This window comes from Macrosteles quadrilineatus, unplaced genomic scaffold (assembly GCF_028750875.1).
Source record: "Macrosteles quadrilineatus isolate MER2022 unplaced genomic scaffold, UCM_ALF_1.0 Scaffold_1__1_contigs__length_201487025, whole genome shotgun sequence".
NCBI lineage: Eukaryota > Metazoa > Arthropoda > Insecta > Hemiptera > Cicadellidae > Macrosteles > Macrosteles quadrilineatus.
Window position 1 is genome coordinate 62,666,887 of NW_026542594.1, and position 288,358 is coordinate 62,955,244.

The window sequence follows — 288,358 nt, forward strand, 5'->3', positions numbered from 1 at the left end:
TGCCTCAACTTTATACCTTATTTTATTCGCTTTAATTGAAATAGTTTTGATTTTAGTACGTATAATTTTAGTTTATTACAATAACTATTCACTTAAAAATCATACACAACATAACAACTTTATATTTTCCATAAGTGTTAAAGTAAAAAAAATACAAAACAATTTTAAAGGTAAAAAAATATAGCAAATGTCCCAATAAGAAGGTTACTATTACCATAGATGCAGGTTATCTGTGACGGGGATATTTTTAATTTCCCTCTAGCTAAATATATGCAGTTCTTTTATTAGTTAAGTTGGATGGTTATCCATTTTGCTCATCACAATTACATGCGATCTATTGATCATTTTTCAAACATCCTATGGATTAATTAAATCAGTTATTGCCATGAGTATTTCATACGTGACGTGCTATAAATAGTTGGATTGAGCAAAGCAGTACAACAAAAACAGAAACAGTCTGATTTCAAACAACGCAAACACAAGTGAAGCAATTTACACAGAGTCATGTTGACGCTTCTGAAAGGAAAGTATCTGATTGCTTTTGCTTCTTGAACGACAGTTTGTCAACAGTTTTCACAGTTGTTTATTTGGTGTCCAAAATAAGATTTACTGCATGCATATTTCCATTTATCCGCCTGAATAATCTATTTACAATAGGTAATTGCATTAAAGCTTCCTTTAACACAATTGTGATTTTTTAATTTTGCGGAGATACCAGATAAAATCTTAATTCATTTAAGTCAATTTGCCTTATAGGGGATAAGCTATTAACGTAGGTCTCACGGGAAGACTTGGACCCGGAACGGTTTACTTTTTCGTTTAGAGGTCCCCAGACGCCAAAAACACCATCCATTCAAATTCATATATATTTTTTTGTGTGCTTGTTTCCTTTAGCTCGACAACTCGAAAAACTGCAAAAATTCTCATATTTTGATAACATTTTGTACAAACGTGTAAACCTACATTTATTCGATTGCGTTCACTAACTGGCATGATCAGAATGTAGTTTACTATGAAATTATGGGGTAAACATTTGGTTTTCCCATTTGATCTTAAAAACATACTATTTTAATATTTGTTTTCAAACTATTCGGTAAAGCATTGTAGTAAAAAAAATAAATTATTATGTATGGAGGATACGTAAACTCTGATAGTTTGCTTGTTTATGGATATTTTTTTTTATCAAACTTGGCAAATCTATATATTTTATAAGCTATCAATATTTTACTAAAAACACAATTTATTACTCTCCATTTAGCAGCAAACCTTGGTACTCATTAAACCTAACGTTAATTAAATATATTTAAGTAAACGTCTAATCAGGCAAATGGGAATTCTCATAGTCTACAGGTTTGCTGTGTAGACGGGGGAATTTTATTTACTCGACACTCAAGTATGTGAAGTTGTCGGTGCTTCTATAACATTGTTCTCAATTAATGTTTTCATTTATTTGGTTTCATTATTTGTACACTTGGGATTCTGTCGGTCTAGCCGTAGAGTGCGGATTTTGCTCCATGTACTCTCTGTCCAAACTTCAATGACTACTTGGTAATGCCATGACCCTCAAACTGCCCATCCTAAAGTATTGTACAAATCAACTTCGGACAGCATAGCGCTCAAGACATTACAAATACTGGTGTTTGCAAAAGTAAACAACAATACCTTCCGTGAATGTATATTTTCATTCAAAATAGTTTATATGTAGTGTCAATAAAAGAAAAACAAATTTCTGGTTTGTAGCTGAAAAACATGATTAAAGGTATTACTACTACTTGTTAAAGGGTGTAATTGATTTTAGGGGTGTTTCTTTCTAAACCGAAGAAAAATGCTTAGTAGTAACTAACTATGTTGCATTGAATCTTTTGTAATTCTCAATGTGAGACCAAACAAAGCAAGTTTTGTTTATTCTACTGAGTGTAAAGTTCTTGATTGCCTCTCAACAATGTTCAATTGGATGTAACTTGAAGTCAAAGGCAGAAAGCATTAAAGACAAGCGACTACTAACAAGCAAGCCTGTAATAAATATTAACAACTAGTAATGAAATAAGTTTGCCTGTCAACTAATGTTCTTTGTTTGTAATACGTTGTTTTTTGAAATAAAAAAAGATAAATGTATACGTTATAGTTAGACAAATAGCTTTAACGGTAGAATATTGAATTACTATGCAAAATTCACCAACTATTAAATATTATGTTCCTATCGATAACAATACTATTAGATAAAAGATAACTTAAAATGTTTGTAGAAGTCAAATAAAAGTTTGAAATTGACATTAGATAGACCTGATTGTATTGTTACTTTTCAATTAAACGATTTCTAAGATTGTATTTTTAGGTTTTATTTAATTTGGAATTGGAATTCTACTAATAAAATGTTAAGATTACCACTTCAATAGGTTTTTTAAAAGTATTATGAATTATATAATTATATAATTCATATAATATTATTCATATAATTATTCATATAATTATTCATATAATTATTCATATAATAATTCATATTATTCATATATTCATATTAATATTCATATTATTCATATATTAATATTCATATTATTCATATAATAACTATAATATAATTATATAATTATATATAATTATATAATTATGAATTATATATTATGAATTATAAGTTATATTATGAATTATATAACTTTTCTATAATTCTAATAGAAATATTATCTGAGTATGTTAAAAAAGCAATAGTAAATAGCTGAAAGGGTCTGGGAAGAACGTTCACGCACAAAAGAGTTAAAAAATGACTACAAAGTCGTAGAGAACATAAGATTAATAAAGAGAACGTTTCCAATATCAATGCCTGCCGTTAAAGTCGGACGTGAAAGCTTAGCTATTTGTGATCCTTACGGACATTCAATTGTGGAAGTATTTTATATGGTCATTAGTTTGGGTAATACTATTACCTTAATCCTAATAGTAAAACTAATCATAATATCTAATATCATACTAGGTATTATAAAGGTTTTGTGTAGATAAAGAAACTATGAATAGAGGGAAATTGGTAAAACCCCTTGAAAATAAATACAGAAAAAGAATTTTTACTGACAGACGACAATTTTATTAAACTAACCAAGCGTTACATAACTAGGTTATATCTAAAACATTCTATTTACTAGTGCTTTACAAACGGTAAAAATACATTATTCATATTAAAATTTAATTTAATCATTACAACTATACAATTTGTTTACAGCATATCCCCGAATCGTTAAATGTTAAAAGAACGGACATCTAGAAATGTACATTTTTCAGAAACTGAAAAAAACTGTGCTACTATAGCTCTTTTTACCTAAAACTAAAACTTAGGGGAAAAGTTTGTCAGGCGCCCTTTTAACACAAAACGATAGAGCTATCATCTGACACAAGTAAGAAAAATAGTGACTTTGTCAGAATATTTTACTTCCGCCCTTTTAATATTTACCGATTTAACCGATTAGCTAACAAATAAACTTAAAACATCAGCAATGTCTAAGATATTACATTATGTGCTATTCAGTCATCCTTAAAACTTCTGTTTTATAATTAGGTACATATGTTAAAACACCTAATAAAAGAAAAAAAAACGGTTTCCATTAGCTCCCTTTGACTTGTGATTAAGCGTCATAATCTCGCAAGGTTCCTAGGGTTTCATACCAAATGTTGCTGTTTATAAAACCGAAAATTCCCCAAACGTCTGTACGAGATCATAGTACGACGTCTTATACCTAGTGATGAATGGAGGTATTCAAGGGCTTATTCCAAAAGACAGTTTTAATCAAAAGCACCATAGATTTGTACACTTTTCATTCCTCAGTTTCTTTGAATAAAAAGACATAATAGAGAAGAAACCATTTCGCATGTGATAAAAGTAAGGATTATACATAAATCAGAAAATGTGTTTAAGACAACTCGTTGGTAGAGAATAACAAGATTAAAGGCTTAGGCGAATCCCAAGTCGACAGTTTAACTTAAATATGTTTTGCCGTGACAAACAATCAACAAATAGAAAAAATAGGATTAATTTTATTTTTCCATCTTTAGCAAACATAATAATGTTATAACAATATTTTAAAATAATAAGTTTTCCATTATTACAAAAGAAGTATAATTTGTTCGGTAAAAATAGTAGAAACTATTTGTTAATTTATTATGGCACCTGCAATCTAATACAATTACCAATAATTAATGGTGAATAGATCACCGTCAACTGTGTTCTCTAAATCAACCAAACTTCCGTTGATATATCTACAAAATATTAAGTGAAAAGGAGCAAATGCAATTTTATTTTATTTATATCAACCACAAAAGTTCACGTTACATAAGTTAAATGCAAAAAACTGGACACGGAAACAGTTTCAAATTTAAAGCTTTATAAACTACCATAATCACTGTTGTTGGAATCTCTTTATAGTGTCACTGACGTATAATTTTCCAGAGTTAGGCGAGTCGGTGGCTCAGTTGGTAGTGTCACGGACTTCGCGCCCAAGGTAGCTAGCTATATGTCGTGGGTGCGGATCCTGGTGACTGCCGCAAACCATCGATCTCTATTCCGCAAACATGTTATCGATACAGTTCACCTTCGTACTGTACTGGCTCACCCCTTGCTTTGCTGGATACGTTCCACGCACAGATCTGTAGTCTATGTGGACGGGCAAATGTAAGGTTAATAGAGGCCGCCAACCTCATTACATTGAGATCTAGGACGAGCACTGCAGACTAAGGTATTGTCTACTTATTTATGTCCCACCTTGATACTAGGTTCTATCCCCGGGCCCACTATACTTCAGTCTAGTCTTAGAGGGTCACGTAAGCGGATATAATATTGATTGTGAATTTTTTTCTTCTGACCCAAAGAGGAGCCTTACGATTCGTATATATTCACTTTGTTTTGGCTTAGGTTTATTTATGATAAGATTTGTATGTAATTGTTTTTTCAAAGATGTAAGTAAATAAATCATATCTTTCTGGGTGTATTTTAAAAGTTTAGTTGTCAGTAGAATGGGCTCAGTGTTATATCGTGCAAAGGCAACTAGCCTGTTTAATATACCGCGGAATCGTTATCATCCGGTAGAAATGTTACTACGTCATGAAACTAAAAATAATTCGAATGGAATATGGACTGTAAAAGTAATGTTTTATTAGAGCATTTTAGTTACATTATTAAGAAAATATGTATAATTTAACTTGATATTTATTACGATTATCTTAAAATGTGTATTACATCTAAAAATTATACTCCTACTTAGTTACGTCTTATATCAAGGCTGTATTTTGTTTAAAGTAGTTAATTTTTATTTTTTAGATACATTTATTTTCCAAATTGTGTTAATTAATGCATAAAAACTAAAGGTGTAGTTTGCGGATTGCCATGTAGGGGTCATTATCATTTTCTAGAGTTGGCAAAATATAATTGGTTTTAACAATGAGACTAAAGACACATTAGTTGATACAAAAATGAATCTACGTCCCCTCGTTAGTGAAAACGCTGATGTGGCATCAAATGTGTGAAGAATTGGATACTCATTAATCAAACGATATTCTGAACGTTTCCAAATTCAAGCTAGAAGATACGGTAACCGATAATTTCTTTCTTTCAGTCCTGTTGGGATTTTGAGAAATTCATTTTCCAAAACTAGGTTAGGTAGAAATTCTCTTGTGTGTTGACAAATATTAAAGGTTTAAATGTATAATGTATATTTAGTGGTTACTTTTATGTTACGTAAAAATGCGTCTATATTGATTGCATTGAGTTTTGTTTTTTGTATCTATACTAGTATGATTCAGTATAATTAATTTTATATCTAAGCTTCAAATGTGGTTCTGTTGAAAAATGCATTGAGTACATCTTGAAGTGAGCACTTTATTTGCATCTAGTAGCGTACTGAGATTGTTACTTCAGAATACGCTAAAGACTTTCTTCAATTTATGTTTTGTAATGCTTTTTTACCCACTCTTTTTTTAAGATTTCGTACTCATGAATATCTAAGGTGGAAAAACAAAATAATCATGTCTATGCACCTACAACTGCCTATCCATCTGCACCCCTTTTTAATAAGCCAAAAAGCTATATCTATTAAAATAGAATTCCATATGCTATTCCGTGGTTAAAAAGATTACACTTTTAAAGTACTTTTGTAATGCATGAAGAAAATAAACATGTAAGAACTGAATCTTTGAATGTAGGATATACATTATTGATGGTCTTATTACCAGGATCCTGACATTAGTATTCAAGAATAAATCTTTCCGTAAAACTAACGTTGCTTCTTTTCTCATGGCAGTGTAACATTGTGTAAAACAAAAGTCCTGAACACGAGCAAAGATAAACTCTCGCTATGGCTCTCGACTGTACAACAGAAACAGAAACAGTCTGATTTCAAACAACGCAAACACAAGTGAAGCAATATACACAGAGTCATGTTGACGCTCCTGAAAGGAAAGTATCTGATTGCTTTTGCCTCTTTAATGGAATTCTAACCAAAAATATCAAAACCCATTTGCGCATATCATGCTTTTGAACAAACTGACACGTTAAGAAATATTAATTTTCCTTCTGCTTCTGCATGCATCACTCAAACGGATTGTTAAAGGTTGTATTTATAAAATTGGATTGTTACACCGTGATATTAAACAAACCTATGCTACATTAACAAGTTAACGTATGTTAAAATCTGGTGCGTTACCTTGAAAAACGTGTCTGGACTACTACTACTGACTTCGTTAAATTTCAAAATCCACTACACTGCAATATACACAATTTTAATTGTCTTAATTAAAGGATTTTAATAGGAAATTCTGGATGCCAATTTGTTCATCTTTTTTAGATTCTTAGAGTGCCAATCCATTTTATTGCCATTTGTTAATTGTTTTACAGAAACAGTAGTTGTGTTAGATCATTTTCCATTATTATTACCACCAATTTGAAGTTTTTTGTTTTAGATAAACTATCTTTTTACTAACATAAAAAAATCATACTGAAAATAATGTATATCAGAATTTACGTTAGAAATAAAATATAAATTTACCAAATCGTATTCCATTACAAACTAAACAGTTTCTCTATTGTCATAGATAATAGACTTATGTAAAGAAATATGTCTTCTTTCGTTTCAATTTCGTTTCAAGAATTCTTACAACCTCCTTTTCACTTTACTCTAAACTTCAGTTTGTAAAAGTTTCCGGCGCTCGTTTTCCGGCCCATCGAGATCCACTTCCACTCCAAAAAGGCAATCCCGGTGCTGCCTTAGTAGGAAATGTAGAACAGCTTGCACCCTAGCTGTTGAAATAATTTTTATACTGATAAACCTTTTCGAACAAAACTTACCGTTAAATGGATTTAATAACTTTTTACCTAGTTTATATATCAAGTACCTCAGTTTTATAATTTATTGTAGTACAGATCAACCACTTAATTTGGTCGCTAGGGTCTTAGCTTATTTAACTATATTTATCGCAATGTAAAATCAAGTCATATATATGTTTAAGCATTCTTTATTTTACTTAATTGTATATTAGCACCCAAGTAAATATTTTTTTTAGTTATTAGGTTTGGAATTGCCATTTGGTGGGGAACGGCGTAGAAGCTGTTATGTTTATTATGGTTAGGTCACTATTAATTTCCTCAACAGTCCATGTGGGAAAAAACTAATATAGTTTATGACGCTTTATTAATAAACGAGGGCTTGTATATTGTTTAGCACGTTTAGTCTTGCATGCAAGGTATTGTTCGTTAATAGATTGTTTAATATAATTTAAAAATATAAATAAATATTAATTTGTTCAGAGTCAAAATATATTTAAGACGTCGACGGTTATCATTTAGTGGTGCCTTCTTATCAAAAGGTTTCTAAATTTGGCATCACTTTCCATAAAATACTAAAGATATATAACATCTTGAATATATATAGAATATATTCTTTTCGTGTCCATTCACGAGCAGTTTACAATACATATAAATATCAGAAATATACCATGGAAAGGTGATTTGTATGTAATAAATACTAATAAGCTAAAATAAGCTTATTAAAATATTCAATAATTGTTTGTATTATAATGAAAATATAATTACGAATCGTTTGTAAATTATCAAAGACAGAAAGCAACGATACATTTGTATAGTGGCAAATAATGAAACTAATGGGTTATAAGCTAGTATACTTAATATTATTATAGCCTAACACCTTTAAAGAAATTATAAATAGATCATCTTATTTAGAGTATTTGTTTCACTCAATTACTGCAAAGTAAAGTACATTAACCGATGTCAATGAAAAATGACTCTTGATGAGTTACACGAATGGAATCGTTCTAGTAATGGGACGAACATTCCAGAGATCAATGACAACCATTACTCAGCAAAAGTAAACCTGGAACCATTACGAACTCGTGCTGAACTTTGGACGACTTCTAAAAGTCACTGAAACACCCATTTAGTAATACATTTACGTATTGTAGCGATTGCTATCAATTGTAACGATTGATTGTTACTGATTATAACTGGTGGGGTGTGTCTGTGGAATAATGGAAGAGTTGTTGGATAGATAAAAGTCGAGTCGTGGAAATATATAATAAAGTGTATGAATCAGAAATTAGAAAGGGTTGTAACTGACTATTTTAAAGGAAATGTTTTACCCTGAGGCTTATCGTGCCCATCGCCGTAAGTAATATAAAGTTCCAGCCTAAATGTTCACACAATTGTGCATACGATTTCAAAGTGTATGCATTTATTAATAGATATACTGTAATAATTATGTATTATAATGCGCCAAATACCTTCTAAAAAATTTTAAACTTTCGATACTCATAGGTAAAACTTTGATAAAGTATAGGAACATGGATATTAAACAATACGTATTGATTTTAAATATTTTAAACTTATAAACGCTAGTTTTATTCTTAAAATATTTGTTAAGTGTTGAACAGCTATACAATACAAAACTCAAACCATTCATTACTATAAATACAGAAAATGTCACGAATAAAGCTCTATAATTATGAGGGAGATGTATTTAAAATCACTATTTGTTGGTATTTTCAGTTACCACTTTTATAAACAACAAAAATTGATATTGTTAAGATTTAAAAGACATAAACCTCATAGTACAAGGGTTGGATTTTAAAGCTGCTTACCAACTTCGACTTTTTAAAACTTTAGATTGTAGAAACTAAAACTAAAGCGTCATGACATGTCCTTATTTATATAAATTTATACGACTTATTTAATATATTTTGTACATTAAATCAACTAAATTTGATTATTTTTTTACAAGTTTTTTAATAACCTAAGTCTAATCTAAACGTGTTGTGTTGATGAACTTGAAGCAAGCCTTTAGTATTTCTATAATAGATACAAAATCATATTCAATCACAATTGGGTAGCCGATGAAGTAAGCTTTTCAAATCACGCTTGGTTAAATATATTATGTTCAGTCCGCGAAAATTTCTTAAAACTACTTTAACAGCTACGATAACCTATATTTTCCTTAGTTTCTTTAAGGCCGGGCACGATACGTATTTGTGTAGCATAATAAAATAAAATAATAAATATCAAGAGTAAAAACACCACAGATTCGGGCAGGAAACATTTAATAGTATATTTACTAATCTTCTTAATTCAATAAATGCATTATAATGTCTACAAAAGTTTAATGTAACCCAATGAAAAAGTAATCTTGTACTTATGGTATTTTAAACGTACAAGAAGTAATTTAGGGGGAGTAAAAGTACACGGCTATACCCTGGCACCATCATGTTATATTGACCTTTGTCTTTTTATTGTTCGTTTTATTTCTCTTCCGTATCGTGTGTCGGTTTTATGGCTTTATAAAACAAGCATATTCATCTGACAATAGCGGTTACTGAATATAACAGCTATAATAAAAGTTTATGGTTTAAGTTATATGAGAGGATTTGTACAATAATGTTAGGCTGTAAAAAGACAAATTGCAAAGGAAATAAGAATTGAATATTTATTATACGTGCATAATAGCAAAATGCTAGTTATAATGTATGGTAGTCAACGCATTTGATAAAACATTAGTCATGAAAGAGATTTATACTTTTAACAATTAAAATAGGACAAATAGGTTTTTTTATATTGTAGGTTAAAATTCAAGCATAAATTGAAGGCGTTGTAATATTTATTTAAAAAAAATCAACATATGTTAATAATATTCAATCACTTTGATGTACTCAAGATCTGACATATATTATAAGTTTAACTAGTTAAACCGATTATTCGAACACCGTCAAGCGCCTAAGCTGGGCTTGAACATTATCCCGCTTAGGGGATTTGTCCAACAGTTTGTAGATGGTTAAAAGTTTATAAATAACTTAAAAAATTAACAAATGTTTGAATATGAACCAAAGTATAGTTGACGCTAATTAATTTTTAATACAAAGGTTATTTTCAATCCTTACTAACGAACTTTGGTGAATTTAGATTACAACAAAATTCTATAAATTACGATTAAATGATTTTTTTCTGGCCCTAATAATGAGACATCGTTTGTTCAGTAAATGTACCAGTATAATTTTTGTTTTCGTGCAAAATAACATAATAGGAGATAGGCTTCACAAATAAATCATCTTGCTGGCACAAAATATAATTAGAATATTAAAAGTTATAATAACCTTCAGTTTTGTGATGTGTCTTATGATGTAGTGTCGAAAGGCCTCATGAAATTAAAAATTCTGAAAATATTGGTGAAGTTTTTATTTCAAATTTATATAATTAAAATAGTTGTGATAATTTAATTTTCCTTATCGGTTTCAGTAATAATTATTTGTAATGTGCGTATTATTATAGGTTATAACCAGATTTAAGGTTAAATCACATAGATCTATTTTATTTAAAGTTCAAACATAGACTTCTGGGTGTTAATGTGTAGAATATTTACTAAAAGCCAAAGTTTTAAACTCGTTACATTGTAGCAGTTTACTGGAACATGTCTGACTCTACAACTGTAATTTATTTTTTCAAAAAGTCTTTTCAGTGGTAATGCAAAACGTTAGCTTTTAGTTATGAATTTTTATGTGTGTAATGCCATCTTGAGATTCTGAAGACGTAGTGTGTATTAGTGTTAGTGATCGTACGAGTAAAACGTCCATTTATTTTACAGATGTTGAAAAACAAATTTTTAAATTTATTTTTTAAATAAACAGATTTATTTTATTCTATGGAAACTATAAAGTTTTTATCGGTAATGCGAAAACAATAGTTGGTGTTCATTCATTAAAAACATGTGTTATAGGAAAAATACTTTTAGTAACTTTCACAAAATTTTTATTATAACTTCACTCAAACCCACTTATAACACAACTCATATAACAATATTTAAATTATGTTTATAGGATCTGGATTGGATTGTTTTCATCACTACTGTATTAAAAAGTAAATGATTGAAAGGAATATTCTGCTAATTTACTCTTTTGAAATACAATTGCCTCCTTGGGGCAGAAATAGAATTTTAAAAGAGTTTTAATTCAAGCTGATATTAAATAATAATGGAAAGTAAATAAAAGAAACGTCCTATAACACTTAAAACATATATTTACGCTTATACTGTTACTCACAAGACGGTAAATATTTCAAAAAGATGGTAAGTGGTTTTTTATATATATTTACCGTCTTGTGAGTAACAGTATAAGCGTAAATATATGTTTTAAGTGTTATAAGACGTTTCTTTCATTTACTTTCCGTAAATTTAATAACACGTACAATGCTGATCAAGAAGTTATTTAAATAATAACCTCAATTAATGTTTGGATTGACTTTTGATGAAATGATTAGAATAATGTTGTTCACACTTATAAATAAACAATATACTACATAAATATAGTATATTCATTTAGAAAGTTATTGGGGAAAAGACCGTATTATTTAATAACCAGATTGCAATCTGAATCAAGGAATGCATATTATTGTGATATAATATCCATGCTAAATTAATCAGGGTTCACTGATGAAATTAAGTGTATTTCTAAGAATTGTAATAATAGCTACTTCCCTATAGGGAAATTCGCTAAAATGAATCCGCTTATACAATATACGCTGGTAAATACAATATGCATTACAAGTAGTTACTAATTTTAATGTTTAATCCCTTTTGGGTGTACTTAGAATTGCGCTTTTAAGAATACATTTTCCATAAATATTTTTTATTTCATATTTAATCTCTGTAATTTAATATTCATAATAGAATCATAAACAAAAGATCATTATTCATCTGAAAAATAAATGACGTAACAGGGCTTAAACCACAGTTGGAATAACCCGAAACTGTGTTATGAGGTGTTCGTTTACTAAACCGATTATTGAAACAAGACACGTCAGTGCAGATGTAATACCATTGTTCTGCTTCTAAAGTATACTCTTACATTTTGAAAGACAATTTCCTCTAAATGTTACACTGTTTAAAAGTCGTTCAAATATTAGATTTTTTGAAAATTGTATGTTGGTCAACATTAGTACTTGTTTGTTACACAAATACAGACACCTTTTCTTACTTTTTTGCATTTTAAATAGTAAACAATTTAAAATAGTTGTATTGGATGTTTACAATTGTTTAATTGCAAACAAATAGGTAATAGTTAACTTGCACGTACCGTTTTTAAGAATATAAACATTTGATTGGTTTTTAACCGGTTTTTATTAAGTACTAGCTGTTGCCCTTCGGCTTTGCCCGACATACTTTTCAGTTCTATTATGAGCCGGCTGAAGTTGTGACTTAACTAAGGGGTAAAATGACCTTTTACATAATTTTTTTTGTAGAATAACAGTGATAAAACATCTGTTCTTTACTTATAATATAGTCTTATCGCCTAAGCTAATTAGACATATGGTACTACTGAAGTCAATTTAATAGAGAAATTCTTAATTTGAAAAATTAATTGCATTTCTACCAAAAGCTTCCAACTTTCAGAAATCCAAATTTATATAGCTATATGTTACGAAATAAATAAATAGAACGGTTCGTTTTGACAGGAGCAAACATTTAAACATGACATCTAATACAGCTATATCATTATTTTATCACTTTTTTTATCAAAATGTGTTAGGAATTGGGTAAGTAGGCTACGCATGTTTGAAATGCATATGATATTCCAGTTATCTTGTGATATTATAAACTATCCAAATGTAGACATATTGACTTGCCTAGAGCCAACATTCTTACAAAAAGAAAGTTTCAAATCGAGTTAAAGAAATGTCTTAATGAGGGACCATGTACCATGAAAAGTTCAGATTCTATTATGTATGACACAGCAAGCCATGTTTTGTTTATTTTACTGATCAGAAAGTTCCTAATTGCCTCTCAACAATATTCTGTTAAATTTAGCTTGGAAAATTAGATCGAAATATGAAAGAAATTGAAACATTTATTGACTATAGGAAACACAAAAAGCCAATAAAAAAAAAAAAAATGGAAACTGTCTTCTCTATATTAATTGCATTGGCAAAAAACTATTCGAGGGCTAAATTTCTGTCGAAATCGTCTTGGCCATACCGTATTCGAATTTTCTGTTATGTAATGGGTTTTTATGGGAAAATCACTATAAAAATTAACATTTAAAAATAAAATAAAAAAACAAACTCCTGGAGATACCATGGTTTAGTACCAACATAACAAATTCTGTAGCTCTGTACATATCCACACGTACAGACACATACACACAGACATCTCTTTTCGAAAATAACTTTTTTCGATTAATGGGGGACCCAAAACGGATATATCCATTCAAAACTCAAACTCGAAAGTTTGACTAAATAATCTATTCTCCATACTATGGTATAAGTGGAGAAAGCAAAACGCTAATAAAATACAAGGGAATTTAAGTTTAAGTGTATTTATAATGCAAATAAATTACAACCGATTGCAATAAATGCTAATGCCCCAGAGGAAATCATATTTTTCTAATTGTATTCCCGAAAAAAACCTCGTAACAAAACTAGGTAAAAACCTCTGGAGGCGAACATGTCTTTTCATTCAGTGGTGAATGCATGATATCAGAATGTAAAAAGTTCATGGAAAGTTGTAAGTAGCCGGAGGGTGGCATTTAGTGTAGGAAGGGACGATGGGTGGGTGGTAGAGGGGTGGTGGTAGGTTGAGGTGGTTTTTATGATCAGTTGCGACGCGCTAGTCATGGATTGCAGTTCGCGATTGATCCCATTTCGTGTTTATGTTTTCACGTAAAGTTAGTTTGTGAGTCTCAACTATGTTAAAAAACAAATGTAATTTTATTAAAAATGGAAAATTAGTGATTCCTACACAGGCTTCGTTTGTGAATTGTGGATATAAGTGTTCCTCGTCGTAGGGTTTGTGATTTTAACTGGATGTTTGTGTCTTGGTGTAATCTTCTCTCTTCAAATATTACCTAATGTGATTTCATATTTACACCACGTTTCAATAGTGTTAGCACGGACCATGTACAAATATTTCCCATATTGCATTGCTCACTGTTCTCACGTAAATGAATAATAATGTTTTCACCGACTAGCTCGGGTGTAACGGATCGTTCATATTTCAGTAGTGACAGTGATATAAGGGTATGGCGATAGTGATCTCTACCAAGTCTAAAGTAGTGACGTCAGTGATAGTGACGTGTGTTGGTCTAGTGATCACGGGGATTGTAGGAATATCTTCAAATTGGTTTGGTGTTGTATATAGTGACAATGTGGCGCTGCCTTATAGACACCTGCATATAAAAAATCAACATTCTAAAAAGGTAAATATTGTTATAGTATCAGCTAGTTATATAAAAATATTCTATGAAGTAAATAGCTTAGTAACCTAATATACTACAAAATAATGCACTGTTGCATTACTTGAGGGGATTTTAACCTAGGTTCAAACAAGTTTTTCCAAAGCTACGCTTATTAGTAACCGTATCGCTATACCAGCATGGATTTAGAGATATCAGAAGTAAATGCTAAACACAACATAGATACATATTTGAATAATAATGTACAAGTAATCAAAATACGAGTTTGTTAAGTACAGGCACTGGTCATAAAGTGCGTTATTGCTAATCAAATCAGTGGATGATTTGTCTCATTGTTGTCGTATCAATCACATTGAATATTGTGATCCAATTCCTCCGTAAAGGAAAAAATTATATTGGTTTAGCTACCATTCTATAATTATAATTCAGAAATAAAGTTTTTTCTCATACCTTAATGTCAACAATACCCTTACTTTTTTATGTGCCAAAGGGGGGTTTGGATGAAACGAAGTCTTAAACTTTTTTTCATCATAGGTAACCTACATACATAAAGTAAAAAAATACATACATACATAAAATACATACAAAAAGTTATTACTAATTATTATGTGTGGTTATTTCTTCTTGATGATTTTACTTTTATCATTTGCTATTCATCTTATTTGTATTACAATATTTATTAATTAATAATAGCTAATGATGTGTTTAGTAGTCTAGTTTATTTTAAACATGAAGTTTAGTAAAGTACACATTACAAAAGAAACAAGATACGGTATTATAAACATAGCAATACGAAATAATGCCTATATGGAGAGCTTAAATACTTAAACATTAAATTTTAAAATAAAATTCGTTACCTGTAAAATTCTGTTTGGTAAATGTTCCATCAAGACAGAAACATAAATAAAAATATTTAAATGTATAATGTTAAACTGATACTTCTTTATTGTTTTATTATTTCTTGGACTCAGAATACATAATTTTTGTATAAATTAAAACTATTCAGCAATTGGTTTGTGTTTCTGTTGGGTTTCATCCACATAAAGTTCCAAAATAGTTAAAGAGTAGGAAACTTGAAAAGGATCTCGGAAGTTAGTGTTTACTCTGAAGGAAGTTCTTTGCTTAACTCAAACTCCCATCCGAAGTTGTAAACTTTGCTTAGTTTATTTTAAACTTGGTTTAGGCAAAGAAAATGAAATTCTCAGTAAGAGAAGCCAATGAATGAAACGTAAAATATATCCCTTAACATATTACTGGAATCCCAGGAAGTTTTAAATTTCAGTTTAATGAAATATATATTTAAATAAATAGTATAATTGTTTTAATTAAGTGAAACACTAGAACCGGAATTTGATTATTCGTAAATGGCCTCAATGCAATAGTACATTTACCAAAATTAAAGTATATTTATAATAACCACTTGCTATTGATAAAGAAATATTAACAATAATTAATATTATATGCGACGATAGATATACACCAATTCACTTGTGAGTATAGGTTTTTGTATACATTTAAATATATTTATACATACATTATATGTTTTTGGATTTACTTAAATATGCTGCATTCTGTATGCTGAAGTATAAACAGTTTTGTATATATGCTATTTGAGGTACCTGTTTTGTTCCAAGTGAAGACATATGCTCGAATTTATTTATGTGCCTCTTGGCTGTATTTACCTAAATATTAATTATTTTACAAGTTTGCTTTCAAAATATCTACTGCGGATCACAATAGGTAAAGTTGGGCTGTCCAGTCACAGTAAGAGATTAATTACTTTAGTTACATCAGTCCGACTGAACTCCTCGACTCAATTCTGTGTAGAAAGGGACTGGCAACAATCTCCGATAGCTTAACAATAACTTGGGGTTTAATTACATCTTTTGTTTCCCTTCCTTTCTTTCATTCCTAATAAGATACCTGTATTTTATGTTTAAGTAAAACATGCTGTTTTCTTTTACATGACAGCTTATTAAATTTGCATATTTCCCTAGTTTTTAAGTTTTTTTTCTATTTTATAGAAAATCTATAAATTTCCATTGGAGTTTTGTATAGTAATACAGTACTGTATTTTTACTCTAATTTGTATTTATGTATAGGCTACGCAAACTAAATTAAAAGCGTGTAGTTTTGGAAATATAACTAAGGTTCCTGAAATAGCTGTACTTAAAATTAACATCTTATGTAGATATTCAGAAGCAATACAGTAGCTGTACTCTAATGTTGTACCAGATACTTTTAATCTTGCCTAAGGCTATCTTCTCCCACCACTACTTTATTGGACAACGCGAATTGGCCACTGTAATTTTACTCAATTGATCTAGTTTTAACCAACAAGTGGATGTTCGTAATATGACTTTTATAATTTCCAGACTAAAGACAAGATTATTTGTAATGTTTATACCGCACGTTGTAATTCCGAAGCAGCTCTTGCATATTAAAATGTAAATCTATCTGCAAATACAAGAATATAGATTATTTTATAGGGAATCAATATTGGGAAACCTGTGGAAAGGTTAAATTAAAATCAGAAATATTAGTCACCCATCTTTTTACTGTAAGAAAGTGTTACCTAGCCTCTGATAATGTACAAATTCACCAGAACAGGTCTGAATACAGGCAAAGATAGGACTTGCACCCGAGGCCTAATATCTTTGTTTAGCTGGCCGAACAAGTACAATCATATCGCTGTAAGCTTAATAAAGTGAACAGCGGCTGTCGTTTCATTGATTCTATGTTCTTATGTGTCTTCACTTTTTTGGATAATATTATTTTCCTTTCGAGACGGTAAGCTATATTTTATCCAATTTAAAGCTTACGACAGTAATATTCAAAGAAACTATTAATATAGAAAACCCTGTAAGAAGAACAAGTTTAACTGTCAATTTAAAGATTTAAAAAGCCTTTTGTAAAACCAAACATTTCATGGCAGATGTTATTTTAACTGTATGTCAACCTGAAACTATACAATTTAAACAAACCGACCCAAAAATATTTCCTCTTATATTAAGTGTATATTCTATCTAACTTGGGCTGTATAATGTTACCCGATAACCTAGACGTAATGTAAAATCATTAAGAGATTTTTTTTAGTTTCAAAATATTGAAGGGATAAGGTAGATTAGTTAGTGTGAGTTGTGTTGCACAGATAAATCCAACAGTGACAATTGCATGTGACAGGTTTGGATACTGTTTGGCCTTTCACGTCACTTTGAAAGAGACACACGCATGTTTGTACTGTAAAACATATAGGCTCAGCTCTAGACAAGCAAATAATATTTAGACAACAGAAATCCTGTAGGTACTGTGGTACTACAGCGAACATGTGGATTTTGTCTGTGGTGGTGTCATTGTATAATATGCTTGCTTGTTTTAGTCGTACAGCTTTGCACATCCAAACACGTAAACAATGATTGAGGCTTGTACAGAATTCACCTGTTCCAGCATGGCTGTCTGTGTTGTAGCATAAATAATTATATGAAAATATATAAAACCCCATTAGCTCTAGGAAGCATAATTATTGATAATTAAGAGCGCTTTAGAAAGCTTTATTGTTTAAAGCCTCTAAACTGACCCTATTTTACATTCCCATTCTTCTGCACATAGTATAACATAAATTTTGAAATTGTTATAGGAAAAATGTATTTGAAAGATATTATTTTGCATTTGATAATATATTATATTATTTATATATTACTCCACATGGTTACCAAGCTTTTAAATATATAAAAATGCCAAACGGCAATGATTATCGGAGCAAACCTGTAAAGTAAATGCATATTCATAGCAGTGCTTAATTAGGGAAAAAACGTTTTCAGCAAAAACAAAAAAAAAAAACAATATTTAGGTTAGTAAGCGAATACATTAAAATTTTTATAGTGAAAAATTGTATTATTAAATTTATATTAAGTTATCCTTAATATCATAAATTTATGAAGTTTATATTGTTGAGCTTACCTATTACAGAATGTATAATGAATTAAAGTTGTGTAATATAATGGAAATATTGTGGATATTTTAACTTATGTTTACTTATTAATGTATATTACTTATTCTTTAGCAACTCTGAATGTATTGAAACCGTTTATATCCAACATTAAAATCAATGAAATAGCAGTGTTTTTTTAAAATTATTATTACTATCAGTGAAGGATTATCAATAAAAAAACTTTTCTTTATGTTATTAGTTGAAATAACTAATATTTTATATTTGATCACATACTTCTCTTTTATTCAGGTATTATTTATTCTACTAATCTTAGCCCTACATGTCTGAGCAAGTAAACGTGTACCAGCCACCTATAAAACCTGTGAAGTTGGGATTTTAGCTTAAGCTTTCAGACCATCCAGTAATATGTTTCTCGTCCGCCATCATTAAAAGCCCAGGCCTCATCCAGTAGTGATATGAACTAACCAGTACGGAGAATTTGACCTTTTCTTGCTTAGAATTATTTAAATGTATTTTTCCTGTGCTGCTTAGTGTTTGCTACGTTAAGATATAATAATATCAGTTTATTATTTTATCATTACTAATAATCAATTGGTTTAAACACTAGATATCGTTGGTACATAAACTAGTTCGAAGTCATTCATAAATCTGATTTTATTGAGTAAGCTATAAAACAATCATATAGTTTTTATGTAAAAAAAAATATGTACATTGTAAATATTAAACCTGTGAACGTATGGTTGATAGGCCTACTTCTAACTGTAAAAGATTTTTTTTCTTTATAACAATGTTCTCGTAAATTATTTCTTCTAACTTCAATAGGGTTGCCCCCAAATGATATACGCAGTCATTAAATGCGTTAGATTTAGTGACTACGGTCATGTATGGTTTTAATAAAACAAAACAAAACTTATTACTGGTATACCTTATATAGGTTAGCCTACCGTATGTATACTTAACAACTCTAGCTTGCGTAATCTACAATAAAATGAGCTTATAACATGTTTTTGTAAGTAATCCAAACAATCTAAGGCATGTTACACATGGTAAAAGTAAAAAGTAATATTTTTTTACATTGAATAATAAAAAGGGTCTTTGATATTAATCATCAGCTCACTGTCATAATACAACTTCTTAAAGGCTTTTGACGGCTTTCATCATGATTGGTCGTAGGAATCACTGAAAGCTGAAAATTTGTCACGGAAATTAAAACAGGCTTTATATTTTCATTTATAAATGTTTCTTCCTTACATACAGAAATGATTAGAATATTTATCTGTGGACTGAAATAGTGCATATTTTTATATTTCCATCAATTCTTTAATCAATTTTTACAATTTAAATTATATGTTCATTCAAATTTTACATTAGATTTTATATAATATTGTCTTTTTAACTACACTTAGCACGTGCAATTTGCAAATACAGACCTGAACATATTTGTTTTACCTTAACCTACAAACAGTGGTACTAAACTGCCTAGAATAAAAGATTCCATTGGATTGCAATAAACTAACACGAGTGGAGTTTCATGAAATATATGTAAAGCTAAATAATCGTACATCGTTACTGTATTTGCTAAATCACTCATATACAACCATACTTGCAGACCTTGTAAGCAATCATATACTGTTTAATCCTGTTTAAGGCTACGTAATAACACCACTTCAATATAAGACTCTGTCATTTGGCTACTGTAATTGTACCCTAAGTAATTATTTAGTTCCGAGAATTGTGTTGATGTTGGTAATATGACCTTTGTAATCTGTGGACTAATTGTTGGTGTGAAGTGGATTATGGGTGGATTTTGTAATTGTTGTTACTGTTGTTGTTTGCTTCATGTGTATTTTGTATTAATTTAAATGGTATGCTAATTCTTGGTTGTAAAAACAATGTATAGTTTGTTATTTTCAATTACCAGAATATTGATTTTTAGATTTTTTAAGTGATTTTGTGTATTAAAAATAATTAGGATTTACCATCAGAAATACAATGGACTGTTATCTATTTAGTTTCATTCACGGAAGGTAAATACAAATACTTCTAATAATTCGTTTGAAACCTATATTTACACTTATAATGTTAACTCAGATTCGATAAATATATATAACAAATGGTAAGTGGTGATAGATTTCAATTGGACACTCCAATCATCATCAGACCATATATGCGAATTTTAATAAAATTGATATGAAAAATATATAAACGCATATATGACACATAAGTAGTAATGCAAGAAGAATATATGTACTTTAACACTGTATTTTTTTTTTAAAATATTCTGGAAACTTTTCGGTGACGTTAGTCAAAAAGCATATATTTGTCTAACTTTATTGTCACAAAGTTTTAAGTAGTTTCAGAATCCAAGCATTTTGTATGTCGTAAACTTTTGCCACACGTGATTTTATGACAAGTTTATTTTATTCTAGAAGGTCTACCCATAAAAGCACAACGGCTGCATAAAGCTGCAATGTCAATACAGGATAGAAATAACTTTTTTCCCCACATAGGATCGTATATTTAAAAGAATTCGTTTTCCAGTAAGATAACAACCTTTTATTATGAGTTTATATTCAATTTTATTTATCCATGCTGGTCGTTCTTCATTTCTACGTACCTATTAGTATATCACTCAAATGTTCAAAACACAATTGTATTTTTATTTTATCGCAAAGCTACTAAGCTATAACAAATTTTGTATACTATTGTAAATTTCCTAATTTATGACTTCATAGGACAACATGGAAATTTAAGTTGTAGAATGGTTGTGTGTTCTTGGTATAAATAAATACATTGCAGTAATAGGTTTGAACAAAATTAGTCGTAAATGGCAGGAAAAATAAAAACACCCGGTGTATTAAGTCCTATTTACATTGTCAAGTTGCCCGAAGAAGTAAAATTGCATGCAGTTAATTTAATAATTTAATCAACGACCATCGGTGTGTTGGTTCTAAGACAAATTGTTTTCCCTACTTGTCTACAAATCATTTTTCAGGGAACGTATGATATTAAAATAGATTAATCACAATAATAATAATCGAGGAACTTCATACATCACCCATATTTAAAACAACTTCTAAAACAAATCTAACGCCAAACAGAAAAACTACATGTTTAATTTTGTGTATTAAAATGAGTAGTGACAATAGAAGAATATGACGTCACTTGGGGCGTTTTTCCCCATAAGAATAACATGGTGAGCTTTTTTTAGCCACTAATTCCAAAAATCCTGCTCTCGACCTATACAAGCCTATATTAATGTTCAATACAATTGTATAACTTTATTACTATTTCAAATCCACATCCATTCATATGTATATTCTCAAAATCATCAACTTGACAGTGCGAGGTTTGTGCGCGAACTTGGGCATGCTGCTGGCCTTGAGTGAGACCGGTCTTCTCACCATCAACAGCGACACTAACGACAACACATCAAGGCTACTTCGGGTACCTCCGCCAAGGTTCGGTGAACCCACACGACGAGCAAGCGACGAAGCGTCCACACCACTGCAATTAATTATGCAGACAGACCAGTCTCAGGTGTTTTGAAAGAGAGAGAGAGAGAACGCGGCGCGGGAGAGAGTGGCGACACATGTCTAGACAGGTCCATGGCGCCAGACACATTGACCTGATTGATGTGATGACAGGTGACAGGTGTCAAATTAAATTTGTACTTTCATATTTTAATTTTCTCCAGAAATTGTTAAAATAAATTTTACAAATACACTGCAATTGTTAAAAATTATTTTATGAATTGTATAGAATTCACTCGCTGGGAATTATAGAAAAAGGCGGGGAAAACCGGTTCCTTCAGTCAGTCCCCTTCCGTCGCAGCGCAGCCATCTTGGTCTCTAGCTCCTCCTCCTCCTCTGGTAAGTTTTTTTGCACATGCAGGGCTGCGCTAGTGGAAGGCGTCGGCACTGTGGACCTGTCGCCTCCAGACATCTGGCGCCACGCCCCTGTCCTGGCATCCAATAGAACACCTGAGACTGGTCTGTCTGCATAATTAATTGCAGTGGTATGGACGCTTCTTCACTTGCTCGTGTGGAAATGATACTTAGTTAAGTGACTGCCTGTTTGTGTATTTATTATTTGACACTTAGAGTATTTCTCAATACAATTGTGATAGTGAAACTTAAACATTAAAGTCCCAATTTTTGAACTTAGAAAAAATTTATAAAGTTTTTCCTTTAACACTTAGATTATTATTCTCCAATTACACTTTGTCATTTTTCATGTGACTTTTACTATACAAAAAATTACTAAGTCCTGATTTGTAAAACTTAGCTAAAATTTCACTCACTGAGATAACATAGATAGTCCTTCCTATAGCACACACACTGTATAAATGTAGACTCAACATTCTGAATTGCTATGCAGTATTTTTTATTTACAAATGTAACTTTTAAGATTTAGTTTTGATTTTGAAAATTGCAATTGTTAAATCTTATTGTATAAAATTGTTTTGAATATTAAAACATATATTTAAATTTAGAATTCTGATTTAAATTATTATTTCTCATTAATTGAAATTTTCAAAATGTAATTTCTACAAAAGAGTTTTTCTCAATATAATTGTGACTATCAAACTTAAACATTAAAGTCCCAATTTTTGAACTTAGAAAAATGTTACAAAGTTTTTTCTTTAACACTTAGATTATTATTCTCCAATTACACTTAGTCGTTTTTCATGTGACTTCTACTATACAAAAATTTACTAAGTCCTGATTTTTTAACACTTGGCCAAATTTCACTCACAGAGTTAACATAGGTAGTCTTTCCTATAGCACACACACTGTATAAATGTAGACTCAATATTCTGAATTGCTATAAAGTATTTTTTATTTACAAATTTAACTTTTTCAGATTTAGTTTTGATTTTGAAAATTGCAATTGTTAAATCTTGTTGTATAAAATTGTTTTGAATATTTAAATTTAGAATTCTGATTTAAATTATTATTTCTCATTAATTGAAATTTTCAAAATGTAATTTCTACTAAAGAGTTTTTCTCAATATAATTGTGACAGTCAAACTTAAACATTAAAGTCCCAATTTTTGAACTTTAACACTTAAATTATTATTCTCCAATTACACTTAGTCGTTTTTCATGTGACTTCTACTATATAAAAATTTACTAAGTCCTGATTTTTTAACACTTAGCCAAATTTCACTCACAGAGTTAACATAGGTAGTCTTTCCTATCGTACACACACTGTATAAATGTAAACTCAACATTCTGAATTGCTAAAAAGTATTTTTTAATTAACAAATTTAACTATTAAGATTTAGTTTTGATTTTGAAAATTGCAATTGTCAAATTTTATTGTATAAAATTGTTTTGAATATTAAAACATATATTTAAATTTAGAATTCTGATTTTAATTATTATTTCTCATTAATTGCAAATTCTCAAAATGTAATTTCTACTATATAGAAGATGCCAACCTAGGTTTTTAGCTACATATATAAAATGAAGACTACATGTCAACATTGCTCTGCGTCGCTCTCCAAAAAAAGCAATCTGATTCGCCACTACAAGCTAAAACATCAAATGAAGGTAAAACTGTGTAAAGTTTGTAATTTAATCTGTGATAGTAACATAGCTCTAAAATCTCATATATTACAAACTCACAAGACTTGTAGTTTCTGTAAAAGAAATGTTGTTGGTCATTTTAAAAGACATGTAAATTCTTGCAACAAATGTCCATATACAATGATTAAATTTGTTGGTGAATTGATTAAAACTAAACTTAAAAATACTCTTCAGTCTTGTCCTCTGCCAATAAAATGGACTTTAATAAGGAGAATCAAATTTATTAAATATACAATAGATCAAAATGGAAAATTAATTAATGAAAAAGAATGTATTGCAGATTTTAGAAGCCTTACCATCCTAACCATTGAGAAGAGAGATTTAAAGTCTCAAATAGAAAATACACTTTTAAAGATTGATGCGTCGATTCATAAATATCAAGCCCAAGGCAGTGGATGGATATATGACCATACTAAATATTGGCAGTTACATGTTTACAAATATAAGCCCCTAACTCCAAAGTCATATATTCCAACACCAAAATGTATTCAATTGACAAAAGCAGTTCTAAATATAAGAAATTTTGACAATAAATGCTTCCTTTGGTCAATTTTAGCAGCTTTATATCCAAGGAATTCTAAAAATAAAAATGCTAAAAGAGTCTCTAACTATACACCCTATGAAACACAGTTAAATATGACAAATATAAAATATCCCGTAAAAATATCTGATATAGATAAATTCGAAAGACAGAATAATATAAGTGTCAATGTTTTTGGAGTTGAAGACCTTAAATGTGTATATCCATTAAGAACAACCAAACTAAATAGAAATACTCACATAGATTTATTATTATTACAAGAAGGTCGTAAATCACATTACTGTTTAATTCGTGATTTTAATATGTTAATGCTCCACTCTACAAAAAATAACAATAAGAAGCACTTTTGCAAGTTGTGTTTACAACATTTTTACACTAATGATAAATTGGAGCGTCATGCAACATATTGTAAAAACTTTGATTCTCAACGAGTGGAAATGTCTAAACAAGATACATTACAATTTAAAAATTTTAAATATCAACTTAAAGCCCCATTTGTGATTTATGCAGATTTTGAATGTTTTATAATCTTAAACAACCATACTCCATCTGGATTTGCATTCGTAGTAGTTAAAGAGTCTAAGATTATTTCTGAAGAGTTATATAGTGGTGAAAATGTTATGGATGTGTTTTTCAAAAGGTTGTTTGAGACTTATGACTTCATTAAAAGTCAAATGGCGATATATATTCCCCTTGTAATGACTCCAGAGCAAGAGGCATCTTTTCAAAACTCAACACACTGTCACATTTGCGAAAAGCCCTTATATTTTGATAGGGTGAGAGATCATTGTCATTCAAATGGCCAATACCGTGGAGCTGCCCATAATGATTGTAATTTAAACTATAAAGTAACAAAGAAAATACCAGTATTCTTCCATAACTTGAAAAATTATGATGGCCATTTAATAATGCAACACTTGGGAAAATTTAATCGTAAATTAAATTGCATAGCTAAAGATATGGAAAAATATATATCATTCTCAGTTGATGATTTAGTATTTTTAGATTCATACAACTTTCTGTCCCTTCCATTATACAAATTAGCTTCCAATTTAAATACATTTAGATTCATAGACGATCCACTACTACAACGTAAAGGCGTATTTCCCTATGAATATATGACGGGACCAGATAAGTTTGCAGAGTATCTCCCTCCTATAGAAGCATTTTACAGTACTCTAACTAAAGAACATATCTCTCCCATTGAATATGAACATGCTAAAAATGTCTGGACCCATTTTAATATAAATAATTTACAAGAATATCATGATTTATATCTTAAAACAGATGTATTGCTACTGGCTGATGTGTTTGAGACATTTAGAGACCTGTGTTTAAAAGATTACAAACTTGACCCCGTACATATGTATTCACTTCCTGGATTAACATGGGAGGCCTGTCTTAGAATGACTGGTATAAAATTACAATTGTTTAAAGATATTGACATGCATTTGTTTATAGAAAGTGCGATTAGAGGAGGAGTCAGTATGATTTCCACACGTTACGCTAAAGCCAATAATAAATATATGGGCGAACACTATGACCCCAATCAAGAGAGTGTCTATTTAATATATTTAGATTGTAACTCGCTATACTCCACAGTGATGTGCGAGTCGCTACCCATGGATGGATTTTGTTGGACGAATGAGATAGACTACAAATACAATCAAAATGATGAGTTTGGATACATTTTAGAAGTTGATTTAAAATATGATAAAAGCTTACATGATTTACATAATGACTATCCATTAGCACCAGAGAAAATGAATAGCAAATTAATACCTAATTTAAATGACAAAACTAAATATATTTTACATTACAAAGCATTACAAAAATATGAGGAATTGGGTTTGATTGTTACAAAATACCACAGAATTTTAAAATTTAGACAATCAAAATGGCTTGCGCCCTATATTAATTTTAATATTGAAAAAAGAAAATGGGCTAAAAATGATTTCGAAAAAGACTTTTACAAATTGTTAAATAATAGTCTCTTTGGTCGGACAATTATGAATCAACGAAAGTTTCGTGATATATATCTCAAGGATGAGTCACTATTAACAAAATATGTCACTAATCCAAGGTTTGATTGTAGCAAAAAGTTTGATAACAATTTACATGCTATACATTTAAATAAATTAGTTGTAAAGTTTAATAAACCAATATATTTGGGAATGACCATTTTGGATATTAGTAAAGTAATAATGTATGATTTCCACTATAATTATATGTCAAAATTTAAGAATAAAAGATTTCTAATGACAGATACAGATTCTTTAATGTATGCTATCGTTACAGAGGACTTTTACAAGGAAATAGAATGTGACTTACACTATTTTGATACCTCTGGATATAGTAAAGACCATTTCTTATACTCTGATAAAAATAAAAAAGTCACTGGAAAGTTTAAAGATGAATTGGATGGTCATATTATGTATGAATATTGTGGTTTAAGACCAAAGTTATATTCTTATATTCCTCTAAAATGGTTATATGAAGAAGACAAGCAAGCTTTAGAGGTCAAAAAAGCTAAAGGAGCTGATGGTGCCACAGTTAAACATCTCCTTAGACATCAACATTATTTGAACTGTCTTGCAACTGGTCAAGACTACTATGAGAATGTAACAAGAATTAAATCTACAAATCATCACCTTCAAACCTTGACCATGAATAAGAAAGTACTATCGTTTGACGATGACAAGAGGTTTATTCTAGAAGATGGCATCAACACCCTTGCTCTTGGTCATTATAAAATTGATCAAACATAAATCTATATTTGCCATTATTCTTCGACCTTTTTTTGTCTATTACGAAAAAGCCATATTTAGTTTTATCCCAACATTGGTGGCAGAGATTTCTAAATTGGTTAAATGAAAAGTCATTACCAACATGATTGTTATATACATGTTTTAAATTTAAATCATCTTGTTTAAATAATATTAGGAAATTTACATTATCACGTAAATGTTTGTGTACTTTGCTGTAAGATTGACACAAGTAAAAACAGTTAATATTTTTATGTCGACCCATTGAGAAAAATTGTGTAATATTTGGACTATTTATGTCATCAAATACAACAACTGACTGTGATTTTACATCATTTGGTGTGATTTCACAGTCAGTAAACGTGTGTAATTTCACTTCATCACACAAACTAAATATTTCAATTATTTTTTTATATTTTTCTTGTTCTAACGATTTGGATATTAAATATAAGTTTGTAAATTTTAATCCTTCCTTTCTTACAATTAAATTATAAATTACAACCGTCTTCCCACTTCCACTTGGACCGCAAATAACACATCGAATATTGGTAGGAAATAGACCCAACTTCTTTGGTATATTTTCCTTAGTATGTACTATTTTAAATTTGTGTTTTTGTTGAATAAAAGACATTTTTTATATAATAAAAATGGTAAAAAATGTTAATAAGAAAACATGTAAAAAGGGCAAAGGTTTATTCCTAAAGCCATACAGGGGTCGAGGGTTATTGAATACTCTTATAAATAACCTTCCATTCCCACTTCACATACCATCATATCGATACTGTGGACCTGGAACGAATATACGTGAGAATCTAGCTAAAAATGTACCTCCAAAAAATAAACTAGACTCTTATTGTAAAGAGCATGACATATTCTACATGAATAATCCCGATACCGCTGCTCGGAACAAAGCAGACATGAGATTAGCAGACTTAGCTTGGACTAGAGTTACAGCCAATGATGCAAGTCTTGCTGAAAAAGCTGCTGCTTATGCAGTGACAAATTTGATGAAGGCAAAAGCAAAAATGGGAATGGGATTAAAATTTAATAAAAAAGATGGACAACTACCAGCTGTTAGAGGCCGCAAAAGACGTGCCTCACTTCAGAGGGGTGTACCTAAAAAGCGAGCTAAAAAATCTAACACCAAGAGGAAAAGAGTGCGGAATAGTTAATTTAGACAGTTCATCTGGCACACATTGGACAGCATATCGTAAAAATAAAGATATTGTAATTTATTTTGACCCATTTGGAATCCAACCTCCAAAAGAAGTAATTAAATATTTTGAGGGATATAAAATATTCTATACAACTGATCAAATACAAGATTTAAATAGTTCTATTTGTGGAATTTTATGTTTATCATTCATAAAAAATATTTCTTTATAAAAATGGATTCATTTACTATAACATTTTCGGGTACAGATCCAGAGCTAAAGTCAGTGTTCTTTCCTCCCATAGAATTAAATGATGATTATGTAATTGGATTAGTAGATTTTCAAAGTTATAATTCTATATTTAATGTGAAAAAACCTCTAAATACTTTAACATATTACAAAGTAGAGAAAATAACATTACCAAAAGGAGATATCTCAGTTGATGATTTAAACCAGTTATTAAATGGCAAACTTAAAGTTATAATAGATAAAAATGGAGAAGCATTAATTAATACTAAATCCAAACTTTTATTCAAAGGGCTTATTCCAAAATTAAATCAACTTAAAGGCAAAAAATTAACCATTAGTGAAGGTGATGATGTTTTCTATTATAACCACAATGCTCCAGTTACAATAGAAATTTCTGAAGGAACATATGAGGTGGTTGAGCTTGCAAAGGAAATTCAAAAGCAAGTCCCAGACTTTTTCCTTACAGCTAATAATAAAACTATGAAAGCTACACTACTTTCTAGCTACGTGTTTGATTTTACAAAACCATGTTTAGGGTCTGTTTTATTGGGATTTAAAGGTGTTTCTACTCCTGGTGTTCAGTTTGAATCTACAAATAAAATAAACATTAATAATGTAAATGTGATTAGAGTAAAATGTAATATTGCAAACGGGTCCTATTTAAATGGCAACAAATCACACACCATACATAGCTTTTATCCAGAAGCTCCTCCTGGCTACAAAATTATTGAAGTTCCAAGAAATATTATATATTTTCCTGTAAATAAGAGAAGTTTAGATGTTGTCAGTATTACATTTGCCGATCAGCACGACAAGGCAATTGACTTTAACGGAGAAGAAACTACAATTACTTGTCATATAAAAAAGATATGAGAATTTATAAGAATTTATCTATAAGTGTACAAAATGCTAGGTTCCTAAAATCAATAGGACTAAAGTTAAAATTTTCTATTAATAAAAATGGAAGATTTTCTAGACGTTACAGGGAAATCCCAATTCGACGATAGTGTGGTTAAAATTACAAATCACTCCTATGTTCCCCACAATACTTTAGCAATAAATAATTCTGATGAAATTCGAATATGTATTAATAATCAAGATTTGCTAACTCTACCATGTAGGAGTTATCTGTATATTAAGGGAGAAATTGAAAATCATGATAAAGGTCATTTTATAAATAATGCATTTGCGTTCTTATTTGATGAAATTAGATACGAAGTTGCAGGTAAAGAAATAGACATTGTAAGAAACCCAGGAATTTCTAGTCTTATGAAAATATTGAGCTCTTACAATAAAACTACTAAATTGTCAAATGTAGCATTTGATTCTGACACGAATTTAAAAGAGTTCCATAAAGGTGGCAAGTTTAGTACTTGTTTGCCATTAGAGCTGTTAATGGGTGTATTTGAGGATTTTAATAAGGTATTAGTAAATGTCAAACAAGAATTGGTGTTGAAAAGATCCAAAAATGATTTGAATTGTATATTAACAACCACTAGTGCTCCAGCCAGTGGCACTGCTGATACGATTCCCAAAATTACACTTAACTCAATTCAATGGGTAATGCCACATGTGACACCATCAGATGGAGAGAAGTTACAATTACAAAAGATGTTATTGCAAAATAAAAATTTGCAAATTGCATTTAGAAGTTTAGAGTTACATGAACTTCCATCATATCCCAATACCACAAGACATACATGGTCAGTAAAGACGTCTTCAAGTTTAGAGAAGCCTAGGTATATTATATTTGGTTTTCAAACAGCTAGGGATAATAGTGCACGAAAAAGAACTGATGAATTTGATCACTGTAAATTAAAAAAGCTCAAAGTATTTTTAAACTCTGAATATTATCCTTATAGTTATTTAAATCTCGACTTTGAAAATGGAGATGTCTCTAAAGCTTATGAGATGTTTATGAGGTTTAGAGAGACTTACTATAATACTATCCCAGATCCTATGATTAGTAGGGCTGAGTTTATGAAGAAATATCCACTAATTGTAATAGACTGTTCTAGACAGAACGAAACTGTGAAGGAAGGAATTGTTGATATTAAATTAGAGATTGAAACTGCAGAAAATGTACCAGCAAATACATCTGCATATTGTTTGATAATACATGATAAAGTGTTTGAGTACAATCCTTTGTCAAATGAGATAAATAAAATGTAAATAAAAGATGAAAAACATTCAACAAGAATTGGTTGACTCTGCAAATCAAATACGAGAAAAATATAGAGCTTTAAAACGTGGCAGGTTTCTAGAGGCTGAAGAGAGGTTTCAAACATTCCAACCTTTAATAGAGCCATTACAAGAATTAAAAAAAATCACATCTATTGGTAAAACAGAGAGGCCTCAAATGGAGATACTCCCAATGACTCCATCTAGAATATCAATGATACCAAGATTACAGCAATCCACTCCACAGAAATTAGATTTTGGTCTTTTAGCATCAGACTATTTAGGAAATTACCTCAGTAAAAGTAGTATGACAGACACTACATATGGTATTAGACGAGAAGCAAATAATTTTTTTATTGGAAATAAGGAAGTTGATATTGCCAATGATGATGTTACAGTTGCAAATAAAACCTACAAGGGGACAAAAGGTTTGTGGCAGTTGTTAACTTTAAAAGAACCTGAGAACTATACTCAAGCTGATTTGCAAAATTATAAAGAGATTTTGGAAGCTACAAATGGACATTTAAAGAGTTACAAAGATGGTGCACCAATTTCAAGTAATAGACATACTAAATATCTTAATATAATTAAACCTCTTTTTAAATCTATTGGTGAAGGTTTGAGACAAGTGACTGGTAATAAAATAGACTATATTTATTGGGATGATCCTAATGAGCTTGTTGATAGGTTAAGACTTCTTTGGCTAAGTCGCCAAGCCGGTAACTCAGGAGTGGATAATGAAATAGATTCCATTATTGAGGAATTGAGAGAAAGTGGAATTATTTATTAAATAAAAATATGTTTATAGATAAATTTTATCGTTTATATAATCCATATAATAAGCCTGCAGAACCCAGGGCTAGTAGTGAACCTACTTTAAATTTACAAGACGATAGTTGGAATGGTTTAAACCGTAAAATTGGTAATGTTAAAGATGGGGAGTTTGTAGATGATGTATCAACTTTGAGACAGACATTAACTAGAAAAGGTGATGTCTTTTTACAAGGTAAAACTAAATATGAGTTTTTAGAATCTAAGAATAAAAATTGGAATGCTAAAAAACAGAAAATTACTAATGTGGAAAAGGGTGAAAGTTTAGATGATGTGCCCACTTTACAACAGACTTTAATACGAACAGATGGTGGTAAATTTGTACAAGACAATAATAATTATGAATTTTTAGAATCAGAGAATGGTGTTTGGAATGCTAAGAAACGGAAAATTACTAATGTAGAAAAGGGTGAAAGTTTAAATGATGTGCCCACTTTACAACAGACTTTAATACGAAAAGAAGATGGTAAATTTGTACAAGATGATAATAATTATGAATTTTTAGAATCAGAGAATGGTGTTTGGAATGCTAAGAAACAGAAACTTAGCAATTTGATAGAAGGTACAGATAGTAAAGATGCTGTGAATGTTTCACAAGTTCCAAAAATGGAAGCAGGCTATTGGAGTTTTTATAATAAAAGGTTAGTACGTGTTAAACCTGCCATTGATGAAACTGACTGTGTTATAAAAGAACAGACTATAACTTTTGATAAAAAAGAAAAATGTTGGGATGCCAAAAAACAATTTATAAGGAATCTAACAGAGGGGGAACATTTGGATGATATTTGTCTAATGTCACAAGCTATGCATTACGATGGATCAAAATTTGTGTATGGAGAAAAAAATTTTAATTTGATGGAATACAATCCTGATTTATTAGTTGCTGACCCCACATCTTTGAGTGGATTTAAGTATATAGATAATAGACCATATATACCAGAAAACTATGTATTTAAAAGAATGGAAGATAATCTATTGATTGGGGCTAATGGTGATGTATTTAGAGTTACAGGAAAGGATGATGTTATAAAAAATGAATAAAATTGCATACGAACTTCATAAGCCTGCAAGAAAGAATTTCATTAGAAGGTCTTTTAAAGTATTGGGTATAAACGAAACCATACAAATAGATTTAATTGATATGCAAAACTATGCTAGAGAAAATTCTGGCAATAAATATATTTTAACTTTAATAGATACATTTTCTAAAAAAGCTTATGCTGCTCCACTAAAGAATAAGACAGGGTTAGTGGTTACAGAAGCCATTAAAACCATTCTACCAAAGGGGGTTAAAAACATTCAATCTGACAATGGAAAAGAATTTTTTAATCAATATTTTAGCAAACTAATGAAAAACTTAAATATTAATCACTATCACACTTTTTCTACAACTAAGGCTGCAATTGTGGAGAGGTTTCAGAGAACTTTAAAAAATTGGTTATATAGGGAATTTAGTGCTCAGGGAAGTTATAAATGGTTGGATTTACTTCCAAAGTTAATTCGAAAATATAATAATAAGGTGCATAGATCTATAGGTATGAAGCCTAACCAAGTGAATATTAAGAATAGTAAATATGTGCATGAGAGGTTGACTTCTAAAGTAGTGCAAGTTAAAAAACCAAGATTTAAGGTAGGTGATAGCGTAAGGATTTCCAAGTATAAACATGTTTTTAGTAAAGGTTACACTCCGAATTGGACAGGGGAACTATTTACAATAGCAGAAGTTAAGAATACAAAGCCTGTGACTTATATCTTGAAAGATGAAAATGGCAATATAATCAGGGGAGGCTTCTATACAGAGGAGTTGTTAAAGACCAAGTATAAAGACATGTATTTGATAGAAAAGGTAATTAGGAGGAAGGGTGATTTATTGTATGTCAAATGGCTTGGATTCCCAAGTAGCCAGAACTCATGGATTTCCACTAAGGATGTCCAAGGGAGCGCGCCGTGAGCCGTGAGCACGCCGTGAGCCGGGAGCGCGCCCAATTTTGCGTACAAACCTCGCACTGTCAAGTTGATGATTTTGAGAATATACATATGAATGGATGTGGATTTGAAATAGTAATAAAGTTATACAATTGTATTGAACATTAATATAGGCTTGTATAGGTCGAGAGCAGGATTTTTGGAATTAGTGGCTAAAAAAAGCTCACCATGTTATTCTTATGGGGAAAAACGCCCCAAGTGACGTCATATTCTTCTATTGTCACTACTAAAATGGTTTGAAGATGCATTGACAAAATGAAATATTCACTCGCAAGTACAATTCAAACTTATCACCAAGTTGACATTATATCATTACTAAAACAACCTATATTTATCTGTAAAAATATTTTATCGACTGACTGTTGTCGAATAACTTTAACTAGATATACTATCAGATTTTTTAAAGACTGTACGTTAGGTCTTTTCGAAAAGAACCATCTAAGACCTGCAGTATAGTAAATGTGTCTTTGAGTTTAACGACCTTTTTAGCATTGCAGTTTCAGATTCAACAGATAACCTTTCTCAAGTTGGGTCTACTCACGTACTAGTAGGTGGGACTGTGATAGTTTTAACAGTTGTGTAGTTAACGACCTCAAGTAGTTAAGCTGTCCCAACTGTTATTGAACTGGTATTCAACACAATTCACTATTTAAGCTTCATCAGGGCTATTTGAATGTTATATTATGAAGATATGTCAAAAAATCAAATCACAAATTGTCCAGGTCAACTACAGAAAACTTTATTAAACTTTAAAATTATAAAAATAGTAGATTCTTAAGTTTAGCTGGTTCAATACTTTATTTGTGGACTTAAAAATACAATAGGCTTATGTATGAACCATTTGAATTTGGTTATTTCATGAATGTTCTAGCACATAGTTATGTCCATGTCAGTATTGCGTGGTGATGTTTTGTTGTACTCTCCGTATTATACTTCGTGATGACACTGCACTCGGAATATTGCTGCAAAATAGATCCACGATTCATTTTACGATTCAAGGACGTATGATTCGTAAGATTAAGGCGTTTAGTTCAATAGCTTCAGAAATTCCTATCATCCAGAGTCATACAATATTTAATAATCCGTTACATCATTTAGTTTTCCATATTGCAATCAGTGCTTTTTACTTCCTTGTAAACGACTACCTGCTTAAATACAACGAAAAGGAATATTTCCGGAAAAATGTCTATTAGATTGTTATATAGATTAACATAAATTTGTATTATTTGTATTAATAAAGATATAATTTTACTATATACTTGCTATTTTTTATTAAAATTACAATCACAAACTAAAAAGTAAAATTACAATCTCTAAAAATAAAAATATAAATTATTTTAATACTTTAAGGAATGCAAATATTATACTATCTAGATGGTTATGGTATATAATAAGACGGTTGTTTGTTTTCAGGTAACCGAAGAGTCCATTTTCTCTGTCTTGGTTTTATACTGGGTGTAAGTATGCTTTTGTTTTTATGAGTGTTTAACAATAAACAGCTTTGGAAAGTTTCTAATTATTTATTAAGAAATTATCAACAATTAATATAAAGTCTATTACCTCAGTCTCAGCAAAGGGCAAGCGGAGTGAAGTTTGGGATTTGGTTCAGTGAACATTTGATAATGCATTGTACCAACACAAAAGTTATCATTAGAACAATACATTTAGTTAAATTGCTAAACATTTTTTATTTTCTTTTAAAATACAGCATGCTGCATTCAAAATTCTTTTCTGAGTTGGCTAACCAGATAGCTACTCTAGTAATAACTGTGGCTGAAATGCATCCACGGGAACGGCAACAATGCAACTTCAATTTAAATAAATATTTGCATCACCTCGATCTTAAATTTATTTATTTGAATAAGCCGTTTTAACAGTATAATGTTTTGTCAAACTGTTGCTTACATATCGCTCACTATTGGTTGTTTAAAATAGAGTTTCTAGCGTCAAAATTGTACTTCATAAAATTAATCGGTCACTATGGATATTTAATTTTTGGTTATTAGAATATTATTTATATTTTAAAATATGCTGTCACTATCATCACTTTCTCTGACTTGTCGTAGGTTATTGCGTTATGGTCGACTGTTCAATTCTATAAAATATAGAGGTAGTGTTTCCTCCTAAATGTATCACGAGCATTTATACTACGGATTGAAAATATTTGCTGACGTATTATGAATACGTAAAATTCAATTTATTTCCAAAATGTTGAAAGAGATAAAAGAGATTAGTTAGTGCATGTTGCGTGTCACTGATAAATCCAACAGTGACAAATGCATGTGACAGGTTTGGGTTGTTACATCACTTTGAAAACGACGAACACGTTGACGTTCCAAAAACATATAGGCTTAGTTATAGACAAGTAAACAATGTTTGGATGAAAGTTACGCAGTTGGGTTGGTGATACTGTTATAACACTTGTATGTTTGCTGAAATGATATGAATTTTACCTATTGCAGCTTAAATTTTGTGTTGGGCCAGAGTAGCATATGTTCTGTATCCATACTTCACAAATGATTTAAGTAAAACACATTACCTCACAAAAAAAGTTAAATAATAATAGATATTTGGACACGTTTTATCGTTAATTTTATTGCATATATTTAGTTAGTTAACGTATCCCCAGCTTATCCCTCCCAAAATATGGCCCGGTTCCGAATTCGTTACATTGTTTAGAGCATTTTATATCACCTTACAAGTCGCTTCTCCTTTCTTCTGTGAGAATAAAAAGAGTTAAGTGATTTTGCAGAAAATCTGGGTAATACCCAACAAAAGTAATTTGTTCTACAAGCAACAATAACGTTTATATGCAGACCACTAGGATATTGATCGGTTTGTGTTTTCGTGCCTTTTTCTTTACATGCGAAAGAGTTGTTTTGTTAACTGTTTATTATCATTACCCATATGCATAGGAGATAAATTTAAAAATAGAAACCGATGAGAATGTTTTAATACAATTCCAAATGTATTCATAATTATTTATTTATCTTATAAAGTTACAGAAACAAGTAAATACATATATAATATTTTCACTAGTTATAAAACAAGTCCATCAATATGCATTGTATTGGATAATTTAAACACATACTGAGTTAAATACATACTGCTGAGTTAACCATAACTGGTTCCACCGTGCAATTACATTATGTAAATATTAAGAATAATTTATCTTCTATAATTTATTCATATATGTTAGAATATCGGTTACCGCACTGTGTTTATACCCATGTTGCAACAAAAAGGTTTGTAAAATGCATTTTGCATTTTAATACATTGCATACATTGCAGGTAGTTTAACAAAAAAACGTGTTTACCTACGACCGTTTTTTAAACTATCTACTGTATTTCAGTTTGGTTCTTAGAATTAAAAGATTTACTTAACAGCATTGTTTACTTACCTAATTATGGTTAATGTTAAATGTGTTAAAAAACCGCAAACTTATACATGCATATACATTTACCATATATTTATAGCTTGCTAGGCAAAAAATAAGATATTTATAATGATTGAATTCATCAAAACAATTCATATTTAGTTATGTACAACATTAATGGAATATTTTTGTACTACCTCTGTTTGGTAGTCTGCCGAAAATGGGTTATGAATTATTTTATTGTTTCATATCTAGTATGTTTTATCAGTATTTTTTTAAGTTAATAGGTTAATACTGATTGCCTTGACATTGCTAAATCCATTTATGACTTGTATTTGTTGTACGTTACATAACAATTAAGAAAAATATTCCACCAAATAGATCATACAGCTTAGAGTATGTTTAATCTAAAAAAAATCAAACTTATTTTGTGAAGACATGAGACTAGTGGAAATGTGTTTGATCAATAATCACATTACTGCGGTAATACCACTCCCAAAAGGCTTGTGCGGGCTCTCGTCATAATTGGTTGCTCGTTGAAAGCTGAAAGTTTTTTCATGAAGTCTAGAAAATCTGTACGCGAGGTCCTTTGTCACCTGTAGTTTTTACAGTCATTCGTTGAATAGAACTATACCTACTGAATTGTAAACTACGTAAACTACTACTATTTATACTTCCCGGACGTGATATATCAGCGTAGCAGCCTACACTCTAACCTTTAGCCTGTATTGTTGTACGGGTCGCTAGGAGTTGATGAATGGGTTCGATGTATTGCTAACCACATAGTAGATATGGTCTCGGTCTTTGGTGATGGAAAGCCAATATAATTACAAAACTCGGGCATAACAACAAACAACACTTTTAAACACTTTCCCTTTCAAGTGTTTCGTGTTGTCTCATAACGAAATGTAGCTGACCTTGAAAATTAACTAGTAAACAATGCATACAAGTTACAACTGCTTAAACACCCCTAAGAAAGAAATGAAGTCATTTCTGATCAATTAATTATAATTTTTGTATTAGTAAGCTAACATGGTTTACTAATTACTTTATATCTATTATTGGTTATTCTTTATATCAATAGTCTACGCTAACTTTGCTATATTATGAGTAATTGCTTATATTTTAATTTTAATAATTATGTGATAATATGTTTCAAAAGTCCGAATTTAAAAATACGAATTTTATTAAAAATTTAAAAATTTGTTTTCTTGACATGCAGGACCCAAGATAATACGTTTTGCCTTATCAGTTTATTATGACTGAAAATGTTCTATATTCCAATTCAATATCAAAATAAAAGGTGATTTATACATTTTCAGCAACAATAAATCCTTTAATGGAGCAATCAAATTAAAAAAAGGAAACATCAAAAGTTTGTTTAAATAGTTTACAAAATGTACTGTAAACATGATTTTGCACGTGGCTTTTATTAAGGAAGTGAAATGCATAAATTTCAGTAGATTTAAATACTATATTGTTTGTAAACATATCAATATCAATAAAACATAGCTAAAATTAATCAAAGGATTTATATTTTTTCTTTTGGTAAAAATAAGTTAACCTACTTGGTGTAACACATGGCGTAGTTATTATTGATGGATTAACTTTGTAGTATGACGGCTTGCCTATTAATAAAAAGCACTTAATTATCCGACAGCACAGTCATTGTCTGATAAAATTAGCAGTAACTGCTTACGTTCTTGAAATAAAATACACTTCCCAGTAAAGCAGAACTGTCTGGTTCAAGACAGTAACAGCATCTTAATGACATATGAAAACAAGATAATGTCTTGAGTAACATAGCCACTAGCTGTGAAACTTTGACTGCAGTTTGATGTCTTGTTTGGGATTTGAGACGGGTTCACCTTAGACTTTGGCAGTGTACACTACACCTTCAAATCCTAGTGTTATCTTGAATTAGAATCTATCGCTATCCAATTGGTTTCAACCATCGATATATAATTACATCGATGGTAGTTATATATCGATGGTTTCAACATGTTAGGTACTTAGCAATTCAATATCTGCGATACAAAATAAAAAAAAACAAACAAAATAAGAGTTATTGATGTACTATAGACGTTTTTTTTAATATAAAATTGTTAATACTATTAATTGAAATGGCAACCATTCGAAGGTAGGTATTTTATGCCAAGTATGAATAATTCAATAAATAGAGCTACCTTCGTCAATATTGATTTTAATTCAATTATGAATGGTTGAACAATTGGACAGATCTAGTAGTCTTATTACTGAATAAGGCCGACATGTTCCTTAGGCAGGACTAATAATTAATAGCCCACGCAGCCAAGGGAAACTAAGGGACCTACGGTTTATAGTGGAATCCGAACCACATTTTGCCTTGCAATCTACGGATTGGTTTAATGGCACTGCGGATAGTCGGTGTACTCACTAGTGCGGGCACTACAGGGTACAGGGTTTATCTCATCCGCAGATCATGCCTATAAATATCCACAATTATTCATGACCTCCAAGTAGCTTGATTACAAAAAGACTCCATGGTCTCGTTTATTTTTTATATTGTCAACTACGTGTAAACGTCACCGGTGATGTATTATTTTTCTGTTCTACAGACAATTACATATTTCCATGATTCTTTAAATATGTGAAAGGAGATCATGAGAATCAGGTTTTGATTTAACTTATTGGTTTAAATTCGTTTTTTTACCAAATTTTATTTAATATTCATTTCTAAATATCTAGCAGAGTACAGTACCCGTTCTTCGTAAGGGGTTGGCATATAAGTAAAAAATGTTTGTGGTAGTTATGGGGGAGAACACGGTTTAAGAAAATTTTGTTTTTAGTTTTGAATTTTAAGATTTTCTGATTTATTTCTGAAAAGATTTTCTGATTTTTGTTTTGTACAGCACTTCTATCAAAGCCATAATGTTCTACCTCTGCATCCAAAGCATAGAAAAAAGTAAAGTTCACATTGTGTACCGCAGCTTTTTGTTGCTAGGTGGTTCAAATTAGCTGTTGTCATAAATGCAAAAAAATGAAAGTGCTGTGCCCTGTTGGTAAACATTGTAACTTGTAATGCTATTTTATATCATAGAACCAACTTGTGCAGTTGAAACAGCTAACAAATTTCTTTAATTCCTTTTAAATATGAACGAGCTGTTAGCCCGTCCTACGTACGGGAATTCAGTAGTCAGTTAAAACCGTGTACAATTCAGATCAGCTAGATTGCACATATAAAGACAAAGTTTCTTGCAGTTTTTATGTGACAAATCATCTTGTAAACAAATGTTGTGTGACCAAATTATTATTCCATCATAGGCCTATACGATATGCATTTTAAATCCGATAATTTAACAATAAAACAGCAATTCTGCAATTTTTACGATGTGAAAAGCAGTAGCCTACAGTAGAGAGAGTAATAGTCAATTGAGAAGTGTTTAGACCTAGTCAACGATACCACCGTCCATAGCATACCACTGCCTCTTCCATAATTATTACCACCACAATACAACTACTATACACAATTTCCAGTAGGTCAGAATAGAAACGAACCAAAATAAAACGATAATATCCAATAAAATTCACAGTACACATAATTTAATTTTGGTGTCCTAACACCAAAACCAATCGTCACACCTATCCTTTATATCATTTTCACTGCATTAAATGCTAAATAAATAAGTGTAAACAAAGAAAAGTAAAAGCAATAACAGTTTGTTTTGAAACAGCTGTTTGGTTCAAATAACATTCATTTGAGAAAAAGAACTGGTCACATAATAGCAGGAATATAAAACGTAAACACGCTAGTAAAGCTAATGACGTAATTGTCAATGTTTATTATCCATACCGTTATCAGTTCTATCCTTGATAATTACCCACCCTCATTGAATAAATGTACATCGTAATTTCCCATATTATTTAATTTAAACTACAATATATTCATAGTTAAAATAAAAGTGATATTTTCACGTTTGGGGGCGCTGATATAGGCACCCCCAAACGTAACCACAACTGAACACGATTTCATAAAAGGATGATTTGTCTAATTGCAGTATCCTAGGTCAATGTTGACGTTGTGTTTAATCTATGGCATCCATCTTTTTATCTTTGCATAAAACGCGGCTGAGGTTGTGGTGGTAATTTAAAATCGTGATTCCTGATTATTCTTGATCTTTTTATGACATCAATATTTCCGGGCCTAATCCAAACAAAGTTAAAGCAGACGTTTGTCAATTATGTTTATAATTGTAAAAAAAAAGCTACCATGAAGAATTAAAACATTTAAACATTGTTATTTTTCTAATCTTTCCTTGAAAAGTGGAGCAGTAAAATAATTTGCATTTATCATTTTTTATTAAGATTCGTGTACAGAGCCTCGATTTGTACTGTGGTTTAATTAATTTCGGTATAAACTATTTCAAACTGTGGTCTAATTATCTCTACTAATCTTACTTATTTCCTATAATCAATGACAAAATAAGAGTAAATAAAATAACGTCATAGTTCCATAGTTTATATTTAACCAGCTGTTAGTTAAAACAAATTATATTGCTCTAAACAAATCGAAGAATACAAAGATTGCTTTAAAAAATCATTTTAACATCATAGTATTTTACTATGTATATTTAATTAATCTGTCATCCTCTTACAGAAGAATTGAACGTAACAATGATTAGCATTGCACATAGTATAAATAAGTCAACCCTAAGTATGTCTTTACATTTTTATCCAAATGCTGAATTTGTGACACAAAAGCTGAATGTTTACAGCTGTTATGTTAAGCAAATTATTTTATGGCAAAAGGTAGTTTAGAATCTTAGCGTCGGCTGCTAGACTTTTTAAAAATTAAAACTTAATTTCTAAAAAACTGGGCCCCTAAACTAAAATTATGGCTTCGACATTCTCTAGCTCTCAAAATTATCTTTCTTTCAACACAAAAATCATGAAAATCCGTCGAGTGGTTGATTTAGAATCGTGAAATAAAAAAATACTGTTTCGTTTTAATATTAAAGATGCTCATAATGTTAACATGGGCAACTCCAGAGCTACTAGGGCAGAGCCCGAAAGGATTCTTGAAGTCTATATGTTAATCGGGAATGTGAGCTACCATCATACAAAATTTCAACCCTGTCGGTTGAGTATTTTTCGTGTTTACTTGTCACAAACATCCATCCATACATTTAAATTTCTCACTTATAATATTAGTAGAACGTAACTATGTTTATAAGTTTGCTATATTTTAATTTCTGGCATATTCAATGTATCAGTATTCTAGTAAAATAGGAAAAAAATTATGTCTGTAACACGATTCCTTTAAAATGAGGAGCTTTTACTACAGTTTAATGAATTTCTTTGCCTCTGGTATGAGTAAACCATCCTTCCAACCCGCCTTTGCCATCAAAACGGTAGTTTAAAAGGTTTACTTGTTTTTAAACAGTTATTTAAACGATTGTATTGCTTGCTTTCAGTAACATTTACAACATAAATGGTATGAAAGCCAACGTTACAATTACAGTTTACAGATTAAAAATCGGTATAACTAGGTAGCGTTCGCAGAGGCATCTACAAAATTGAGCGGAGTCATCAAGGGTTCATATTATATCGTTTTTGTTATACTGCAGTTAAACCATTCGTTTTTAATGCAAGCGTTGCGGGTGTAAAGTAGCATTTTTACTCTTTAGGGAGTAAAAATCGTTTTTAGCCTCTGTCGAGTAAAAATCAGCTGTTGTCAACTCAGTTGTAAATTTTGATTGTAAAAGATTGCATGTATCGAAAATATGTATAGATCCGTGCTTCGTAATCATTTTAACCTACAGTCTACAGTCTCTTCCTGTAGCATTTTAGCATTGCAGATACATTAATCCATTCCCACACTCAACACTGCTCACCTTAACTACTTCCTTCACCACACCCTACGTCGTGGACCTGTTTCCCTCTCTTCCCATAGCATTTTAGGATTGGAGATACATTAATGTAATTGCCAAAGACAGTTCCCACTTTCTGCACTGCTAGCCTTACTACTTCCTCCACCATTTCCTACGTCATAGACCTGTTTTCTTCCCTTCTCATAGCATTTAAGTATTACAGATACATTCATCTAACTGCCCAAACGGTTCCCCCACTCTGTCCTGCCAGCCTTTACTACTTTCTTCACCACTTCCTACGTCGTGGGGCCTGTTTCCTTTCCTTCTCAAATCATTTTAGGATTGAATCTGTATAATTGAATGAACGAAGTGAATTCTCATACTGGTGTAAAATGCATCTCATCAATCTCCAATAACTCGAATATAACTTCGTATATGAAGTTGATGTTTTGCACAAAGGTTCTTTATCATATTATCTCGGTTAAGTTCGTTATTGGAGATTATTTGTTCAGTAATAATTATAAAATCCTAAAAAAACCATTTTAATTTTCCCCCATAAGAATAACATTAGGAGCTTCCTTCTTCTTCTTTTTTTTGTTTACATTTTACAAGCAACAATTTTGTTGTGAATTCCAGAGACCGAAGTGAATTCTATAATTTCCTTCATCCATGGAGTAAACAGTTTTAACATCGGTAGGTTTAATTATATTAGTCGATGGTTTTATGCATAATAAATTTTTTAATTAAAATTATCCTAAAGAATTATTTATCGGAGGAAATAAATATGGGATATAAAAATATCCACCGAAATGTAAGTTATTACAATCGATAAAAATGTTTAGGTAGGTAGTCACATGTAAACTTTTTACATGTTTTTATGGTTGTTAGTTTAGTAGGCCTAGGCTTGAATTAATTAAGACCACAGTCCTTGGGCCGCTTGTTAAAATAATATCACTTGGTCATGATGGGTTTCTAAAAATACTTAACTTAACTGGTTTTAACATTGTCTTGAGCCTTTTATATTATTAATTTTCAACATTATTGTTATAGCATACTCTGCCTATGCCAATCAGATTATTTTAGGTATTTACTCAGGGGAGGTATAGAAGAGGCTACGATGACAGCTGAGGGCTTCTTATTAGCTGAGGGAACGCCATTACCGTAACAAAACATTCGTTAGCCATCGGCATCGGTGGTCTAATGGTTAGCGTGCCGTGCTGATATACTGTAGGTCCCGGGTTTGAATCCCGCTGGTAGCATTAACTTTTTGCCCAAGATTTTTTTATTATCAGCAAGTTTGGTTGGTTTGGTTTGGTTATTACAGTTTAATTTTATTATTAAGTCATTATAAAATTTTAATTGAGCAATTTCTAGTTTTATTTAATAAACAGAATTATTTTTCCGATTACTAAACTGTTGTTATATTATTTCTTTATCAGCAAGTTTGGTTGGTTCGGTTAGGTTATGATAGTTTAATTTTATAATTAAAAAATAGTAAAATTGAATTTGAGGCATTTATAATTTTATTTTATGCCTCATTTGTACCTCCCCTAAGTCAGACCCATTTTTTTAAGAGTTATTTTTTTCAAACATAGGTTAAGAAGTTACATATCGTCGTCGGTTGTTTCGTTGTTTGTGTTTTCTGTTGGGTGTTGGGTGTATTTGTTATTGTTGTTAATGTTGGGCTGTAAAATAAAATAGTAAACATTTTACTTATTTTCACTTACTCCTCGTAGTTAGGGTGTAAGAGTTAATTCACTTTATTCCTATCTTTGTGACTGTTGTCATTGGCAAACACATGATCTAGGTTAGGAACTGAGGGAGCCATGGTCATTGGTTAGAGACTAAGCAAGGAAGAAGGAACTTAAATTACTGTCATTATTGAGATATGATCTTACAAGTGTTATTTTGAATTTAATATTAGGCCTATAACTTAATGTTATCCGGTAAGTTATAAGCTATTTAACTTAACTTAGTTACACTAACTTATCAAGTGTAACTGACAGAGTGTTCCCTATGAAGTTAGGGTATTAGGCCAAAGGTACTCAAAGGTAATAGGCCTAGCCTACCTTAGCCTTTTCTACAGTCTAACTTAATTAATTTAAGTTAAAGGACCTAGGCCTAAGTTAATAGAAAAATTTATTCCAACCTTTAACTTGGATAAGTTAGCCTATCTGTGGCCTTAAGCCGGGTTTCCCTTGGCGCGGAGTGCGGAAAGGCGATTTAACAACGTCTTCCGACGCGCTTCTAGGAAAACAGTTAACATCAACTTAAATGACTGTAAGATGCCTACCTAAGACATGAGGAGGGCTACACTTTCGTTTACGTCCTACACTCATTCGAATGAATATCGATCGATATAAGTTATCGATTATTCCATTCGATAACTTATATCAAGTTTGGTAAGTTAACTACGTTAACAGAATGAAATACAGTAATCGATATAATCGAATAATTTATATCTTAGGCCTATCAATATTTTTCATTCAAATTAGTGTAGGATGTTTAAACTTAAGTGCAGCCAAGAAGAGTCTGTGTTTTGCAATCCGTTTCTGTTCCTAACATAACTTAGGAAACTCCAGGTTAAGTAGGCCTAGGGCGAGTTAAGTTAGGTAGACCTAACTTATCTGTCTGCAGTCAAGTTTCTGTAAAAAGCCTACTACATGCAGGCCTAAGTTAGGTTTAAAGCATTCGTAGCTCATCTGAATCTATAAATAGTTTAAACTTATGTAACGAGTGTTCTAAAAGTCAGTTAACCTCAGAATTTCTCATTTAAGTTAGTAGGCCTAGGCATGGGTGGAGTTCCGCTAAAACCTGCGATATTTTACCAAATTATAATAGGCTATCTCAATTATGATTCGGTTGGATGAATTTTAATAACTTAGGTCTAACCTATAGGCCCTACCGGTAAGCAATAACAAGCAAAAAGATCCAATTTTAATGAAATTTGGTATAAACGTGTAAACCTAGGCTAGGACTACATTTATTTTCGCAAACCAGCATGATCTAACTATAGGAACGGGGTTTTATGAGGTAAAAAAAAGGTTTTCACATTTTTGACCAAACACAAAATTTTACAATTTCTTTCCAAACCATTTTGTAGAGCTTAAAAAACAAATAATTTAGTTAGTAGGCCTATAATGAAGCGTTATCATGCATCTAAACAACATCAATCTTTGGTGTATGATTTGTTTAAGAGATAATTTAAAAAAGACATTGGCTACGGTAAGTTAACTTTAATCTTTTTCATGAGTTTATAAAAAGGTACCTAACATAACTATAAATCGGTTCAATAATAACTTAACTATCGTATCAAATTTGAGTTAATCTTAAGATACCACGTGATATAATTAAAAAAAATAACAAAAAATATTAACGAAGCGTTGTTTTGTTATTAGGTGACCTAGGCCTAAGTTATTTGTTTTGTTTCCGTTGGTAAATTATAGTCTTAGACAGTAGTTTAATTTATGAAATATAAACAAAAACCGAACAAACCATTAATCAATTTTATGTTTAGGCTACATCGGGGAAAAATAAAGAATATTTTTTAATACAAAAATTAAATCGGATAAATACCGATATGTAATGTTAAGTATTTATCCGAAAAAAATACTTCACGGCAATTATTTAGTATATCATCATTGGGATATGATGTACTTTTTAGATGTTTAATTACAGCTTCTTTCACGCTGAATCCAAAAATGCAATTGGTTTTTGTCGGTGAGATTCCTAAGTGGCTGTAAAAAGGAGGTTAAAATTACGAATCTGAGGTTCATTTAGCGGTTCTGATGATAATATGGCGTGGTATGGACGGGTCCGTAACATATGTGTTATTTGTCTGAAAGTGTTGTAATTTGTATACAAAACCTCAAGAACCCTTCATAGTTCGCTAGCTATAGTAAGTAGTTGTAGCTTAGTTGTAGCTCTTGTAACTGGCCGTTACTAAGCAGAGTAGAGCAATTAATGTTTTTGGTACTGTACAGTAACTTAATACATTGAAATACATTCAACTTATTTGGCCATGTGTCACACACAATTTAGTTGTGCATCATATAATATGTTAGTAAAAAAAAAAATATGTTCATAATTCATTATTAATTTAAAGAAGTGATACTCAGCCCATGATTTTTAATCACTCTGTCACATGATTACAGGACCACCGTGAGGGGGGGTTAAGGGGGCAAATGCCCAGGGGCACGGGCCTTAGGTTGGACAATTTTTAGTGTAAAACTGACCCCAGTTACTTTTTGCTTTGGGGCTATAAAAATTATTACCTTGTGAATTAACAGGTCCAAGGTTTAGATTAACATTCCCAGTCAAAAACATAACAAACACCACTGACGTTATAATTTATGATATACAAAAGTAGAGCTTATGCTATTTATATTGGATTTTTGGATAGATATATGCGGCATTAGAATTATTTCTAAAATAAAAGAGCATTACACCCGTAGTACAAAAAATCTCAGTCTGGCCACTGCCGCCGCACAAACTTGCGGCACGCCGCGCTGCAGGGGCAGGGTGAGGGGCCAAAGACAGATTAAATATGTACATGGAATTGTCTTCGTTCATTCTCATACGCGACTTCGGAGCGTACTCCTAGTTAATACGCTACATGAAACTTTGTCGGTTGAACTCCTCCGCCGTTTCTTAACAGATTTTATTCATTGACGTCTCATTGGAAAGAGCGTGTCGCGTAGATTTGCAAACTGGCCTTACATTTTAGAAAAAGTCCCTTGGGCTCTGCCCCAGTGGCTTTTAAAGTTCCCATGTTATCCTTATGAAGAACATAATTGTTTACATTTTGATCAGCTGTATAATTTAATTGCTGTTATTTATTTTTTAATTCAATGAAACGCATTGGGTACATTTACCGATTTTGTTGAAATTAAATGTTCTCTATTTTAATTTACATTCGTACATATTACAATGTATAAAAATCGAGAAAGCCTGGACAATCTGATAATGACTGAAATTTGTATACGTACTGGCGACAATGGGGGATACCATGCACCTAACCTAATGCGGCTATAAGTGGGAAGCATTTGCAATACACTACAAAACCCAGATCAGTTTTTGATAAATGATAAAATATTTACAAGAAATGTCGATTATATGGAACTATTAGGTTCGTAATCAATGATTTGAGTATTTTAGACTCATCGGAAACTATGACTTTTATTAGTTTTTAAATAAGATATTTGTTTTTAAATAACTACTTTAATTATTCTCAATCGCTCGATTTCGAGCAACATGTACACTAGTATACATTAATCTAATTGCCACAGACGGTTCTCACACTATGCTCATACTTTACTACTTCCTAAGCCACTTCCTACGTCGTGGACCTGTATTCATAGCTTTCCATAACAATTTAGTATTTTAGATACGTTAATCTAATTGCCACAAACATTCCCCACACTCCGCACTGCTAGCATTTAATACTTCTTTCACTATTTCCTATGTCGTGGGCATGCTTCCATCCCTTCTAATAGCATTTCAGCATTGCAGATACATTAATCTAAATGCTACAAACGGTTTCCAGTTCCCATACTCCACAGTGCCACTGCTCACTTTACTACTTTCCCTCACCTCTTCCTACGTCACGGACCGGTTTCCCTCTCTTCCCATAGCATTTTAAGATTGTAGATACCTTAATCTAATCATCATAATCAGTTCCCACACTCCGGACAGCTCGCCTTGACTACTTCCTTCACCACTTCCTACGACTCGGACCTGTTTTCCTCCATTTAGCATTTTAGGATTGCAGATACCTTAATCTAATCGTCATGAACATTTCCCACACTGCGGACTGCTCGCCTTTACTACTTCATTCAATACTCCCTACGTCTCGGACCTGTTTTCCTCCCTTCCCCTAGCATATAAGGATTGCAGATCCCTTAATATATTCATCATGAACAGTTCCCAAACTCCGGACTGCTCGCCTTTCCCACTTCCTTCACCACTTCCTACGTCTCGGACCTGTTTCCCTCCCTTCCCTTGGCATTATTGGATTGCAAATACCTTAATCTAATCGTCATAAACACATCCCACACTCTAAACAACTCGCCTTTACTACTTCCTTCACCATTTCCTACGCCATGGGCCTGTTAACCTCCCTTTCCATAGCATTTTAGTTTTGCAGATACCTTAATCTAATCGTCATAAACAGTTTCAACAGCCCGGACTGCTTGCCTTTACTACTTCCATCACCACTTCCTACGTCACGGACCTGTTTCTTTTCCTACCAACAGAATTGTAGGATTGCAGATACCTTAATCTAATCGTCATAAACAGTTTCCACACTCCGAACGGCTCGCCTTGACTACTTCCTTCACCACTTCCTACGTCGCGGACCTGTTTTCCTCCCTTCCAAAGCATTTTAGGATTGCAGATACCTTAATCTAATCGTCATAAACAGTTTCCACACTCCGAGCAGCTCGCCTTGACTACTTCCTTCACCACTTCCTACGTCGCGGACCTGTTTCCTCCCTTCCAAAGCATTTTAGGATTGCAGATACCTTAATCTAATGGTCAAGCATAAACAGATCCCACACCCCGAACAGCTTGCCTTCACTACTTTCTTCACCACTTCCTACGTCGCGGACCTTGTTCCTTCCCTTCCAATAGCATTTTAGGATTGCAGATACCTTAATCTATTGGTCATAAAAAGTTCCCACACTCCGGACTGCTTGCCTTTAGCCTACTCTTTCACCACTTCCTACGTCACGAAACTGTTTCCCTCCCTTTCCATAGCATTTTAGGATTGCAGATACCTTAATCTAATCGTCATAAACAGTTTCCACACTCCGGACAGCTCACCTTGACTACTTCCTTCACCACTTCCTACGTCGCGGACCCGTTTTTCTCCCTTCCCATAGCATTTTAGGATTGCAGATACCTTAATCTAATGGTCAAGCATAAACAGATCCCACACCCCGAACAGCTTGCCTTCACTACTTTCTTCACCACTTCCTACGTCGCGGACCTTGTTCCTTCCCTTCCAATAGCATTTTAGGATTGCAGATACCTTAATCTAATCGTCTTAAACAGTTTCCCCACTCCAGACTGCTCACCTTTACTACTTCCTTCACCTCTTCCTACGTCACGGACCTCAAGCTAGCTAGTGTCGTCATTTGATTATATTTATGATCCATACCGTTTCTGTTCTAATATCTGTGGAATAATGTTATCCCCTATTCCTTTATCTACTGCATTCAAAAGTCAACAGCTGATCATATGTCTTTGTTTTTGTTTATGTGTCAAATACTGCTTCCATAAGGATTACATTGAAACTTTGAGACCCAGTGGGGCGGATTCCTGAGAGACCTTTTTAACGCCATATAGATGTTGGCACTCACCGATATGGTCTTTATCACTATGCAAAATTTGAAAACGATTGATTAAGCCGTCTAGGAGGAGTTTGCGTATTTCGAAATGCATAAGAGTCGACGTATAAGAGCTTCGCTCGCTTCGCTCGCTCCGCTCAAAAAATATCACGCAGGGCAGAATAGTTATGTAATAATGTAGAAGGACCGGTCACATGAGGCCCTTCCCGAGGGCAGAGATGTCAAATACAACAGACAGCTGACATACTGGCGGCTTTTATTGAATATCTCTCTTTCTCTCAAATCCTTCAGGGGGAGGGGAAGTTTAAATTGATATGATTAGAATATTCACTTTGCTAAAAGTTATTGAAACATAATTAGTCAATTAATGTTGAATATTGAAAATAATGTTTTTAGTTCCGGACATAAATTTAGCTGTTAGTTATCTAAGTTTATTGTAATTAAGGTTTAAGTTTATAATGTTAAAATGTTTTGTCTTTGGTTTATTTCTTAGCTAATTTTTGTTCGGGTTTTTTATAATTATACTGTATGCTTTTGTAACAATTGTAGTTAAATATAAAGTCAATTCAAATCAAATATTTTAATCAAACTAAATATTTATTGTAAGCTGACATTCTTGCCCTGAAATGCTTATGCATACAATTATTTGTACACCAACCAACCAAAAAGCTTCCAACACAGATTATACTGATTAATGCAACATCGGAACAAGAAACAATAACAATAAACAAGCGCCAAGTATTTTAAGTCACGTAGGATAGTTTGTTCAGGTTCACTAGCCTCTGATAAACTGCATTGTTTTGTCTCTCCAATTAAATTTATAAACAACTTGTTTTTCAATAATTTAAAAACTAATTAGAAATAAAATACCCCCGCCGCAGCAAACCTGCAGACTAAGCGAATTTCCATATGTCTGATTGGATTTACACTAAAATGTCTACTTAAAAATTTAACATTTATTTCCTATTTAAATAGAATTATTTTAACAGGTACTTAGGTTTGCTGCATCAGGGAGGGTAAAACTTTTTTTGTAAAATGTTAATAGTTAGTAAGAAATAAAAACATTTCCAAATTTGATCAAAATATGTTCATAAACAAGCAAACTACAACAGTTTACTCATTCTCCATAAGAATAACATGGGAATTTAAAATTTACATTTTTTTTGAATTTTCTCCGTAACCATTAGGCGCATAGTAACACTTCAATATACTAAATTATTTTTTTTTTTTAAGCTCTACAAAATGGTTTGAAAAGATTTTGCAAAATTTTATTTTTTTTTGTTCAAAAATGGGAAAAACCTATTTTTACCCCATAAAACCCCCCGTAAACCCCCGTTCCCATATAGTCCGATCATGCTGGTTCGCGAACTCGTTCGAGTTTATCCCGCCTTACACCTTCAAACCAAATTTTATCAAAATCGGACAAAAATTACTCAAGTTATCGTGCGGATGGACACATATATATATATATATATATATATATATATATATATATATATATATATATATATATATATATCTATATATAGATATATAAAAATTTGAACGAATGGTGTTTTTGGCCTCTGGGGACATCAAAATGAAAAAGTAAATCGGTCCCGGGCCTAGGTCTTACCATGAGACCTACGGTAATAGCTACTTCCCTATAGGGAAATTCGCTAAAAAACAATATTTAAAAAAATAATTATTGATTTCATAATATTTGTAATAGTTTTAACTGTTTCATTCATATGATTACTAACCGCATCGTTTTACTATATTATTTGAGCCCACAATTTATCCTTGGAGATAGATAACTTAAGGCAGCATTCATTGAGTTAGGTTGCACAAAAAAATAATATTTTCCGAGAATTCCTTTTGTGGACGAAGATAGATAATTTAAGTTACAAAGTGGGATAATAACTTCGTTCCGGAATATTCATCTCACATAATGCCTTGATAAATGACAAGCTGCAGACTAGAACTTACTTCTAAGACTTTAGTTACTTTGAACCGAATTGTTTAGAATCGCATGATTGAGACATTCACCTATTATATTACTGTATTTAGTCTCACAAATTAATCACTTAGAAAATATATCTCCTAATTTTATTTTTTGTATTAGTAGCTTTAGTATCTAGTTACCTAATATATCATTAGTAAGTGTTTCAAATTTTATTCTCAAGAAAAATGAATTTATTATTTTTAGTCTGCCAAAATAATGATTAATGATATACTAATCTTATAAATTGTATTATATCTGGCATTGGTATTATTATCTTGGTATTATAAAAAACTAAGTTTAATTAATATCGATGGGGAACATTGGTTTAGACAATTGATTCTTTTAACATTCGTATTTTTTAGAAATAACAATACTTGATTGTAAATATCACTTTTTGTATAAGCTCAATTAAGGCAAAACATTATATTTATTAATTAGGTTTTTGATGAGGGTGGGTCACTATTTAAAATTACTAAGCCATCCATGGAACAGAGTTTTACAGTTATTATTACAGTTATATAACAGAGTTAAACAGAGCTATTTAAAAAAATAATCTCTTGTAAAGTAATAAAAATGGAGAGAAATAGAGTAATACATTCTGTATTTGATGCAAACTTACATTTTCTGCAACTAGAGCTCGGTTGATATCCTGAATAACCTCTTTGTTTAACGATATGACGTGTAATAAACAGGTGATCGATTTTATGTTTTCATACACGAGGCAAACATACTAGTTCTACACAGTTTGTGTTACAACCTTTATAGAATATGAACTCATATAAACATATTCGAGGTTATGTTTAAGAAAACTGATCTTAATTTACTTTAAGCTTGGCATTTCATCAACCCGTTAGAATGTAGGGCAGAAAGGCTAAACAAGAGCAGTAATTTTTATCCACTATTTTACTCGACATTTCTTTTGAAACATTATAAGTGAATTATTTTTTAACTAGACCACACTTATTTATGTATATGAATATTATACATAATATACATACAATTATACTTATGTATATGTATATGACGATATAATGTTATTTAGCCTTTTCCATCGTAGGGCTTAAGACCTTAGTAAATGTTTTGGTGTACATGGAATCAAAGCTAAGGTCTTTTAACAGTTTTACCCGTAACTATAGAGTAAGCATAGGTCGGCGTAATATACAAGTATGACGCAAACTCGGCTTCAGTTTATTTCGAATAGTTGTGTATTTAAAAGCTTTTTGGGTTTGTATTTTACGATAGAAGATTAAATAATTTGAAATATCATATACTTTAAAAATAAAACACTTAAGTAAATAATATTTTTGACAGGTTAAATTAGAAAGGATCGGGAATCGAAGGATTTAGCTAATTAAAATACTACCTGATTCCCTTCAATGTAGAGAGAAAAAATTTAAATATTATTAGATCGCTAAAAAACTGTAATCTAAGAAAGGTTATAATGACATTATAATGATATTTTTGTCGAGCGGAAGCAACAACTAAATATTGTTATAAACCCCGCTATGGTCAATATTTGAGGTTAGATAAAACCGATACCGGTAACCAAGCTTGTGAGCCTTGTGTGTAGGTTGTACAAAGGTTGTACACAAACATACGCTTTACTATGTCTGACAATGCAACATTCAACCAGTTTTTAGGTTTTTATCAAATCCAGAGGAAGTAATATTTTTTAAATTTGTCATCAGTTATTTAATTATTACTTATAGGTTGTTCACTTATTTTACATAGTTTAAAATTAATTTTTCTCCAAAATTGAGTGAAAGGTATGTGAAATAAGAAGAAGAACAACTTTGTTGCTTACACCTAAATGCTTAATTACAATACAATTTATTTTGACAAGTTAACACTTTCCAAACAAAAACAGTGTTGTAAGTTATCAATGTTTGTAACCGGCCATAAAATGTTAATGTGAAAATACTGAATTTAAAGTTTCACAATTCTAACTTACAGATAATTCTAGTTTTAACAAATATGGCAATTATAACTCCATATAATCATACAAATTACTGAAAGTTGTGCCAACACCTTATATAGCCTAAATAATTAATCGATTTCTTTTGGGTATAGTTAAGCAGTATATCGATTTTTACCGTTTACGAAATACCGCAAATGATAAATAAATTCAGCTACACTTTTAAAAACTTTTGTAACACTAAATATTCTTAAAAATACCATACACATTAACCAATCATAGTATTCATATAATTATATTAAGACATTTTGTTATTGGTGATCGTGTTTGTTTTACCCATTTTTAAAACAAAGTTATACAATCCAAGTCACTAAAAGGAACATTATAATAATTCCAGCCTACTGATATTATATAATGGCTTAAATAATTATGATCTTTAGAACAGAGTTTAGATCCTGCTGTTTTTCAGCGGGGCAACATAGGAAAAACAGCGATAATATACAGGAAACCTATATGAATATTAAATGGATTGACAAAATTTGAATGTTGTTTATTCGAAAGCCAAACATGATATGGGTACGTTGTTTTGATCCAAACGGAGAGGAAATATGTGCAATATTTAACAATATATGCTACAGATTTACTTTTAAAACACCTGACGTTCAGTTGATACGCTGAATAGCCTCTTCGTGACGTGATATCGTACGGAATAAACTGTCGATAAATACTTTGTTTATGATAAAAGTCTGAAATAGTTTATTGGATGTATAGTATTGGATGTTTATAGCCTTCAAATATCAATGCTTTCTAAGTAAAGGCACACTGAGACTTGAAAATTACATACCGTTAAAATATAACAGTGGGCATATGCATGTATAATCTTCATGTTTAGTGTTATACAAAACCATGGTGTAAATATTTAGTATTTTAAGACTGGAAAACGTGTTATGAGACAACGCAATGATGAAAGCAGCTCAAAAAGTATGTTTCGTATGTATGTAGTATTATATGTTTTAAATTTATTTTAATTTTTTGTGATTTCTGTTCACTGTTAAGAGTTACATTCTAAAAAAAATAAGCGAAATTATAAATGCCTAAGAGGGTAACCGAAAATTATTTTTAAGTTAACAAAATTATTTTTAGGATATTATAGTAATAAATTATTTTACCTAATTATAGGCCTATATACTAATGACACTTGGATACCATGAACGCCAAGGGATCGGAATGGAAAGAATACTATTTAGATCAATACAATTTTTCCGTTAAATATTATAAATTGGTTTTTGTTATTTGATCAAAGTATAAATAATTTTTTGATAAATATTTATTTAGTAAAATATGTTTAAACCTGAAGGTGTGGGGGCTTAGAGAAAGTGGCTCTTATTACAGCAAACTATAAAGATTTGTATTATTATATGCTGGGAATTTAATGAAATATTTGTAATACACACATTTATATCTAGGTTCGGTACCTTTGTACAACCATAGACTAAAAAAGATCCTTAGTCTATGGTACAACCCTGTATCCTTTTTATTTGCTTATATAAAAATAAACTTTGGTGTTCAGCCTAATCAATGTAGAGAGTTGACCTCCATATGAAGTCATTTTATTTAATTGTTTGCTATTGTTAGTTATTAATTATGTGCGGAAGTGAGTTTCAGTGTTAACTCATTATTAAAACTCTTTTACGATATAACTCACTTAACAAACTGCGTCAATGTGTAAACATCCAGCTGGTCGAGGCTGCATACTCAGCCATCTGTGCTGGCATGGTCTTTACATACCAAACATACATTCATCTACATGCGTAACATGACATGTGCATACTGTCACTACACTTGAATTTGTATGGCTTGGTGTTGGTTATCGTACTTAAACAAACATCTACTTGCATTGCATGGTATAAATGTACGCATACTGTCGCTATAATTGAATTGTTACGACTTTGAGCCTCTGTGCATGACAAACAAACATATTTTTTAAAAGTAAAAATATTGTCAAAATCGTCTTCTCTTACTGCCCTTTGCAGAATTTAAACGTCTTATCTTTACACGTCAAACATAGTATTCAAACAAAATTGTTTGGGTTTTACAGGAAAAAGATAATCAAGTATTAATTTCTTCTATTCTATTTATTGTCTAAGTATATATTTTTATTACTTTTTTAAAATAAGAAGTTATATACTTTTCTTCACATTAGTATATGAATAATTTAGGTTTGGAACTTTTTTAACGAAAACCATCCTAATACTTGTTGATTGATATTACAGAAGGCAACTATACGTCAAAAAGTTATTGAAATAATTATTTTATATTACATTTTCCTACAGCGCATTATAACTTTAGATTGCAAACAGATCCTCTGTTCAATATTACTTCAATGTGACTTTTATATTATACACTATCAAAGTTATTATAAAATATATTTCATACACAAGACTGTTTTATATACATGCAACAATGTTTTACTCAATTTTAAGATATAACTAACGCTTACTGCATAAAATAGGTTATGGATTTTAATTCTTCAATTTTTTTATAGTTAATTATCTGGTTTTAGCGAATTTCCCTATAGGGAAGTAGCTATTACCGTAGGTGGCACGGTAAGACCTAGACCCGGGACTGATTTACTTTTTCATTTTGATGTCCCCGGAGGCCAAAAACACCATTCGTTCAAATTTTTATATATGTATATATATATATATATAGACTTATATATATATATATATATATACGTCCGTGAACGCGATAATTTGAGTAATTTTTGTCCGATTTTGATGAAATTTGGTTTAAAGGTGTAAAGCGGGATAAACTTGAATGAGTTCGCGAACGAGCATGATCGGACCATGGGAACGGGGCTTTACGGGGGGTTTTATGGGGTAAAAATTGGTTTTTCTCACTTTTGACCCTCAAAACACAAAATTTCCCTATTTCTCTTTCGAACTTTTTAAAGAGCTTAAAAAAACAAATAATTTAGTATATAAAAGTATTTTGGTTCGATTATTAGTAACGGAGAAAATTAAAAAAATTGTAAATTTAAAATTCCCATGTTATTCTTATGGAGAATATTGTCAAATGTTGTAGTTTGCTTGTTTATGGATATATTTTGATCAAACTTGGCAAATTTATTTATTTTGTACTAAGCTATCAATATTTTACTCAAAAACACACTTTATTAGTTTCCTTGTAGCAGCAAACCTAGGTACTCGTTAAACCTAATGTTATTAAAATATATTTAACTGAAAATCAATTCAGACAAATGGAAATTCGCTTAGTCGGCAGGTTTGCTGCGGCGGGGGTATTATTTTTTTAGGTATGCTACAGCAGTTATAGAACAGAACAAGTCCAATCGGTAAGTCATCCTTGTTTAATTATGAGTACAAATGCAACGAAAATCATACCAGTAAATCAACAACATGTAAAAAAATTAGCAACCTATTTACCTGAAATGTTACTGGATGCATCTATTTGTTCTTACATTTTCGTTTCACTTTCGCTTTAATGATAATTTGCAATTCAAGAACCACATTGGAATGAAGGTAGGTTGTTTCACGGACAGCATAAAAATCACCCAACTTGTCATTTCAAGTTAGTGAGAGAATTAGAAACTGTTGTAAAAAATTGCTCTCATATAACTAACGATTGATTTCCAGTACATTTTTTAAAATTTAACTTCTTGGAATCTAATAAATAGAATTTCCTACACCATACTCTTATATTCACTAAACAAATCGATTGTTTTTTTTAAACTTAAATCTAAAACAAAAAACTAATTATGACTGTGAGTTGTGTCAACATAACATAAGTTGAGATAACATAAGTTTCAGGCAGGTTTTGATAAAAGTAGTTAATTTGTTTGGAAATAAATGGAAGGCAAATGTTTACTAGTTATTCTGTACTTAAATACACCACTTATTTTCGTAATGTAAATTTTGTTTTTTAAGAAATTGTTAAGCTTGGTTTGGTTTGGAACTGATATTGGCAAAAATATTGTGGTAGAAAGCACCGTAGGGAATTTGTGTAGGATTTATCGTTCAACGATTTCGTTTACAGTTGCAGTAAAAAAATAAACTAAAACTCAGGAATGGCATTTTTTTTTGAAGGTCCAATACAAAAGACTTTTTATTTCTTTGGGAAATATTAATGTTTTTTATTTTTTTTTATTATAAAACCCTTTAACAATCTTTACTGGCCTATGGAACACCAGTTTTAGCTAAGCGTTTCATTTTGTAAACTGAAGTAAACATATCTCAGATTACTCTCTATTTGAGTAAAATTGTAAGTAAAACTGTAAAATTTTAACCTTTTAAACTTTAAATTTTAAACTTTTTTTGTAAAGCACTAACATTATATGCAATGTAACTGACATTATGACAAATATAACATGATTCTAACCAATTAAAGTCAATTTAATAAAAAAAAATTACATAGTTTTGACTGGGATGGTAAAGGAGGTATTTCATACAATATTTTATTTTATAGTACTCTGAGGTAGATAATGTTTTTTTGTAAAGACTGAGCTAAAACAAGAACCAGACGCTTGCCTGACACTGTTCAAACTATATTAAACACTTTTTGGATCAAAATCCTTATAGTGTAAAAACTCTTAAAACTTCTCTCTCATCACTATTGTAAGAACGTTAGAGGAACTAATAACTCAAATAGTTGTTGAAAAATCATCTGACATAACAAGTTTAATTTGTTATGTACAGAAAAGCTTACGATATAGTGATCTTTACCGTGTGTCCTTTGATCTGTGTAAATAACTATGCTGGACGTTTGAGCTCATTTATCTCGGGTTACTGTTATCATGTTTGGGACAACATGTGACATAATGTAAAGATTAGCAACACTGATTCTGATGACTTATTTTTACATTGCTTAAAATTATTGAGGTCCCCAATTTGGTGTCTCAATGATGTATCTGTCATGACTGTAAAAACTTCTACCGATCTTTCGTTTTCCATTTTATTTTACCTCATCAAGTACTTAATAATTCCTTTTCTAATGGTATTCTATAACTTAAGAACGAGTGCACCGAATTGGTTGATTTTTTGTTGTGTACCGTAGTACCACATTGGGACAGGATGTCTGTTGCGCCAGCTAGTCGATAATAAATACATACATCGTAATACATCTTCATTGTGTATACAATTTCATGTATTTTACGTAAATAGACCTGAAGTGAAGTTCACTAAAAGAATGATATTATTATTTTAAACTTTATAATATTGGGTCAAGAATTTTCCTAATCTCAAAAGTTGTACAAACAGTTTGGAAGTTTATCTTAAACTTCGCAACCATACTACTTAACTGGACATATTTAGCTACTTTAAGAACAATCAACGATTAAGGCCAAGTTGAGAAGCACTGTGCCAATTACCAAGAATAATTAAATATTTCAGACAATAACCTTTGTTAATAACTGATGTAACAACGTGGTAATTACTCGCCTGAATTACTCATATTGGCTTTAAACGTTGCAATGAAACTTTGGCAACACATTCGATCGAAATACTAATTTTTTAAACCTCAACTTCTCTCTCATAACCACTGTATTGTAAGAGTGTTAGACAGCACTAATAACTCAAATATTTGTTAATGATCTGACAAATGTAGTCCCATTTGTTTTGAAGGGGTAACTTGACTTAAAGAAACCGAAACATCTAGTAAATAATAGCAACGTGTAATTTTTATAAAAGCTATTATATTTACAGGTTGTTGACTGTAACACTTGTTATGCATTAACCTCGTAGTATCAATTTCTGGCAATAATAGTAAACTGCTGATGCAAATAGAGTAAGGTCAATCACACGGTTACAAATTTGGGTATATAAATTTAAAGTGTGGTTATGGAACAAGTTGTGTACAAACAGGATTGTTATAACTAAAGCCTTATTACTTTATAGAAGGTGTAAATAGGTACCTGTAATTATACTCTAGTTATTTAGTTTTTTTTTTTTTTTTTTTTTTTATCAAGTTCACGTCAATAATATGACTTGTATGAACTTCGGACTAAACATAGGTGTGGTAAAGATGAAGGTTTTACCGCGCATTGAAAGTACCCTATTTACGACAACGCTTTAACGTTTAAAGTTTTACTACAATGCTATTAACATCGACCCTTTTAAAATTGATATAGACTCAACAACATTTGTATTGCCTTACAGTAAAGAGTATTGCTAGTATATGTTTGTTGTTTTACGTTTACTAATAAAACGGAGTAAGCGCTTTTAGAAGGCACAGCGCACTTTTGAAAATGTATTGTCAATGTGATTGCTATACTTTGTTGCCGATAACCGTATTTAACCACTTTACTGAAAATCCTAAATAATTACTGCAGGAGAATAATATTTTTAGTTGAAAATTATAAAAACATTCTCGGAAAGTTTAAGGGAGATTTAAACTAAAAAGCGCATATTTCACTAACTTTACTGTGACAAAGTTTTAACTAGCTCCATATTGCATTCATTCCATACTGCAATGTGAACTTTTTCCACGCATAATCCTATTAAAATAGCTAAAACAAATTTTTGAAGCTGCAAAGTTGAGTTTATATAAATCTCAGAACAACATATATTAATTAAGGGGCACTTTAAAGACAAGTACGCCAACAGATTTTACATGTGAGTCAAATTCATATAGAAACAAAATATTCTACAGCTACCCGACAAAGCAGGCTTCTTTGCACTGATTATTGTACGCAAAGTAGTTAGTTACTGCATTTACTTGGTAGCACTCATGTCTCTTTGCCAAACTGCTTTGACTTCACCGCACTCAATTTACTTTGTCGCACTCAGCTGCTGTTGTATTTTGCTGTTTTCCAACCTAACAACACAAAATAGGGGTTTTTAAGGCACCTAATACGTGTACGCTTGAAAATAAGCTGACAACACTTAAAAGATGCTACGACTACGATCAGCTGGTGCAACGTTTCACACCCTTAGAGTATTGATACTACGACTTTACCTGTTGTTTCGTGTTAACATAGATAAAAACATAAACCCTTAGGTGTTAAGATTCTATTTGCGACCAATGCTTGGATTTAGCTTAACCTAAAACGTTTTGTTTTGTGTTTGAAAGACTAATTATTTATATGCCTTATAGCATCTTATAATAACTGTAGGAAAGATTTAACGTGTAACGCGAGCGAAAAGTATCTTTACACACTTATTACACAAATCAATATTTTATCACCTAATTAAACTCCGTTAGGAGTTTGTGTCGACCTACGATTCTCGTTCTTTAAACAAACGTTTCATACATACTCAAACCAAACCGTTTTGGGGCTAGATTTGGACTACACCATTTTTACGCATTTCTTATGTCTGATAACATAAAATGTCACCCTTGTTCACGTATGTAATTTTTGTCTTTTAGAGCCTATTTCAGTTCGATCTTGTAGAATTTTCAAACTTGTACCTGTTTTAAAAGGGAAGTAAGTGAAATATTTTTTCGAAACATAACTAACTTTGCCACTTAAATATAGCGTGATTTATCTATACTATTATAAAAAAGAGGTGGTGTCTGTGTGTATGGGAAAAGTAAACGCGAAAACTACTGGTCGGATCGGGCTGAAATTCGGCATGATGATAGCTCATATTCCCGATTAACATATAGGCATATTTTTATCCCAAAAATCCTTCCGGGCTCCGCCCCAGTGGCTCTGGAGCAAAGGTTCCCATGTTAACCTTATGAGAAATGGAATTAATGAATCTTAACAGCTGTTTCAATTAAACAAGTTGGTTCTGTTCTATGATTTTCAATAGCATTAAAGTTACAAGGATTACCAACAGGGTGCAGCACTAGCATTATTTCTTTTACATTTATGACAACAGCTAATTTGCAACCAAAAGGTGAGTGAGCGTAGCGAACGAACTTCAACCTGGAGGCGAGTGAGCGTAGCGAACGAACTTCAACCTGGAGGCGAGTGAGCGTAGCGAACGAGCTAACCTGAAGGCAAGTGAGCGTAGCGAACGAGCTAACCTGAAGGAAAGTGAGCGCAGCGAACGAGCTCCAACCTAAAGGTGAGTGAGCGTAGCGAACGAACTTCAAAAAGAACCGAAATTTCTTAAACCATGTCCTCACTCATAACTGCTATAAGCATTTGATACTTATATGCCAACCCCGTACGAAGGACGGGTACTCTGCTAGTAATTTATAAACAATACATTTTTAGTCGTGAAACCACGATTTAAGAGCATGGAAAGTAAGGGAAATTATTTAGTGCAAGCTGTATTTTACAGATTATTCCAACAGTGACAGGCATGTGACAGATTTGGATTTTGTTCGAACATTGTCGGGAATCGCTTTGATACCGCCCAACAAAAGTTTGGAATGAACAAATGTATAGGACGAAAGCTATAACCATTCAACTTCAGAAAACGAATTTGATTTAGGAATAAATATCAAAACTGATACTTGATTATGACCGTAGACTCAAAAACACTGATTATGCAAGTGAATCGTAAAACTCATTCATATATGTAGAACAAACTATGACAAAAAAGTCACAAAAGAAAACTTTTGTACAGATAAGCTTTCCTGCAATGTAAAATGAAAATTAAAACTAATTAAATTTACAGTATGTATACCATACACATAGATCACATACATCAATAGACACAATCAAGCACACTTAATTATACTCTAGTCTCTAGAAATTGTGAAGCCTTAAAAAGACTGAAGGTTTTTTATCAGGGTTCTGAGTACCTAAATTTTCACTTCCCAATGTTAACCAAAGTCCAGTAACACTGACATGCATTCATACTGTTCAAAACTGGTTGAAACTGAGGATAACCATATATTTGTCATTCCACTTTTAATTTCAATAGAAATCAAAAGTCTAAGCCTGTTACTGAGTGCTTTTATTGTAAGACAGAGGAAAGCGAGTTTTCAAATTATTCATAGGATAACCGCGTTATCACTCAGATCAAAACTAATTGATTTAAACGAAAATAGATATTTTTAATGAGAAACTTTCCAAAATCATCTGTAAATTTGAAGTTTTAAGACTGTTGGAAACGACTAAGTTGTCACTTTGGGAAGCCAAGCGTTGAGTATCAAATTAAAAGTTTGACATATACTTTTGAAACGTCAAACTTTAATTACCAACGAATTAATTTTATTTAAACAACACTTCTCTTCTTTAAACCGGGTAAGAGGTTTTTTTCCTCCCTTGTCCTGAAAATAAATGTTTACATACATACATATTTTTAGTTCACAATAATGTATTTTGGTATATGACTTAGCAATAAAAAAACATATACTAAACAAAATATTGCTTATATTTATTTAAAATGTAAACTAGCTTTTTACGTGTACCATTAAACAATTACTGTAATTAACTGTTATACATTGTACAAATATTATTAGGCTATAAAAAAAGGATCGAAGATAAAAATTCATGTTTTTATAATATATTAATTGTTCACAAAACTTTTAAATAAAAGAACCTCTATTTAGAAAGACAATATGAGAGAAGTGTTTAAAAAAAGCTTTTTTTAATTGTGTGTAACATTTAAAATCTTAAGTCGTTTCAAAGATCTTAGAACAAGTTTTCTGTCAAATGTTGACCTACGATAGGTTTTAATAAAAAAAATAAAAAATACCAGCTTTCCCCATAAATAATACTCATGCATTGATGCAAAAACTCCAATATTTACAAATTAATCAATAGTTGTTTTGGGGACAACACTTTTATCGGAAAGAGGAAATTAAATTTTACAGTCCGTTGAATTTTCTGTATGAAACAAAATGCATTCAGATTTAATCCAAAACGTATCGTATGATTTAGTTTTCTCCGGAGAGACATACTGCACATGCTATCAATATTTGATTAGTTCATAGTTTGCAGTTCCATAAATTTATTTACATTATGGTCTGCACTCAAAGCTTAGTTATATATATTACAATGTGTTTGCAAAGGTTTCAACAAAATTTTGTCCAAAACCTAAATTAATATGATTTTTATGATCCTAAATTTACAGTTACTTTGATTGAGGTTTAATGACTTTCTTTGGTTTGTGATGGGCTTGCCTTAGAATTGTACAGTAAGTACAGTTTTGCTTCAATTGCCCTCAAATTACAATGTATACTACAAATTGGTTTTGAATTTAATTAACATTACCATCAAAATCGTGCTACTATGGGTTCAGTATTCTGTATGTGTGCAATGTTTGTAAGAGTTATTAATTTTGTAATACAAATAAATAATTATAAAAAAATGTATTCTCATTATTATATTGTGTCTTACTTTTCCTGTAAAAGGGAAGATATACACTGTGAAAACTGTTGCCAAGGATAGCTCAGCTTACATTGGCTGGATAAAATCCTAGGATCTGCGAATACGGATACCATTAGGCGGCCGGGACTCACTAGTATAGGGCTGGCTCTTACACGGGCGCTGTAAGCAAGTCAAAACAATCCACCAAAAAATCGGCCAATAATCACCTCTAGACCTACACCGATTCTCCACTCTCTTAGAGGGTCGTTGCTGACGTCACATCTCGGGCTTCGTCCTCACTATCCAACAACTAAGCCCAGAGTTCTTAAAGCAATGTTAGTGACATGATAACTTTCCAATAATAACCTTAATGCACGTTATCACCAAGCAGGGTCTACTCGGCCAAAAAAAATCTATTCCACAATAAAAATGTCTCCAAGCTAACAATCAAACAATAGTACACTAAAAACCACGATAATTCAAAATAATAATCAAAGTATAGACACAGTAATTTAACACCTAGTAGCCGGCCATTCAACTCACACCAAGCAAAAACTCTCAGTTGCAATCTTGTTAAATTTTAGAGGGGGGACTAGTTACAAATACCTAATAATTTTTTATTAATCGACTACTCAGACTGTTTATTTATAATAAAGCTCATACACTCTGCAGCTTGCATTTCACAAGCAACCCAGTAGCAAGTATACTGTTACAAGTTATACAACTACAAATATAAGTTAGGCAACTTAATTACTTTATTTAAGAATTTAGGATTGGTAGGTCTCTATGTTGGCAGCCTGACGTTTTTGATTTTAAATTATCTACAGTGTTTTTTTTTTGCAGACTAGAGTAGTTATCTAATAATGCGTGAGGACCTCCCCGAGGAGAAAGATGTCAAATACAACAGACTGACGGCTTTTATTCAATATTACGCTTTCACTTAAGCCCGTCAGGGGAGGAAAAATTTTTAAGCGCAAAGTTTTTTTTATGTAACTTTTTTACTTGATACGATTTTTTAATTAAAGACAATATGTAAAATAACATTTTTTTATTAGGTAAAATGCAATTAATATATTCAAATAATTTAGCCAAGCCTTATCAGTACTTAAATTTCGCTTTTAGTTTATTTTTGGAACTAAATACATTCTATTTGCCATATATGCATTACTTTTGAGAGTGAATACATAATAAAAATTGTATGGTTGAAATTTCACATAGTAAATCACTATATCTTAATTAATAAAAAAAAATTATTCATGGAATAACCAAAAGTAAAAAATACAAATATTCTTTTCTCTAATGTGTCAAACGTATTGGTTGATGATATATTCAATGGGGTTGTAGGTGCCGCAATATTATAAATAGATCAAACCAATATTAAATATAAAGTTTGGATGTCCTTGAACCAGACAGTTTATAAGCCCTTAGATCAAATACTTTGATAGATTGTGGTGTAGAATATGCTAATCATTGAAACGTTGTAGCAAAACACAGTTAACAAAATACAATAATTAAGAAATTTTAGTCACGTAGGACAAGTATGTTCAGGTCACAGAGCAGTCAGGTACACAACCTTCTGATAAAATATATTAAATTTTCTCTCAAATTAGCTATCAGGGTTTATAAATAACTCACTTAAAACGAACCACGTATTACAATATTTTGTAATACACATTCTAGTATCAAATTATCCGTTTCATATATTTAATCATCAATTTCCTTTACAGTACATTTCTTCCTGAGGTTTAATTTGTTAAAGAAAATTGATAATTTAAGTTATAAAGTGGGATAGTATTTTCGTTCCGGAATATATCTTATGCCCTGACAAATGGCAAGTTGCAGAATAAAATGCATTTTTAAAACATTTAATGATTTAAACCAAATCGTTTGGAATCTTTTTACTCTTCGGATATTAGTACTGACCTTACTCTGTCATATTGATCATGCTGTATTCGTATATTAAAATGTCTTTAACTCTATCTTGTAGATACTGAAAGTTTATTTGTGCTACTTAGATTATCTGTGGGTAAAACAGTGTGCGTCTTGTAGTGTCTATCAGTTTATCATATAAATTATTTTCTGGTAAGTAGATATAAGCCCTACTATGGTTTTTGTAGATTTACTGTGATTTCAAAAACACACAATTGTTACATAGCTTATCCAATCCTCTTATTCCATCATAATAGATTCTAAAGGTCTATTGGGTAACAAGTGACACAATTCTTTTGAGGTTTGACAAGATTTCTAATATTAGAACGGATCAAAATATTCCGGAGTTTACAAAACAATATTTACCTACGACCGTTTTTAAAGTAGCCATTTCAGTTCAGTTCTTAGAATTGAAAAGTTTCACTTAACAGCTGCTTACTTTCATATCAGCATAGTTCCATTTCATATCGGCATAGTTTTTCTCATATCAACACGGATAACGGACCAATGAGGTTCAAGGATTGAGAGAAAAGAAGTATATTTTATTTTATTTTATTTTATTTCAACGGACATTCCATTTTGTTTGATGTGGTACTAAAGATAACATTGTACAGTTCAAGATGACTAATATTAAATAACAACTGTGAACTTTTGACACTTAGACATAGGCAACAAAACAAATAACAATAAAATAGTAATTAACAACAATACAAACAATACAATATAATTGCAAAAAATAAACAAAATTGTAAACAATTTGTAAAATATAACAATATAATTGTAATACTTCGAACGTCAACTAATCAGCTGATCAGCTGATCAGTTGAAAATTTTAATTGTTGATCCGGCTTGTTCCTGTTGATACTCGCGTATTCTTAACCTAAGTTGGTGGAAGTTAAATGAAGGTTGATTTTAAAATATCAGTTAGTGAAAGTGATGTTGACGAGATAGAAATGAGAGCACAAACTGTTTGTGTTAATCTTTTGCCACCAAAATCAAAACAAAGGTACCATATGCAATTACATACCAGCAATTCATTAAATGGACGAAACAAAATAAGGTTAAATTGATAAATGAAAATGTTCTTCTGGTTTATTTTGAAAACCTCTTAACCACTTTTTCACCCAACTTGTTGTGGACCACATATTCGATGCTGAGATCTAACTGTAAATTAACTGTTTCACTATATTATTCAGTTGTCCAAAAATATATGCAATATTTCCCTAATTGTACCTGATACAGTATTTATGGTAAGAATGCTGCTAGCAGAACCTATTGCCTGAAAAAGTAACGTATTATTTAACAAAGTTTTACAAACACGTAATTACATGAAATCAGCTGATTATACAATAAGTCGTTGCATCACTTTCAGTGACAATGACAATAAACGAAAACATAACCTCTCTAGGAAGTTATGAGTAGCGATTGTTAGTAATAAAAACCAGATTTTTAGTAATTAAAAAACGGTCGTAGGTAAAGTAGTGTACGCAACTCGCGTTGTTAGTCTTTACGACACTCGTAGAAGTTTTTAAGGCACGAGCCTCAATCGTTGCGTAAACTACTATATCAGAGTTATATTACTGTTTATAAATACAAACGCTTGCCAAGAAATATTTCTTGGCTTAAATGATAGAAAGAATGTTAAATATTCACGGTATGTTGTATACTCACATTTTCAGCACCTGGTGTTAGGTTGATATGCCAAATGGCCTCTCGGCTCTGCGATATGATGTGTAATAAACAGGTGATTGACGTTATGTTCTCCTACAAAAGGTTGGATATACTGGCAATACACAGACTGTGTTTCCAGCTTGAGCATAAATGGCGTGTATACACATCATTTTCATCAAAGGTGTAAAAAGTGGACTATTTGAGAGCTATAAAAGGCAAAAAATGAATTGCACGTACTTGCTAAATTATTTCTTGGGTTTACACGATATCGAAATCCTTTAAACAAATCGTACTCGTGATCTCAGTTTATATTGAATATTTACTTAATGTTCATATTAATTTAGGTATAGTTCGGACATTTAAGATTATAAAAATATTCAAATATAAAATGTAGAAAGACTAGAATGTTTTTAACATTTCTAACACACTTTGCATGCACTTTAATTGGATTATAGAATATCAGAAATAACTGAACCAATTCTTAAAAGCGATTGGTGAGTTCTATACTTCCTTTATTCATTTTCTCTCTATTGTAGTAGAAAAAAAGAAATATTTAATTTAATTTTTCAGAAGTTATTCTTCCCAAACAGATGCCTTACCAAATGCTCTACTCCGTTCAACGGAAACAATATGCGGTGAAAGGTACCTCTGTGGCCAATACTTGTGGTTTGCTGAAACCGGTATCGGTAACCGAGGTAGAGGTATTGTGTGTAAACTATTTAATGACATGTATATCACTGTAGTGAATGCTGCAATGTTCTATCGTGTTTTAAATAAATTGCAGTCGAAAACAATATTAGTGTTTACGATTAATTATGATTAATGCTTAAAAATGCTTGTTACTCAATGCGTTAGTTACAAATGTCGAAAAATATGCTAATTTGGTTAATATACCTTAAATACAAATGTTTACGCCAACCAGATTTTGAATATTTATTTACCACGGAGCTAAAATTTGTTTTGTTTTTGTTTTGTTGTTACATGATTTCAGTAGACCTATTTCAAACGAAAGTGAAGGGCAGTCATCGTATTAGATTTTGAAATAATATTTTATTATATTTAATTTGTATTCCTTACCAGCAATGTGACTGGTACTTGAGATGTTTTAGACATGATTGATCAGGAAACCTTCTTGTGTTATAAGTTATGAATATTCCTAATCAACGATGAGGTCTAAGAGATTAGTGTGCAGATGTTAGTAACTGTCTACTCAGCAATCAATGCTGGCATGGTCGGCCTAATATACATACCAAACATACACTGATCTGCATGCGTACCGTGACATCAACATATAAAACTTTCACTACACTTGAAACTGTATGACTTTGTGGTTAGTTGCCTTACGCCACGTTGCATCATGCCATTGTGCTACGGGGCAGCGAGCTGTTCTAGTGGTAGAGTACGGGACTTCGGTCCTTAAGGTCTGGGGTTTAAATCCCGCCAAATCACCAATGGATTTTATCTATGTGATAATGCCGAAACCTTAAGGGGTAGCCTGAAGTAATGTGTAAAACAATGCCTGGCTCGTGCTCAGCGTCCCTGGAAAAGAAAATACGCTTTTTGTCACTACACTGTACCTAACTAGTATGACCTTATTGAACTTATTGCTGATCACTCAATAAACTTGTTGTATTAGGTAGGATTAAGGTAGGCCTATATAGTTACGGTATTTCATTATTTGTTTTGTTACGAAGAACAAAGTTTAGTTCAGCATGTGCTTAGCTACAATTTAACAAAGATTTTAACGATTTATACCATAAGCATTTGAAAACGTTATTAAAAAAGTTCAGTCATGCTATATAATATTTAGTAGTAACCCTAAATACTTATTGGTAAACTTCCCTTTTCTATTAACCCATACGGATGAACTCTGTACTCTTCATTCATTCACACGTTTAGGTTTTCTCCAAAGATCATTTGCAATGCAAGTTTGAGATCTTCACTGGAATGCACTCATTATTTTATGAAAGTTGTGGAGGAAAAAAGCTGTTCATCTAAAAATGGTCGACTTTGTTTATAATTCGCTAAAATCCAACAGATAAAAGTCCGTTCACTCAAAAAGACGATCGGATTATTCACTTTGAGAAACCTATAACTTACTACTCGTATGAACATGTATTTAGTTTTAGCGCATTGATGAAATAATATTGATAAATCCTTAAGCCTATAAAGGTAGTTGGAAATTAATATCATTAATTTGTTTGCAGAAAAAATATTGACGAGTAAAAATGTACCAGACGGCTTATAGATGGAATGTCGAACTCATATTGCAGTTGTACTTTTTGTTTTGAAATGAATCGTCTAGCTTGGTTTGGTTAGGGACTGATATCGGCAAAAATGTTTTGATTAAATGAACCGTAGGGTTTTTGTGTCGGCTTTCTCGTCCAGTGAATTCGTTCAACGCTGCAGAAAAAAATAAACTGCTATCCTGAAATGCAACTTTCTTCATCACAATCATAGTACTAAATATTTCTCATATGTTGTGTGTAAAAATAAATATCTACATAACCTTGAGTTTGGAATCAATTTAGTAAATTATTATCATTTTAAAAATTAGTAGATTAGTAGTATTTAACACAACTTAATAATTTATTATCCTCTGTAGTATTGCAGTAATCCTACAAAACAGCTGAGTATGATATTTTCTAAATAATATTCTAAATCAATTCAAGTCGTTTTTAGTAAAGTATCTTTAGTTATCAACTCAACAAGAGAATATGAAAAAAATAAGTACAACATTATTTAAACCTTCCTAATTCGATAAACACGCTGAAACATAAACACTGGAAGGTATCGCACCCAAAGGAACAAAAAGTGATGTGTGTAGAATAAATTTTAGCGACGTGCCGCAGAGATAATACGGAACTTCGGTGTATCGGAACTTTATCGTTTCTAAAGAAAAAAATGCTTTTAATTTCAATAATTATCTTGAAAATTACTTTTAGTTATAGAAATATATCTTTTTACTTGAAGTGTTATGGATTTTTATTCTTTGTTGAATATTCTACTTTGTTCAGCGTATGAACAAAACAAAGTGATTTAGTCCCGTTTTGAAAAATAGATTAAATAGTAAAAAAATACAAAAAAAATTAAATGTATAAAGATTCAGGAATTTACCGTATATTTTTCTGTTTATCTTATTTATATTCTGGTTAGAGTAATACCACGTAATACTGTAGATATATTTTTTCCTTAAGGTTTGTTGCATATAAAAAAAAATCTTTAAATGTAGTTCAATATTTTAATAAATTAATGCGTAGTTTATGTAGTATCCATACCTTTTTTGATGCGTCTAGCCTTATGGTACTTAACATGTGATTTCATAAAAACTAGCAGTGCACAAATACTAACTCCACTTTACCATGTGTAAGGTTTTACCATATATTAAGAAGTATTTTTAATCTATGGTTTTACTTTACCGTGTGATTATGTTTAATTTAAAACACATCGTTGAAAAAGTTTTAACAGCATTTAATAAAATTGCTATAGCTTAAACAATTTTTTCTAGTTTGTTGAGTATCTAATATAACGTGTTACCATTCATGTTGCAAGGCCTGCTCCATTGTTGATCATAGATCATGAGGAGATATGGTTCTCAAGGGGTAACTCATCTGTTAGTCTATACGTGTTTAGGAACTTGATAGTATATTCCATATTATTCAGATTTAAGTATACCAGTATTAGTCCGTAATAAGTATGCCTAGCCATGAAGAACTGATACAACAGTTCGTCTTATTGTTTATTTTAAGTGTTTTAAGTTTTAAACAAACATTTACTGATGTAAGCAATATTGTGGCATCCTTTTAAGTTTTATGACAATAAATGACATACTTTAATACGCTAGCTAAGATTATTGTAAAGCAAGCATTTCCTGTTAAGGACTGGGTAAAATAGATACTCCAGTATAGACCCCGCATTAGTAGGGGGCCAAGTAAATACGCAATAGAACAGTTGGTAAACATAGAGTACAGGGTTAGTATCTAGCTTAGACTACTAAATAGAGGTCAGGGTAACTAGTTAAATAAACAGATGAAGCGAGGGATATGGATGAAACATAAAGTAAATACTATAATATATAGCGACCAGAGAATGAAAAAGTAATAAAATACTTATACGTGCTCTAAAAAGACCATCTCTTTCCTTGTACTAAACATTATTATCGTAAGTGCTTTCGAGTAAGGAGTTATTTATTGCAAATCAAGATTTAGTCTCAGTGATCATCTGTTCACATCGCTGTATGGTGGTGTGTATATACACACAACTTGTGGTAAGCTGTCGAAGCTACAATCAATTAGTAAGATTTTATTTAATCTATTCATAACAGAAGTAACGTAATCATTACCGTAACATTATCATCACATTGTTGTAGCTGGATGATTCACTATCCGACTTGCTCTACAGTCTGGCTCAGTAATGGGCAGACAGTGAGGTCATTATCCTCGTGACGTCACATAACTGGTGTTACCTTGTGATTAGCATTGACAGGAATACATCTGACATCAGCTTATTGTCTAGAAGATCAGCTGACGTGAATGTTATCACACTCAGTTTAGACCATCGCTGTTTTGAAACAAATTGGGCTTACATTCATAGTCGCCTTGTTTTGTAGGCTTGTAATTTTTTAATAAATATTTCCAGCATTACCTTTAATTTCACAGTATGGCCAAGTACTAAGCAGACGAGTAAAAATTAGCTCATTTTGGTCATAATGTGCAAATAACATCAACAATGATTATTCGTATTTTACCAAATAAAATCAAAATATCAAATATTGTAAATCTAACTTAAGTTGTACACATTAGGTCCGTCATTATTATATGACTGGTCTACTCCCTTTAACATATCAAATTCATTGCTCAGTTAACTAGTTATCATTAACAATATCACACTACAAACTTACATATAGCTTCAAACTTACTCGTAGTCTTATACTTTTCAATTTTATGTAAAAAATTTCGTATTTTTATTTAAAAACTAATCTTTATGCCCCAGAAGAAGATTTTTTTGTTTACCACCATATTGATATTAACTGCTACATGGCTTATACTAACAATAGCTTGACATATTCATTATCGGGTTACAAAATGCCACTAACGTTTTTAAGAAGCATAGAGCAATCTAAAAGCACTGGCAGGAAACGTGACGTTTGTTTACATTTTTTATATCCATACGTAAATTAAAATCAAACCGTGCATGCTTGGACGTGAATTTAGCTTTGACATAAATCTTAGCCTTATTTGTTTTCCTTTGCCAGTGAAAAAAAGTAAAAAAAAAACATTTAAGATTCTGCCATATGTTATGAAACTAAGGATTGAACATGATATTTTATTTTACAGTATTTAAAGAAACGGAAAGTAAATAAAGATACGTCTTATAACACTTAAAACATATATTTACGCTAATACTGTTACTCACAAGACGGTAAATATACAAAAGATGGTAAGTGGTGATCGATTTCGATTGGACACTCCAATCATAATCAGAATCAGACCCAATAGGCGAATAACAAGAATCTTGAATGGCGTCCCTACTTATACCCTATTGGCTACCGGAAACACCGGCCAATTTTTATAAGTACAACTGGAATCGAAATTTACTTGTTCATTAATCAACTTATTTATATTTTTACATTTTTCCCTAAAAATATACAATTCTTCCCAAGCATTCATCACATATCCCTTCCTAATTACAATTCTTCAAAATACATATATTATCCTCCATTTTTCCTATTGAGTGTCCATTTTGTAACAGGTGTTGTGTTCCGGTTTGTCGTTCCTCCATGCAGATATGTGGTTTTTGAAGCGGTTGACGAAGTTCACAGTCTGTCCAATGTAGAAGCTATCACAATCGTTACAATTGATTTTATAGATGCCCGATGCGTCGAATCTGTTACAATCTTCTATTTTTGGATGCAGTATTTTACTCATGGTGTTCTGAGTCCTGTAGGCTATCGAAACTCCGTATTTCTTGAATCTGTTAGCAGTCCTTTGTGTTGTAGTCCCCGTGTAGCTAAATGTGACATATCTGGTGTTTTCCTCTTTTATCTCTTCTAAAGTTGTTCTGCTGTGTAGTGTATTCTGTCTATTGATTTAGTATTTAAAGTACCAACTACTGTATAGTGAAGTAATACCAGTTAAATAGGCTTATACTCTTGTGTTTAGTATTTCGTATAAGTATTTGATGTAATATTTAAGTATTGCAATTTAATTAATTTGTTATACAGTCCACTCACAAATTTCGAAGTGTTTTAAAATACCACTTTACCACAAAACATCTTGACTTGGTGTGAATCTTTTCTGTAATTTAAATTTTCTATCCATAAACCAAATCAAACGAATTCAAGCGTTACACAATTATTGTTTTATATTTTGGTTGAAAAAGATCGTAAATTATTTACATTGTTAAAAATTTAATACAGAAGGAAAACAAAATTATTAATGAGTATTTATGAGCCTATGTTATTCATTTTTGGTACATAAATTTTAGGGAAATTATGCAATACAATATAATACGTTTGGAAGTACACATACTAAACACAATATATCTTTACACGATTCTTTATTAAACTAATATAACAGAAGGTATAATTTGAAAGTGGATATTAGTTATACAAGCCGCAAAGTTGGATAATATCTACGTCCCGGACTATTAATCTTACATAATGCGTTGATAAATGACAGCCTACAGACTAGAATCTAGAACATTTGTGACAGCCAAATGGAATTGTCTTACTTATAAGATTGACAGAATTCAGGTGACATATTACTCAGTTAATACAAGTGTTAAGCACTTTTTTCTATAACAAACTTACAAGATGTTTGATTAGCAATCTCACGATGCAATTTTTAATTTCAACTTATTTATGCTACTGTAAATTAATTAAAAAAAAAATTCAATTACATTGTTTATAAGCTTAAATTCGATGTTATTTTACCATGGTGTTGTGATTTTAATTAGTTTTGTTATCGATTAGTAAATTGGGTACGTGTTTTACAAAAACATCCCTCAAAAACCAACATCTATAAAATATTTAACCACGGATTAAAAAATGTTTTTTGAGTACCCTAATGCATGGCGTATTTTACGTCAATATTAGAGTACATACCTAAACTAGGAAGCTATACGTATTACGTATATTTAAAATATAAATAAATAACTGAAATATTATTAGCTATGAAGTTTTCTTTAAAAAATCATAGTTTAAAAGGTATTTATGGTTTATTCTGCTAAAATATATTTAATTTTTTATCAAATTGTACTATTGACTATATATAAAGTTAACGAGCCTATTGTTTGAAGAAAGGTTTTTGATCCATGAATGTACAACACATCTTCTTTGTTTTTAGACTTCATATTCACTAGAGTAGAGGATTTACAGCAGATTGTATACGTTATAAAATGTAAAGTTAACAATGTCGAACGCATTTTCATGATAGTTTTGATTGTCAACATTAAGTTGTGCATTACAGCTTTCTGAGGTTGAATTATGTAAGAGATTTGCCTGAGGGAAAGTAAAGGTTGATGGGAACAAATATCTTTACGTGCCTTGGATTACGCCAGAATAAAGTAGGAAGGCTTCAATTTATCCACTAATGTGTCAGAATTTTAAATATTTTTACTGAAAATACTCTTTAAAATTACGCTTATGTATAGAATTAATTACTATTAGATGTGCAAATAACCAACTCGCATTAGTGTTATTTTCAAATCGATTTCTTGTATTTTGCAAGAATAACTGATTTACAAGATAAACTTATACTAGACCAGAAAAGGGATTGTTCAAATTTTTAAATCACCATAAATATTATAATTTTGGGCATTACTATAAAAGTTCTTTATGGCCATCCAATACGATTTCCAATTTGGAACAGATTTTATCAAGTTACAGTAAAATGGCATTTCTTATACTTACCCTAGAATAAATTTTATTATCATGTTGGCGGCAATGTTTTTTTGACAACCAGTTAATGTTATATTGTAAGTTGTATTAAATTTACAGTTAGTTAAGATGTGACCCCAGCAAGAATACTTTTGATAATGATCTTGTTGATGGAAATAAATACTGGTCATCTGCATTACTGTATGCGTTTAAATTTTTTGCAAACTAAGTAATTGACCATCCATTGAACTGAACGCAAGATTAAAACGGTTATTTTGGTTTGGTTACTGACTCTTAAGGGGTTCCAAGTAGTAATAACGTCTCCTTTTTCATTATTTTATATGATTGATGCAGTGTGATTTCTTAAACTTGTGTCTTTTATTAGTAGTATAAATATAAATATAAAAATATTTTTGTCTGAGAGATTTATTGAAATATTTCGTACTATATTTTTTACTGATCAATTAGTGTATAGTGCGTTTTGACGACTGCATTATACCAGTATTTAGTTATTGATTGCATATGGCAATGAAATACGACTGTTCAGGATTTATTATTTCATTTGAAACCCTAAAATCCTCACGATAGTGTGTGACATTTACCCTTTGGTCATTGATTTGTAGATGAGATAACTAGGTCGGACCTCTGACGTCGTTTCTATCGTTGCCACTGTTATCACCGTGCTACGTCATGTTGTTGCAAAATTAATATAGTTGACTAGAGTGTGTGACTTAGGGGGGAAATGAGTCTCTACGGCATGTCTTAAAAACGAGAGGATTTTGTTTCAGTTACACTTATTGTTACACTTATTAGCTAGGTATTTTTTCTAACCAATAATCAATGATACCAACTTTTGGTAACAGAATGGTAACGAAAGTCATATTAAGTAAATTGGAATGCTTCAATAAACATACTCTAGAAAATAGATGGTCAGCCCAAAATATAAGTAATGAAACAAATTAATAGATCAATGACATACTAAGCAGCTTCTCGAAAATTATACTGTAAGGTATAACATCTAGTGTTTGTTTGTATGATTAGTCGCGTAAACTTGTTTATTTCATACTGTAACACATTTTTAATAATAAAACTTCTTTCACTCTTTTTAACGAATTTCCCTATAGGGAAGTAGCTATTACCGTAGGTGGCACGGTAAGACCTAGACCCGGGACCGATTTCCTTTTTCATTTTGATGTCCCCAGAGGCCAAAAACAATATTCGTTCACATTTATATATATATATATATACGTATATATATATATATACGTCCGTGAACGCGATAACTTGAGTAATTTTTGTCCGATTTTGATGAAATTTGGTTTAAAGGTGTAAAGCGGGATAAACTTGAATGAGTTCGCGAACCAGCACGATCGGACCATGGGAACGGGGCTTTTGGGGGGGGGGGGGGTTTATGGGGTAAAAATTGGTTTTTCTCACTTTTGACCCTCAAAACACAAAATTTCCAAATTTCTCTTTAGACCTTTTTAAAGAGCTTAAAAAACAAATGATTTAGTATACAAAAGTATTTTTGTTCGATTATTAGTAACGGAGAAAATTAAAAAAAGTTAAATTTAAAATTCCCATGTTATTTTTATGAAGAATATTGTCAAATGTTGTAGTTTGCTTGTTTATGAATATATTTTGATCAAACTTGGCAAATTTATTTATTTTGTACTAAGCTATCAATATTTTATTCAAAAACACACTTTATTAGTTTCCTTGTAGCAGCAAACCTAGGTACTCGTTAAACCTAATGTTATTAAAATATATTGAACTGAAAATCAATTCAGACAAATGGAAATTCGCTTAGTCAGCAGGTTTGCTGCGGTGGGGGTATTTTCAAAAACGACGTTCACTGCTGATACAAACCACATGAAGCCAACTTATAACGTTAAACTGTTGTTGTACGATAATACGCATATTGCGCCTCTATTTCTACAGATAACATATCACTGGTTGACCAGGAAGAATCACGTAGTACGAGATGTATAGTTGAACGCCAGTTTCACAAGTTCTACCACCGGAGTTTCCAATACAACAGACGATTGGTCATAAGTTAGTTGTGGGGACTGGTCACGTAGATATAACTGCCTTTGTCAAAATGTGTTTTGTTACATGGACTTGACGATGAATCGTTCTAACTGAGACGTCAGTTACTGATACATATTTAGTTACGATCACGAGCTAGTTAAATAAACATAAACCTACACCATGAAAGACTATGTTTTATCCATGACTAGCTGGCCCGACGGACGTCGTCCTGTCCTAATGTGGTTTTATGTCAAATGCTCGTTCATTTTCAAGATGAGCTCTTTCGCATGGCTCAATCACGCCCTGGTTGAAGTTCGTTCGCTACACTCACTCACCTTTAGACTATGTTTTATCTATGATAAAAGCTAAGCAATGTCAAACTGTATCACTCTAGTTAAAAATAACCTTTGTTTAGAAGGTTGACTATTACTAAAATAGCTTGTTAACTATTTTGTTAACAAATTAAAAACGATAATTTCATTAATTAAAGACGATTGTTTACCAACAAACTAAGCACTGGTAATTGTTGTATTCATTCTCTTTAGTAGGCCTAATAGCATAACATTGAATATTTAGCTTAAATAGTAGATAACTTAGATTTTAGGAAAATATTTTAATAAAATATTGAATATTACAACAAGAAACATAAATAATTAATGAAATTGATCCAACGAAAAAAAAACATGCTAACATTGAGTTTGTTACAGACCTTAAATCATAAATTGTTGCACGTAAACACTACATTGAGTTTATTTTTTGATACAACGGGTTTCAAAATAAAAACACACTAGTGGAACCCCGTCGAAATCGACGGTCAATCTTGGGGTTTTATGTAAATTCAGCTAACTGCGATAGATAGAGTGAAGTCATTAAAATCTTAGTTAAATGAAGGGAGGATAAGCATAATAATAAGTATGACGATTGTATTCCCTAAAAACGATATTGATGAATTCGTTTAACACGATATTTCTTACCTTTTTATCGGCTTTAGGTTGCCCAAAAGGTTTTTAGGAGTCTTATAATTGTTTGTTCATGAGTTTGTTTCATGTCAAAGCCACTTTCACATGGGAGAATGAGTTTATATAATTAGTCTATCATGTTACGGAAAGAGTCAATATTTATTACTAACAACTAATTCCATCTGCTTTAGGAAAATCATTCAGATTGTATCCGGATTTATAAGTAAATCTTCATCTTTGGTCATAAAAATACAGAATTTTATAAGCATATTAAATTAGTTTTTTTGTATTTGATAAAAATATCTGATTCTCCAGAAAGCAGTAACATTATTACTTCGATCCAAGCAATTTTAATTCCTTCTCTTGCCACATCGACCCATGTATTTAATCATCCTGTTCTTACTTGATAATTCGTTAACTTATGGGGTAGTTTTGCCTTGGCCAGATCGATCACATAAAGGCATGTATTTCGTGGATGGAATTAACCATAATTGTAGGAAATTTGATCACAAATCTTGAACATTTGCGGAACCAAATCCATAACCTAGTCCAGCCTTGGTAACAAATTATGCAAGTGCGATGAGATGTGATGACACTGTTGTGTTTCCAAATGTTGTAGTGAGGTTTAGATGCGTTGTTCGACCTAGCTACATGTGTACATCAAAATAAAAACCCTATACACATTTTTTTAAATACCTGAATTGACATTAGTTCAACTACTTCACCAAAACCATAGGAAACATACTCCGTAGTTAGTCTATTCCAAAACTTGAACACAACTCTCATCCTCAACGTACTCATCTATGAAACAATTTTCAACCCGATTATCGACAACTTTTATACCAATAAATGAATTTCTGGTGTTCTTTCTTGAATTAAAAAATAAATGGTGATTGAAAGTAGGCAAAAAAAGGCAAGTGCCAACCTTACAATATATATTAGCTAACCCGATAAGGAATAATTATATATTCCTTCGAAATTAATATGTCACACTTATTTCATTATTTAAAATTTTCTAAGAGCAATAAATCATAGATTTTTGAACAAAACATTTAAACCGTATAATAAATTCATCATTTTGTTAAAACTATAAAAAAACTTGACATGCAGTGGAGAATCAATTTAATAATGTAAACATTTATTTTTGACAGTTTCAGTAGACCTTTGAATACAATTTTAATATTAACAGCTGGTTCATTAAAAGTAGTGTAAAATTATCCATATGGTCGTATTGTAAACAAAATTGCAGAGTGAACTTTAAAGGCCTCTGGGGCAGAGCCCCAAGGAAATTTACCTCGTTTCTCTTTTGAGGGCTCACCTACAGACCAATACCTTTCTTTAGACACCCCTACCAAGTTTTTACGCACTGCCGTTCTCTCAAATTAGCTGTGACAAAAACCCCGTTTTCCTCCATAAGAATAACATGGGATGTGAATTTAAAGGCCACTGGGGCAGAGCCCCGAGGGAATTCACCATGTTTCTCTTTTGATGGCTCATCTACAGACCAAGACTTTTCTTTTGACACATCTACCGAGTTTCTACACCCACCCGTTCTCTCAAAATAGCTGTCACAAAGAAAAACAGTTTCAAATTAATATATAGATTCTTTGTTTGGTAATGTTTTATATCGGCAAACCATAGGCGTCGATTGAGAATCGCATGTTGTTTGTCATGTTTAAAGTTTTTTAATCTATGAATTTGTTTCTTATACGCCCTTTTCCATAAAAATTTATAAATGCTTTCTTCCCAGGTTGGTGGTCTCGCAAACTTTACCTTTATATTTTACATTTATCGCTTGATTCGTGTATACAAATATATACATACAACTGCTTCCATTTTAAAGATACTTTTTTCACTAGACCACACTCTTCTATAACTATTTTATTTTTTTCATTTATAAGTTGGAGGAAGTAACGGATTGCTACTTTAAATATTCAAAACAATTTAGTACTGATAGTTTTCTATTTAATTAGTTACGATTTTTATACTCATATTACCTGAAAACTAAATAAGTTTCTTACTACTATTATCAACTTATATTACCGATCTATTTATGTTATTTTCCCAAAAGCCGTATTAAATAAGGAAGATTCGTTTTGTGAGTTATATTTCACAGATAAATCCAACAGTGAAAATGCATGTGACAGGTTTGGATACTGTTTGGAATTTAACAGCGTTTTAAAATTGTCAAATACACGTTTGGGCTGAAAATGGAAGCTATATAATTTAATCATAACAAATTAGATTTTAAAAATAAAAAAGTTCGTAAAAAGTTTAATTGATTTTAAGAAATGATTTACTGTTTAATGTTATATCTTTTTTTTATATCCGTCAAATAAACATTTTAAATTAAAAGTAAATAGCTAAATGAGAACACAAACACTACATATAATATAAAATATTTTATCTCTATGGTTTGATAAGCTTAAATACATGCGATAACTGGATGGTTCACGTTTTTTATTATAAATGTTTTACAGTGTCCGAGATCATTTCAGTGGAAAACCAACAATATAACGCCTCGACTGTCACAGTCACTCACGTTTAACATTTCAAAAGTGACAATGCGTTTATATGAGCTGGGGATTATAGACAATACAATAGACCTACATGATATTCTTGTTTAATTAAAAACTAAATTGAAGAATAATTAAACATTTATGACCGTACGACTAACTTTTCCCATATTTATTTTATGCACGACATTAAAAATGTATTAACATATAAAATTTTTATTGTAAAAAAAATTAACGACGTATTGTCTTGGTCAAATTTATTAAGTCCAATGTAAGAAAGACGAACAAACGAAGTTTGTCAACGTTTTGAAAGGTTTGTAAATAACTTCTTGATCAGCATTGTACGTGTTATTAAATTAATAAAAGTAAGTTAAATTTAATTGTTCAGTTACTTAAAGCATGCTCTCCAAATATTTAAATAGTTTTAATCGTAGAATATTATATATATTATGTACAAACGTAATCAATCCATTATCTACTTGACACTTAAAAGTAAAAGGAATGGTGTATATACATGTTAAAATTAAACTTACGATATAATAATGCTACTTAATTATAAATACAATAAAATGTGACTTTTATATAAATACTTACTATATATTTTAGATGTTATACTCATGATACCCGTGGAATAATTGCAATTTAAGCACTCTAAGTACCCGATTGTAGACACAAAACTTGTATTTAACTAGCTTACGTTCTTACACAGAGTATGAAGATTCTGAAAATGTTATAAAATAAAATAATGCCAAATATTTTTAGTTATAGCTTCGAATATATGTTTCATTTGGTATTTGTTTTAATTATTAATTTATGATGTAAAAACTATTTTGTTAGTGATGGTATATTTTCAATTAAAACAAGTTAGATCCACGTTTATTAAGGCCTTTGGTCTAAAACAGTCCTAATAGTGATTGATAACGGGCCTTAAATTTAAAATAGCCATTATTTTGGTATTTAACACAAACGATATTATAAAATTTATGTTTGGTTCAAAATAAATCGTATTATGTATTACACTTTAAAACCTGGTGTTTTCTTTGATGTAAATGTCATAATTATCTTTTACGTTTAATTAATTTCAATAACAATGCGTGTTTTGAACAAAAGCGTTTTTTATGCAAAAAAACCAATTTTTAAAAGATTTGCACATAGGTTTAGAAGCGAAAAATACATACATAACACACTATAGCATATAGAAGAACTGAGCTATATCACTAAAAAAAAAACTATACGAGTCATGAGTCATGCGATAAGAACATATGCTTTGGTGGGTCTGTGGGAAGTATAATATATAAAGATGAATTTGAAATAATAATGAGTTTAGGAACGAATCTTGAATGATTTTATTTGATGGTATAGCATGAGACCTTCCACTTATAATTAAAAGAGTTCTTTTCGGAACTGAATTATTTGAGAGAAAATTGTTCAACTGGATATTCGAATCTTTGAGTGGCATCGATGACATAATTCATATTACCACTCCCAGGATGACTGAATTAGGATGTTAGCCAGGCCGTAATAATGTATGACGCAACGACCTTTTAAGTTATTTTAAAGTTATTGGCGGACATTAGAACTTCGTCACAGGTAGTATGTAACTTCTAATTTTACCAAAACACCTTAGAACACCTCTGTGGTTAGTGGACCAGGTGACTTGCAACCGCATCCTGCGATCGAATAGTAACAGGTTCCGTACATCGTACGCAGTCTTCATAAAACTGGGTGCTCAACAGGAACATGTACTGAGTACATGTATATGGCTAAGAATAAGCAAGTTCAGCCTTAGAGCACATTGTAGAGTACGTTGTAGAATGATATTGGCGTGATGTATATAGCGTGTTCGTATAGCCTCATATCATTCTCATATCATCATAGCTATGTAAATTAATTGTCCCACTTTCAAATAATCACCAATCATATTGTAGATGATTATCATAATCTTGACAATTATACAAAACAGAAATTCGTTAATAATTGTTACATCGAGAGCTTTTCTATGTTCGTATCCGTGATGAAAGGTACTGAAATTTAGGGGAAAATTTTTAATTGATCTATTCTCTAAATATTTTATATAAACAATAACAACAGCAAATTCTAATTGTTGCCGGTACTTTAATTGTCAGATCAATATACATTTTTGTACTATATACAACATACTTTATTATTTAGTAAGGCCCGCCAGTGGCTTACGTTTTTTTTAGATCTACTCTTTCTTGATACAATAATTATATTCAATAAAAAAGTGCGTAATATAAGAAAATTTCATAAAAGTTTAAAATATAATTCCAAACACACCCTTCTACCTTTTCCTCTATTCAAAGGCTAGTTCCCTTCCCTGAGCTCCAGCCTAGCGTCATCTAATCTCAAACACATGTTCCTAGACGCTTTTTTCTACTCTATCCCTCTAGTCCAGCACCTAGACTATGATGTGGGCGGTCTCTGCCCGTAGACAGGTCAGTCTATTATCACCATATGTGTAGCACTCGCTCAGATGGTCGCACCTTGACTCAGTCTGTATACGGATCTCGGTCCTACAACATCTACAGCATCGCTCTCCTTAGTCAGAATATGCGGGTGTGATAGTGAGGTCTAAAAGCATGTGTGGTTGTACACAGCTTTCTTAAAACATGATTTATTAGTGTTATTTCTTGGTTAATGTGTGCTTAGTTTAGTGGTTAGAATATTTTGTATAACGTGTTATGTGGTGAACTATGCGGTTAAACATAGTGATAATTTGTGCGGTGTTTTGCTCCTACTCTGAAGGTTACATGGGCGAAGGTGGTTCTGGCAGTGGGAGTGGAGATTTTATTTTTGAGGTAAAATTTGTTTGGGGTTTCTATGGGTGTATTACTGTTGTTTAATAATGTCTCATTGTTGTAAACATTATATTTTATGGGATAGGAAATTCTAAAAGCATTATTTAGCAACCATGCAGTTTGAGTAAGCCATATAAAAGGGGCTTCAAGTAAAACAAAACTCATCATTAATATTATTTCATCAGTTCTTGGAACAAAGTTTTTCTTAAACTAACTACTTGTTATTTCTGTTATAAATTATCACGCTTTTTGAGGTGTTTATTCTACTTTTATTTTTTATGCATTATGTAGCATTTATCAATAACCCAATGTAACTTATCTTATTGATTTCAATATCTCATAGAGGACACTTTCCTTCACTATTCCTCGTTCTATTTTTTAATGGAACAAATAGTCAATAATTACAAAAGATTTCCTCAATAGCCTTGAGTTTTATTGACTCTTATTTACTTAAGCAATTAATTTTATATCAAACTAATCAAATTCATCGAATACAGGTTTTAAAATTGTATTACTTAAAATTAGAATGTAATATAATTGTATTATTAATTTCAATATCTAATGTCAGTTTGTCAGAATTTCATGCACTTGGTACAAATTTAAGTATACCTAAAAGACCTTCAGCGACAGTTTAACTACAGGTATTAATTAACACTTTGGTGCAACATCAACAATGCATTTCTCATTCTCAAGCAGCTTTGTTAACACGACCTTGACGTAGTCGAGCGTTCGCTCGAATAAGTTCCGAAACACTATTCCTCTAAATGTATGTCATTTATGAAATCTATACCTCGAATGCTCCATATACAGTGAATCTCGTAAGGTGTCCAGTATTGATTTCAAACAAACCGTTGGTCCTACGATGATGAAGTAAAATTATTTCCCACTAAACCAACCCCAAGGAATAACGTAAAAATATTTTTAACGATTTTTAAATACAGGGTGTACCAAAAACTGAGGGTCACTAGTCCGAATCTACAAAATATCAAATACAAACGTATATCATGTTATACATAAAATTAAAGCTCTTTTCAATCCAAACCATTTGGCGGAATCGGATTTTGATTATATTGATTCATTTCAAAATGGTGGCTGTTTTTGTGAAAAAATTTGTACTTTTTGAATACCCTGTATTTTTCTTAAAAATTCAGATATCTTGATTCTGATTCAAGTATCGCATTTCCTATGAGCTAAGCTTTATTTTGATATGCAACACTTCAATGTTATCTCCAAAACAAAAAGTTTAAAAAATATCAGTTTTTGAAAATATGTACATAGCCAAAACTCAAAAATTTCAAATAGCATCATATGTCAAAAAGCATAAAATTTTAAAGGTATTGCAATTCTAAGAAACTTTCAAATTTAAACCTTATACGTATCTATTTTGGTTTTTGAGTTATCAACAAAAAACATGTTTTCCCACATTAAAACGCATGTTATTTGTTATGGTTATTGTGTTATTGTTGTGGTTACCACGATGTTAACAAATAACATGCGTTTTAATGTGGGAAAACATGTTTTTTGTTGATAACTCGAAAACCAAAATAGATACGCATAAGCTTTAAATTTGAAAGTTTCTTAGAATTGCAATACCTTTAAAATGATACGCTATTTGACATATGATGCTATTTGGAATTTTTGAGTTTTGGCTATGTACATATTTTCAAAAACTGATATTTTTTAAACTTTTTGTTTTGGAGATAATATTGAAGTGTTGCATATCAAAATAAAGCTTAGGTCATAAGGAATGCGACATTTGAATCAGAATCAAGATATCTGCATTTTTAAGAAAAATACAGGGTATTCAAAAAAATACTAATTTTTTCACAAAAACAGCCGCCATTTTGAAATGAATCAATATAATCAAAATCCAATTCCGCCAAATGATTTGGATTTAAAAGAGCTTTAATTTGATGTACAACATGATATACGTTTATATTTGATATTTAATAGATTCGGACTAGTGACCCTCAGTTTCTGGTACACCCTGTATTTAAAAATCGTTAAAAATATTTTTACGTTATTCCTTGGGGTTGGTTTAGTGGGAAATAATTTTATTTCATCATCGTAGAACCAACGGTTTGTCTGAAATCAATACTGGACACCTTACGAGATTCACCCTGTATATCTTAAATAAAAAATATTTGAGTAAAAACAATAACGTACATCTTGAACAAATTTAAAACCAAATAATTGTGACACCTGCAGTTCTTGGATTCTGATGAAACCTATTTCTCTATCTATACCTATACCCTGACGTTAATTTTTTAATGTATTTTAAACAAAATAATGTCTGTATTTTAAGGCAAAATAACACAACATACTATAAATCAAATATGAGCTTTTCCTACGGTCAATGAGTAAAGTGATTGCTACAAAATGTGTCCTTACATATTGACTCTTTCGTCTACTTCAACTAACAGTAACGGAAATGTCAACTGTTGTGGTCACCACTGTTGACAGTCAACACATACACAAATCAAACCAGAATCAAACTGAACAGAAACACGAAATGCCGTTATCAGTATCTAAAGTCAATGATTAGGCCTACGCTCTCCTTACTACCCTTTGTGCTTCCTCTACTAGTTTTCGTTATCTCCTAGTCCTCTTAGTGTTCCTAGTCTATAGCGTGTTCCATTATATCGACAAGTATAGATGCTACTTTACCAAATACAGAATGCTCCCTCTGGTCACCCACATGCGCTGGTCAGATGTCTAGGGTATAGTTTGACAGGATAGATTACAGCTGTTAGCACCCACACGTAGGAGTGGCGCCTTCTACTGTACCAACGCGCGCCGTGACATGGTGATATATGGTACAGTGGGCGCTGCGTAGAATAGGACCTAATGTTATAGGCCTACCGGGCAGTGCTACAAAACTGGTGTCATTATTTGAAGAACTCATTAGTATGCCCACAACTGTATTTCAAGGTGGGATTATTTATCTGTATATAAGACATTTTTACAGGATGTTAGGCCTAATAATGCTAGTAAATTAGTGTAACTATCAGTAATAAAGTTAAATAAAGGTAAATGTGCTAAAATCGCTTACTTTTTAACAGTGAATAAACTGGTTGAGTTAGTACCTAACATGTTATAACGCATTTAACACTCAGAATAACCGTTAACTGTAAATTAAATCATCACTTTGAATACTCTTTGGAATAAGTAAATAAGTTAATGTAACAATTAAAATACTACACCAAACTTTAATCCTATGGATTTTATCTTTTACAAATTTACCTGAAAAGTTCCGAAAAACTTGGTAGGTTTTTGAAGTAAATCAAAGACTAGTATATGAAAGACTGGTATAGTTTAGGAAAAAAGTAAAGATATTGTTCATTCACTATCGTACACTAAAACTAAGTGATAGAGTTATGAATATCATTGTCTACAGTACTTTGATTCTAAATATCTTTGTATTTACGTTTAATACAACATGTTAAACCTTTTATCAACGAATAACATTCAGAATCACAATGTATAAATTGAAATATACAAACTATAGTTCATAATATTAAACAACCTATACTTCGGCAATGTATTTATATAACTTTAGTTTTTCTAAAAAAAAGATATTAGCAAAATTAACTCTTATTGGTTACACAAGGCTATTACATATACCCATTTACTGAATATATTATGAACGATCCAAACCCACTAGAATCATAAACCACTCCTATTTATAGTTCTGGATGTGATATATCAGCGTAGCAGCCTACACTCTTTGACGTTTAGCCTATAATACTGTTCTACAATTTGTATAAACAAAACAAAATAAGAACTTTTCAAAATACCTAGTTTTGGCGTTCTCTTTACTGATGAATACAATGAAAGTGGGAAACTTGATTTAAGGTATGTTGATAAAAACATTTGGGTAAAATATGACTCATTAATTAATCATGATGACGAAAAAAAGAATAGTTTTGTACAATGAATTGCTTTGAAGGAATTTGTTTATATTTAAGAAATGTATACTTCGTTAACTGCTTCATACAAAAACTTTGCGAAGTGATGTTATCTGAAGACTGGGAAAAGGTATTTTCACATAAAATAAACCCGTTATCACTCAGCTCGTAAACTATTGAGACAAATAAAATATTATAACTTAAAGTTTGGCAGTTCTTAATGTCATGTAAAATTTAAAATCGTTGGAAACAATTAAGTTGTTAAATTTTGCAAGACAAACATTCAAGTTCAAATTAAAAGTTTGACTTTTGTTGATGAAAAGTCAAACTTAAATTACTGAAGAATTTCGTTCATTTGAACTTCAATAATATTTTGTGTCTTCGAGTGAACATTTTACCTCATAATGTGCTGGGCGTCCAAACATATATTTCTGTATATATATTTCAGCTCACTGAACCAAGATATTGTATTTAAGCTAGTACCAAATGTTTTAGTCAGTTTAGAGAAACTACAATCACTAAGCTTCTAGAAGAGTTCATTTTTGTTTTGGAGTCACCCCTATTTGTTTTAACTAATTGGTAAATTTAATAATTGTAACATGATACATTTATGTCATTTGTTCATATTCGTCTTTAATTCTAATAACTAATAAAATCAACACAATTCCATCCGTTGACATTCAAGTTATTGTTCGACGGAATGAGATATTTTTCACAGATAACACTGTTTTACAAAGCTCGTGTTTTATTCCAGTTACAAAACAAACAATGTGTGTTGTCACTGTTAGTCACGCTTCAGCAGATTTTATTCTTTTTTAATTTTTTACCAGGGCCTTGGTTCTATATAAACAAAATTTGAGTATATAAACATTTACAGGAGTGAAATTAAACTTGTTTTCATAAAAATTGGTGATTGTAAAGTAACATATAATGGTATATAATTATCTATTTACCCATTTACATTTTATTTTCCACAATGAAAATAAATTTATTTTACGAATACGTCAAGTACACGCATATATCTAAAAAGATCTAAATTTATATTAAATATATAAATAGATTTTTCAAAGTAAAAAAATACCCTAACCCTTATTTTCAATTAAACAATATTTTTTACTGGACCATACGAGTATAAAAATGGCCTACTTGTGACATGTGTTTTGCATGTTGACATGTTTTTTACCAACAAATAACTAGTCCTAATCGTTGTTTTAACTAACCTATTTACAGCACTTACGTCAATTAAATAAAACATCTTAAATATTACATCAGGTTTCATATTTTTCTAATCAATTGATTACAAACATATTGAACATGATAGCTATGTTCACAAAATTAAAAATAATTGAGATTAAAAAATTTAGAATTTTGCTTTAAAACGCAAATTAGTTTTCAGCCAATTTTTTTTAGATTATTGAAACTGTATTTACAAAGAGAATATGAGATTAGTGTCCTTAAATAACCTAGTAAACTTAATATCTCTAGATCATAAGAAAAGTTCAGTAAAATTCAAGTTCATGGTAATTTCAAAAGAACATTTTTAATCTCGCATAATATTATTAAACATATATTGGCTTAAAACTACCAACGTATGCATTTAAATCGATATACTGTTTACTGCGGAGATAAAATTAGCCTACATTTCATCGTCCATTTAATTTTCTGTATGATAAAAAGTGTATTCAGATTATATGTAACATGTGCAATTGTGTTGTTCCTACAAATATCCAAGATGATATCACACAATTAACCTTTTTTTGTTTATTTTTTTTATTATAATAAATTGAATCAAATTAATAACTTGATGGTTTTGCTTTTAAATATTTTACAGTATTTTCGTATACATAAACTACTATGATTGATTTATTAGGCAATTCTCCATATATTAATTGTATGAAATACTATATTACGATAGGTCCCATGGTAAGACCTAGACCTGGCATCATTTTACTTTTTCATTTTGATACCTTGAAATAAAGATTGCTTTAATATGCACACAATATTGATGTCTTACAAAATGTATTCACAATTTAGCTATACATTTAATCCTATACAGATCATTTACTATAACTCATGTGCCAATATGTCCATCAAAAGAAGGGTGTCGAATTGTTCTGATTACTATGAAGGCTATTAATATTAGTACATAAATATCCCTCGTATAAACAAATTAACCAACCTACCTATACTAGAGCAATCAGAAAAGGAACATATGAATTATTTATGACAAAGTATGAACATAAATTTTATTTATACAATGTTCGAATATCTGCCACAAACGTTACACAGCATCTAAGGCATATCAGAAACGAGACCATGTCTGCCGTAATACTGTACTACCTTCAGTTGAGAAACTTTGACTACAGTTTAATGGATTGCTTCAGGCTTAGGACGGATTTGCCTCATAGTTGGCACTTAGTACAGTTTACCTTCAAATTATCAGAGATTACAACATTTTCATATATATATTTACTATTTTGATCCATAGCGTGGTAATAGATTTAGTCTTCCACGATAAAGTAGTTTTAGAATAAATAATTTTAAATTACATATATGATGTTGTCATATATTCCCCGGATTATTATTTTGTAATATATTGATTTAATAAGACTTATACAACTACACATTTACATATATTTTATGTTAATATGAGAATACAGTAATATAGCTTTAAACCATAAAACTGCACAACGATTTCACTTAGTAATAACATATTAATTAGGACATTAATTTGACCTATACTATATTTATTTAATTTTAAAAAATCTTTTGAAACTCAAATACACTGACCGTAATACATAATTTGGTGAAAACGCCGATTTAGCCTTACAATGCATTCAAAGCAGAATTTATTCTTGCAGTATGACTACACATGTTGTTATTTATCAATAGATTTACGACCATACAACTTATTTAATGGTGTTCGTAAGCTCGACAAAAGATTTGACATGCAAATGACGGATATAATATTTTATACGGTTTACAATTTTATGACGCAGGCCAGAATAGTCATGTAATAATGTAGGAGGACCTCCCCGAGGGCAGAGATGTCAAATACAACAGACAGCTGACAGACTGCCGGCTTTTATTGAATATCACTCTTTCTCTCAAGTCCGTCAATAAAGGGAGGATCTTAGCTCAGTTCGCTATGTGGATTTCAAGCAGAGTAAATTATTTATTTATCCAAAGTTCTCAATAACAATTAATGTGTATATGTAGTAAACCCTGCTCTTCAACTTGAAAGGCATTTTATTTGTTAATCAATGTTATTTTATATTGGACAAAACATATTGTTTATTATTCAAAGAGGTTTTATCTCGGGAGCTAATCATATGCAATTACTGCCTACAAATACACTACTTGGTAATTGTTTGAGCATCTTATAGGCTTACACTTATATATTAAGAATCCAATTTATATGCCTATTATTTAACTTAAAAGGTCACGTCTTTTCATTACTAATGTTTTGTATTCAATCCATTTTCATACTTTAAGGAGCAGCCAAACACGTATTAGGTAAAAACTAATGAACGTTTATAACTAATATGCGGTTGTTTATTTTATTTTTGTAAGAACTACACACAATCTTGCCCTGGAGTATGAACGGTTACTCTTACTAATGAAACAATGAAACAAGAAACAATAACAATAAACAACAACTAAGCATTTGCAGTCACGTAAGATAGTTGGTTCAACCTCCATTCCAGCTGCTCAGTTCTCCGTTAAACGACAATGTTTGTCTCTCATATTAGGCTCTGGTAATTGATCCAATAGTTGATAGAGTAGTGGGATAACACGTTTGACCTTCATTATAATATTTTACTTATAGTTACAAATATTAAGTAAAAATACTGTACCAAGAGGAACTCTGGTAATGTAGCATATTTCTTTTATAAAAGACTGGATTTTCATAACAAAATATCCAGATGTTATCATAACATAGTAGTAATTCGGATTACTCAGTTAAGTATTCAATCCTAAAATCAGTCATGAACGAGTCTGTGTTAGTAACACAGTTACTAACAGTTAGTAACATAGTTTAATGTGCATAAGACGTTTTCTCTTTTCTAAGTCAATTTTCCATATTTTTTTTTATTTTCTTACCCTCAAAAATGTGTCCCCTGGCACTAACTTGTATATAGGCTACTATACATACGTCGCAATGCCAATGATAATCTCAAACAGTTCTCCAAATCAATTGTCTCAATAACTTTGAATTTCCTCACTCACTCATTTTTTCAGTTGGTTCAATGCTGACGCTTAGATGTTATTCTTCAACAAAGAATACCCTCCACCTTTAATTATTTATATAAAGAAAACTTACAAAGTTGTACCAACCATAAACTAAACTATAAGTCTTCAACAGAACTGTCAAAATAAAATGTTGTATCTTGCTCTTCGATGGGAGATCTCGTTGAACTGGAAATAATAATTGCCGACTTCTCGGGTGCGTTGGAGCAAGCCAACTCTGAGAAAAGCACCACAACAATTGCTACAATACAACTGCTGGAATGTTGAAAGAAAACGGGGTTTATCATGGAAAATATTCCTTGAAGAACAAACCAAATTTTACATTTGAGAACAAATTAATATTCAGTAAAATATATTTAAGTAAAAAACATATAAATAAACCCAAAGTATATTCTCTTAACAAATAATGTCTGATGATTACGTTCACTGACAACCTATTTTGCGTGGAATTAAAAAGTTGTCAAACAGATAGGTTATTCACTACTAAGTTTGTTCATTATATTGAGAATTGTACGGACTAAAAAGGACATTCTCACTACTCACTATGTCAATCTATAACCAGAAAAGTTTCATAAAATATCTTGTGTTAAACTTTTTTGAGAATTAAACACTTATCTTTAACACTAGTTATAAGATAAAAAATTATTTTAACCTGTGGTTAGTATTTACAGATATTTTTTAAAACAATCCATATATTAGCAATTTTTTAAAGCTAAATTGTATTCTGTGACTCTATTTGAGAAAGGAGATTGATAATTTAAGTTACAAAGTGGGATAATATCTTCGTTCCGGAATATTCATCTTACATAATGCCTTGATAAATGACAACCTGTAGACTAGACTCTAGAGCATTTGTTACTTTAGGTCGAATTTATGTAGCTTCTAGTTTACAAAGACATTTGTTTGATAGATACATATTTTAAGGTAGTTTAAGTTTATTTGAAGTTTAAATCTCTTGGCTATTTCCTATCCAGCCAAATATTTCAAGTGTTTGTGAACATGAAATGTTACAGGTCTAAGGATTCAACTCTGAACAATACCAACTAAAGAATAAGCTAATACGATAGTCTTACTTTTACAAGTGGGTAGCTTTGCTTTGATAGTGATATTTATCATTTTAACATCAAATCACTAGGAACAAGCGCAAAGGAAATCCTTTATCATTATGGAAAGAATATTCCAACACACAATATTCCCTTATATGTAAATATTTCCTCTACTGAAACATCACGGATTTAGTTGTAAAATAAGACTAAGCTGATGATGGTGTTCCAATTACGCTGTGTACTTTTTTTACAAATTTAGTTGAAAATAAAAATCTATATGAAAACACTTGGAGTTTCAAACAAAAGTAGAAAGTTTTGACAGTTTTAGTGATAATTAACTTGTCATTTAATTTTAATGTTGAAACGTTGATTTAGAAGTTTGGAAACAGGATTTTCGTGTCGTCAAACTCACAATTGTAACTTAGTTTCTCTTTTACCTTTTTATAATTTTCATATAATTTTAATTACCAGGACTCTATTTTAATTAATAGAGTGTTTATTTTGGTATTAGTTTAAATTTACATAAACATAACAAATACTCTTAACGGTTGTAGATGTTCATTTATTTACACGTATAAATGATACAAGTTTTAAAAGTCAACCATTATATTGAAGAAATGCGGCAAGTAAAATAAAGCATTCACAAACCGTATAAGTTGTGAAGAGACGATTCATTTGTGCTCACAAAATGTGTTGGTCAATTAAAAAAGTATCCTATGTTTGTAATTTTCTTAAACTGTAGGTTAATACTATCTGATTAAATTCCCTAAAATGATAAATTAATACATTTCCCTTACATTGAAGTTTAAAATAACTGCTTTAAACTTAATCTGTTCATTATATTTGTGTGGATACATTTCTGCTAGATAATAAATAATATATGTATAATATATAATATGTATCTGTAATGTAATTTATCTTACCTGTAAAATTGCAGTAAAATATATATTGAATACACATGTTAAACAGGGATTTTAAGAAGCAGGTGCAGTAAATACATTCTGTGGCCAGTGTTGTGGTTTCTAGGAACCGATATCGGTAACGGAGCCAAAGGCTGATACAGGCCACATATAAACATCGGAGCTGCTTGTGACAATGGCAAACCCAGCTCTGAAAAAACCAGTTTGAAAGTGGTATTATGCATTTCGTTAGTGTCTGTGATTTGTTTATGTATAGTAAAGTGTAAGGATTTTCAAAGACCTGCTTATAGTGTTAGCAAAACGGGAGTGCCGATGGAGACCTGTGGGGGTGCGTGCGTTTGAAGGGACTTGACCTGGTTTCCATCGGCACTCCCGTTTTGCTAACACTGTAAATATTTGAAAACCGTAAGATTATTCTGTAAGACCGAGCAGCCCTAGCAACGAAGTATATGAATTTTTCTTAGTTGTTGATTATTTTAGTAGTACATGAATAACATTATTATGCAAGGTGATAAATACATTTCCACCCGAACAGTAGTGTGAATAGTGGATTTATGAATACGTATATTTTCTACAAGAGAAGAACTATGGTAGACTATTTATAAAAAGAGGATTTATTTTAATCATCACCAGTTTTTTCATCCTTCAACAAAATTTAACTAGTTTATAACCAATAGTTTATAGTGTGAAACCACTTTTGTTTGCTGTCATTTCAGTCATCGTATTTCTTCGTGTTGTGAATAAGAAGAGAATATTGATATTATTATTCAAACAATGTTAGTATCTAAGAAAGGACATTAGTGAACTTTGGAACTTGGGTTTAGAGATAAGCCCCCTACCCTACTAGAGTGAGACGATACTTCAGTTCGAGCTGAGTTCCAGCAGCTTCAGTATCCAATAGTCAATGAATCCAGGTATGGCTAGACATGTCTTTCCTGTTCCAATCACAAATTGCTAAGAAAGTAATAATCCTAAAATTGTTTAAATACCAGTACTTACACATATACGGGTTAAAACACTTCGTAATAGGGGTAATGTTATGTGTAATGGTAGTCTAAGAGAAAATATAATTAAATATGAACGGATGTTTGGTGATATTAAAAATTACAACCTACTGAAGCAGATCAAATGGCAGATATCTTAGGAGTCCTTTCAAAGCCCTCATAAAAGCTTTTGAGCTTATATGTTTTAATTCCATTTGCTAAAACCCAACAGTTAAACACTCGTGTTTTTAGATGAATAGCCTAGTTAGATCTTGGTAATCTTCATTCATTTATACGTTTAACTTTCTCTCCAACGACCATTTGCAATGCAAGCGCCACACTGGAATGCAGATAAGCGGCGTGTTGGTGTCAGAATGTAGATTGTCACATGAACAGGATTCAAATGAAGTTTTTTTGTGTAGGTTACTAAGTGAAAATATTGAGTATAACCAGATTTCAGCTTGTTAACTTTTTTTAGAAACCAATATGTTTTACATGCTGTGCACTATTCCTGTAAAAATGCTTGGTTAGAATCTAATATAGGCAAAGAGCTGTAGGTAAAAGCTTTGAGCTGTGACTATTGGCTTATAAACTACGACTCAACGAGTCTAATCGTTATCATTGCCTGTAAGAACAATATACGCATTTAATTAAAAGTATCATATCCGAGCACTACTTTTTTACTTTAGATTTTTTATCATTTTATAGTAAACGTTATAAACGTTACTGTACTATAAAAATTATTTGATTATTTCATTTTTAAAACCGAGTATGATTTTACCTGTCGGTTTACTATGTAAAAGAATGATATTCTAGTGTTTGCAGCCATATTGTTTGTGCTGTGAATTGAATCGTCTAGCTTAGTTAGGTTCAGGATTTATACTGGCAAACATGTTGTGATTAAATTCATCATAAGGCGATTATATTTAATTTTCAGTCCAACGAATGATTTCAGTGCTGTAGTCAATGAAACCGCATCTCTAGAATTCGATTTTTCATCTATATTTGAATACTTCATAAATCACATATTACGGGAAACAAAAGTTATATTTGATACACTTATTGTTGTCTTACTTATTTTTTCTTAAACCTTAGATTATTTTTTTTTATGGGCTTACAATTATTTTTGGGCCGCCTAAACAGAGTTTAAATGTTGATTCCATCTGATTCCTTTAGAGAGCGTGTTTTTCATACAAATTATAGTTATTCAGCTCATTTTAAACCAGTTTAACAAAATAAAATGTTCTATTAAGAGAAAGCTTGTACTTCAGCCTTACAACAAATCAGTAGGCCTAAATCATAAAATATAAAATTAATGTTATAATAAGATAAAAACACTTGGTAACACTAGCGCTGAACATCACTAATATGAACCACACATAAAAGCATACTTCAAACTTACCATCGGGATGAAAAGTCTTCTGATTCCGTTCAATTGTAATGGTAAAAGGTACTATGTTATTGTATGTAATCATAGACAACTATTATTGTTTAACATCAACAAAACAGTGTCTTCCTTTTGATAGTAAAAAATGAAAATTCTAATCCATTTGATTTGCTTCAACAAAATTATTAATCTACACACCTTTTCAATTAAATAAGTATAAGAGAAAAAAGGATTAAATAAGACAAATAAGTGTTTTAATTGGACTAAATGTTTTCTGAAGCTTGTATTTGTTTTCTCTGTTGCATCTTAAGCCTGGTTTAATTCACTACTTCACTAAAGATACTAGAACATAAAACCTGGAATGGATCGCACCTAAGGGAACAAAAAGTGAAGGGTGTAGAACAAATGTCTGGGACGTGTAGCAGAGATACAGCAGAACTTTACTACTGCAAACATTTTTTGGAATATAGAATAATCATAATACAAAAACTTTAATTAGACAAATAAAATATTCATTAGCTTTCTTCCACATCGCTTGGCTTAGTACATATAATAAATCACGTTTATTTTCATTTGTATTACTTGTGTAAATAATAACATGTCACATTAAACGAATAAATTGAACTTATTAATTTATCAGTAAACAATTTCGAGTGAATAATGATTTTTATAGGATGATCAAAATACAACTATTTTGAGACCCTCCTATTTGTTAATTCTAAATTTAGTTTTAATTCAATAATTTCAATGGGTAAATTTGTGTTTATTTATCTTTTCAATGGTAGTTTAATTGCATTTCTTTTATCTATAATTGTAGCCCATTTTATTGTTATTGTTATTTGTAGCCAAGAAAGGTTTAAGCTAACGTACTTAGAATATGTACCTTAAATTGCCTTTTTTAAACCCCTTTAGTCCAATGGCAAATTTTTGGAGAACTTGTCTAAGACGTAAGGCAAATGCTAGGTTTTTGAATCCCTTAACCATTTTACACATCCATCTAAACAGAAGAAAAGGTTTAAAAAAATATATATATTTCCGCCAATGTTTTTAAATATTATAAAACTAACTAAAAGATTTAAAAACATGTCTTCGTAAAGAATACATTTAAATTCATTTTTAAACAATACACAATCAGTAGATGTGGATGTAAGGGCTCAAGCAGGACTTAAGCTTAGAGTAAGCAGTACATGTAGGGGTCAGAACAAATGCAATACATTAGTGTAGAACGTGCTGTTGTAAATACAGAGAGTGGGGTTAGGAAAAAACGTATTTCTACAGTTAAATCTTTGTTCAGTTACCAAACTATCCTATAGGATAATCAAGACTAAGAGGTCCTAACACCATTTTAGGACTTATTTATAAAAAGATGTAATTTTTTTAACAATAATTTCAAAAAAGGAGATTTTTTTTCTATCATGTGTTTCCATTCATAAAAAATATCATAGAGCTCTAAAATGCAGGAGACGATTTGTAATCGAAAACCTGCTGTTCTTAAGGCCAAGTCACACCGAGCTCGCTCCCGCGGCGGGAGCGAATTTTGAAAAATCGCTTACCATGTTATCAAATGTGCCAAGTCACACCGCACTACCGCGCGCCCGCGGGCGTGCGGTAGTGTCCGCCACGTCCGCCTGCTGAGCGATTTTTTGAGACTACCGCGGCGGGAGTTTGGTCTAGCGCATGCGCAAAGGAGCATCTCGAATGGCCAAGTTATTTAAAGTTTAAAATTACCGTACAGTAATACAGTTTGATAAAAATTGAAATTAAATTTAACATGTTTCTTTTGTTTATGGTGTATGTTGTTTTGTTTTATCTTCGTAATATGTTTATCAACAGAAAAAATCATTTTTGTTTACCATACAAAAATAATGTTCATGGCGAAAATTTAATGTTTTCTATATTTTTTTTATATTGTCGACGTAAACAAACAATGTTTTGTTGTTTCATCAACTGTTTCAATTTGCAACAACCAAAACTGTACATTCAATGTTAAGTTGAACTTTCAATAGAAGGCTTAGAAAAAAAACATTAGTTTTAAAATGGGCGTAGGCCTATGTTTTATTTAAAAAGTAAATAGTCTTTGTAGTGTAGCGAAAAATAACGTTCTAAACACACTTTTTAATGTACATTAACAAATAAAAAACCTTTAATTACTTTTTAATTACTTAACTACTTACAAAAAATAAAATAAAATAATTTGCATGACATACTAAACAGGTAAGATGTGTTTCTTATGTAAAATGAATTGTAATGAAATCATCTCAAAACTCCCGCCGCGGACGCGAACTTTTGGTGTGACATGGCTCGAGGAAAAACGTCCGCGCGCGGTACTCCCGCGGCGGGAGCGGCGGATGTCGGTGTGACATGGCCTTTAGTTGGCTAAATAAATTACTTAAAACTATCAGATGACGAAATCATCATAAAGCTAAGAGTCATATTAATGATCTTTTTCGGGAGGGGGATTTGATCCCAAGCCAGAACAGAATCAACGCGCTGTAACCAGTTACGTAGAGCATTGTTGTTGCTGGATGAATAACTTTCCTACTTGTTCATCCTACAGCCAGTCTCAGTAATAACCAGACGGTTAGCTTATTATCCTCGTGACGTCATATAACTGGTGTTACCTTGTGATTACCATTGGCCTGGATACATCTCACGTCAGCTTATTGTCTGAGAGATCACGTGACTTATGGTATCATCTCACACTTTCCGGACTTGTTAGGGCGTCAAAGTAGTTTGTAGCATTGCCTTGTTTCTTATGGTAGTTTTATTCCTTTCCAATCAAAAAGATATATTAATCTTTTAAAACATATCTTAGCATTATCAAGTAGGCATTACGCCTGTTTCAGTAAACGGTATACAGCTTAGTTTTTTTATATATCTATCGATTTTCGTTATATTAACGAATATGTTCATAGTGTTTAGGTGCATGGAAGCTCAAGAAAGTCTTATTTTATCGTCTTCTCTAACGGTGTGTTTAAATCGTAGAGATAATAGCTCTTTATGCATTACAATTTTCACTATTAAGTCAATACACATTGCCTGTCTATGTAGGTTCTTTTCTTTTCGTCTGAATAAAACACAATTATTATATACTTTGGAGTGTAATCGGCATAACAAATGAAGCAATTCAATATTGTATCTAGATTGTTTGTTTGTGGTTTACAATTCTCACTGTGATAAAGGATTTAATAATGTAACTCAATAATGTAACCAAGGCGTAAACACTTAACAAATACTGACTCAGTTTGACTTTGTCGCTGTTATAAACATTTTGTTTGAAGAGCATACAAATAAATAGCTTTTATTACTGAACATGACGGATAATACTAAATATATAGAGTATATCTTTTATTTAATTAGTAAAAGTAGTTTATTACTTGTTGAAATGTTTACTAAATATCAAATTCATCTCGGGTGTTTTTAGGCCTAATTGCTTTACTATTCATTTGCGTCAAGAAATAAGTGTTCTAGTCACTGTATTGGCATTTATAAATAAAATAAAAACATAATTATTACTATAATTAAAAACTCGTAATCGTGCTTTAACATTGTTGTAAAAATAAAAATAATTGCAATACAAAAATATAAATCTCGAGCTTACATTGTTGGTTAAAAATCAGTGTAAAGCATGATATAATATTTCTAAAGAAAACATGTTTAAAAAATCAACCAATACAGCAACTCATATTCAAAGTTTTATACAATTGAATAACAAGTAGAAATGAGTTATGCATATTAAAATGTAGGCTAGTCTAAGATAATTTATTAGTTCCAGACCATTCATTTCAACTATGGCTTGATAAATGATAACCTGCAGACTAAGTGTGGAACATCCAAATAAGCCGAAAAATATTGTTTTCTCTTAAATGGTTGCTTAAATTTACGTGACATTTATTACTTCATATTTATGCTAATTCAACATATATTTGACTTAGGGAAATGTTTTGTGAAGCTTTTTATGACAGATAAGTAAAAAAAATGGTGTTATGTAATGAACATTTTGTTAGATCATATTGACTTATTTGACTTTCCTAAAAAAAACAAAATTCAGAATGTTCTTAAGTCCTGTAAATAAAGTGGATTTCATTACAGGCTTAGTGACGAGGGGAAGCGAGCTGGTCTAGTGGTTAGAGTGGTTTAAAATTCGTGATTTAAAAATTCAAAATTCTGTTGGGTCATTAACACTAACCGTCCTAAGTACAATAAAATGTCTCATTATTAAGAAGCTTCACAAAGTGGGAAAAACTCCTTAAATAGTAAAATTTCTATATAAATATACAATTTGTTTAATAATATAAAATTTGACGGTAACAATGGCTATAGAAATATTTGTGTAATACTAGGCCTTGCTATGTGTTCCCTTTGTTTGGAGTTACCGGTACTGTATAAAAATGCACGGACGAGTTTGTATTAAGCATTTCAATGTTCTTTTTAACAATAAATACTTGAATGATGAACAAATATGTAAGAGTCAGTATGCTAATATTAGGGAAGTTGGTTGAGTCTTATGAGTAGGTACTGTAAGTAAACGGGTAATTTAAGGGATCAATGTTTTATACTTGTTTTAACTTGGAACTCCCAGGTACAACATATATGCACAAGACTAAGTAGGCTTACTTTTTTATTTAGAAAATTAAGGAACCTTCTGCCTCTAAATCATCTAAAAAATGTTTACTTTGCACTTGTCCAGTCAATTCTAAGCTACGGGATAATCCTTTGGGGAAATAGTTACCACATCAATGATGTTCTTGTTGCCCAAAAAGAGATTATTAGAACTATATTTAACAAAGATCAAAATGAACATTGTAAACCATTATTTATTAACTTTAATGCTTTGACTGTGATAAACCTTTATATTTATAATGTATTGTTATCTAGTTTTAAGTTGCATGAAACCTTTGCTCTAAGGGGTGATTTTCATTGCTTTGAAACTAGGAAAAGAGAAAACTTTGACATTCCTTTTACAAGACTGGAAAAGATTAAAAGAAGCCATATTATTATGGGTAGAAAGTTGTGGAACAAACTATCGCCAAGAATAATTCAACTCCCTTACAATAGTTTTAAGAATGCAATTTATGAATGGCTTGTCAGAAACCCCCTGTATAAGATTGATGAGTTTTTTGCTTTACAACCAATGACATAACCCCAAATGATTATTTAATACCAGCCTTGCATGTATTTTCAGCCTGTCTATGCTTATCTGCTTTTGTATGATTATTTATTTGTAGTCCAGGCGCTGAGGGGGTTTGAGCATGCATAAAAGTGTAAGGAAATTTGACTTTTGATTGTTGCTATGGGTACCTAGTAGATGAAGAAAATCGATGTTGTCGCATTTCTAGGTGGTTAATAACATGGGGGGGGAGGGGGTGAAGTTGGGGGGCCGCCCGGGGGGCCGCCGCGCACAAAATAGCTTATATCTCAAGAACCAAAAGTCATATGAATACGTTAGACATGTCAAACTGTGCAGAAAAATGCATTCTACAAAGAGATTATGTAGTAGTTTCACGGAAATTGACAAGAAGTTACTAAAAATTATATTTTTTAAATTTACGATAAGTATAATCAAGAGTAGAATGGTTTTTGTTGTTGTTTAGAACCACCAATTTTTTTATTGACAACTTTTGAGAGTAGTACACAATAGGTAAATAGTATTTCTGTATAATGAAACTATTGCGGTACATAACTTAACAGCTATACAATCCTCAGATCCAATAAACATAACACAAACAAAGGCGCAAAACGCGTCGCGGTCATTCTTCCTGCTGCCGTAACTATTAATGGCGAGTACAGTTCAAGCTGATACTTATATTATACTTTTAGAAAGATGGAGATTCTGAAGATTCATTTACATATACATAAAATAGTATTGAGTGACTATTATGTAGCGAGAAATATAGTTTGTAAAAGAAGAGAGTTCAAAATAAATTTTGGTGGTTGAACGTTTCCATCACCTGACCAGGCAGCACAATCGGTGCAACAGCTGTTTCGGCGATCGCGTAAAGGTAGTGTAAACGATACGAGTAGAAAATGTTAAATACAAGCCTTGGCGAGTGCCTTAAAAACTTCTACGAGTGTCGTTAACACTATTTACGCGAGTTGTGTGCACTAATTAACCTGCGACAGTATTTTAATTACCAAAAACCACTACTCAAAACTTAAAAAGAGAGGTTATTTTTTCTTTACCCCTCATTGTCTCTGACAGTAATGCAACGAATCATCGCACCAATCGTTAACAATTAAATTTGCCTGAACAGCTGATTAGTTGAAGTTCGAAGCATTATAATTTTACTTCTTCTCTTTCAATCCTTGACCCTATCTGGGTACCAGTGGTGGTTATATTTTGGCCCTTTTGTAGTGGTAACATATATTTTACCAGAGAACAGTTGCATGCCCATATAAGTAGATATGTACTATATATTATGTTTCAGTGATAAATGTAGAATATAATAATATAAAAATATATATTTTTCAGCAATGCTTTTAGGCGTAGTAGCAAGAGGTTGGCAAATTTTTGGATTATGCAAATTAGAAATGTCCAAATCAACCCGCAAAAATCATAAAAATAAGGTTTTTATCCATATTATCCAAATGTTAAGGTTGTGTAAAATATGAATCCTTACGTAGAAATATCAATGTTTTTTTTTTTTAAATACGCATAAAAATAAAATTATAAAAAAACTACAAAACTAGTTTAATTACCAAATTTTATTTAATTGTTGTATAAGAAATAAATTTATTGCATCAACAGTAAATAAATATTATACTGCTGTAACAATTCAGTATTTTCACAAAAATTTGTAATACAATAATTTAATTTTTACCATATGTTTTTATTTGTATCAATATGTCAATCTATCTCCCTTTATCAAACCTTGTATAATATATGGCCAAACAGACCAATAGGTAATTGATTCAATACAATATAATATAGAACATTTTCAAATAACCTTATTTCATGTAAATATATAATAGCCTATAACTTTTTGTAACAAAATTGCTTCAAATTCAATATAATTTTACTTAAATAACTTGTCAAAATTCAAATTTAGCTCTATAGCAAATGAAAATTGTTATAATAGACTATATGTGTGAACAGTGGCCTACAATTTTCCGTGATAAAGTCAGCATTGACATATGTGAATGCAACAATGCAACAAACCTTCCTCACTTCCAAGAGTGCTGAGCTAGTATGAAGATATAAATTGAAAACTGCATATTTTAATATAAAAATTTATAAAAAAGTGCATATATTTGGAATAAATTAGTGAAATTTGATTAAAGAAGATCCGTCCTTGTTACAAACATTAATAACTACACAACATCAAGAAATTTAACTGTGAAGAAGACATCAATTTTGGTGAGTTCACTCCAGTAGACATTTTCTTTCCTTGGATCGAAGCCATTAGAACATTTTTAAGCCTAACTTTTGAACTTTTGTACCAGAATTTAAAAGTCAAGAAACTAATAGAAGCTTATTCAGAACATTAATTAATTCAACCTATCAGAAAATAATTCGAACATAATTTATATTTCAAAACAAAATTTAATTAGGCTATATATAATCACAAGATTAAATTCAAACGCCGCTCGATCACCCCACCTGAGATCCATGCAATATAACCCCTCAACCTAAATTAGAACTATTGTAATAGGCCTAGCCTAAAGCTTAAATTAGTAAATTCATTTGCCACCCTTTGTAAACTTTTATTGTGAACCCTTAGTTTCTTTTCTTTTACCATCAATTTTGTATTGTAATGAAATAAATTTAAGTTTAGACATGGAATTTCCATTGTATTCAAAGCGTAAAAGCTCTTTCTAAAAATATATAGTTAAATGTAGTTGAAATTGAAATTTCCTGAGTAATTTACGTCAGAATGTGAAATGTTAACATTTTTTTACGAAAACATAATTTTTATGACCTTTTCAAAACTACATAAAATTGTTATAACCAACCTCAGATTTGGAGATATATAAATTGTAGGGAATTTATTGCAGTTTCAGATCGTGATGGAAACGATCCACCACAAAAATTTATTTTGAACTCTCTTCTTTTACAAACTATATTTCTCGCTACATAATAGTCACTTAATACTATTTTATATATATGAAAATGAATCCTCAGAATCTCCATCTTTCTAAAAGTATAATATAAGTATCAGCTTGAACTGTACTCGCCATTAATAGTTACGGCAGCAGGAAGAATGACCGCGACGCGTTTTGCGCCTTTGTTTGTGTTATGTTTATTGGATCTGAGGATTGTATAGCTGTTAAGTTATGTACCGCAATAGTTTCATTATACAGAAATACTATTTACCTATTGTGTACTACTCTCAAAAGTTGTCAATAAAAAAAATAGTGGTTCTAAACAACAACAAAAACCATTATACTCCTGATTATACTTATTGTAAATTTAAAAAATATAATTTTGAGTAACTTCTTGTCAATTTCCGTGAAACTACTACATAATCTCTTTGTAGAATGCATTTTTCTGCACAGTTTAACATGTCTAACGTATTCATATGACTTTTGGTTCTTGAGATATAAGCTATTTTGTGCGCGGCGGCCCCCCGGGCGGCCCCCCAACTTCACCCCCTCTCCCCCATGTTATTAACCACCTAGAAATGCGACAACATCGATTTTCTTCATCTACTAGGTACCCATAGCAACAATCAAAAGTCAAATTTCGTTACACTTTTATGCATGCTCAAACCCCCTCAGCGCCTCGACTATTGCATGATTTGTAATAATTCTTTATTATTACTATTAGTTGCTTGAACTTGACTTGTGCCTCTACCAGCATGTATTTATATAATTTGACTGTGTCTCATGCATTTATATAATGTCTATAGACGAATAAATATCATTTCATTTCATTTCATATAATATACTAAAAAACCTTCGCACCTGTTTTTAACACGCCTTAACCTACCAAATTGTTAAGTAAAAGGCTAATTTAGTAACTTAAATTATAATTTCATCTTAGCAAACAAAGTTTCATAAGACCAGTTGGAGATATTTTCTCTTGTATACGAGCCAGGCACGGGTGTAATAAAAACTGAAACATAGTAAATTAGATTGGCATCTACGCAGTTAATGTTTAAGAACCAAGTAAATCCATTATCATTATTATCAATATCAATTGTTGAGATGAGGATTCCACCTAGGTGCGTATTTTATCCCGAATATACTAGTGGTGTGAGTAAGTTTGAGTGAATAATGAATCGAAATGTTCTGTGTGGCATTCAATGCACAACAAACAATAAAACATACTCGTAAAAACTAAGTGAATTTTCAATAGTGTGATAAAGGAATCTTCACACAACAATAAATCACCACAATCAAGTTCTTAATAATGATGATAAAGCCTGAAAATCTGACGGAATGTGTAGGAAAACGTAACGCGCCCATTGTAATACATGGGACAGTGCCGCTACGTACACTGACTTGGGGTGGGGAGAGCCCGTCCGCGGCCGGCTCGTTTTCGCTGCATTGAGTCAGCGTTCCATGTTTATAGTTCTATGTTCAAATCCCACCAAGTCAGTAACGGATTTTATTTAACTAATACTGCCGCAACCAATAGTTCTAGCCTGAAGGAATGTGAAAATCAATTCCGGGCTTGTGACTAGCGTCCTAGGACAAAAAAACAACAAAAACAAAAACAAAATTGATGAATCAGTTTAAAGTAAATTGGGAATTTTACAGACACTTTATGATCATATTAACCTATTATTTACAATACATAATGTAAAGTATGTAATTTTGAACTTCACTGTCACAAAACTAAATTCATCGGATGAAGAACCTGGTTACAATTAATTATGTTTGGACGAAATGTTATGTGAGTCATTATATACTTTTTACGATTAACATATCTCTATTCATATTAACAGTTTTAATTATATGTATATGACAATTTTGTGTACATATGTTTATGATACAGACATTGCAATAACTTAATTTATTATTACAAAATTTTTTAATTTTTACATTATTATCTCCACTTTTTTAAGATTTAATACATACCCAATGTCTTATACAAATTACCAATCAAAGTTTTAGTTGGCCTTCGGATTGTTATGGATATTTTGATAGATTTTTAAAATAACGTTATGTGTATATTGTAAAACATCACCCACATAATATTATTTTAATATTATAACAAACAAAACAATTGTATAGCCTGCAGAAACGTTTGTAAATAACTAATGAAAATAGTAGTAAACCTAAACATGGTTATTTGAAAATTGGATACATCAATTTGCAGTAATAAATAAATAGAATTATCAGATTTGTGGATATGAAGCCATAAAATGTTTTGAAATATGTTTGCTTTAATTGTTATGTTCCTTTATAACTATTATACGCCGACAGCCTGTATCATCTTATGCTTAAAGTAAACTAACAGCTATTAAGTACGAGATTTGATTGATTCAATAAACTTCAACAACAACAGTTCTAAGGTAGCTAAATAGTTTAACAACTAACATTAGCTTTATCGTCAGCCACGCGAGCTAAGTCACGCACTTTGGTTGACATTGATTGGCCAGTAATAGATACAAAGATGAAATAAATATTTCTTTTTTGTATGTAAACTATCAGAGGTTTTATGCTTAAAATCATTCAGCTAAGATACAGCATCACAAAATAGTTGTTTGCGTTAGTGTTTAGCTTAAAATCGAGTGTACGAATTAATATATTAGGTAATTTTAACTTATTTTAGTGTAGCTGATTGTGCAAATGTAGTTTAATATAAAGTATGAATAAACAATCCACCTTGAGACCTGAATGTAAAATTATTTTTACCATGAAATTCATCTTGTAACACTAAAATATTAATGAGTGCAGCAGTAGGGTTTTTGTAACGATAACCAGCCAATTGAAACTTAAAACCAATAATTTTAATTCAAATAACTATTCAAACCTCTATAACGTTTTGAACGATAAAGAATTATATCCAAACCAACAAATCAAAGCAATGTCGCGATTGATTATGAATTATATAAACACGCGATGTTATGTTTAAAAATAAAAAAGTGTCTTCCCTAAACACAATTACAGGCTTCAATTACATCAGTTAGGTTGTCAAGCCTAGTTTTTGTAATATTTTACGATCTTCATGGAATGTTTTGGAACAAAACCTCATGTGGTGATAGATATCTGTTATGGCCAGTTTGGTTAGAAACGGGTATTCGCAAAAAACAGTTTGTGGTTGGTGGTCGGTGGATAATATCATCCCAGCGATCTACATAAGTGGATACGTTACTGTACCACGTTGCGCGTATTATTGGTCAGTAGACCAAACAAAATGTGTTGTATGTTTCATTATTCCCTATGTTGTGTGTATTGTCTATATTAATATAGTGTACTATATCTTAGTAAGGAATCACGTTTGCATCAATTAACTAATTAAATTGTAGTATATTGTAATGACTTTTAGTTTATTATACTTGATTATATGTTTTTAAACCCCCTTTTTAATTTATTACTGCAGTGGTTTCGGTATTTGGTAATACCCTCTCATTACCATTACGGTAAAATTGGTAACAACTATTTGGCTTTTATGCTTGTTTTACTACCATACTGATTTAAGAGCACTGCTTTATCAAGACAAAAATACCTACCTAACTATATAAGAGACCTAATAGTGTATTATTTTAAGACAATTCTTTTTTCCGAATATTGTTGTTTGTAAATTAGCCGCCTAAACAAGTTTAATTTGTACCGCAAAAAAAATACCATAGTATACAACTTATCACATCTATAACACCAATCTAAAGTTCGGTTGTTCCCATCGTATGTGTTCAAAATCCTTATATCATTAATTTTCAAGTCAACAATTTATGAGATCTTTTAATTCAGTAACATAGGAAGACGCTAATAGTCCTCAAGATGACAAATTACTCTGTTAACAAGTCTTCAACGCCACCCCCGCTCTACTAATAGCCTGCTAATAAGAAAGGAAGACATATAATTATATTCCATCCTTCTTTGATGTGTTATCCCTAAATTATACTTTAAAATATGATGGATGTTGTTAGGGGTACACATATATTTATTATGAATGATTTTTATAGCCTTTCTACGGTATGTTCACAAAAAAATTTAAAACAGCTTAGACATATCTATTTTATGCCATCATTATTACTAAACAAATTGTTGTTGTTTTGGAATACAAAATCATCTTCTGGTTATAACTGTTCTGTGGTAGTTTACAAAAGAAGTATGATGTAGCCTACATTATAGTTGAAATGGAAATAAAAAAAGGGAAATTCACAAACAAATCGGTTTAAAATAAATCATTTTTACCCGCATTTCCCAAAGGTGAAGAGAAGCATTTACGCTGGCTGTGTTTGTCCTTCCAGCCAATAGCTTTCAATGTTTGAGTTTCTTTGCTTCTACGTGAGACACGTGGCTTTTATGACTAAGGTTAGTTAAAAATAATTTACGTAAATCACCTTCAAGATATGCTCGGATCATAATGTCACGTTTACCACAATCATTATCTTCTTTGTTTGCATAGTGGCTAAACTGAAAACAATATCAATCATGTCACGTCATCATATGACTTCAACACATCACACTATTAATACTACTGTCAATTTAACATTCTCAGTGTTGCCAACGTCATGTAAATGTACTGAATAAGCTGTATAATTCTAATTCTTATTGAGGCAAGTGCAAAGAAGATTTTTCTCAAAACAATGAGGGGGTTTCTCCAAGTAGCGGACCACCACTCGTTTTCTATATTCTGCGGTGTTTGGGTTAGGTTAGGTTAAGTTAGCTTAGTGTGCTTGCTGATCAAAATACAAACAAGCTAACGTTAACAAATATAAAGGTTGTGCACGTGTGTAGTTAATCAAAGAGAGAAATTTGCAAAGACGACAATTATTACGAATCGTGCTTCTTTTAACGAGAACGTCCCTTATAATTAAGGTGAAGAACTCCAAATATTAAGGTGAACAAATATTTGAAAAATGTTCAATGTAATAATTACTATAAACTAACTCATTATAACTTAACATTACCTAGCCTAGCCTAACCCCTACTGTGCATCGTATAAGCATCGCCTATCTTTTACAGACTATCGAATAATTTATATGAAGTAACGTAAATAATTTATTTTAAATAATTAAGTATATGAAGCAATACATGACTAATCTTCTACAATTTTGGTCATGCAGTTAAGTCCTTATATTTAAATAGTAAGTCATCAAAATTAACAAAAAATAATAAACAAGTGTCTGCAGAGTGTTTAAAGAAATTGAGAAATGTGTTTTTATTACTTAGCAATTATAATCCTTCATTTCTCGGTGGAACAGTTAGACTAATAAGTATTGGGTTTTAAATCAATATTTTTACTCTGAACTTAGAACTATTTTAAGTGTTAGGCAATATTACATTCACTACGTATATATTTAAATACTCACTAAAAGTCCAATCAATAGCTTGATTTTCTAAAAAGAAAAATCACTTGAGACAGTTTTCGTTTGTGTAGCGAGTTGGAGGAAAGATAAATCTCCAATTTGAGCAACGCATATACTAATATTGTGAATTATTCAGTATCTTAGACGACTACTTTCGTAATTGTGGCAACATAGCGGAGTTCCCCGAAGAACAATTTGGCTGTTGGTGAACTTGCAAAATATAAAACTTAAGTAAAATTACTTTCAGGAGATAATGCTATCTTTTTATGTTTTCATACATTGGATGAAGATTCAATTATTGTACTTGGTCACACTCCAATTGATTTAATGTATAAAGCCTTTAATAGTATAAAATACGATTAGGTTTTAGTTGTCATATTAATCGAACAAATTGCTGAATAAACAAGGTTATTTTACTTTACTTGGCCCAATTGTGATTTACTTGTTTTAACCTTATTTGACACGGATAGACCAGTCGATGCTTTCACGACCACGGGAGACGATAACGAAATCTACACGATCGCGGTTGATAATCAAGATATTCGGCGCAGTAGATAATGATGATGATTCCGTTACTCAGTAAGACAACAGAGATATGTACCTGACCACGGGAGATGTTTAGAATTTTGTCCACGTTCACGGCTCCTTCCTTCTTTATCCACGATTCTAATAGGTACTGTAGTTTAGGTTATAGCATTTTTACCCGTAAGTTATTCTGATAATTGTTGTTTCAGATGGTTGGAGTCGGAGTTCTGCTGTATATTATTTGAACTTTATATTAATTACAAATTCGTCCTATTCTTACAGATATACAAATGATAATCCTTTGTATGGATTACCTTGGTAATATTAATTTACGTGCAATTCAATCCAGGAATTAAATCTACCTTGTCATTAAAAGTTCAAAGTGGTTACTTTTTATTAGTTTGTATTTATTATAAGACAATTTTGAATCATAATCCTAAATTCACTTTGTTCATGGAAGCTGAATTCTTCTTGAAAAGTGCGTTGCATCAGTCTCTTTGTAAATTCATTAGTCTTCAACTTTAAAGAACTTGGCTCATTTTATTTTTATCTTGGATAAAAATATCTTTGACGTCATATAGTTGTCTAGGTAACTTTAATACAGTCTTGTTTTATTTAGGTAATGATCTCTATATTATATTTTGTAATATGATTTAGTAAGATAAGATACCACTTGACTTAAGTTTATTTATTTTTTGTGACACATTTTATTTTGGCAAAGATTTAACGGTGGTTCAATGAAGTACAAGCGGTACAAAAATTGATGAGGGTTTACAAAGTTTTTAGGGCAAATTGCATTACAATTTGAATCAGATAAAAAGTACGATGAAACAGTTGTAGTGCTTGTTATTGTACCACATTATTGGATTTTTCGTGTACCACACACTTTTATTTTATCAACTTCACCAACCTATGGTTTTATTGAAGTCGGACCTCTGCTCCAAAACGTCTTTGATTAAATAAAGTTATTTATTAAAAGTACAACAAACTAAATTTTAAGCATAGATATTGTAAGTGACAGTTTATCAAAAATATCCCACCACATTTTTTGAAATCCTCTCTCACGTAGTGATTGGAAATAATTTCCACTCGCATTTCCCAAAGGTGAAGTGAAGCATTTACCTTTCCATGTTTGTCCTTCCAGCCAATAGCCTTTAACTGTTTGAGCCCGCTTTCCTTATATTTTACGAAAGGCCATATATACCTAAAAAAGGTCTTATACGTTGAGTTAATATTCATTCATCGTCCATTTTATATTTTCAAAACCCTCAAAATTGCTCTCAAATGTTATGCGTTAATCACATATAGTTTAAGTACTTTTAAAATAAGCTTTTTCACGCCTGTTTTTGAGTAGCTTGTTAAACAGTTTTATTTTCAACCATAATACGTCATTTCTACCTGCTAATTGTAATTAATATATGACATTGAATAATGTGGGTTTTTGAAGAAGATAAACATTTTTATTTTATTTCATTTTATGTATTGGTAATGATGTATAGTTTAAGTATAAGGATAAAGTATTGCTGGCATTGAATACAAGTTATTTTTAGCTTCATCTGAAATCACTAGCCATTTAACTATATATTTGAATGTGAGTTTACTTATTGATATGTAAGTAAATGTGATATGTAAGAAGTGTACTTTTAGGGAAACAGGTGCAATACGGTTTAGCCCACATTGAGTGTTATGATAATTATTTACAATACATAAGACAATTACATTCCAATGAAATATTCCATACCACCTGTTGATAAACTAATTATATTCTGTTATTTGCACGTCACTGTATTACATAATGTGGGTGTAGGGTTGTTGAGACAAAAATAGCCTTCCTATGAAAATCCTTTGATAATATAACGTAGATGGAAAATTTCTCCGAGCTTCTAAAAAAGGTTCAAAACAGTTACTTTCTATAAGTTTATTTTCATGCGGTGCGTTGTTCTCGTATATTTTATTTTATTTAAGAGTAGAATTGTGTTTTAATGCATAAACTCCACGGTGAATCCATACTACATTCATATATTTTACAAACAAATGGATGTATCTTTTACAAACGTATTTCGTACCTAGGGTCAAAATTGAGGTTTTGCCGGCTCGAGATCATTTTTAAAACGATAGCGAGCTGCAAAACCATTTCGGCCCGTGGTACGAAAATTATTTTTCAACACACTATGCTCTATTACAGCTATTCACCACAATAATAATCTACTTTAACAGTTAACATAACTATGACCTTAAGGTTATATGAAATATTTTGAGAAATCAGCACATATAATAATAAATAGTTGCCTAGGCAGCTGTGACAATAAAACAAGTCTATTGCAATACATATGGATACTACTTTTGTATTTAATATACGAAAATGTTTTAATAAAAAATTCAAAAAGTTGGTTTTGTGGCTATAGGGATGAAAATACCTGCTCGGCCCCCAATTGACGACGCTAGCTGGCATGGACAGCAGTACGTAGCTTTCGGACACCAATAAACGTTTGTAAAACCTATAAAAACATCGTAGTGTGGTGAAATAGTATATTACGTTACTAGTCCTGAAAATAAGTGTTTACCGGACAAGTGTGGTTGTTCCCGTGCGAGACGAAGTCAAGTACGGGATTACCATACGAGTCCGGTACACACATTTTGGACGAGTTACGTACGATAGTTTACGCCATACTACTAAATCTGTAAAAATCCTTATATATTTCCACCAACTAAAGGACTAAAAATCACTAGTCATAACCTCTAAGAGAGGTTATGTTTTTGTTTATAACCACTTATTGCCACCTAAACACAGTATAATCAGCTGATTGGTGTCCGGTAAAACTCATTGCAGAACAGTAGTACGCAATGAAACCCCATTTGAATAAGCTGGCGGCAAACAGCTGTTTTCTGGACTAAATCCTTGCATGGGAAGTTCGTCAAAATAATGTAGTGTGGCGTAAACACATTTTGGACGAGTTACGTACGATAGTTAACGCCATACTACTTAATCCATACAAATCATTATACAGGGTGACAAAAAAGTCTGGAAACGGCTTAATATCTTTTTAACTAAATCAGTTAGAAAATTGAAACCTTTCACATAAACTTATATCTATGAAAACTACTTTTTTCAAGCATTGCCTCTTTTTTACCTTCATCAGGGGACGGCCCATGAGGAGTAGGTACATAATCTTTAATGTAAGCATAGGTTGATATGCATATCATTTTAAAGGTCTGGTCAAGTGGAGTTCATTGCCGGAAACCGAGTCAAAAAAGGTTAATCCGTTACAAAATGGCGGCAAAAAGAGGCAATGCTTGAAAAAAGTAGTTTTCATAGATATAAGTTTATGTGAAAGGTTTCAATTTTCTAAGGTAAAAAAATGGTAACGCTTGCAAAAAGTAGTTTTCATACATATAAGTTGATGTGAAAGGTTTGAAATTTCTCACGAATTTAGTTAAAAAGATATCAAGCCGTTTCCAGACTTTTTTGTCACCCTGTATATTTCCACCAACTAAAGGACTAAAAATCACTAGTCATAACCTCTAAGAGAGGTTATGTTTTTGTTTATAACCAATCATTGCCACGCAAATACAGTATAATCAACTGATTGGTGTCCGGTAAAACTCATTCCAGAACAGTATTAGGCAATGAAACCCCGTTTGAATAAGCTGGTGGAAACAGCTGTTTTCTGGACTAAATCCTTGCATGGGAAGTTCGTCAAAATAATGTAGTGTAGCGTAAAATAACTTTAAAAAGCTTGTAGAAGATTCTTGTTTAACGTAAGCGTGCTTTAAGCCTATACAAGTACATTCTTTCAATTTGCCCATGAAAGAATTAAATATTTAAGGTAATATACATAGTAGGAAATGTATTAAGCCCCCACGCTTTGCTGTGCTATACTTTTGACAGCAGTCAACTTTTTTGTTACGTTTATTGTTTGTGAAATAATTATGCACTCGAAGTAACCGTGAATTTTTTATTAGTAATAATAAAAAGTAGAATTTTCTGTCTCTTTGATCAAAATAGGTACGAAGAATATATCTGTGTTGGGTCTATAAAATATAAACTGTTAACATATTTACTGTATACAAGAAAAGTATATCATTAAGATATTTATGTATTTAGGTTAATTTCATTGTTTAGGAAAGAAACGTTGTATTGTATATTAAACTCTAATTTCAGAAAATAAATTTAATTTGAGTCAGCATTCCAATATATTGATAAACTTGATAATCATAATTTTAAAAATCTACCTAAAGAACTGTTTTATTTATTATCAGCCAGTTATACGACTTTATGTTCTCAAAGAAAACAATTAGTAAAATTGTAGTTTTCTTAGTATAATTTTTTTTTAAGACCTTTTACTTTAAAATCCTTAAATAACTTCTTGATCAGCATTGTACGTGTTATTAAATTTACGGAAAGTAAATAAAAGAAACGTCTTATAACACTTAAAACATATATTTACGCTTATACTGTTACTCACAAGACGGTAAATATACAAAAAAGGTGGTAAGTGGTGATCGATTTCGATTGGACACTCCAATCATCATCAGACCCAATAGGCGAATGATATATTTGGGCATTCGCCTATTGGGTCTGATGATGATTGGAGTGTCCAATCGAAATCGATCACCACTTACCACCTTTTTTGTATATTTACCGTCTTGTGAGTAACAGTATAAGCGTAAATATATGTTTTAAGTGTTATAAGACGTTTCTTTTATTTACTTTCCGTTAAAATCCTTCAATGGACTTTTTCAAATGTTATGAAGATAACTTAAACGCGCTTTCTGTGTTGCTAATGAGGGCGATGTATCATTATAATCATCTCTCACGATCACAGGAACGTTCCTTCCTCTTGTTCAGATTTATTTCTTCCCCCACACCATGTTGGGTAATTAGTACACCCACCACTGATGTTCAATTTGGTTTATTAAACAACTATTGCTTTTGCCTACTTTGTATATGTTTCAAATCCAATTCTAAGCTATGTATAATTTATGTTTCTTAAGACATAAAGCAGACAAATAGCAAACAATAGACACTGGAAAGACTAAAATCCTTCCACACTGTAAAATATGCTATTAAAATATTAAATACATTATCATACATATTCTAGATTTTAAAAAGAAGCCGTAATCCTGTCTGTCACTCGACGTATGAATATCGTGTACACATTGTGGTTAATCACTCATTAAAAATAATATACTAACCACATGAATGGTATCACTTTTTTGTTTTGTTAAAAAAACTGTATTTTGTGGGGTTTTAATGGGTTTTAGTTTTTATTTGTGTTGAGGTGTAAACAAAGCGAGTTAAAACGCAACAAAAAACAATAAAATTAAGTGTCCAATTCATTCATTTGTTGAAGAACAGTTTAAGAAGTTCAATGCCTAGCTTGTTTTATTTTTAGGACTACGTGATTATTAATTCATTCTGGTTTTTGTTTTCTCTAAAATTTTGGTGAGTATTACACTAACTAATTTGAATACTATACAGGATGGGGTAGGGAAGTATCCCTACTTTTAATATGGCACTGTGAGTAGTGTGCTGGAGGAATAAGGGTAGGCTTGAATAATTGTTACTGCTTAAACATTTCTATAACAGCACTGTGGGTAGTAGACATGGCTTAGTTGAGCAACCAATGCTATTTTGCAGTCAATACATATTTCCCCCCAAATTAGTTTATTGTTGCTTTATTGTTTACTTACTTAGCTGTGCAGCCTGCGCTGCGAACTTTGTCGGGTTCACTAACGCAAAGCTGTTCCAGATCGCTAACTATTTTGGTGTGGATGTTAACTTTAGTTAAACTTTTTTAGTTGTATTTTAATTTGCCTTAAAAATTACTAAAGTTTCACATTTTAGCTAGCTTAAGCAATAATAATTTTGTTTGGTTTGTTACATACGTTACCTTATGAAATACTTCCCTGCCCCACCATGTATCTCAGAGTATGGAGGCCTACATCTTAACACTTTTTCAGCACTTATCAGTGTCGTATTTTAGGGCATGCAAATAACTGTACTACTGGAAAAGGTTACTATTTTCTAGAGTAATATGATTTACATTTGAAAAAAATACGTAGTAGCCATACTTTGCCATATAATTTAGGTAAATAACTAGCTTAAACTAGAACAGCGGACGGAGTTACTTAACTTTTGATAAAGGGTTACTTATTATTTAAACCTAAACAGAAATAACACGGATTTACATCAAACAGGATCGTTTCGCTACAGAACATATTAAAACGTAAAGAAGCGATCAACAGGGCATTTTGTTAAATATTTATCTTGGCTCTAATTACAATGGTGTTATAATACTTAAGTACTTTTCCTTTATGAGGTTTAACATCCAATATAAACGCGTGACTATTAATAAACACTTTCACTTTTTAACTAGCTTAAACAATAATAAAGTGGTTTGGTTTGTTATATGTCTTATAGATTTTCTTGGTTTTGATTTTTCTCTGATTTTTTTGAAGAGGTTTGCGGCCTCTTTTAACCTTGCATTTGCCCGTCAACATAGACTACAGATCTGTGCGTGGAACGTATCCAGCAAAGCAAGGGGTGAGCCGGTACAGTACTAAAAGTTAGTGGCAGTGACCAGGATCCGAACCCATGACAATACTGCCTTGGGCCCGAAGTCCGCGACGCTACCGACTCACCCCCACTACTTTACTTTAACCCTTTCATTAGTTCCATGATCATTGGAAGGCGAAAACCTATATCTACCAACAATGCACAATCCTCTTCTACGATGAGATAACTGTTTTCAGACCTTAAATCCCCATAAACAATTAGATGTTACTGATATATTAATCAGTAATTTTGTTTCAGGTAATAAGTTTTCCTGAACCGTTGGCTGCCTGTAAGTAAAATATAATCAAGAGATATTAAAATTTGTTTTAGTCTTAAAATTCTTTTGATAATTTATTAAAACCCATGTGTATATGAAGGATGTTCACCGCAACAAAACCAACCATGCCTATTCACGTTCTTCAGATAATAAAGCATTTACTTATTATACTACTTATTATTACAATACTTATTATATATTTATAAACATTAAACATAAAAATTTAGAATTTTATAATATGCCTACTATTCTCCTTTACAAATTTGATCAAAAACGAATGACGACACGAGCAGAAGCATCTATTGCCCTGGTAAACACTACTATTTGACGTCTCACCCAATCTTTCTTGTTTTACATTAATCGTGGATGTTGTAAAGAGTTGACAGTCTTGTACTTGAACAGTACACGATCATAGGTTTCATTAGTCAATGTACATATAAATCTTTAATATTGTATTTAAATAGTTAAATATATATATTTAGTAAACTTGTTGTTTGGAATTAGTATTAATACCGTTTATACTTATTTAAACGATAATCTCAGCATTACTATTTGATTTTAAACTGTTAAATTTTCTAGGGAACATAGAAAGTGTTTACCCATTAAAAGAAAAGCTTAAGTGAAAATATTTATAACAATGGCATAAATAAGCAGTGTTTCCACCCCAATTTGAAACTGATAGTACTTGGCATTAAACGGCAATTCAACCAATTGGTATGGATTTATGCTATATAATTGGTAATCTTTATCCTATTATTAGCTTTACAGCTGCTAAAACCAATGGGCGAATATTTTTCAATTTCTCCATTGCTTTATTTTTATTTATTAATGAATTCAATAACCTTTATTTCAGTAATGTGACAAGGCTAAAGTTCTTTTCAAAGTAATTTAGTGCCAAATTGTTACTACTTTTCATGGACAAAACTCGTACAACCTACAAATCAACTGAGTTTTGAACGGTTTTTCTGTAAATTAGAACCGTATATCATTGCTATCAACTTTAGATATCTGTTATGATGTTGTGATTTCCGGTTGGGAATTACAGTTGTCCTGAAGGTAATTACTTAAATGATTAATGTTTGCTGTACTATAAACTATGTAGTCTTACATGAGTCCATTCTATTACAGTTTTTTATGTAAATGTATGGTTATATTTATGATTTAAGTCATTCTACTCAACTATATGCTTGTTTTACATTTAATACACATTGGCAATTTATGATCAATTCAAGCGATCAAAACACAAACTGTTTCTAATAAATGCTGTTTTGATCTACCTACCATACCTACGTATTTACTTCCAATAAATTCAACAATAAATTATATATAAACAACGTGAGGTGTTTATTTACCCTTCATTAAATGTATAAAATCACTATAAAATAGAGATGGTATCAAAATTCATAATCATATGACGCACTCAATAGCCGTCAAATAATTATGTATTGCAAATTACAAAAATATATAGTTAATATTTATTTGGCTGAAAATAAGATGCATGTTAATAAGCAATATAAACTTTCATAGTATTTTTAGCTCATTGTATTTTAAACTTTCACAAATATTGAAATACGGGTTTATTAACAATAAAAGCTGTTATAGTTACTGTATATTCTTTTATTAGACAAATATTTAAAAATAATTAAATATAAATTATCGGTAAAAATAAAATAATATAATACGTTAAAGAATAGAATATTGAAAGCATTTTAACTGTAAAGTCCATTAACTAAAACAATACATAATAGTAGTAGTAGTAGTTTAACGAAACTATAGTAGTAAAATACTATATCAGGATCACTTGACGAAACCAGGTAACATAAACCATTTAGATTAAATAGTAATATTATAATTATTGTGTCATTTTCCATTTTGTTTTATTAAAATTTGATAAAACATTTTTCTTAGTTTTGCCTCGTAAAAAAATAATAACCCTTAATATCAACGGTATTTAAATCAACTACACATGATGTACATGGTTCCATTACTTTCATAAACCGATACACATTTATGTCGTTTTACATAGTGAAGTTGTTTATGCATATTTTATAGTTTTGTTTACATATTTTAAATGCATTACACTTTTAGTTGTTGATCTCCAATTATAGAAGTCATGGTCCTAAAGTTCTACTATATTTTGCTGATTGACTCCCTGCTGATATGTTGTAATTATATTTCAATTATTAAAATGCCAAATAATAAAACACAACTGACTATGTTTGCCATGTTGCTAACCAAAATTGAAAAATCAATTACTTCGTAACAATATACTGTACTCAGTTACAATATCATTAATTACAAATGTTATTTCTTGTATAATACAGATCTTATTGCAGAATGAACTTGTATTTCGAACAAAAACTCGGACCATTTTAATTTACAAAATGTAAATATTAAAAAGGCAAAACAGTCATGAACAGTTTCATTCGTAACAAAAGGCAAGCAATAGCTAAACCAACATAATTTCACTGGTTGATATTTAATTTAAGATGTGATTTAAAATATTAATTTTATCTTTGACTGAAGGCTGTGTTTTTTATTTCCAACTCTAGTTTTCTCTTAAGTATTTTTATTACAATCTTTCCTATCTGTGTAATATTCTAAGATTTTTAAAATTTCCTTACATTTTCATATATACACTGTAGGGATTTTTAGGCACCTGAGTCTTTTGTTTCTCCCTTTTGCTTTTAGTCGGTAATATCAGGCCGTAGATGTATCACTTACTGTGTTTCAGTTACCGTAGCAAGATTTAATTTCGATAAATAGCAATTTAATGTAGTAAGCCCTTATAACATAAGCTATGCTTAGCGATATTATGTTAGTTAAACATGGTTCAAAATAACTCACTAAATCCTACTTACAATTCTTTTGCAGTCACTTCTTATTTAAAACAGTTTCTTGTAGAAACCCCTTCCCAGGTCACATTGTCTAGGTAATTGTCGTAATGGTTTATAACATACATCTTCGGATATTTAAACAACAGTAATCTACCACTGTACTACATACTGCAACTGTATTTAGCAATGGTACAACAAGATCCAAATAGGACTATTAGGTAGCAGAACAATGATATTGTACAGTAATTACAGTGGCAGTGCATTAGTAGAATAGGGTCGGGTCTGTGTTAGTCCTCAGTTAATGCTTCTTACTATTGAAGGAATCCATTCATATGATTATAACCCATAGTCCATTCATGGACCAATATGATTTAGGTACCATGAATATTTGAACACGCGCAGAATGGTTATAAAGAAGTTAGTACTTACGTTTTATTTAATCTTCTTGATAATTCTTGATAACCCTTTTGCACGACGTATTGTTTATACACTAAATAGTTTTATGATTTATTTCGAAAAACACTTTAATATTTGCGTCTACCTATTACATCAAATGTAATATGTTTTGTCAATCTTTGTTGTCATTATCATCTTTAGCCACTGAACAACTTTAATTTCTGGTATTTTAACATCCGTAACCTATATATTCTAAAACAAACTTTTAGTTTTTATTTCAACCAATGAATACCTGTGATGTTTTGAATTTAAAACTCTTGATGAAGACTCTTATGAAAAAACCTACATGCATCTATTAAATAGGCGTAATTATCGTCTCGTGATAAAAATGGTAAGACTTCTTAGTTTTAACAACGTTTTTAAATGGTAATACAGTATAATGTTGGATATTAAATATAAACCTGAATTATTCGATAGTTATATGGTAACTATAATTCCACGAAGAGTTTTTTTTATTAATTTACTGTGTTGACTATGTTCAGAGTTGAACATTTGCCTTTTAATACAACGAGGCATTCCATCCCCATGTTAAAGTTGTCGCCTGTTTTTAACCAAAATTGGCGTAGTTGATGTGAGCCACCAACAGATATTGCTGATCTATATTACTGATTTACTGATTGAATACGCAATCTGTTTTACCGATTTAAACTATCCAATAGTCAATGGTTGAACCAATAATACACCACATATCAACGCAAGTATTAACATGAACCACTTATAACTAACATGTATGGCAAAAAAATGCAGTATACATACAGTATGCAATACAACAATTCACCAATTGTAGCTTTAGGCTAACGGTGAGTTAGTTAATAAGTTAAGACGAGAATATTTAAGCCACTATCACAAGACCCCGCAAATCATATTCAAGTCGTTACTCCACTAACAAGCTGTTAACGCAGCTCTCGCTGTGCTAATAGCTTACTAATCATATTGCTTCCTTCTTGATGTAATATCTGCCTGTCAATTAAATAGGTTTACGTCATTTGTGGATAATATTTGTGACATGTGGATATTTAATGGGTGGGATGATTATTAGTAATGCATTACTACATAATGTCTCCAGTGGCTTTTAAATTTAACAATTAATACCCATAAACCAAATATGTATTTTAACTTACAGTGTTTTAATATTTTAAATTAGTGAATTAGTTGAGGTATCATTAATCACACCTTACAACGGGATAGACTTAAAAATATTTGCAATACTGCACAATTTACTAGTTCCAAAAAGATTAATAGTTTTGAAGTCCGTACCACCTCTTCGTATATTCTTCAGTTCAGTGATATACAAGAAATACTCTTTGAATTTTTACACCACCAAGCTTTCCAACTAACGTTAGATAGAATATTTATATCACCCACTCGATTTTATAATAACATATCCTACGGAAACTATGTAGAGATTCTAATGTAGGAGTATTATGTAGATACATTTTTATTATGTTATTTCAGAAATAATATTGACTTTGGGGTTTTTTGTTCTATTTTTATATAAACTTACTAAATGGCTCTAAATATTGTGTTTTAAACTGATATTAGTACCTAGATTTAACTAGAGCATGAATTTATGCATTATTCACTTTTTGATTAAATATGAAGTTTGAGAAAAGATAAATCCTGAGTTTGAGCAACGCCGTGACTAATATAGTGAATAATTCAACATCTTGGACGACTACTTTCGTAATTGTTGCGCGGTGAAGTCACTTAAACAACTCAGATTTGCTGTTGGCAAGATGATAGAATCTTTCCAATATAATGTACTGTAAAATACACAGATACTACGGGCCTACATTTAATTAGTTTCTTATAAAATAGTTTAATTTTTAATCGTGTTACTTAACCATCTACAACCTACCCTTTAGAAACAACCCTTCAATCAGGTACGGTATAAATATTGATTTTCATTTTTTTACAAGTTATCGTTTATTTTGTGTTTTCAGAATTAGCAATTACGTATGTATTTACGTGAGTCTTTATTTATTTATTTATGTGAGTCTTTAGGCTTGAAATTTAAATTTGCATTATACGTTTTAATTTAGGTTGCAAATTGAACGATTAGGGTCTACTAATGACGGCAACATTGATTTTTCGAATATTAATCCAAACTAAATAAAAATGTGTTAAATAGTCTGTAGATCAGGTTAAAGTGGTTTTAGATAAATATACAAGAATTGATCCTATAGTGCCGACTTATGCCTGTTCTAGAAAAAATTTGTATACGTTTCTCTGGAAACTTGAGATATTATAAAAAAAATTAAGAAGGATTAAATAAATTATATGGAAAAAGTTGAACAAAATATTAAGTATCAAAGAACAAGTTGTGGTGATTATTTATGTAGAATTCTCGAGATTTGTTATGGGCATTCGTGATTCTCTTTCGTTTGAAATTTCCTTAAAACTTTGACAAGCATTCTCTCTGAGATCATTAAAATATAAGATTTACTTATATTTTATGAATTTGTTCATCAAACGATGGACCATTTTTACTCCCATTTTAAAAGACAATTTGCTGTGACATGCTTTCATAAAAAAAGTCTTATTAATTGTGGAACTCTTTGTTCATACAGTTTTGTTGTAATATCAGTTCTAGATTACTAAACACATTTAAATACTAAATAAGGTTAATCAATGCCATATCAGAATGTCGAAGAATGCTTAAAAAAACAGATGCAAAGCTTTGTGTATTAATAACCAAAGTTGGCCTCATTATTTACAAGTTTGCTGCAATGGGGTATTTTTAATTATTTATAACCTGTTCATTAATCGTTGGCAGTTGGTAAGAAGTGCATTTGAACAGCTTTTGTTGTTCTTAATGTCTACTGCCTTTGTAGAGCGGAGGCTGGCGTTTACCCCCCCTCCCACCCCCCGGTGGGAATTTTCGACATATACATTTTTTGGTTTGTATTGACATGTACTTTAAGGTTTTAGGTGTTTGCCACTTGTGAATTACAGCATGTTCTGGAAAACACGAAAATATCATGAATATATATATATTTAAAAAAATTGTTTTTCTTTAGCGAGTTCGTTTGGCTCTACAACCCTACCGATTTTCATGATTGAGGTCTCAAATTGAAGGTATTAACCCACAGATTTCACATCAAGCATCGGCATATAGTTGCCTACAGTCCCACTCGGCTTATATGTAAACAACATTTTTCCCCATGTATTTCTTATGGGAGTTAAATTTGGTTTTTCTTTTCCGAGTTCGTTTGGCGCTTCTACCCACCCGATTTTCATTATTGAGGTCTCAAATTGAAGGTATATATTTATCGACAGTCCCACTCGGCTTATACGTAAATTAAATTTACCACCCATGTATTTCTAAAGGGAGTTAAATTTGTTTTTGTTTCTTTTCCGAGTTTCTTTGGCTCTTCTACACTTCCGATCTTCATGATTGAGGTCTTAAATTGGTAGTATGCATGCACACATATATTTCACATCAAGCATCATCGTATATTTATCTACTTTATTACTCGACCAAAAAACATAGGTTTGATATATTTTTTAATTCGTATTTCAATTTAAATTGTACAGTATTTTACCATTTGTAATTATATAACCCTATATATTTTGGTCTAAGAACTTTCAGTGAAATACCGGCTTGCATTTAAGATATTAGTTATTCAAATCGGACGGTTTTCAAGCAAACGCAAGGTGAACATCCAACATAAAAAAAATATATAAGGTTTTTCTATGATTGAATATCAATAGCTCCAGTATTGTTTACGTTATTTTTATGTTTTAGACTCAAAATAATCAGTCAATTATAGGCTTTAATTTGAGCTATTGATCGTTTGAATCAGTTAAGTTTAAGATACTGTATTACACGATCAAAAATAATAAATTTGATCATTTCTCGGATATGATATTTATTTTAACGCCGCAGTGCAGCATGGGTCCTTTAGTATAGATTTTTTAGTTGGATTTGATTTGAATAGTTGATTCCTGTGCGTAGGACGGGCCCACAGCAAGTTAGAATTTTAAAATGCAAGTATGGTGAAGTCATCAGATTGTTCTCAGTGACATGCAAGCAAATGAAATGAAACGAAGTGAACAAAGTATTTTGCAAGTACTGTACTTGATGCTTTTGAACAATGCATTATTCTGCTTGAAGTTGAAAACCGTGATCAGAATTCCTAGATGGTCTGTGTATCAGCTGGAAGACCTGTACCCGAATCGGTGGAAGACAATTTACTCAATGTAGATAATCTAGGGAAAGCTGCATGCAAACAGATTAGTTGAGATAAGAGCAATAAGAAATATTTTTCTGGAGTTTTACTGCTGTCCCAGGAACGTGATATTAACCTTGAGAAGCTGATGACATACTCATTAGATCCAGTACCATGGGCATCGGCCACTGTCGATGGATGCCCAACCAAAACAGAAAAGGCCAAACTGCTCCATGCTTTGGAGATCAAGGGTATAGACGAACCTCTCAAGATTGAAGAATGTATGTATGTAATTGACGGTATGGCTTTCTTTTAGGTTCTTCCTAATATTCCAGAAACCTCTGGTGAACTAGCACAGATTGCCTTCAGCCGTTTTCCGAAACTCAGCAGGATATACTTTATTGCGGATACCTATTTAGATGTAACTATTAAAAACATTGAAAGAGAGAAGAGGATTTGGAGAAACGTTCTTAATGAGATGTCCAAAATCAAGATCCCACGGGATTGGAAACAAATCCTAGCTAATGGTAAAAATAAGGAACAACGGGTTAACATGCTAAATAATGAATGGTCTCAGCACAAATATTCATAAATTCAAACAAGCTTCAATACAAGTTTCTAGGGTAATGTAAGGTTGTTTTTGGTGATATTTTGAAATTCACCCCCCACCCACAAACAGGGTTGAATTTTTTTTTAAATGGAAACCCATATCAATCGGCACATTATTTTAAAGAGATTTAAAAAATAAAATTATTGCCGCAAATCCGATTTTGATACGAGGAAAACGATGTTTTAGACGTTAATTTTACTGGAACCTTACATTCCAGTAAAATTTACGTCTAAAATGTCTTAATAAAATTTATTTAATTTAATTAGAATCTCTTAAAATCGCTTTCCTAGAGGTACTCTTTAAATCTAATGTTATTCAAATAGATTTAATTGAAAATCAATTCAGGCTAATTTGAAATCCGCATTGCTTGCAGGTTTGCTGCAGCGGGGGTATTTTTTTTATCTTTTTTATTTTTATTTGAAGTCTTTGAATACATACTGAAGAAGTCCATAAAGAATATTGCACCAGTAATTAACGCAGGCTACCCTTTTGTAATTTAAATAAAACCGTTTTTTTATTTAATAGTTTTTCTTTATTTTTTGGAATACGCTGTAATTTAAAAGAAGCAAACAACTGAATTCTTAATCTGGTAGGTAAAACCAACAAAAAAAAGTATAAGTCATAAATTCCCACGGGGGGGGAGGGTTTCATATTGGTGGCTCATGGTCTATTGGTTCAGATAAATCTTTTATCATTAAACCAGGGTATTTAGGTAAAATCACATTACTACTTACGACTGTTCAATTCCTGTAAGATATATTTTTGAACACTATGGTTTACAATTAGTTTTGTCAAAACATGTCATAGTCATCAAAGTCTAATCAAAGGACGTTTAATATTACAAAACTAAATTGTTACTCAATATCGTTTTGTTATTTAACGTACAAGTAATTTAATCTAAGCCACAAAAGTGTTCATCATCGATCATGTGTAACAAAATTTAATAAATGATATAAATATATAGTCTAAAATGGTCAGTGTCAATACATAGTTCTATATAGACAAGTTTAAAACGGCATATTGAAACATACTGCTAGGTTATGCTTTAGTTACCTAAATAAGAGTTTCTACTCTTAATAGAGTTGTGTAATAATACAAGGAACAAGCTACAAAGACAAGTACATGATCATTTGTCTTTGTAGGGTTCAACATCCAATCTTAACTCGATTCTCCGTGCGAAAACTTCCACACTAGCCATTTTAACTTGCTCAACGAGTGTTGAAACATTTTCCTGCTGAATTTTATTCGTGGCTTTGTTCTCGTTCACATATACAAGTTCATTGATTTCTGTAAATCAGGAGTTTACATTTTAGAATCATAAAAAAGGGCCTCGTCAACAAGAATAATTGTGCAACGTAAATAAGTACATTCGACAACTCTCCCTATATAGAATGATAATTATATGATAAGTTGTTAAATAACCTCCTACAGTAGTTAATTATTTGTTTTAAGTAATGTTTCTGCTTCAATCGTTGGTTATTCGTAAGTAAAATTGCAATATAATTTTTGTATCCAAGTAATTTAGTTGTTTTGGTTGGCATAAGTCTTTTATTTTAAAGACGATGTTGTTAAAGTAACCAAAAATAATATCAATTGTTTTACTTATTTTCTAACTTATTACATTTTTGCGTTAACATTGAGCAGACAATTGTTTTGCCAGGTTTTTACTGTTTTAGAAGGGGGAAATCAATTTTAACTCAAAACTACTTAAATTTGTATAATATATTAATAAATAAAGGGTCAATTAAACATTTAAGAATTTAAAAACTAAGTTTTTTTATAAAATGTAACCGTAATTATAAAAGATTATTGTGTCTAAATAAATTGAACGCTTTTTACCTTAACGTATAAATAATTTAATGCAAACAACAGGTCAGCTTTGTAAAAAAAAGCATTTTACCAATTTGTTGTTTCACCTCACCTTTAAGCTGTTTACACTTCTGGTTGTTTTTACTGTGACAGAAACAAAAATAAAGGTTGCTTGTTAAGCTCAATGTTAATTAAACTTTATATAATGTTAGAAAATTTACACAACTGTCGAATGAAATGTTTGTAAATTTATTAAATTAAATCAGTTGTCTCACTTTGTTTATTAATAAAAAAAAATTGTGTGTATAATGCAGTTTTTAAATTGAGTAAAAATTGCATTATAAGATACTGGTATTTTTATGTGTTACAGCAATAATTTCCTACTAAGGTATTATCATATAAAAATGCATTAGTTATATTTGAAATAGTTTAAGTACATAAGTAATATAAATACCTTAAACAGGAACTAAGTATTCGTAGGGTATAAAAAAAAACAAAAAAAAAACATGCGTATGTCTTTATATTAATCAACCACTGTAACCTCTGTAGTAATTTTTTCACCGCAAAATCTAAATGTATTGCCAGCTTTTGGAAAGTTTTTGAAAAGTTGTAAGCAAGTATATAGGTTTTATACTTTTTGAATTGAGTTAATTAGACTAAAGGTTGTACCAGGTAACACAACAATACCACTTAACTTTTCAATCGTGGAATCTTTAGTAAATACACAACTTAAATTTTAAAAATAATATAGTAAATAAAAATGAAAATAAATAAAATAACAGTTTTAAAAACGAGTTAAACAAAATTTTTAGTTTAGTCGAAGTGAGTCGAAGTGCTTTATATAACTTGTATTTACCAAATGGGGCATGATAAAATTAGTTACATCGTAAAGCGGATAGCATTGGTTTTAATTATTCAAATTAAGTAGCGCCTTTTTCGAAATTACAAAATCAATTAATTGTATGAATCTGATTGTTGAATATTATGCCTAAATATCATTTACTGTAGTACATTATATTCAGGGACAATGTTTATCAAGAAAAAAACAGCTAAAAATGAGTATTCGATTTAAACTAACATACTAATCGTAAAATTTTTTTTTATTTATAATTCACAAGTATGATGAGTACAAAATTGGAAAAGGAAATCATTTTCAATCGATTTAAATGCAGATGTGTTAAGTTTTAGACCAAGATACATAACTATTAACAAAAAGTTATAAGTCAAATTTAGACTTGAAAGACGGCATGCAGGCTATTTAAATTTCGGAATAGTTTTTTTTAAGGTTCGGGAGTACCTCAATGTGTCTCTGATTCTAGTAAACACACATTAAGCTAATGAATAGAGGACATGAATATGTAAAACATGTTGTACACGACTACAATGTTCAGCAGCTGGTAGTGTACATTGTACATGTCGGGGAGATGTAAGCCTTGTAGTCGAACAGTATACCATTGCATGTCTCTGTAGTTTGTACATTTCTTCTTAAAGACAGTACAGTTTTACATTAAAGAAAACATGGTCATAAAAAGTAGTTTTTGTAAGATATGTTTACTAGCTATAAGATTTAAAAGGTTATTTCGACTTTCAATGTCTTACAAATTAAGATTATTTCTTCGCATTTAAGTAATACACATATACGCAGACACTTCAAACATTTTTCGTAGTTAGAGAGAGGGTACTGAAAAAATCAATCCATTAATATTATAAGTGTATTTTGCGTTAGATATGATGTATAATTTTAGACTATAATCCTCCATTTACTCCAAAATCCTTTGCTGTAAAAGTGTTCTGGAAAAAGTGACAATTCAAGTTATAATAATAAGTTATAACCTTTTGTTACTTTCAAGTATTCTTTGTAATTTGTAACAAGTATATTTTTCTTAATTTTTGGAAAATTATTTATTGACCATTAGTTTGTCATAAGGACATTTTTATCTTGCTTTTTGTGAGTTTAATATTACTAATGAAGTAAGACTTAGAATGTATAACAGTTAAAAAATTTAAGAACGCTCAGTGTCCCAAACATTAGCTTTATGGTTGTATAAAACAATGTAACTATGCTTTTGTTTCGTTCGCACAAGAGTAGCTTTATAACCCAATATTAATCATTGTGTAGCTTTATATTTATTATAAAAAAATAAAAAATAGACATCTAGCAAAAAGTTAGTAGTATTTTTATTGTGTTATATTAAATAACTTGTGATAGATATGCCATTATTTTATTGTATAATACACACTAGAAATAATGCGGACAATGAAATTAAATGTTTAGCTCATGTCTAATTTCTGTAATGTAGGCACTACAGTTAATTAAAACTGGTTTTCCTACTCCATATAACAATAATCCGGTTTAGTAAGAACATTTATAGTAATACGAAAATTGATAAGTACATAAAGTACGAACACATAAAATGAATGTACACCGTGTTGACTGTTTGTATAAAAAAGCGATATCAAACAAATTTAACTGTTGAATATTTAAGTGATGTTGGCATTTACATTTATTTACTCGGAATTTGCTTATGCGTTAACACAAATACAATTACTCTCATGAATAAATACTAAGGTCACTTTGCATAACTGAAGAATCTGCTTTTGTTGAATTCTCTTTTCTACTTTTATTAATACTTCGGTTATTATAAATTTATCAAAGCTGATATGTATTTGTTCGTATCGAAATAGCTCAACGTTGATAAAGTAATTACTTCTGGAATTTTCATTAAAAATATATATTTTTAATTATTTTTTATTTGAGAATAGTCTAAAGAATATATACATTTGGTTTATTTAATACAGTAGTCAAATCTGTCTTACTTCAGTATGCTAATAATATACTTAACAATTACTATTTTTTTTATACAATTTTTTAATTACTTCACATTTAACGTAGTGTAAGTATTTAAATTTTATTTGTTAAATGTTATTTGTTTCTAAATTTGTTATTTAACACTTAAAGCTATAAACTCTCATTCACAATTAATTTGTTGGGAAATTAAATAAGTAATCTGATGACTAAGCCGGTGAACAGCAATTTTCATTTTGCCCAAGTTAAAATTTGTATTTATATTTTAATGATGAGGGATTTAAACTGTCATTAATTCTAAATAAAAATGACATTAATGTTTTATAGTAAAGGTTTAAAGTTAATTTACTATTGGAAAGAAAAACATTAAACTTTCATCGTGTAGATCTCTGTTAATCGCGCAATATATTTAGTTGTTTAAGATTGCCTTTATAATATTTTTTGATATTATATAATACAAAAAAATCACTCGTGTTCATACGTATTTTAACAATATATTAAGTTTCTAATTTAAGATTTGAATACAAATTTTTAACAATATCAATACGTATGTTATTGCCAACTCCCATATTGTCACGTATAGTAGTTATTATTGTTGAAATCGTAACTTAGTTCGGTTTATAGTTAGCCTGCATAGTATTAACACAGCTTGGTTAGGAATATTTGAGTTTATTGCGTTGTGATTTGTTTTTAAGCTTTTATACGCTAGTTTAAGGTAGGATTTTATAAATAATTCTTTTTTTAATTTATACTCACTACCGTGAACTTATTCAAGACTAATATAGGAGTTGAAAAATTATTTTATATGGTTTATTTAAAAAGAAAATGCTCATAAAACACATTATTACAGTCAAACGGATTTCATTAAACTAAAAACAAAACGGTCAAAAGCCCTCTCAGTAATTTGTAAGATTTTTCTTTTCTTTTAATAATTTTATAAATAATTATTATTATTGTTTAACTAGATTTGGATTACAGATATAAGGTAAAGTCAATGTTCTTCGATCTGTTAGCCACCCGGTAACAATCGAATAACTCTTCGCAGCTGACCCTACATTGATAACGAGCCTTGATAATCTGTTATTTATTGTTGCAATTTACTGCTTTGAATTAATTATTATGAAGCCATGTTATTATACACATTTAACAAAGCTTTGTCGTTTTTAAAATTATGCTTTTGATAAACTTACACACAATTACATATCTTAAAGGTATTACATATGCCTTTGTATTCACAAAATCTCTTTCCCTAGCCTAGTAAAATTTTAATCCCGCCATAATATGGGTGGTAGATTTGATTCTTTCATATAGTCATTCAAATTCTGTATTGTATTTTTTAAGTCTTAAACTCTGTATTTAAAGAATATACTTTGAGGTTTTCATGATTGGGCTTAAATAAAAAAAATACAAAAAGGACTGTACGTAGTGGCATATCTATCGAAAGAAATTTGTGTATTTGGGTGTTACCTTCCGGATTACTGAATAATTGATGTTTGGATGTCAAATACCTTACTTCAAACGTAATGTTTGCTCGTCTGAACGGCGATGGGTTTTGACACTTTTGAGGTGTCGTTGTCAAGCCCTAGACGTGTGGTTGTCGCTCCCAGGAGTTTGTAAAAAAGTATTTAAAACACATACACGAAACACAAACGCAAACAAACATTTAACGAAGAAATACTCTAAAGTCATACAACTAATCATCATGGGTTCAGGACGTAGGTGGAACCGGTCCAAACCATGGTCTTAATGCCATCTAATGTAAAAGTTGTTTTTAGATAGCCTTATTAATTCATATCCCAATGACAAATGGCATCTGGATCTGGAATCGATCTTACTTTGAATAGAACCATCGTCCTTAATATTTTATGGCAATTATTTTAAGCATCCAACGTCCCAGACAATTAATGATTTGTCTTTTAAGCTCCACCCGGTCGATGTAATGATTGTTGGAAACATGTTTTAGTTGTAAAAATAAAAAACCCAATTTTAAAAACATTTTACCCCCTATCTTGCTGGTTCACTAACTTAATCAGAAAAATTCAGTCCTAAAATGTCATACCTAACTTATCTAAGTCGGATCAGAATTTTCTTCTTGTCATTATGTTCACACATACACTGGCGAGCGCGCGTAGGTAGTTGGACATGTAGTTTTTGATAGAAGTAACCATTAGTTTGTCATTTTAAAGAGTTTCTCATTAAGCAGCTTTGATTTCTTTTTAAAGTATACAAAATTTAGTTGAAATGAGTTAAGTTTTATTAGTTTAAAATGTAGTAAGCATCTCGGTACTTACGTATTAAACGGAGGCCACATATTTTACAGCGCGCTGCAGCGGTTATGTTAGGTTGGGTTATCATAAATATATGTTTTTTTATCAAATTAAACTATCTTAACCTAACCTAACCAACCAAACTTGCTGATGGTGAAGGTTTACTAATCGAATCGAATCTGTAGGTTAGGTGGCCTCCGTTTAATACGTAAGTACCAGAATCTCTTTGATTAATTAGAATTTTGTTTATTTTCGTAATACGCTAACTATATGATTATTAAAATCGATGCTTCATTATAAGGAACAATTAACTCTCCTTAGCTGTAACATAGTAGATAACAAACGTTGATAGTCTTTGATACATTGCTGCTAATTACTGCTTCGTAATTTTCTTGGCCACGTTCGTAGAACATTCTAACTGTTAATATAAAGCTACGAAAGTGGATAATTGAAAACCTGTAATTTATTTCGTCCTTGCATAATATTACAATAATTATAAAGAGATTAACAGATGCAATAACTCTACACAAGTTTTTGAATAATATCCTTGTTCTTAAAAATCTTTTTAGTAGGCTGTTGCTTCGAAATATCGGGTTATTTTTCCATTAATTTTTTTTCCCAATTATAAGTTACAACAAAACTAGACTTATTTATTCAATTATTGTTTTCAAGCGTCAAAGATTATCTAATAAACAGCTTTGGTTTTATTAAAGATACATGCTCTCATAGTGGTTCGTTGGGATATAATTTGATTATTTTTTTAATACTATACCTTTTATTAAAACATAATGAAAATACAAAATAAGTGGAATATACAACTGATAAAATCATATTATTGTCTACTACAAGACAAAAGATCCCTTGACAAACATAATTTCACTGGCTGATGTTTAATTCAGAGTGTGTGTTCTCATTGTTTCCTTTGACTGAATGTAGTACTTTATTTAATAACTTCTTGATCAGCATTGTACATGTTATTAAATTTACGGAAAGTAAAGTAAATGAACAAATACATTTTGATTCCAGTTGTACTTATAAAAATGTATTGGCCGGTGCTTCCGGTAGCCAATAGGGTATAAGTAGGGACGCCATTCAAGATTCTTGTCATTCGCCTATTGGGTCTGATGATGATTGAAGTGTCCAATCGAAATCGATCACCACTTACCATCTTTTTTGTATATTTACCGTCTTGTGAGTAACAGTATAAGCGTAAATATATGTTTCAAGTGTTATAAGACGTTTTTTTTTATTTACTTTCCGTACTTTATTTATAAAGGGAAAAATAAAAATACGTTTTACGACCACTTAAAACATATTAAAACGTATACTTTTTAAACAAAATAGTATATACATATGAAATATGGTAAAGGTGGTCCATTTCGATTGGACACTTCAATTATCATTTGACCCAATAGCCGTTGTAGTTTATATTTCTCGTGCAATTTCTGTTCAAAATAAAATTATTAAAATGAATACCTTGTAATATCCTCTACTACATATCCCTAGAGTATTAGCAATGTTACGACAAGAGCCAAATGGAGCTATTAAGTAGCAGAACAATGGGATTGTATGGAAACTGCAGTTGTAGAGCATTAGTTAAAGACGGTTCTGTTTATTAGTTCTCAATTAACGGATGCTACTTAGTACTGCAGAAACACCATTAAATGAAGTCTTGTTGTTTAAATTTATTGCACCATTTAGCAGACAATTTATTAAACTTTCTGTTGTTGATAATCATATATCAGATATTTTGAACATTTGTCTTTTAAACGGTTATCTCTTTTATGTGATAACATTGTTCATTTATCTGGTGTTTGATACACTAAGTATTAAAAAAAAGAACTTATTTACATTTAATAAACAATTTTAAGTAGGTAGTTGTTGTTAGTTTCACAGTATAAGAAATTTGTAAATAGTTTCCGGCTTGGATTTTAATTAAAAAACCAGCAGCAAACCCCGGCTTTTCCCTCGTACAAACACAATGTAAAATAATGGTAATTGAATAAGTTTTTCTTCTGTTTCATAGATGTACACAATACTTAGTACCATTAAATCCAAAAATACGTGATATATTTCTTCTCTACAGTAGCACACTATAGACCAACTATTAAGACGCATTTTCATATTTTATTTTGAAATTCATGTAACACCCTAGAATATTTTAGATCATTCTGAAAAACTATATATTTTGTAGTTTTCTTGAAATTTAAATCAGCTGCAAGACCTTTTTTCATTAAAACTTATTTTCGAAAACAAATTGTACTCTTAAAAGTAAAACTAATCACTCACAATGGTCGTAATTGGATATTTCAGGTTTCCTCTAATAATTGATAATAGCTGTAATTATGGTAATGCCAACAGTATTCTAGTTATCTAGTTGAGCAGGAGGAAATCATTAGTGTAATATACAGTTTCTCTTGAGTTTTCACCACTTCCCATCTCGAGTGATAATCTTACTGCAGTGGAAGATAAGATCATAATTTATCGTTGAATTGGATTTAAACCAATTTACCACTACTTAATTTTATACAAATGTAGTAGTCTGACTTTCCCTGGTATATTAGAAATGTCACGTCAGAGCATATTTTAAACTCATACCATTACATATGACGTTATTGTACATTGCATTTCAGTTTTTTAATACCTGAATATTGGCTGGAATATATTTTTTTTCTCTTTATGAACTTATGATATGTGACCTTCGCTTGGCAGGAAATATTATTTGTAATAACAGATATAATACACGATGGATATTTCAAATTTGGAAAAGACAATTTTTTTATCATTACTAAATATAAAAAAGTTACAAAAATATATATTCAATTTATATTTTGAGTAAATATTTTCTGTAAAATGACTTGTTTGAAATATATATTCCTTTAAAAAGTGTGTATTTATATTGTAAAGTGTTTATAAATTACTTTTTATGCACTAAATTAATATACACGGAAGTTAATTTTAACACTCCATGAAAATTAAAAAGTTTGAAGCTTATATATTAAAGTTAAAACTAATTTCAAATTGTGATCATGTAAGACACAAAGAATATATTGCAAAACACATGGTATTTAGTGAATATACCTTTTTGAAAGAGCATTGCTAATACAACATAATCAAGCATATACTACGTACAGTAATTAGTGCTAGATTAATAACTTTTCAACTTGAAAATACTTCAAAGAGCACCTTAGTGTGTATCCTACTTTATCTTAAACTCTTATAATTTTTACATTGCATTAACATTAATCAAGTAGATTTTTTACACATTTAGCCACACACTTATATTATACAGCGATGAAAGTAGACTACATTCATCAATGTATCATAATGAGTCAATAAACAAATTGTTTATTTCGGCGATGACACCTTTAAACCGCCATTGTAATAGGGATGAAATATTTCCACATTTTTTTAAACTATTAAATATAAAACTAATATTTATACAGGAGGGTAAAACTCTATTGATAAAATGTTATAACAACCAATTTAAATTTAAACAACTGAATTCACCTTAAAAAACAATTAATTGACATGTCAAATAAAGGCATATTCTAGTAAGTTCCGCGTTAATTTGAAAAGGCAAGTTAAGGTCGGCAAAGGCAATTATCAGTCTGTGTGACAAAAGTGTTTGTACAGAGTGTTTTGAACAGTTGGGTCCCAAACGTCCAAAAAGGCTTAGCCTGGAGACAACTATGTTACATTGTGGAAAATTGAGTTCTTACTGTTATGTCGTAACTGGCTACGTGTCGACAAGAAATTATAAGTTCAACCGTATTATCCTATTTATAATAAAAGACAAAAGTACATTTACAAAAAAATGATGAAAACCGTTGGCGCTCGTTTCACAAAATTCAAAACACGTTTTTAGATATTGTAAATGTTTAGTATTTTTTTAAATTAATTTATGAATTTTCTAATGTATTTAATAATATGCCACACGGGATGCAAGAGAAAAAAATTTACTTTATACAAAAACATGCATGAAGCTTGGATAACTTGAATAAAATTGTTTCGTGTTAACGATTACCTTCAAACCCTAACCGGTTCATTCCAATTTACATTATAATACCTATATTACATAGCAAAATGATATTTCACTCTCATAATTCTTTGAACACATATTTTGCTGGCTTGTATGGAGTGACGAAATACAGCCATTCAACATCGTGTCATAAAATATATATTCAGCCCCAAGTCTTCCTTTAGGGCCCAATGTCGTTACTTTCTCATCAACTTTGTGCCTGGCGATGACTTTTCTCTTCATGCCTTATTTTTTTTTCAAGATGCATAAGCCGATATCCGATGCGCCATTATTTGCCTTTTTCTTTAAAACTCTGATTTAGCATTTGTATCAGTAAAAAAGTTCCTAAGGTTTTAAGTAAACATAATTAATAGCCAAATAAAAGTGTATTTTTTAAAAATTTACATTTTTAGGTGTCAAATCAAATGAAAATAATGAGAGATAGCCTCGATTTCCAGAATTTTAAACCTCAAATGGCCTGTGATATTAAATAACACTTAATAGTACAAAAACAATCATACTAAATGATCGTGGAAGGCTGAGTTTTAAATACGCAATATTGTGGACTGATCACACTTAATGAGCAATTTTTGTGATCACGTTATTTACGTACTCCTAGTACAGAAGTATTTTATTCCTGGCAATAAACTTTATGAACAAACTAAGAATGCCGTATTATGTTGCATCAGTTTTATGATTTTTTAACAATAGAGAAAAAGCGTGTTTGAAAACTAAGTGTCACTTTCAGTCAAAGGATTCAATGACAACACTTTTTCTGAAATAAATATCATCCAGTGAAGAGTGAAGTTATGTTGACACAGGTATCATTTTATGTCTTAAAGTGGAAATAAAACTATTAAAAATATTATTCCCGTGTTCCTTAGCTGTTAGTATTTATTTATTTATTTATTTATTTTATATACCAACGGAATATCTCTAATTTTATAGACTAGACATAACAATATTTCTCTTAAGTGACTGTAGAATTTAAATTCATTTTTGTAAACATTTCAACCCAGCAATAAATATGTACATATGTAACAATAACAATAAAAATATGTATAAATATATATATATATAAGTATAACAACAATAAATATATAGTAAATAACAACAAAAATATAAATATATGAAAAAATAAAGCAAATCTGAACATTTAATGGATGCCTGCAACAAATGACAAGTTTTTTTTTACAGAGAAAAATAGAAAACAGTCAATATATATTCAATTAAATAACAAACAGATTAACAAGTGATAGAATATATAACGGCAAATGACGATAACAATAACGATAAGTATTTGGCAATCGTTCGAAAAAAACTTTAAAGTGCATAGTCAAAAGTAATTGAGTTATATAACGAAACAGCTGAACTATCGGGATCTCATACGTTTAATTTTTGAATAGATTTTCAACATTAATTATTTTTCATCACAAAGCTAAACTAATTATCTGTGGTTCTATACCTTTAAACGAATATATGTGTTGAGTATTAAATGTAAGCAATGTTTTTGATAGTTTGGAAGATAACTTTGCAAAACGAATGAATCGTTATGTACACACAAAGTAACGAAATTCAAATTGTTACTGATTTAGCCAAACTGTGACTGGACTTTATTTTATTTTAGCTGCCGGTTAGGTCCATGGGTGAACATATTTTATGTATGTTACTAATTGGTGTACTTGGTTTTCAATTGATAGTGTCAAGCGTGTCTGAATTTCACAACAGACTTTAGTTAGTTATTTAAAACACAAAATTGAACAGGTGACTTAGTGGTGGTCTAATCCACTATAATATTAATAAATATATAATATATAATAATATAAAGTATATATAATAATATATATAGTCTAATCCATGTCAGATATGGCGAGGGTTTGTGTCCTAATGCCATCAGTAATCGAACGGTAATCAAGCTTTACGTTGCTTTATATTTACATGGACGAGTGTGAGGATAATTTAGTTGAGCAAATGAGAGGTTTAGAGTAGTTAACTGGTAAAAAAATCCCTTTATATTATTTAGATACAATGTATTACACAAAAAACTCACTACAAAACTAAAGATTCATTTCTTAAACGTTTACTCAAACAAGAAGGGTGGATACAGTGTCAAAATATATTGATAGAGACGTTGAATCGAATAGAGATCAAAGACCAGAAGGGATAAACCTTCTTGCATTATGTATTGTGACATATATGTTGGTAGGACGGTACCTTTTGATCCCATGTTGTTTTTAGATGGGCTCACTTATTTTTAATGTTTATTCTGTTTATTATTTTTAACAGTTTAACTGTAATATAAACACTCTTATGATATGCCATTTTTTATTTAGCACGTCTAGACTTACGTTTAGTTTTTTGGGAAGTGGTTGGTTGAGCGAACTAGTGTTAATATTTGGCCATTTGTAGCACTAGATAGCACTCTGATAAATATAATTTGATGAGTATTTACAATTTATGTAGTTTTTGACTATATATGTCTATTATATTTTACATGACGCTCGTTTTTAGCGAATTTCCCTATAGGGAAGTAGCTATTACCGTAGGTCTCATAGTACGACTTAGGCCCGGGACCGATTTACTTTTTCATTTCAATGTCCCCAGAGGCCAAAAACAACATTCGTTCAAATTTTTATATATGTATATATATATAGATATATATATATATATAGATTTATATATATATATATATGTGTCCGTGAACACGATAACTTGAGTAATTTTTATCCGATTTTAATGAAATTTGGTTTGAAGGTGTTAGGCGGGATAAACTTGAATGAGTTCGCGATCCAGCATGATCGGACCATGGGAACAGGGTTTTACGGGGGGTTTTATGGGGTAAAAATTGGTTTTTCTCACTTTTACCCTCAAAACACAAGATTTCCCAATTTTTCTCTAAACCTTCTTAAAGAGCTTAAAAAAACAAACAATTCAGTATATCAAAGTGTATTTGTACGGTTATTGGTTACGGAGAAAACTAAAAAAATTGTAAATTTAAAATTCCCATGTTATTCTTATGGAGAATATTGTAAAATGTTGTAGTTTGCTTGTTTATGGATATATTTTGATCAAACTTGGCAAATTTATTTATTTTATAGTAAGCTATCAATATTTTACCAAAAAGACACTTCTTTATTAGTTTCCTTGTAGCAGCAAACCTAGGTACTCGTTAAACCTAATGTTATTTAAATAGATCAATTGAAAATCAATTCGGCCAAATGGAAATTCGCTTAGACGGCAGGTTTGCTGCGGCGGGGGTATTTTATATCCCCAAGAATTATTCTTTGCGTGATAAACCGTAAAAGATTTTTTTTTTGTTCTAAAGCATAACTTTATTTCGTCTTAAGAGTAACCTTCTTTATCAACGCTGTGTTTTAAAATACTATAGCCACGTATTCATCAAATAAATACAGTGTATACCTCATAGGTTATAGTATACTTTTCATTATTATGTATACTGGACTAACTGTATAACAATAAACTACTCTAACATTTTTTGTTATAAATTCAATCTCCTTGCATCTGAAACATTATTAATTCGATTAAATATTTATATGTACGTTTATTTTAAATTGAGAATTTGAAACTAATGTTATGATACCGATTAATAATAACCTGATTGTTGAACAGGTTTTAATATTTGCGTATTTATAACATTATTATTTCTCATAATTGTATATTTTAATGTTGGATTGTTTATTTATGATTAATTAAAAATTATATTTGGATTCTTTTGTTATGGCCTAACAATAGTAATTTAGTTGAATTTAAACATCCCTATAGTACAAAATGCACACCTTTAATTTCCTTTCTAATTTTGCATCGTATAGGGTTTATGATTTTGTTACAACAGAGACAAAGCGTGTTAAAAACTAAACGTCACTTTCAGTAAAAGGATACAATGAAAACACACTTTCTGAAATTAATATCACCAGTGAAGTTATGTCGACTAAAAAAAGACAAAAAAAAAAACTGCTAAAGCCAATATAAAACGGGGAAGCACAATTAACTTTAACACTTTTAATATTCTAAAACATGGGTTGATGTATTTATTTAATTATTTACAAATTAAAACTAAACATCTCTTTTACTATGGATAAAAAGGTAATGCGAATTCTGGAAAGAATATTTTAATTACCGTACAGAGTAGATAAATAATAACAAACAAAAAAAGGTGTGTAGCTTTGATTTTTCAATTTTATTTTATTTTAAACTTCTGTTTTAAAAATAAACACAACATAAAATACGTAAATAACTGTTTGTGTATACTCTACAATACATACAGTAACAAACATTAATCATTTGAGTAATTGCTTCAGGCCAACTGTAATTCCCAACCGGAGATGACAACATCATTACAGATATCTAACGTTGATAGCAGTGATATATTGTTGTAATTTACAGCAACGTTCAGAACTTAGTTGTTAATGTCAGGTTGAAATAGTATTGTAAGAGATTATACTTTTACAATATGTGTTTTTATGCACTTTTGTGGATTTATGAGTACGTTGTACAATAAATATAAAACTTATGTACAATTTTATTTGCAATGTTGTGATCGTCAATAAAACAACGTCAATAAAACAATACTAAACAAACCGCAATACTATATTTAAGGGAAACAAAAATATGCAAAAATAACTTGTCCTGGATACCGGATTATCCCTCTTAATATTTAACACGATATACAAACATACACTTAACGTTCTCATATTAACGTAGTATGTTTACCACTATTGTAAAAACGATTGAATATACAGTTTATTATTGAATTAGTGACGAAAAGTAAATAAAGATACGTCTTATAACACTTATAACATATATTTACGCTTATACTGTTACTCACAAGACGGTAAATATACAAAAGATGGTAAGTGGTTATAAATTATAGTGGTTATAATGTTATTATAAAGTTATAAGTTATTATAAAGATATTATAAAGTGATTATAAAGTTATAAGTGGTTACCACTTACCATCTTTTGTATATTCACCGTCTTGTGAGTAATAGTATAAGCGTAAATATATGTTTTAAGTGTTATAAGACGTATCTTTATTTACTTCGTAAATTTAATAACAGGTACACAATGCTTATCAAGAAGATATTGAATTAGTGAGTCTAAATATTTGTAACAAAGATCGTAAGCATTTATCTTAGATCTGTTTTATTAAATAATCTAATTGAACCACAATTACAAGACATATGACTAACATTGGTATGGGTTTTTAATGATGTTACTTTTATTAATAAGTTATAAATAATGAATAATAATAATAATAATAATTTTCTCTTTTTAAGTTATTGAAATAGTTTAGGGTGAAATTGGGGGACGTTTGTTTTGACGGCCAAAATTGATAAAACCCGATTTTTACACCGTAAAACCCTGTTCCCATAATGTTCTTGAATGGTCCGATTATGATGGTTTGTGGTCTCGTTCGAATAAACCTTATACTGAATTTCATCAAAACCCGACGTTTTTGCTCGTTTTATCATCCTTGAAGACGCACATATATAGATAATATCTTAATTAGAACGAATGGTGTTTTAAGCCTCTGGGCACATCAAAACGAAAAAGTGAATCGCTCCCAAGTCCAGGTCTCACCATTAGGCATCTGGTAATAGATCATTCTTTATATAGGAAATTCGCTAAAAAATAAAACAAAACATGTTTTTTACCCAGAAAACTTTGATAATTGATGTAGGCCTGATTTGTTCTTCGAATTTAAACAGAAAGTTATTTATTAAGGGATATTGGTCATTGATTATTGTATGAGTGGAAGGACAGGATTAATTTGTATTCTTAGTCATATTGTTACGTCAGCACATGATGCGCTTTAAGCAGTGTTTAAATCTTTAATGGCATCATACACACTACTTTTGCCACAGTACATTTTCCCTCAAGAGTTGTAGCACTTCAACCGACAGCAAATACAATTACATTGCAATAAGATAATAACAGCCTCAGAACCAACCATAGTGCAATGCCTTGTTCTCAGTTAAGTTACCTCAGTTAGTTAATGTTGTACGTACATATTTATTAAGCCTGAGTTAAATAATGATAAACCTAATATTTACTATATTCACAAAACAGTATTGGGTGACTGGATGTTCTTCGTTACGGACCTCAACATATTCGTAAAACAGTTATTGTTGATTTCGTCTTTAAACTTCTAAAACTTTTTTACATAGTTTCCTTCTCATTAGCAATTATAATTTGCAAATAAATAATTTCTCCTATAATTAATTTACTATAATTCTTTAAAATAATTCATTTTTATTTGAACTCGATGTTGTGGCATGTATTATTCTGTAGATACGTTTTTCGAAAAAAATATGTTATCTTAACCTCTAAGAAAACGAAGTACTGATAATTTCATTAAGTTATCAAAAAATTTAATTACTATTTGTTTACTTAAAATCATATTTTTCTTTTAAATAATCTTTTTACAATTTCTATGAATACGTCTACGAGTGCAGCAATAGATTTTCGATATGATAAATGTATGAGGTTATTGCCCTTTTTATAATTACTTTGCCTCACAGAAGATACAATGCAGTAAATTGCAGCAATATATCAGAGACTATCAACATTTGTTATCAGAGTCGCTACAACGGAGGATAGTTAATTGTTACCAGGTAATTGAGGTTGTACTAACTACCTCCCATAATCAACTATAGATTTTCATACGCTAATACAATTTTTTAAAGCACCACATGTAACTATTCTATTCTTATAACATTTAATCATAAACTAAATTTCCATTTCAGCTATGGATTTCATAAATGCTACTGTTTACATAATGCAATATGAAATTAAACAATGGAAAACATGTTTCTTAGTGAAACTATTCCATGTAATGAGCTATTCACATGATGCTAATACAATAAAATACGCAATCGTTTAAAAACCACTAGCGTTGTACAAGTTAATATTAAGTGGCTTTATAATTAGATTCTTTATATTATCATATTCTTCTTTATATTTTTTATAGATAAGAGCCATCATATTAATATAAATTATTGTAATGATTCTGAAGATATCATCGTTTTTTGGTAGTAAAAGATTGGTGTAGGAATTTGCAATTACTCCTGATATCTGTCTTAAAAAATAATTATCATACTGCAGTTGTAGGATAAGAACCCCGTTTATTCACATAGGAATACTATGCTTAATTTTTATTTTCATATTTAATACACATTTAACTCTAGTCCTGTAATTTTTTAAAAGGTGGCTAGGATGAACATTTTGTATGATTATCTAAATTAATATTACCTTTGCCCTTAGACTTAGGCCCTTTGTAGTATAAGTCGGACGTAATATACTAGTTCTATCTTATTTTGCAAAAACTCATACTTTTGAATAAGTTATTGATCCAGCTATAAAAAATTACTAACAATCTTATATAATTTTTTTATTAAATATAGCCTACAAAATATAAGAAATCTATTTGTAAATTTATTATTTATGTTTCCTACTTTTTAACACAGTCTAATTTTGTACTACATTCTAAACTAAAAGCAAGTTAACATGTCAAAACTTTAAAAGCTAATATAATAAGACTAAACTAAATTTCAATCGTGTTCACATAAGACGACATACAAAATAATTATGTACGGAGAATGAACACCTTTTGTGTAAGAGCATTGCTAATACAACTTAATCACCCTGTATGTTCTAGCGCTAGCTTAATAGCTTTGTCAAAGTGCAAAACCATCAAAGGGCAAAACACTCAGTCTGTACACGCGTTTAATCCACCTTTATAACAATAAAACGTTTTAATTACTAGAACATTTCCAGTTAAATGAAGTTTTTCTAAGTTTTTAACGTGTTACCACCTTTTTTTGGTCCATAAAAAAGGGTGTTTCAGTACTTAAGAGTTATTTGTTCAAAATCAATAATTTAACTAATGTGTCTAAAGCTGATACTAATGCCTTTTACATTTACTTACATTTATTACACTAAGCAGTCTATAATGGTTCAGTTAAAAGAATTAATTAGTGTGTAATAGAAAAGAGGTAAGTTTCTTACAAATTTTAAACTGAAGAACAAAGTTGTCACTTATAATGATCAGTCTTAATATGCCTTACAATGTGTTAACTGATAGGTTAACAATGATTAGTGAATAATTTTAGCCCAACTCTCTTATATATCGAAAAATGAAATAATTTCACGAGAAGATTAAAAGATAAGGTTATATAATAGAACTACTATTTATAGCTTAGGTATACCACATAAAAATACAATAGGGGTTTTTGGTATTCACTCGTATTTGTAATTTGTTTATAACTGTAATGTTTTAATCCCATGTTAATATATTATATGCTCAAATCGTAACTATAATTCAAATTTTATTTTGCATTGCACTGTGCTCTTCCTCTACTGGCTGTTTAGTTATACAGGGTTAGTAAAAAGTGTGGAGACCCTCTGTTATTTTTTTAACGGCCCATACTAGAAAAACTAAACTCGGCACACCTTTATGACAGGTTATGAAGTACTTTTTGGGCATAACCGTCACTTGGTGTACATCCCCAAAATGGGGGGTTTTGGGGGAAACTAAAAAAATTCAAATACAAAGACCCATCGAGTGACCCCTCATTTTGAAGGTTCTGGTAAAAGAAAACCAACAACGCAAACTAGAGGTCTTTATCTCAATCCAGTAAAAAATGGCGGCCAATTGAAATTCTCAGAAGTTCAATTTAACTTAAACAGCTTTCCAAGTCTGGAGACCTGCTGTAAATTTTGTAGCGGCTCACACTAGGAAAATTAAACTCTACACACCTTTTTGGCATGTTATGAAGTACTTTTTAAGCATAATAGCCACTTGCTTACCAAACCCAAAATGGGGGATTTTGGGGGAAACTCAAAAGTTTAAAATGAAAAGCCCCATCGAGTGACCCCTCATTTTGAAGGTCCTGGTAAACGAAAACTAACAACACAAACTAGAGGTTTCTATCTCAATCCAGTAAAAAATGGAAGCTGATTGAAATCTTTCGAAATTGGAAATAACTTGCAATTTTATATTCAATTAGCTGCCATATTTTACTGTGATAAGATAGAGACCTATAGTTTGCGTTGTTACTTTTCTTTTATTATGACCTTCAAAATGAGGGGTTACTTGATGGGGCTTATAATTTAAAATCTTTGAGTTTCCTCCAAAATCCCCCATTTTGGGTTTGGGAACTTATGAGAATTTCAATTGGCTGTCTTTTTTTACTGAACTAAGATAGAGACCTCTAGTTTGCGTTGTTGGTTTTCTTTTACCAGGACCTTCAAAATGAGGGGTCACTCAATGGGTCTTTGTATTTGAAATGTTTTAGTTTCCCCCAAAATCCCCCCTTTTGGGGATGAACGCCAAGTGGTGGTTATGCCCAAAAAGTACTTCATAACATGCCATAATGGTGTGCCGAGTTTAGTTTTTTCTAGTATGGGCCGTTAAAAAAATAACAGGGGTCTCCACACTTTTTACTAACCCTGTATATTACTAAAAAATATCACATGATCAGTATACTTGTTGTACTTGTTGTACTTGTTGTATACTTGTTGTAGTGTGTTGTTGTATGTGTGTATACTTGTTGTGTTGTGTTGTTGTTGTACTTGTTGTTGTTGTTGTTGTTGTGTATACTTGTTGTTGTTGTAAATGATACATTTTGCGACTCAAGCTGTAACCTTTTGCAAATTAAGTCGAAACAAATTAGCTACATTAAATTGTCATAACTCATTTATTACGCTTGGTAAAACATACACTAAATATTATACACAGGCGTTGCTTTTTTTTCGCCTAAAACTCAACAATAAGAAACAACTACAAAATGAATTGACGACACAATGAATGACTCTATTAGCGATAATATAACATTATTCTAAACATCCATGACTTAATCACGGTTATTGAATTAGAATACCTACATTTGTACCAAAGAGCATAAACTTTTATCTTAAAACCTTTTTTTCAAATAATGTAATAGAACAATAACCCCAAGGCCTATTACAGACACTAACATGTGACATGTGACAAAGTCATATGTTAGTATATTAGTGTTTTTTTTTTCATCTATATACTTATTTAATACGCAAGCAGGATTTTTGTGACAATTACTCCTCCGAAACTACTGAACCGATTGACATGTTTTTGGTGTCATTGGAAAGAGTGTAACGTGAAGTTGTGCAGGAAACTTTCTTTTTAGGGAAATAATTAGAGAGTGAGGCCCTGGGGCCCTTTAAAGTTTCGTTTTTCTCCATAAGATTAACATGGGAAACAAACATTGTTTTGAAACTCCAGCTGTTGTCAGAAATTAAGTATTAATGATTGGTCTCCATGGAAGCATTTTTTTTATCAGAATTTATTTTACAATCTGTTCAAATATGAGAACAATAAGTAAAACATATATCAAAACAATGTCACAATGTTTACATTTGCTTTGACATTTAAATGTAAACAGCCAGAACTGTCAAATGCCTATTTCAAAATTTCAGACAGCTGATCCAAAAAAATTAAACAACTATGTGGTAGGTTTATTTAATCTCAAACTTTATGATAGATTATTTATTATAAATCTATTTCATTGATTAGAAACAGATTTTTCCCGTTGCGAAGCAAAGTTAATGGTGAGAAGAAGAACGTTAATTGTAAACAGTCAATGTGTAATATCTATGTTGTATTATTAAAATGTGCATAGTTTTGGATGTTGGTTTGTGTTTAATTATATAAGTAATTAGTTATTGCATTTTTATTTTAAGGATTTGGCATATGAGTAAGCCTATGATAAAAAACACCATTTCAGAGTTCTGCCAGTTTTTGCCTAACTCTGTGAAGAGTTTAAAGTAGCCTACACCTTATTGTCTACAAATTGGCTAAATAATTTAGGATAAAAGCTGGCAGACTTTTTACGTTGGCTTAAATTGTAAGCTTACCTTTTCCCGTCCATGGGCAGTTTGATTGTTAAAAAATAACCCTTTAAACTGGAATAGGACTGTTATGTAAATTGTGAGTATTTCCATTAGTTAATAATCTTTTAGTTGACTCTTTTAAAATCATCAGAAATTATGACTGTTATTAGTTTTTAAACAAGTTATTTGTTTATAAATAACTCCTGTACTTCTAATTGCTCGATTTCGAGCAACATGTACACTAGTTATATGTAAAGGGTATTTCAGTCAATTACATATGTTTGTGCACTTATAAGTGAAGTTCTGCAAATATAATCATCAGGCTGTGTGACAAAAGTGGTGTACAGAATTTTTGGGATAGTTTGTGTCAAACGTTCAAAAGCCTTAGCCTAGAAATAACTGACAAAACATAGTGGGAAATGTAGAGCCAACTTCCATTGCTAAAATATGACTAAATTACCTCTGGAAATTTATCATATGATATTTCCTAGATTATTTGAAATTAAATTTAAAATTACTCAATTTAACATTAGTTAACCTTTTGGAAATAATAATTGTATTTTCAAATCTTTCCTTACCTAAAAATACCGCCCAATTACAAAAGCAAGTGTTTAATTGAAAAGTAAATTCAAACATTAATATAAATATGTTTGTACTAGTAGTGTTATTTTCGAAACGAAAAAAATATATAAAATGCACAAACATTGCCAACTCTCCACCCTTAACCCAACCACTCCCCCAAAATCCCGAGGCTAAAAATAGTGTAACTTGTACCATACAATACGGGGACTATAATAAACAGTTTTTAGCCAGAAGTTAGCTTTCACTTTGGATGTTCAGGTTAAGCAGCCTTTTGCTAATGACCCTAAGAATATGGCAATAATAATGCGAAACACAATATAAGTTTTTACTTTTGTAAACCTTTTAATAACTGCTCTGCTAAACCCTAAGGTATCTTTAGGGTCAAGGTTTAGGGTTTAGCTGCTATACCTGTAATGAAGGTGTGCCAAACCATACAGACAGCTTTTTAAAGTGATGAAATACAGTTGCTTAACATCGTGTCATATATATTCTGCCCCAAGACTTCCTTCAGGGTTCAATGTCGTTACTTTCTCATCAACTTTGTTCCTGACAATGACTTTCCCCTTCATACCCTAGGGTTCTTTGGCAAACTCTTACACGTTGGATATAAATGGGATTGTTTTAATATAACATACACATTTATTATACCAAATAAAAACACGTTATGATAAAATCGTTTTTCGACTTATTAGTTCTTAAAATGTAACACTGTATATGCATTTAATTAAATGGATTGACTCCTTAAAGTTTCCTAAAAAGTTTTATAAGAAAAATTTTCCAAAACATAGTTTTGAAAACGTTTAAAAACTTAATTTTAACTATTCACAACAAGTATAAGAAAAATACCAATAAGGGTCTTTCAGTCATAAATTGATTCTGGAAAAGTTGCATAGTATTAAAATATATCTACATTAATGACTTGTACAATGTACATTTCAAGTCTGCCTAGCCCAACCATTGTATATTTGTTATGTATCCTAATCATTTACCTGATATGTATTTAAAATAACCAGTAACAACTAATAATTTACTGTTAAGGTAAAATCGTGCGTACATTTGAATTAAAGTTTTTTTTTACTCATGGTCGACAGAAACACGCGTTGAGTGTTTATTAAGCAGTGGGATTAGTGATTCCGGAAATGTTAAAGCAAATATTTTAAGGGCCTATTTGAAGTTTACCTGTTTACTTGTTGACTGTGTTATCAACTCAGTTCATCATACTACTCTAAGTTTTTTTTCACATAAATTTTCATAGGGTTGTAAATAGCTGTTCTGAATTATTACCATAAACTTGGCCACGTTGCCACAACAATTACGAAAGTATTTGTCTAAGATGTTTAATTATTCAACTGCACTACCTTAGGCTTTGGTTTTGCTTTTTCGTAAAATTGAACGTTATTAAAATGTAAAGAAGTTAACCATAATTTATATTGTAGTGGCAATAAAATCTTGTGATGATTTATGTTGAGATTAAAATATTAATTCATCATTAGCTTAAGTTTCATAGGGGCATACTGATTAACTTCAGTGGTAAACTAGTTTCAAGACTATTAGCCTGATTGCATTAGCGTAAAATATGCATTAAGGCAATCCTTGGTTATTAACACGGGGAATAAAAGTATGCTAATCACGGTCTATCATTTTAAAGTTATAAGCATAATCTATTGATTTTAACATTTAGTATGTATAATCAATCCATAACCCATATTGGATGGTAATAAAACCAGTTTTTGAATTGTTCACTCACATTTTATCTTCTATTGAATTATATAGTTAATGGTATAAACAACTACAAAACAAAAAATAAGTACTGTACATTAATTGTTACAATAAAAAAATTCTTGGTTCTAGCCTGGAATGGTGTTCCAAATGAAGACAGGCCTATAGGGGGTCGCGGCGTTATCAATGTGATAAAACCCATTGAGGATTGACGAGATTAGATCCCGGGACCTCGTGACTGAAGTCCCGTTCTCTACCAATAAACCAGTTCTATCCTACAATAATACATGTAATTACATGAGTTTAAGGATCACTTCGATTCCAAAACTAAAAGATAGCTTTATACGTTGCATAAAATGTACAAAGACATATTACCTTGAATGAAAGATTTTAATTGTGTTGAGAAAGAATGTATTAAACATCGTGTTTGAGCTCCCTCCTACATAAATATTTTACTTTAGGCTAGATAAACAAAACCAACTACACGTGGCCGATAATTTAAACGTGCAGCATCCCTCGGTTATCGCTGCCATGTATTTAACTGCCATGTATTTCCGCATGTAATTTTAGAATATAAAATCGTATTGCGAGGAAGTGTAAACGTGGAATTCAAACTCACTTGGCGGGAAAGGCGAACAGAGCAGAATAGATGATTCATTTCACCTTTGGCAAAGTGTGTGGATATGGTTTTTGTTGTATCATGTACTTATTTGTTAAGCTAAATTAAAAATATGTTTTTAAAACAATTCAGTATGTAATCATAACAATTATGTTATCATCCACATGTAAGCCAATTCTTTCAATAACTGACTTAATACTTGTCGGGGTAAATACGCATTCGATGAACTGTAAGTGTTGAACGGCAAACGATAAACAGAGTAGAACGAAGTTAGTGTTAAAAGGATTAGATGTTTACTGTTTATCTCCTTAGCGTTAGTGACAAAATAGCGCCAAAATATTTATGGTACTTAAAATAGCGTAACTTTTGTAAAACGATTGAAACTTTATTTAAACACAGGAGTATGGGGAAAAGAAGTTGAGTTCCTACTGGTTCAACCGAACCCGGACTATACTTAATTGTCTCCAAGGGGCTCAATCAGAAATGAGGTGGTCTACAAACCCGTGGCAGTCAACTGCGTAACTGTACCACTACTATTGTGTTATCGGTAACTAATCACTCTTGCACTGAAGTGCTAAACAACTTACAGTATTTTGCATAGTTTTCCATAAACATGCGTTATGATCGTGTATTCAGTCAAACCTACAGTTAAAGAAAGCAAGAAATAGGTTCCTGTTTAAAAATTTGAATTTTTTATGGTTAAAAGAGGCCTCTTATCCTATATATTAATAGGCAAGCATGTTTCTTGAAAACACTTTTTTCTCAGCTTATCTGCAGTGCAAGGAAAATCTCCGCATACTGTTAGAAAGTTATTTTCCCCTAGAAAAGCAGAATCCCTTTATAAATTAAAATAGGCTTGAAACACAAACAAATGAATTAAGTATTTGAACAAACATAGGCCTTATGGGTAGACATGCTGTTGACGAAATAACAACGGAATATTAAAGAAAAAATGGAAGAAATTCCAATTACATGATTTATTTACAGCGTTGGGTGAAAATAGAGAAGTCTTAAATTACATCTTTTTGGTTTTCGACCATTGGACGACCTCTAGTCACTTTTAAGGTACTTAACTTTACCTTATTAAAATACAATCTTTTCTCAATAAAAAGGACTAAGCATTATTGTTTCTCTCGAAAACGTATATCAACACTTAAAGGATACAGATCCTGTAAAAATGTATTGATAGAAACATTGGGTCAGAGATAGATCAAAGAGCAGTAGGCATCAAGCTTCTTGCATTATGTATTGTTATATCTATGTTGAAGGAACTGGTATCTTTTGATCACATTTTGTTCTAAATGATTACTCTTCTCATCTCTCTATGGTTCTTAAAGGCTGTGCAACGAGTTTACTTATAAAATATATTTTCAGGATATATTTTTTTTTTACTAAATAAATATTTTGAGTAGGGTGTTGGGCTATGCATGCAACTCTTCTATGGTGTAGTATTTTTAGTACATGAACCTCTGTAATTTAATTTGTCAAGTAGCATTTGTATAGTTAAAAGATTTTACAAATACCTTACACAAATATTATGTCTGCAAAGTATATAAGCGAATTTCCGATCACCTTATTGTATTTTCCATTAAATCTATTCAAATAACATTATAGATGTGACAAGTACCTAGGTTTGACGCTACTGGGAGGGCAATGAAGTGGGTTTTTTTTTATAAAATATGAATACGTAGCTTAGTATGAAATAAAACATTTTGCCGAGTTTTATTAAAATATTTCCATGAACAAGCAAACTCAAACAGTATACTTACTCTCCATAACATGGGAATTTTAAATTTACAATTTAGTGTATTTTCTCCGTAATCAAGAACTGTAAAAGAATTGCAAAATATAAAACTATTTGTTTTTTTAAGGTTTAAAAAAAGTTTAAAGCAAAATTAGAAAATTTTGTGTTTTGAGGTTCAAAACAAGAAAGCCCTATTTTTTCAACAATGAAAAATGAAAATCTATCATATTAAGTTACAATAACAGGAAAAAAACCATTTTAATATACGAAGTTATTTGTTTTAAGCTATTTAAAAACGTTTAAAGATATATTGGGAAGTTTTATGTTTCGAAGGTTAAAATAAAAATAAATTAAATTACAATGTTTAACTTCGACCACATATGGTTTTGTCTTTAGTGGACCTGCCACCGTCAAAACTGTTTTATTGTGATAGTTCTACGTACTCTACCATGTAAATATAGTACAATGTAAACACCATAGGTTTGGTTCATGGTCATGAATATGTATATTTTGTTGGATATATGCACACCAGATCGCTCTGATATGTAACGTTGAAATTCAACCTCATTGTATCATAAATATTATTCTGAAGCAAATTATTTTCACGTTTTCTTTAATTAAAGTATATGATTTGAAGCATTCATTAGTGATGATGAGATGATGATATTGTTTTGTATTGGCCTGATAATAAAATTGGTTTGTTTAAGGTCCTAACTGTGTAATGTTATCTTAAGATATAAGTACGACATTCTTTTAAGCTATATTGAAAGTGATAAACTAATTTATATACAAGAACTAATACTACATTAGAATAAATTAATCACAACTATAAAAATTCACATAAACTTAAATGGTTTTCAGACACATGTCTTATGGCTTTCTTAAGCATTTAATTTTAAATTGTATTGTTTATACTTTTTAACAACCAAATCCAATGTGTTTTCGCAAGCTCAGTTTAGAGCTTATATTAAAAGCATTATAATGGTGTCGTTTTTTAATAGTAGCCCAGGTATAAATAACTAATTACTTCTATCTATACTGTATATAAGTAAAGTAAAACAGTATATTTGCACTGTGCAATTTCAAATTTCAATGTCACTGGCATTATTCAGTAGAGAAATCGGTACAAACATAAACAATGGTTTGTTTTAAATTTGAAAGCTGATTTCTATTACGTGCCTAGTTTACACAATATAACTATACAGCTAGGTTTGGGTAAATATAGAAGATTTAAGTTTATTTTGCTAAATTGAACAACAAACATTAATCGTACAAGTAATTAATGACTTTAGGCCAACTGTAATTCCCAACCGGAGATGACAACATCATTACAGATATCTAACGTTGATAGCAGTGATATATTGTTGTAATTTACAGCGTTCAGAACTTGGTAGCTGGTTGGTTGTTCAGATAATCGTAAGTGATTAGGTTTAAAGACAGTTTTTTCCTGATAAATAAATATTTTGTGAGTATTCATATTGTAATACAATCCAAATACTTTCCATTTACGGTGTAATACAAAAATACCCTTGCCGTAGAAAACCTGCAGACTAAGTGAATTTCCATTTTCCAATTTGGATCTTTACTCAAGTACCTACTTGAGCAAAACATATAAATTTATGCTGAGCTTAAGTCAAATAATTTTAAACCTTATTAATAATTTAGTTAACACAGTTATTGGTCATAATTTGGTACATTGGTCATTGATACTTTTCAAACTATATTAATTGGTGTCGATAGTAACATGTTGTTTGGTTAAGAACATGTCAACCTTATATTCATATTGACAATGAATTAATATTTTTGACCATTGGCTTTGATTTAAACTTAAACACAATAAAATAATAAAAATAAACTAAATAAACATAACACCGAGATTTTAATCAAACATTATTAAGAAAGAAAAACTGGTCTTTAAATGCACATTAATATTTTCTTTCGATTTTTAATATCCTTCTATTAAATGGTAAGATGTACATTTACGCCAAAACGTATCGTCTTTCAACCGCTAATCCACCTTAATTCTATTACTTCGTGAACCATACTAACAAAATGTTAATTATTGTCTGATATTTTTATGTTTTACCTACACCGGCCTCAAAGCTACACATGCAATGTGTTTAATGTCTTCAATACATAACCTAGCTATGTAGGAACACACAATGAGAAACTTTATGTCAGCTGTTAACAATGCTTTATTAGGCAGGGAACAATGCTCAAGGAAAACTCGAACTCATAATTGCTTTAGTTTACATTGTTTGTTATGAATGGTTACGTTGTAGGCTAACTACGGGCCTTTCGTACGTAAGCCAATACAAGGACACATTAATGTAGATACTTAGAAAAAATATTTTTGATAAATTAGTATTCGAAACTATGGCAAATAACATAAGTCATATTTTGCACATTTGTTTTGTTTGCAAATTTATATCTATAATACATGTTTTAGAAGCAGTTTCTTGTGAACTCATTTATAATATCTAACAGTGTCTCATGCCATTCACTAGCCCGGAGAAATTAAAGTATACTGTGACGAGGTACCCATACGTGAACTAACACAGTGATTATGGGAATATATGAATAAACCAACCAAACATTACTTTTAGTACAGATTTTTAGGGTAAAAGATTTCATGAACAAAATTGTTTATGTAAATATAAAAATAAAATTTTATATAATTTCCTAGGGTTAAAAACTCAGATTATACGGGCTTCCCTCCTAACTTGTTAAAATTACTCAACGCACTAAAACGTTTAAAACTGAGTGTTTGTAAAAATATGTTTTCGAAAGTCTGATTTTAATTTAAAATAGAATTACAACATAATATTTCTTTTTGCGAATAAAGATCAAATAACTCCCATTCAGCAGAGAAAACGAAGTTTAAAAATAAAGTATCGCCTTAAGGCAAAGGGCAAAATGAGAACACACATTGTGAATTATGCATCAGCTTATGAAATGATGTTGGTACAGCCATCACTTGAGGCTCTAGAATTGAGAGGGGTTTTAGGAAAGACAACCGCTGCTGAAATTCTTCAATTATTATTCATTCCTAAGAAATAAATGTATGTAAAAATATTATAAAATGCTATACTACACTCAGCTATCTACATTATATATACGATAATGTACATGAAAAAAGAAGAATATCTAACTATCTTGGCTCGGAAGGAGTGCTAAATTATATGTTTGGAAAATCTTATAAATGTATAGATAATAGATCCACATTTTAGTTTTAAGATAATAGTATTTTGCTATGTTAACGTCCATTATCCTTTTATCATTCAGGACTAAGAGTAAAATCTGAGAAAATCTAAGTTGAACACCTGTTACAGAGTAACAACGAATAGTAATTCACTTCTTAAAATCATTTCTCACGTGTTAATAGGTAGATGTAATTTAAAAACACAAATTGTGCCAAGAACACATATATTTCAACATCTACTTTGATGAAACAGATATTTTTGATGAAAATATGACTTTTTCAATGGATATTTAATTTCTTTAAGGTATTATCCTCAGACTAGTACAAGCAATATTCGATCTCCGTCGAAGATGTCCAAAATTGCTTTAATGCCAATCTGCCTTAGGTTGTTGAAACATATTATTAGTGTAAGTTGGCATTAATCTTAAAGAAATGTTTTGTCCTAAGTGTTTTAAGCTAATAAAAGCTCTACTTCCTAATCCTAATCCTAGTCCCTTTAAAATATAACTATAAGTAACCAAATCTAAAGTGTGTTATGTACATGTGCAACATGTATTAACGAATGCATATTTTGTGTTTTTACAGATAGACCAAGAAGGAGGAGACGCGTATGGTGAAGGAGAAGAAGAGAGTACGGGTAGAATAGACTCATACCCTCCTGTACTACCACTACCAGATAGCTCAGGTATGTTTAGAAAATGTAATATACTTGATATATATTGTTATCGTTACCTTAGTTTAACTTTTCAGAGCAATTGATTCTGTTTGGGAAGCAGAAAATCAGCAAGCACAGATTGAAAATCGACACCAAAAATTTACAGGAATGACCATTCCAATCAATGCATCATGATGTCGGTAAAACGGCAGAGATGTAAAGAAATTGTAAATTTCCATGGTATATAAATGTGAAACAGTTACCTTAACATAATTTAATTGGGAACGTGATAAAACCAAAACTGAAGGCAAACAGATTAGGTACAAACAAACTCACAATAATTTAATAATATGACATGGACAACAATATATTATGAACAAAAAAGGCAGACAAGTTAAATATATGTAAGTTAGACGTTACAACACATTAATCTAATAAAACACATATAATAATTCCAATTAAATACCATAAGAAAGAAATAGTTCAAATTGTAGATATGCCACTAAAATGTATATAGAGAAATTCTAATTCGTTGATTTCATTTTGTTACTAGACTACAGTCCTGGAAGGAGTTTTAAAGGGGAGAAAGGAGAACGAGGACCACGGGTAAGTAAACAGCTATACTAGTAGTACGTCTTCCCAAAATATTTTATTTCTGTCTGGATGATAGCGTTACCTGTTATTCTTTTATAAACATAGTACGTGCGACTCAAAATAAATAATTTGTAATTATTAGACAACATATGGCCACTTCACCTGTTTTTGTGTTTATTGTGAATTTATATAGTAGCTCAGAGTAAAATCAACAGAGTATAAATATTTGATTTGATGGTTTCACGGATTAAGCCTTCTAGAATATGGAATTTGGCTAAAGCATAATGCTAACAAATTTTAGCAACTTGACTGCTTCATATAGTTTTGTCAAAAGGTATCCGAAAATTGTTTCTTAGGTTAAAATTACAAAATGTCCCCTTTTTGTTTTATTTACGCTCATTGCACACCTGACCATGTTATATTGTATATTTTAGGGACCCCCAGGAGAATCGATACGAGGGCCCCCGGGCCCTCCAGGCCCACCAGGACCCCCTTTTTCTGGGGGAGGTCGACTTTCCTACGGAACAGACTTCAGTGGCTCGGGAGATGACGGGGTAAATACTTTATAGTAATTGCTTACTTAACCTACAAAATTGATTAATATAAACACATCAAAATCAAATTATTCAATGACTCATGACTTATTCATCACATATAGCTAATTTAATGTAATGAGTTCAATTAATTTAATTCAATTTCAATTAATTCATTTTAATGCAATTTAAGAATCAATTATCCAACTTCCTAACCTGCTACAAAGTGCGTTGTGTACATGCCAACAATGCAAACCTGACTAGCTCAACCTTATTTTACCACAAAATATTTTCAGTTAATTTTTATTAGATTTTTTGTGCTTGGTGTCGTTATAGGGCACTTTAAATAAAAATTTTCATATAATCTTTCCATAAAAATCAGCTATATTTTTATTTAAATTTAAAAAGTATAAAATGGCCGCCGTTACGTCATTCTGAATTTGATCAAGATAAATTTTTGCTCTTACATGAGTAGCTTGTAGCTTAACAGACATACCAAGTGTCTTAACAATCGATAAGATCAATCCAAAGATAAAAATATGTATTTAAAAATACAAAAGGATGATATGTGGTAAACAAAGCAATTTCGGATAAAGATGTGTTCTTGATTTATTCTTTATCCAAGGAATCACTACGTAAGTTATGTATCTACCTTTTTTGAACACCATGTATCCCAACCAAAGTGTTTGCATCATGCATTAAGTGCCCTTCAGAAAATCTTCAGTATACAAATGACTATTATTAAAAGATTTAAAAATATTTCTAGGACTTTTAAGAATACAAGAAGTGGTCCCAGGATGACTTCATTTAGGAGATTTTTAAAGTGGCTGTATGTCTACTTTCAATGGCCTAATGCAATCATGACATTTGATTAGTAGAATTAAAATTACCATCTTCCAATGATAATTGCTAAAATGTTCACAGGTATAGTTCACAGGTGATAAATTTAATGTTCCATTCGTTATTTTACTATAGCAGAAAGCAGGTTAAACAGCTACGGTAGTTTAACATTACTTCTTCAACCAACGGTTTTGAAATACAGTAACCGGTATTCTTATACAATTTAAATTAGTTTTCTAAATTATATTTTTATGTTCATGCTAGCAATCGTATGGATCACAGGTATGAACCTAATAGTTTTAACATATTTCTGTAGTTCTCAAATACCACAAATTGTATAAATGCTTTGTTTGTAGTTTGTATATTCTTTAAAATGTTATAATTTAGAATGTTAAACATTCAGTTGCAATATTAATAATCCTATCAAAGAGATATAATTATTATAAATTCATACCAAATCAATTTGTTAAACTACTACGGAAAGTAATTTTATACAGTTGTTGTGATAGTAGTAATGTGAAAATAAATTTGCCATATATTACAGTACTTCCCTCTCGTACGCCTAAAAAAACGACTGTGCACGTTATACTTTTTAGTTAAAACTTTGCACATCCTTTGGGTAACACAACAGTAGCTAGTGAGTGAAATAAATTACATTTCCTACTCTTGAGCTGATTATTTAGTAGGGTCAAAATAAGTTAATAGCTTAGCTATAAATTACAGAAAAACATACTTTCTATCTTAAAAAAACTAGCAAATCAATAAACAATTGGTCATAAAACAATTGGTGTAATATTTGTGTGTTCTCCAACAGATATTCGGTATCGGAGATGATCTGACGGGTCCCCCTGGACCTCCTGGGATATGTTCCTGTAACCTGACAGAGATGCTGAACACCTTCAGTCATCCTGACATCATCCCAGGACCTCCGGGCATCCCAGGGATAGATGGCAAGCAGGGTCCACCTGGAGTTCCGGTGAGCTTCAATTTGTTGTCTTTTATATTTTTCGTGCGAGAAATTAATTGTGAGCAGTAAGTGTAAGTAGAATAAGAATTTCTCCATCGCTTCCGTCCCAACTATTACTAAGAGTCTGGTTAACAGATAAACGGTTGTTAAAAATTACAGGATGAAAAAAAAATATATTTAAGCTACAATTGGCGGTCGAAATAATTGATCATTTAATATTACGTAACAACGATGATATTAAGAATTTTAAATTAAATACTACATATTCTCAACTGACGTTGGTAATTTGTAACTTAAAGGTACTTGTGACATAAAACCTTTACCGTACTTATTTTCTTTCCTTTTAATGCATTCTAGATAAAAATATACCAAAAGCCACTGAATCATAATATTTAACAATTACTATTAGAAGAAAATTGCCGAGTTGCCACGTTGGCTATACCATACGTATTTATTTTTAGGGCATCTCTGGAAGAACAGGAGAGAGGGGAGCTCCAGGTCCTGTTGGGGAGAAGGGAGACAGAGGAGACGTGGGGCCGAGAGGTCCTGAGGGACTACAGGGACCTAAGGGTAAATATTGCTTACGTAAAAACTCTAATCTACAAATAAAATAAGATTTACGTTTGCACATGATAACAAATTACTATATGTAGTAGTAAGGATTTATTAAATAATAAGAATAATTTGTTAGACACATAAAGAAAAATCAAACGTACTAAGAATACGTAAGAATGAAAGAAAATCTTTGAAAATAATAAATAAATATTTCAATTGGAAACAAGAACATTTCTATGATCATATTTACTCTATGTTTACTCAATGTTTTAAATAAAGAATTCAACTGACATATATATTTTTAGTTCGGGATTATAACAATATTACTCTTCTTCAATTTGAGGAATGAGTCACACAGAATAAGAACTGAAACACTTTCCTTAGACGTTGAATTTAACATGATTTTTAAGATTTCCTTTTAACCATATTTTTCTTTTTGTGTTTCAGGAGACCCTGGATTACCCGGATTTCCTGGAACGCCCGGGACGCCAGGACCACCGGGTCCTCCAGGTCCTTCAGAGTTTTCTAATTTGGATGTAAGTTTAAACCTATGTGTATTATTATAACTAATTAAACAATAATATATTCACAGAGCCAAGTGTCTAACCATGTATGTAGTCTAGTTGTGACAGTTTGCTGCTACAGTGATTAGTTTTAAAAAATCCTTTAATAGAGGAGCTCCTTTTTTAAGGAGCTTTAAGCTCCTTTTTAATTGCTCGCATTTGATTTAAATATATTAGGGAGATTATTTTGAATTCCGTTTTGGAATATTTAAAAAAGCTCTTGTATTATTTTTTTATAACCAATCTACCCCTACTGATCAAATGGTTTGATTAAATGGAGGGGAAATTTTGCAAACCTCTGACCGAAGAAATATGTGAAGAAATATTCTCATAACTAGTTCAATGACAAAAATATGTACAACCACTACTCTTTTAAATACAAATCTAGAGACTGTGAAACAACGAACATACTTAATAAAAAAAATTCTTAAATGCTTAAATAATAAAAAAACTCTCTAGAGTTTTTAACGGTTTACCATAATAACCTAAAGACAGTATTGGGTGGCTGGTTGTATTGTATATTGGGTGTTTGATTTATATTTGTTGTTTATTATTAAAAATCTATACATACCCAATGTTATCTAGTTTTCAAAGAATCTTATAACGATTGAATGTAATTTTTATGGTGATACAATATGTTTTTGTTGATAGAACTTGTACAATATTGATTGACATAAATTACTTTATATGTAACTAATTTGTTTCATGCTATTAGCCTAGCTGGAAACCGAGATCTATGTTCAAGGTATTAAGCTTGCAGCATATACAGTATATACGCATGTAGATATTTTTTTGACCAGTGTTTTGTGTTCAAGTAATGTATTTAGTAAAATTCATACTATGTATTCTCATGTATACTATGTATGTATACTATGTGTTCATACTATGATGTATTCTTTACACTGAATCGTGACATTTGGTAGAGCGTTGTCAAATGTAAAAAGGTTTTAGCACATTTAAAGCGCCATCAGCCGATCTACAATGTGCAGTTAATATATCATGTTTTCCTAATTAATAAAAAGAAAAAAATACTTTTGCTACAGTCACCCGACAAAGTGGGCTACCTTGCACTGATTATAGTACAGAAAGCTACTAATTCCTGATTTTTCTTACTTTGCCGCAAACGTTTTACTTTGTCCCACAGTTTTTACTTTGCCGCTCAGTCTTTACTTTGGCGAACACCAGTATTACAACCAAACAAAAAAAAAACAGCGTGCTTTTATCATACACGTAATCCGTGTACGCTTGGAAATAAGTTGGCAACACTTAAATATACTACGACAACAATCAGCTGTTGCAGTGTTTCCCATTTCGTTCAACGCTTGGATTTTTAAACGTGATGTTTAGTGTTTGAAAGACTATGCTTTAACTGTAGGAAAGATATAATTTGTAACACGAGTGCAAAGCCACTTCGCCCACTAGGTACGCAAATAACTTTTCTTCACGAAGATATATTTACCACTAAACACATTCTACTTCAATGAACATTTTGTAACGAATATCTCACACTTTGTGTTTAATGACACAAAGGATATTAATTGCAATTTGAAACTGTTGGTTACTCAACCAAAAATGGTTTAATCAAAGTCGCAAACGGACCACTATCACTGATGTGGCAAGTGTAATGTGACGAGGGAGGTAACTTTCTCCCTCCCACATTTTGCTCGTATATTAAAATTAATAAACCCCTCCCTCTGCTACTCGTATTCTTTTATAATAAACGTGTTACGATATTTTACAGGAAATTAAATTTGTTGAAACCATTACGTTTTGGATGTATCCCACTTATGACTTAGTTTAGAGCAATATGATTGTAAGATGTTTTAGGTTTATAACCGCTGAGTGTTTACTTATTATTATTATTATTATTATTATTAAGAGCTTGACCTTAATTTAAGACCAGTCTTCGTGTATTCAATTATTCTGATAACTGCCAATCCTCCTGATACTACACTGACTCAGCAATTACATCCAAATAAAGTTTTCATCTTATACTAGCATAGTGTATCATGAGTAATCAATATGTCCATCTGCAGTATCCCTAGAAATTGTAAAATTGTCATAATATTTCTAGCGATTATTTTAAGCTGTTTATTAAAACAAGACATTACAAGAATTGGTTATTCACTTGTAAGTTCTGAAATGAATATGGAAGTATTGTAGTCCTTCTAAGTTGTGACGAGATTGACAAAGTCGGTAGCACTCGTCAAGTGTAAAGTAGGCTAAAAGGAAATACGCCTGTGTGTTCAAAAGAACATACGTAGGGGACTACAAAAACTTATTAAACGCGAGACAAATTTTGAACATAAAAAACCTCATCAACCTTCTTATTACTTTAATCAATATATATCCCACATAGGAAACTCTGATGGGTGCTGGCTTCGATTCGTCCGTTGGTCGACCTGGAACACCTGGACCTAAAGGAGAACCGGGAGTGGACGGGGCTCCAGGACTGAAGGGTGACAGGGGGTTCCCGGGGGATAAGGGAGAAAGAGGAGAGGGAGGACAAAAGGGACAAAAAGGAGAGCGAGTAAGTATTCTTATAATTGATCCAAATTTAATATAAATGTATATTTTCAAAGCAATACATTTTAATTTACGTTCTTAAACGTATGATATCAATATTAATAAGGTATTAAAATCAAGCATATTTAATATAGGCCTACGTGTTTAGTTTCAACTAAGTTTTGTACAACTTGAAATTCTTTTTTGAGAATTTTTATATTAGGCAAAAATTTATTTTTAATTCCCACTATAATTATATTGTGTAGTTCTGTTGTGTTAGGATGGTATTTTTTTAATTCCATTTAATATCAAGATTACTAAAATTCTTGACCAATACGTTGTTACTAACCGTTCGTAAATTTATGACTGTAATATTTTTTAATCTTTTTGCATTTTATATCAAAGATGTATACTAATTAGTGTTTGCATCTTACAATTTAAAGTACAAAAGAGCTTGAACACCATTTTTAGCTCTTTCCATCAGTTTTAATATGATACAAATATTTTGATCCATTAACTCTTTGACTTATAATATTGTATTTGTAAATAAAATTGGAAAAAACAAATACCATTTGTATACTAACAAATTTAATTTATTACATAAATATTAACTACTGAATTCAAGTTTTTAAATTATAGATGATATTATAACACAAAATATTTTAGGTGATAAAATATAAATTGATGTTTTCTAAAATAAAGATTTTTTTCACAACTCATAATGCAAATCAACATCTACAAAACTTGAGATACCATGAAGTATCCATATAGGTCCAATCAGTCTTATACAAGCTATATTATGAGAAAATTTAAAAATATAAAATATGTTATGTGAAAAAATATAAATATTTGTCTACTAAATAAAAATTTGTCTCACAATTCTAATTGTAAATCAACGTATACATAACTTGAAATATCACTATGTATGTATACATATAGGTACAAAACACTTACTTACGTTATAGCATAGACAAAGAGAATTAAATAATTTATAATATAATTATAATTATAATTATTTAATCCTTTTTGTCTATGGTTATAGTTAAAACATGTTAATTTAAGTATAAAAATGTGTATTTAATTTGTTTATATATTTTGAATATATGTATTTCGTACGACGCTATTCCAACTGCTATTTTGATAACCATTTATTTTTTTACGATGTACTCTTAACTGCACAAAATTTTTACGTTTAAGGATGTTTATTAAATGTACAACATTCATTTTTAACTTACAGGGCAAACAGCCTAGGAGTAAAACTGGTATTTTATTGTTGATGTGTTATAACAGGGACATCAGGGACCTACAGGGGTACAGGGCTTCAAGGGAGAACCAGGTACACCGGGTACAGAGGGGAGGCAAGGAATGCCTGGCGAAAACGGCCGTCCTGCCAGCAAAGGAGAAAAAGGTAAGACAAATGTAAAAGTAAATTTTTTTAGATTTGTGTAGTTTTAACAAACTCAATCAATAATTTGTGATTTAATATTTTGAAACGTAAAGTCATCCAAAAGTTATATGTTAATTGATTTAATTTCAATGAAAAGTGATCCTTTTGGTCTACCATCATCCTTATCAATTAGCTCAGCAAAAGGTTTTGTGACTGATGCTATATGTATTTAATAGTATTACTCAGTTTATCCGTTGCACCTTTTTGTTTTGTGGATAACTTTTGAATGTTTGTATAGCAAAAACATTTACACAATTTCTTCAAAGTTTTTGTTTTTTTGATGGGATCTGTTTTGTTTCTGACGTGCTTGTTTATACATATTTGTCTCAGTGATGTATCAATAAAATAAATGTTATCATTGGCCATTTGATGTTCAATATAATGCGTAATAAATATTCTGATAGTATTAATTTATGTGCTTATATAAAGATAATAAATCCATTCATCTTACTATGTTTCGTGGCAGAATAAAATATTTATTTTGATTTGATTTTTTATTCAGGTGATTCAGGGTCCCCGGGACCCCCAGGTGCCCCCGGTCCGCCAGGAGTTGTTCCCGCAGGATTTGATCTGGAACTGACAGGATCTGGCCTGGGATCTGCTGCAGGTAACCAACGGAAATATTATCATTATACAATGTTTTAAAATGTATCCATCGTTAACAGCACATAAATGTACATACATCATCATGAAATTCAAGCATACTTTTTCCTTTGGTGTACCGCTGCTATTTGTACATATACAATTTATTAAATAATCTTATAAATTTGGATAGCAAAAAATGAACTACAAAAAATGCATTATTTTAATTCAGTGTTTCTATAACTGTTAAAGAATTCGGTATGAAAGGGGAGCCAGGACCAAAAGGAGAGAAGGGCGAATCTGGTGATAAGGGAGACAGAGGAGAGCTGGGCCCGAGTGGTCCATCTGGAATACCTGGATCTGTTGGATCTCCGGTACGTAACAGTATTTTCTGTTTTCTGTTTTACTAAAAATGTTATTAATTCAGTTAATTTGTGTTTTTACCAGGAAAGTTTTGGGGTAGTTTTGATTTTTTCCATTTCTTATGTATTTTAGGGTGCTGAATCCGAATCTGAGGTTTGCCAACAAAAATTCTTGACGCAACATTGACAAAAATGAGAAAAATATGGAAAAAATTATATTTTTTGTAATATTTAGCTTATAACTCAAAAACTATCAACTTTTTGTTATTAGTCTATATTATAAAAATTAAAGTACACAAAATTTGCTACAAAATGCACCCCTAATGTGGTAATCTCCGATGAACCGTTTAGGCTCCAGAGCTATTTGAAAATTGGAACATTTTGTGTTAGTTTTTAAATTTCTCCAATTATTCTGTCAATGACATATATTCATTTTGGATTTATATAAGACCTTTGCCTGGGCATATACAATGAATATATGTCATTGACAGAATAATTGGAGAAATTTAAAAACTAACACAAAATGTTCCAATTTTCAAATAGCTCTGGAGCCTAAACGGTTCATCGGAGATTACCACATTAGGGGTGCATTTTGTAGCAAATGTTTTGTACTTTAATTTTTATAATATAGACTAATAACAAAAAGTTGATAGTTTTTGAGTTATAAGCTAAATATTACAAAAAATATAATTTTTCCCATATTTTTCTCATTTTTGTCAATGTTGCGTCAAGAATTTTTGTTGGCAAATCTCAGATTCGGATTCAGAACCCCAAAATACATAAGAAATGGAAAAAATCTAAACTACCCCAAAACTTCCTCGCTATGAGTAAATTTAAATACAAATTTACTGGATTATATACACAGTTAGATTAAATATACATTGTCAAACCCTCGCGATTAACTTTAAATTCGATTTCATTTTTTTTCACAAATCAATATACAATGATTCAGTGAATAATTAATTTTCCTACAGTTACCTAACAATGTACATGTTCTCTCACTGATTTGAGAAAGTCAGCCAAAGTCGCCAATTCTCATCAGTGAGACGATGTTAACATTGTCTCACTCTAATTACTTTGTCTCACTCCAGATTTGCAATGTGAAGGCACGAAATAGTGATCGCGTAACATGCAACAACGTCGTATGCGCGCGAAATACGTTGGCAGCACTGGCTGTAAATCAGCTGGTCAGCTGTTGTGTACTTCACATTGAATGTTATATTAAAAGCTCACTTCTGTGTAAAAATAGGTTATGTTTCTTCACAAATTAGTTTGTTTTATAGTAACTGTAGGAAAAGTATAATGTGCAACTCGAGTTCAAAGTACAATTGCCTCACTCGAGAAACCATTCCTCACTCGCCTACGGCTCGTGAGTAAGGATTTCTCTCGAGTGAGTCAATTGCTCACTTTTCTCACTAGTTGCACAAATAACTATTGTTTAACTTTTTTTAATAATAGTGTTTCAATTACAAAAATGAAGTTTACTGGTTTATATATTATGGTCGTTTAAAGTTTGTATACATTTTATTTAGGCCTAAGCATTAGATTCTAACTAAGTCATTATTTTCACTTGGAATAGCAAGGCGTAATATCATTTATTTTAAAACTAAATCATTTATTTCTAATTTAACTTTTACCACGATTTTTCTTAATAGAAATGTGTACATCTTTTACAAAAGTTAACACTCTTACCAAATCTTACATGAGAAGATTCTTATTTGAGACGAAAGAGCGTGAATGGTTCTATTACATCCACCCTTTCACAAGAGATGAGTGAAACTGAGAATGTATTGATATATAGAAAAAAACGCGCAAAAATCCTTATGTGAATTTGTATTTGGTTGATATTATTAAGTCGAAAGAAGGACTCTTAATATCAGAATAACTGTGACATAAGTAAGGAACAGCTGACAAAGATGTGATATCTCTTGGTATTGCATCAAAGTGTTTCACATCACAGAGCTGCACATTGCAGTCTGCCAATCTTCTAGACTTCATTCACTCTCAGCATATGTGTTCGGCTCACTCTGTTTTCTGTATTGAAAGTCTCCTTTTGTGTTTCCAAGCTGGAGTTTGTTTGAAAACTTATATAATACGGTCACTGAACATCAAAACATATTATGTAAAATGTTTAGATACATAGTAAATTATATTATCTTGGTTGAAATAGTTGACGTTATATATAGTAAATGATTCTGTATTTTTATTAATGAGTGAATTAGATATAGTATTGTGTGTTTAATTTTCCAGACCCTTAATTTTAAATTAATTAAGGTAAAACTACGTGTTGGATTATATTTGAAGGAATTATATTAGATTAAAATAATAAGTAAAATTAAATACAAAATGTTTACATTTGCATGTTTTTACAGTAGGTAATGGAACTCCTTCAATCATAAAGTCTCTAATTTCTAGTTTTATGATGTATTTATATTCATAACCATACCGTAAAAATATATTTCCTTTCATAACTAAGAATAATAAAGGAATTAACACAAAAAACTTTTACTTTAAAAACAATCTGATAGTTTCCATTTTGATAATGGCATCGTAATGGAAATTATTATAAATAATTGTTCAGGTATAACCTTTGGGGGGATTGACGAAATATTACAAGAATGTCCTTTATGAAAGATACCTAATATCTCAAGTAGACTTACTTTTATAACAGTATTTCTCCCTCTTAGGGTCCAGCAGGTGAGAAAGGTGAACCAGGATCTCAAGGACTCACAGGTCCTCTTGGACCTGTGGGATCCAAGGGGGAGAAGGGGGAGCGAGGACCTCCAGGTACAGCGATGTCAGGCGAGGAGGGAGAGTTGATCACAGTCAAGGGCGAAAAAGGGGAAAGAGGCAAAAGGGGAAGAAGAGGGAAACCAGGACCTCCAGGGCCGATGGGTCCTTCGGGAAAACCAGGTCCTATTGGGGAGATGGGTATTCCTGGGTTTACGGTAAGTGTATACACTTTTTAGTGTTTAAATGTTAGGCAGTTTGAAGTCAAAAATATAACAAAAATACATGGTTTTTGCCTCATATAAATATCTTTACGCTAGACTTTAGCCCATAATCCCATATCAATCCAAGCTTTCCTTAGATAACAATAACTTTATCACTTTAAAATTTGTTGAAAATCAGCGGGATTTGAACCCATAACCTTGGGGAACAGTGCTTTCTTTTTACAAAAAGTTGGTCCCCTTACAGTTCGCTCCCTATATTTGAAATGGTTAGGATCAAAGTAATAGAACAAGAGCAGTGTGCACTTTGCAGCACGTTGTGATCCTGCAAACAGTAGCTACTTTAGTTATTCCTATTTCGTTACAGCCCTGAATGGAATCACAAGTCTTTTGAGTTTAAAAATGAAACGAATATCAGGAATCTGCAGTTTTTGTGTTCGGTGCATGTCTTCTCCAGAGATGACTTTTCTATAAGAAGGAAGATGATATTTTATCTTTAAACAACAATTGTTATGTATAATATCCATATCAAATCAAATGTACTGTCCGTATGTTTATTTAATAACATGATGCAAATGTATTTTTTCATGCATCGATTGGACTCCAGAAGAATGATGTACGTATTTTTAGGAGGCTATACATTTATTTTGTGAACTGGTGTTGGGTTGATTATAAAGAAATACTCAAATTTGTAGTTTTCACACACCCCAAGTCAAGTAAAATGTGCCAAATATACTTTGCAATGTATTACTCTGTATTTTAATACTGTAAAACCATTACATAGTTCAATATGATTTAGTCATGTTAAGTCGTTTAAAAAGGTGTATGGGCCAAATATTGATTCGCCTTTTTACGAGAATAAGTTAACTGCACTGCATATATTTCACAGGGGCTCCCTGGAAGACCGGGACTGCCAGGAGAAAGAATGGTAGGCCCTAAAGGAGATAAAGGTGAACCTGGACAAGTATTAGACGTGGTAAGTATGATGTTATAATAGTTTCAATAAAATATACAAAAGTATTATAAGTGATAAAAATGATAGTTAGTTTACACATCAAAAAGTAAACTGTCAACTGAACCAAGTCACTGTATACTTTTTTCACGTGATAAATTAAGTCATATTCAGAATCATTTCTTAAATCTGATCAAAATTGGGCCCATGCTACAATGAATTTCTTATTACTGTATTGTTTTAAGATGTTTCTTCTTTTTTTGTATAATTCGATGGTCAGTTTCTTGGTCCGTATTGAAATTTATTTTTTTCCATCACATATCTGAACCAGTTTTAATCATTTGAACCAATTAAGTACTTAAGTAATTAAGTACACTTTGTTGTGGAAATCAAAAGTCATAAAATTGGCTTAATTCTTTTCTATTAAAAAAAGCATCGTGAAAGACTCCTTAGGTATCAACTCAGTTAAGTATTCCCCTAGCTAGAGGCATACGTGTACCAACTATTACAAACAATAATTTTCAATAAAAAGTAATTACGTAATTTGTTTTACCAACTAGACAAGTATACAAGTTATATACAAGTCAACTTTATCGACCTCAATTTCAGATAAAAGGTGAGAAAGGAGACCCTGGCATGGATGGAAAGGCAGGACCCCCAGGCCCTCCTGGAATGCCGGCCCCCGGGACCAACACGCAATACCTCCCTCTACCAGGCCCACCCGGGCCCCCAGGACCCCCTGTAAGTAACTGAAAAGAGCAGATACTATCATTTTCTTTTAAAAGCAGAATATAAAACTTTTAAGATGGTGACAAAAGTGTTCTGGAGATTTTACCTGTGGATAGCTAGAAACGTAGTGTCAATGATAATGCCACAATACGTTTTCGTTTTAGAGTATGTAGAGGTAAAAACATAGTTTGATCCAGTATGTTTCCTTTTACGTATTTACTACCTACTACTAGAAATTGAATTAGCATGCAAAGCGAATTCCTTGTTTTCCATTCGTCTCTCATTTTCTGTCCATGAAATTTGTTCACTTTCTGTTAGTTTTCCTTATATTTTCTCCGGCAATTACTTTAACAAAACTGTTATCGAACCGGTTATTATGTTTTGATAAATATTTATTTCTATAACATCCATTATTTATTGTTGCGCTACTTTATATGTTTTTAACTTGGCCATTCATTATTCAATGATGTGGTTAAATTGTGGTTAACGTAAGCTTTCTAATAAAATCATTGGTTTACACGACTAACTGTTATCCTCTTTAACTGCTTGTTATCCACATATATGTCTGACAAGTTACCTATCTTGATACTTCTCAATTAGCTTACACTTTGGATAGAAAATAAAAATAAAAATAAAATAAAAAACTTTTTAAATACGATCTATACTTGTGGAATTTTGGCCTTATTGTAAGATATACCCTGGAGATTGCGTGTTCGTATATCGTTTACTTACACCACTTATTTACCTAGGGACCTCCTGGAATGCCGGGGATTGGCACGAAGAGAGAGCCTGGACCCCCGGGTCCTCCTGCAGGCAGACATGTGTACGGGGAAGCGGTCCATCATCCCAGACAAGGTTGGCTGTTGAAATAACCTTGGATAACCTTAAATCAATTCTATGTTTAAGATAAAATTAAAATTGATTTAACTAAAATGGTGTAAAAGAGATCACGCGTGGAATAAAAAATATTTTGTAGTTAACAAAAGAATGGGTTTATTTTTTATTTTTGTTTTTTTTGTTTTTTGTTTTTTTTTTGTTTTTTTTTCAGCTTTCTTTGTTCGCTATCCTTATTGTATAAAACTTACTTTAAAATGATTCTTTGATCTTACGATATGGTTGCATAAATTACTTAATGTACCTGTATTCCGATATAGTTTAGAAAAACTAATCAGGATATTTTAAGTTATTTTTCAATGTCATCGAACAGGTTATAGCATTAAACACTTACAACTTTATAATCAATCTTAACAACACATACAAATCTGCAGAATAAACCATAACATTTAACATTTTACACGCTGCAAGGACACCGTGGAAGTTTAGACGAACTCAAGGCTCTCAACAATCTCCACGGCGCGAGAGAAAAGTTTGAAAGTGAGTTACAAATGTGTTGCTATTATATGCAGACTAATAAATCAAAATTATAACAGTCATCATTATATTCAATATATCATGACCTGCTGATATAAACCGCTCGTCTGGAACGTATGTCGACTTAACATCATCCTAGACTCATAAAACGCATTTAAGTTCCTTTATATTTTTAGCTTGAAATAACAGCCTTTCTTTAGTAGGCCTAAACATTTGTGTTAAATGTATGTACATTTTTCTATGTTATATAATTTTAAAAACAATAACGAATTATAGCTTTAGTAAAAATATCACTATAACCAGGTGTCAGAACACAAATGTTTCGTCTATTTCCCAAACATTAAGTATTTTTAAATAACTTATCTTTTGTTAATTCAACAACCTTTTATCATAATATTTTTAAACAGGTTCCTACAAAACGACAGAAGCAGGAAAGGACGAAACTGTAAGGATAGTGCCTGGAGCAGTCACCTTCAAAACATTACAGGACATGGCCACGGTATTGTATTTACTGAGAAACAAATAGAAACAAATATTTTGAGGAGAAAACAAAACATTTTGAACGTATGTTATATTAGGCTACATACTTTACGTAATTTTACATTCAAAATTATTCATAATGTGAATTAGATTAACCAATATGATAGTTATTATTCTACTATTTTGACGATGATTGTTAATAATCAGTAATATTTCTAACTTTATCTTATGCCTTTGCATTTTCAGACCTCACTAATGTCCCCAGTGGGAACGCTAGCATATGTTATAGATGAAGAAACTCTCCTTGTGAGGGTCAATAACGGCTGGCAGTATCTTCTGGTACGTATTTTTATATCATATGCAAACGATAAAAAAACACAAATAATTCCAAAAGATCTAACCTTGTTATATTCACTGTATGATAATTCAAAATACTTTAAAGTACTTGTATGACTTTGAATAGAACAAATCACTCCAATTGACGTTACAGCAGTTTTTGTGCTTTACATATGCTAAACAAGTCTTTTTCATCACTCTTTGTTCGAAAATAGCCCATTTTTGTACAGCTGAGATCTTCAAAAATCGTTAACTTCCATATACCAAAAACAAATAGTGATAAGTTGACTTTTCCTGACTTAACATTACTTTCACTATACAAACAGTACTTTTTCTAACATCAACAAAGTTAGAACTGAAGTTTCCGGTTAACTTAAAAGGAGCGAACACCATTGTGTTTTAATGAAAAATACATAACAGAATATTGATTTATTTAAATACAATTTTTATTAACAGAGTTTATAACTTGCATTAATATCAAATTTAGACTAGTTTAAATAGTTAAGAAACACAGTTAAATCTGACAGAACATAGAGTAGAGAGCACTGATTATTTGTAATATTAATAATTGTAAAGCTAACATTATAATTTGTACACCCGTATTTTGTTAAGATTAGAAAAACTAATAGATTAAGAAATATCGGATATTTTTTCAGTTTTATGTAATAGTTTTGTTTTATCGGGATAAAAAGTATCGTTCAATATTCGTCACGAAAATCCCATTTCGGGGATTGTCTTCGACTCGCATGAAAAACACTATTTCACCCCGAAATGGGTCACTTTCGTGACTAGTAGTGAAATATACTATTGTTAGTATTTAAGTGTAATATCAATAATAGAGACAATCTGATGGATGGAATTATCTGACATTTAGACTGTCGCATACTCTTTAAATAGCTCATTTAAAACAAAAATATAATTTTTGTTTGAATTTAGTACATTTAAACAGCAGGTTCCAAATAGGTCTACTTCAGTATCCGAAAGCCCATGATTTTACATGAATTGAGGTGTATGGCACCAGCGACACGTGCTCCGAGGTAAATTCCTGAGTTTTTATTATTTATTTTACTTCCTCCACAGCTTGGACAGCTGGTGCCCATCAGTCAGGAGCCTGACGTTGCGCCTCCACCCTCCGTCCCCGTGGAACATCCCAGACCTCCCCCTGAGGCGTCCAACCTCGTATACCACAACCTGCCTATGGACAGCCCTGACATCAGTGTGGTGAGTAACATGCCTCTAGCAAGTGTTGAAAAATTTTCATATTTGATCCTTCTGATTTTAGTTTTATTTCGCTTACTGTATTTCTTCCAATCTATTCATTTCAAGTATCTAAACAATTTCTTACGTATGGTTTTGTAATGTAAATTTTCTACCTGAATGATAAGTTAATTGTTTTCAATACGTGATGGATATGCATAGGAATTTATTCTTTAAAAGGTTTCTTGTTCACAATAAATTGCATTATTAATATAGCTAATAACACTAATGAATATAACAAAATACTAAGTAATTTATGCTCGAAGTAAACAATTCTTGTGACATTTGTTTCTTTTTTGCTGCCAAGCCCGAGCCCAGAGTGGTAAGTAGAAAAATAATAAAACAATAAGTAAACCAAATATTCCATCGATTAATTTGGGTTTTAAAACCCATTTACAAATATATTTAAGGAGTTTTAGATTGGTTTATCTGAAACATAAAATGAATATGAAGTAGCCAGGTTTGTATTTGCGACATTGTAGCATTAACCTTTGCTTTTTTTATAGGAACACGTTCATGAAAACACTACGTTGTCTGGACTATTTATTCATTCAATTACCCATCCGAGTCGTTCCCTTGGGCTCTGGAGAAGATTATATTCAACTTTCGTTATAACATTCAAACAGTATTCCACTCTTCCCTGATAATGTCTCTATGAATTAAATTAGCCTTGATTACAACTTCCAGTATTTCATTGACCTTATGGTCTATTTTTGTTCAGCTGCGTCTAGCTGCCCTCAACGAGCCCTGGTCCGGCGCCTTGGGCGGACAGCGAGGCGCAGACTACGCCTGTTACAGACAGGCGCGGAGGGCGGGGTTGGGCGGAACCTTCAGGGCGTTCCTGACGTCCAGGGTGCAGGACCTGGAGTCTATAGTACGTGCCTCCGACAGGGGCCTGCCAGTCGTCAACATCAAGGTAGGTCCCTACTGTATGCTGTGTCACCCATACTAGATTGTTCAAATTATTATTTCTTTACTGGAGTTAAGCAACTAAATGAACTTAAATGGTCATCTCCCCACCACGTAATGTATTACAAGGTTGAATTAAATCTCTTATTTAACCAAACAACAATGTGCATATTAATTTTATTTTCCATACATCATTGTTACGATTGTTATAAAAATACTATTATTTGTGTGTTTAGGGAGATGTTCTTTTCAACTCGTGGAAAGAGATTTTCTCAGGAGATGGCGGATACTTTTCCCAGCCTCCTAGAATATACGCCTTCAATGGCAAAAATATTATTACGGATATAAATTGGTAAGTTACTTTTGTATAATGAAAAGTTAATTAATTAGTATTTTTACATAGTGAAGACATATTTACCCATTGTAGGCTATATTTGTGCAATTTTTCCTTTAACACTAAGCATCATATTTTTTTGTTTAGAGTAAAACCTCTGGCCACATTATTCAGCAGCATTAGCTTCTTAACGAATACCACGCGTTTTTCTTACCACTAAAATTATAAACATATTGCTGTCGATTTGGTCTCATTATATTTAGACAAGCACTTCAATTAACAATCATCATTTACAAACTAAGTTTTTTTTAAGCACCAAATAATCCAAATAATTTTTTAAGTCTAAATCAATGAAACTAGGCTTCCCTTTATACCTATATTGCATTCGTCGTTAAAAGTGGACAGAACCAATTCCATAAACACCTCTACAATATGTACAAGAATAACATCTAATAGTCTAGTATGTAGCGTAAATGATTGATAGTTAAGAGTTAATGAGAAAGCATATATTTACAATTAACTACGACTCGAGCCATTGATCAAATGTGTAATGATATAGAACACCTAAATCCAGCTCTGAACATTGAAATGTTGACTCAACCTTTTCTTCAAACCCATCTGCCTTTACCATAAAACCATCCCCCTTACTTATCCACTTTAACACAAAAGATACATGTAAATTCTTAAATACATGTATAGTCTAGCAAATATTTCATTTACGTTGTTAAATGAGTCCAGCCTTGTACAATATACAGAATGGGGATACAGGTTACACGATGGTTTCACTATTTCATTCAAGCCCTCTGACCCTTTATCTTTTCTAGGCCCCAGAAGTACTTCTGGCACGGGTCGCGCCCCTCCGGCGAGAGAGTACCGGAGTCGTCCTGCGGTGTTTGGGAGACCGACGACCAAGGCAAGTCTGGACTAGCGACATCGCTGCTATCAGAGAGACTGCTAGGCCAAGAGTCGCTATCGTGTAGTCACAGGTTCGCCGTGCTGTGTATAGAGGTCGCAAGCAGCTCCAAGCGACGACGCCGTTCTAGTGCGGACGAATAAGTAGACTCTGCCTAGTGCGGAACCTTTTGTACCGATGCGTTTTGTACTTTTTTATTTGTTAGGTAGGCGGAATTTAATTTAGAGCCAGTATTAGTTTCGTAAATAGATTGTTTTTTAAATAAAATTTTAGAATAAATTTTATATAAATTTAAATAATTTATTCGCAGTAATCTGACAAAGTTAACTCCATATGAAAATAATTTTGTTATAGCAAGAATACATTGAATTTAGTTTTAAACTATATTTTACCCAATATTACAAAACATGGGCTTTGTTAATATTTTACAATGGCAATCGAAAGTGAACAATTTTATTTATTATCTAGCTACATTTTACCCGATTATTTCATCATTATTTAAAAAGTTTATACAACGGTTCACGACCTAAAACCATTTCTAAACAAAGCTTATTAGTTGTGTAGGTTAACCTTAATTTTTCCCCTGTTAAGTTTCATTTTTAAATACATTGTATTAAACGTAAAAGACCACTAATAACACCAAACTACACTGTGTCTATAGCAGCTTTCAAAAACATCACCAATTAATACGATTTTAAGTATTTAATTTTAAGTTTAGGTTCACGTGTAAATATTATTTAAGGACATATTGTATATACAATTGGTCTGTCTTGGACAGCTGTTAAAGAAGGGTTTCGTTTTAACATGTTTAACACATTTGACCACCGTTTTACTTTAAAGTAAATCTCTGCTAATTGAAATATGCATTTGGAAACTGTATGTCTCTCTATGTAATGTTTTAATATGTATAAAGTGTAGAGTTGTTTTCGGTGATTTTGAACTTTAAAATGGTGCCAACTAGATTTTGTTTAAGAGAACAAATGTATAAACCGTATGTATTTCAATACCATTATCTGAATTTTGACTTGATTGTGATGACTGGAATATGTACATTTCTGTTAAAATAAATTTGTGATTGTTTTTTATATTGTTTATATTGTATTCCCGATCAATTAGAATTAACTTTGTTGTTAAGTTCTTGTATGAGACGAAACCCGATACGAATAACTGTAGTGCAGTTTGTATTACTAAGGACAGGAAAGTCTGAGAGGGAGATATCTTTAAATCCATAGTTAATACCATATTAAAAACTATATGTAAAATATTAAACTATATCAACATAACTCTCTGTGCAAATATGTCATAATTAATAATTGTGAAATAAAGCATAATGCAGTAAAGCATACATTAAATGATGGTCTAAGAGATGATTGCACATTTACAAATAATACGAATCGTAGTCATTCAAACATTTAGTGTTAACAACACAGTTGTAGTAATAGTGTGTTACCTAAACAAACGAGCTAATTTACAACTAACAATAGTACAAAACAAATCAAGCATATAATTTCAAAACGTAAATTATATTTTCAGATTGATCAGGACATTCGTTTAAAACAAGTGGTCAGATTCCAAATTTAAGATTTAACCAATCGGAAGAAAGGTGAGTGTTAAGAAGAGAAGTTTCACAGTTTACCTCAAGTTTTTGCATCATGCATAAGCTGAGGAAGGGTAATTTCTTTTTAAGGGCCTCTTTACGTACCTTGCTAAAGTCTAAAGTTACTTTCTCGATGATAAATAAAACCTCGAATTGTTCTACTATGCTCCTAAACAAAAAACTCTCTGACCTCTTAACATAAATATTATATTGGCTTATAACTGACATTGATAATATATTAACTATTAAACCAAATTATCCTGACGTTAAGTAGGACAATTAAATTATGTTGCGTTATAAGTATTTAGCTTAATACTTGTTCTATCAACACGTCCTTATATTTAACAGTTTCATTATATGTCTTTTTTTGTAGGAAGGAACGCGAGAATACCATGGAAGGAGAAATTTTGATCTTTTAGAGAAAAAACCTAATAAATAGCTTTTTTTATCATAAAACAATGGCTGTTGTAGAATTTAATTATAAGTCATCGGTAAACTGTCAATGAAAAAAAATAACTACATCACTAATTTAATTATTGTTAATTTGACCGTCCTGACAATTTTGCAGAAAAAAGGAGAGATTCGATCTCATGGTTTATCTTAATCAGAACTATAAATCATAAAACAAGCTCCCTATTAAGTTAATAATATTAGTTTTTCTTGTTATTTTTCTTTATAAAGAAAGCGGTGGAAAATTCCTCAAGTATTTTATTTTTACAATATTTTTGTTACAACTCTAAAAACTTCTATAATAAAATAATTATAACAATAAATTCTATGGATTCTCTTCTAAGAAATAACGTATCTCAGGTTTATTTTTGGTGCCATCATTTATAAACAGACAAAACATTCGCTGTGTTTTAAAGGTGTCGTCATCAACTTGAATTTTAACATCCGAATAAAAAGAGCTTCAAAACATAACAACTCAATTTAGGACTGAGTTAAACATTCTGTATTAGTAAAATAACTTGTCCATATATCCTACAGGTAAGCCTGGCACTTTTACATGTCCGACTAAAACCATTTCCATGTCAAACCACATGTATACGTTGCTCGTCTACATTAGCCTATGTTGAAAGGATTAACAAGTTTTTAAACTAAAAATGCATAAATTAATTTAGTAAATTATGCTATAAGTTCCTTAACAGTAACAATATACACATTTTTGTTATAAATTCCGCAGTCAATGTTTATTAATTTTACAAATAAAGTCCTTTTTACAGTTTAGTGTCAATTAATAACCGCTTATTATATTCATTAATGGCGTATTGAACCACTTGTAAGGCATCTTAACGAAATGGAAAGTGTTTGAAATATCTTTTTTAAAATTAGATTAAAATAAAGATCAATAATATTGTTGAAAATTAATAATCAAAATATTATGTTAACGTAATATGAACTTGGTTTCCTTTTTCTCCTAAATGGATTAAAAGTTTATTTTCCAAAAATATGTTAAAAGTTAGTTTTTATCAATGCATGGACCCATTGAAGTTATTTAAAGACCGCAAATATCAACACGCATTTACAAAAGAGGTAATTATAAATGTAATTCTTACATAGAAAGTAAATTCGTTCTTTTTTGTTGTTGCAAACTACTTTGCTGAATGTTTGCAAAGCACTTGAAATGAGAAGTTGTATATATTGGTTTCGTCAGCTAAGAATCAAAGATTGAAGGAATGTTTGCCTCCTAAATGACATTAACTTAAAGATTCTCTCTAGATTACTAATCATAGGTCCATATTTGCAAAAGGACTGCACATAGGATATATACCATCAAAATTTGATAGGCAATTAAAATACCCCGTTGCTGGATTGTAAGATTTTACTAGTGCAAATGGGAAATAATACATACAATACATTTTAAGTTTGAACAAACATTAAGTGACTTAAATAATTTTATTTAGAGGGTCGTATTCTTTTTGTCTTTCAACAAAATTTATTCATACTATCAAAACCAACAATCACTAATTGGAATTATTTCTTGCTCTAATTGAGCTTACAATTAAAGTTGCCACTCCAAAGCACAGCATTACACACTCCCAACAAACAGTTAAGTTACATTTCGGTTATTTAAATGTTTATTTTTCAATATAAAATTAGTATGTTGGGTTTTTTTATTGTGTACCACTGAAATTGCGTTATACAAGTCAAAGTACATTGTTTCTGTCTAATTAATAACGACTATAACAGCTGTGTTATAAGTCAGCTGACAAAAGGACTGTCGTTGAGGACGTTCAACACATCCTTCACAAGAGAGACAATAAGAGTCCTGAATTATGCATGAACTTCTTGCCTCGAAATTAAATTTGGAGTCTTAGTACTTTGTAGGACCGTAGAAGACTTGTAATATGACGCCAATGTTTAATTTGTAGATGAAACAGCATTGCAAGTTTTTTGTCGCTATATTTAAGAAGTTTTTGAAATTTTTTAAATAACAACAAAAATAAAAAAGCAAATAATTTTTATTTTATGAAATATTAATAACTGAAGCACTTTAATGCTTTGAGCGTTTCTAAATGATTGATTTTCTTAAATTGTGGTACAGATTTTATTGTGGTGAATCTTTTAACGGAGAAACCTATTTAAATCTCTGACTTTCCAGTTTGTTTCCAAATACGTTGGCAAAAATGTTAAGTTTCACTCCAAACTGAGAGAAACAGCATTTAAACACAGGTAATATAAATAATGGCTTATGTTAGTTACAGATCAGCATGGGAATATGTTTATAAACAATATATCATATTATATTACATTTGTACAGTAGCTATAGTTGAGTTTGAATACAGATTTATTCATAACATTTTTCTTTTGTAAAATATATATTAAACGGCTGTCACCAATAGATAGCTTTCCTAGCACGCAGTTAATAGTTTTTTTTTATCTTTTTATCACTAGTTTTGAGGAATGTATTACACTCTACCGAATAACAGAGTGTCCAAATACAAAAAAATTAAAATCGTTAGTATTGCAATATATTCAAACTGAACTATATCCATTTTCAGCTTAGCATTGTTTCAGAACCATATACAGAAATAGGATATAGCTTAGAAATTGATGAATACCTAATTAAACACATTCTATCCAGTCACAGTCTATACAAATTTAATGTCGATAATTCAAAAGCTCCCTAGAGTAACATTAGAAGCGTCTACGACCCCAAAGCACATGTTTCAGAAAGTTTCTCAGAGCTAAGATTATGAAATCTCCAAACATGGCTCCAGGGAGGTTATTATTCACTAGCAAGATAACACGTGAGGCAGTTTCTAAGGTCCTCCTGACTTATCGTTGAGTTTTTTCATTCAGGGATCGGATATTTCACAGAACGTCAGAAGTTTAATTATCCTTTGTGAATAAATCATTTTTAAATATATTATGAATAAAAGGTGACTAACTGTAGTTTGTCAACAAACACATAGATTTTAGTATATTTTTAGAGTTGGGGAGAAGGCTAGCCTAGGTAGAAGGGGCTTCGTTGCCTGAGGTACCGGGTTCAAATCCAGCCAATCAATATTTTATTTATGTGATATGCCAAAAACCCAGTAGTACTAGCCTGAACTAATTTGTAAAACAATTCCGGTTCAGAACTAGCACCCTAGGATTTGAAGATAGGACATAAAAAGCATATAAAAAGAGTAAATATACTATTTCACGAAAAAAAAACCCTTACAATGCTTTGACTCGTATTTCTTAATATTCTTGTTTTTCGTGAAAAACATATTGACAATAAAATAGTGAAACTGTTAATATCTTAAAACTTTTAATAAGCTCTTAAATATGTTTAAGCTGGTTGCAATTACTGTATAATAAAATCTATTTTACAATTATTCCAACATTTCTGTGTGGGTCAGGTAACATGACATATTTTGAAACGAACTTAGATATCGTTGGTACGCGTTTAGGTTTAACTGTTAAAAAATCAGACAAGTATATTTTTCTACTGTACCAGCTCTCAATTAGTTTTTTTCCAATCTGCTAAATTCACGGTTGAGAGAAAACACTAATATTCATGAACACTTTGAAAACATATGGTTTTAGTGTAGGGTGTAAGTAGTTGCTCAATTTGATTGGATACTAAACCGACAACGACGCTATTTTACTTGACACAATGAGTTATAAGAACCTAACTATTTCTTGTACATCGGTCACATAAAACCATGCGTATATCTGAATAACGTCAAGGTATTATACTAATGACACCATGTTAAGCTCTCAAAAATAGCGAACGCGTATCATAATGGACACGGGTGATTTTTTTATCACGAACAGGCCAATGTCGAACCCTATGTGGTAAATTTTCTATTCATAAATTGTATTGTTTTTACAATTCAGATTGAATTGATTTCATTTTTGTAAGCTGATACTCCATATAAACTTTTGTATGGCAGCATATACAAATGCAAGTTATGAAATTTTCAAAGCAGGTTATTCCATAAAAAAAAACTCCAAGTGTCTATTATAGTATTTCTTGACACAATAAATCTTTTGGTGTGTGATGACAGGGATAAAATATTCTCACAATTTTATGTACATGGGTTGGGTATGTTTCGAATGGGTGGTTTGGTTGTTACCTTACAGGTAAATGACATAGTGTTTCGATTTCCTGGGTGGAGATTGGCCTCTTCCTAGTTGACTGTGGGATAAGATAGGACAAAGGACTTTGACCCCTAGTATATTTAATATTTCTTACTCATATTTCGAAATTAAATACATTAAAACTTCATGATACGAAATATCAATGATATAATGACACTAAATAGCCCCGTCACAGCACACCTGAGGGATACAACGAATTTCATTTTATTTCTATTGTATTTATAAGAGATTGAGTTTAGTATACAATATACATTGTTAATATCGAAGGATCAATGTTGCCCAAGGCAACTTGAGATTACATTCTACTCCTCAGCCTCCATTATCTTCGTAAATACATCGATGTAGCTTCTTACTCTAATAGAATGGATTTTTCATTATTCTAACTAAATCAATATAAAATTAAATTTGACTCTTTATTTCGAACTTATAATAGCATATAAAGTATCTGAAATAATAATACAAACCAAAATACTTTATTATTCTTTCTCTTTGTTTTGTCATGTTTACATATGTGTATGATGTAAAACATTTAATTTTTGTTAGTCAACTAGATAAATGTTTTTAAACAAAACAAAATTGTCTTTACTAAAAAACATTTTTAGTCAAGTTAACTTTGCATCGGCAAATCCTATTTTATTGTTATCCAATTGTTGTGGTTTTTATTATGATGTTACATTCGTTGTTTCCCTATAAATAACATCTACAGTTTTACAAATTAAAAATTGTGCAAAGTTTAATGAATTTGAATTTAATATTGTGATACAGTAATGGAGTGAAATGTGGGCTTTCTAAATAATTTTAACAACTGGTCGTACAAAATATATAAATCAGGTGAAACTGGCTCGGAGGCTGGTTCATAAATGTAAATGATATACAACAATTTCGTTTTGGGATTTTGTTGGCTTAAATAATGGCACATTATAAAGAAAATATTGTTCGTTACACCACTTAGAATTGGTTTTTAACCGTAGATTAGGGTTACTTTAGCTCGTGTCGAATATTGTCTTTCTATTCAGTTGAAGACTAATTGTGTCCTCCTTTTTGTAGTAAAACTTTAGAAAGCTTTGGACAACACAAAGGTATTGGTCAACAGATTTAAAGTAAACCTAGAGTTGTATTATTCAGTCAATAGTAAAACATGTATCCTTTTCACTAACATCAACCACGGCCATTGATGTGGCTCCTTTAACGAGAGGGTGCAAACCATTAAAGCCACATCTGACAGTCAACTGCTCTTTTTGTCGGGCATGTTACTGAGAAAGCTATTGCAGCCAAGCTAACAAGCTACGATCAAAGAACATGGGTTAAACTTTAAAGAAAACGTTTCAGAAACAGAACACCTAGTGTTGTGTTTCTGGAAGGTAGGCTCGTTTGAACCAAAAATAGAGATATGGGTCGATTTGAAGGATAAATTTCATTCCAAGGAGTAGGGCTAAACTGGTGGTATGAAAAAAAGCTTTGCTAAAAGTTGTTTGTGCATTTGATGACTAATGTTTTAAAAAGAAGTAGGTTTAGTTTGTGTACCTTTTATTGTATTCTAATTTTTTGTTTAAAAAACTTAGATCTCATAAATCTTTATCACGTTTATGTTTGTCAAAAGGTTTTGAACTATGAACTGTTCCAGTTCAATTTATATGTTGTGATAGTAAATTCTAGGTTTTCTTGATATGATAGGAGTTAAGCTTTTTTGAACTCCCTTTATATGATTTTAAAATGTGAATGCATTTATAGCATTAGAAAGAAATTTTGTGTACGTCTGTTATGCAAAGTGACATTTTCTTCACTACTATTAGTTTAAAAAACATGGTGGTTCCTCAAAATCTTGCTTTGCTCAATTTGCAATACTATTTTGTTCTGTTTTCCTCCGGGACTGCAAAGAGTAGTAGGTACATTAAAACTTAAACTTTGCCTGCTTACACAACTGAACGAATAAAATTTAGGCTAAGTTTATTTTAATCGATTTGTAATCAACAGAAAATTGCCAGTATGTAGATTAAAATTATTCTCAAATGTATTTATACAATTAAAAATAAACAAAAAAAGTTTAAGTTGAAAACAATCTTATTTTTTATTTTCGAAGATGACTAATAGTCTATAAATAAAAAGTATTTTAGTTTATTGAAAGTTGATGCTGGAAATGCCATAGTTTACATTTTTAAATTTATTACATTTTAAAACATTAAATAGTAAAAACAAAGTTGGGAAATTCTTTCATGAGGAATCAAACATATATAATTTGTAAAGTTATATTAAAATGTGTTAAACATCATTAACATTTTTGTGTGCTAATTAACGACCAGTACAATCAAGCAAAACTTTATTTTACAATGTGTTTATCTAAGTTTTCCTTAATTGTTCAGTGGTTTCTGAGTATTTTTATATATATATATATATCTGTAAATGTATATTTGCGAGTGTGTACAAATAACAAAATAAATAACCTATTCCGATCCACTGGGGAAAGGACGAATTTCGTAATCAGGTGTATAAACATTACCAAAAGCACTTTAGCTCTACAAATCTGCAGAAATATCACTTTAAGCTGCGGTAATAGCTTTTTTAAGTACTAATCTAATGATTGTAAAAAATAAATTGTTTAAAATAATTTTAATTAGTATTTGGTGTTCACTTGCTATATGTAGTACATTATAATATCTTATGTTTTTATTATCATACAATTGTAATGTTTAAGTACTAGGATATACAATAAATATGTATAAATAAATTACGTTATTTTAATTAACAGTTTAAGCTGTTCCTAAGAACATTATACATAATATCTTAGGAAAATCACATATTTAAAGGGTACTTTTTGACATGAATGATTTATTTCGTCCTTAAATTAGTGCATTTAGCTAATAACATTAATGTTTTGCACACCTATAAATGTCTAATACTCGTAGGATACTGATTATTTAAATCAATATAAAAATAAACCTTAAAATCAACATTAATAGTTTCAGTTAATACAGATATAAATAATCTTACTGTGAAATGAAAACCAAGCTTCATATTAAGTAGATTTGTAACATTTGCAGAGAACGATGAAAAATGCATTTCGAATATCAAAGAGACAGCTGCTCTAGTAATGTGAATTCAGTGACCAGAAATCAAAGTGCTATTTGTTCAAATTTGACCATATGCATATGACGTTAATAAGCAACAAGGATGAATCTTTTGTAGAAATAAATTGTTTAAAGAAACTATTACGATTGATTGAAGACCACATTAACCTAATTAGACCTAATAGGCCTAATTGTATAAATTTAGTATTTAAGCATTATTCTAAATATTAGTTTACAATAAGGGTTTTTCGAGAATAAAGTGGATAAAAATGTTATAACGAGATTGCATTGAGAACAAAAAGGTCAAAATTGATGTAATATATTTGCATATTGTAATGTAATTTATTGAAGAGCTGATGAGTGTTAAATCAAGTCAGAGTTGACGTAAGAATTTCAATTTGTTTTAAATATTTACTTTTACATAGTATCATTAAGATCCATATATTACCAAACAATTTATAATAAATACTGTGGATAGCAAAAATCGAATAAAAATAACTACTCAAGTTTGGAACTACTTTTTTGGGTACTCATGGGAGAAATTAGTGGTGGAAGACGTAGGCAGCGTCGTTCCGATCAGACGTATCTAGTAAATTAATAGCTGTATGGAAGAGAGGGTGCTAGGTAATCGGTGAAATAATTACTTGTCTTGAAATTATTTTAAATTGCTTCAAATTATTACCTTATTAACAGTTTAAAATAGTATTCTGCTTAAGAGGTTAAATGTAGAGTACACAAATCAAAACTAGGTTGCCATTTGATTTCTCAATCTTGACCGACTTTCAATGAATACCTACAATTGACCGTTATTTCGCTGTAGCCTACACATTTTAGAATCTCCTTCTATCCCTGTAAGCATGGAAATATTTTCTCGCACTGTTTTTTTTTTTATAAAAATAAATATGATTTGTTTTATCTATATATTAATTTGAAACTGTTTTTCTTTGTCACAGCTAATTTGAGAGAACGGCTGGGCGTAGAAACTCGGTAGGGGTGTCTAAAGAAAGGTCTTAGCCTATAGATGAGCCATCAAAAGAGAAACGTGGTAAATTCCCTCGGGGCTCTGCCCCAGTGGCCTTTAAATTTCCATCCTATGTTATTCTTATGGAGTAAAAACGGGGGTTTTGTCACAGCTAATTTATGAGAACGGCTGAGTGTAGAAACTTGGTAGGGGTGTCAAAAGAAAGGTATTGGCCTGTAGGTGAGCCCTCAAAAGAGAAACGAGGTAAATTTCTTAAGCCTCCACAAAGAGGCCTGCAGCCAAATTATAGAGCAAGGTTCATGCATAATGCAAAACACATGGTATGTGTTGTTTTTGTGTTCTCACCAAGGAGCTCAATCAAAAACATGTTGTTTAATATAATTTTGCCGTTTATAAAAAATTACTGTTAAAAAATAATCTCTACTTATAAATAATAAAATAATAACTACTTATGATGACACCTTAATAGATTATTTTTACCATTTGTAAAATGCACGTTAGGGGATAAACATGTGATCTTACCACTTATCGGAATTTAAATACTTGTCATTGTGGTTTTTGGTGCGTTGGTGTAAACAAATTTGCTGAACATCAAGAATGGATCATCGCTAATATAAGCTATTGTCGAGCGAAGTAAATATTAAAACCATACTTTGTATTTAGTTATTAAAACTCTTATTTAAATATACATTTAAAAAACGGTATCAACAATCTAACACATACTTTCTCCCATTAGCTTACAAATAACCCTTATAAGCTTAGGAAAGCGGTGGGAAAAAGTATGGTATTTGGTAGTTGTGCCGTTTTGTTTGGATGTAAAAGGACTTTGCCTACGACATTTTTTTTACTAGCCGTTTCAGCTCGGTTCTTAGAATTGAAAGATTCACTTTACAGATTTTTTTACTTAATTAACAGCATTCTTTTAATAAACAGCACGAGTAACAGACCAATGAGGTTCAAGGATTGAGAGAAAAGGAGTAAAATTGTAATGCTTCGAACTTCAAATAATCAGCTGTTAAGGCCAATTTAATTGTCATGAGTGGTGTATTTAGTGTTTGGTACAATGATTCGTTGCATCACTGTCAGTGGCAATGAGGGCTCAAAACGAAAACTTAACCTCCCTTACAAGCTATGAGTAGTGATTGTTAGTAATAAAAAAAAAACTGTCGCAGGTAAAGTAGTTAGTGTACACAACTCGCTGAATAGTCTTAACGCGATCGCTGTGTAAACTACTATTAGCAAAACTAAATAATAATCAAAATTGGGCTATTTTTGAGAAAATTCGAGTTTTAGTTATTTTATGGGTTTTTATGGGGAAATTACAAAAAAACTCAACATTGCAAAAAATAAAAAACGCCTGGAGCTACCGTGGATTAGTACCCACATACCACATTTAATCAGAGTCAAGCTTCAGGAATCATCTGCAGCTCTGTGAATACATACACACATCATTTTTTTGTATAGAGGGATCCAAAACTAATATATCCAACCAAAATTCAAAACGTAAAAGGTTAAAAAAAAAAATACTTTCTCCATATAATATAAGAAGAGAAAGTAAAAATGAAATATGTGTAGCCTGTGGTTTGCGCATTTATTTACGTTTTTAATAACTCTATTTCAAACATAAATTTTGCACGAGTAAAACGATTAAACAAGAATAAAACAATCATAATAGTGTACAACCAGTGGTAAAAATGTATCATAGATGTGTGTTTATATGTAGTAAACAAATTTAATACAGATAGGAAAATATCGAGTGGTAATAAAGTCTAGATTGTGTTAAATATACTCTAATATTGTGCTGAAAGAATAACTTGAATAGTTTAGATGCCTCGAATAAGAAACCAATCATAACATTAGGTTCTTAAACCAACAGAAATTGCATTTAATTGAATTTAATCGAATCGAATATGGTTGGAAAGCTTATAAAATGGCGCAGTTTTTAACATAGTCCGACATTTTCATGTATACAGGGTATGAAAAATGCAATAGACCATTGTTTTTAAAATTTGTATCAAACATCTTAATTTTTATCTTTGAATCTATTTACAATGGAGCTTTTACAACTGATCCTCCGTCATTTTCCATTATTCTTGTTCAAAATTTAATGTAGAACACGAAAATGACATTATCTACTCAAATCCATATGCAGGTGATTGAAAAATCGCTGTATTAAGTTTAAAAACATGGTTATTTTTTTAAAACATAAAATAATTTTTTGGGAAGCCAATTTTTAGACTTGGAACATTTGATATGCATCATCATACTTCATTTACTCTGTACTTACATCAAAAAAATTTTGTCACACTGAGTACAAATCACCCTGTAGAGATGGAAAAGAACAATGTAAGTGGGAGCTGCGTCAAGCAGCTGACAATAAACTAATGGTTTTAGATAGGTGCTTATAATTTTAAACTTTTGCATCTTATGCTATGAGATTTATAAATTAACGTGTTTATATTCAAACAAGTTAAGCAAGTTAAGAGAGTGTCAAACCCTTTCTGTAGTTTCGTTCATCACATCATATCCCCCGGCCTAGCAGGTGTCACATTTCTAAGCTCAGCCTGAGTTTACTGCTCGGCTTATCTTGTCCCTCGCAGCTGAGGTTTGTGGGATTCGACTTCATGATACCTCTTTACAAAGGTGTTTTGTGTTGTAGGTAAGAGTGCATAGCTTTGAGGGTCCACTAGCTGAAGTATGTTTTTAATATTTTATTCATCAACATATCTGTATTTTCTATTGTGGAAACGTATGAAAGCTACAAATATACTCTTGATAAATATATGCATTTTATTTTGTATTTATTTCTTTACTTTATACTGTATCATAGTTAATGAAACGATCCATACTGTATATAAGTTACTTATAAGTTATAACTTATACAATATAATTTTGTATGATTAAATTATAAAACTGAATAGTCAATTGGCAATAGTTTGAAAAGTGAAGTACTATGTTGCCTGTACACTATTAGATAGAAGTAAGGAGATATCTGTTTAACAACCATCGCCTCAACATGTGCCAACATTTGTCTCTGCATTCAACATGCAACTATGATATTTAAAGGGGAAATAATGAAAATATATATAATCAATACAATCAATTGCGTGAAAGTTCAGATGTTGCTTACTATAGCACTCTCATATGAAGGGTGAAGATTTAACAGTACAACATATAAGTTACCTAAGAGATCGAAAATGTAGTAATTTTATAAGAAATAATTTGCAAGTGTACTTATTATCTATTTCAAAATGTAGGCCAACCTAAAGTTTAGTACATTTTGGGCTGGTTTCCTATTTATAGATCATTTTCAATCTTACCACTGTAGACTTAAAGTGACCACAAAGTTCATAGCTGATATACTGTACACACTTTGCCAGATTCTAGTTGATATAACTACAACCAGTAACTGTTGATAACTAATAGGTACTAACAGCCTTGTGTGGGGCATTTAACTCATCCTCTACTATGGTTGGCTGCATAGAACGATCTTGCTAAAAGATATTTTCAAATTGAACATACTTATATGGGTCTAAAAAATAAAATAAAATAATCTCAATCAATCAATCTTAAAACGAATTATGCCCTACTTCTTTCAAGGCAAGTTCTTTAATTACGTTCATGACTGCAGTTCATCGAAGCTATTATTTACTGTAATGTTATTAGTTGGATCTATGAAATTACGATTAGTTTTAACACTAATTACAAAATTAATTTCATTGTCATGTAATCTTTTATACGTAGCATTAATATTTTTTTCATTCTCCGTTACGTCTTGAGGATATTTCCTCCACAAAAAATAATTAGGTATCCAACTATTTATTCTCAATTTGTATCCGGTTATTATTTGTTATTAATTCAAACAATTTGGCATTCGATTGTAAATGCATTTTTTAAATAAATAAACAGATATTACTTGAAGTTTACATGTAAAAATAAGCTTATTATTGTCAAAAATTAGTAATAAAAAAAGTTAACAATTTAAATCGACATTTATACAAACTGTATTTAAAAGCTAAGGGCATTCCATTATTTTTGCTTCAATTGTTAAGTGCTTAGTGCTCTGGGAATGTGGGGACGTCATAATTATTGCATGATTGCTGATGGCAGTTGTGTGTTGCCTCATTGTTTAACCATAGCGTTTCTCAGTTTACTCTACAACATATGGATCTTCTTGACATCATACTGTCATGGTAATATTTTATTCACGTATAACTAAAAAACTATAAGCTATAAACTAAAAAAAATATATATATATAATCCTATTTGAGAGGTTTATGACTAGGAATCCCAACGGTACAATATAATACATTTTAATTCATCACGAAATGATTATGTAAAAATTATTTTTATGAAAAATAATAAAAGCCAAAAAGGGTTCTTAAGAGGCGTTAAAAACATTTTACGAGTAATTTAATTTACAAACCATTTTTAGCAGTGATAGCAAGGAGTACACACTGAATACGTGTTTCTGAGGTTACAAGCAAAGGGCGGACCCATTCCAGGTCCAACTATAATATAGTAATGCTATAGTAATTTTAGAACAACATAAACAAATATAACGTTCTCAAAAATATTTATTGTATTAAATAGATGAATTCTTTCTAAGACGAATAAGAAACAAATTCAAAGGTTGAAATTCAATGGTAGGTGTACTATGTTATTTCAATCACCAGTTAAAGGATTTTCATTGGATAGACTAAGCAAGAAACTACTACCTGTTTATTCATAAAGCAATAAAATAGAAGTGCTACATTAATAGCTAACACTTGTTAAGCTTGAGAATGAAACTAAGCGGCTGCAAACTCCAAAGCTGACTTTTTATTCGTTTGTTTCCCTTTGTTACATGCTTTTATTGCAGCGTAGCTTTAAACTACAAACAGTGCAATGAGCTGTAAACCAACTTCTTTGTAGCTTCACTTTTGAAAAGGATAGCCAACCTTTAACTTTTTTTTCAACAGACAATACAAGTATAGTATTTAATACAAACACATAGATGAACATAAAAAAACCTACGTTATTCGGGTAATGAAGGTTGTTTATAAGACACACTCTATCTAGACAAACTCAAAAACCGAATTAAAATGTATATAACTTAAGATAAAAGTGTATATGTGGGCCACACAGTTTATAATTAAGAATATTTTATTAAAAGGGATTGAAATCAGTTAAACAGTCATTTAATTATGGTGTAATCTTATTATAATTTTACTTCGTAAGATAATGCAAATTTTTTAAACTTATAAAACTTTGGAAAGAGATATTTATATTTCACATCACTGACTAAACATGACTTCTATTTGCAACATGACCTTTCGAACTGCTTTGAATGAAACCTAAATGCAAAACGTAATAAGCAAATTCACGAAGAGATAGTTTTTAATCCATATTTTCATAATAACAACTAACTAATATCAACTGAAACTTCTACAGGGTGTCCCTAAACAAGCTTTACCTTATCAAAGCAAAGGAGGCTCACTCCAGTCAAACTGTTATCAATATCTGTAAGCTTTTTAAACTGACAAATAAGGAACTACTCGTTAAGGCTACATTTGCCATGACTACAAATAAGGCAAATGGACAGGCGCTAACTACGGAAGGATTGTACCATGGATTAAACAGTAAATCACAATCTGTCTACTCTTTAATATATAATTGTAAGTGCCAGATCCCGTTTTTGCACACGTTCGGTTGTTTAGGGTGTTGTCAAGGTTGTCATTTTTCAATGAAATCTATGTCTGTGTAAAATTAAAGGCATCTACAACAAAATCTTATATAACCATGACATCACTAGTGTTCAAAGAGATCCTGCAAACATGTAAAAATGTAAATAACTTAATGTTTTTAAAAATTTAATGATCTAAACAGTAAGCCCACGTCTATTTCTAAGGTAAGTACCAATACCTAAACCCACGACGCACTGCAGTATTAAACTTGTGTACTTCAAGTAAATGGGATTTGAGGAGGATGCGGGGCGAATGTTACGCACAGGTCGGTTAGTATAAGAATTAAAATTTGGTGGAAAGATTGGAATACTATTTATTATTCATCACCGAAGAGCATAAGCACATTATTAGCAAAATATTCTTAATCTATTCGAAAACATATTTAAAATAATTTTTACAGAACTACGAGTATTTTGCTTTTAATCTATAGCGTTAAACAAATCTATTTTCCTGTTTGAAATTTTAATTTTCTCTAGGCTGTGGCATTCTCAACATCCGTAATTACCAATGTGTTATTGGTGGGATTTGCACAGGGTAATCATACTTTACAAAACACGAAAAACGGCAATTTCTTAAGATACGTATCATCACAAAAATCATTAAAATTTAAATAACGGTTTCATTTGACTTTGACTAAAATAACAGTGGTGAATTTCCTCATGTGACTAATGATTATGTTGATATGTTTACCTTAAAATTACCTTATTCAAACAGAAAGCAATCCATAGTAGGTGAATAATGTAGTATAATCCATCACCGGCGTGACAGCTGCTTCTGTTACGCGGGATTGGGTTGCCATATAATTAGAACAACCCAGTAGTATGCGTATGTTATTATTTATATTGCACATTATCTAGGTTAATAATACAAAAGAGAAAACACACACAAACATACACACAAACGTGTTTTGAATATACTATTTCAGGAATCATAAAGTATTATCGCATAATCTGTTGGGTTATTATTTTTTTAACTAACTTGACTTCTGAACCTTCATTTACAAAGAATTATACTGTTTTTTTTATAATAATCACAGAACTGTATTATTATGTTTTCAATTGTTTTCAATGAGATATTGGGGGGATTGACGAATCATAATATAAGTGGAAAAGGAGGTCGTAGTTGTATCTGAGGTTCATAAACTACTTACATAACTTAGTTATAAGGTGTACAAAGAGCATTGGTAAAAGTGAGGTACGAGTAAGGATTCTTGGATTTGGACCTACCTGTTGTGAGTTATCAATGTATCAATGATAGAAAGTTGCAGTCGAGCTGCTCCTAATATTTATAATCCATATGATGTAATTTTGACCATATACATATAGTCATAGTATATTGGAACATTAATAATTAAAATACCCCCGCCGCAGCAAACCTGCCGTCTAAGCGAATTTCCATTTGTCTGAATTGATTTTCAATTTATCTATTTAAATAACATTGGGTTAAACGAGTACCTAGGTTTGCTGCTACAAGGAAACTAATAAAGTAGTGTGTTTTTAGTAAAATATTGATAGCTTACTATAAAATAAATAAATTTGCCAAGTTTGATCAAAATATATCCATAAAGAAGCAAACTACAACATTTTACAATATTCTCCATAAGAATAACATGGGAATTTTAAATTTACCATTTTTTTAGTTTTCTCCGTAACCAATAACCGTACAAAAACACTTTGATATACTGAATTGTTTGTTTTTTTAAGCTCTTTAAGAAGGTTTAGAGAAAAATTGGGAAATTTCGTGTTTTGAGGGTAAGAAGTGAGAAAAACCAATTTTTACCCCATAAAACCCCCCATAAAACCCTGTTCCCATGGCCCGATCATGCTGGATCGCGAACTCATTCAAGTTTATCCCGCCTTACACCTTCAAACCAAATTTCATCAAAATCGGATAAAAACTACTCAAGTTATCGTGTTCACGGACACATATATATATATAAATCTATATATATATATACCTATATATATATATATATATATATATATATATACATATATAAAAATTTGAACGAATGGTGTTTTTGGCCTCTGGGGACATTAAAATGAAAAAGTAAATCGGTCCCAGGCCTAAGTCTTACCATGAGACCTACGGTAATAGCTACTTCCCTATAGGGAAATTCGCTAAAACACCGAATATTATTATGGTGAAGTATCTATACTTATTTAATACGCAAGCAGGATTTTTGTGACAATTACTCCTCCGAAACTACTGAACCGATTGACATGTTTTTGGTGTCATTGGAAAGAGCGTAACGTGAAGTTGTGCAGGTAACTTTTTTTTTAAGTAAATAATTAGAGAGTGAGTCCCTGGGGCCCTTTAAAGTTTCGTATTTCTCCATAAGATTAACATGGGAAACAAACATTGTTTTGAAACTCCAGCTGTTGTTAGAAATGGAATATTAATAATTGGTCTCCATGGAAGCATGAGAAAATTCACAATGTTTACATTTACTTTGACATTTAAATGTAAACAACCAGAACTGTCAAATGCCAATTTCACAATTTCAGACAGCTGATAAAAAAAAAATTAATAACACAACTATGTGGTAGGTTTATTTAATTTTAAACTTTATGGTAGATTATTATTTTATTATAAATCTATTTCAACGATTATGAAACAGATTCTTCCCGTTGCGAAGCAAAAGTTAAAAGTGAGAAGAAGAACATATTAATTGTATGCAAACAGTTAATTTATGCGTTTAATGATATAACTTATTAATTATTGAATTTAAACCGCTACTCGTGCGTACCAAAATAACAAAGGTTATATGGCGGAGGTCATAGATTACTACTAAATTTACTGTTTATCACTAGTCGTTTTCGGTCATGCTTACTGTAAAACTTTATCCTTGTCTTTATTGTTTTTTTTTTACTTTTAATCACAAAGGAACTTATACAAGCTAAAGAAGACTGTTATAAATTATAACTCACACAGAACGAAAACAACACACTAATTGAAAGCGTCAAAGTCAATTTGTTTTCGACAATAACTCAATAACTCAATAACTCAATAACTCATTTATTTAACCAAAAATAACAATTACATGCATTGGTCATGTCATTTAGCAAAACATACAGTTTCTTGACTTAAATAAGAAATAATAACTGTTCTTTTTTTTTACACTAAGGATACCTATGATCAAACAAGTTTGATAGTTTATTTTAGCCGTCAGCCAGGAACTTACGGACGCTGTAATAAGCTTTTTTTAAAAGAAAAGATTTTAGGGTTTTTTTAAATTTCAGATGGTTTGATACTGCTTTGAGGTGAGAGGGAAGATGGTTGAACATTTTTATTGCATTATATCGGAGATGGTTTTGAAAGAAGGAAGTGTGGTGTCTAGGAACTGGGAGGGTATTTGTGGATCTCAAACTATAATGATGGTCTGTTGGAGTGTTAAACTTGCCAGTGTTTTGGTGCAGAAAGGATAATGTCTTGTAGATGTAGAGACATGGGAACGTTAATATTTCGGATGATAGAAAAACTGGTTTACAAGTCTGACGTCTATTCATTGAAAAGATGGCTCTGATTGCCCTCTTTTGAAGGCGGAATAAAAATAGAGTTCTTTTGTTCTCACACCCCCAGATAGGCAAGGCGTACACGAGATGAGGGAAGATGAGACCGTAATAAGCAGAAAGAAGGACATCGGGCTTAGATAGCTTTGCAAGGGTGCGGATGGCAAATATCCCTGAACTTACCCTATTGATGACGTATTGAATGTGGTCATGGAAATTAATCTTCTCATCTAAGATCAGCCCAAGAAACGGTGTCTTCTCTATTGGGTGTACTGGAACTTCATCCAAGTGAAAACTAAAATACTTAGAAGATCGATCAGAGATATGAAAATTGAGAAGTTGAGTCTTTTGAGAGTTTATCGAAAGCAGATTATTCTCAAACCACTGAACTAGCTTGTTGGCTTCAGAGAAGGTCAATTGCTCAAGAGTCTCTACATCAGGGCTGGACAAGGAAAGGGATGTATCGTCGGCATAAAGAATGGTCCTGGCCGATTCAACACCCAAGGGAAGGTCGTTAATGAACAGGAGAAAAAGTGTAGGGCCTAAGATGGAGCCCTGGGGCACACCTCTCGAGACAGGGAGCTCAGGTGAATTGAATTTCCGCAGAAATCCATGCTCATCGACTGACGATACCCGTACACACTGCCTCCTGTCCCTCAGGTATGACCTGAACCATTCTAACGCCAAACCTCTTATCCCATAGTTATGTAATTTTTCTATTAGAAGGTCATGATTAACAGAGTCAAAAGCTCTACTCAAGTCAAAAAGCAGTCCCGTGGAACAGTTTCCTTTATCAAGAGAGCAGACTATGTCATCAATGAGGGCAAACATTGCACTCGTCGTAGATCTATCCTTCACAAATCCGTGTTGGTTTTCACATATTATATTATGTTGTTTAAAAAAATTTGTCAAACGAATTGAAACAACCTTTTCAAAAATCTTCGAGATAGCAGTCAAAATGGATATAGGCCGATAGTTATTGAGGTCTTTTTCATCACCCTTTTTATGTACTGGTCTGACTATCGAAAGTTTTAAGGCATCTGGAAAACAACCCGAGACAAAAGAGAAATTAATCAGGTGGCTAATTGGTCCAGCTAGTAGATCTGACATACTCTTTAAGATTTGTACTGAAATTTCATCTGAACCAGCAGAATTTTTGTTTTTCAGAGAGGCAATGACTTCTTTTACTTCTTCCTTTGATGTTGGATGGAGGAAGAGTGAGCCTTTAGGTCGTCCTACCAATGCCACGCTTGTTTTCAATCCATTCTCTGAGTTATTAACATTGACTTTGACAAAACTATCATTGAATCTGGAGGCAATGTGCAAGGGATCGTAAGTCGGCTCACCGTTATCATCTCTGATACACATTTCTTTAAAATCGTTTGATTTCTTTGGTCTTCTGCTATTGATGATTTGCCAGATTTCTTTAGCTTTGTTATCAGACGACTGAATTCTTTTAAATATCTCATTGGACCTCTCTTCTTTAATGACTGCACGGTATTTATATTTTAGTCGCTTATAATATTCCCGCATAAAGTGGGTGGACTCCAAGTCTTTTGTTTTCAAGTAGAGATCATTCAGTTCAGTCTTAAGCTGTAAAGCTTGTGGACTAAGAGTTATCTTCTGTACTTTCCTCTGTTTAGTCTTTTTTATGGTCTTAGGAAAAGATAAGTCAAGATAGTATTTTAACTTGTCAATGAACGTGTTGTATTTTAGATTCATTTCGTCAGAATTAAAGACATCAAGCCATTCCTCATAGGTCAGATAATATCTAAATACATTCAAATTAGCATCGTCAATCTTTCTAACTTCCTTAGACTTTATACGGTTATGGGTGGCAGGAATTGTTTCCACTATTATCGACGTAGCGTGGTGGTCTGATAATCCAGTTACTGTGACTGAACCTTTATTATTTCGTTCATTTGTGAAGATTGGATCTATAAGAGATTTAGAACCCTTAAACTCCCTTGTAAAAGATGTTATCACATTGTAAAGGTTAAAAGTTGACATCAGTGACACAAAACGTTGACTTATAAAATTGTTTTTGGAAAGGTCAATATTGAAATCTCCCAAAACAACAGTTGAGCTGTGTTTATGAACATATTGATTTAGACAAGCTGAAATCGTGTCAAAAAACTTGTCATACTCTTTGTTAGGTGGTCTATAACCTGCAATAATTAGCATTTTCCCATTGTTTTCTAAGTTCAGTGACACTGCGACCAACTCACATACTCCCTCCATCACCTCACAATCAAGTTGTTGACATTTTATTTCGGGTCTGCTCCAGATGCCAACTCCACCCCACTTCTTAGTAGATCTACAAAATGCAGCTCGACACTCGTAGTTTTCCAAGCGAAGGTTCTGTAGGTGATTTTCTTTAAGTAAATGTTCAGAAAAACATATAAAGTCAGGTTTCTCTTCATCTAGAAAGATTTCAGTCTCGTTAAGTTTCTTAAAAAGACCTCTAACATTTTGGTGAGCCAACTTTAGAGATTTCTGCTGTGCCCTAACACCCTCCCGAGATAATGTGACCAAGGGACTCCGCGAGGTTTCAGGGCAGCTCCTAAAAAATTCTTATTGAGGAAGGTGCGGGTATGATAAGTCTCTCTGTTAGGTGTAGAGGGGATAATTTTTGGTAAAGGTGTTCTGGTGAACTTTGAAGTTCGAGCAGTAGGCTTAGGAACTATGCTTGTGTCTGTTATGGATGGGTGGGAAACATTTATAGCTGGTGCAGGAGGCTCAAGAACATTTGTGGTTGCCTGGAATGAGGGAAGAAAGGATCCACATATGGTGTGGTAAAGAAGGTTAGAGAGATGGAATTTTCCCCCACGGTTAAGGTGCAATCCATGTCGGGTGTGGTTTTTTCGATATAAGGTTTCTACACAAAGGAAGGACACATTTTTGTGCTGGGCAGCAAGATGTCTAAGGCTAAGGTTGACTCTGGAAACTTCTGGATTAAGGGAAGGGGAGTCATGCCTAAGAGGGAGTCCAACTAAGATCACTCTCACGCCATGTAACGAACTCAGAAAAACATCTAGCTCAGCTGTGAAGTTTATACAGCGTCCGTTTACAATATTGTTTGTACCACCCATCAATATTAAAATGTCGTCATTACTCAATTTAGTAACTACAGTTTTTGCTCTAATTAAAATATCGTCGTACTTAGCATTGGGTTTTACTGAGTCAGATACAACTAAGCTACCCTTCGCTCTGGTTTCTAGCAAACTAGAAATATATCTACCATGACTGTCACTGACTAACTGTACACACCTTTTCTTACTAACACTTATGCTAGAATTAGATTGAGTGACTTCATTGGATGGATTAATGGATTCGGACACAAGGCAGCAACTTCCATGGTTGATAGGAACAACAACTTTATCCTTTACTTTTTGAGAGGATTCTTTAGGTTTGGATGTTAACTCAACAGGTTTGCCAGGATTAGATGGAGAATCGTCAGGTGGGGACAAAGACTCAAGTGCTGAAAATCTATTCCCTAGAGATATGTCAATGTCTAGAGATTTTGGTAGAATACTACCTTTGGTTTTAGTTTTCATATTCGTTTTCTCTTTGACAACTTCCCAGTCCTTACTATCAACTTTTCTAAGACTAACTTTAAGGCTAGGAGGTTTCTCTTTCTCACAGATCACAGGCTGACTGGCGGCTATTACAGTTAAAGAAGTTAGATTTGAGGTAACCTGAGTATCATACAAAGATGCATTGTCCCCAGAACTTTCAGCACAAAAAAACTGGTTGTACCAGCTCAAGAAATTAGAGTAGTAATTTGAACAATAACCAAACAGTATGACCTTGGCATTCAAGATAACATTTAAGCCACACTCAAAGTTGTTGTTTTGTCTTTGACACATTACTGAATGGAAATTATTTCTACTTATGCCTAATTTGTCAGACAAGAGTAAAGCATGGTTCAAATTGGCGTCATCTAGAGAGTCTAAATGATAAGCTAGTTTATTTGCAACATTTACAAACAACAGACTCCAGTGAGAGCCCCTACCAATAGATGTAGCATCGTTCTCAGTCCATTCTATCTTATCATTATTATTTATGCAAAAAAACGCATACTTAGAGGACATAAGCCCTAAGGCACATAGCTGTTGCTCGACAATCTCAGCAGAGCCATGCTTTAAAAGCTCACTGATGGATGGACCCACAAGAAGTGCCTTAGAGGCTTTTGCTGCTTTACACTCATTTAGAGAAACAAAGTATGATTGGATAATAGAGTCGTCCAACCATTTGTCTAATTGTATTGTTTTAAGACGGTGTTGTAACATTTCAAGTTGAGACACTAAAGAGCGTCTTTCTTCCATAGAATCATTGAGTTTAGCAGATAAAAGTTTGAGAGATGTGTCTTTGTCTGCAATTATTGAGGATAAATTAGTAGCTGTGTTGGTTGGACTCATACTAGGATTTGAAATAACGTTATTTTGCAAGGTAGTCCTGAGTTCTTCATTTTCTTGAGTAACTCTTGCAAGGGCAGTTTTTAACTGGACAATATTGATTTTACAAGTTGCTAAATCCCTACTTACAGACTCTTTCTCCTCGACTATAGAGTCCTGTATATGCAGAGAATCATTAAACTCAGCCCGTTTTTCCCTTTGAAAGTTCTCAAAACGAGCATTCAAAATAGTTAATTCACAAGTCAGATCCTCAATTTTAGATTTAAGCTCTGTATTCTCCCCAGAGAGATTGTCTATGATTTTAATCAGTTGAGCTACATTGTCAATCAAAGAGCTACAGTCAATTTGGGGGTTGTTAACTGCAAATGAATTAAACTGAGAAGCAAGAGAAATCAAAGAATCTTCCGTATCCAAGTCAAACGTACTATTAAGAAAGCAGTTGTTTTCAAACAACTCCATAATCAGGACTTAAGCTAAACAACACATAAAGACATAATACTAGAGGTTGGACATTTATATTTTAGTGTTAATTACAAAATGTGTGTCAAAGTAATAACTAGATGAGTCCGTTCGGGTGATAAAAACTGCGACTGTGAAGCTCCAAGGTAGCAGGCAGTGGGTGCAGTACAACAGCGGCACGGTGCAGGGAATCTGATGACTCCACAATCCGTTGAGGGGCGCCAGCAAGACAGAGACCGCAACCAGCGGGCAGATCAGTGTTGAGTGTAGCGTCGCCGGCCGGTGTGGCGCAGCGCAGGGGGATCTACTGTGAGCAGGGGAATTAGTTGTCGTGAGGTTGGTACACAACTGAGGCAAACGAGCGTGCGCCGTCTTAGATGAAACTCTGTTCCTCACTGCTTTTACAGGTTATGGCATCTGCTCCCGGCTTATTCTGATGTAGAGTTAGTGACGTTTCCCACAATAATCTACTTACTAGAAGAAACTGATGACATATAATAATCAGTAAGGTGTACAGGATCACGCAAGTTATCACTGATAATTCCAATAAAGTCTATCACAGCGTCAATCACTCAATTAAACACGAGCGATAAATCACCCAGCTAACTAATGCAGAACAGTTCTGCCGTCAATAGCTTGTCAATACGGTATATGTTTAATAGGAGGTTAATAAATTGAAGTTCGTCATAAAACTTTATAAAATACATTGTGAAGAGTAAAACAAGAACGAATATTTATACATATCATCTGCATAATTAATCTATGTTAACAAATTAAATACTTCCCAAACAAGTTTTATTAAAGTTTTTTTTTGTATTGGAATCAATTTGTATGACTAACATCATAAGGAAAATGTGTACGATGAAATAAAAAGGATTTCTCGCTACCTTACTGTGAAATTACCTGTTTTCGTATATGTTTATCACCTGCAAAAATTCATCATTACATTGTTTACTACGGCAAAAGAATGTTTACAATGCGAAAGTAATGTTAAATTTTCAACAACCAAAACAGTACAATTGAAGTTATTGTTAACTTTAAATTGAAGGTATAACCTGTAGTCATGTTCCTAATTAATTGTAATGAAGACATATCTTATGTGTGTTTTAATTTAAAAAATAATTATTCTTTGTAGTGAAGCGAACAGTAACTTTCAAAACATGAGTGAACGTTGAAACTTGAGCTCAATAAATTTCGCACTTCAAACATGGTCTGAAATATGTAATGACTCACTTTCTACTCTTGTTATGAAATATATTATTTATCAATTATTATAAATTATAGAACTAATATGACAGGATGCCTTATACCAGTAAAATGTTTAATTGATAGAACAAACTATCTCATTGTTCTATGCTTCACTCATTATTTCCCCTTACAAATCAACAATAAAAGCATTCTACACGGCTAAAGTTACGTAAGACGATTGTCCATTAACGACGATTGTAGATGCTCATAATCGTTTATTAGATACCGTTGGTTAAATAATACAGGTACGAGTTAAACATGCGGATGATTCTAGTTTACTGCAGAGTTAAAATAAAACCTTTTACGAAATCAATCTACCTAATTGCATAATCATTGTACACCGATTGAACTGTGCCACTACCAACACCCTGTACGTGATGGGATTTGAACTAATGTGATCTAGCTTCATACATCACATTGGATGAATTTATTCTCGTGTTGAAATCTAATTTAATTATAAATCCACCCTAATCAGATTGCGAAATTTTAATTTTTTTTATTATACTCATGTTATCAATATATAAGTAGCATATTCACGATGGTTTACATGCATTTTAACTTGTGTAAATTAAAAGCTTTATTCAACATGATTGGGATATTTAAGAAGCCAAGATAACGATTTTATTTTTAAAAAGACCGTTTTTCAAAATATGTGATAAGTAGAAGTCGCCCCGATCTAGCAGGGGTAGTTTTGGTGTGTTGCGTGTTGCCTAGGGGTGGATTGAAGGGGTTGATTTAGGGGTGTTTTTTTGGATTAGGGGTGGTTTTAGGGGTGGTTTTTGCGTAAGGGGTGGATTTTGGATTAGGGGTGGTTTTAGGGGTGGATTTAGAGTAGGGGGTGGTTTAAGGGGTGGATTTAGTGTTGGGGGTGGGTGTTGGAGTTGGGGGTGGGGTTGTTGTTTTTGGAGGGGTTGAAGACTGTGTACTCTTATGTTAATATAAATTTAATAATTATAATATTTAATTACTTCTTTGGTGTTCCTCTATGATTTATGGATTATCTTTTATGGTATTGAAATTAATGGAAAAAATATTTGAATCAGGTGTTCTCTGATTGGTTGAAAATAAGCTCGTTCCTGATTGGTTATAAATAAGTGACTGTGGTATTGAAATTGACGGATAAAAATATTTGAATTAGGCGTTCTCTGATTGGTTGAAAATAAGCTCGTTCCTGATTGGTTATAAATAAGTGACTGTGGTATTGAAATTAACGGATAAAAATATTTGAATTAGGCGTTCTCTGATTGGTTGAAAATAAGCTCGTCCCAGATTGGTTATAAATAAGTGACAGTTGTATTGAAACTAACGGATAAAAATATTTGAATCAGGTGCTCTGTGAGTGGTTGAAATAAGCTTGTACCTGATAGGTTATAAATAGGTGATCTGTGATTGGTTGAAGGGTATATCTGTGAGAGAATTAAAAATCCTGGTTCACTCTTACTTTGGCGGTGTTTATAGGTGTAGTTCTTTTGCTCTGTGACATTTGCTGAATTGTGTGTAGTGTTCTTCTGTAAAAAGGTTATCGTTGTGAGTAGTAATATTAAGTTTTTTTTATGGTGTATTAATTATGTTTGTAAATAGTATTGATATTTAGATTTTCCTTAATATTCGTTGTAATGGCTTCTGCTGTTGAGCCAGTTGAAACTATTAGTGAGGACCAGTCCTATGTTAAGAAATTTAGACTTTATGGGACCAAGACTATATTTAAATTTTCTAATCCTCCTCCTGAAACTAGTGAGTTTGATTGGCTGAGACAGGGATTTGCTTCCATTGTAAAAAAGATGAAAGATCAGGCTCATGATAATGACCAGCTCGGGTTTACCCTTCAAAGCCTTAATCTTAAAGGTAAAGATGGATATGTAGCGTTTCGACCTGCTGGGGAAATTGACGAAGATGTGTTGTGGCAGATTTTTGGGGGTATTGTACAAAGTAATTCCGAATCTATCAAGTCAACGGATACCTTTAAAGTTGAGTGTACGCGAGTGAATCTCCCTGTAGGTTCGGGTACCCGTAAAAGACCTGGATTGTATAATACTTTTGATGAGGAATGTAAGGCTAGGACTGGAATTGTTGTGATAAAAAATAATGATAATTTGTGTCTCCCTCGTGCCTTGGTGGTAGCTGTTGCTCATGCAATTAAAGATCCTCTATATAAAGCGATTCGCCAAGATGATAGGAAAAGGCAGACAGTGATGGCGCAAGAGCTCATCCGGAGGGCTAGGGTAGAAATGCCTGAGAATGGTGCTGGAATTCTTGAACTAGAAAGGTTTCAAGATCTGTTGACTGATTATAAAATCACAGTTTACAATTATGATAGGAAAGGGCGTGATGTGTATTTTGAGGGTCGTCCAGAGAATGCTAAATCTAAAATTAACTTGATTTTCTGTAACGGTCATTTTAATGTCATTACCAGTCTAACTGCTGCTTTTGTTTGTAAATATTATTGTGAAGCCTGCCATGTCCCTTATGATCATAAAACTCAACATAGATGTTCCAATATTTGCTGCTACTGTCAGACCATCTCACCTACTTGTAAGTTAGAACATGGGGGAGTAACTTGTCCAGAATGTAATATTATTTTAAGAAATCAAAGGTGTTTTATAGCCCACAAAATTGATAAATGTAAAAAAGTGAAAAAGTGTCTTGATTGTGATAAGTTGGTCATGATTAAGGGAAGACCTACACCTCATAAGTGTGGTGAGGTTTATTGTAAACCTTGTGAATCTTTTCAGGATCCTAATCATAAATGTTACATGAAACCCAACGAGGGTAAACCTACATCTAAAGGTTATCTGTATATATTTTTTGATTTGGAAACCCGTCAAGATGAGCCACTCTCCACTGATCCTGACCAGAAAGAACATAAAGTTAACTTGTGTGTTTCACAACAGTATTGTTACCAATGTATTGAGGCTAAATTTTGTATTGCTTGTAAAAACCGTACGAGAGTCTTCAACTCTAACCCGGTTACCCAATTTATGAACTATGTAATGGAAACCCGTAAACAGTTTAAAAATGTTTGTGTAATCGCCCATAATGGTCAGGGTTTTGATTTTCAGTTTTTGCTTAAGTATATGCTTGAACGAACAAAATTCACCCCTGAACTGGTCATGAGGGGTACAAAAATTATTTTGATGGAAATGGACAACGTGAGGTTTGTGGACTCACTAAGTTACTTCCCCATGGCCCTTGCTGCACTCCCCAAGGCTTTTGATCTGCCTCCTGAAAGAAAGAAAGGCTACTTCCCCCATTTATTTAACACTCTTGCCAATCAAAACTATGTAGGCCTGATGCCTGACAAACAGTACTATTGTCCAGAGACTATGTTTGAAAAGTCCTACAGGGATTTTGAAAAGTGGTATGATGAACGAGTGGCTGAGAATTATGTTTTTGACTTTAAAAAGGAGATCCTAGAATACTGCATCTCAGATGTGGAAATTCTAGCACAAGCGTGTCTTAAGTTCAGGACAATATTCCTCCAAGAGTGTAATGTTGATCCTTTTTTGGAAGCTGTAACTATTGCTAGTGCATGTAATTTGGCCTTTCGTAGAAACTTCTTGAAACCAAACACGATTGGACTTATTCCTAAGAACGGCTATCGTTTTGTGAATAATCAGTCAGCTATAGCCATCCAATGGCTAAGTTTTGAGGAGGAAATCCGTAAAGTGAGGATAGAACATGCGGGGCGTGGAAAGGAGATTAGTATTTCTGGTTTGAAAGTTGATGGATTTGATGGACAAAGGATCTATGAGTTTAACGGGTGCTATTGGCACGGTTGCTCCAAATGCTATCCTTATAACAGAGATGCTCCTCTGAAGGAGGATCCCTCTGACTCGCTTCACTTGAGATATGAGAGGACCAAATCTAAAATTGCCAAGTTTAATGACTATGAAGTAGTTGAGATGTGGGAGTGTGAGTTTCGTAAGTTAAAAAAGGACCGAAATCTAAAACACTTGGAAACACTCCCCATTCTTAATAATCTTCCTTTGGACCCTAGACAGTCTTTCTTTGGAGGCAGAACAGGTAATGCTAAAACTTACCACAAGTGTGGGAAAGGGGAGACCATTGAATATGTTGATGTTTGCTCTCTTTACCCATATGTATGTAAGTATGGTAAGTATCCTATTGGTCATCCTACGATTTATGTGGGAGATAATGAGTGCAGACAGCGAGGCTTACATGTAGATGGTCTGCTTAAGTGTAAAGTGCTACCACCAAGGGATCTTTACCATCCTGTCCTTCCAGCAAAGATAAACAATAAATTGATGTTTGTCCTATGCAACACCTGTGGGATTTCTCAAAATCAGGGTGAATGTGAACATGAAAGTGGAGATAGAGCTTTAATAGGAACTTGGACTATGGATGAAATCAGAAGGGCAGTGAAAAAGGGCTATATAGTTTTGGATATGTATGAGCTGTGGGAGTATGAGGTAGCCACATATGAAAACGGGGGTTTGTTTACAGATTTTATTAATAAATTTTTAAAGATGAAACAGGAAGCTTCGGGGTACCCTGGCTGGTGTCAGACTGAAGATGACAAAGATAAATATATTGAAGATTATTTCAGGCATGAAGGTATCAGATTGGACAAAAGTAAAATAACAAAGAACGGGGGGTTGAGATCATTAGCCAAACTAATGCTTAATTCATTTTGGGGTAAATTTGGACAGAGGGAAAACCAAACCAAGGCTACAATTATTAGAGATTCAAAAACACTATTTGAAATGCTTACCAAACCGGAAATAGATGTAAATAGAATACAGATTGTTAATGATGATGTTGTGGTTGTAAGTTGGGAGTACTTAGAAGAAGTAGGCGAACCTTTGACTAATGTAAACGTAGTAATAGCTGCATACACCACAGCTCAAGCGAGATTAAAGCTCTATGAGCATCTAGATGCCCTTGGTGGTCAGGTATCGTATTATGATACTGATTCTGTATTATATGTATATAAGGGTGGTTTGTACAGAGTTCCTACAGGGGATTATCTTGGTGAAATGACCGATGAGCTGGCTGAGTACGGACCTGGATCTTTTATAGTAGAATTTGTTTCTGGGGGTCCAAAAACTTATGCGTATCTTGTTTGGTCAACAAATAAGCAGATCTTGGTCCCAGTTTGCAAAATTAAGGGTCTCACACTCAATTTTAAGACTTCCAAAACGCTCAACTTTGAAAAATTAAAAGAAATGGTCCTTAGTGAAACTAGACGACAAATAGAAATTAACGAAACTAGAATTCGCAGAACTAAAGACCGGAACATCGTTACCATAAATGAAACTAAAGTTTTCCAAATTACAGGACCTAAAAGGAAGCATGAGGGTGAGTATGGTACCTTACCCTATGGATATAAAAAACAAAAACTTACCCATCAGTCCTAACAACATACTGTTGTGTTGTAACCATCTTTTTGACTAAGAGAGGTTGGATGATAAGACCTCCCCCCTCCTAATACCGCGTGACTCTGGGAACTTTCTTAAATATTTAGTCTCTGTTTGGAAGCGAAAGTGTTAACAATGAACCGTTATTGTTGCGAGAACAAATGTTTTGTAACCCCTTCAGTTCATGTTGATGGGATAGCATGTAGAAAATGTGAAAGTTTTGGTTATTGTATGTGTCGTTGTAAAAATTACCAAGCCCCAGTACCTAAATTGGTTGAACTTAAAGTATATAAAACTCGAAGTTGTTTTACTTGTTGTAAGGACAAATGCTTACAGTTTTATTGGGATGATTTGCAAAATATCTGTCTTGAATGTTTCCCTAAACCGCTGTGTGAATGTAAATTAAAAATTTGTAAGAACCGAAGTGACTGGTCTGTTGTATGAATCACGTGACCAAGGGTACCAGACAGTGATACGTTTGTCACCGTCATTCTCTTATTTGATCCCATGCTGATCAGACATACTCTGCCATAACTCATTTTTTGTGAAAATGTTTCATCTTACTTCTTATATATTTAACGACCGGCATGTGTCTGTATTATTTGATTCTGATGATAACCCTTGGTTTAAAGGTAAGGAAATTGCTGATATTTTAGGCTATTCTAGATCACGAGATGCACTTAAAGCCCATGTTAAAGATAAATATAAAAAAAATTATGCATTTATAAGGAGCGGTGAAATGCCGCTCCCTTTTAACAATCAACCACATACGGTTTATATTAATGAACCGGGTTTGTATTCTTTAATATTGAAATCAAAACTCCCTATTGCGGAGACTTTCCAGGACTGGGTGTTTGAAAAAGTGTTGCCCTCTGTACGTAAGTATGGAGAATACAAACTTGTAGCTGAAAAAAATACATTATTACAGTTACTTACTCAGTCTAATGAATCCAATCGTCAACTTGCTCAAATAAATACAGACTTTAAAACATCAAATGATTTATTGTCTAAAGAAAATCAATCCTTGAATGCAATTTTAACTGAACAGTCAGGTAAGGTAACCGTGTTTCCTTGTGATAGTAATCTTCAACACGTTCTCTGTGTTTTGATTAGAGAAACTGGAGGGAGTGAGAATGAATACAAGTGTATTCGAACAGAAAAAAGACATTTTAGAACAGCTGTAAAAAAGGCTAAAAGTGATGGGTTTGTGCCGTGTTTTATACGATTTCCTGTCCCTAATGGAATAAACATCTTAAATAAAGCAAAAGAAACCATGTTAAATCTTGGTATATATTTTGAATCACATTTTAATAATGTCATAACGTCTTATAATTTTGTAAATATAGTAAAACTTGTTTTAAATGAATAAAAACCCCATTGAATGTGAGTGTGAATGTGGGAGTTAGTAAGGCTTAACCATGAAACCTCCCGTTTGTGGACAGACACCTACGTAATGGTTGGCTTAAAACACCATAAATCCATACGTAGATGGCAGGTTGGCCTAAAAACCATAGAACAATGAGTTTCCTGCGTTTGCCACAAATTTGTGAATGAAGGTCAATGGCACGGCTGACTAAAAGGCCTGTAAACCTGAGTGTATGTATGAATGAAGGACATAGTTGAATGACCTTTGGTTGGTATTTCAGTCCGGTGGGAAAAATTTAAAACAAGTAAAATACTGCTCTCTGATTTTTTGTAATAAGCTTGAATCCTATTGGTTGTAAATAAGAGTGCGGGGCTGTGATTGGTCGATGGATATTTAACAATAATTTGAGATTCAAAGTTCAAAGTATCATTCCATCTCTGGTCTCTACTGCATCATGTTGTCCCTGTCTGAGCTTTCAATTAGAACAATTTGCTCAAACGCCATCCTTTTACCTTATGTAAAAGAATGTGTTGATCTTCCATCAACGCTAAGGCAGGATGTTTTGAACTATCATAAGGAAAACTGCGGTTACGACACCCTAAACTACTATGAGTCTTTACGAGGCTCTAGAAGTTGGTGTACTACCTGTGGAAGAATGGTTGGTCTTCCTTCTCACTTAAGGCGAAGAGGTAGCTTTGCGTATCCAAAGTTTAAAACCCCAAAAGAAACATGCCGCATTTGCATGGCTCCTTTATTCATTTTCCATAAAGCCACTTGTAAATTATGTAAAAACTAAATGTTTTTACTTTTGTTACTTGTTGTTATTTTTTTTAGAAACCATTTAGTTTTCTAAAAAAAGTAACTTGAAATTCTCTTTCTTTTTGTTTGCTAAAAAGGGAGAGGGTGTTACAAGGCGTCTACCAGTTTCGCTGGACTGGCCATGTAATGCTTAACCTGGGTGTAGTATACACGAGTGGTCTCAAACCCCACTCAAGCAAACAATATCCTATTTCAGTCTAAATGTCTAACTAAACACTTCATTACAATTTAGTATGTTGTTGGCAGGTTTTCGTCTGATTAAATCTTTAGCTGACAAACTATTTGTACTTGTTGTTTTTATTGCTAGCTTGATATTTATTTATTTAATGAGAGTCACTGATTTGTGTGAGAACCTTTAAAAACCCGTGCTAAACAGTTGTATACTTCATTTGTGAAATGGTTAGTAAAAGCGCTATAGCTGAGGAGCTACATAGACCTGCTAGGCGAAACTACCCTAGACGTAAAGTGACCCTTAAGGGATTGCATGATTTATACCAAGCTGATTTAGTTGAGATGCAGCCATATTCTAAAATTAATAAAGGCTATAGATATATTATGACAATTATTAATTGCTTTTCCAAGTTTGCATTTGCCATTCCGTTAAAAGACAAATCTGGACCAGAGGTAGCTAAAGCTTTAGATCCTTTTTTAGCTAAAAATAAAATGAAAAACTTTCAAACTGATCAAGGTAAAGAGTATTTTAACAAACATGTCAGCAGTTTAATGCGGAAATATGATATAAATCATTACCATACCTATTCTGAGCTTAAAGCCAGTATCATAGAAAGATTTAATCGTACTTTAAAAACTAAAATGATTAAACTATTTACTGCCAGAGGTAGTTATGAGTGGGTAAGTTTGTTATCAGGACTTGTAAAATCCTATAATAACACTAAACATAGGACTATTGGTATGAAACCAAAGGATGTAAAACAAAAAGATGTTAAAAATATATTAAAGAGAATTTATAGCGGACAAAGTGTTAAGCGGCAAACTAAAGCTAAATTTCAAATCGGTGATAATGTTAGAATTAGTAAAAACAAAAAGACATTTAAAAAAGGTTATCTACCAAATTGGACAAATGAAGTTTTTAAAGTGTATGCAATTAAACCTACTAAACCTGTAACTTATATATTGCAAGACTCTAAAGGTGATATATTAAATGGTGGATTTTATTCAGAAGAAATTAGTAAATCTAAGACTGGTAATGTATATTTGGTTGAAAAAGTTTTGCGGAAGAAAGGTTCTAAATTATTAGTTCGGTGGAAAGGTTATGATAACAGTCATGACTCTTGGATTGATGCCAAGGACTTGGTGTGATAACTCTGGTGTTTGCGTAAATACTTCTTCCTTGAACTATAGGTTATGATAAGATTTGTTTCTGGGAAGAGATATCACTTGTTAATTAGCACATGGTGTGATGTCTGCTCGGTTCAAAAACTATATATCTCCCTGTTATCAATTCATGGTAATTAGTCAGAATGCGTGTTGTGAAGCAAGACGTTGATTTTTCTGTTTTAAATTTTGATGAATACATTGGATCAGGCATGGTTACACATCGTAAAAAACACGGTACATTATTACCTGACTCTATTCGCTGTATTATATCAGGACCAAGCTCATCAGGCAAGACAAACGTGTTGTTTAATTTACTATTTGACCCAAATGGATTAAGGTTTAAAAACATTTATATTTTTTCAAAGTCTCTATATCAATCGAAATACAGGTTCTTAAAAAATGTTATGCCTAAAGAAATAGGGTATTTTGAGTTTGGAGATAATGATAAAGTAGTACACCCTAACGAGGCTAAACCACATTCAATAATGGTGTTTGATGATATTTCTTGTGAAAAGCATGATAATATTAGAGCTTATTTTACTATGGGTAGGCATAAAAATATAGATACCTTTTACCTAGGACAAACATACAGTGCCATTCCGAAACAGCTAATAAGGGACAATAGTAACTTTATTATATTATTTAAACAAGACGAAATGAATCTAAAACATATATTCAACGATCATGTCACCACAGATATGTCTTTTGACAAATTTAAAGAGATCTGTGCTAAGGCATGGTGTGACAACTTTGGGTTTCTGGTAATCGATAAAACATCTGACCCATATAAGGGAAGGTATAGGGTAGGAATTGACAGTTTCGTGACAGAGCTATAATGGTTCGTATCTATACATATAATGATCTGGGAGGTTTTAATACCCGTCTTCATAATGTTAAATCAAACTTATGCTCATACTATTACAAGAATAAAAATAAGTTTTGTGGGAACTATTGTAGTAAAAAACCTCCCCACGGATATCAGTTTAATAGGAGATGTTGGAGACATAAAAAACCTAAGGGGTCTGCCATGATACCACCTGTAGTTTTACTAATGATTTCTGCTAGCGAAAGAACTTATAACAGGGCGTGCTGGCTAAACTTTATAAATTCCTGTGAAGTAAATAATGTCCCCTTAGAATTTGTAATATATCATGAGGATATGTACAATTGTACTGTAAGAGACCCACAAAATATGATATCTAGATTTAGACCGCTTCCTGAAATATTTGGCAAAGTCCGACCTCTGCGCAACTTACACGGCAGTGTAAATTTCACTCAAATATGTAATGAAATGTTGGAATATGGACATAAGATTCCATATGCAGCACGATGTATATTGCTAACAGAACGAACTATTCCTATAAGGTCCCCATTAACAGTCTATAAAAGATATTTAAATTTAAAATGCTATATCGACATTAGCTATAACGTTGCATACTCTAAAGTACCTGATAATGTTCCAATGACTTTTAGAAACAAACCGTACAGTGGTGTTAATAATCTCTGTCAAGGTCTGTATACTACAGAGTTTCTTAAGGAAGCTCTACCTACACTCCCAAATCAGTGTAAAAAGTTTGGTATTACATTAAACGGTGGTATGTATACTGTGACAAATAGAGTTTTATTTGATCAGTGGAGAGCATTTACAGGGTCAAATCCAAGTGAATTTTGGCTTCTTAACTCTTATCTATTGCAAAATATAAATAAACCTAGACCTTTGGAATTACTTAAAAGATTTATGGAGAAAACTGTTGAAAATTATAAATATACAGTAGCAGAAATACCTCAATGGAGGGATGGATGGAAACGAACCTTTGTATTTAAAAGTTTTACCACACAATATGTGATCCCGCGGTTTGATTTTAGGATGCAACAGTACTATAGAGGTATAGACTTTAGCACTGGGGTTTCACTAAGAAGAATAATTAAGTTCTTACGGAGGTATAAGAGGCGTGCACTATTCATTAGGCAGGTTGAATTGCCTTAAATGGGCTGGGATCGGTTGGGGGTTTATTATTCTACACTATGGTGCGGAAGAGTAAACATGTTAAGGCACAATTAATTGAGCTGAGAAATGCTATTAAACGAAAGTATAGAGCTTTTAAGGAAGGCACTGAAGAAAGTGATATTTTATTAGAAAAACAGTATAAGCCGATAATCAGTGAACTTAGGAAAAACACAGCAAATAATCTTGATATAAAAACTGAGCAGGAAAGTGTTAAAATGGAAGAACCTTTGGAAGAACCTATGGAGGAAGAGCCAATAAATTATGATCTAACTGAATCTGAAAGTGATGATGACAAATTCGTTCCATCTGGTACGTCAACACCAAGGGTTAAAGATTTGTCGGAATTGGTATCGTCTCCTGAGAAACTGGCATCCACCACTCAATATATAAATGAATACTTTACAAATCCTATTACAAAGGAATACATGTATATGTTTATTAAAGATTCTACGAATAAAAAGCAAATTGACTATATTTACGGACCCCGCTACGAGAATGACACACTTATGATTGGTGAAAAAGTTATGGATTTTGATGACAAAGGTAATATAAAGATTGGCGCAGTAAACTATGGAAAATCTAATGGATTGTATGAACTTATATTTAAAAGGTTACCTGATAGTACCACGTATAATGATAATGATTTAAGAACTTACAAAAGTATTCTTATTACTACAAACGCTCATAAGGAGGGTTATAGTTTTGATGGAAAAATTAAATCAAACAAAGGTACAAAGTATATGAAGATTATTAGACCTTTAATCTCTCAAGCTAAAGGTAAAGGAATGTTATGGAAGTCCTTAAAGTCACGTGATATCATACATTGGGATGACGTTAATGAGCTAGTTGACCGATTAAGACACATAGCTATGTCAACAGAAGCTGGAAACAGAGTACATGTAAATGAGATACTAAGTATTGTGGAGGAGCTAAGAGAGGCAGGGTACATAAAAGGAGCTGGAAACAGTAGGTATAAAGCATTACTATAATGACTATTGACAAGTTTGGACGTAGTTTGAAAGCTAGTAGTAGCAAGAACCTTAAAGGGCTTAAAGGGGAAGGTTTTAATTTAACACCAGATGGTGATTATGATATGCAAAATAAAAAGCTATGTAACTTGGCTTCTCCATTACAAGCTGCTGATGCAGCTACAAAATTATATGTTGATTATAGAAGTGTACCCTTTTCTGAAGGTAAATATGATATGCAAAACAGGAGAATATGGCAATTGGCTGACCCAAAAGTACCAACTGATGCTGTTAATCTGCGTACCCTAAACAAACTAAGTCTGAAATTAACTAAAAATAATTATAATGCACAGAATAAGCAGATCAATAGTTTAGCCGCTCCAAGTGTTTCTGATGATGCAGCAACAAAATTCTATGTGGATAAAGCTTGTGAAGAAAGTGTGACATTATTAAGAACTGATTTATCCATGCTACAATCAGAAATTGATGGTCTAAAAACTAGGCTAACAAAATGTGAAAGCCTTATAACAGATAACAAAACTGAACATGAGAAAAACCTAAAGAAGTTTGGAACTTATGTTTTTAACTATATCAATAGAAAACAAACTGGAAGGTCAGCTGTACAAACAGATGACGATTACATAGATTGGGAAGAACTATTTAAACTATCACCAAAAGATAATTCCTCTCCCACAGAAAATATAGCTATCGCACACCAAAATGATGATACCCAACCACAAACTAAAGATGCATCCCAGCCGAAAAATAATGGTGATGAGGAGGAGGAGGAGGAGGAGGTGGAGGAGGTGGAGGAGAAAGTATTGCCTGAATTTCTCGAGGAAAGCATACTTGCACGTGTGCAACCATTTATGTCAAATATAGAAAAAAACGATAACACACCTTAGTTACTTGTCAACCATCAACGATACTGGTCATAATTATAGCTGTCTCTCAAGCATTTGCCATAAATGGCCAAGACCAAGACTAAAAACTTCAGATGTAAACAGGCGATCAAACAGGGTGGTAATATTGTTTCATCTGTTCTTAATAAAGCTATCGACTTACTACCTGTTGAATTGCATTTACCGGGGTATAATTATTGTGGGCCGGGTACAAAATTGTCCAAAAGGTTGGCAAGAGGAGATAAAGGAATAAACGGTTTAGACGAAGCGTGTAAGTCCCACGATATTGCGTATTCGAGGTACAAAGATTCTGAGCGTAGGAGACAAGCGGACAAGGAGCTTGCAGAACGAGCTTGGCAAAGATTTAAAGCTTCAGACTCGTCGGTAGGTAAAAAAGCCTCAGCTTGGGCTGTTACAACCGCAATGAAGGCGAAAACTAAGTTTGGGGGAGGTCGGCGAAAGAAGCGCAGTGTTAAGCGATTAAAAGGAAAAGGATTATACCTCAGACCTTATAGAAAGGAAGGTGCTGGTAAACGTAAAAATAAACGAAAGGGTAATAAAAAAAAGCATCTCGGTACCATTAAAACCTCTTACTAATTATGATTTAGTTAAGTATGTAAAATTGTTAAAAATTCCAAATTTTAGAGGGGTTTTTATGAGGGATAAACTACCAAATTTGCCTAAAAAGCACGAATCAGCCATTGTAAACTTGGATGATAATTTTGGCCAGGGAACACACTGGGTATGCTATAAAAAAGATGATAAAACAGTTTATTACTACGATAGTTTTGGAATTTAAAACCACCGAGGGAACTAATCAGGTACCTAGAGGATTGTGAAATACACTATAACTACAAAAGAGAGCAAAGTTTCAACTCAGTCATCTGCGGTCACTTGTGTTTAAAGTTTCTCTGCAACGATGTTTAGTCTTACCGGGGTAACCAGTGTGCTTTCACACGAGCTTTCATTTCCTATTGATGTTACTAGTGGGGATTGGGAACTAGGATTAATAGAACTTACTACATATAATTCCATACCAAACATAGAAAATAATGTAAATAACAAGTTTTATTATGGTAAAGATCAAGTTATCACTATACCAGAAGGTTCATACGAAATTGAGGATATTGAAAAATATATAATTTCTAAACTGCCGAAAAAGGTAAAGTTTACATTAAAACCTAATAATAATACTTTAAAAGCAGAGCTATTTTGTTCAGAAGATATTGATTTTGAAAAGGACCACTCCTTGGGAAAACTACTTGGATTTAAAAACCAAATTTATAAAGCTAATAATCAGCATGCCTCGGAGCTACCTGTGGATATAATTAAAGTTAACTCAATACGGGTGGACTGTAACGTTACACGTGGCTCATTTTTGAACGGGATAGAGGACCATGTAATACATGAGTTCTATCCTGCAGATCCACCAGGCTATAAAATAATAGAAATACCACGGAATGTTATTTATTTGCCAGTGATCAGCCAGAGGATAAACAACTTGACAATCTCCCTAAGAGATCAAGACGGTAAATTAGTTAATTTTCGTGGAGAAAGAATTTCAGTAAGGCTCCATCTTAGACGGAGTAATGGGTCTGCTATTTAGTGATTTACCTACAGTTCGACGATTTAGTAGTAACCAGACATCCAAAGGATTAACTTGTAAAAATATAAATTTTCTTCGCTCTCTCGGCTTCAAAGTAATAAAAAATGGCTCTGTTAGAGATAGGTCAAGCAGCAGCATACGATGATTTAATCACCAGTATGGAATTTCACACTCACCAACCATACGCATCTACTACTTATAATAATAATGATGAAATTAGAATTCCACTTCTACAACAGGACATAATTACAGCTCCATTTTACAGTAGTATTGTCATTCATGGTTCGGTCAGTGCTAAAAAAACTGACGGTTCATCACAAGAAGTATCACTTGTTAACAACGCAATTGCATTTTTATTTGAGGAAATTCGCTACGAGCTTTGCGGAAAAGAAATTGATAGAACAAAAAATGTAGGCATTACTACAACTTTGAAAAATCTCGTTTCCATTAGGGAGGAAGAGAAAAATACTTATAAGAATGCGTGTTGGTTGGGACCCGGTAAAGTCGAAAAAGCTAAGGATTTTGTATATTCAGTACCTTTGAAACTTTTGTTGGGGTTCACAGAGGACTATAAAAAAGTTTTGGTGAATGCTAAACAAGAGCTCATCCTATTGCGTTCATCCAGAGATGAAAATGCTGTATTAACCACTAATGAAGGTATGGTGACATTAAAAATTGATAAGATCTACTGGCGTATACCTCATATAACTGTAAATGATAGCCAGAAATTAAAACTGTATAAGTATATCGAGAAAGATCCAACTATTCATATTCCATTTCGGCAATGGGAGTTAATTGAATACCCAACCCTACCCACAACTGAGTCTATGTCTTGGACTCTTAAAACTTCTAACCAAACAGAAAAACCACGATATATTGTTTTAGCATTTCAAACTGGTAGGAAAAATAGTGTAACCAAAGACATGTCTCAATTTGACGTTGCTGATTTACAGGATGTAAAATTGTATTTGAATTCAAACTTTTACCCTTACGATAATATCCGTGGAAACTCTTGTTTGTTTTATGACATGTATACAAGTTTCCAAAGCTCCTACTACGGAAGAGTTGGTTCTCCTATATTAAGCTTTAGTGATTTCACATCAAACTGTCCAATTTATGTAATCGACTGTTCTGAACAGGATGATACTATTAAAACCGGTCCTGTAGATGTTAGACTGGAAATTCAATTTAAAAATGCTATCCCTGCAAATACAAGCGCATACTGTCTCATTATTCATGATACACACTACACATACACACCAATCACTGGGGATGTGAGAAAGATATCTATGTAAGGGTAGCATTGCGATCAGTTTAGGGTAAACATTCAGGTGGTAAACATGGAATGGCTTACTGTTGAGTTTTATGACGAGCATAACATATTGCTTGGCTTAGAGAAGGTAGACTGTTTTAAAATATATGCAGATATGAAAAAGTTTAATGTTCCCCATGGTACTAGTAAAATCCTTGTTAAAATTAGAGAAGGTCCTTCTATGTCAGATGAGGAGTCTTCAGAAGAGGAGGAGGAGGAGGGGGAGGAGGGGTTATTTTACTTTTCGGATGAACCATGAGTGGGTAGGGTGGGGAGGGTTAAGGGATGTAGGTTAAGGGTATAAGGAAAGTAGTTTAGTTGCAGAGATGACTTCACAGGAGACAGAGGTAAGTGCTAACGCTATAGCTATCCCTAAGGAGAAGGAGCCTATAAATCTTTTAACCGGAGTCTTTCTAAAGTCAGTTTACTTCCTGGACTCCGAGCTTACCAAGTGTGCGATAACAGGAATTGTTAAAAACCGTGATAGCAGTCTTGGGGTAATCATCAAAGGTAAAAGGGGTTGTGTTTATTGGTCATACGATTCATTTTGTCAGCTTTGTGATCGTTTCAACTTAATTACTTTAGCTCTCTTGGAAAAACGATCAGAAAATATTAAGACCGACGAAGGATCAAGTATCAAAGTAAATAACGTATTTGGAAATCAGTACGCGTACATTAGTGACGGTGAGCACTCCTTGTCCCTTAATTTAGTTGAGTGGAATCAGTTAATAAAGAATATCCCTGTAATTTGTAGAAACCTCTTGGAATTATTTTACTTGGAAGTATTCATTAAAGATTTTATCGATCAAGTTTTGGCTGACGCTAAAGAACAAACAGACGAGCTACCATCTGACGTTGCTGATCGTCTTAGAAGTGAATTGTCAATATGGAGGCTGTAGTAGAGTTTCAAGCTTTTAAAGATAACAATGATAATTTCATTATAAAAGAACTGGCCATTGTTGGTGGTTCTCTAGAGTGCCAAATATTGTTTAAACCTCCCTACGGCTTTCATCAATTAAACTCTAAAGCCCAAAAAACCAATCGTTGGCTTTCTCGAAATCATCATGGTTTGCGTTGGGAAGAGGGTAGTATACCATTTAATGAGGGTTTAATTTCAGCCTTATGTCTCCCTTTTCAATGTATATATACTAAAGGTAGGGAGAAAGCTGAGTTTTTGAAGAGGTTTCATTCAGATGTTCGTGTAATAGATGGTCCCGCTATTGACGCTATGCCAGGAATAGCATGTTCTATGGGTGACCATAAAAAGTGTGCCGTACGTACTGCATACACACTTCAGTACTACTTAAGCCTTTCACTTTATGAAGCTGGTCAGTATGAGCTTGGAGATGGAAAACGTCTGGTCACTATTGTCACAAGAACCAAAGGAGCCCGAAGGGGTGATGACTGACAGCTTTATAATGAAGTTTGATCGGTTTTTGGACTGGAACATTTTATCCAATAAATATAATTTTTCTATTGATATGCTTAGGATTTATTTTCACAAAGTCAACTGGAGTCTAATTTTGAAGCGTCAAAAATTCTCAGAAGCCTTCCTTCGAGAAATGGCTCTTAATTTTGATGGGTGTTGGGATATTGTTAGTAAATATCAAAAACTATCCGAACCCTTCATTCATGACTATGCTAGTAAAGTAGATTGGGATTATATCTTGTTATATCAAGATGTAAGTAGCAAGTTTGTAGATGATCATTTATCGTATATAGATATTTCTTACTAAAAAAATCTTACAGATCATCTGAGGTGCGGTTTATATGCTCAACAAGCAGGCTTAAAACCCATAAGTCCACAGGGCATAAGGTTGATATAAACCTCAAAGAGGATCGCCACTCACTCATCAGGCTGGCGTAAAACCTGTAAGTCCACGGGGTGAGGAGGCTGGCCTAAAAACCTTAAGACATTGAGTCTCCCTCAGGCATCCTCAAATGTATGTGTAACCCCCTCAGATGATCTGGAAGATACAAAAAAAATATAAAGAAAAAGTATCCTTTGTCAGTTGCAAGAGAGTTAATTGAAATGCTTCACCAAGTAAATAACCCTCTACATTAGTCAAAGGACAAAAAAAATATATAAAAGTAAAATATCCTTTGTCAGTGGTAAAAGGGTTAATTGAAAGGCTTCACCAAGTAAATAACCCTCTACATTAGTCAAAGGACAAAAAAAATAAAAAAAATAAAAAAAATATTGGGAGGTGGCATATTTGTTATGGAGTGGCCATCACCATAGACTGCGATGGATGGGGCAGTCTATCTCAGAGGGTGTAGACCTCCTGGGGATGCCTCTGAGTTAACAAAAAAAGAATGCGCTGAGACCCCTACCTCATGGGTGGTGTGGAAACGTGGGTCAATATCCAAGCAGATTAAAAGTTACATCACAAGGTGAACTTTGTCCCCCATTTTCCCCTATTTAAGCAGGACCAACATCGAGATAGTCAGTATAGCAGCACCACTCTAGAAGTCAACATCATCTGCCATCTTAAACATTTACATCATTGTAAGTATGATTTATTACTTTTTAATATATTTTTTTTTGCTGGTCAATTTAATGTAAAAATTTTAAAATAACGAGTAAAACAGGTAAAATACAGAATAAAAACAATTCAACTATATGGTCTCTTTGACACATTTAACAGTTTTTTTACTAAAGAATACAGCAGGAAAAGATTGTTTATTAATCTCAAATTGGTAATTTCAGATAATGGACAAACAAATGTTGCAAGAACTAGCTGTCCTCGAGGTTTATGACGGTCCTTCTAAGGTCCCTTGTAAGGACCTCACCGCCGCAGAGGGCTACCCCATAAACTCCATGAAGCGCACGGAGACGAAATACGGCCCATCCATCATGGTCGAAATCGTCATGCCAAAGGGAGAGACAGCCATCACTTTCCTCCCTCGAAGATTTGTCGACCAGCTGACAAACCAGCAGATTGACCGCTTCAACAAAGGCGGCTTCAAAATCCAATGTACAGGGATGACAGGGCGAAGCCCCAACGTAAAGTTCTTTATGTAATAAAAAATATAGAAAAATAAATGTACTATTTCTTTATTTCGATTGTTTTTAATATCTTCCCTGCTACAACCAATAATTAGAAGGTAATTTGCAAAATGAAGGGTAAAAGGGTAATGCATTAATTACCGCTCCAAAGAGCATTTAACTATTATAGGGACCGCGTCTCGTTGTCCCTCCGTCTCGTTGTCCCTCCGTCTACTTGTACCTCGAGGCCTAGGGTCAAAAAATCTGCAGGTACAACTAGACGTAGGTACAAGTAGACGGTGGCTCACCCGACTAGTTGTACCTGCAGATTTTTAGGAGGTACAACTAGACGTAGGTACAACTAGACGTGTATCCCACCGACAAGTAGTATCACCTAGCTTGTACGGATGCGACCAGTTGTCCCTACGACTAGTAGTCCCTACGACTAGTAGTCCCTACGTCTAGTTGTACCTACGCGTATTTTGCATCCTTATAGTCTAGTTGTATCTATCCTTCAATTCGTTACCCTGTTTAATTGATTACTGCACGAGTATTTTTTAATAATACCCTTAATTAAATCAGGAACTGCAGTGTTCCGAGTCGATTGAGTATGATTGGCAAATATTTTTCACTGCAATACGATGTTTTAGTAGTTTTACAGACGTTAATTGGAGGCTGAAAGCTACGCCAGGGTCGACCGATTGCTGACCAGGGTCGAAATGACAGCTATAGTTGTGATTAAAATTTTCCAGCCCTGGTACCGAAAATCGCTTATTTAATTAAAACATTTATATATATCATTAAATATACAAGCAGTATATCCCTAATGAATTGCAATAGACCGCTGCCCAGCAATTATGTATTACTATTTTTGCTGATTCCTTTAAATATTTTTTCACATAACCTTAGAGTATTTGCATTGATTAGTGTGCATATCTTATAGTTTACAATGGATTTCCCAGTGATCAATGAACAATGAAGTGTACAATGAAGTTTAGGTCTAGCGGTTGAAAACTCGACAAAAACTATGCAATGTACAATACATACTTCTCCATTTAACATACACTCTAAATAATAAATGTGATTGGAATATGTTCCATTTGTTTTGATTTTATTTTCATAATTAGTTGTTATTTCGTCACCAGCATAGCAACCCGTTAAACCCAGGAATAGGCACACGGAAGGGACTAAGGCTAAAGGTGTAGTGACGTCATATCTCTAGTGGTTAATGTCTTCTCTTGAGGCGACACGATTACCGTAACGAAACGACGTGATTTCAGCGACATTCGTGGCATAGATGGTAGCGTTTCGGATTGATGTTCAGGAAGTCCGGGGTTCGAAACCCGCCGACAGTACTAACTTTTTGACAACTAATTTTTCATATCAGCAAGTTTGGTTGGTTAGGTTAGGTTATGGCAGTTTAATTTTATAATACTAAATTTTAAAATTAATTTTATAATTAATTAAAAATTATAAGTAATCATTAATTAGATTTTTATCTCATATAGTTTTTATATTATCAGCAAGTCTGGTTGGTTAGGTTATGTTATGACAGTTTAATTTTAAAAATTAAAAATTAATTTTATAATTTTAAAACAATATTTTATAATTAAAAAGTTAATTTTATCACAAAAAATTAAATATTAATTTAAATTTTTTCAACTTAGCAGTCCTAGCGGCGAACGCTGACAATACAAGATATGTTAGCCTTAGTCCCTCCCGTGTGCCCCACCGGTTAAACCCATGTTAGTTTTAAACATTTGTAATTCTTTTTTTTATGTCTTTTTAGCCTATTTTAATTTATAAAGGCATTCTGTAGATCGACAGCAAAATACATTTCCACCGAAATGCGGATTTTTTCTCTGTGATGTTCACGAGCTGATAAAAAGGTTGTAAAGAAACATGCTTGCCTACATTATTGATATAAAGTCATTTTCGGCCCTAGGTACAAAATATACTCTTAAACTATCGTAGGATCGGTGGATACTAAACTCTATCTTGGAATTGCATACACTCGCTCCTATCTTTAAGTTTACGTTGTTGCCATACAATAAATGTATAAATAAACACAAAAATTCACAAGTTTTGTTGTAAGTACCGATATCATGTATAAATAAAAACATACAATAGCATCATGTGTAAGTGTATTCTGTAAAACTTTAAACAAATATTAGTAAAATAGTTTTCAGGCAAACTATTGTTGAATGAATTAGTTTTAAGTTGTTAAATTAACCTCCACCCGTGCTATATGTTTAATGGAGTTTGTCCGGCAAAATACCATAGTAAAATTAAATCAAATAAATAAAATCAAAAGCAATTCATAACAAAAGAATAATAGATACAGAATGGACGTAATTTCTGAAAATCGACAGGGCCCACATATGCGAAGCCTGTGCGTGGGGACCAAGTTGACTCAATAATTGGCAATTTGTCATAGTCTTGTAACATAATTAACTATCACTATTATAATTATCAATACATTTTCTAAGGAGAAACAAACGTCCGATTATTTCTAGGCAGCCAAAACAGATAACTTTAGAAAACTACGTTATAAGAATTAGAACAACTCAAAAATTAAATTGTTAACATGATTTGTTTAGCCTAACGAAGAAAATCATATACGCCGATGCTTGATGGCAAATCTGTGCGTGCATACCTTTAATTTGAGACCTCAATAATAAAAATGGTCGGGTAGCAGAGCCAAACGAATAACCCATTTTCTTAAATTTATAAGATTATTTAATTATTTATTTATTTTAATTATTTATTTATTTTAATTCTTTATTTATTTTACTTGACTGTTAATACCAAAGCAAAAGCTTCAACTTCGTGTAGATATTATGCGTACGGATTACGAATAAACATAAAACAATCTTACACCAATATACCAATAAGTTTAATAAACCAAAATTGCACATACTCCGGACAGATTTCTTATAAAGAGATGCTATGTCAATATGATCAAATCTCTAGTTAATATCGTTTAGGTTGTGTATTGATTAGTCAGGACATTGATTTAATAAATAAATATTTAAACAGTATATATATATACTAAAACATAAATACAGCACAAAACAAACATATAAAACATAAATGTAAAACATAAAACATAAATGTACAGTACATAAATAGCCTAATTGTTAGAATAAATTAACAATGATCATTTGTTAAATTAATCAGTTCAATGTTATTTATATAATACGACCATAAAGATAGGCGAATGTCTCTCGTGTTTATTAGGACAATAAGACGATATACCTTATTGTTGATTCAGGAACACGCCATGAACTCGTAGAGATTAAACATAACTGAATTTTAATTTCTATTATAGTATATTTTTCCCTTTGAATACATGTTCTTGTTAAATTCAATTATATGTAAATTATTTTTTACATTCATAATAATTATTTTGTTCTTTTTATATATTTCTTCATTACATTTAAACTATATAAACTAAATTTCATACTGAGCTAGGTATGTGTACACTGCCTATGTAGTCTGCAACTAAACCAAGATTAGTTTTACTAAGAACTAATGAGCGCGCGCAAAAAAAGTCATATCTGGGTTATTTTTTCAATGGTATTTCAATACTGAGTTTTAATTACGTTTGCGTAGAAGGTAATTAAGATGTTTTTTTGAGAAAAGTTAGTAGTTAAGTGTGAAATAAACTAATTTGTCAAAGTATATGCATCAACCACCAAACTACGCCAGTTTACGTAATATCCATAAGAATAACATATACATATTTAATTTGAACTTGTTGTAATATTCTCCGTGACTAATACCGTACAAAAACACTTTATTATACTCAATTATTTGTTTTTGTAAACTCTGAATTTATTTATTTAAGATAATTGTTTAAAGTTGTTGTTTAAGCTAGTTAATGTTAGTTTTCTATAGAAAGGTACAGTTTAAGTGGAAAAAACAATGATAGCAGATCTTGACAAGAAATAAGGAAAACCAAAGTGTAATATGGATAAGGACTGACCAAGGGACACAAGTACGTTGTTGTCAAGTACAGGGGTTTCTCAATGAGCTGCAGACAAGCCAAATTTGCCTGGCTTTTGTAGCAAGTTGTTTATAATAAATTGTTGTAAGATTTATGATTTTTAATAAATCGTAGGTACAAGTAGTCGTAGGTACAAGTAGTCGTAGGTACAAGTAGTCGTAGGTACAAGTAGTCGTAGGTACAAGTAGACGCAGACGTATGAGGTACAAGTAGACGGTGACGTTCCCGACTAGTTGTACCTGTAGATTTTTAAGAGGTACAACTAGACGTAGAGACAACTAGTCGTAGGTACAACTAGACGTCCGCACCATCGTCAAGTTGTCTCTACAGCTTTGGACGGGGTACAACTAGACGCCTGTCACCAAAATGCAGCAGGTACAACTAGACGCCGGTACAAGTAGACATCGCCCCCTATTATATGAAGGGAAATATAAAATTTGCAGCTTAAAAATAATATTTAACTATTATGCAAAGAAAAATACAAAGATAGTTTAAAATTACATACCAACTTGAAAGATAACATTTATTTGACAAATACAAAGTTCTGCTAGCTAAATAGCATTAAGTATCATACAAAGAAAAATACAAAACTAGACTAAGGAAATGCCGAGGACAGAATAAACAACTCTCCATATAAAGTCATCAAGGAAATTGCAAATCATTTGGAGGTTGTTTCCACATAAATTAGCAGAGGAACAAATTTGGCAAGCTGTCAAAGAGATAGCATTGCGATTATTTTGAGGGTCAGGTCACTCTGATTCGAGGTTTTATCTCTGTATATATATCAGAGTCAAAAATTGAAGCCTCATCACTCTCTGTGAATATCTTCACCATGAAGTTTCTTTCGGTAGTGTTTCTGCTAGCCGGCCTTACAGCCATCAGCTCCTCAGACGAGGAAAATCCTCCTTCACGTTCGGTAAGTCTTAAATATTAAAATTGCTTTTTTTTAGGTTTGTATACTTTAAAATAGTCAACTTATAATTGTTTTTTCAGGTTATGTATATTTTTAGTGCCCAAGTGTAAATATTTTAAGCCACGTATAACAAGGAGCATAGGATGAGTGACGTTATCTTGAGATCTTATAAGCCGCCACATTCTTTGACGTAGCTGGAGCCGTGATTAACGACCTGTCACATTCCTTCACAGCAATCAACAACCCGTACAACCGATGATAATCACAACAGATTATTTTGAAATCAAAACCATAATTTTGTCTTGTGATTAACTAAATGTTATAATTTCAGGATAGTACTATATTGTCGTAATATTTACTTGTGCAAACATCCGGGAACTATATTACATTATTTGTATTTATCTTTTAGGTACCCAGTCCGGACATCTTTCAAGATGATGATTCTGTAAGTTATATTGAAAAAAAATACTTTTTATACTTTACATATTTCTTTATCTTTTAAAGACCTGTTTAATAATTCAGTTTTAATTTACAGGAACTATATGTATGTTATGACATAAAATCATTTCTACATTATATTAATTTGACACTGTTTTTCCAGGACGCCACTGTGGAAAACCTCGACCTTAATCAATGGAGACGTGTAAGTTATTATTTATAAGTTTACTCTTATAAACTGTTCAAAATACATACTAATCAAAACTAAATAGTTTCTACTTATAAAAATATGTTTTTATTTTCAGAATGAAATAATACATTTATTGCTTCCATTCAACCACAACAGCACCGGGGAAGTATATTTCACCAACATCAGAGGAGATTTGCTATCATATAGACGGCAATTGAATGATAACACTACCCTCAATTTATTTCCTCTAGAAGGGTTTGCTCACATTTCCCATGTAAGAAAACGGTAATAGAGTACGTTTAAAAAATCCAACATTTGTTAATCATTCATGTTTGTTAATTTGCCGTATTATTAATTCATATGTATTTTCCAGCGCCGTGCCAACGTAGAAATTCATAACATGAGGAGGTACAGTTATCCAACCCCTGAAACTGGGATTTACCCCTATGTCAGAGTTGCAACTGTTAACTCCATTGAGTGGACTCTAACTACACTGATGGTCAGTAGAAATCCTAGATGTATTTACATTAATTAGTTTTACTAGTAGAAGTAACTATTTTTATAACTTACAAACATTTACAGAGAGGTGGTGAACCAATTGACCAAGAGAGTCGTCTGTCATGGCTGGTAGTGTAAACACAGCTAACTGTCCTTCTTGTTCAAATGTTGTTTTAGACAATGATAATGGAATTTATTGTGAGTTTTTCTGCCAAAAGTGGTTTCATTCTGCTTGTGTAGACGTAAGTGATGAAGAATATATGTACATGCAGTCTCTTGGAAATAAGTCTAAATGGGCCTGTAGTGATTGTGAGGTTAGGTTTAACAAGTTAAATAAAAGCCTTGCTTCAGAAGAATTATTTGACCTTCATTCAACAGTTCTTAAGTTAATTACTACTATTAATGGTGTTGTTTCTGAAAATAAAGCAATAAATGACAAACTGGACATAGTTCTGAGGTTGCAAAGTAAGGTTAGAAGTGAGACTGGCAAACCCAAATCTGAAATCAGTAAAGTAGACCTATCTAGTGAAGTAGACCTGTTATTACCCTCCCATTCTTCTGCAACGTATATATCCAGGTCTCTGACAAAATCTCCTGTGGATGAGACTGTTCCCGAGATAGGCCTAGAACGTAAGTCGTATTCACAAGCTTTGCTGTCTAACTCGGATGAAGCTCTCGAAACAGTAAATGACGAGGGCTGGAAAGCAGCTCAAAGTCGCAGGTCTTCAAAAGCCAATCAGAAAAATAAACAACCAATCATTGGAAGAAAAGCTGTCAACGAATCCAAAATTGCTTTGAAGGTTAGGGCTGTGGAACAAAAAGTTAAGAAGAACTGGCTTTTTATTTCAAGGTTATCTAGTGAGGTTACAACTGATGAAGTTGTAGCCTACCTAAACGATAGCGGCATTAATGGTGAGTGTGTTAAACTTAAAACTAAGCATCATTCCTATAGCTCTTTCAAACTTGGTGTGACTCCTTCAGAGTTTCCCAAACTGCTTGACTCAAATTTCTGGCCTGTCGGTACTTTAGTTAAGGAGTTCATGTTTAAACCGCGACTCGACAGCAGTTTTGTTCCTTCCCGTGTTTTTTTAGGGAAGATGAACTAACTAAAGAGACTGTGTTATCATCCTCTAGAAAACTTTCAAATTTTTGCACTGTAAATATTCAAAGCCTAAGAAGTAAAATAGCCTTACTTGAGAACTTGTGTGATGAGAACGGTATTGATGTGCTCTGCATTCAGGAACATTGGATGGTTCATGAGGAAATAGGTCTCTATAATACTATTTCCAATCTAAACCTGGTAGCCTACTTCTGCCGCTCCCGTCCCTGGGGTGGTGTAGCTCTATATGTTAACAATAAACTCAACTGTAAACCTCTTGATCTGGAAAAATTCTCTGTAGAAATGCATGGGGAATTTGCTGGTGTGGTGATTAATAAACTCTCAACTGTTGTAGTTACCATGTATAGATCACCAAGTGGCAATGTGGTCACTTTTTTTAACTTATTAGAACTGTGTCTCGAATATCTTCTGACATTAGGTCTATTTGTGATTATTGGCACAGACCATAACATAAACTTGTTAAGACATTCAAGCGAGGTCACCGATTTTTTAAATTTACTCCGTAGTTATAACCTCTACTGTACCATAATTGAACCTACAAGAGAGAAAGCTTCGTTGGATACATTTATCTCTAATTTTGATCGCTGGAACTACAAAGCAGCTGTCAGCCGGGAACAGATTGCAGATCACCAGCATGTCTTCCTTTCCATTGAAACTGAATCCAGTGGTACTATTGCTGAAAACAGACTATTAGACACCAATTCTAGCCCTGAGGTTAGTTTTAGAGTATTCAACCCCTCTAATGTCCAGTATTTCAATGATATGGTATCAACGCATATTGACTTATGGTGCGAGACTTTGCCCTACCTTACTGCTAATGAGGCCTTTCATTGTTTATTTGACAACATAAAACATGCCTTTGACTTGTGCATTCCTCTTAAGAAGAAAACTTCTCAAGCAGGTGTTGTAAATAGCAATAGAAAAACACACTCCTCTGACTGGTTTGGTCCTGAACTATCTAGGTTAAGGAATTTTGTTATATTTGTAAGTGATCTGTCAAAGAACAACCCTACTCTAATTCCTTATTTAAAGAATTTAAGAACAAATTACAAAACAAAAGTAAAAGAGGCTAAGCAGGCTTCAGTGGCTGCTTCTATCTCCAATGCAGCAAATCCTTGTAAAGCAGCTTGGGATTTTATTAAAGCCACCAAATCAAAGCCCACTGTCAGTAGCAAAACCTTTGCCCAAGCTGAAGAATTTAATCAATATTTTGTAAATTCTGTAGAGGAACTCATAGGGGGTTGTAGCACATCCCTAACACCAAGTACTAGTACCGATAATGTAGAAAATAGTCTTAAATCAGTCCCAATTGTACCTTTTAACTTTTCTTGGAGGCCTGTGACGCCAACTGCTATCATTAACATTGTGCATAGCTTTAAACTGTCAAAGAGTAAAGATTGTTTTGACATGACGATTGAACTGCTTAAGGGTATAATTAATGTAATTGCTTCTCCCATGGCTACCATCATAAACACCTGTTTGTATGAGGGGGTATTTCCTGACGCCTTGAAAATCTCCAGAGTGGTACCAGTTTTTAAAAAGGGATCTCATGATAACTTGTCTAGTTATAGACCTATAGCTATAATTCCCATTCTGGCAAAGGTGTTTGAGGCTGTTATGCTGGAACAACTGTATGAGTACTTTGAAGTGCATCACCTGCTTGTGCCTGAACAGTACGGCTTTAGGAAGGGCAGATCCACTGTTTCGGCAGTGGACTCCCTTCTTCAGGTAGTGCTTGATTGCTTTGAAACCAAACAAAACACTTCTGTCTTGCTCTGTGATCTTTCACGAGCTTTTGACTGTGTCTCTCACCAAATTCTTCTTATGAAACTTGAAAGATATGGCCTGCAGAGTGGTGCACTCGACGTACTCAGATCTTACCTTAGCAATAGACAGCAGATAGTATGTTGGAATGGTAGAAATTCCACCCCTTTGGCAGTAAATCATGGTGTCCCTCAGGGCTCCATATTGGGCCCTTTCTTGTTTTTGGTGGCCATTAATGACCTCTACTATGAAGTGTCAGGTAACGTTATTATTTATGCAGATGACACTACCTTGTTTGCCAAAGATCCTGACTTGAAGCTCTCAAAAACCAAAGTTGAGGGTTTTCTTTCTACTGCTACTGCCTGGTTCAATGTTAACAAACTGATCCTCAATGAATCCAAGACTCAGGCAATCACCTTTAGCTTGGGAAAGTCTGCTGAGTGCACTGACCATGTAAAGCTGCTGGGCTTTACTCTGGACCCTCACCTTGACTGGGGAGATCATATTGAGTCGCTGTGCTGTAGGCTTAACAGGGTTATATTTTTATTGAGAAGACTGAGTTCTTACCTGCCAAAAGATTTTATACGTGTTGCTTACTTTGCTTTTTTTCACTCTATTATTGTCTACGGAACGAGACTCTGGGGTCACTCGCCTAAAGTCAACAAAATTCTGGTTCTGCAAAAGAAAGCGATGAGGGTACTTAGTGGAGCCCAGGATCTCGCGCACTCCAAACCACTGTTTCTCCAAAACAAAGTCATGACTGTATATAATGTATATATTTTTCAATGTCTCCTAGAAATTAAGTCCAATGAAATATACCTACCTAGAAATCAGCATGTACATAGCCATAACACTAGAAATAGGTTTGATATTTTCACTGTAAGGCACAGACTGAGTAAATCAATTAATTGTTTTCCTGTTACAGGTTGCAAGTATTTTAACCATCTGCCTCTTGAAGTGAGGCGTTTGCCTTTCCAAAAATTCAAAGCCTTTCTAAATAATTGGCTCCTAGAAACACCTTTATTTGACTCTAGTGAGTTTCTTAAGACAGAGGTCCACCTGTAATTAGGTAATGCATGGTGTGTGCTTTTTTTTAACTGCTTTTTGATTTTATTTTCTCCAAATGTGCATGGTTTTAATCTGATTTATTTAACTTTTTATTTTGTATGCTATTTGACTTAAACTAAGCATGGTTTGATTTGATTGTTAACCAATCTCTGATGATGGTTTATTTTTATTTACTGAATTATGTATTGACATAGCCTATTATGTAATGTTTAATGGCCAAATAAACAATTTGAATTTGAATTTGAATTTGAATTTGAATTTGAATTTGAATTATTTGAATTTGAAAGAACACCTTCAGTTATGGCAAGGAGATGTGACATCCAACCATACCGTAACTGAAACCTCAGAGTATTTTTAGAGTCCGAAGTGCGGCGAACGCAGATGGAACACATCATTATGGTAATTTATCAGTATAATCATTTACTCACCTTTTAACCATTCCTAATAGCATCCCATCGTAATAAGTAATTAATACAATTACTAATAACTTTTAATTTATTCCAGCTTGAGCCTGCACTTCTGATGAATAATGACTCCCACTTCACAAATACAAGAGGAGATATCCTCATATATTTAGCCAGAACGGCTCGAGTGTAGGAGTTTTGCCAACGGGTATCAGGTAGAAAGGGTCTTCATCCATGAATTCCACATACTGCGGAGTTTTGCCAACGGTTGTGGGTTGAGCGAGAGCGATTACACGTGACCGTGAGAGTGGCTTCCGCTAGGGGTGGACAAACCAGGCAGGATGCTGACTGTATTCAAAGAAATGGAGTTATGCATCTCTGACTGTGAAAGGAAATGTATTGAATTTTTAACCTAACCTAACCTAACCTAACCTAACCTAACCTAACCTAACCTAACCTAACCTAACCCACTGCGACAAGCGCATAACTGCCAAGCGTAGACAACCCTGACAATCGCTCTCCCTCCCTCCGTCACACTCTTTCTCCCACCACCACCGTTGGCAAATCTCCGCACCAAGAGGTGGCCGAAGGCATCCCCCCCATCTACCTGACACCCGTTGGCAAAACTCCGGTTCCCGAACGGCTCCACTGCCTCCAATCGGCTATCATCAGATAACCTATGTAAGTAAATATAACTAGCTATTATACATTTTCACTGTAAGTATATAATAGATTGTTGGTTTATCTTTTTTTTTCCTTTTACAGTCAGAGGCAGCAGACCGTTTTGTCCAAATATTAAGATCTGTGAGTGGGGGTCATTTAACCATAGAATTCAGCAGCACCTATGAAGATTACTACAGAAGGCCACGTGATCCATTTTGGATACTCATCACACATGAGGTAAGACTAGTATCAATGTTCACTATTAAATAGTACAGTAGTATGATTTAGTACCATGTAAAATATTTATTGCATAATTTACATCATTTTGTTTTTCAGAATAACGGCAGAATTCCTGAAGGAACACGCTGGTTGTATTACAATTCGACCGGCGAAGGGTCCTACATTTCCCATGTATTTAGAGGGACCCCCGGACTTCTAAGTCGGATCGAAGAACAACACAATCAGCACCTGATGGATGCCGTTTCAGGCCTTCGACCAGTACCTTCTGAACCTGTTGCTGGACCATCCAGAAGGATAAATCCCACGGTAAGAATAATATAAGTTTAGAATAAATCTTTAGCATCTATAATATATGTATATTAGAATATTGATATATTTTACATTTTTTAGCCCGTGGATGACTTCGACCCGTCACAGGCACAGGGGAACGAGCTTCTCTCTGACGAAGTACTACCATCTTCACCTCGTAGTCCTTCGCCAGAGACCTCTTCATCCCATGCACTGCTAGAGCCCCATCCTCTCTGCCGGAGCTGCCAACGGGAAGAAAGAATCCTACGTCAAAGAATGGAGTTTTTTCTAAGGGTGGGTTTTCATCGCCTAATTTTATTTCTCTTACCCAACCATAACTAGAGACATCAACAGAAAAATAAAACTTGATTTGTTTTCAGGATATCGATGCCGACAGTGGTGACAGAGCTTCGTGGAGAGCTATCGGCCACCTCAACACCACTAGGACAGAACTAAGGGAGGTGTTGACATTGGCAGATTCTGCAATTGGAATGGCCAGCCGAGCAGAGATGGCAGAAGTTGCTCCAGTCATCTGGAACGAGATCCGGACGTCCTTGGAGCGGATCCTCGTGATGACAGGACAACAGATGGACGATAACATCATTCGAGGTCAAGAAACCCCAACCGAACCTCAACGGACCATCACCTGCCAGATCTGTCAGGATGCTCTCCCGACGATTGTGATTCAGCCTTGTCACCATACCCTTTGTCCGGCATGCGCTATTCGATTATACGTTTGCCCGTTCTGTCGAAAGACAGTAACGGGCAGAAAGAGACTCTATTATGACGGATGAGTTCAATTACTAAAACATAGAGTAAACTTTAAATCAAATTTTATTATCTTTTCTCATACCATATATTCCATTAATCACAATTTTACATTTTTTAGATTTATAATTTTATGTTTATCAAAATAGATCTAGTAAAATAAAAGATATATTGATAAATTTCGACTATTCAATTAACCTACCATTCCCTAGCCTATAAGTAGAGATTTATAACCAATCAGGGACGAACTTATTTTCAACCAATCAGAGAACGCCTAATTCAAATATTTTTATCCGTTAATTTCAATACCACAGTCACTTATTTATAACCAATCAGGAACGAGCTTATTTTCAACCAATCAGAGAACGCCTAATTCAAATATTTTTATCCGTTAATTTCAATACCACAGTCACTTATTTATAACCAATCAGGAACGAGCTTATTTTCAACCAATCAGAGAACGCCTAATTCAAATATTTTTATCCGTCAATTTCAATACCACAGTCACTTATTTATAACCAATCAGGAACGAGCTTATTTTCAACCAATCAGAGAACACCTGATTCAAATATTTTTTCCATTAATTTCAATACCATAAAAGATAATCCATAAATCATAGAGGAACACCAAAGAAGTAATTAAATATTATAATTATTAAATTTATATTAACATAAGAGTACACAGTCTTCAACCCCTCCAAAAACAACAACCCCACCCCCAACTCCAACACCCACCCCCAACACTAAATCCACCCCTTAAACCACCCCCTACTCTAAAACCACCCCTAAAACCACCCCTAATCCAAAAAACCACCCCTAAATCAACCCCTTCAATCCACCCCTAGGCAACACGCAACACACCAAAACTACCCCTGCTAGATCGGGGCGACTTCTACTGTGATAGATATTATGGAACCCAGTGACATACCCAGCATTCTAACATAATATTATCTTCATATTTATGATAACACAATATCCAATGTTATTGCAAGTGACGTAATTTAAAATGATGTGATGTGAAGAACTGACACAATACTGATGTAAAAGATATTTTTTCACAAGAATTGTTTTAGAATGCACTCAATTCGTTTCCTTGTTTATTTTGATAATATAATTGATGAGGGGCTTACCCGATGATATGTTTGTATTACCTCGGAACCTTTCCTTATGAACTTCCTTAAGGTTATCAATAAAAACCCTGATTCATCTCATACAACAACTTGGTATCCTAGTACAGTAGTGAAAATTAACTCAACTATCGCACAACCTAGCACTTAGATTGGTTTTTTACAAATGATACTTTTCAACCGATGTACAAATAAAACATAACGAAAGCTGCATTCCAAAAAGTTGCGTAAAATGTTCAACTGTATACAATCCTTTTTATTGCAATCAATTTAATTGAAAAATATACATCGTTTGCTTGGGAGAAAATACTTGCTAAAATAAAATTGGACAAATGTCTTGAAAATTGCGACTCAACATTTATACGTAAAGAATTACCCTGTGTAATAGAAGTAAATTTCATTGCTACTGACCCAACCGTTAGTTTGATAATGTATTCAAATAATAGAATTTGAATAAAAAACTATGATTAATTTCAAGTCAAGTTTGAGTTATATCAATTAGGGATATCAAAGTGTATTCTTTTGCAGTCATTCCCATTGTTGCTTACAGTATGAGTATAACGTTATCTCAAGCATGTATTGCATTGCCAATACACTCAGTGGTGAGGGGAACTACTCTTGGGAGTGTGGGTACCTTTTGGCAATTAGTTAAGTGAACCTACGGTACAGACAGGGTTAGAGACTAAGCTAATTGAATCCCCGTAGATGCAACATACTCAACCAAAACTACAGAACGCAAATATAATTTGCCCTTTAAAACAAAGCAGTTTACTTTTAGGAAGCTAGCATTACGTGGGTGTATACTACGCAAATATTGACAAAAATACTGATTAATTTCACATGAATGAATTGACTACCGGTATTTAATAGGACTTATATCTTGTTTTTGGACAAGAAAAACAAACTTAATAGTGTCAAAATAGTTGTGTCTGCAAAGTTAAATGCCTTGTATATTTTATTTCGGATTGATTTTGGTTGATCATTGCAGTACCTAAATTCAATGTTAATTTGTATAACGAATAGGAATGGCAGATAATATACAACAAGTAAATAGTTAGTTCAGAACAGTGATTAGGAAAACCTATTATAGGATCAAAGTTTTTTGGTTTTAATGAAATCCGAAACACAAAAAGAGAATACAGTTTTTAAACATATTTTTTAAGGAATAATAGTATTGTCATGAACAGAACTAGATGACAATTAACAACAAACAGCGTATTAGAGAGTGTGACGTCATCACAAAGGCTGACATATCACTTGTCTACGTCTTCAAATGCCAACTTGTTAAGGAGTGGTGAATGCACTTTACTACAGTAGTGTGATTTCACAAATATAATAAGAGACATCTATTCTATATATATAATACGCTAAGCCGATTTTTGTAAACAGAACTCCTCCCTCATTTTTGGACCGATTTTGATGACTAAAGTGTCAAATGAATTGCCCTGATCTGTAGTTTTGCAAAGTCTTTTTCGTTTTTTTGAAATCTTTATTAGTTTGGACAGGATATTCCATCAAAGTTGGATTTTCTCCTATAAGATTAACATGGGGGAATCTAAATATTTAATTGGAAACTTTGTCTCCATTGATTTGAGAGAACGACTGGACGTAGAAACTTGGTAGAGGTGTCCAAAGAAAGGTCTTGGTCTCTAGATGAGTTACCAAAAGAAAAACTAAGTGAATCCTGTTAGGGCTCTGCCCCAGAAGCCCTTAAAGATCCCTCCACAGATTTGTTTACATTTTGTCCATGTGGATAATACTTTTTACTGAAACAGCTGTTAATTTTTGAATTGTATTTTAAACAACACATATTTATTGGGAGTTACTGAATTGTCCAAAAGAAGTATTTGCAATGTTATTTTCTGATTTTAAAATTGATTTCCTTCTGTATCATGTCATATTTTGCAATATAACGTTCCATTACGAAATCAGTAGAAAATCCTTTTATCACAGTAACTCTCATTTAACATTAATTTCTTATTGAACTATCTTATATCTATTGTACGGGTTGGTATCTGCCTTTTTCACCACTTTTGGCTATATTTTATCATATTATTCTAGACAGATCATCATAGGTTCGTGAGATTATTGTCATACATGTTTTCAATCATTGGAAAAATCTTCGATTGTGTAATACAATACAAAATAATACAAGTGCAGAAGTGTCTTTTAGCTTTAACATTAAACCCACAACCGATTTCTCAAAACTATACTAGAGGGTAATTCATTGGCACAGAAGTACGATATGAACTGATGCGACGTGTCGAAGGAAAAATCAAACTTACACTGTGAGGACCTCCCTTTCAAGTTAGAACGTGTCTCCTCAACAAGCAGATATTTTCTCTCAAATAAAATCATAGATTAATCCTTATTACACTGATGAAATCGGGGAAGTTTTTAACTAAGAAAGATCCACCAATACGATTTTAATACTGTTTAAAGGTTCTTCCAAAGTATGGGAAATATTTTATTCGTTGAATGATCAACCATATTTGGTAACTAACGCAATTAATATCATTATTGTTTTTACACTTATTTACTCTTTAAACAATGTTAAATGCTCAAAATATGTATAATTTTACTCAATTTATCGCAGTTAGATGAATTAGCGTAAGCCTTGAAAGTAACCGTCGATTTCGACGGGTTTCACCTAGTATATAATATTAATATTTTAAATACATTAAAAATACGTTATAAATAAATACTACAAAATGTTCGTAGTATTTCTCTATGGAGATGTTGGTTTTGTAATCTTTTGCTTGTAGTCTTTTGATTTAAATCGTTTGTAAACATAAAATTTTATTTCAGTAACAGATTAATTATATCTTACATGAATGTAAGCAGGTATAAAACGTGATGGTAAATTATTCTTATGATTTAATAAAATTAATAGCTTAATTGTTGTAATTTTTTACATTTACAATTTTTAAGCACGAACATTTTTTTGTTTTTTTTAGATGATACAACCACAAAAATAAAATTCCACTATTTCATAATCGTCAAAAGACGAGATTTCAAAATTATTCAGAAAAATTGTATATGCAAAGTTTAATTGTATTTCACTACCTCAAGACCGCCGGTTTGTACATAAAAAAATAGTTATAGCTAATCAATGGTATACTTTTTTGTTTGTTAATTTCAAAACTATTAATTGTGAGCCTGACTGGTATGTGTTGAACAGTGTTGGTTCAGTACAGTTGGTCTATTTACCTAAGTGGGCCAGTGCAAGACCTTGGAAGAAATCTCACTTACCAAGGTTGCAGGGAAGGGTTTTATTTATTGCAAACGGCGATACATCAATACAAAAGTATTAAAAATATGATAGAGTTGAAAAGAATGTCCAGTTTCACAGTTTGATTTATATCAACTGTTTTTCTTTGGTTAACACATTTGCTAGAAAATTAATTTTTAACACAACCTTTTCTAATTGTTCTTAACACAAACCAAATGTGTGACCGTGGTTGTGTGTAGTTGTTGTATGGGTGCAATAATAGGGGTAAAATATATAATAAACACTTAATTAGCTACGATTTGGGAGATTTTTAAGTATACTACAAAAACCTACTATTCCAATGGTTTCAAACATACCTCACAAAGATATTGGAAGATGAATCAATAATTTATTATGTTACGTATAAAAAACGAATGGCTAAAATTAATATGTGTAGGTTTAAGGTTTCCAATTTTGATACTACCATCAGTAAAATGTCATAAGTGAATCAGTCACTTTGAAGAAGGTCCACAGATGCTGCAATCTTTCATCTCGGTCTCATGAGATCCTACACAATAGACTGAATAGACGTCTTCCAATCCTACGGTACATGATGTATATTGTTAATCTGGCAATATATTTAAAACCCCTTTAGTTGAAACCTCGTACTTGTAGAATGATAGAACTTAAAAATTGTATTGAAAAATATGAGTTTTATGAAATCATGTTTTGATTTGGTTAGGATGAAAACACCTATTGCTAGATTTATATAGTTGTATCATGAGAGGGGTGGACAGGTATTACCTTAAGAATAAATTAATACTGAATGTGTTGTCCTACCGCAACAAGGTTTTTAAATACCTTTGTGTTAGATAAAATAAAGGAGATAAAATACTGTCCACACGCATAACAATTATTCATTCCGCGTATCAAAAATTACAAATTTAAAATGTAGTGTGTGATAATTCTGCAAAATTACGTTTTAAAACCAAACCAATAAATTTTATTGTGGGTATCGTACTATTAGTCAACTAACCTCGGTCAATTGTTTTGAGTGTGTGATAATTTGTCTTAAAAGTAATTTACAATTAATTCTGTTAGAAGTCACTCTATAATTACAGTACTAACAAATGATGTACTACAATATTTGTTATTATTCAATGTGTGTAGTTTGTAGAAATTGTTTTTTTAGGCTAATGATGATCGGACGCATTGACGTGTTGTTGGTAAAATAGAAATATATATTTACAATAATTATTGTTAGACATCCATAAATATCGTAACATCACTTTGAAACTGTCATTCTTATTGTTAAACAATAAAACTATCTGTTCAAGCCGATATATTTCCATGCCACACACTTGAGGCAATCTTATACTTTATCAGTGTAAATCAATCAAATTCTTATTCATCAACACAAATAGACACTATTATTTCAACGCCGAACCTTTCAATTTTGAACTTGTTAAATAAAATGTCAATCTTAAAAAAAGTTCATATATTAAAAATTGAAAACTGTTGCTAGAAAAAAATCCTCGTATTGCGAAACCACTTAAAAGCAGCAACAAATGAATGGGCAACGAATATTTCAGTTTGACCCTATACCGGAAAAAACCAATACAGCTTCGAATATGTTCTGTTTGAAAAATTCCAACGGCAACGTATCGTTGTGCTCCGCTTCGTGGAAGTCAAATACGTTCCAAAGCAAATGGAACGCCATCGGTAAGGCTTGATTAATTCAAAACGTTTGCCTTTTGCCATGCCTTTCCTTTTCATCAGATGAAAACAAACATTAAGTACCTTCGTCTTGTTTATCGATTCCTCGTGACCTGCCAACTGTTTGTATTTCTACTTTAAATACAGAATATTTACACGAACCTATTTTTAGACATTAGAATATTTCCCCATTCTAATGTAACAATAATACAGATAAATTACGTTTAATTAAAAAGGCACTGGTTCAACGAACTGGAAACTTTCAATCAAAATGACAATTTACTGAACAATAATCAATATTGTTGTATTTTTTTGTATACTGAGTATTTATTCATGTAGCCTTTTGAAGTGTATGCTGATCACTAGAGGTTTAATGAAATGTTTTAGCCTAGAATTAAGATAAATTTTATAAATCACAGTGATCAAAACTAGACCCAATCAGGGACCAAACGTTGATTCTTTAGTCCTGATGTGGAACAGTGTGAGTAATCAAAATCAATCGACACTGCAACAGATACATTTTTTAGCGTATAGTAAATGTGTGCAGTACGTAGGCATCAAGTGTAGTATTAAAAGGCATTTTTTAGTTTAATTGTATCCCTTAAATAAGTGTTAATACCTTACACTCGACATAAAAAATAGGAAATTATAGACCAAATAGATACCAAATTATATTTATTTATTTGTTTACGGTATAACACCATTTTTACAAGGGTTGATATTACAGGGTTGACATGCTGATACAGATACAATAATGAAAGATTGAGATTAAATGAACGAAAAGTGATTAAAGAGTGAAGGTGAAATGTGAAATACAATTGCTTAGCCTAATTAAATTCTCTTCCCTTCTGCCTTTTCTCATGCTTTTTTCATTTTTTTTGTTGTTTTGCATAATTTATTGACAGGCAGATAAGAGACTAACATTACATGCAATAGAAAATACTTGGTTGAATAGCAAGCATAACAATAGATAAAATTTGGCAACAATAACAATCGATAATATAGGCTACTACAAGAAAACATGCGACTAGAATAACAAAAAAAGATAATACATACAAACATAAATTAGTACATGCAATAGCAATACATACAATAGCAATTATAATACACCAGCAATAGCAGAAAATGATGACTAGAGAGATATGGTAGATAACATTAGAAAAAAAGATTAAATATCACACAAGACCTGGTAGTAACTTAATACTGCTTTGATGCTACCAGGCCTATCTAGTTTTTGCTGATACAATTTTAGGGATACCGTTCCGGTATTTGATTGTCAGTCCGGCCTCTCCAGCCTTAGTCCGAGCCTCCAGATCCTCCCGCAAGTGGCTGAGCAGTTTCCTTTCACGCTTGGTTCGGTCTCTTGTGATAGAAACATTGGCGAGGGATTGGTCAAGATTCCTTAAAGTTTCTATGTTTAGATTCTTCATGATGTCCATAACAATAGTTTGTTCTTTGAAAATAACTTTTAGAGGTCTAGGACCTTTGTTAGAGGCTTTCCCAATCCTATAAGTCTTGAATCCTAAGTCTTGATTTGGCTGACAGTATTTATTTACCACCAGGGTTACGGTAGTATTATCGTGATTGATTCTCGACTCAACATCGGAGCTATTAGATTCGACAATCCCATATACTATGATATTGCGCGAGCAGTTATTACGCTCAGCGATTTCTTCGAAGATAGTATCACAATTGACAGATTCTGGAGTCGCTATTTTCAGGGTGCTAAGCTCATTCTCAAGGGAATCAAGCCGCTTTTCAGCCTCTAAAATCTTGGGTTCTAAAGAAGCAAGTGTCTGGTTTACCCCTGCTAGTTCGCTTTTCATAGCAGCAATGTCTTCTGGTACTCCAGCTAACTTGATCATCATATCCAACATTTTATCGATCTTGCCAGAAAATTCATCAAAACGGGCCTTCAAAGTGTTCGAGGGATGAGTTTCAGGATTAATACAGTCAACACGGTAGCAATACCATTTTTTCTTGTTGTTTGAAGATAAAGCTGCATACTCAGTGTCAGAGAGGTTGACGCACGAAGAATGGAACCAACGACAACATTTTTTCTCACATTTATAAAGACCAATTATAAACTAAAAATACAATATGTCGCTACTTAGGTTAGTAATTGGATAGCCTAATTATCAAATGTACGTCGGAGTTTTGAATTTTTACAATACTACTATTTATATACCTATTATATAACTATTTATATTTTAAATGTTATTCTCAAAGAGAGAATCTAGGGAAATGATATTGATATGCATTGCATTTGCATGAATACGATCTGGAATATAATTCCCCACGCAAAGTATATTTAAATAATTGTACTGACATGTTACTATAGTATTACCTGTTAAGATAAATTGAAATATAGCGTGGTAATAGGAAAGGTTCTTAGTTAAAATATTTTTATTGGTTTTAGTTTCAATCAATTCAAAAGGATATATGTTTGTATGGTAGTTATAAAAATATCAACAAATACCATGTAAACAAAATAATATTTAAAGTTGGGTAAGGTCATATTCAGTATTACCTGTTAAGATAAATTGAAATATAGCGTGGTAATAGGAAAGGTTCTTAGTTAAAATATTTTTATTGGTTTTAGTTTCAATCAATTCAAAAGGATATATGTTTGTATGGTAGTTATAAAAATATCAACAAATACCATGTAAACAAAATAATATTTAAAGTTGGGTAAGGTCATATGGATTCATATGGATATGTGATAATTCGTTGAAAGAGAAATATGTTTGCTTATACATAGAAATATGTTATTTAATAGCATGTTTTTAACAGAAATATTTTTTCGATGTATACAGAAAAGGGTTTGTGCAAAAAAACGTAGTGATATCTGTGATCATTGTATATTTAAGGTATTTCCACAACCAGTTAAAAACAGAAGTTCGACTTTGTAAACACAATATATAAATTTAAAAAGCTAAATATAAACGTTCATCTAATTTTTATTAGTATAATATTAATCATTGTAAATGTTTTCAACATCTAAAGCAACACTCCAGTAAGACAGTACATTCACCACTCCATTACAACTTGTCATCTGAAGACTGCGGTAGACAAGTGATATGTCAGCCTTTGTGATGACGTCACACTCTACAATACGCTATTCGTCGGTAATTGTCTTTTTGTTTATGATAATGGTTCGTTACATTACTTTTTTTAGAATTATAAACTCATCCATTATAATTACAATACACTGTGTTAATGACCTTTTCCTACAGTTACCAAACAATGTACATGTTCTCTCACTGATTTGAGAAAGCAAAGTGGCCAATTCGCTCATCAGTGAGACAATGTTAACATTGTCTCACTCTAATTACTTTGTCTCACTCCAGATTAGCAGCGTGAAGGCACGAAATAGTGAGCGCGTAACATGCAGGCAACGTCGTATGCGCGCGAAATACGTTGGCAGCACTGGCTGTAAATCAGCTGGTCAGCTGTTGTACTGTTGTATTTGTCACTTCACATTAAATGTTATATTAAAAGTTCACTTCTGTGTAAAAATAGGTTATGTTTCTTTACAAATTTATTTGTTTTATGGTAACTGTAGGAAAAGTATAATGTGCAACTCGAGTTCAAAGTACAATTGCCTCACTCGAGAAACCATTCCTCACTCGCCTACGGCTCGTGAGTAAGGATTTCTCTCGAGTGAGTCAATTGCTCACTTTTCTCACTAGTTGCACAAATAACTATTATTAACTTTGATCTAGCTCTTGTATTCTTTTTCTCATCGTCATTCTTACCAGTGATACAACCCCAAAGTTCCTCATGTTCCAAATATGCTTGCACAGTAAATTTCCAAGAAGCGTTATTTTCCTTGCCCTTCGACATTTCAATATGGAAAAATAAATGCTCTGACATTGTTAATACTGCCCACAAAACTTACTCCTTCATTTCTATACGTACCTGGGCCCATAACCTGTTATTATTAACCATTTTTCGTATAAAACTAAACTTTTATTGATACAATACTTAAGAAACTCATAGAAAATAAACAATATTTCATTAGTAAACAAAAATCAATAATAAATACAGATGTATCTTTCTTTAAATGAATTCAATAAAAATATTGAAACCCAGTATATTCTTGATCACAATAGTTTATTTATAATCAATGATATTTCAAAAGCCCCACAAGTGTAACATTTAGAGTGTCTACGACTCTAGAGCACATGTTTCAGAAAGTTTGTCAAGACTAAGATTAAAATATCTAAAAACTTGACCTCAGGGAAGATATTATTCACTAACAAGATAAAATATGTGCCAGTTTCTAAGATTCTACCTTATCGTTTAGTTTTAAGTTCAAAGCGTGAATATTTTACTGAACCTTATCCCCTCATAAGATAAACGTTGCATTAAATCAAATTTATTCATAAATAACTATTTTCATAACCTAACTAATCGATATTATTTTAGTTAAATGAGTCGTATGATGAAACACCTAAACACATCTAAGCTGGAAAGACCTGTATTCTTTCTTGCATTCGTAATGTAATCGTGACGCCCCTTATAACTATTGACCACTAGTAATTACGCGAAAGATGTGATAATCACAATTGACAACCAACACAACACAGAACACTGGTTTTAATTTAGTACATTTTCATGATTAAAACACATTGTTTGACACATATTGAAATAAAACAAAAAGGAGCAAACTTCCACTTAAAAGTCGCAACTAATTGACTTAATGAGAAATCTAAAACGTATAAGAACCATTTGGGCTGATTTTAAAATATATATAATAGCTGTGGTTTGTGCTAACTGTCGAACTAGCCGAGATCCTAATTTCAATTCAGTTTAAGAGTTCAATTCAGGGTTTTATTTATATAAATAAGTTAAATATATATATCACATTTTATGATATTTTATATTCAGTCTGATATTCACTTAATACGTAACATCCTCATATTACAATGAGGTAGCTTTGGCAGGCTAATAATAAAACAGTAAACCAGCTGTCCACATCACCTTAATCACCCTTGCACCATTTCTAGCATCTTTGAAGTGGCTGCTTCAACGTAGGGGTAAAACCATAAAAGCCACAACTGACACTAAAAGACTCTCCTTTCTGTCGAAAATTAAGAAAATTATTTTCCTACAGTTACCTGACAAAGCGTGCTTCCTTGTACTGATTCATAGCACGCAAAGTAGCTAATTGCTGCATTTACTTACTTTTGCCAAACAAATATTTTTGTCCTACTCATATTTTCCCATACTCAAGTATTCCAGCAAAACAACTCAAAACAGTGTGATTTTATTATCAAAAGATAACTTGGTTTTTAACCAAATATAGCTTATTTTTGTCATCAAATTTGTTCTCTGAACTAAATTTTTAAATGTGACGTAGTCTTGACAACGGCGGTGTGACGGTCTTAAAATGTAAATTAATTTTTAAGAATTTAAATAACTTTTTACAAATTGTATTGTTGTCATCCTTTTATAGTGCGATAACTACTGTAAGTCGATGGCTAAATGTTTACATGATTTGTAGCCTACAAATATCAATAATATTATTTAGATCTGAACAACATGTTTAAGAACAGATTTGTAACATTTGTAGAGAATGATGATGAGAAATTCTGTTTGAATACCAAATGGTCAAAAGCTGCGTTCTTGTAATGTAGATTTAGTCCTGGAATCGTAATTTGATTTTTATTGACTTCTTAAGCGTTTTTTGAAATCTAAAAATAAAATCAACCATCATTAGCATCATAACTTGCAGTAGTTATTGTCAAAATATTTTCGATATTCAGTATTGACTTTTTTTAACGCATTTTAAAAGAAACTAGGTACATTTTTAAAACCAAAGTAATGGAATTTTATATTAAGAAGCTAGTACTAGAGTGTAATACTCATAGTAACATAACATAACACACATGCAAAACTTAACATAATGCTCATAATGTACATTATGTATGTGTGCTTGTGTGTGTGCATAATGTACATTGTTTCATAAAATAATATAACATACAGTTTCACGTAGTTGTATGTTGTAGTACAAGTTTCTGTACAGTTGAATTAATTTTAGGAGTCAGACTGCAAAAAAATATATAAAAAGCCTTAGCCTCTTTAATGCCTTACTGCTAATATATTGTCATGTATATTCAATTAACTTAGGATTAAGCCTCTATGCTTGAACTTCAATCTACAAATATATTAACTTGTCAAATATGTTTCTAGTTCTAAATTATTATTTATATTATTTTTTTGCGATACAAATTATAAAACAGATAAACATATAACTTAATTTATGGCAAATGAATCAACTGTCAATTGGGTTCTCAATTATCACGAACCATAACATCCAGTATCCAATATGCAATCTACTCGTTTAAGTTTCTTAATTTCATTACACACGTAACTAAGCATTAGTAATTTGAATAAAGGACATTGCTTATTGCCCACTGAATCAAATGTGGCTTGTAAATCGATGTCAGAAATGAATATTACATTAATTTGATTACTAGCGGATATTATGTAATAGTCTATTTGTATAAAGTCTAGCGAAAAAAATATCAAATAAATATGTACGAAACGATAAATCACTAAATTGTATAATTTAGGGTTGTGCATGTTTCCGTTCCTTGATATAATCTTTATCTTTATTTAATATTCATAAGATTCAGATCTTACGAATAATGTCATGCTTTGCTTTAACAGAATTTGATTAATAAATATATATATATAGGGAAATTTAACAAAAATATAATATGTATATAATGATTCGTGAATGAAAGTATTTAAGTACTTAAGAGAAATAATTATGAAAAGCGTATCATACATAGCAAGCATTACCAAATATTAAACACCATATAATGAGGATTTTTGTAATCTCAAACATTCACAAAGAGTTTAATTCATCCAACATATCTTGTGTTGCCTTTTGGTTCTGTCAAGAAGTGATTATCCAAACAGCTTTTCTTTGAAAACATTTTTAATATTATTTGCGAAAAAACTATGTTACACTTTGTAAAAATATGAACACCCACATTACTTAATTAGTAGAAATCTTATACTTTATAAAATAGTTTTAAGTTGTGCAACACGTAAAGACTGTCATTTGTTTTATATTTCCTCAATTATAATTTGACTACTTGTTACCAGGTAAATAATAGTAGTACTGCTGCTTTATGCAAACAAAGTATAGGAGGCAGCCCGGCTACACATTTTGCATTTTAATAAAGTTTAAATTAGAAAGATTACAACATACTGTAGTAAAAAAATTTAAGTTAAGATAAATAAAACATAATAATATGAATCTTAAAATGACTGTTTTAATAACATTTTTAGATTAGGAAAACTGTTAATTTTAAAGAGTATTACCATAGATGAAGTAATATAATTATATTACTTCACCTATGGTATTATAAACTTATCGTATTTTATATTTATAATTGAATTATAATTTACCTTAATCAAACTTATTTCAAATTTTAATATTCGAAATTATTTAAGTGACATGTTTGCTATGTTTCAGTAGATATTAACATATTTTGTAAAGTAGCTGCTACAATCGACGCAATATCGAAGTTGGTGGAAAGGTGTGAATTATGTATGAAGTTCTTGTCGATGAATTTTCCATAGGTTCGAATAATTATTTCCCTTTGCTTGGCAACTGATTTTAGCAGAAGCAATACATGAACTTGTTCCATGTATGAAAATTAAGACGGTTAGTTTTAACAGCAATTTTAATTTACCTTTAATGGAGCAATCCTACACTATTTTATACGAAGAGTAGACTTTTTTAACACAGGCTACAAATTTTGCATTTTAATTACGTTGAAATTATAACGTTGAAGTTGTCTTTTATTAATCTTATTTATCTATTCCCATAAAAATCTAAATGTTCTGGTCGTGCGTTTGCTATACTAGGTCTCTCACTTGCTTCTTAACTTTTATGTTGCTAACATTATCAATGATTAAGTTTGATCAGAGTTAGGCTCGAATATTAGAACAGAAACTGTATGGATCATTAACATGATGTTACTGGCCCGAAAGTGAACATTATATAACATCTTAATGGAACTGTCCAAGCCATTTTTATTAGTTCTTCATTAATATTTTGTGTTACTTTTTAGATCAAATGAAAATTTACAAAAATAGAATTTGATGTAGATTAAAATCATCAGTGTGTAAAGTGTAGAAGACAGGAATGAACTAATTAGGTAACTATGGAAACATTAAATGATAAACAAAAACTAGCTTTTACTATTCAAAACAAATCATCGTCCAGCTGTTTTTAATCAGTCTTTTGGTGGTGGGGCACACGGGAGGGACTAAGGCTAACATATCTTGTAGTGTCAGCGTTCGCCGCTAGAACTGCTAAGTTAAAAAAAATGATAATTAATTTTTTTATTTTTAGTCATAAAAATAACTTTTTAATTATAAAATATTGTCTTAAAATTATAAAATAAATGTTCTATTTCTTATACAAGAATATTATTCACACATCTTGCTTGAACAAACTCTATTTTCAAACTAAACTAATGTTTACAAAAACATCTGACAACAAACATATTTAAACACATGATAAAAGAACAGACTTAATACAACATCCCGCTTCAAGATGTCCACATCTTTATGAACCTCAGTACCGCCTCGGTTTCTTAATGGACCTTCCGTAACGGGTTACTGTGCCAGCTCCTGGACGATCACGTGAGTTGCATGGACGATTAAGGACCATGGATGAACAGTTTGAAAGAATTCCATCTCCTCCGTAGTACGGTGCAGGAACTAAGAACTTCCTGTTTCGGCGAATAGTTCTCTTGTCAGTTTCCACAAGGTAGGAACGTGGTTCGTTCAATTTCCTGACTACCTTACCGTGTCGACGAAGATCTGTGATCCATACCATGCTTCCAACTTCTAATTCACTTAAACCACTCACTCCATGTCGTTTATCAAATTGTATCTTGTACTTATTCTGGTACTTATTCTCCCTCTCAAGAAAATTCTTATTTTCCACAGGATTTCCAACCAAAGTAGATGGAAGATTGTCTCTTAATTTCCTTCCAAACATAAGTTCAGATGGGGAAAAGCCGGTTTCAAGAGGTGAGGTCCGGTAAGAAAGTAGGGCAAGTTCAAATTTATCCTTGTTTTTCTTCATTAGCCCTTTTGCTACTTTCACAGCTGCTTCAGCTGCCCCATTTCCCTGATGGTGGTGGGGACTACTTCTGAATGTGGAGAACCCCCACTCCTTTGCAAACAATTTAAATTCACTTGAGTCAATATGGTGAAATTGTGTCCCACTATCTGAATAAACACGTTGAGGAATTCCAAAACGTGAAAATGTGGTTTTGCAAACCCGAATCACATCTGAAGCCCTCATTCGATGCATTTCCTCGACTTCAAAGTATCTTGAGTAGTGATCCACGATAACCATATACCACTTGTCTTCGTGTTTGAACAAGTCAACAGACACATTTTGCCACGGGTAATCCGGGACAGTTCTCGGAATCAATGGTTCACTGTGATTAGTTGAGTTCTGAATACACACTGGACACGATTTGATTTTCCTTTCTATTTCTTGAGAAATTCCAGGCCACCACATGGTTCCCAAAGCACGTTTCCTTGTTTTTGTGATTCCCAAGTGTCCACTGTGAAGCCTCTCGAGCATTTCCGCTCGTAGTTCTTGAGGTATTATCATCCGAGTTCCTCGAAGCAATAGCCCATCAATACAACTTAACTCGTCTTTCACATTAAAGTACTCTTGAATCTCATTAGGCAGACTTGATTTTACAGGCCATTCGTCTAAAATTTGTAACTTAAGTTGTGCACAGATTGGATCTCTCATTTGTGAGTGAAGTACCTTTGTCACATTTTCATCTGTAGTGTTTATACTAATCAGACTGATTTCGTGGACGAAGGCTTCCACTTCTTCGGTCAATTCGCCATCTTCGTCAGCCGGAATAGGACTTCTTGATAGTAGATCTGCTATGGCAAGGTCTTTTCCTGGGGTCCAGGTCATGCGATAATCGTATCTCATCATATGCATTCGGAACCGCTGTAGCCTCGGTGAGAGCTCGTCCAAATTTTGTGTTTTGAAAATTGAGACAAGCGGTTTGTGGTCGGTCTCAATTGTGTACATTTTACCCATCAGGAAACATTTCAAACGGTCACTTGCCCATGTGCACGCAAGCGCTTCTCTCTCAATGTTACTATAGTTTTCTTCAGCAGGCGTTAGAGTCCGAGATATATATGCCACAGGTTTCTTGTTTTCTCCTTCAACTTGAAGTAAAACCGCTCCAAGACCTTTTTTTGAAGCATCGCAAGAAAGAATCGAGGGTTTTTGCGGATCGTAAACAGTCAAACATGGCTCTGATGATAAAATCTGTTTTACTGTGACAAAAGCGTTTTCTTGAGCTGGTCCCCAAAGGAAATCGTTTTTAGTCTTTAACAAGCTCGTAATTGGCTCCAAAATCTCACTGCGGTTCGGAATAAATTTTGCCAGAAAAGTGATCATGCCCATGAATCTTTGTACTTCATTAGCGTTTCTTGGAGCTGGTAAGTCCACAATCGCTTGTACCTTGCTTGGATCAGGCTTGATTCCGTCCTTAGACAGCACAAACCCCAGAAATGTCACAGTCTTCTTGCAGAACTCCGACTTCTGCTTATTCAAGGTGATTCCATTAGCTTGCACTCTCTCTAGAACGGCCCTAAGACACTCGTCGTGTTCTTCTTTCGTTCTTCCCCATATCAGACAGTCGTCAATGTGCACTAAACAGTTCTTTGTCCCTTCTAAAGCTTTTGACATGCGGCGCTGAAACTCTTCAGGAGCGGACGTAATTCCAAAAGGTAACTTACGGAATTTATACCTCCCAAAAGGGGTGATAAATGTTGTGTAATCTTGTGACTCCTCTGCAAGGTTCAGTTGCCAGAACCCGGAATTCGCATCGATCTTGCTGAAGTACTTGGCTCCCGCGATCTCGGCCAATGAAAGTTCGATCTTTGGGATAGGATAAAACCGACGTTTCACACTGTTGTTGAGTTTGGATAGGTCTACGCAGATCCTAACCCCACCTCCCTTTTTTGCGCAAACTACCATTGGTGCGCACCAATCAGTCGCGTGTTCAACTGGAACAATCACTCCTTTCTCAAGCATATCGTCTAACTGCTCTTTCACCTTGGTTTTTAAAGGTATTGGTACAACCCTGGGGGTGGATATAGCGTAAGGAACTGCATTCTCCTTCATTTCAATCTTGTACTCTCCTTTCATATTTCCCAGTCCTTGAAATAAATTAGGATACTTAGTAGCCCAGTCAATATCATGTGAATCTACAGAAAAAATTCTCCTCACCAGGTTCAGCTCTTCACAGGAACGTCTGCTAAGAAGTGGAACAGTGATCTCCTCAGAAATATACGCAAGATCATAAACTGATACACCCTTATGTTCAAGCTTTAGCCTTAAAGTTCCCAAAATATTGATTCGTTCTTTCTTCTTTGCGCTAAACACAGGGGATTTGCACTTTCCTAGAGGCAGAGTCTTAATAAAATCACCAAGAACTCCTACTGGAATCATGGTTACATCAGCTGCTGTGTCAAGTTTAAATTTTATAAGACCTAAATCTTGGTTTCCACAGCTTGCTTTTACCTCCTGGACCCAGGCTTTGTCACTGCTGTCTATATTCCCTATGAAAATCTCAGGAACCTGTTGATAACCACTGTCTGAATCTTGCTGTTCGATTTCCTTAACAACGTTTTTGTTTTTTCTCATCCACTTTTCGCGGGAGGGACAACATCGAATAAAATGTCCAATCTCGGAACATTTGTCACATTTGGCTTTCCTAGCGGGGCATTCGGCCAGTGATCCGTGCCAGTTATAACCACATTTCCTGCACTTTTTTCTCATAGCATCCTCGGTGAATTTCTGTTCACCAGCTCTTTCAGACAGATTTGTTTTACTGACTTGTATTGACGTTTGATTCACCATAAAAACATTAGTATTGGCGAGCTCACGTTTTTGGCGTTCTAGCTCCTCGTGTTGGCGCAAGGTATTAATCGCCTTCTCCAGAGTCAATTGAGAGTCCAGCTGGAGTCTATCACTTAGAGCCTTTTCATACCAATAATGAGGACCAGAAGCACCGTCTCATCGTTCAGTTCACCCCATGCACACGTTTTTGCAAGACCATGCAAATCTGTTATGAATTTTTCAGATGGATCACTCCCTTGCTTGTGTCTCAGAAATTTTGTTCTCTCATAAATGATATTTCGTCTTGGCACAAAGTATGCATCAAAGGCCCGAAGAGCCTCGTCATAAGTATTCGGTTATGGTGAAAACGAATCGAAAATATCTTCACTCCTACTACCCATTGTAAACAAAAGTACATCGATTTGCCGAGCGTCGGAAGTGCTATCTAGACCGCACCCCCGTCTGTACCTTTGAAAGCGATTCCTCCAGGAATGCCACTCATTCGGAGTAAAAGAGAAGGTATCTGGAGTTGGTAACGTCAGATTTATCATAGGAGTAGGAGTACACATTACTGCATTATTTTCTCGGTTTGTCTGTCCCAATGCAAAACCTAGTGACTCACCTTCAGTCTTTCTAGAATCCCTTTCTGACATGTAGTTGAATTCACTTTGGGCATCCTCCTCATTGTCCTCATACCTTTGCCTACGAGTATTTCGTTTTTTTCTGCCCTTACTTGACATCATGCGTGGTTTTAGACTTTGTTCGATAAAAAATCCACTAAGCTGCCACCATGTTCTATTTCTTATACAAGAATATTATTCACACATCTTGCTTGAACAAACTCTATTTTCAAACTAAACTAATGTTTACAAAAACATCTGACAACAAACATATTTAAACACATGATAAAAGAACAGACTTAATACAACAATAAATTTTTAATTTTAAAATTAAACTGTCATAACATAACCTAACCAACCAGACTTGCTAATAATATAAAAACTATATAAGATAAAAATCTAATTAATGATTACTTATAATTTTTTTACAATAAAATTAAATTTAAAATTTAGTATTATTAAATTAAACTGTCATAACCTAACCTAACCAACCAAACTTGCTGATACGAAAAATTTGTTGACAAAAAGTTAGTGCTGCCAGCGGGATTCGAACCCGGGACATCCTGATCGTCAAACCGAAACCATTGACTATGAATCCTTAAGGATTCATAGTCAATGCCGAAACGCTACCAACTATGTCACGAACGCCGCTACAATCACATCGGTTCGTTACGGCAATCGTGTTGCCTCAAGAGAAGACATTAGCCACTAGAGATGACGTCACTACACCTTTAGCCTTAGTCCCTCCCGTGTGCCCATTCCGTCTTCCGGTTCACTCCACAAATCATATTTTACTTGTGATTTGTGTGCAAACGGGGCAAAAATCACTGTTGTAAATAATAACCTCAACGTTATCCTAAATAGCGTAACGTCAAAGGTTTTAGACTATAAAGCCCTTCCCTTATACCTGTTGATGTAAGTTGTTGCATGTAATTAAAAAATGACGATCGATTTGTATAATCACCTTGTACAAATTTTAATAGAGAAAACTGTAATTAAAGTTATTTTCTTTTCGATGAAAAAGTTTTGATCATTATAAATCAATAACCAAGCAATAGCAATCCTCAGGTTAGTGGCAAAGGTTGTTATTCATGGTTACTATTATACACTTGAAATATTTTTAGAGAGTAAAAAAATATATCAGAGGAAAATGTCCCCATGGAGAAGGTTATCGGAGGTTTTTTAGCGGAGAAAGCAAGAAGGACACAAGGGATCCATGTTCGTGGAGGTTACAAGCTAAAGGCGGGACCATTGGGAGACTAACTGTACGACTGTAATGTTCTTGTTTCACTAATATAAATATTGCCTTTCCTAATGTTTATAAATGTCATTATTGGAAATAAATAAATGCATGGAAAATTTGCTTCGGTATGATTCTAAAAAAATATTTATTAAATGCAAATTGATTTCCTATTGCAACAGTTATAAATTAATCTAGTTATTTTAGACAGTCTGGACCCAAACTCCTCCGGGTTAGTGTCGTCTGAACGTCGTTTTCTTAACTGATTAGCTACCATAAATGTCTCGTTTTTGTGTTTGTGCCATGTTGAAATGTATATTTATTATTTTGATGAAAACAATATGACGCTCTCCGTACGAAGAAAGAAAACCGTCCTTGTACAGCCTATTGATGGTGCCACACAGTCAACGAAAGTAGTGGTGTTTACAACAACGTTGGATAGCTTAATAGAAGGTATTTGAACTTTTTTAACGCCATCATATGATACTTACTCAGATATTTTTTTACTCGCAATATTTAAGTTTCTATTGTTTGTATTAGTCCTATTCTCCAAGTGTTGTCTTGAGAAAAAGTATGATTTGTAAGAATTCAGAAAGCAGGCCAGCAAAGTTTTCTTGGAAAAGTATATTTTTGGACATTTTATTTCTACAAATATTTACTTGCCTATCAATATACTAACTGTAGATTTTCATCTAATACAATTTAGGTGCATTAAATAGTTTAGGTGCAATTTAGGTAGATATAATAGTTCATGGATTTAAAAAATCAAGTTTGTCTAGGTTCTTGTTAGACAAATCAAGATATTAGATTTTCAGTAAATCTACTTGATATTCATAATAAAACACTTTTACAAATAATGTAAATAAAGAATGAGAATTTTTATCTTGTCACCTATGTCAAACTTCACATCCATAAATATTAGTTTTTTAATCACTTCAATTTAAATACGGAATGATATAGAGTACGGAGTGGTTGAGTATACTACTTAAGACTAGAAAATCATTTTACGCAGGGATAAACGAACACAACTACTATTTTATTAACCTTTTGATTTCTTTGAGGCCATTTAAGCATACAAAAACATCAGATTGTAAATGAATTGAAAATACATATTTTTTATCAAATACCAATTCAAGTGAAATCAATCTAAATCCTTCTTTTCTATGTTAAAAGGCCACTCGAAACTTAAATTCGCTGAAAGTAAGATATCGGATTAGTGTTTAATAGAATTACGTTAGGTATCCGTTTTTACAGATAAGTGAATATTTTGGTTTCAAACAGGTCAGACAAAGAAAAATTCTGACGTTGGAACCTTCCACTGGAAATGTATTTCAGTTTTTAATTAGCGTTAACGAACAGAATACCATTCGTGTTATTTCTTACTGAACCTTTGCCGTGCTGATTATTCTAGTACATATTCTAGGAATATATATTCATTTGCGTAATATAAAATATATTTTTTACTTAGAAAATCTTTTAAAATTTAATTCTCTTTTGCAATATTACTAATATTATAAATCTGAAAGTTTGTGAGTTTGTGTGTATGCTCGTGTGTGTGTGTGTGTGTGTGTGTTGCTCAATCACGCATAAACTACTGGACGGATTGGGCTGAAATTTGGCATGATGATAGCTCACATTCCCGATTAACATTAAAGCATATTCTTATCTCAAAAATCCTTTCGGGCTCCGCCCCAGTGGCTCTGTAGTTCCCCATGTTAATCTTATGATTTTTCATGTTTAAAAGTAATTAACGAATCATAACAGCTGTTTCAATTAAACAAGTTGGTTCTGTTCTATGATGTTCAATAGCATAAAAGTTACAAGGACTACCAAGAGGGTGCAGCACTATTATTTTTTTAAATTTATGACAACAGCTAATTTCCAACCAAAAGGTGAGTGAGCGTAGCGAACGAACTTCAACCTGGAGGCGAGTTAGCGTAGCTAACGAGCTAACCTGAAGGCAAGTGAGCGCAGCGAACGAGCTCCAACCTAAAGGTGAGTGAGCGTAGCGAACGAACTTCAAACAGGACGTGAATGAGCCATGCGAATACTTATGAAGTTAAACGGGGCGAAGCCCGCGGGTACAGCTAGTAAAATAATAAGTGTAACACATAAAATTGCCGCATGTATGATACATTCTACAAGTTTACAATATAACTTAACTCATTAAAAAATTAATGGCACATTTAGTACACAATGGTTCACGTAAATGAACTGCCTAGTTACACTAACCAAGATCAATTGATAATTTGGTTCATGTAGATAAATTGTCTACTTGCAGTGTCCAAAGTCAATGATATATTTAGTTTACATTCATGGAATGGCTATTTGGAGTATTAAAAGTCAATGGTACATTAGCTGATTCCAGAGATTTTAATGATTGGTTATTCATTTTGTAGTAATTCCAATTTTAATCGTTACTCAACGTTATTAATCCTATTGTTCTTTCATTTTGTTCTGCATCTACTTTTAATGTGCTAGTTCACTCACTAAAAAACCCCCTCTACTCTGTTGGACACAGACCTGGAATTGTTTGTCACATTACTTCAAGTCAGGCCACCTAAGCCCACATGTGACCTAAGCCCTCAGGGCTCGCACCGTTTCTGGCATTTAGATTTTTAATGACCTACACCACATCCCGGTCAAGGTCGATCTTCTTGGCGCGGAGAATACCCTGGATATAATGTGACACACAGGTCCAATTGTCCTCACCCTCCGTCATAATCGGTATGACCGTGTCCACCGACAGCAGTCCTACTAACTGTTGAGCCTCCAGGCGGGGCCTTTCCCAGCACTGGCAGTGGAAAAATGTATGTTCCACGTCATCGAGAATGCCTGGGCAGTATATGCAGTCGGGTGACACGGCTTTGCCCATCCTGAACAGGTACGACCGGAAAAAGCCGTGTCCCGTCAGAAATTGGGTGAGGTAGAAGTCCACCTCTCCGTGCCGCCGATCCACCCAAGGTTGGACTTGCTGTATCAGTCGCCTGGTCCAGAGTCCCCGTGTCTCCTGTTCCCAGCCCTCCTGCCACAGCTGGTAGGTGCGGGTGCGTTCCTCTGTTCGTGCCTCGTCCTCCCCACGGCGCCGGTAAATTGCCTTTCTCTCCGCCGCCAACAGTTTGACGGGGATGACTCCAGCAATCACCAGGACGGCGGGCTCGGACACTGTTCGGTTGATTCAGTTGAGTTCAGGTGATTGGTTGAACAGCATATGTTACGACTATTTTGTTTACTTTTTTATTAATCTTGCAAATGATGTCATGGAGACCATTAAGTCCATAAGCCCAATCTTAAATGTCTAAAAATTTTAATTCCCGTATAGAAAATCTCTTTGGTCCGATTTGTATCATTTCAGACCAAAACTTCCTACAGTTAGTTACTATGACTGTGCTAAATTATATGCGGATCGCTAAGCCGTTAAGAAGGAGTAATTGTAAACAAAAGGCAGGAGTGTAGTATAAGAGGAATTTAATAACTAGTAATATACTGTTACTTTGGTTTACTTTTACAGTTGTTTGCAGAATAATATTTATCTGTTTAATTTAGTTTACTTTTTAATTTTTGGCAGATTAATATTTGTTTCATTTAGTAGTCTAGTGTTGTAACCACAACGCAAAGCAAACATTAAGCTGAAAAGATATTTATATAATATGAGTGATATATCTATATTACTTTCATGTACTTTATTCAAATTCAAATTCTTAAGATATTACAAGCATGGATTATAAAAACAATGTTTAATATATAATATTCAATTATTCGAAGTAATTGGAAACTAACATTGATATGTATACGAATCTCTTTTAAAGCCAATGAAGATTTACATAATTCTTTATTGAAAGTCAGGATACAAAATAATTTACCCTTCTTTTTTAAGAAACCCCCAATTTCAGCCAGTTAAAGTAAACAATAAATTCCACAGTAGGTGAATAATTATAACAATCCATCATTGGTGAGACAGCAGCTACTGTTCCACTAGATTGGATTGCCTTGTAATTAGCGGATTGTAGTATAAATTCTTCAGTACGCAAAAATAATAAAAATAATATAGTTTGAATTTGAAATATTATAAAAGTTTAGCTGAAAAGGTAATCATAATTTACTCTGTAGTGTATTTATTTATTGAAGGGTAAAATAAAAACAAAGGTTTTAACATAAAAGTAGTCATTTTCTCTGTGAAGTTGATAATCATCATGAAGGAGTTTTTCTAAAATGATATTGTAATATAGTTCAGAATATTTAAAGATAATAATTTAACTATGACCATACTTTGTATCAAGCCTTGAAATATTATGAGGGATTGCTAGTTTATATTGTATTCTCATTTTGAAAACCATATTTAATTTAATGTATAGAGTTGCAGACTTGTATATATCGCTGTTTTATGGATATTTTCTGTGCACAAACCATTTCGTTCCAAATTTGTAACTGTCTTGTATTTGTTGTATGGATTTTTAAAAAGATTATAGTTATTTAAACGTTATGTATCATAAAGAAATATGTTAAAGATGTTTGATTGAAAGTGGGTTTGATGGTGGAAATATGTTTTGTTTAGAAAGTTAAAAATTGCAAGTTTTGTTTCCTCGAAATATGAAAAGTTTGATGGAGCAATAAACAAGTTACCACTTCCCTTTCTTTCACAGAAATGTTCAATCTTGGGTTGCAACATTATCCCCAATACAAGCCCGAATGTTTCTTTTACTCTTAGTTAGTTAGATAACGTAGTTAGTCATTAAATAGTGATTAGCTCATGTTTAGTTAATATTTTCACTAACTACCGAAGAAAATTTTAAACATACACTTAGTTTTCCAAAAACTATTCAAGAATATTATCACTCTTGTTGGAACGCAACACAACCATTCCAATGAAATCAAATCTACAAATTTTCAATATTACGCAAGTTTAGTCTGAATTCACAACTATTGTTTTTGCGTTAGCTATTTTTAACGCTTTCTAAGTATTAAAGCGTGTTCACAATGTGATGTTGTCACTAAGTCTTGCCATAGTGGACACAATAGGTGAACGGCTTCCCTGGATAGTTAACATTGTCTAGCTTTTGTTCAGGGTTTATCCAATAGACTTCAGTGGTTTTTAGTATCACTGCGATCAGATAAACTATTGTTGTGCTTTGTGGAATAAACCAGAGTAACAGGTTTCAATTGAATATTTAACATGGCAAAATGCATTGGCTTAGTTTAATAAAGACAGAAAATAAATTGTCATTGTTTCTTTTGAATTAAGGTTTAACTGCAGGTAATAAAAGTTAATCCAAAAGTAAACCAAGAAATTTGAATAATAACATTTAAAATAGAGAAGATTTAAATATGGATGTAAATTAAATACGGTTTACTACCACAAGACAGAAGTAATTATGAAAGTAGTGTTGTTTCCGAAACGTAAATGTAGAGTGTGACGTCCTCACAAAAGCTGACATATCACTTGTCTACAGCAGTCTTCAGATGACAAGTCGTAGATGAGTGTTGTGGTGAATGCACTGTCGTAATGGAGCGTGAATTATAGGAAACACTTAAAATAACTCTGACAAATTTATTTGATGAAAGATCCTCCATTTTGTGTTAAGTGGAAATTCACGGTTTTAAGGATTGTTGAATTAATATGGAAACGTGGTTGAATACATTGTTATATTTGTAAAAGCTCGTCATATTTTATACATAAGAAATATTCAAAAACATTTAACCCTTGGTTACATATACTTACTATACATTTATGTAAATACATTCAACCGATATGGCGACCGCATTGGCGAAGAGTTTTTTAACCAGACAAGAAGTAAAATACTAGATGGCAACTATCACACTTAGAACGAGTAGATATATATACAATATACGTGTAGAAATATATACAATATACACAATGCCAAGAAATAATAAGGTTACGTTATGGAATGTATAGTTTTACGCAAACGTTACATAAACGTATTAGATCAATAAAATCTACCGAAAGTCAAGGTAGATAGGTAGTATGACTAACTATAATTAATTTTTTAAACTCCATTTTACTTTAGAATATCAAAGAGCGTTACACATTTGATCCCAACTGACTTGTATTCAAGTAAAAATATTGCAAGCGTAGCAGATGTCAAGTGGATTATGGCTTTGGATATGAACGTGTCGAGCAGTCTTTTCATATGTCAACCTACTTTACACGTATGTCAGTTCCAAAGCACATCTCATTTGTTTTCTATTTAACAAATTATAAAAGAATATTAATTTTGTATATAATTTTTACTTAGCTCTGATTATAATATTTTCCAATGATTTTTTCCACTGAACCAAACAAGATATTTATATTTATTTTGTTATATTATTTAATCGTCATCAATTAGATCATAATGCAGTTAAAAATTTTCATGAAAAACTATTTAAATTTTTTTTAATATGATTATTTACAAAACATTTATATTGTTATTTAAAATAAGTTGTCATCAGTGCTAAAACAGTACGAACTATAAAGGTAAAATACGCGATAATTAGTTGTAGAAAATTACGAACACAAGATGATGGAAATGAGTGTATCCAATCAATAATCAATAAAGTATGAATTAATTTTGAACGCTGTTTGATATCATTTTATTATTACGAAAAATTTATAAGGTATTTTATGCCAATAAAGTACCGTATGCAAAGTGTGCTTGCATATTGTTAATAATACTAGGCTATATCATAGATGAAGTAATATAATATTTTGATAATCCTCATAACAAATATTGATTGTGAACAATAATTTGGAATGTAGTTTTTTAAAACCCAAATTTTTTTGTATATTTGAAATGTTATCTTAAGCAATAAATATAGAAGGTAGGTTACGGTATGTATTGTATCGCAGCAAAACTAAGGTATTATTGGCAAACAAGAAACATTTCGTTTTTAAAGCAAGTAGAGCGAGAATTTAATATCCTTTTCAATAATACACGAAATAAGATCGTGAATAAAATGTGAATTTTATACCTTTGAACTTTATAATATTATTTGACTTTATGTATTTGGTTTTTCTGTTCATGCTTATTTATTATATGATTAGTTAAATGCAAGGACTCCTTAATGTAAAATTATCTTATTGCATACCCCAATCCATAGAACTGTAAACGAAAAGTACTGCAAGTGTAGTGTGATCCACCAATACAATGACAACAGATTCTGTTCCAAGGCATTGGTCTGCTCTGGTAATTATTATAAACAGTTTTATTTATATACTGTACATTTAAAACACGTTATGTAAAAAGTAACTATAACATATGCCTTTAACATTGACTCAATTACCATTGAGGTTGCGATGATTTTCACTAGTAATATACTTAAGACCTTAAAATGTTTAGTTAAAAGGTCTACAGACATCCCGGCCTTACTCCGCCTGATGAGGCTCCAGTATTCATTAGGTGGCCCGATTCACTCTTACAGTACGTATATTATTTACATGGTCAATATGTGAATAGTTGAGGTAACTTTTGCGTTTATGACAATTTGACTTTATTGTAAAAGTAACACTGTTAGTTAATGTATATGAGGACAGTTCTGTTATTAAATACATCGTTGTCTCTGTTAAACGGAAAACAATCACCCATTACCTAAATTAAGGAGGTGTAAATAACCATGAATGTTTATTCTTGCTGTTTTTCTTTAGCATGTTATCGTCTTTTCAAAACTTTGTTCTGAGAAATAAGCAATCACTATTTAAAAAATAAGGTAAGTTTTCACAAGCGATAGACATATGCAGGCTAATCTGTTTGACTTGAGGCAAATGTTATCAAATAGGTTATATTGACGTTACTGTTAAAAACAAACATTTTCAAACTCTTATTCTGCTGTATGTAATGCATTATATAATACATATTACTAAAATTGGCATGAGGACGCCAATTAATTGATCATAGTAAATTGCAACGCTTCTATCAAATCTAGGAGAAATGTTACTAGACTTCGTAGTTATTTTCCTTGTAGCTCAAACTAACTAATGCATACTTCACCTATAGTTGGTTCTGTCTTCCTACGCGGGATATTTGTGAGCATGCTACAATGGCATTGACAATCGCCAAGATCATTAGATAAGTTTTGAAATTGTAATGAAAACTTGTTTAGTTTATTTTATTTGTCATCTGGAAGTTTCAAACATCTAACGAAACTTTAACCGAGGTAATTTTTGTTCAGGGATAAATAGGTGATATGCTTTGTTTAGTGTGATAATGTAGGTAGTAACGTTATTTTTATATTGCATAAAGAAAGAGGGTTTACAAATAAGAAGTCACCTTTAAAATACTTCTTGACAATTTAAATACATCCCATTAATATTCATTTATTAAAAAAACACTTTTTAACTTCATAAGACAATTTCTAATAACAAATGCAAAGATATTAACAAGATAACTTTGTTTGAATAATAAATCAATATATTACTTCGCCTCTTGAAATACAAATAAATATAAGGATAATTTTTCCAATCCAAAATTATTTAAATTAGGATTATTAGATAGCACAATCTAAAAACACTAGATGGCGATACATTGATAGAAAATCACCATAGACAATGTCAGTGAAATTTCTACAGCTTCCAATATCCATTTCACTGAGTACCACCAGTATTATTATAATTTTTATTTTTATATTTCCTCAAAAAATCACTTTTTATGTCATTTAAACTCATTTGACGATATAAAACCATCATATACAGGCATATTTTTAAGTGAGTGGTCTTTAAACGTGTTATATGTTAATTTACTATGGATTAAAACACGCGGAAATGAGACTTGGAATTTAAACCTGAAATAAATTAATTGAAAGTAAATTTAAGTTGTAGCATTTTGATGCTAGACATTGTTTGTATTTCTTTTATTACTTTTTCTAAACTACAAAAAGCCCATCATTTTCTTTGTCATGCAATATTAATTAGCATGTAATTTTTAAAACATTTCTAAATAAAGCATAGAATTGACTAAAAGGCTATTTAAATAATATGAATAATTAATAAATTTGTATAACAATTATTTTACGTCTAAAAATGTAGGCCTGTTAAACAATAATAAAAACATACGGAATAATATCCTTAATAAAAAAACTAACTAAATAAACATGTTAAACAATTAAATAAGAAAACTTTGCCTTAAGTAACAATAAGCAAGATGACGCACAGTAACATATTTCCTTAAGAAAAACTCTTCGTGAAATGAGCGTATAAAAGTTAATTGAAACTTGGAAAGAATGCCAGTGACTGCTTTATTGTTATTCGCTAGATGAAACGTTTTAAAACAAGAACGTAATATAAAATACAATTTCTAATTTACTTTTGCTTATGTATTCAGAAGTGAATTTCTATTTCAATCTTAAACGCAGCCTTGCTGTATGAGAATATATGAAAAATGAAATCATTTTAAAACTAATTATATTTTTATGTAAAGTGTAGTGAATGATAATGTTATTTTTTTCAAATTTCCAAAATATTATCAGAGTTTTAAGGAAGGAGAGCTTACAAGGGTTCATCCATTTTAGTTCGAGGGAACTTTTCCTTTGGTTAGGGACTAATAACTTTTTCAGTAACACAACTTTTACTAATCTAAAAGAGTGATTTTCAGATATTTTATATGAGTTTATATATTTTATACTTAATAATTGTGTATGTTTAAAAACTCTAACAAATTATTTTAAGAACAGCTCAATATTATTTAAATGCGTATAACACTACGTCATTTAACTCTTGTGCCTTAAGAAGCAGATATGAAAAAGATTTTGTAACGTAGGATGTAATGTAGAGCATCAGTGTTTGTTGTTCTAAATATATCTGTAGAGTGTTTTACAACGCGAACCTTTCGTTAACTATTGGACCATGATGTTTAAGGGAGGAAAACTAAGTATAACCATTCGTATAATTCGTTCCTCTGCAGATTAAGACCTTTTCAACAACACCTAAATCTAAACAAAAATCTACTTAGTAAATCAATTTATGTGATACGAAACCCCAATCCGGTAACACAGTACAACACTCCATTACAACTTGTCATCTGAAGACTGCTGTAGACAAGTGATATGTCAGCCTTTGTAATGACGTCACACTCTACAATACGCTATTTGTCGGTAATTGTCTTCTCGTTCTGTTTATGATTGCTTTTATTTCTTGCGAATCTATTATTCTCTTTTTTCAGTTCTTTCTTTTGTATATGTCATATTGTAAATCCATTCCATTCCAAATGTTTCGATAATATTCTTTTGCTAATACGTTACTAAAAAATAAGGGAATATATAGTTGTATTGGTATACCATTATTATATTAATTCTCGTTACGAGAATGTTATGTATAAAATAAGTTTTGTTTGTGTAGTAACGAGTTTAAGCTATAAACATTACTTCTCTTTGTATCGGATCAATTTAACGTTGAAGAATAGAATACTAAAATCAATCAAAAGCATTATATTACATGAATTTATTAGTTTTATCGCCAAAGAAATAACTTATAGTCTTAATATGAATATTAGTCTTCATAATAATAGAAATTGTATAAAATACTTGTATGATTTAAAGCTACAAATAATTATAAAAGCACCTAAAAATTTTAGCATTCGTTTCTTTTCAATGCGTATGTAGTAGTTTTTGAATATTTACTATTTGCTTATTTTGTCAACATTGCAATAAACGGAACACAATCCAAATAAATGAATGTAATAATTGGTGATCAACAAAACATACACTGATTTCAAACGACTGTAAAACAACATAGCAACAACTTTCAACACTGACTAGGCATAGGTTTTTCCGTTAATCTCATTATAGTTAAATATGGGATAAAAAAAAGTTACTACGTGGTCAGAGCTGGAGGCTGGAGTTTTCATATTTCCTTTAAAATAGTTAATTATATGGGTTATTCATGTTTGATGTCTAGGCTTAAAATATGTTTCTCCATGATTAAAAGCACATCCGTTGTATGTACATCTTTTTGTTAAATCCAGTTATTGGTATCATTTTAAAGGGGAAGATTAACTCTTTCCACCTGCATCAACATTGTATGTCCAACCAAAAATACCACGTTGTCATGGTGAAATGAAAAATATTCTAGTTTTGATGAAGAGAACATTAGGATGTGCACAGCCACTGTATGTCCTATCTTCATACTGACTCTATTAGAGTTAAATGGCCTAGTGCACACTTCTTGCATATGAGGACATAAATCATTTGAGCACTAAAGAAAAACATATGGATCCAATTCTAAGTAGATATACAATTAGGGAACTTAAGAGAAGGGCTCACTTATAGTATGTCCGTCCTCATTAAATATTTAATTTTTTATTAGGCAAAAATAGTTCAGAGTTAGCTCAGAATGGTTATAACTATCGTATGCAGTATAAAATTGGGCAATATTTTATATTTTTTTTGGACGGGTATACATAGTGTTAATCGATGTTTTCCTCAAAGTTTGAAATCTTGTTTTTGCGTTTTCAGAAAGTTTACAGAAATGGACATACAACAATGATTGAGCTTTTAGCCATCGTATGCCAAATGCCTCTTGCCTACTCACAACAGAAAAACATAAAAACATTGTTGTCAGTTTATTCGTAACACGTTGACTAGCATATGTTACGACTATTTTGTTTACCTTTTTATTTATCTTGCAAATTATGTCATGACCATTAAGTCCATAAGCCCAATGTTAAATGTCTTAAAATTTAAATTTACGCAGAGAAAATCCCTTTGGTCTGATTTGTATCATTTCAGACCTATACCTTCCCATAGTTAGTTAATGACTTCCTATAGTTGGTACTATGACTGTGCTAAATTACATGCGGATCGCTTAGCCGTTAAGAAGGAGTATTTGTAAACAAAAGGCAGGAGTGTAATATAAGAGGAATTGAATAACTAGTAATATACTGTTACTTGGGTTTACTTTTACAGTTGTTGACAGAATAATGATTATTTGTGTTATTTAGTTTACTTTTTACTTTTTTGCAGACTAATATTTGTTTCATTTAGTAGTCTAGTGTTGTAACCACAACGCAAAGCAAACATTAAGCTGAAAAATATTTATATAATATTAGTGATATATCTATATTACTTTCGTGTACTTTATAAACACAATGTTTTCTGTAGGATATACAATTATTTAAAGTAATTGAAAACTTACATCAAAATGTATACGAATCTCTTTTAAAGCCAAAAAAGCTTTAAATGATTCTTTATTGGAAGTCAGGATTCAAAATAATTCACCCTACTATTTAAGAAACCCCCAATTTTAGCCAGTTAAAGTAAACCATAAATTCCACAGTAGGTGAATAATTATAACAATCCATCATTGGCGAAACAGCTGCTTCTGTTCCATTAGATTGGGTTGCCTTGTAATTAGTGGATCGTAGTAGAAATTCTTCAATACGCTGAAATAAAAAAAATATAGTTTGAAGTTTAAATATTATAAACATTTAGTTGAAAATGTTATCTTAATTAACCCTGAAGTGTATTTATTTATTAAATGGCAAAATAAAAAAAAGTTTACATTGTATTCTCATTTTGAAAACGATATTTCATTTAACGTATATAGAGGCGGAGGTTTGTATAAATAGCACTTTTATGGATATTTTCTGTGCACAAACCTGTTTTCGTTCCAAATATGTATATTTCTTCTATTTGTTATATTGATTTTTTAAAATATTTGTAATTTAAACATAATGTATTAAAAAAGAAATATGTGAAAGATTTTAGATTAAAAGTGGGTTTGATGGTGACAATATGTTTTGTTTAGAAAGTTAAAAATTGCAAGTTTTGTTTCCTCGAAATATGAAAAGTTTGATGGAGCAATAAACAAGTTACCACTTCCCTTTCTTTCACAGAAATTTTCAATCTTGGGTTGCAACATTATCCCCAATACAAGCCCGAATGTTTCTTTTACCCTTAGTTAGTCATTGAATAGTATGTATATTTAGTTAGTTAGGCTCATGTTTAGTTAATAATTTTTACACACCGCTGAGGAAAATGTTAACATACACGAGTCTTCCAAAAACTATTCGAGAATATTATTACTATTGTTGGAACGCAACAAAACCATTCCAATGAAATCATATTTACAAATTTCAATATTACGCAAGTTTAGTCTGAATCCACAACTATTGTTCTAGCTATTTTTAACGCTTTCTAAGTATTAAAGCGTGTTCACAATGTGATGTTGTCACTGGGTCTTGCCATAGTGGACACAATAGGTGAACAGCTTCCCTGGATGGTTAACATTGTCTAGCTTTTGTTCAGGGTTTATCCAATAGACTTCAGTGGTTTTTAGTATCTCTGTGATCAGATAATCTATTGTTGTGCTTTGTAAGTTTCAATTGAATATTTAACATGGCAAAATGCATTGGCTTAGCTTAATAAAGACAGAAAATAAATGTCCATTGTTTTCAGATTCAGATTCAGATTCAGAAACAGTTTATTCAAGATTTACATTATACAGATATAAATGCAGAATGGCGTCAATAAATACAATTCTTCAATTCTCAATTTATAATTCTATAAAATATTATCAAAATGCTCACTAAATGAGTAGTAACATTTAAATGGTTTATTTTGAATTAAGGCTTAATTGCAGTTAATAATCATTTATCGAAAAGTAAATCAAGAAAATGAACAGTAACATTTACCAAAAATTTGGTAAAATATGGATGCAAATAAAATACGTTTTTCTACTGCAACAAATGGAGTATTAAGAAAACTACGAAAGTGGTGATGTTTCCGAAACGTAAATGTAGAGAGTGACGTCATCACAAAGGCTGACATAGCACTTGTCTACAGCAGTCTACAAATGACAAGTCGTAGAGGAGTGTTGTGGTGAATGTACTGTCGTATAGAGCGTGATTGGAATATAGGAAACACTTGAAATAACTCATTAACAATTGATTTGCTTAACTCTCCATTTTGTATTTTGTGTAAAGTAGAAGTCCACGCTTTGAAGGATTGTTGAATTAATATGGAAACGTGGTTAAATACATTGTTATAATTGTGAAAGCTCATCATTATGGTGTGCCATTATAAGCTTCATCATTATATATCATTATAAGCTTATTATGGTGAGCCTTTGCATGGAGAGATTTTTATGCCAGTAAACATAAAATATATTTTATACATAACAAATGATCAAAATAATTTACCTCTTGGTTTACTATACTTACTAAAGATTTATGAAAATACATTCATCCGATATAGAGCATTGGCGAAGAGTTTCAACTCACATCGAAGTCATAATCAGGTTAGAAGTATTGTCGCTTCATTTGATGGTGCTCAGCATTAACAATAAATAAACTAACACGAAAATAATAATGACGAAAAGTGGAACATGATTATTCAGAAGTTTTGTCCAGACTTATCTTAATACAAACTATCATTAAATTATCTTAAAATGCATGCAGTTTTATTCAAGTGATAGACAAAAGTAGAGAGTAATAAATGTTAAGGATTACCGGTGAAATAAGAACAGAGCAAGATGTGAAATATTAGATGGCAGCTATCACACTTAGAACGAGTAGACAATATACACAAGGCTACGAAATAATGTTACGTTATGAAATGTATATTTTTACCTAAACGTTACTTAAATGTTTTAAGTCAATAAAATCTACCAGATGTCAAGGGATATAGGTGATTTGATTAAATATGATTAATTTTAAAGTAAAATGATATTTTAACTTTAAAATATCAAAGAACGCGTTTCACATTTTATCCCAACTGACTTGTATTCAAGAAAAAATATTGCAAGCGTAGCAGATGTCAAGTGGATTATGGCTTTGGATATGAACGTGTCGAGCAGTCTTTTCATATGTCAACCAACTTTACACGTATGTCAGTTCCAAAGCACATCTCATTTGTTTTCTATTTAACAAATTATAAAAGAATCTTAATTTTTAATATAATTTTTACTTAGCTCTGATTGTAATATTTTCCAATGAATTTTCCCACTGAACCAAACAAGATACTTATATTATTTTTTTATATTATTTAATCGTCATCAATAAGATCATAATGCAGTTAAAATTTTTCATGAAAAACAATTTTAATTTTTTTTATGAGATTATTTACAAAACATTTATATTGTTATTTAAAATAAGTTGTCATCAGTGTTAAAACAGTACGAACTGTAAAGGTAAAATACGCGATAATTAGTTGTAAAAAATTACGAACACAAGATGATGAAAATGATTAAAATAAATATTTTTTTCTTATTTTCTTCAAGTGTATCCAATCAATAATCAATAAAGTATGAACTAATTTTGAACGTTGTTTGATATCATTTTATTACTACGAAAAATTTATAAGGTATTTAATGCCAATACAGTTTGCAAAGTGTGCTGCGATATGCGCTTAGGCTATATTTTTATAATCCTCAGAACAAATATAGATTGTGAACAATAATTTGGACTGTAGTTTTTTTAAACGCAAATTTATTTGTATATTTGTAACGTTATCTTAAGTAATAAATATAAGAAGTAGGTTAGAGCATGTATTGTATCGCAGCAAAACTAAGGTATTATTGGCAAACAAGAAACATTTCGTTTTTAAAGCAAGTAGAGCGAGAATTTAATATCCTTTTCAATAATACACGAAATAAGATTGTGAATAAAATGTGATCAATACCTTTGAACTTTATAATATTATTTGACTTTATGTATTTGGTTTTTCTGTTACTACTTATTTATTATATTATTAGTTAAATGCAGGGACTCCTTAATGTAAACTATCTTATTGAATACCCCAATCCCTAGTAAACGAAAAGTAAGTGAAGTGTGATCCATCAAATACAGTGACAACAGATTCTGTTCCAAGGCATTGGTCTGCTCTGATAATTATTATAAACAGTTTTATTTACATACTGTATATATAAAACACGTTATATAAAAGTAACTATAACACATGCATTTAACATTGAATAGATCACCATTGTGATTGCAATGATTTTCACCAGTAATATACTTAAGACCTTAAAATTTGCAGTTAGAAGGTCTACAGACATCCCGACCTTACTCTGCCTTAAGAGGCTCCAGTATTCATTAGGTGGCCCGATTCACTCCTACAGTACGTATATTATTTACATGGTCAATATGTGAATAGTTGAGGTAACTTTTGCGTTTATGAAAATTTGACTTTATTGTAAAATTAACACTGTTAGCTTATGTACATGAGGACAGTTCTGTTATTAAATACCTCGTTGTCTCTGTTAAACGGAAAACATATTACCCAGTTGATAAGCATCATTCTTACTGTTTTTTTTTTTTTTTTTTTTTTTTTTTTTTTTTTTTTACATATTATCAACTTTTCAAAACATTGTTATAGGAACTAAGCTATCACTATAAGGTTGATTTTCCCAAGCGATAGACATAGAAATGCAGGCTATCCCGTTTGGAAAATGTTTTAAATAGGTATATTGACGTTATTGTAAAAAAAGAAACGTTTTCAAATTCTTATTCTGCTGTATGTCACGCATTATATAATATATACCACTAAAGTTGGCATGCGGACGCCAATTTATTGCCCACAGAAAATTGCCACACTTATATCAAATCTAGGAGAAATGTTACTAGACTCCGTAGTTATTTTCCTTGCAGCTCAAACTAAACAAATGCATACTTACCTACAATTGGTTCTGTTTTCCTACGCGAGATATTTGTGAGCTTGTTACCATGGCATTGACAATCGCCAAGATCATTAGATAAGTTTTGAAATTGTAATGAAAACTTGTTTAGTTTATTTTATTTGTCATCTGGAAGTTTCAAACATCTAACGAAACTTTAACCGAGGTAATTTTTTGTTCAGGGATAAATAGGTGATGTGCTTTGTTTAGTGTGATAATGTAGGTAGTAACGTTATTTTTATATTGCATAAAGAAAGAGGGTTTACAAATAAGAAGTCAACTTTAAAATACTTCTTGACAATTTAAATACATCCCATTATTATTCATTTAAAAAAATACTTTTAACTTCATAAGACAATTTATAATAACTAATGTAAAGATATTAGGTAACAAGATAACTTTGTTTGAATAATAAATCAATATATTACTTCGCCTCTTGAAATACAAATGAATATAAGGATAATTTTTCCAATTCAAAATTATTTAAATTAGAATTATTAGATAGCACAATCTAAAAACACTAGATGCCGATACATTGATAGAAAATCACCATAGACAATGTCAGTGAAATTTCTACAGCTTCCAATATCCATTTTACTGAGTACCACTATCATTGTCACAAACGTTTCCCGAGTTGTATTATTATAATTTTTATTTTTATATTTCCTCAGAAAATCACTATTTATGTCATTTAAACTCATTTGACGATATAAAACCATCATATACAGGCATATTTTTAAGTGAGTGGTCTTTAAACGTGTTATATGTTAATTTACTATGGATTAAAACACACGGAAATGAGACTTGGAATTTAAATCTGAAAGAAATTACAGTAATTAAAAGTAAATTTAAGTTGCAGCATTTTGATGCTAGACATTGTTTTTATTTCTTTTATTACTTTTTCTAAACTACAAAAAGCCCATCAGTTTCTTTGTTATGCAATATTAATTATCATGTAATTTTTAAAACATTTCTAAAAAAAATGAATAAATAACTTTGTATAAACAAACATTTTACGCCAAAACATTTAGGCCTGTTAACAATATTAAAAACATACGGAATAATATACTTAATAAAAAAAATAACTGAATAAACATGTTAAACAATTAAATAAGAAAATAAGAAAACTTTGCCTTGAGTAACAATAAGCAAGATGACGCACAGTAACATATTTCCTTAAGAAAAACTCTTCGTGAAATGAGCGTATAAAAGTTAATTGAAACTTGGAAAGAATGCCAGTGACTGCTTTATTGTTATTCGCTAGATGAAACGTTTTAAAACAAGAACGTAATATAAAATACACTTTCTAATTTAATTTGTTTAAGTACTCAGAAGTGAATTTCTATTTCAATATTAAACGCAGCCTTGCTGTATGAGAATCTATGGAAAATGAAATCATTTTAAAACTAATTATATTTTCTATGTAAAGTGTAGTGAATGATAATGTTATTTTTTCAAATTTTCTAAATATTATCAGAGTTTTAAGGAAGGAGAGGTTACAAGGGTTCATCAATTTTAATTCGAGGGAACTTTGCCTTTAGTTAGGGACTAATAACTTATTTAGTAACACAACTTTTACTAATCCAAAAGAGTGATTTTCAAATATTTTATATGAGTAATATACTAACTAATTGTGTACGTTTAAAATCTTTGCGTTTTATCAAACAAATTATTTTAAGAACAGCTCAACATAATTAAAATGCGTGTAACACTACGTGATTTAACTCTTGTGCTTTTAGAAGCAGATACAAAAAAGGTTTTGTAGCGTAGGATGTAATGTAGAGCATCAGTGCTTGTTGTTCTAAATAGAACGGTCTGTAGAGTGTTTTACAACATGGACCTTTCGTTTACTATTGGACGACGTTGTTTAAGGGAGAAAAACTAAGTATAACTATTCGTACCAACCGTCCCTCCGCAGACTACGACCTTTTCAACAACACCTAAATCCAAACAAAAATCTACCAAGTAAATCGATTTATGGTATGTTATCTGGTTAGTAAAACGAGATGTAAAAAGAGAAGGAATAATGAAACCCCTTTTGTGTTGAATACAACTAAGCATTATTTTAAGTATTTTATTTGAAATCTTTACGTACCAGTTGTTTTAAGTATTATACAAAAATATTTTAATGTTTTTACAACCTGTGAAAAATACTGTTTTACATAATAAATACTGTTTTTAAATTATATTACAGTTAAAGGCATTTAAGGATTCTGTAAATGGTTAATTAGCTAAATTCTAAATAAGCTCTTCAAAATGAAAGTAATATAATATATGTTACAGAATCATACATTAAAAAATACACGTTTACATTAGTTTGGAAACACTTAAATACTAACAAAGACCTAAAAATGTTGTAAAAAGTTTTAAATAGGCTATACGTAATTGATTTCGTTTAGTTAAAGAAACTGAATGAAGTATTTAGCCTGTGGCCTACATGTTCTAGTGTTTAAATAGTCTAACATCGTGTAGATAAACAGAGTTTACAATTAGAATGAAATATTCTTGTTATAGATATATAAATCTTGTGTGCTACAAAACCCCAATCCAGTAAGACAGTACATTCACCACTCCATTACAACTTGTCATCTGAAGGCTGCGGTAGACAAGTGATATGTCAGCCTTTGTGATGACGTCACACTCTACAATACGCTATTTGTCGGCAATTGTCTTCTCGTTCTGTTTATGATTGCTTTTATTTCTTGGGAATCTATTATTCTCTTTATTTTATGTCTCTTGTATATGTGTCTTATTGTAAATCCATTCCATTCCAAATTTTTCGATGATATTCTTTTGCTAACACGTTTACTAGAAAATAAAGGAGGCATAGTTTATTTGGTATACAATATACATTACACGTAAAGAGCGGTTTAGGTAATAAATGAATTTTTAAAGTAGATTAACGAGTTTAAGTAAAAATAATTACTTTTTTTGGTATCATACAAACGTAACGTTGAAAAATAGAATCCTCAAATCAATCGTGAGTATTCTATAACATGAATTAAAAGTTTCATCACCAAAGAAATAACTTTTAGTCCTAATAAGAATATTAGTCTTCATAATAATAACAATTTTATAAAATACTTGTATGATTTAAAGCTACAAATAATTATAAAAGCACCTAAAAATTTTAGCATTCGTTTCTTTTCAATGCGTATGTAGTAGTTTTTGAGTATTTGCTATTTGCTTATTTTGTCAACATTGCAATAAACGGAACACAATCCAAATAAATGAATGTAATTATTAGTGATCAACAAAACATACACTGATTTCAAACGACTGTAAAACAACATAGCAACAACTTCCAACACTGACTAGTCATACGTTTTTCCGTTAATCTCATTATAGTTAAAAATGGGATAAAAAAAAGTTACTACGTGGTCAGAGCTGGAGGCTGGAGTATTCATATTTCCTAAAAATAGTTAATTATATGGGTTATTCATGTTTGATGTCTAGGCTTAAAATATGTTTCTCCATGATTAAAAGCACATCCGTTGTATGTACATCTTTTTGTTAAATCCAGTTATTGGTATCATTTTAAAGGGGAAGATTAACTCTTTCCACCTGCATCAACATTGTATGTCCAACCAAAAATACCACGTTGTCATGGTGAAATGAAAGATATTCTAGTTTTGATGAAGAGAACATTAGGATGTGCACAGCCACTGTATGTCCTATCTTCATACTGACTCTATTAGAGTTAAATGGCCTAGTGCACACTTCTTGCATATGAGGACATAAATCATTTAAGCACTAAAGAAAAACATATGGATCCAATTCTAAGTAGATATACAATATTTGGGAATTAAAGAGAAGGGCTCACTTATAGTATGTCCGTCCTCATTAAATATTAAATTTTTTATTAGGCAAAAATAGTTCAGAATTAGCTCAGAATGGTTATAACTATCGTATGTAGTATGCAATTGGGCAATATTTTGTACTTTTTTGTGAACGGGTATACATAGTGTTAAACCATGTTTTCCTCAAAGTTTGAAATCTTGTTTTTGCGTTTTCCGAAAGTTTACAGAAATGGACATACAACAATGATTGAGCTTTTAGCCATCGTATGCCAAATGCCTCTTGCCTACTCACAACAGAAAAACATAAATGTAAAACTATTAATAATGTCAAAATAAATAACAGGATCAAATATAACAGAGTCACAAAAAATAAAAATAAAAAAACATCAAATACATGTGAGTTTTAACTGCATCATAGTTCTAAAGTGGTCAGAATAACTTGTAATAAACTAAGCGAACCCTCCAATATACGTCGCGTGTCGTCTACGATCGCGTGCCAAAGTTCTATTTAGTTTGAATTAGTCAAGTTTGACGATTGAATGTTGAATTGCTTTTATATCTAAACTTATAATTTAATGTTTTCTGTCAAAGTTATCCATGCCATCAACGGTAGTATGATTTTTATTTAACGGAAATTACATTCATAAGTGGTGTATGTTTTATTCTTTAGGTTAAAAGTGTGAATTAAACATTTGTTCTTCTGTAGTCTAAAGTCCTGTGAAACTGAATACCACTTAACTGTTTGCTAAAAAGGGTAAATATTACAAAATTTACATTCGTCTAGTATTTAAATATAGAATTGGATTGAACCGTCATATATTTCAAAAAAAAAAAAAATTAAAAGTGCGTATCAACGTTTATTAAAACAATGAGTGCATGTATGTTTGTAGCTCTTTTTTTACCTGATATCATTATATATCATTAAAATATCATTATATGTAATTGGCGATTTCATGCAGACAGCTATTTATTTACAGACTACGCTGTAAATACTCGTATACTAACGAAATTTGTCAAAGGTTACGTTAATTTTACATTGGTAATATCGGGGGATTGCAACCGCTTCAGGAAACTTAAAATTAAATTCCTACTGAGCCTCAAGCATCTTGAAAAATGAATATTTCTAATTTAAAATTTACTTAACAGATGTTTCTTTGCAACTCAATTTCTTGATCACTTATAACATTTATGGAGATATTCTAAGAAGAATTTAAATACACATGTATGTTACCGTAACGTATTGCAGAAGTTATAAATATCTAAGAAATCAATATAGTTTCTAAAAGCAACCTAATAATAAACGGAAACAAAAACTGTTTAGCGATTGGTTTTGCACAACAATAAATGATATCGGTTAAGGGGCCGAGCTTTAACACATGTCAACTTTCCTTTCCCTGTTTTTAGTTGCCTACCTATACGTCCGAGTAGGCATTTACTAGGCTCTACCCACCACTTCACACGTAGCTTGGGTGGCGAAATTATTGCATTGGTAAAATACATTGGTGATTGGTGAAATTATAACCATGGGCCTCAAGGGACTGAAGCTCACTAGACCAGATTATATCCAGCACAATTAAAACTAAGATGAAATAAAATTCACCACCTATGTTGGCCTGAAGTAAACACAAACATAGATTTCGTATGAAGTATGATTTGCTTTTATAACTATCATCAATACTACTCTATAACTAGTTTACCCGACTTTGTGCAACTCCTTGATCTAGTTAGCCGCTGCTGGCATCATGCAAGTAACATTATGTAAATGTGTAATGAATATCCCTAACTAAATGTGATAGTCGCGTGTTTATTACAGCAATATATAGAATCCGGTCATAATAAAATACTGAACCTCAACATTTTCTAGCATTAGTGCTAGTTATGCTGATTTGCAATACTGCTTTAGAATCCATACGTAAACGTTTTAGTAACTGGTATACTCACGACTAACGGGAAAACACACATTGTGACAAACTTTTGTATGATATCTAGTGTTATCAATTTCCCACAACAAATTAGACTAAGCACTTAAATGCGAGTATAATGAAGACTAAATTCACCCAAAGTTAGTACAATTTATTTCAATAACACTAAAATTGTTTTAACCTTTTGCTCAATCATTGTTTTTGATATTTTTAAATATGCGAAACCAAAGTTAAAAACCAAAGTTGAAACCAAAGTCCATGGCTAGAAAGATTCTTCTTTGAGAACTTTCTGATGAGATTCCATTTATACTCCTTTTTTTAAATGATGCCCCTTTGGTAAATTTAGCAACATCTAGCTAATTTGGCAAATTTATTTTTTGAACTACAGCTGCTAATGTTACTTGTGTGGAAAAATAATTAATTAGTTAAAATTTTACATAAAGTAGGAAAAGTAAAGTATGTGAATTAATCGAGTATAATATTAGCAAGTAAAAAGCGTATTTTAAATACATAATTAATGTCTACTATTTTAATTACGTTTGCTATGTTATATAAATGTAATTAGTATAGATAAATTAAACCCTTATACGACCTTTATTATGGAAAAGTACACTGTAAGAAGTTGAGTCCCACAAACCTCAGCTGCGAGGGACAAGATAAGCTGAGCAGTAAACTCAGGCTGAGCTTAGAAATGTGACACCTGCTAGGCCGGGGGATATAATGTAGGCCTGATGAGTGATATAGCACCTAGTTTTTATAATGGATAAATTAAATCAAATTTGCTTAAACCAATAATCTCAGTATACTATTAAAATATTATTGATTGGACTAATTTCCAATTATTATTGTTAATATCAAGACATCGTTTCTGTCCAAAGCATGTTGTTATTGCATTCCTGAGCCTCATATATCTTGGAAACGATATCAATATATTTAGTTGAAGAAAGAGAATTGGCTTATAAACTAGTATTAACATAGTTTGGACCTCAGCTAACTTTTAGGTAAATATAAACTTAAAACTGTGTAAGAAAACTGTATAATCATTTTAAGAAACACGTGGGCCAATAGACCATTTTTAAATTAATTTTCTTTGTTGTAAATGTTGTATTAGTGTATTTCTTTTAATATAATACAAATGTTAACGAACATATTCTCACTTATACAAACAAAACATAACATCCTAACTAATTTTGCGATTTATTATTTATTGTGTTTTAAATATTAACCATAAGTAAGGTTTTTTAACGGTTTAACTAGTAAAATAAATTATAGATGTGTTCAAAAAAATATTTAACAACCGTTTCTGCATGGAAAAAATGCAAAGTAGACTAGAAAATAAGTTTAGAAACCAAATAAATGTAAAACATGTGTATGATTTTGTTATTTTTGTTTAATCAAGTACCGTGATACATATACACAACAGTAAAATTTTTTACTTATATATTTATAAATATGCGTACACAACTATGTACAACACACTCACACACAAACTATATTATTATAAATATAGATACATAAATTTAAAATCAATTTTAAATTTTGATAATTTAAATAACAATAGTTAATCGAGTTACTAGCAAAGAATTAACACAATTGTTATAAAAAACATATTTTTTATGTGTACAGAGATTAAACAGTTTTAGTTGTGTTTTATAAAAACAATTGAATGAATATTTTGGTAACATTTAGAGTTTATTGATCAAATATTTCAAATATTATATCTAATCAAAAAGCACATTTCATTTTCGGAAATTGAATTCACATTACCAGAATCACGCGTACAAGCTATTTGGTATTCGGGACGAATTCTTCTTCATCGTTCTCCACAAATGTTACAAACTCATTTTCCAAGAAGTGGCTTATTTACCATTTAATTGTAGTTTATTTGCTGACAGTACCTATTATTATTGACGTTTGATCTTAAAACACACGTTTTATTTTTGAGTTTTGGATTGCTATGTTTTGTTTGCAAACATCAATAATACATGTTACAATTGGTATGATCAACTTTTACATTATTAGTTATGCAAAATTATATTATATGATATTAATAATGCATTGTTGTTTTATTAATTTTTGGGGTGTTAAAATCAACACTAGGGTCCTCTCACGTGCATAAGGAAAACCAATTTTAAACCGGGTGTCCCAAAAAATGAATCAAAAGTAATCTCTCATAAACACTTTATTGGTAAAGATAAAAGTGTACTTTAAATACATTTTTTCCTTTACTTGCTCAGTTTTATTTATCATGGTTTCAACGCATAAACTGTAAATATTCTCTAGTACTTTATCTAAGAAAATTAAGTTTGTGATCCAGTTCTTAACACAACTTGTGGTACATTTTGTTTGATATTTTCAAATTCTTCCCTTTGCTTTATCTTTGACTTTTGATCTGTGCTTGACATCGGCGAGCGATACGCTTGATCTTTCACAAGCCCCCAGACAAAAAAAATCACACTATGTATTTCGTCTTCTTAAACCATTCAACACACTGTGCTTTACACTGCTCCTCCATATTGCAAACTGAATGTGTTGAAAATTCAAACGTGCCAACAACAATGGAACAGCTAATTACTGTTGAAGGGTACAAAAATAAATTTAAAAGAAGGCAGCTTTAAAGTTAAATATTAATAGTGGTTTATTTAAGTTTAAATAAGTGGTATATTTAAAGTTAGTCATAGTCGACCTTTCTACAGCAATAATATTAATAATTACCATGAAATCAATTAAACGATTGCATGACATCCGTCAACAATTAAAATAAGTAAAACAAATAAATACAACAGCATAATAATCCAAAATACTCATGACTAACAAATGACGCAAAATTAGTAATTTAGTTGATTTGGAATCTCAGAGCAGCTGAACACGCATCTACTCATCAGTGTAAAAAAATTCTTCCAGTGAAATATTCCTTTTCAACCAAAAACCTTTTTAAAGCAGTTTAAAACGTTTTCATTCCTCTGCTCTCTTATTTCTGCAGGAAGCATATTCAGGAACCCCAGCCCCTCTGAGAGGGCAAGTTGAAGGCTGCTCCCGACCTGTTTTGGGCCAACCTGTTGGCCTCTTGTTCTCTGCCCTTCGTAGGATAAATTTTAATACGTATTTGAACGTATTTCAATAGTAGTACGTATTTCAATTTTAAGCTGTATATTTGATCCATTCTTTTTGAGACACGATCTATAATTTTTATGACCACTATTACATTTGGTCTGGTACAACTATTTTTTTTTTGTAACGATTCTTTTAATATAATTAATAAGTACAGTTACTATAACCAAATATTGACTGTTATTTTTTGAAATAAAGGAGACTGAGGAGCAAAATACAATTTCAGTTTGCCTCAGGCAACGATCTCTTGTTCCTAACAATGTATATTAAACATTGCATAATTATATTTCGAAAGATTCCAAGATAACGATATGAGTAAAATAAAGAAAAGGTAAAGTATAATACTTTGAAATACGATCCAATAATTGGTAAGATTATCGCATTAAATTACTGCTTTTCTTTGCTCTAACAAAGCTATGGTTTTTTTCATTACAGTTTATTTCACTGAAACGTAAGCTTGTTTCAATTTTTTTATTTATCAAACCCTTATAAACTGTAGCAATATTTAATCTTATTAGTGCATTTTTGTCTATCTCTAAATCAATATATGAAGGTGTTGTAATATAAGTCGGAGAATCATGAGAAATGTGTTCTGTACGTCATAGAAGATTCTAATGATACTTTAATTGATTATTCCTTATGGTTATGAAAACCCGAGATTCGGTTTATTCTGTTTGAACTTATTCATAGTTGACTTTATAATCTTTTTGCTTATAACATGAATAATCTTTTATGTTTTACTATAGTTTAATGATCTAATTATACCTACAACTTCTATTAAAATCCATATTTTTTAGCCCCTGAGCTGATCTTGTGACTAAATCAATACACACTTTCTGTTGTAAGAGCCTGGATTCCAAACTCGTATTCACCAATGAACAATAATACTGTGCCAATGTGATTTGAAGTCTACCTAAGCTATAATAATAACAGCTATAAATAATTTAAACCCAAATGAATCATTTGATGAGGAGAACTATCTTTGTGTTTGATAACTATCTACTCATAAAGAGCGTAAGATACAAATAACCAAAATTATTTGTAATGGGTCAAACTGATAAAATACAATAATTAGACTACTATCTATATGCGTTTAGATTACATAATATCAATTATTAGTTTCACGTAGAATTTGGATGGTTTAACAATTACAAACGTGTATGTAATAAATATAACAGATGTAATGCTATTTACTTTCTCGTATTGGTAAATTTAAGTGTTTTCAGCATATTACAATGGCACCCCCGGATTGACAATGTAATAAGACCCCACTCAGGCAACAAGCTCATAAATAATTCAGAGTTATCATTGTCTTCCATGTGAAGAATGTGTAAAACCTTCTCCTCGTCATCATTTTCAAGCAGATTTGGTAGCCTTTGGAATAGGTGTGAAATAAGTTCCATGAATATCACACGTGAATTCATATTTTTTTATTGGATATATTTTAACCATTTGTATTAGTCAATTAAAACTATAAACATAGTTTATTATATTAACATATTACCGATTACATCTCTTTTAAAAACTTGATCAAGGGTTACTGTTTTAATATAATTAATATTTTAATATAATCACAACTAAATACAGATTACTTTAATTACTGTTCGACCATTTATAGATTTGCAAAAATACAGCCTAGTAATGAAATAATTGTTTTTAAAAAGTACAAGAAGTGTTACGATTAATTTCAGTTTTTCAAATATACAGAGTGATCAACTCAAGGAAGCCACCATCAGGATATCGGAAACGGTAAGAATTAGAGAAAACTTTCAATAGGATACATCCTGTATTTTTCGTAGCGGTTAAAAATATGAATTTAGTTTTTTTCTAAATTCAGCCACCATTCTCCAATAGGGTGGCCCACTTTAAAATTTATATTAGATAAATCAAAAGTATTTATTATATTATTTTAAAAATGGCCGCCATTGTTTAAATGGGAGCAGAACTAATAGTATAAAACTGTGTATATCTGATTTCTTTAGAGTTAAAATTGTTTACCGTTACACCCTCTAGTTTTTTAATTACGTCTGATAAGTAAGAATGTAAGTTAAACTTACAAGAAAGGATCGCCTAATTTTTTATCATGTCATATGAAATAAACTGTCCTCCAACCGTACCTAGTAGGATTACTGAACCGAAACTCGAATCTCCTTATTTCGAGTGCAAGGCAAATGACTGGGTAATGCATTTAAGTATTCCAGAGATATAAAATGGTCAAAGCGAGAATCCCATACACAGTTCATGGCTGATGCTTTTAGCTACTCTATTTTGTATCTACTTTTTTGAGAGCAAGTAAGTTTTGTTCTCTTTAAATGTAACAGAGCTTTGATCAAAAATATTTGTTTAACTGATAAACTAAAGTTTGACAATCAACGTACTCATAAAAATTAATTAAATGTAAAATAAATTACACAGTTATTTTCCTTTTTTTCCAAAATTGGTAATAGAGAACTCATCTTATTTAACTTACAACTACTGTACACGTGGTACCAAAAGAATAATAATTAAACATAGATCAAAATAGAAGCTAGATAAAACAATTATTATACTATTACTTGATCTTTCACATAATTAGGTACTATAATAATGCCCACGAGAATTGATTAAGCGAATTTAAATAAGTGGTAGTTTTAATGGAACTATCAAGATTTAGTTTATTCAGCATTACAGTTTACATTAAAGACATAAAAACATGTCAAAGTAGACCAACGTAAATTAGGTGTATGCATGTGAAACAACATGAAAATGGTTTTAGTCGGACGCTTCAAGAGTTTAAGTTGTACCTGTAAAGTATAAACAAGGCCACGAAGTAGTGTGTTTCAAATGGGGTTTTCAAACAGTTTTTATTTTCTTTTATAGAAAAAAATTAACTACGTCAATTGTTCCTGTCTTTTATTCAAATTTGTGACGTGAAAAACATTGAAAAGTAATTAGCTCGATATGTAATATGGACTCTATTTTACGTTCAGACTTTTATTTCTGCATTATTGTCATGTAACGATAAAAAATACTGTAATTAATTTAACAAGTATATTGTTGGTCCCAAATTTAAAATATCCATTTCACCAAACAATTATGAATAACAGAGAAAATGTTTAGCAATTCAAAAGTATAATTTTTCACTTAACATATTGTAATCCTACGTATAATTTTCACACGTTATTAACGTGACAGTTTGAAATCGATGTTGGAATGATCGCACAATAACCATAACTCAGCCATAACGGTTAGGCCTGCTAGTTTCAACATATGTCACAATGTGATGGAACTATCGTTTTAAACTGATATAATGATCCTCAATAATCATTCATTGGCAAGAAAAATATTTAAAGAAACACTAATCAACAACTTTCAAACTTAAAATATAAATTTAACAACACATAGAAATAACAGCTAACATGCGTTTAGAAAAATTATCAAGATTCGCACAAGGCCTACTCCTACGTATCAACATCACACTTTATTACCATGCCAGATTTAAATCGATATTAATGGCATGATTGAACAATAATGATGACCCAGCCAATGTTTAACGGTTAGGCCTGCTAGTTACAACAGATTTCACAATGTGATGGAGCTATTTTAAACACATGTCACCAACGTTTGACAACATTACAACCATCCTGTAAATGTTGAGTTTTCAAATTCATTCGCCTAAATGCCCAATCATATATATATAAACATTGTAATCTAAATCGAATGGATTCGTATCAATATTTTGTCCACGCAACACTCGTAAAAGTAACGAATCACACTTCACACGAGAGGTAGATTGGAATGAATACGTTATCAAATATTTGATGGGTTCAAGTTAATTGAAATATTGGACGAAATCCAAACTGTTGGAACGAAATATTTCCCCCTGTATTATTTTGAATAGTTACGGGATTTAGTATTTTATTTACTACTAAGCAAACATCTTTGTAAATTGTACAATTAATGGGGTCATCATGATTAGTTTTAATGGCTACTAAAAATATTAATTATTAAATCCAAAAATTTATTTTCAGCTTGAATTTTAATTAAAAACTCTTCATAATGCAACAACAATGTTTAAAATCTATACTATCAAAAGATGTTCTCGAGAGATTTGAAAAGAATCGTTAAAAAAATTATGTTTTAAAAACAGAGAAAGAGTTGTATAAAAGCTTACAACAACAAATATATTACACACATATTAACTTTATGTATATAAACTACAAGAGTCCGTTACACGGAGTATGTTCTAGTATTTAAGTTGACTACCACATTTTAGAGAGAGTATAAAAAAAGACTTCTTTATAATAATTGACTATTTTTTTAAATCGAAATTAATGCAATCCAGTAAGGTTGTACGTTCACCACTCCATTACTGTCATCTGAAGACTGCTGCAGACAAGTGATATGTCAGCCTTCGTGATGACGTCACACTCTATAATACGCTATTTGTTGTTAATTGTCTTCTCGTTCTGTTTATGACAACTTACAATATATTTATCGTATATTTCTCGAGAATCTATTATAGCTTCTTATTATAGTTTCAGTTCTTCTATCTTAGTATAAGATGATTGAATTCAATATTTTGTATGATATTTCTTTTTGGTTTATAAGTGGTTTGTGCTTGTGGTTACAATCTAAGTAAATACAATCGTATAAACAACTATAGTTTGGCCGCTTAGAAAACGACCTGCACGCTAATGCTAAACCAATGCTGGAGGAGGTCGCTTTCTAAGCGGCCGAACTATAATCGCATTTTATTGCAAACATTCTTTGTTTTGTTTTCAATAAGGTTAACTGTAATATTGATAGAGATATTAGTTATCAAAAATTAAATAACATGGAAAAAAATCAAATAGTTTGTCAGTAGAATATCATTATTTCAGAATTTTATGAACTACTAATGTCAAAAGTACGTCAACAACTATTCGTGTTTTCCCAATGGGTAAGGAGGAGATATCAAACATGGAGGATTTATCCATCATTGTTCCTAACATTAAAAAATTACAAACAATATGACTAGGTAAATAAAATCATCGTTTTCCGACAATACATGACAACACTAGTTTAAAACAAAAGTGACTGCCAACACTGACAAGATCTAATTTGACAATTAATTGAATTTCAATCCATAGATTAAGAGAGTAGTCACATTCAATGGTCTAGGGTATTGATATTTATTTAAATGTTTAGGTTTACAACAAGAGTGTGTAAGGTAATAATGCGTTTCCTGATCTCAACAGTAAAATTAATAAAAAAAAATATTAATACTGGAAAACACGCTAAAATACTGTATAACATAAGTCAAAATTAATTATTTGAAAAAATGACATTTACTAAAATTCAAGTTTTAATTCCGTTATAGCTTTCAATAATATATTGTATAGAATATAATTAACTAAACAAGTAACCCTTCCCTCTACATCAGAATCTCTAGCTTAGTTGCGTGTCGTCTACGATCGCGTGCTAAAGTTCTCTGTAGTTTGAATGAGTCAAGTTTGACGATTGAATGTTGCATTGCTTTTATGGCCTAACTTATAATTTAATGCTACGTACATGTTATTCACGCCTACAACGATAGTACGATTTTCATATTCTATACTTTTAAAAACAAATACCATTCACTGAATCACAGATATTTTTTTTAAGTACTAACCATAAGAACTAAGGAATTGGCATGAAGATTCTAATTAGGCTCTAGGTGTGCAATAAGAAGCATGAAATGAATTGATGTATTTATTTTAATTATTTTGTAGTTACGTGATATAAAATGTAAGTGATAAAGCCTATTGTATTTTTAGAACTGAATAACAAATAAATCTTTTGAATCTGTTTATAGTTATTGACGTTTTGACGATTATTTAAAGGCCTTAAAGGTTGAACAAATCATGTAGTGCATATGCACCCAATGTATAAAAAGGTATGCTAAATTTATTTATCTTTGCATGGTTTGCTGTTTGGATTTTCAATTTCATTAAGTTTGTTTTCTTTTATATTTAGTTTTAGTTTATTTTGTACTTTGACTTAGCCTGTTGTAAAAACTTTATGGCCCAACACAATCTTTGAATCTTTGAACCTATTGAACTGCGTCATCTACATACATTACTTATATGTAAATATGTTTACTACGAGTATTTAAAAGAATATTACAATAAATGAAAACATTTATAATATTACTAAATTAAATTGAGATTTTACACAGATTAATTCGTAGATATGATTAGCTTAGAGGCCTATACATATTACAACAAATTCAATTCCGCTATATATTTGGCTTAGTCAAATTAGTTTTGAACCCCATCACGTACAAGGGCTCTACCTATATTGTTGCAAAATGATTATAACTAAATTATATCATAGAATTTGAAAAAATAATTTCATAGATGACTTTAAAGTTATTAATGCCTCACGATTTAAGTTTTCAATATCATCAGTTACAGTTGTTTTACATTGTTGAAATTTTTGCAAATATGGTTTGCATTTAGTCACTTAAGTATTATTTATCGTATTAAGCTTATCGAATAAACAATATGCTGCCAACGCCAGTTTAAAATAAAACTGGACCTAACGCTAAAACTGTCCAAAGCACATATTTGGCACTTATACCACCATATCGCTTAGAGAAAATTAATCAATGTGTTTAATATAATATACACCTTTTCCTATAGGTTGGCAACATGAATATCTATTAATAAGTGTTCTTATAAATAAAACAATCTATGTATTTCCGCTGCCAGTTCAACGTATTCTGCGTTTTAATGTTGATTTACCAATTAAAGTATAATCATTTTCAATCCAAATTTAACTCTTCATTAAATCACGCCACGGGGAAAAATGTGCGCACATTTTCTAGCAGTCTTAAATCAGGTCGAAGAGACATATTTCAAAGTCAACATTTATTTTGTAACAATAATAGTGTAAACCTATGCAGTATGTCTTCATTTCTAACTAAAGGATGAGGCCTAAACGTTTATTATCATCGAATATAAGCCGTAGCTACAGATTCCTTATCCACCGAAAGGTGGAGTGGAGTGAGTTAAAGTTGCATGACGTGTCCGATTTCGGTTGCCAGTATTTTTAATATTTTAGTGGGTTTATTCCAATTTTTACACAAATAAGTTACTGGATATGGTATTTTAAAGCAAGAAGATCATTTTTGGAAACATTCAGATCATTTCGAAGTGGGTGAGTGGCAAATATCTATGCTGGAAGTGTGCGTGAGAGAGCTATGGATGAAACTAGCGCACCATGAGCTGTTTGTGACGTCACGATTCCTAGTGATGGCGAGGGACTGTATTGTGATGGATTTTGTCACTCATGGTACCATCCCAGTTGTATGAATGGAAATAAAGACTCATATAAATGGATAAACAAGATGTCCAAAAATGTTAAATGGTTCTGTGATAAATGCTACATTCAAGTAGATAGACTAATTAAGGGCACGAATAACATTGACGATTACATATCTTTGCATGAATCTTTTAATAAGTTATTGATTTTGGTTACTAGTATTGCTAGCAATAATGAAAAAACAGACAGTCGACTAGATGAAGTCGAGAAATCTATTAAGGCTATGACAAATCAAGCTGCTGCTAGCAGCCAAAGTAATAGTAATAGTAAGCAGACGACGCATGACGCTACTACTTGGAGTAAAATTGTAAAGGGGAACAAAGGAAATGGTTGAAAGGCAGAGGGGGACAGAGCGAAACGGAATGATGAATCTGCACAAAAATTGGACAGGCAGAGACAGGAAAATCAAAGTGGTAGTGGAAGTGAAGAGGAAGAGTTTGACAACGGCTTAAACATAAGCAAAGCAAATGACGAATCTGGAAAGATGAAGAAAAATGGAGAGTATGTTTCAAGTGAAATAAGAAGTGTTTCAGACGATGATCAAACTGTGATTGAAAATGAAAACTGGACGGAATATAGAAACAGACGACATAGGAGGCCTAATTACAACAATCATGGGAAGGACCAATCCACGTATAGGCCTAGTAATGGTAACGGTCATTCAAGTAGGCCTAGGCCTAGGCTGGATCACGTACAGAAAACTAGAAGCAACAAAGCTATTTATGGAAAAGCTAAAATTAGTGATGGGTTGGAAGTGGCCGAGAAATACTCCTGGCTCTTTATATCAAGATTGAAGGCCACTGTAGATGTGGAATCTGTGAGCCTACATGCAAAAAGTGTGTGTAATGGTGAAGTTGAGGTTATCTGTGAGAAGCTGCCGACTAAGTACAATAGCTATTCATCATTTAAGGTAGGCTGTAAATCTAGTTATATTAATAAACTACTTGATACAGAAGTATGGCCAGAGGGGGTGATTGTCTGTCAGTATGTGCCAGCTAGAGGAAGTAGACAGTCTGACCTGGGTAGACCTAGGCCTAGGATTGGGAACTCTCAGCACTCAGAAAAAAACATGCCCTAGACTCTAACAAGTATATGGCGTTAGAGTCCAATGTAAATAGTTTAATTAAGGACTGTAATAAATGTAGGTTAAGTTTTTTAAATATTAGATCAGTAAATAAAAAAATGGATGAACTGGAGGTAGAATTAGAACAATTGTCACCGGAAATCGTTGCTTTTGCAGAAACATGGCTGAATCCTACAAAAAATCAACATTTTAAAATAGCTGGATACAAAGTAATCAACAACTCGTTCAGAACAAAATCGACTGGAGGTGGTGTTGCCATAATGATTAAAAATAATATAAGTTTTAAAGCTAAGCCTCTGGCTTTTGAAAACTCGATGGCCGAGGGAGTATTTGAGTCCAGTGCATGTGTTTTATCCCTAAATAACAATATTAGTTTTATGTTGTTGGTTGTGTATCGACCGCCATACGATAATAATTTTAATAAATTTATTGAATATCTAGAAAATGCATTGAACAAACTAACAGATTTCAACCTGCCCATAATTTTTTGTGGGGATATAAATATTGATGGTAAAACTGACTCACTTCAAAAACTTTATTTGTTTGATGTTCTCAGCTCACATAAATTAATAAATGTAGTTACCGATGACACAAGGGTGACTGACACCACTGCCAAACAAATTGACTATATTGCAGTCAACGAGGACATAAAGTTCACAGACCACGGAGTAATGGCAACACCTATGTCTGATCACCGGTGGCTTTTTGTAGATTTGACCTTAGATATTAAGAAGAATGTTAACTTGAAAATAGAAAAGCATAAATTTAACAAATCAAATATGGAGGAGTTTATTTTTAGATTGAACCAGGAAGAATGGATCAAGGAAAATGATGATAGGCCTAATAATTGTGACTTAGCTTTTAAGGATTTTTACGATAGCTTTATGTACTGCTTAATGGTTGGTTTCCCCAAAAAGGTAGTTAGGTTAAAAAATGAAAAGGACACAGCTTGGATAGATGATGAAGTGGTTGATTCCCGAGAGAATCTTGTAAATATTTATTGGCAAAGTAGGATAACACAGGATACTACAGTAAAAATGGAATATAGTAAAGCTAAGAAATTGCACACTCAACTTGAAGCAAATAGCAAGAAAAAGTTTTTTAATAATAAAATAATTAATTCATCCAATGTGAGTAAAGAATCCTGGAAAATTGTACATAGCCTAACAAAAGAAGTTGTAACTCATGATAACCTAACAATTAAATCCAATAACTTAGTTCAAGAGAACCCTAATGTGGTAGCTAACCTGTTTAATAATTATTTTTACGAAGAAGTAGACAAATTGGTTGGAGCCAATTCAGGTGGGCCTATATCCTCGGACCTTCCAAACTTCAATTTGGTAGATTTACCCAATCATGAAATATTAGAACTAAAACATACAAATGAAAAAGAAATAGTGGAAATTGTACAAAAAGTATGTCGTAAATCTAGTTCAGGTGTGGATGGGGTTCCGTGCAAGGTACTGTTGGCTTGCGTTGATGTAATCGCAAAACCATTATCTGTGATCATTAATAATTCTTTTGACGAAGGAAAATTTCCAGACATAATCAAAACTTCAAAAATCGTTCCTATACACAAGAAGAATAGTAAAGAGGAGGTAAGCAATTATAGGCCAGTGGCCATACAGTCAGTTTTTTCAAAAATTTTTGAAGTGGCATATTTAAATAGATTGATACCATACTTAGAAAAAAATGACATTTTAAATTCTAATCAATATGGATTCCGTAAAAATAAGTCAACAATTGATGCTGTGTTCTCGCTGATTAACCATGTACATGAAAAGGTAGATTGCTCGGAAGAAGTACTTGGACTATTTTATGATATGACTAAGGCTTTTGATTGCCTAAATCACTCGATCCTAAGATTAAAACTACAAAAATTGGGTATAGTAAATGCACCTTTAAATTGGATTATGTCATTTCTTGGAAATAGATCTCAGTTAGTAGCCGTAAATAACTTAGGTGCTGATAATGTCATAAGGCAATACAGATCAAAAATTCAGAATAACATCAACACCGGAGTCCCGCAGGGCTCAAATATGGGACCTGTGCTGTATTTGCTATATGTCAATGATTTACAAGAGACAATACAAGAGGGAGCTCTTTGGCTTTTTGCGGATGATGTTTGCCATCTAGTTAATAATAAAAACTCTGAGGAAACAATACGCAAGTCCCAGATAGGCGTTCATCAGATGGAAGAATGGTGCAACGACAACAAATTAGTACTAAATGAAAACAAAACATCAGTTTTAAATTTTTTCAACACAATGGCACCTGACCATAGCCCTCTCTTAAAATTAAAAAATCAAAACTTAAAAATAAATGATAACGTAAACTATCTTGGAATCAAAATAAGCAATAACCTTAGATGGAATATCCACATTGATCATATAACCTCAAGACTTGTGGTAGTATGTTGTCTTATGCGCAGACTACAAAACATAGTGGATCATCATATCCTGATGAAAGTTTATTATGGCTGCTTTCATAGCGTATTGAGTTATGGCATCGTACTTTGGGGCAACAGCAGTGAAGCAAACAGAGTCTTTCTACTACAGAAGAGAATTATTAGAATAATTTGTAAAACCCATTTTTTAGAACATTGCAGACCACTTTTTATTAATCTTAAAGTTCCCACCCTTACCTCCGTTTATATATTGGAATCAGCTATGATGATATGGAAATTTCCGGAAGTCTTCAAACGCAA

At 31.8% G+C, this 288,358-nt stretch overlaps 4 protein-coding genes across 6 annotated transcripts; 3 read left to right on the plus strand and 1 right to left on the minus strand.

The window, feature by feature from the left end:
• Positions 1-14,215: 14,215 nt before the first annotated feature.
• On the plus strand, positions 14,216-176,312 carry LOC128983334 (collagen alpha-1(XVIII) chain-like). 3 transcript variants are annotated; one of them, XM_054402585.1, is made up of 25 exons: positions 14,216-14,721; positions 156,074-156,173; positions 156,697-156,749; positions 157,172-157,291; positions 158,375-158,392; positions 158,925-159,086; positions 159,539-159,647; positions 160,080-160,168; positions 160,911-160,940; positions 162,555-162,725; positions 163,991-164,108; positions 164,650-164,754; positions 164,982-165,103; positions 167,779-168,039; positions 168,932-169,018; positions 169,604-169,735; positions 170,473-170,578; positions 171,029-171,097; positions 171,502-171,593; positions 171,821-171,913; positions 172,991-173,131; positions 173,475-173,489; positions 173,889-174,083; positions 174,313-174,428; positions 175,235-176,312. In XM_054402585.1, exons 1-25 carry the CDS (start codon positions 14,545-14,547, stop codon positions 175,464-175,466), a joined length of 2,913 nt encoding a protein of 970 aa, XP_054258560.1. In that variant the 5' UTR covers positions 14,216-14,544; the 3' UTR covers positions 175,467-176,312. The 3 variants fall into 3 exon arrangements, with proteins under 3 accessions (XP_054258560.1, XP_054258561.1, XP_054258562.1); XM_054402587.1 differs by lacking the exon at positions 14,216-14,721 and adding an exon at positions 84,424-84,477; XM_054402586.1 differs by lacking the exon at positions 160,911-160,940.
• A 42,516-nt stretch (positions 176,313-218,828) lies between these two features.
• Positions 218,829-219,663, plus strand: LOC128988638 (uncharacterized). The gene is made up of 2 exons (XM_054410119.1): positions 218,829-219,129; positions 219,331-219,663. The coding sequence occupies exon 2, from the start codon at positions 219,334-219,336 to the stop codon at positions 219,643-219,645; it is 312 nt and encodes a 103-aa protein (XP_054266094.1). The 5' UTR covers positions 218,829-219,129; positions 219,331-219,333; the 3' UTR covers positions 219,646-219,663.
• Positions 219,664-231,441: 11,778 nt separating this feature from the next.
• LOC128997617 (inhibitor of apoptosis protein-like) lies at positions 231,442-231,998 on the plus strand. The gene is made up of 2 exons (XM_054423258.1): positions 231,442-231,498; positions 231,585-231,998. Exons 1-2 carry the CDS (start codon positions 231,481-231,483, stop codon positions 231,996-231,998), a joined length of 432 nt encoding a protein of 143 aa, XP_054279233.1. The 5' UTR covers positions 231,442-231,480.
• A 14,632-nt stretch (positions 231,999-246,630) lies between these two features.
• Positions 246,631-250,633, minus strand: LOC128997627 (uncharacterized protein K02A2.6-like). The gene is made up of 3 exons (XM_054423269.1): positions 250,571-250,633; positions 248,466-250,068; positions 246,631-247,991 (listed from the first exon to the last, which is right to left on the minus strand). Exons 1-3 carry the CDS (start codon positions 250,631-250,633, stop codon positions 246,631-246,633), a joined length of 3,027 nt encoding a protein of 1,008 aa, XP_054279244.1.
• Between the last annotated feature and the right edge of the window lie 37,725 nt (positions 250,634-288,358).

What these genes read in the sequence shown, in the direction of transcription:
- LOC128997627 (XM_054423269.1), bottom strand. Translation starts at nt 250,633, where the DNA reads ATGAGGAGGATGCCCAAAGTGAATTCAACTACATGTCAGAAAGGGATT. An exon ending in GGATTCTAGAAAGACTGAAG is followed by an intron (nt 250,069 to 250,570) that starts GTGAGTCACTAG and finishes GATAGACTCCAG; the next exon opens with CTGGACTCTCAATTGACTCT. An exon ending in AAAATTTATTCCGAACCGCA is followed by an intron (nt 247,992 to 248,465) that starts GTGAGATTTTGG and finishes CCTGGACCCCAG; the next exon opens with GAAAAGACCTTGCCATAGCA.
- LOC128988638 (XM_054410119.1), top strand. Translation starts at nt 219,334, where the DNA reads ATGGACAAACAAATGTTGCAAGAACTAGCTGTCCTCGAGGTTTATGAC.
- LOC128983334 (XM_054402585.1), top strand. Translation starts at nt 14,545, where the DNA reads ATGGCGATAGTGATCTCTACCAAGTCTAAAGTAGTGACGTCAGTGATA. An exon ending in AGGGACAAAAAGGAGAGCGA is followed by an intron (nt 162,726 to 163,990) that starts GTAAGTATTCTT and finishes GTGTTATAACAG; the next exon opens with GGACATCAGGGACCTACAGG. An exon ending in CCGGGCCCCCAGGACCCCCT is followed by an intron (nt 169,736 to 170,472) that starts GTAAGTAACTGA and finishes TTATTTACCTAG; the next exon opens with GGACCTCCTGGAATGCCGGG.